Source organism: Zootoca vivipara, chromosome 16, assembly GCF_965207765.1.
Source record: "Zootoca vivipara chromosome 16, rZooViv2.hap1.1, whole genome shotgun sequence".
Lineage (NCBI taxonomy): Eukaryota > Metazoa > Chordata > Lepidosauria > Squamata > Lacertidae > Zootoca > Zootoca vivipara.
The window spans coordinates 13,041,225-13,299,659 of NC_142599.1; the positions used below are offsets into that span (position 1 = coordinate 13,041,225).

The 258,435-nt window shown below is 45.3% G+C and overlaps 8 protein-coding genes and 1 long non-coding RNA gene across 13 annotated transcripts; 5 read left to right on the forward strand and 4 right to left on the reverse strand.

The window, feature by feature from the left end:
* Positions 1-20,570: 20,570 nt before the first annotated feature.
* CLDN5 (claudin 5) lies at positions 20,571-22,725 on the forward strand. The gene has a single exon (XM_035099200.3). The coding sequence runs from the start codon at positions 20,819-20,821 to the stop codon at positions 21,482-21,484; it is 666 nt and encodes a 221-aa protein (XP_034955091.1). The 5' UTR covers positions 20,571-20,818; the 3' UTR covers positions 21,485-22,725.
* A 21,083-nt stretch (positions 22,726-43,808) lies between these two features.
* On the reverse strand, positions 43,809-65,160 carry CDC45 (cell division cycle 45). The gene is made up of 18 exons (XM_035098260.3): positions 64,792-65,160; positions 63,276-63,335; positions 62,389-62,481; positions 60,701-60,838; positions 59,741-59,881; positions 59,351-59,406; positions 57,428-57,476; positions 56,496-56,557; positions 54,500-54,550; positions 53,588-53,707; positions 53,023-53,154; positions 51,934-52,032; positions 50,414-50,575; positions 50,049-50,187; positions 49,069-49,152; positions 47,254-47,372; positions 45,857-45,933; positions 43,809-44,466 (listed from the first exon to the last, which is right to left on the reverse strand). Exons 1-18 carry the CDS (start codon positions 65,062-65,064, stop codon positions 44,402-44,404), a joined length of 1,920 nt encoding a protein of 639 aa, XP_034954151.3. The 5' UTR covers positions 65,065-65,160; the 3' UTR covers positions 43,809-44,401.
* An 808-nt stretch (positions 65,161-65,968) lies between these two features.
* UFD1 (ubiquitin recognition factor in ER associated degradation 1) lies at positions 65,969-79,366 on the forward strand. Its single transcript, XM_035098991.3, has 12 exons — positions 65,969-66,310; positions 68,067-68,199; positions 69,818-69,850; positions 72,068-72,189; positions 72,556-72,686; positions 73,817-73,889; positions 74,178-74,246; positions 75,089-75,154; positions 75,579-75,626; positions 76,592-76,680; positions 78,113-78,194; positions 78,659-79,366. The coding sequence occupies exons 1-12, from the start codon at positions 66,308-66,310 to the stop codon at positions 78,731-78,733; spliced, it is 924 nt and encodes a 307-aa protein (XP_034954882.1). The 5' UTR covers positions 65,969-66,307; the 3' UTR covers positions 78,734-79,366.
* Positions 79,367-81,696: 2,330 nt separating this feature from the next.
* Positions 81,697-90,196, forward strand: C16H22orf39 (chromosome 16 C22orf39 homolog). Of its 2 annotated transcripts, none has more exons than XM_035098974.3 (3): positions 81,697-81,754; positions 83,736-83,903; positions 89,958-90,196. In XM_035098974.3, the coding sequence occupies exons 1-3, from the start codon at positions 81,710-81,712 to the stop codon at positions 90,081-90,083; spliced, it is 339 nt and encodes a 112-aa protein (XP_034954865.1). In that variant the 5' UTR covers positions 81,697-81,709; the 3' UTR covers positions 90,084-90,196. The 2 variants fall into 2 exon arrangements, with proteins under 2 accessions (XP_034954865.1, XP_034954866.1); XM_035098975.3 differs by lacking the exon at positions 81,697-81,754 and adding an exon at positions 82,331-82,466.
* A 1,479-nt stretch (positions 90,197-91,675) lies between these two features.
* Positions 91,676-97,204, reverse strand: MRPL40 (mitochondrial ribosomal protein L40). Its single transcript, XM_035098973.3, has 4 exons — positions 97,082-97,204; positions 94,909-94,992; positions 94,152-94,307; positions 91,676-92,203 (listed from the first exon to the last, which is right to left on the reverse strand). Exons 1-4 carry the CDS (start codon positions 97,150-97,152, stop codon positions 91,894-91,896), a joined length of 621 nt encoding a protein of 206 aa, XP_034954864.1. The 5' UTR covers positions 97,153-97,204; the 3' UTR covers positions 91,676-91,893.
* A 6,733-nt stretch (positions 97,205-103,937) lies between these two features.
* HIRA (histone cell cycle regulator) lies at positions 103,938-160,508 on the forward strand. The gene is made up of 25 exons (XM_035098234.3): positions 103,938-104,278; positions 118,571-118,633; positions 126,692-126,802; positions 128,545-128,635; positions 129,372-129,466; positions 132,129-132,224; positions 133,289-133,449; positions 134,888-135,055; positions 136,410-136,523; positions 138,637-138,707; positions 140,360-140,465; positions 141,710-141,928; positions 143,450-143,535; positions 144,307-144,501; positions 146,060-146,230; positions 147,636-147,828; positions 149,762-149,863; positions 151,722-151,870; positions 152,498-152,659; positions 154,215-154,273; positions 154,519-154,624; positions 155,634-155,756; positions 156,450-156,613; positions 159,142-159,230; positions 159,801-160,508. Exons 1-25 carry the CDS (start codon positions 104,242-104,244, stop codon positions 159,915-159,917), a joined length of 3,048 nt encoding a protein of 1,015 aa, XP_034954125.1. The 5' UTR covers positions 103,938-104,241; the 3' UTR covers positions 159,918-160,508.
* Positions 160,509-163,731: 3,223 nt separating this feature from the next.
* Positions 163,732-227,575, forward strand: PPIL2 (peptidylprolyl isomerase like 2). The gene is made up of 20 exons (XM_035097876.3): positions 163,732-163,925; positions 165,518-165,567; positions 166,396-166,441; positions 167,430-167,492; positions 168,622-168,673; positions 182,357-182,408; positions 183,845-183,936; positions 186,870-186,959; positions 189,202-189,277; positions 190,136-190,296; positions 192,635-192,710; positions 193,806-193,915; positions 201,819-201,908; positions 203,410-203,443; positions 215,306-215,423; positions 215,885-215,941; positions 219,524-219,596; positions 219,759-219,821; positions 220,974-221,113; positions 225,480-227,575. The coding sequence occupies exons 1-20, from the start codon at positions 163,894-163,896 to the stop codon at positions 225,571-225,573; spliced, it is 1,569 nt and encodes a 522-aa protein (XP_034953767.1). The 5' UTR covers positions 163,732-163,893; the 3' UTR covers positions 225,574-227,575.
* LOC132591348 (uncharacterized) lies at positions 191,228-203,740 on the reverse strand. Its single transcript, XR_009556920.2, has 3 exons — positions 203,614-203,740; positions 202,814-203,030; positions 191,228-191,928 (listed from the first exon to the last, which is right to left on the reverse strand). It is a non-coding gene; the product is annotated as an uncharacterized LOC132591348 (long non-coding RNA).
* Positions 227,576-241,222: 13,647 nt separating the features above from the next.
* On the reverse strand, positions 241,223-257,584 carry YPEL1 (yippee like 1). Of its 4 annotated transcripts, none has more exons than XM_035098430.3 (5): positions 257,187-257,584; positions 250,211-250,493; positions 245,350-245,393; positions 243,489-243,597; positions 241,223-242,234 (listed from the first exon to the last, which is right to left on the reverse strand). In XM_035098430.3, exons 2-5 carry the CDS (start codon positions 250,325-250,327, stop codon positions 242,145-242,147), a joined length of 360 nt encoding a protein of 119 aa, XP_034954321.1. In that variant the 5' UTR covers positions 250,328-250,493; positions 257,187-257,584; the 3' UTR covers positions 241,223-242,144. The 4 variants fall into 4 exon arrangements, with proteins under 4 accessions (XP_034954321.1, XP_088515295.1, XP_088515294.1 ...); XM_088659169.1 differs by lacking the exon at positions 257,187-257,584 and adding an exon at positions 256,930-256,953; XM_088659168.1 differs by lacking the exon at positions 257,187-257,584 and adding an exon at positions 256,769-256,924.
* Positions 257,585-258,435: the final 851 nt, after the last annotated feature.

The window sequence follows — 258,435 nt, forward strand, 5'->3', positions numbered from 1 at the left end:
CTACATATAACTAGAACAATATATTATGTTCGTTCTCTCTCTCTCTCTCTACATATATATATATATATATAAAGAAAACATAATATATTGTTGCAATTATTAGTATATTTTATTTATAAAGTAAACTTCACTGGCTTTTGTGTGACAAGCATATATAGCATAACATCTCTAATCTCTCTCAGTGCCCCCATTCCTCATTAGGTAACTGGTTTTTTGTTTTGTTTTATGCTTTTATCATTCCGTACAGATTCTCCAAACGTCACGCATGTGAAGTCCTGGGGACAGCAGCACAGAAATCATCTTATCTGTCACAGAAGGCAATAATAATAATAATGTGTGTAGTTCAGACCGTGCTGTTCGCACTAGCAATGATGCTCTGAAGACCATTATCATTTCCATATTGAATAAATGGCCATATTGCAAAAGAAAAAAATAAATAGCAACAATATATAATGTTATATATACAGTAGTACCTCTGGTTATGTAACCCTCTGGTTACGTGAACTTCGGGATGCAAAAGCGGGAAACCCGGAAGTATTTTACTGGGTTTTGCCACGCGTGCATGCACAGAAGTGGTCCTCAGGTTGCGGAAACCTTGGGATCCGACCAGACCTCTGGAACGGATCCCGTCCGCAACCGGAGGTACCACTGTATATATAACACAACACACACACAAGCTCTGTTGCGCTCCTTCTCGAACCCAGGATGCAAGAGAGAAACATGCTAAGAGGAAGGCATGCTTGGCAAATCCACACTGTGATCAACTACCACCCGGAAACCAATGTCCCCACCGTGGAAGGATGTGTGGATCCAGAATTGGCCTCCACTGTCACTTACAGACTCATTGTTAAAACCGTGTTTATGGAAGACAATCTTACTTGGAAGAAGAAGAAGTTTGTCCACCTTTGGCCTTCTCCTGCACAGCTCCCTCTAAAATGAATGATACCTCTGCAATCAATAAAGACTGTACAGGACAGCTTCCAAGAGGATTGGGCCCATGGCTTCCACATTTTTATCCACTTCCTTGGGAAATGTTGGCAGGAGGGGGGAAAGGAAAAAAGGTGGAGGCTTATGGCTGTACAGATAAGTTCTAACCTTTGAAAACGTGACTGCCAGGACAATTGTCCCCTGATCTCCCCAACAGTAGCCTATTACAACAATAATTTTTAGATAAGTGAAGGTCATGGATGCTTACTCACTAAACTAATTTAGTGCATGCATTCAATTTTTAACTGTTTCCAGCTTGATCAGAAATGTAGACAGAATCTTCTTTGTTGGGGTGTTTTGGGGATCTCCTTCTTGTTAAAATTCTCTGGGACCATCTGCACTATGAATTTAAAGCAGTATCATACCACTTGAAACCGTTGTGTCTTCCCAGAGAGAATCCTGGGAAGTGTAGTCATGGGGAAGAGGGATTAAGTCAGACCCTTCAAGTGTCCTTATTTTCCAAGGACGTCCCTGATTTAGAGAAGCCGTCCCGGTATCTGATTTGATCCTGGAATGTGCCACTTTTCCTTAGGATGTCCCTATTTTCATTGGAGAAATGTTGGAAGGTATGGAGTTATCCAACCCCCGAGCTGTCTGAAGGCAATCCTGTATAGGGAAGGTTTATGAATGTTTTATTATGTTTTTATATATGTTGGAAGCTGCCCAGAGTGGCTGGGGCAACCCAGTAAGATGTGTGGGGTATAAATAAATAGTAAAAAGTCCCATTATGGAATGGGACAACTCTATTCTCATTGGGTAATCTAATAATAATAATAATAATAATAATAATAATAATAATAATAATAATAATTTATTATTTATACCCTGCCCATCTGGCCGGGTTCCCCCAGCCACTCTGGGCGGCTTCCAACAACATATTAAAATACAGAAATGTTGGGGTGTATGTTAACTGTTAAAACACTCTGAGAATTGTAGTGCAGGTGGAGCAAGCAGCTTGCTCAGCCCTAGAGCAAGCAGCTACTCTACATGCTACTGGACTTTATGCCAGGTCCCCCATCAAAGCAGTTTGACTCTGTCCTGGGGGGCCACCCCCTGGTCTCGGAGTCCAAGCTGTCTGGCTCCATGGAGCTCCTGGGTAAGTGTGATGCCCTGGAGAAGAAGACATCAAGACATCAAGAACATCGGCTGTGTGTTCAACATGGAGGTAGAGGTGGTGTCACTGACAGACCATGAGACCTATAGCCCACAGCATGAGACCTATAGCCCACAGCACCAGCTGGTCCGGAAGAAGATAGAAGGACTCAACAGTAAGGTCTTGGTTAGTGTGCACCACTCCCCTGCTCCTGGCCAACCCTGGGGATGGCCAGTGTAAAGTCCCCTGCAGGACACTCGTACATTGGAGCAGTTAGGCGGCCATTTGTCAGGTATGCTTTATTGATGAAGCAATTATTCTTCAACATCAACTTCGTTGGACTGGTCATGTTGTGCGGGTGCCTGATGCAGCGGCGGAGCTTCATACTCCGCCACCGGGGCAGAGAGTGATGTGGCACGTCTTCTGGAGGCGTGGCACGGTGCACGTTTTGGGGCGTGGCGCAGCATGTGCAGTGACGTGGCACGCGTTTTGGGGCGGGGCACGCCGTGTGCAGTGACATGGGGTGCGTTTTGGGGTGGGGCGGGCAGCGGCGATGGCGCCCCTGGGATCGCGTTGCTCGGGGCGCACCGCCCCGACCACCCCTATCTTCCTACGCCCCTGGCCTGATGATCGTCTTCCAAAGCAACTACTCTATTCCAAACTTAAAAATGGAAAGTGTAATGCTGGTGGTCAACAAAAGAGGTTTAAATACTGTCTCAAGGCAATTTTTAAAAAATGTAGTTTAAGCGCCAACAACTGGGAAATACTGGCCTGCGAGTGCTCCAGTTGGAGAACAGCCTTTACCATGGGTGTCATGGGACACTTGAGCTCAGGACACATGGGAGAAGTGTGCTAAGAGGAAAGCACGCTTGGCAAATCCACACCGTGATCAACTCCCGCCCGGAAACCAATGTCCCCACTGTGGAGGGACGTGTGAATCCAGAATTGGCCTCCATAGTCACTTACGGACTCATTGTTAAAACCGTGTTTATGGAAGACAATCTTATTCGGCTACGAGGGATCGCCAAAGAAGAGTTGTGATTCCTGCATTGCAGGGGGGTTGGACACTTGGGGTCACTTCCACCTCTCCATTTCTACTATTCTATTAACTTTTTCTTACTGTGCATGTTGGAAGGGAGGCAGGACAACTACGTGACAAATGTCACCTCTAGTTTAGCCCTATCGGCTCATTTATTTTGAAGGAGCAGAAACTTCCCTAGTTATAAACAAACTCACCCGGAGACACAGATTTTTTTAGTAACACATCAAACTTGCACAAAGAATGATTGTTGCTTTTCATAGACAAAAATCACCTTTCCAGGATGCTAATTAAAAAACATCTCAAGAAAATGGCACTAATGAGGCAGAGAGAGAAAGAGAGAGAGAGAGAAAATCTCTGGATACCCATAACCTTGAGATCATAAATAGCTTAATCGCCTCTTCCAGGAACAGCCCCGCTCTGCAGTGTAATCAAAATAATTATGGAAAATTAGGGTGGCTTCACCTTTGCACACGGATTCCTTTGCTGGAATCCAATGTTGTTTCTCTTCCTTATATAACTGCAGTGGAAAGATAACACAGTTCACTCCTCAAAAAACATGATGCAGATACATCAGTGTGAGAATGTGGGGTGTTCATGTTTGTTTGTTTTTAAATGTAGCTTGCTTATATTGACGCACAGTTGTAGAACTCACATTGACCTTGCTGTTGCAGAAATCAGATTGTACTGTCGCCAATATTGTTGATGTCCCTAATTAAACTAGAATTGGGGACCCGGAAAAATCCAATACATTATCCACAGCAGTGTTCTTCAACATTGGTTCCCTAGATTTTGGACTACAAATTTCATCATCCAGCTTAGTCAATGTCCAGGAATGATGGGAGTTGTAGTCCATCAACATCTGGGGAGCCAAGCTTGAAGAACCCTAGTCCAGTGTCTTAAGATATGATGAAATTATTATTGTTGCACACCACCCCAATGGCCATGTGTATCCAACTTTAAAGAGGAAAGTCCTACCGTATGTTTAAAGGGTAATATGGTTCAAGTCCAGTTTAAATATAACAAAGTCAAAGAAGGATGAGACTTAAAGTTGCCCATCAGCAAACTGAACAAGCACACAAATCACTTGGTCAGTCTTCCCTACTTTAGTCATATGTATTGCATTGTATTTATATTACAGGGACTGTTCCTAAATTTGCATTTGGAGATATAAGTTAGCATATGCAAATTGTATGCAAATCAGTGCCCTCTTTGTAATGCAGAGGTGCATAAGTGGCCATTGTCGTAAACCTGGGACAGGGAACCAATGGCCATTTAGACACTGTTGGACAACACTTCCCATCAGCCCTATCAAGCTGCCAGAATCTCCATTGCCCCAAAATGGAAAACCTGACAGGACTTGTGGCTCCCAGTTCGGTACAAAAGATGTGGTGTTTAGCATTAGCTGAAAAAACAAATCAAAAATTACATGTTGACAAAGGTTCAGAGGACCCTGAAAAATATGTGTTTGGTGGGACCTTATCTCATATACAATAAATACATATAAAAAGGTAAAAGGAAAGGGACCCCTGACCATTAGGTCCAGTCGTGACCGACTCTGGGGTTGTGCGCTCATCTCGCATTATTGGCCGAGGGAGCCGGTGTACAGCTTCTGGGTCACGTGGCCAGCATGACAAAGCCACTTCTGGCAAACCAGAGCAGCGCACAGAAACGCCGTTTACCTTCCCGCTGTAGCGGTTCCTATTTATCTACTTGCATTTTGACGTGCTTTCGAACTGCTAGGTTGGCAGAAGCTGGGACCGAGCAACGGGAGCTCACCCCGTCGCAGGGATTCGAACCGCTGACCTTCTGATCAGCAAGCCCTAGGCTCAGTGGTTTAACCCACAGCGCCACAATACTGTACTCCACAATACTGTACAGTGTGAAACTTGGCTTTCCAAATGGTCTTAAATACTATTAACTACCTGATAGTAGTAGTTGTAGTAGTAGTAGTAATTATTATTATTATTATTATTATTATTATTATTATTATTATTATCATCACTATTACCGGTATTTACTATCTGGGTGGCTTACAGCAGAATATAAAAACATAATAAAACAATAAACGTTAAGCACTGCTCTTTTGTAGTTGTATTTATATTATTCTTATTGTGTTTTATGTGTTGGATTTACTTCAATAAATATCTATTTTAAGTGCAAAAGTGAGGAACTTGAACAGCTCTTGATGCTATTACATTTCTTCATAATCACATTATCCGTTCATGGGAACCTGAAAGAAGAAGTGAAAGTAAGGGAAGAGGAATGCTGAAAAAGGGTCTGGCAGAAAAAAATAAACTCATGAAACCTTAATGCTGTCTGGGAGAAAATGAAGAAAGTTTAGGAGTCTTGGGTTTCTAAACTTCTCCCACATACATTGCTGGCCTCTGACAGTGGAGATAAAATATAGCCATTGTGGCTAGTAGCTCTTGATAGCCTTATCTTCCATTAATTTGTCTACTCATTTAAAGCCTTCCCAGTTGGCGGCCATCACTACATCATATGGGAGCAAATTCCATAGTTTAAGGACTTGGCTACATTAGTAAAGAAACGGCGATTTGAATTTTAAAGCACGATTTTCTATAGAGGTTTTTTTTCTTTTGTTATAACGATCTAATTCTGACTTATGTATAACTCCCCCCCCTTTGTCTAGACCCCTCCCCCCACTGTTATTTTGTCTGTTCTGGATATTCCAACATTCAGGCTCTTTGGATGTCGCCCAAGTTCTGGGGAGAGCATTCCACAGATGGGGAGCCACTGAAAAAAAGGCCCTTTCTCGTGTTGCCACTCTCCAGACCTCTTGAGGAGGAGGCATGCAAAGAAGGGCCTCAGAAGATCATCTCAGGGTCTGGGTAGGTTCATAAGGAAGGGGGCGTTACTTGAGGTATTGTGGTCCTGAGCCATTTATAGATCAAAACCAGTACTTTGAATTGGGCCCAGAAACTAATTGCTAGCCAGTGCAGTCAGACCAAGATTGGTGTAATATGCTCAAACAGGTGAGCAACCTGGCCGCTGAATTCTGCACCAGCTGAAGTTTCCAAACTGTCTTCAGATTTCCAAACCATCTACATATACAGTGGGACCTCGACTTACAAGCTATTCGACATCCGACGTTTTCGAGTTACGAGCGGAAAAAGTGGCCGCGCACTTACAATTTTTCCGACATCCGAACGGAAAACCTGTTCGCGGCTAGATGCGGTTTCCTCGACTTACATTTTTTTCCGTTTCCAATGCATTCATATGGGAAACCGTGTCTCCTATGGGAAACTCGACTTACGAAGTTTTCAACCTACGAGTGTGCATTCGGAACGGATTGAATTCGTAAGTTGAGGTCCTACTGTAATGCATTACAGGAATCTAACCTTGAGGTTACAAGAACATAGAAAACAGTAGTTAGCAGGGCTGTCCCTAGGCCCGGGCTGGGTGGCGCAAGGCGCCAGGGCGCCTGGCCATCAGGGGCGTGGAAGGGGCGCCAAATGCTGGTGTCTGCCTCCGTGCGCCTCTGCCGTTGAGTGGCTTCAGGCAGCTCTCCGGAGGCGCGCGGATAGCGCTGGCCTGGGGCCGCCTGAACAGCTGAGAGGCGCAGCGCGGCGGCCCAGGCTCACACTCCCCGCACACCTCCGGAGGCGCGGCGAGGCAGCCTGAGGCTCGCGCTCCTCACGTGCCTCCGGAGAGCGGCCTGAAGCCGCTCAAAAACCGAGAGGCGCGGAGGACGCGGTCCCAGGCTCCCGCTCCCCACGCAAAGCTCCGGAGGGGCGCAGGGAGTGGGAGCCTGGCCCCGCCTCCTCCGCGCCTCTCAGTTTTTGAGCGGCTTCAGGCCGCTCTCCGGAGGCACACAGGGAGCGTGAGCCTGGGGCTGCCTCCTCCGCACCTCTCAGCTCCCCGCGCGCCCCTCCTGCCCACCTCACTCACAGGGGGCGCCGGAGGGATCTTGGCACCAGGGCGCCAGATATGGTTAAGATGGCCCTGGTAGTTAGGCTATCCCTGTCCAGATAGGGGCATAACTAGGCAACCAGCCGAAATTGATGGAAGGCACTCCGGGCCAATGAGACCACCTGAGCCTCAAGTGACAGCAAAGGATACACTCCCAAGCTATGAACCTGCTCTTTCAAAGGAAGTGTAACCCCATCAAGAGCAGGCAACCTTGAAGCCATCCAATCTAGGGAACCACCCACTAACAGTGCCTCAGTCTTATCTGGGTTGAGTTTCAGTTTGCTGGCTCTCATCCAGTCCATTATAGGGGCAAGACACGGGTCTAGCACTTCCACTGCCTCACCTACAGATGCAAATGAGAAGCAGAGTCGAGCATATTGCTGACAATGTTCTCCAAATCTCCAGATCACCCAGCGGTTTCATGTAGATGTTAAACAACATAGGGGATAGGACTGAGCATTTGTGGTATTATTAAAAGTCAGGAGATTTCAGCAGAAAATGATGAGATATGCACTAACTGTGAACAAAACATTGTGGCCACTCCAAATATTTTGCAGGAACAAGCAGTACTGAGAGCAGGATCATGAGCACAAATCGTGGAGAGGGGTTATTGGTTTGGGGTTTTGTTGTACAGTCATACCTCGGTTTAAGTACGCCTCGGTTTGAGTACTTTCAGTTTAAGTACTCCGCGGACCTGTCTGGAACGGATTAATCCACTTTCCATTACTTTCAATGGGAAAGTTCGCTTCAGGTTAAGTACGCTTCAGGTTAAGTACAGACTTCCAGAACCAATTACACTCATACTTCGGGTTAAGTATGCTTCAGGTTAAGTACTCCACGGACCGTCTGGAACAGATGAATCCACTTTCCATTACTTTCAATGGGAAAGTTCGCTTCAGGTTAAGTACAGACTTCTGGAACCAATTGTGTTTGTAAACCGAGGTACCACTGTAGTTGTTATAATGTATTTTGTGCTTTTATATTGCACTTTTATGTTGTGAACCACCCTGAAATCTGCGGATGAAGGGCAGTGTCCTCCCCCCCCCCCAATATTTCAAAGTTTTTTATTGTTTTTTTTATTATTTTCCATAGTTTCAATATCTACATACATATTCTACATATTTTCCTCCATTTATTCCCTTTAGACTTCCTACCCCACCCCACCCTGGCTTCCTATTTTTCCTTTTTATGCTGCATATCCTCAAACAACAAATTATCACCTGTTATCATTCTATTCATTATTCCGGTTCGTAATTACTTTGACTTATATATCAATTCTTACTTGTAGACTTATTTGGTTATTGTACCTCTTTAGGGTAGTATACAAATTCAATAAATACTACTACTATACTACTCATAATGGAGCCACAATCAAAAAGACATCTGGAGGGGCTTTTAAGCATGTGGCATACCCATTTGTGCTGAGAAGATAACGAGAACGCTGGCTTACTTTATAATTGCCCTAAAGATTAAAAACTAATGTATGTGATGCAGTGAAGACAAGGGAAATGCTGGCTTGCTTTATAGTGATCCTAAAAATTACAGACCCAGGGTGAATGGGGAACTATAAATAAGTCAGAAATTAGATCATTACAACAAAAGAAAAAAAACCCTATGTAAAATCGCGTAGAAATGTTTTCTGCTCTATAGTGCCATCTGGTGTTGCATGTTTATAATGCATTCAAACTGCTGTGTTTTTTTTACTAATGTAGCTGAATGGATGTGAAACACTTTGAACTCTTAAAACAGATATGGGAGGACTGTGTTGTTCTTGTTGTTGTTTATTGAGTTTATATACCACACTATACCCGAAGGTCTCAGGGTGGTTCACAGAAAAGATCACAACATATATAATCAAAATAAAAACAACAACCCAATAACACCCTCCCTCCAGAAAAGATCCACATTTTAAAAGGGTATAGGATGTCAAACAGATAAACCAAAGGCCTGGTTAAAAAGGAACGTTTTTGCCTGGTGCCTAAAGGTATGTAATGAAGGTGCCAGGAGAACTTCCCTGGGGAGAGTATTCCACAGGCAGGGAGCCACTGCAGAGAAGGCCCTGTTCTCGTGTTGCCACCCTCCACACCTCTTGAGGAGAAGGCACAAAGGAAATCTCAGACTGTAACCCTCCAGGCAGCAGGAGAAACATCATTGAATCCTTCATGCATGTTGCTTTTCTTCAGATCCCTATGTTCTCCTCCATCTCTTTCCTTCAGCCTTCCTGGCTGTGGTACCCTGGCACCACATTTTCCTTGCGCTGTTCTCTGAAGTTTCATTCCCAGCCAACTTGACGCGCCCAACCTACATTCTGCCGCTGGAAGCTTTGTTCTCCAAGCTGCGGGAACACCGGTGACATCACACTCTTGTGCCTGTCGGAGACCTTCCTGCTGCAAGCCCAGCGCAGAACATCCCTCCCTAGTCCCGAAAATATCAAGCTCAGGTGGCGAGTGCCAGCTGGACTGGAGCCAAAAACAGATGTGACGGGAAACAAAGAGGACAGGATCAGAATGCATGGGGGAATCCCAGGTTGGTAGAAGTAGTGTTTAACAATCCTGCGCACCCCCCTATATATATATATATTAGAACGGAGCGTTCTTAGTGTTGTCACAGAACTTTTACTGTCATTGGAAAAGAAGAGGAGGAAAGGCCTGGCTGACCAGCTGAAATCCTGAAGAGATGGGCTCCAGCATATTGTTGTAGGTCCCACTTATAGGTGATTTTAAGAAATCTGGGTTTGGAAAGTGGCTGCAGACATTTAAAGCAACTTGAAAGCACATTTACGACACACACACACACACACACACACACACACACACACACACACCCCCGGCAAAAGAATTCCCATGCATTGCAGTTTGCCCCGTGCAGAGCTATAATTCCCAGCACCCATAGCAAACTACAGTTCCCAGTATTATTGAGTATTATTGAATACATATTGCTTTATATTAGGCATGTCCAACAGGTAGATCGTGATCACTGGACGTCTGCGGTAGATCCCTAGTAGATCATTGGCTCCCCCCCCCAAGAAGCTGAACAACTGTGGCTCCCCTAAAAAAAGCTCAACGTTTTACCTCCTCCCTGAAAAAAACCTCAACAACTTTGACCTGAACTCCCCAAAAATGGGCCTTCCTCCTTCCTAAAAAAAAGCAGGCCCGGCTCTAGGGGTAGTCTCAGTGGCACGGGGCGCCGAGCCGGCAGGGGGGCACTGCGCAGCAAAGCCACGCTGTGCCTGCCCACCAGGGCGGGGGCGCCAGAGCGATCTCCGCGCCAGGGTGCCAGGGCACCCAACCTGCTTGATTTTGACCGGAACCCAAAAAAAGGGGGTAGATCACTGCCAGTTTTTAACTCTGTTAGTAGATCGCGGTCCCTTGGGAGTTGGCCACCCCTGCTTATATGTATGTTTTATACACAGCCAGTGTGGGTTTCACCATGCTTGTTGGTGCAATGTACATACATACATACATACAGAAAGGAGAAGTCCGGGAGGCCAAGATCCAAGTTTGGGGCAAGTACTCTTTGGTGAGAGAACCCCAGCAGAGATTTAAAATCACAAAATATGCAGCAAAGCGAAGCATGGAATTATAGACTCTTAGGACTTTGAAATATGGCTTCCCAAGTGTGTTCCAAAATTTGCCTCTTTCTCCAGCACAGGGGGAAAAAACCATACATCAGCTAAGTTACATTTTGGTTTACTTACAAACTCTTCCATAGTCTGGTCCATGTGCTTTTCCACACATCAGTCAGAAAAGTTGCACAGGCAGTAAAACATGGCTAAGTTTCAATGTGGGGAAAATTCCTAGGTTATTGGTACAGGAACTCAAAAGAGGTTTTGTGAAGGCCAAGTTGCTGAGGTAGAACAACTACCTCAAAACCTCCTCACACGCTGAATTCACATGGTAGACTGGGAAGGGAACAAAGACTTGATGACCTATTTCCTTCCAAAGTAAGGGAAGTTACATACGGTAACTAGAAGCCTGGCAGGAAAAGATTACACGTCACCCCAATCTCGACAGCAGGGTTTCTGTTTTGGCTTCTGTTTTGGAGCCAAGACTGTTGCGCCTATGGAAGAAGCAAGAGACCCTCTTGGATTGTAATGCTGGGAACCTCTCCAGTCTCCATCGTAGGCTAAGGTTGTGTATGTGTGTAAATAAACCATATATCATAAGGACACCACAGTCTCTGCAGTGCCTCCTTTCCAAAGGGGGGGGGAGGCAAGCCTACATCTCTGACTAGCTGCTAAAATGTTTCCTCTTGGAATGAGTTTCTGTCTGCCCAGAGCATCAGGCCACTTTCCTCTTTGTGTGGCTAATGATCACTAGACCAGGCCATGAGACACTTTCACCACAAGCAAGTCAGGGGTTCGGACCAAAACAAGGAACCCGAAGCATTTGCAATAGAGGCAATTCAGTGACATGATCTCCAGCTGTCTTTTTTTGAAGACAGCCAGTGACGTTTTGTCTAGTTGTTTCTTTCCATTTCTTACCCCATCCTTTACCATAGGATTCCAAAAAAAAGTTACAATGAGAAGATCTACAATTGTAATGCAAATTAAACAGATACAGCCATAAAACAAAATTGTAGAAACAGGGGGGGGGGGACTATTCCATGTGTAAAAAAGCAACACAAAGACTTTTTTAAAAAAGCTAGATAAACATAATTTAAAATAGGTCCAGTGTTTTTTGGGTAAAGATCTCCACTTGGTCTTCAGTATAAATATAACAAAATTCTTTCCCCCCCTTTTAAAAGTTTTTATTTATATTTTTCAAGTTTATACATTTCATTAATTTTACAATCAATTTAACATTTCAAAGTTTGACTTCCTTCCCCGTCTTTCTGCGGTTCCTTAAATTTATTTTTTAATATCTTCTGCATATCCAAATTCATTTAATTATCTACTTTAAATATATACTCTTGTGAAACTGCAGGTTCTTACAATAATCCTGCTACTGTTTTTATCTGTTTGCAATTTATGTGTAAATATTCAATAAGCCATTTCTGTTCTTTTATATATATATATATAAAAAAGTTTGTTACAGTATCTTGATTTCTTATGCTTCCGGTAAGTTTCGCCATTTCTGCATAGTCCATAAATTTTTGTATCCATTCTTCCTTTGCTGGGACTTCTTTTTCTTTCCATTTTGGGGCAAGTAACACTCTTGGCGCTGTCGTCGCATACATGAATAAGTTTCTATACAATTTAGGTAGTTGCCAAAACAACTTTGTGTCCAGATTTTCACTTTTTGAAATATGGCAAGCCTACTGCATACACACTAACCTGCTTGTAGCACAAAAATGTAGCTTTTCTCCAACTGGAATTTTTCCTGTTCATCTTCAACATGCTGCTTTTAATCTAGATTGATCCAAATCCTGCCATCCAGAAGGTTGGGTGTGGTTATTTGAGATGCATTTGAAAACCTTCCCCTGGAGGAGGTGATCCACACCTTTTCTTCCCTGCACATGGCCCAGGTCATAGGTAGGCAAACTAAGGTACGCGGGTCAGATCAGGCCTAATTGCCTTCTGGATCCGGCCTGCAGACGTTCTGGGAATCACCGCGTGGATCTCCAGCGCACATGTTCTTTCCCTCTCCCTCCCTGCCAGGAGTATGGGCAGGAGTCAGGCTCTGGGGCCTGTAGTGCTTTGCAGGACTGGGGCCTGCCTCAGCTTGTGCTGGAGAAGCAAGGAGTGGCCACACAGGTGAAGACCTCAGCTTGTGCTGGAGAGGCAAGGAGTGGTCACTCAGGTGAGGCCACTTTATACCTCACTGCACCTGGTGGCAGGAGCTGGGAGGGATAAAAGCTCAGCATTTCCCTTCAGCTCTTTGCCACAGCAACGCTATCCCTGCCTGGTTGCCTCTGGCCTCTTGCTCCTTGGACCCTTGCCTTGCCGACGCCTTGAGCCTCGACCCTTGGACCTTTGCTTTGCTGACGCCTTGCTCCTCAACCCTGGAACCTTCGCCTTGCCGACGCCTTGCTCCTTGACTCCCAGACCTTCGCCTCTGCCTTGCTTCTTGACCCTGCGACTGCCTGCTGCTGGACCCTCAGCCCTGCACCTGCTCCTGCTTCTAAACCACCATCTTGTCTCTGGCCCTGACGTCCTCAGCCAGGGCTTCAACCGCCCGCCGACCGGACCGTGACACTCAGCTCACATGGCGGTGGCGGCAGTGCCTCCTCCCTCCCTCCTCCTCATGGGCATACCCAGGATCAAAACTAGGGGGGGAGAGCCATGGTCGTTTAGGGGCGGGGCCAAGGCACAGGAGGGGAGGGGCCACAAAGTGGGTGGTAATGTGGGCGGGGCTACAAGGCCAGTGGGCCTGACGACACCGCGATCCTCCCAAAGAAGTGCAAACAGACCAGAACTGCAGCCTCCAAACACCCCACCACTCTCCCCCCCTGCTTAGTGTACCGGCAGGTTCCTCTGACCAGCGCTTGTGCTGCTCCCAGGGCTGGATCGCTGCCCCATAGCCAGCGGCCGGTGCCTCTTCCCCGGGAGCCACCTGGATGGCTGTGCCAGGTCTCATTCCTTCGGCTGCTCATTCCAAATGCGGGCATCGAGGGTCCACTGCGTGGGGAAGGGAGAGAGGGAGGGAGGAGTGATGGGGAGAGGAAGCCACAAGAAGCCTCCCTCGGCGGGAAAGAAATCCAAGGGGGAGCCTCCCTCCCTCGGCTCTGGTGCTCATGCAAATACCTCCCAAGACTCCAGCCAATCGCCTCTCAGGATGCTCAATTAATCATTGGCTGGCGGCTGCAGAGAGAAGGGCGCCTGACCGAGCGCTCCGCTTCGCCTCCTGCCATTCAAGGGGCGCGAGCGACTGCGCTTGCCCGGCCCGGCTCCTGGAGTCGCGGCGAGCGTCGCTTCCAAGCGCAGCCTCTGCTCGCCACACCGCACTCCGCAGCCTTGCTAGGAGGAGTTCGTTTCCAAGGCAGGCTCACACTTGCTCCAGAGCCGTCTCTGTTTCCCCCTTCGAGGGAAATGGACAGCGGAGTCTCTGGCTGAGCGCGGGGCAGACGTTTGAGCGAGAGGGGGTGGCGGGGCGGGCGAGGCAAGGCACGGCCACAGTCACGATGGCTCCGAGGCGTTGCTGCAGGGGCTGAGCAGGGCCAGCGGGCCCGATGACACCACGGTGGCGGCTGCAGCGGCCGCCTTATGCTTCCTGAAGAGCCGCGTGATCTTCACTATAATATATTGCTTCTAGGGGGGCAGCTGCCCCCCCGCCCCATGCTGGGAACGCCCATGCTGGGTACGCCCATGCTCCTCCTGGCTTCTCCCCGCCCTGCCTAGAGGAGGAAGGGAGCTGGGCTTTGTTGTTGCCAGCAGCAGCAGAGCTCGAGCGGCCACCATTTTAAGCAGCCCCTCTCCGGAGCCTTTTCGCGTGCCGCTCAACGTGGTGCCACCAGCCCCTGCTGCTCGCAAGACACAGGTAAGCAGCCACCAGAGCTCGTGGTGCTCTTGCATCCCCCCCAAAAAAATATAGTCTGGCCCCCAACAAGGTCTGAGGGATAGTGGACCGGCCCCCTGCTGAAAAAGTTTGCTGACTCCTGGTCCAGGTGAATTAAAAAGGGAGTGGTGATTGCAGTCGTGGGGGGACACACACCCATAATGTCATTGGGCAGCTGTGGGTCCACAAAGACACCATTGCCAGGACTGCCTACATCTGTGTTCAAAGGGATGTGCTGTGGGAGCAATGCAGTCAACCTGCAGCAAATTCTCAAGAAGCGTTTGTCAGGAGTATGGGCAGGAGTCAGGCTCTGGGGGCCTGTAGTGCTTTGCAGGACTGGGGCCTGCCTCAGCTTGTGCTGGAGAAGCAAGGAGTGGCCACTCAGGTGAGGCCACTTGATACCTCACTGCACCTGGTGGCAGGAGCTGGGAGGGATAAAAGCTCAGCATTTCCCTTCAGCTCTTTGCCACAGCAACGCTATCCCTGCCTGGCTGCCTCTTGCTCCTTGGACCCTTGCCTTGCCGATGTCCTCAACCCTTGGACCTTCGCCTTGCTCCTTGACTCCCAGACCTTCACCTCTGATTCCTGTGACTGCCTGCTGCTGGACCCTCAGCCCTGCACCTGTTCCTGCTTCTACACCTCCATCTTGCCTCTGGTCCTGACGTCCCCAGCCAGGGCTTCAACCGCCCGCCGACCGGACCGTGACAGTTTTTCAGGGACACACACAAAAACACCAATGTGTCTAATTTGTGTGTGCGTTATATAGGAGGAAAGTAAGTACTCAGTCTCCACTGCTCCTGGAATAAAATGTCATGTGCACAGAGGCGAAGAAATAAACATTCCTAAAAAGGAAATGAATGGTCAAAGAGAGTGCACATGTAACCACAGCGGCATCTTTTGTGGCAATCAGGAAATGACTACTGTATTGACCTCTAGCATGACATGTCAGGACTGACAGCAAGGAAGCAGAATGTGTGGAAAGCGCATCCTATGGTTGGGTCTGTGTCCCCGTGAGTCATGCGTGGATTTAGTAATTTTTTTAATAATAATTTTTATTAGTTTTCAATTACAATATTGTCATCTGTGGATTTAAACATGGCAAAGAAATAAAAAAAAATGACTTACATGCGGGAGAAATAACTTAGGAACATGGGGGTGATAATAAAACTAAGTTAGGAACATAGGGATTTCCCTTCTACCCAGTCTGCCCATTAGGTCCACTTAGAAAACAGGGATGCGGGTGGCGCTGTGGTCTAAACCACTGAGCCTCTTGGGCTTGCCGATCGGAAGGTCGGCGGTTCGAATCCCCGCGATGGGGTGAGCTCCCGTTGTTCGGTCCAAGCTCCTGCCAACCTACCCTGTTTCCCCAAAAAATAAGACATACCCATAAAATAAGCCGTAGCAGGATTTCTAAGCATTTGCGCAATATAAGCCATACCCCATAAATAAGACATAGTGATAGGCGCAGTTGTGGAGGGCACCAAGGAAGAGGCAAGGCTGGACGCGTAATAAATAAGACATCCCCTGAAAATAAGCCAAAGCTTGTCTTCTTGAGGAAAAATTCCTGGTGGGGCGGAGGCAAGGGGCGGGCCAGAGAGCAGCATCAGCGGCGGCCACTGATGCCCCTCGCCGCTCCGCCTGACTAGGAAGAAGCACAAAGCACAATACGGAGCGGGTTGCCGGCGGTGGTGCTCCAGCGCCCGGATCCGAGGAGCCTGATGCTAGAGCGGCGGCAGCGGCAACCCACTCCGTAGCTCGCTGGCGCCTCTCGCCGCTCCGCCTGAGCAGGAAGAAGCACAAAGCGAGCTAAGGAGCGGGTTGCCGCCACCGCCGCTCAATCCTTGCCTCCACCCCACCAGGAAGAAGCGAGGGGCGAAGCCAGCAACATCAAGGCCTCCGCGATGGCGGTTGCGCCGCCGCCACAGTAGTGGCAGTCGTCAGTGGAGGGGGCGCTGCGCTGCCCCCCGCAGAGTGGAGCCCGGGGCGACCCGCCCCCCTATTGCGACACCCCTGGCTCTACCATCTGAGCTACCAGGCTTTGCTGAGTTAATTAATACCTGTGGAGCAGGGATGGACAAGCTGGTGATCTCGACATGTTTCTGGGGTCACTTCCCTGTTCCCACCAAAGAAACCATTGTGGTTACATGTACAGACTCTTTGAGTATTTCCTTTTTTAGGAATGGCAAACCAAGCACATTGCAATGTTATGCTGGGAAATTCAGGAGCACATTACTTCTGGTCAAAGTATTAATTGGGTCACTTTTCCCCATGCTTGCTTGCTTGCTTATTTATTGGTTTATTGCTTTGTTTTATTGAGATAATTACCGGTATTCTAAAAGTAAATGAAAACAATAGAAAAAAGAAAAAGAGGCTACATTAATTAAAAAATAAAAGCAGAGAAAACAGCAATCACAAAATAACCAACAAATATAATTAAGATTACAAAACCATATACAGCGTATATGTTGATGGAGAAACTAATTGTTTCCCTCAAGCCAGGATAAATCAAGGTTCCTGACTTCTATTGACATGTAAATGTGGCCAATTCCTATTTTGCCTGAGTTTGCTGTTTTCCTCTTCCCTCATTGTCCTTTTACCTTGTGTGTCATGCCTTTTAGGTTGTAAGCCCAATGGCAGGGACTGTCTTGTTTTAACATTACATTACAAGTAAGCCACTGTGAAATTCTTTTTGTCTGAAGAGTGGGGTACAAATAATATAAATAAATAGGCGTATTGTTGTGTTGTTGGTTGTTTCAAATGAAGTTAATATGGAGGGTAGAGTTACTCTGCCGAGATCATTTCATACCGAGAAGGGGTGGATCATACTGCTTAAGGATAATGCAAACTTCCTTGCCATCTTAGAAAAATGGGGTCCACGGAAATTAATTGGCTTTATTATTCTCTTCCCAGAGAGCAAACCAACGGCCACAATTACATCGCCTCGTTTCAGGAAGCCTCCGGCAGCAATTGGACACCAGCCTCTGCCTTGAGACTCACTAGAGAGTCAGATAATGAGTGCCAAGTGTATACTGTAATTCCTCCAACACAGAGTGAAAATGCAGGTGTTTTAAGGCAGACGGGGCGTGTGTTTTGATGTCATAACGGGGGTGGGGATACTTCTACAGTAATTTAATTACGCATAGGAAAGTCGCATAGGGAAGGGTGGAACGTTTGTCGTACAGCCCCATGGATCAGAGGGCTGGCTGAACGTCAGATGGAGACATCCTTGGGCAACTGCCAGGGCCCCAATTCCTGGGAGGGTCTGTTGCTGAAAATGCCGGATTTACGTACAGTATAAGCTAAACAAGCTATAGCTTAGGGCCCCACACTCTTGGGGGGGGGGCCAAGAAAATTAAAGGGGGAAAAAACCTGGATGTACATTTCCAAAATATAAGATAAAAAACAAATAAAATAAAAGCTACCTACAGCAACCGTGTTTTGTGGTGTGTAGGCTTCCTATGATTTCCATTCTTAAGGAAATCAGCCCTGAGTGCTCCCTGGAAGGACAGATCGTGAAGCTGAGGCTCCAATACTTTGGTCACCTCATGAGAAGAGAAGAATCCTTGGAAAAGACCCTGATGTTGGGAAAGATTGAGGGCACTAGGAGAAGGGGACGTCAGAGGATGAGATGGTTGGACAGTGTTCTCGAAGCTACGAACATGAGTTTGACCAAACTGCGGGAGGCAGTGCAAGACAGGAGTGCCTGGCGTGCTATGGTCCATGGGGTCACAAAGAGTCAGACATGACTAAACGACTAAACAACACCACAACTGCCTGAATGATATATGCACAAAACTGGAAAGAGGAACCGACACCAAAAAGAGACGATTGGCAACTAAAATGGATGGAATACGCAGAGATTACGCAAAACTTACCGGAAGGTTAAGAGATCAGGATGAGAAACACTTTGTAGCAGAATGGGGAAATTTATTGAATACAGTGGTACCGCGGTTTATGAACACAATTGGTTCCAGAAGTCTGTTCATAAACTGAAGCGTTCATGAACTGAAGCGAACTTTCCCATTGAAAGTAATGGAAAGTGGATTAATCTGTTCCAGACGGTCCGCGGAGTACTTAAACTGAAGCGTTCATAAACTGAAGCGAACTTTCCCATTGAAAGTAATGGAAAGTGGATTAATCCGTTCCAGATGGGTCCGCGGAGTACTCAACCTGAAGTGTACTTAACCCGAAGCATGGGTGTAATTGGTTCCGGAAGTCTGTTCATAAACTGAAGCGTTCATAAACTGAAGCGAACTTTCCCATTGAAAATAATGGAAAGTGAATTAATCCGTTCCAGATGGGTCTGCGGCGTTCATAAACCGAAAGTTCGTAAACCGAGGTGTTCATAAACCGAGGTTCCACTGTATATGAAAACAAACTGTAAACAATTAAAAACATTAGCAAGATTGAGATAAACATGAGCAGTAAGGATGCTAAGGGAATTAAAAGGGATAAATGGGTTTAAAAGGATAAATTAAGATATGCAATAAGAATTTGATAGAAAAATAAGAAACCTCAGAAGAGGAGGGAGGGAAGTCACATAAAACATTATTGGATTTGTGTGTGATTTATATTTATTGCTGAATATAAAATGGGAAAATGGAGGAAAATATTTTTTTAAGTGACTTACTTCTCAGTAGATGTGTATAGAGAGTTGTTGTAATATCACCACTTGATTCTGCTTGATGAGTTGCTGTGGGATTAAATTGGTTTAGGGCTGAGTAACAAAACTTCACTTGGTCTGTATATTTTTCATCTTCCAAAGTGATACATCTCGAAAGATCTAAGAGTTTGTCCTAACAAGCAACAGGAGTGAGATACTTACTAAGTGCAATATTTGCCTTTCATGATCCCCCGCCTTCCTTGATAGTCAATGGGGATTAGGTGTTCTTAAAACAATTTTGCCTTCTGTTCCTCTGCTGCAGTAACTCTTAAGTACCGTCTGGCAAAAGATAAAGGTGAACAGAAGAGTAACATTTAGTTGAACAACCAATAATTAGTACTTATTTACTAACTAGGGATGGGCAGATCTGTCACTTTCAGTTTCTATGCATTTCTCATTTTTCCAACCCTAAATTTTGTTCTCCACATCAGTTTTTGTTGTTTCATGGGCCTCTTGGGCTTGCCGATCAGAAGGTCGGCGGTTCGAATCCCAACCCTAAATTTTGTTCTACATACTTCCACATCAGTTTTGTTGTTGTTGTTGGTTTGTTTTGGTTTTTTGTTGTTGTTGTTATAATGCTATTGTTTGTAATCTGCTTTGAATGGAAAGCAGTCTAGAAATACAATAAGTTAAACCAAATGTTGCTCACTGGAACGACAGATCCTAAAGCTGAGGCTCCAATACTTTGGCCACCTCATGAGAAGAGAAGACTCCCTGGAAAAGACCCTGATGTTGGGAAAGATTGAGGGCACTAGGAGAAGGGGACGACAGAGGACGAGATAGTTGGACAGTGTCCTTGAAGCTACGAACATGAGTTTGACCAAACTGCAGGAGGCAGTGCAAGACAGGAGTGCCTGGTGTGCTATGGTCCATGGGGTCAAGAAGAGTCGGACACGACAAAACGACAAAACAACAACAACAAACCAAATGTTTAAAAAAGCAAGTTCTTCCCCAGAGGGAAAGATTTCTCCCCACTGGTGCAAACAGGTAATTTAGGACTCTAGTCTTTGGGAGAACAGAGGAAGCTGCCTTATACAGAGTCAGACCACTGGTGCATTTTCAACAGTGACTGGCAGGGTCTCTTCAGGGTTTCAAAAGGGAGCTTCTCTTTCTTCCTGTCTGGCGCACGTCTCACACGGGGCGCAAGCAACCTCCCTGGCACAGAGGGAACCTTCCCCCTTCTTTTTCTCATTCTTTTCTAAACTCTGGGAAGTACCTTTTCCCCATCGCACCCTTTCCCCACCGCAGTCACAAGGGGATGAGGAGCGGGCGGCGAGGGGCTTCCGTTCCCTCCCGTCCCGTCGAAGCGTGAGTCACCCGCACGCGTCTTTGTGTTGCCCTGTTTCAACCGCTGCCTCGCTGCCGCCTCATTGGCTGCGAAGGGGTCCACTGCCCTCTTCCGATTGGCTATGGCGCGCCTGGGCGGGGGAGGCCCTCCGGCGGGGGGCAGCCAGGGTCCGCCTGCCCGGGCATCTCGGCCGCCTCTATAAAGAGCCACGTCGGGGCGGCTTTTGCATGAGACTTAGGCGGCAGAGCAGGCTTGCAGGAGCTCACCGGGAGACGCAAGGAGAAGCAAAGCGGAGAGGCTGAAAGAGGCGATCCGGGCGGATAGGAGGAGAGATCCCCCCCCCTTTGGAGAAGCGCCGCCGTCGAGGCCAGACGCCGGGATGGCGTCCACCGCGCTGCAGATGCTGGGCTTGTCGCTGTCGCTGCTGGGCTGGCTAGGGGCCATCGTGGTGGCCGGCCTGCCCATGTGGCAGGTGTCTGCCTTCATCGAGAACAACATCGTGGTGGCGCAGAGCACCTGGGAGGGTCTGTGGATGAACTGCGTGGTGCAGAGCACGGGTCAGATGCAGTGCAAAGTGCACGACTCCATCCTGGCCCTCAGCCCGGAGACGCAGGCCGGCCGGGCGCTGATGGTCATCGGGGCGCTGCTGGGGCTGGTGGCTCTGCTGGTGACGGTGGTGGGCGCGCAATGCACCAACTGCGTGCGCCCCGGCAAGGCTAAGGACCTGATCGCGGCGGTGGGCGGCGGCCTGTTCGTGGCCTGCGGCCTCCTGGTGCTCATCCCGCCCTGCTGGTACGCCAACATCGTCATCGGCAACTTCTACGACCCCACCGTGCCGTCGTCGCGCAAGCGGGAGATGGGCGCGGCGCTGTACCTCGGCTGGGCCGCCGCCGCCCTCTTGATGGTGGGCGGCTCGCTTATCTGTTGCTCCTGCGCCCGCAAGGGCGACCCCTCGGCTTTCCCGGTCAAGTACTCGGCTCCCAGGAGGCCCGCCACCAACGCCGCCACTTCCAACGGGGAGTACGACAAGAAGAACTACGTCTGAAGGCGCCCCGGGAGGGGAACTTGGACGGCGGCCGTCGGAACAGCGGCCGCTTGCGAGTGCGGCGGGGAGGAGCGGCGGCGCGTCTCTTGGCCTCGCCGTCGAGCTTCCGAGGGGCGATCGCCTTGGCAGAAGACCAGCGCTCCCTCCTCCTCCCTTTTAAACTGCTTTTGTCTCTTCTTGACATGAAAACTCTCGTTTGCGAAGAAAAGGAACCGCGCCCAGGAACTCTCCGTTGCATTTAGGACTCCTCTGGTTTGGGGTGGTTTTTTTTGGACCCCCAAATTGTACCGATTTCGTGGCGTTGCTTCTGAACTGGTGGGAACACACACAGCGCGCGCGGTCTGCTTCTTTTAAATTATATGTAAATGGGAGAATTTGCACTCTAAATCAAGCCGGGCAAAAAAGAAAAGAAAAAGAGCAGGTGTTTGGTTAGTTTTGGGAAGGCCATCCTGATTGTAAATATTCCCGGGGGTGGGGGGTGGGGTTTGCTTTGTACTGTTTCAAATGATCCAAAGGGATTTGTTGGGTATTAAACGCTGAGCAAGCATTGCTTAAGATGTAAAGCTGGTTTCAAGTGCCACACTTCATGTGGTTGGGAAGGCAGTATTAGATCGTTTTAGAATTGGTTTGTTTTTTTTTAAAAAATGGCTCCTCGAATTTGCATTTTTGGAGTATGGCTGTGATCCCAAGTGGTCTCAGTTCAGCCAGATGTGAAGTCAGTGAGATTCTGCAAAGGATGGAGTAAAGGGCTTGAGGGTCAGAGCTTCCCTGCATTCAAAGGGCAGGGCACTAATAGGGTAAGATTTCCTCCCTACACACTTGCCTTTAAAGTGTTGGGTTTTTGTTTTTTTAAAAAAACTTTTCAGTGTATGTTGTTAACTGTTAAGCTGTGTGATAAGGAGAAGAATTTCACTCTTGGATTTATTTTTTATTCATGACCGTGTCAGTATTTTTGCCTCTAAATAAAAATCCATCCCGGTTCCAAAAGACTGGTCAAGTAATCAGTTTCTCAATTCCCAATTCTTTTTCTTCTTCATTTATATTGCACTCTGAATTTACAGCCTTGCTTTTGCATACGCTTCGATCATTTCAGTGGGGTTGACACAGGAGTCAAGACTGGTACTGGATTTTACCGTTTTGTAACCTAACTTAATACTCTCTTGTTCCGAGCAGTATTTTCAAATGCAAGATCGTCAACTATTTTATATATTGTGTATATTTATATAAATATTGCAACTGCATGGGGTTGGTTTTTTGGGTCATTTTTAAGGAGGGAAACAGTATCTGCTCACGTAGCAAAAAGTTTACCAAAGTTTACCCTAAAGCTGAACTGGGTTCCTTTTGACTTTCCTGCTGCCTGGTCTGCTTCCTGTAGTTCTGTAGGAACAACCTAGATGGGGTAAAGGCACTTCCAGACTGTGGCTATTTGGGGGTGGGATCCAGTCATGCCCAGTCAGATTCAGGTCGCGCAATGATAATCAAATGGGAGGTCTCCTTGTGCAACAAACCTGCTTCCCTAGAGGATCAGGCCAATGACCCAGGTAGTCTAGCCTTCTGTCCTCATAGTGGCCAACCAGATGCCCCAATGGGAAGCCTGCAAGCTAGACATAAGCACAAAAAGCGCAGGAAACCGATAGGAAAATGCACTGGAAACTCTGGGGTGATACTTTCCCATTGACGCAAAGTCCTCTACCCTCCTTGCAAACAAATGGGGATGAATGTTCAGTAAAAGAGGTTGCCTGTCAATGTCCTAACAAGTTCAAGACATAATTTTGAGGGAAGAGTGGGCTAGCAGGAGGGAGAGACCAATGCTTTTTTCCTCTGCAACCTTTGTATGCGTTTGTGGCTGCTGCTGTCCGACTCTTTTGAAACTTCGCCCAATTTCCTTAGCCTCAAGTTGTTTTTCATTCTGGGTGCCGAGTATTTGTTTAGTTTCAAAGCCCTGCTTGGCGGTGCAAGGAGATTAGTTCAAATCCGTTAGGGGTGGGGGGCGGGTGGGCTGCAAGCTCAACGCTCCAATTTTAACAGCCGCCAACCGACCTCCGTGGGTCTGATTCTTTGGGGCATGAAACTGGCATCTCTTTTGTTGTTCGCATGCCTTTTTCTGTGTGCCGGGGCACAGTTCCTCCAGGAAAAGGTGGGTTTTCTTTCGTGTGATTCAAATGCCAGAAGGGGAAACTACTGTTAAAACTCCAGGTTTGAATGCATGTTACAAGAAAACAAGTTGTATAGAATGGAGCAAAGGTTTTCGCTGAGTAAAATTGCTACAGCTCGCTGCGGCAACAGCTACAAACCTATCCAAGCAGGGCATGACTTCAGGACAGTATAGATGTCTTATCCCTTAATACAGTCTTTGCCAACCTGGTACAGTCATACCTTGGTTGCCGAACGTCTTGGAGCTCATACGTTTCGGCTCTGGAACAATCAAAAACTGGAAGTGAGTGTTCTGGTTTTCGAACTATTTCCCGAAGCCGAACATCCGGCGCAGCTTCCTCGGCTTCTGGTTGTCTACAGAACACTCCTGCAGCCAATCGGAAGCTGTGTCTTGGTTTTGAAACGGTTCCGGGAGTCAAACGGACTCCTGGAACGCATTCTGTTCGAGAACCAAGGTAGGACTGTACCCTCCAGCTGTTTTGGACGACAACTCCCATCAGGCTGTGTTGGGTGGGGTCGATGAGCATTGTAGCCGCGCAAAAGACAGATGGAACCAAAGGTTGCCTTAGGCTGAAAAGGATGGTGCCAGAAGTAGAAAAGATATAGAAAAGAGCGACCAGTATGACCAAAGTGTTGGAGCACCTGTGCGATAAAGAAAGACTCAAGCATTTGGGGTTTTTCAGTTTAGAGGAGAGACCACTGGTGGAGATGATAGGATTTTAGGCATGCAGAAAAGTGGGGGAACGGGGTGGGACGACTGTAGCTCAGTGGTAGGGCATCTGCCTTGCATGCAGAAGGCCCCAGGTTCAATCCTTGGCATCTCCAGGGATTGAACTCCTACAATTCTGATCCTATGAAAAGTCTGTCCGAAACCCTGGAGAGCCATTGCCAGTCAACGTAGACAATACCAGACCGGATGGACCAAGGGCCTGACTCTGTACAAGGCAGCTGGCTGTGTTTCTAAGTGGCTAGAAAGGCATCTTTCTCTCCCTTAATTGTCAAAGTTTGGGTCATCCAGCGAAATGGAAAAGCAGTAAATTTGAGGCACTGGCTTCTTACGAGTTACTAGATTCGGATCCTCCTCCATCACCTGCTATAGGCTCAGACATCACTGTCAGTTTCCAGGACAGTCTTCCAGAGTGGCATCATTTTTCATGGTGTAGGGACAATGAAAGTTGTTCTTGTTGGTTACACACACAGGTGTTTACTGAGATTCTGAGCCAAGTCATACAATAATTTGTCACTCTTTTTAACACCCATATAAAAAAATGTTTTAGCATACATCAGGCACGTCCAACAGGTAGATTGTGATCTACAGGTAAATCACTGGATGTCTGTTGTAGATCACTGGTAGATCACTGGCTCCCCCCAAAGAAGCTGAACAACTTTGGCTCCCCTAAAAAAAGCTCAACATCTTTGCCCTGCACCACCCCCCCAAAAGAGGGTAGATCACTGCCAGTTTTTAACTCTGTGAGTAGATCACAGTCTCTTGGGAGTTGGCCACCCCTGGCATACATTGTTGGCAACCCAGTCCAGAAAAAGAGATTGGCACGAACAGGGGCGTCTTGGAAGCAGTTTACTGGAAAAGTGAGCTGTAAATTTTTTAAGTTAAAAATTAATAACCAGGACAGTATCCAACATTTTTTGTCCTCTAACACAAGGGTAGATTTAACACTGCTCCATGGAGGAGTCCAATGCAATTGTTGCACTCGTTTAAACTTGTAGCGCAACAGATTGTGAAAACTATTGTGTCTTTTCGGCTACATATGGACCCATGCTTAAGAGAACGATTTCACAAGTAGGGTTGCCATATGATTGATTTCCTGCACTGGCAGATGGTTGGCCTAAATTGCCTTTGATACCCCTTCCAACAATTCTATATCCTTCATTGCTGGTAGATCTGTGCAATGATTTAAAATGTCCCTTTTAATGATCGCTTCCTGTTGTTTTGAAATGTTTTCATGTCCCTGTACACTACCCAGATGTTTTGTGAAAGAGCGGTAAATAAATACTTTGATAGATTAATAAAACAAAATATTATTAATGCAAGCTAGAAATCCTTTGCAAAAATGTCAGTTTCAAGCGCCGTCACTCCATGCCTCTCCACTTCATGCCAGACTAGATAAAGACATCTTCCTGTTTGGTGTTTCTAAGAACATAAGAAGACCCTTGATAGATCATGGCCTCGGTCCAGTATACCTGAAGGAGCGTCTCCACCCCCATCGTTCTGCCCAGACACTGAGGTCCAGCACCGAGGGCCTTCTGGCGGTTCCCTCGTTGCAGGAAGCCAAGTTGCAGGGAACTAGGCAGAGGGCCTTCCCGGTGGTGGCGCGTGCCATGTGGAACACCCTCCCAACAGATGTCAAAAAGGAAAACAACTAACAGACTAAATTTAGAAGACATCTGAAGGCAGCCCTGTTCAGGGAGGCTTTAAATGTTTAATAGATTATTGTGTTGTATTTTTCTGTTGGAAGCCGCCCAGAGTGGCTGGGGAGACCCGGCCAGATGGGCGGGGTATAAATAATAAATTATTATTATTATTATTATTATTATTATTATTATTATTATTATTATTATTTATTAGGCCAATGGCCCATCTAATCCAGCACCCTGTTCTCACAGTGGCCAACCAGAGACCTGTGGGGAGCTCAAAAGCGACTTTCTCCCCACTGTGGGTTCCAGCGACTCGTATTCAGAAGCATCGCTGCCTCTGTGGAGGCAGAGAGCTTAGGCCTCGTGGCTGGTAGCCACCGATGGCCTTTCCCTCCACGAATTTGCCTAATCGTCTTTCAAAGCCATTGAATTCTCTTGAAGTGATGGATTTTGACCAGACCCTCCAGATTGAAACCCCACAGCAAATCTACTTCAAACCTGGCTGGGTCAACAAAGGGGGAAATTACCCAGTCAGCAGGCAAAGGGGAAAAGGAAACGCTCGGGTCACATCTGCAGCAGGATGTTTAAGGCAGCATTTCCCCTTCCCGTCCACAGATGTATTTGCCGTGCATCTGCTCTTTGGAGAATACTCTCGGCTCCTCCACCCCATTCTAAGCTAACAATTGCATTGCATGTTTTTTTATATATAGCATAACACAATCAAAGTAGCTTGCAATGATACCATAAACACACACAATGCCTTGCGGCACCTTAAAGACTAAAGGCACGCATGTACACATTAGCGGCTCGAAGCACAATGAGGTCATTTCCCCCAACCCACCCCGGCTGTGTTTCAACCTAGCTTTCACATTGCTGTACACAACATTAACAGATTTGTTTTCCCATGGATAACCTGATTGCCTCCTCAAAACTCTTATCCAGGGGTCAGCAAACTTTTTCAGCAGGGGGCTACCCATGCTCTTATCCAATTTTGCCACCCTCTCTTCATGTGTTGCCATCTGGGAATGTACAATGAATGTCTAATGTGTGCATGCTTCAGCTTTACCATGGGAGTTGATCACGGTGTGGATTTGCCAAGCGTGCCTTCCTCTTAGCACATTTCTCCCTTGCGTCCCGAGTTCGAGTTTATTCAAAGCCCATGGCACCTTTGGTAAAGGCTGTTCTCCAACTGGAGCGCTCGCAGGCCAGTGTTTCCCAGTTCTCAGTGTTTATACTACATTTTTAAAGATTTGCCTTGAGACAGTCTTTAAACCCTTTTTGTTGACCGCCAGCATTACGCTTTCCATTTTTAAGTTCGGAATAGAGTAGTTGCTTTGGAAGACGATCATCAGGCATCTGCACAACATGACCAGACCAGTGAAGTTGATGTTGAAGAATCATTGCTTTGACACTGGTGATCTTTGCTTCTTCCAGTACACTGGCATTAGTTGCCTGTCTTCCCAAGTGATGTGTAAACAATTTTGGAGACACCGTTGATGGAATCTTTCGAGGAGTTGGAGATGCGTTTATAAGTGGTCCATGTTTCACAAGCATATAGTAAGGTTGGTAGTACAATAGCTTTGTAAACAAGCATTTTGGTTTCCCCGTGAATGTCCTGGTCCTCAAACACTCTGCACTTTAATCGGGAGAAAGCTGCACTTGCAGAGCTCAGGAGATGCTGGATTTCGGCATCAGTGTTGGCCAAGAGCATGCCAATACCAATAGATTTTCTCTTATTTCAGCAGGGGAGGGCATTCCACAGCATTGGTGCCACCGGTTGAGGTAGCCCATCTCTGTGTTACCACAAGCCGATAATCATTGGTCGGTGGCAAAACTATATAAATTGTGTGTTTCTGGTCAAATGGCCACCAAATCCCAGCAAACCTTCTTCGCATGTTCTTGATGGAAGTTTGTTCATTTAGATTATTCTGAAGGAGGGGTCTGTCTGTCTGACCTCTTCCCCTCCTTACTACAGTATTCAGTTACAAGGGAAGGGCAATTTCAGCCAGTACGTCATGGATAAAAGTCCCCATGGCAACTGGGAAGGCTATGAAGTTGCTTGGCTACCGGAGCTTGTTATACCATTTTGCCCCTTAAACGCGGAAAGAGGCTTTCTGCAATGAATCAGCCCGCCAGCTTGCATTGTCTTGTGGCATTTTAGGATCTTGTTTACAACGTACGGTTTTCCTGTCTCCCCGCTTTGCGCACATTCAGCAGCTTTCGACCCGGCGTTCTTGCAGAGGAGGAATGCAAGGTTCGAGGTGCTATGCATTCAATCTGGTACAGGGAAAGAAGTCGTGTTCACTCGAAGACCTGTGCATCCCGTTCCGTTTTCCAAAGCTTATAAAAATCTGCTTCGTTTGTCGCGTTCGTTGTTTCCTTTTGTGAGTCAGAAGGCTGCTTCTTTTGCTGCCTCAAACAGAATCACAAAAGAAGCGAGAGGCTGTAAAACAGCAGCTCCCAAACGTTTTGAAGGAGTGCTCTTGTGCCTGGGTCCTGCTTGCAGGCTTCCAGAGTAGACATCTGGTTGGCCCCAGGGAGAACAGGGGGCTGGATTAGATGAGCCACTGGCCTGGTCCAGCAGGAGTCTTCTTAAATTCTTAAGGGTATTAGACAGAGTCATGAAAGGCAAGGCTATCAGTGACTCTTAGACACAAGGACCCTGTTTTATCTCCACTGTTTATCTCTACTCTTCTGCTCAGGTCTTCCTTGTATAAAGGTAAAGGACCCCTGGATGGTTAAGTCCAGTCATAATAATAATAATAATAATAATAATAATAATAATAATAATAATAATAAATTTTTATTTATACCCCGCCCTCCCCAGTCAAAAACCGGGCTCAGGGCGGCTGACACCAACAGAACCACAATAAAACATAAAAACAATTAATTAAAATACAGATTAAAATACAGTATTAAAATTTAAAGTGCAGCCTCATTTCAAGTAGGCCATAAGTGGCTGACACCAACAGAACCACAATAAAACATAAAAACAATTAATTAAAATACAGATTAAAATACAGTATTAAAATTTAAAGTGCAGCCTCATCTCAAGTAGGCCATAAATCCAAGCCATGAGGGAGAAAAACACAGGGGTCAGGCTAAGTCTAACCCAAAGGCCAGGCGGAACAGCTCTGTCTTGCAGGCCCTGCGGAAAGATGACAAATCCCGCAGGGCCCTGGTCTCCTGGGAAAGAGCGTTCCACCAGGTTGGGGCCAGTACTGAAAAGGCCCTGGCTCTAGTAGAGGCCAATCTAGCCATCTTATGACTCGGGATCTCCAGAGTATTATTATTTGTGGACCTTAAGGTCCTCCGCGGGGCAAACTATAGTGTTGCGGCACTCTTCTTGCTTTCAGGCCAAGGGAGCCGGCGTTTGTCCGCAGACAGCTTTCTGCGTCATGTGGCCAGCAGGACTAAACCGCTTTTGGCACATCGGAACACCGCGATGGAAGCCAGAGAGCACGGAAACGCCGTTTACCTTCCCGTCGCAGCAGTACCTATTCATCTACTTGCACTGGCGTGTTTTCGAATGGCTAGGTTGGCAAGAGCTGGGACAGAGCAATGGGAACTCACTCCGTCGTGGGAATTTGAACCTCCGACCTTCCGCCGGCAAGCCCAAGAGGCTCAATGGTTTAGACCACAGCGCCACCCGCGACCCTCCTCCTTATGCGCTTCTCATTGGCATCAGGTTTGCCACTGTGAGAACAGGTTGCTGGACTAGATGGGTCATTGGACTGCTCCAGCAGGGCTCTAATAATAATAATAATAATAATAATAATAATAATAATAATTATAATTAATAATTAATAATAATTATTTATTTATACCCCACCCTCACCAGTCAAAACCGGGCTCAGGGCGGCTGACACAGTAAAATTGCAATAAGACATAAAAGAAGAAAAAACAATTAATTAAAATACAGGTTGAGATACTATTTAAATTTAAAATTTAAAAAATGCAGCCTCATTTTAAAATAGCCCAAATCAAAACCATAGGGAGGAAAACATAGGGGTCAGACTGAGTCCAGCCCAAAGGCCAGGCGGAACAGCTCCATCTTGCAGGCCCTGCGGAAAGATGTCAAATCCCGCAGGGCCCTGGTCTCCTGTGAGAAAGTGTTCCACCAAGTCGGGGCCAGTACTGAAAAGGCCCTGGCCCTACTTGAGGCCAATCTAACCACCTTATGGCTCAGGATCTCCAAAATGTTGTTACTTGTGGACCTTAAGGTCCTCCACGAGGCATACCAGGAGAGGCGGTCCCGTAGGCATGAGGGTCCTAGGCCACATAGGGCTTTAAAGGTCAAAACCAGCACCTTAAATCTGATCCTGTACTCCACTGGCAGCCAGTGCAGCTGGTAAAGCACTGGATGAATGTGGTCCCGCGGCAGGGGTAAGGAGCCTCGCCGTGGCATTTTGCACCCGCTGGAGTTTCTGGGTCAGCTTCAAGGGCAGCCCCACATAGAGCGAGTTACAACAGTCAAGCCTGGAGGTGACCGTCACATGGATCACTGTAGCCAGATCAGGGCAAGAGAGGTAAGGGACCAACTGCTTGATATAGCAGAGGTGGGAAAATGCCGCCTTAGCTGTGGCTGCAACCTGCGCCTCCCTGGAAAGGGAGGCGTCAAAGGTTACACCCAAACTCTTGACAGAAGGCGCTGGCACTAATTGAGCCCCCGCAAGAGAAGGGAATTGCCCCCCCAACCCCACCTCTTGATTCCATGAGATCATGGAATCATCGGGTTGTAAAGTATTTAAGAGGTCCTCTGCTCCATGCAACTACAGTACCTATCTCCTATAAATAAATTCAAACGTGTATCCCACTTAACGTAATTCAGTGATGGCTAAAAATTGAGAGACACACATGTTGCACATTCCCACTTCCTGAACCAGGGAGAGGGAAGCAACGGCTGGCTGTCCTTCTTGAGCTGACCTACTGAACTTCCTTCAGTGTTAACCTTATGCTCTTAGGGGGGGCTTGCCTCACTTCCTCTTCCTTCTTTTCTATGCCTCCCTTGTGAGAAGAGACATCTCTCTTTTCAATCTCTCTCCATCCGAGATGCAAGAGCAGAGAAGGCTCAGTGCATCACCACCACCTTAGTTAGAACGAAGTTCCTTCCTCTATCAAGTTATGCATTTCCTACAATATATTTATTATATATTATTTTCCAAACTCAAGAGTCGCAGTGTGCTTCTCCATCAGGGATTCGGTTTTCCATTCGGCTCCTGTCAGCGTTTTAATTCCAAACACAAACAGCTGCAAACATGAAAACCCAAGATCTCCTTACTGGGTGTAGGGCATCAATTTGCAGGAACTACCTCTCTTTTTAGAGAATCGTTGGAATTGCAGCTTTATGAGAATACTGGAAGTTATTTGAAACTTTGGGGATTCCCAAGAGTTCTTGACTGCGAAACCCCTCCCCCCCCTCTAATTTTCTTTAGATTCTTAGTATAAAGACATCAGGTCAGGTCTATTGACTCCTGTTGAAAATGAGGAAATGGAAGCGACTTTTCTGGAAGCCGTTTCTGTATCTGTTTCGGCAGCATCTTTCATATGGCAAAGGACTTTTCTGAAGGTCTTTTCATAGCGTTCTCCTGCTGGATATCCTGCCTGCATCACTTTTATTAGAAGTAGGATATCTGTCGCATTAGCCAGGATAACCTTTACCCTAATCTACCCATTATAGACCTTTAACGGTGACAATAGCAATCTTTCATTTCGCAGTATAAATAAACCCAGCTGCTATCTCGAAACAGAAGGCAGAAATGAACAAGCAAGACTTGTCAAAAGATTAGAGCAATTTATACTTGCCATATTTCCTGCTATTATTTCCCTGGAAGCGGCTGCCAAGATACAGCCCACTGTTAGCATGTTGCCCGTTTTGCTTACATCTTCCTTCTCTTGTCCCCCTGCCCCCTTTAAATATAACACCAAAATGCGGCTGTGGTGAGTACTCTATCCAGTTAACACAGCAGCCCCTGTGCGAGTTAGTACTTAGGGAAGAGCAGCAACCCAGAGATAGAGCATCTGCTTTGCATGCAGCGGATCCCAGGGTCAATCTCTGGCATTTCTAGATAGGGATGGGAGCATCCCATCTGAAGTCCTGCAGAGCCACTGCCAGTCGGTGTATGGATCTAAATGGACCAGTGGCCTGACTTGATATAAGCTATATCCATGGTGGCACTGGGGTCTAAACCACTGAGCCTCTCGGGGTTGCAGATCAGGTCAACGGTTCGAATCCTCACAACAGGACGAGCTCCCGTTGCTCTGTACCAGCAGTTCAAAAGCACGCCAGTGCAAGTAGATAAATAGGTACCACCACGGTGAGAAGGTAAATGGTGTTTCCATGCTCTCTGGTTTCCGTCACAGTGTCCCGTTGCACCAGAAGCGGTTTCGTCCTGCTGGCCAAATGACTCTGTGGACAAATGCCAGCTCCCTTGGCCTGAAAGCAAGATGAGCTCCACAATTCCATAGTCGCCTTTGACTGGACTTAACCGTCCAGGGGTCCTTTACCTTTTATATCCCCCTACCTTTTTATATAGGGACCCAGGTGGCGCTGTGGTTAAACCACTGAGCCTAGGGCTTGCTGATCAGAAGGTCGGCAGTTCGAATCCCTGTGATGGGGTGAGCTCCCGTTGCTTGGTCCCAGCTCCTGCCAACCTAGCAGTTCGAAAGCACGTCAAAATGCAAGTAGATAAATAGGAACCGCTACAGCGGGAAGGTAAACGGCGTTTCCATGTGCTGCTCTGGTTTGCCAGAATCAAATCAAATCAAATCAAATCAATAACCTTTGTTAGGCATGACAAATTCAGAAGCTTCAGAACAAAATTATGAATAAAACATTCGCATTATAAACTTCATGAAATAAAATACATATTAATTGAATTAATATTTTAGAACAATATATCAATTTTCAATTAGCATCCCCTGGTCCTCTCCACAGTGGCCCAATCTCTCTGCGTAAACCGAGCACAAAAACTCAGCCACCACTAAAGTAACTCCATCATTATTATCTGACAATAACCCCTGAATAGTTGGCATTGCTGCGATCGATGCATCCACCTGCAAAGCATCCATCAATCGTCTTCTCGCATTAATACCGTAATTACAGGAAAAGAAAATGTGGTCCAATGTATCTGGTTCATTCTTCCCGCATTTACATAAACGTTCGGCTTTTGGGAGAGCTAGATATCTTCCTTCTGTCTCCATAGAGGGGAACACATTGAATCTAGCCAACATGAAGAGCCTGCACCCTTCCTGACTCTTATTATTTATACCCCGCCCATCTGGCCGGGTTCCCCCAGCCACTCTGGGCGGCTTCCAAAAAAACATTAAAATACAGAAATCCACCAAACATTAAAAGCTTCCCTAAACAGGGCTGCCTTAAGATGCCTTCTAAAGGTCTGGTAATTGTTGTTCTCTTTGACCTCTGGTGGGAGGGCATTCCACAGTGTGGGTGCCACTACCGAGAAGGCCTTCTGCCTGGTTCCCTGTAACTTAGCTTCTCGTAGCGAGGGAACCGCCAGAAGGCCCTCGGCGCTGGACCTCAGTGTCCGGGCAGAGTTGGTCATTGGAGCATTGATTCTGATGTAACCAAAAGGGCACCATCCACACACAAGAGGTTGAGATAACCTCAAGGGTTGTAGAAGTGATGTATAAATCTGCAGGGTGGAGACTTAGCTGGTGCCGAGTGACTGTTGTTGTGGGGAGGTGGAAATGTAAGATCAATGACTTCTGGCTGGCACATTGAAAAGGAGAACTCAAGTCTCACTTGAGACAAGCCTCAATTACAGGCTCCCAAATTGTTTAATCACCCGTTCCTGTTTTTTTGCCTTTTTGGTTCTTTTTTTCAACCGTTTTGCTAGCGTCACACTTCAAATTTCAGTTCCTATTCAGAGTTCTTAGAAGTTAAATCTTAGGGAGATTTACAGGAATCCAGGAATGGCCTCGTAAGGGATTTTTTAAAAACCAACCCATGGTGGTTATTTATTTATTTCATTTACGAATTGCTTCCCGCCAGACACCCCGAAGCAATTTACAACAGCACATGTAAAAACAGTTAGAACAACTGCATATGTAAGAACAAAACAATTGTAAGTATAAAAACAGTTTCAAGCAACGACGGCCCATACAGAAAATCGATTCCAAGTCCAGCAGACAGCAGCTGGGATAAAGATTTTTAGAAGGATTGCATTTGGACCATTGTTTTTTTTCCAGTGTAGAATGAAGGTCTGGTGGTGGAGGGAAGCAAATAATCAGGGATGTGACAACAGACGTTTATAAAATTACATGGTGGGAAGAAAGCGGAAAAACAGGTGGTTTTCTCTTTCCCCCATAATACTAAATCAGGGTTTCCCAAACTTGGGTCTGCAGCTCTTTTTGGACTACAATTTCCATCATCCCTGACCACTGCTAGCTAGGGATGGTGGGAGTTGTAGTCCAACAACAGCTGGAGAGCCAGGTTTGGGAAACCCTGTACTACTATATCGTCCAATGAAACTGACCAGCAGGAGATTCAGGACCAACAAAAGCACTTCTTCACACATCACAGTTAAACTATGGAACTCACTCCCACGGGAGGCGGTGATGACCACCAGCTAGGATGGCTTTGAAAGCATTGGACACATTCGTGGAGGCTGTCAATGGCTACTAGATAGCTGTGCTTTGCTGCTACTATCAGAGGCAGGAATGCTTCTGAATCCCAGTTGCTGGAAACCACCATAGGCATCTGTTTGGCCACTGTGAGAATAAGATGCTGGACTAGATGGGCCATTGGCCTGATCCCGCAAGCTCTTATGTTCTGATCTAATGTGTGATTTTATGAGCTCTTATGTTCTGATCTAGGGACCCAGGTGGCGCTGTGGGTTAAACCGCTGAGCCTAGGGCTTGCTGATCAGAAGGTCAGCGGTTCGAATCCCTGTGACAGGGTGAGCTCCCGTTGCTCGGTCCCTGCTCCTGCCAACCTAGCAGTTCAAAAGCACATCAAAGTGCAAGTAGATAAATAGGTACCGCTCCAGCGGGAAGGTAAACGGCGTTTCTGTGTGCTGCTCTGGTTCGCCAGAAGTGGCTTTGTCATGCTGGCCACATGACCTGGAAGCTATACGCCGGCTCCCTCGGCCAATAATGCGAGATGAGCGCGCAACCCCAGAGTCGGTCACGACTGGACCTAATGGTCAGGGGTCCCTTTACCTTTACTTTATGTTCTGATCTAATGTGTGATTTTATGGAAGTCACTATCACAAGCTTGTGGGGGCAGCTACTGTGGCTTAGATGGCATTGGAAGAGAACTGGGCAAACTCCTGCAGGAAAAGAGCGTCAGTGACTCAGATAAAGCTCCCAGACAAAGAGGTGTGTTGTGCTGCTAAGCTCCAGTTGCTGGGTACAAGGACAGGGGGGCAGTTGCCTTCATGTCCTGCTTGTGAGCTTCCCAGGAACATCTCATGGTCTCTTCTACCCCACAGGAAGCTAGACTAGATGAATCACTGGGCTGGTGCAGCAGGTCTATTGGTAAGTTTCCTTGGCATCAGGAACTGGCTGTCAACGATTGTTTAAAGCACAGCAGGAGTGCACAGAATCATCATATATTTTCAACTTAAAAGCAGGCTTTTTAAAAAGGTAGGGGAGCTGCATCATCCATCATGAAAAGCATCAAAGGGAATGTCCAACGGGGACCAGTGATAACACTGCTTCACATTTTGTTCATCGGTCATAACAGCGGGTGATGTGCTATTTGGAGACAGCGTCACTTATTTTTACTTAGCAAAGATCCCCCCTTTTAATGTCAAATCCCTTCAACAGAAGCAGTTCCTTGCAAGACTGTACACGGCGAGCAACGAAGGAGCATCTGATGTGCATTTATGTTTCACAGACATAATTATGTGTACCAGAACACCTTCCATTTCTCTTCTTTTTGCAAGACTTTTCAGGAAATGATCTTCCTCCATTCTTCAGGGTGAAACCTTTCACTTGGTCTTCTTACAATGCAGGACTGCTGCCCTTTCAGCCGGTGCAGAATGCTGTGAGTCGCACTGCTGGTGGAAAGTACGGTATACGGTCAGAACTTTTGGCGCCAGTATTAGCATAACTGCACTGGCTGCTCATGCATTTCTCTGTCCAATTCAAGGTGTTGCTTTTCAGTTTTAAAGGCTTCTGTCTCTGGACCACAATAGCTGACTGACCACCTTTTCCAACAAAGGCGTAGTGCTTAGTGTTTGATTAGCAGCTGGAAGACCAGGGTTCAAATCTTCTCAGCCACGAAACTCACCGGGCAACTTTGGGCCCATTATTCTCTCAGCATAACCCGCCTCACGGGTTGTTGAGTGTATGAAGCATATACACCACATCCGTGGGACCTAAGATCGTCTGGATCCAACTCTATAGCAGAGAGGGGAGATCCGAATACCTCTCTCTGCCCATTATAAACAAAAAGCCTCTTTCCACCATTTAACTCCGGGGAATTTACTTTCATTTAATCAGTCACTCGAGCTTGTCAGGGGAAGAGCAGAGACACCTGCCATTGAGTTGGAAGGAATTCAGGGAGACAGGCAGTGCTTGGTTTGTTTTCATTTGATTTAAAGTTTATTTTATTTTATTTTTTATAAAGAGTTTTATTAAATTTTCCAAATAAACAAAATAAACTACATTCAAACACATATTCATACATTCAACCCATTCGCTCTGCCGAGCCTGTGACTTTCCTCCCTCCCGCCATTCGGCTTTGTAGCTCAATCTGTGTCTCACAGTTCCTTATTTTATATCAAGTTCACATTGTAGGATTTATTTCAATTCCCGCAAGTGTCTTCAAACTCCTACAATTAATATTAATATAATCCATAAATTTACTCGGCAAATGAAGATGATGGGCTATGCTGAACTGGCAAAGCTGACCTGTGGGATCCGAAACCAGAGCAAGACAAAGTTCCTGAAAGAATTGATTTAAAGTTTAAAAAGAAAAAAGTACAGTACTGTACCACCAAATGAACAGGAGCAATTATCAGGTTTCTGCTCTGGAAACCTGGGCATACTACTGCCTTTAGCAAAGCTGACAAAGCATGTTGTTGTACAAGGCCACTGTGTTCATTCTAGCATACTCTCCAATTCTCTCAGGGATATGCTTGTAACACCTATATTTTTCATTCCTGGGATCACTTTGCAAGTTGCATTCCCTTTACTATTTATACATTGGTGAAGGCTCTTTGCCTTGTGTGTGCTGCATTAATTTACTATGCAACCGTCCACTAATATAAAAGCTGGTAGAAAGTTTGTTTGCTTAAATAAATACCAGATAAGTCATAACTGCTGTATCTCACCAATGGTTTGGAACAGACATCAGTTGGGTTGGGATGTGGCTCAGCATCCAGCCATTTTGCTCCATCTTTTATACAAGCGAGCAAACAAACCAGAAAGTCTTCCACTAATAGGGTTGCCAGACTCAATAGAGGACAGGACTTCTGTGCCTTTAATTGCCCTGCTCTCTTTTGAGTCTAGAAACCTTAAAGAGAAACCAGCAGACCCTTTTTGACCAGATGTCAAAAAGAAAAACAACTACCAGACTTTTAGAGGACATCTGAAGGCAGCCCTGTTTAGGGAAGCTTTTAATCTTTAAGGAATTAGTGTATTTTAATATTTCTGTTGGAAGCCGCCCAGAGTGGCTGGGGAAACCCAGCCAGATGGGCGGGGTATAAATAATAAATTATTATTATTATTATTATTATTATTATTATTATTATTATTATTATTATTTAATTTCCAAGCAAAGGATCTGCTGGTTTCACTTTAAGGTTTCCAGACTCAAAACAGAACAGGGCAATTAAAGGCCCAGAAGTCCTGTCCACTATTGAGTCTGGCAACCCTATCCACTAACTTCAGCTTCCCACCCAAGCCCACATTTTCAATTCTTGAAATATGGCAACCCTAGGTTAACAGTCTCAGAAAAAGCCAATACATTAATGCAACTTCAAGCCACGGCTTCCTTCTTTCCACCCTATCTGTGGGCTAAGAAATGGAAAGGGCAGGGAGAATTGTTTTAATGAGTTTCTCCACAGAGGAGAATAAATTCTCCAACAAATTCTCAGTGGCAGTAACTACCTCTCCCCCCCCCCCCCCAGGATTTTAATTTTTTTTGCTGCTGCTATAAAGGCGCCTGTGTTGGCAGCCTGGCCTCCATTTCACATCCGCAGGAATGTCCCAGACCAAGGATCATTGTGAGGCACGGTGGCAAGGGAAATGGCAATTGCAGCAAGACTGGTGGCACATAGTCTGAGAAAATTCTGCAGAAAGTAGCCTTTTTCCGAGAATGGGTTGACAAAATTAAGTATCTCAAAGGTTTCACAGAAACCTCCGATGGAAATCTTTCGTCTTATTAGCACACCAGCCACTCACTCTAGTCACACTAAAAGGCAGCAGAGGTGCAATTTTAAAAGGGTGTCTGTAGAAGCAGAACATTTACTTAGGGAGGTTCCTAAAGGCCTGATTAAGTTCCTATCGATGCTCTTGGGAATCAGAAGCAGTGTGCTTCCCCGAAACAGCCATGATCATTAATATTTGGTCTTTGACTCACTTCTTTCGCTGTGCCAAATTACAAGCGGTAATTATGGAACTGAAATACTAGCAATGACTGGAGCTCAGCCCGCAATCAAGGAAAGGGCTCCCCCCACTGAATTCACATTGTCCTTCTAGTACTTAACACTTATTAATGTTTCCTGTTGGCAAAATTTATATTTCTAGAATGCCAGAAGTTTTTAAGGCCGCGCCGTATTTTAAGGCTTCTCTTCGGAATCAGTGTTGGTCTCCAATTGTGATTTATTTATCTTTTATTTTTTTGCAAGATAGAAAATTGTGGCCAATGAAGTAATTTTCCATCCAGACTTTTAATGCACGACTGTCAAAACCGGTTGGCCTAGAGGCAAGCAAAGCACATTTTTAAATGCTTCCTTGCCCAAGGGCTAAAAATGAAGTATGGTTTCTACTATTTACCATACAGGGGGGGGGGCGCGATCACACACTGGCACACCATTACATATCACACATACATGTGACTACTTGCTGGTGTAGAATCTACACTGTGTAGATCATGGGTCGGCAAACTAAGGCCCGTGGGGCGGATCAGGCCAACTGCCTTCTAAATCTGGCCCGTGGACGTTCCAGGAATCAGCGCGTGTTCTTTCCCTCCCCCTCCCACGGCGCCGCCACCTCCTCCCTCCCTCCCTCCTCCTGGCTTCTCCCTGCCCTGCCTAGAGGAGGAAGGGGGCTGGGCTTTGTTGCTGCCAGCCCCTCTCCAGAGCCCTTTCATACGCCGCTCATCGTCCCTCCGCCACTGCTGCCAGCCCCTGCCACTTGCAAGACACAGGAGCTACGGTTGGCTAAGTGCCCCTCTCGAGCGGCCGCCATTTAAAGCAGCCCCTCTCCAGAGTCCTTTCACACACCACTCATCGTTCCTCTACCGCTGTTAATTATTTAGGTATAGTTAATTATCAATATTTCTTGCTAGCCTTCTTGTTAGTGACGCCCGCCCTGTGGAACGCCCTCCCATCAGATGTGAAAGAGAAAAACAACTACCAGACTTTTAGAAGACATCTGAAGGCAGCCCTGTTTAGGAAGGCTTTTAATGTTTAATAGATCACTGTGTTTTATTTTTCTGTTGGAAGCCGCCCAGAGTGGCTGGGGAAACCCAGCCAGATGGGTGGGGTATATTATTATTATTATTATTATTATTATTATTATTATTATTATTATTATTATCATCCTAGCTTTCCTAGAAAGAACTAAGGGTGGTACTTCTTCCCCCTAGTCCAGGGTCCCCAAACTAAGGCCCGGGGGCCAGATGCGGCCCAATCGCCTTCTAAATCCGGCCTGCGGACAGTCCGGGAATCAGAATGTGTTCTTCTTTTTAAAATGCATCTCTGGGTTATTTGTGGGGCATAGGAATTCGTTCAATTTCCCCCGCAAAATACAGTCCGGCCCCCCACAAGGTCTGAGGGACAGTGGACCGGCCCCCTGCCGAAAAGTTTTGCTGACCCCTGCCCTAGCCTAAGACAAAAAGATTGTGGCTGACCCAAAGTCAGCCAGTGAATATCACAGCTGAGTGGGGATTTGAATGTGGGGCTCCCCATCGTCTGATGCTTTAGCTACGATTCTACAATAGAATTGCTCCTAGGAGGCTGCATTCCCAAGGTGTATGTTTGCTTATACCTGAACCAACATTATACATGAACCAGCTCAATGTGCATCCTTCTCAGGTATCCTTATCCTATTGGAAAGTCTAGAAACAACAACAATACATACATTCAGGTGAAGGCACCTAAAGCACACCTCACACACAATGCATCTCTGCCCATTCCCCATAAATGAATCACTGTTCGCATAAATGAGTCAGATTGGCCAGCTCACAACATGAAACAGAATGGAGAATTTCTTAGCTTTTTACACACACACACACACACACACACACACACACACACACACACCCTTTAAATCTCAACATACCTAATATGAATGGCAAATAATTAAGAATTGTCTATCACAGCAAACAAGTGCAGGGGGAAAATATTTGGCAGCTCCTACATAATCCTTTTGGGAATGTCTCTATTTGCATTCGGACACCGAAAAATGGAATGCAGGTGCATAATAGGGCATAAGCTGATTTGTTAGTGCCTTAACTATTTTGTTTTGTTTTTTAATTCCATCCAAAGCCAAAAACATCAACATGAACACACAACTATAAAGAATACTATAATCTTTCCACAAAAGAAAGTTCAGGGCTCTCAACCTGCCTCCTCTGAACGATAAAGAGATGGGTCTGCAGAAATCAAGGTAATTCTTTTTTTATATTTGATGGAAGAATGTAGGACAATGCACTGCAAAGCATCTGTTCTCCAATGTCCACTAGGAGAGCTATATCATTCTGGTGATTTCCTAGTAATAGCACTTTCCCAGTAGGAATGTCATGAAAGTAATGTTATTAAAGGTTTATAACCTATTGCATCAAACACATGTAGTTGGGCGAGGCATGGAATTGCCTGAGATTCAGACTCTCTCCCACTATAAGAACTGCTGCCACCAATGGAAAGCTTTTGATCCTGTGGCGAAATCTTACTGGCACAATCAGGAGAACAATTATAATCAATTCCTGCCTCCCTCTAAAACCACCTGTGCCCTAAAAATCTGCTGGGGCAGCTTGATATTCTATTGAATAGTATATGGAAGGTGACATGGGGAAAAGGAAAAGGGGTGGAAACTGCCTCCCTTCTTCTGATGGCAGATCTACCCTTTAGTAGATCTTTGCTCAGGGGATGTTCCTGTTGCCAGAGCAACATCTGGATTGCTGCTATTATTAAAGTTTTCAAAATGATTGTTTCAGTGCTACGGTAGCCAGGCAAATTGTTTGCCCAAAAGTGCCTGGGTGGCCAAACATGCCTGCAGCTAAAATTGAGCAGTAGAGCAGATTCTTTAAAGCCCTAAACCAAGTTAGTATAAGGCCCCCTTCCACATACTTGGACTTGAACAAGCCTTGATATTGCCATTAGAGGCTTTGATGTCTGGCCCATCAATAGTAAAAGAGATAACTGGCAAACAACTCGTCCATAGGCAGCACTGAAGTTGTAGAATTCTCTCTGAAAGGAGGTTCACCAAGGTCCCTCTTTCTCTTTTTAAGAGGTTGCTGAAAACCCTTTAAGTGCATCAGGATTCTTACGATTGATTTCTACTGTTTTTATGTTGCTTCCTTTGCTTTTAATGTTGCTGGTTTGTGTTTGTGTTTATTTGAAATCTCTTTGTGTGTGTGTGTGTATGTGTGGTTTATTTTGTAAACAACTTGGGGGGAGGGCAAAACTATTTCTAAAAGTGGTATAAAAATATATTTTCAGGTGCAAAATGTGGTGTTAAAACATGGCATATATTGTTGTTGTTTAGTCGTTTAGTTTTGTCCGACTCTTCATGACCCCATGGACCAGAGCATGCCAGGCACTCCTGTCTTCCATTGCCTCCCGCAGCTTGGTCAGACTCATGTTGGTAACTTCGAGAACACTGTCCAACCATCTCATCCTTCATGGATCACTGCCTTGCCGTGGCGAAGGAGCTTGAATAACTCAGAGAACCTATGCCATGCAGGGCCACCCAAGATGGACAGGCCATAGCTGAGAGTTTAGACCAAATGTGATCCACCTGGAGAAGGAACTGGTAAACCACTCCAGTATTTTGCCAAGAAAACTCAATGGACAAAGACAACAGGCATGGCATATATACAATAAGCCATGGATAACCGGAAGATTAATAGAGTAATAGAATTGCAGAGCTGGAAGAGACCCTGAGGGTCATCTAGTCAATTCCCAGCAATGCAGGAATCTCAACTAAAGCATTAATGCATTAAAAAAATGGAAGGAAGAGAACCAATCAACTGCTTTTAAAAAATTGCCATGAACTCTACCAGCAGCAACAGCCCAAGCACAGAGGGTAAGGTGCCAATAGTGTTGACTGCGAAGACACTGGCCCTAACAACCAGAAACCCCCTCGAGACCAAGCCCCTTTCCAGAGGGGCTTGCATCCTCCAAGGGACTCGCATTCCGCCAAGCTGGCTTGCTAACAGACAGACAGTGTGCTTAGTATGAGATCCTGGCAGGGGTGTTACGTCCCATTTTGCCACTTGAGGAGAAACAGGGCTCTGCCTCTAATTTTCAGCAAGTTCTCATGAGATCTCGCAGAAATCGCGCGTGATCATCTTGCACTCTGCGAGATCTTGGTAAGATGCTGCCGGAAAGCAGTGCCAATGGTGCTGCTGCTTCTTCTCCGCCAGGGCAGCCACCTGTGAAAATGCCGCCTTGGGGGGTTTGGCCGCCTGAGGCAGCTGCTTCACCCTGTTTCATGGGCAGGCAGGCCTTGGATCCTGGAGAGGCATTGGAATGCCAGGCTCTAAGCCAGGGGATGTGCACTAATCAGCAAGGGGGTGGAGCCTTGAGAGGGACAGTCGGGGGCTCAGCTGAGATGGTTCTTCTCAGAATAAGCTGTCTGCTCCCTGGGCTCTGTCCGGGGTCCTGAAAGATTTGCCTCCAGCTGTCATCATTGTTCAGATTTATGATCCTGACTGAACCCTACCTGTCTGTTTTCCGCCTCTGCACCCTCTAGACCAGGCATGTCCAACTCCCCAAGAGACTGTGATTTACTCCCTGTATAAAAAAACTGGCAGTGATCTACCCATTGTCATTGGTGGGAGGAGGAGCATACATGGGTTGAGTGGATTGCCCAGAGTAGTTGAGCTTTTTTATTTTAGCAGTGAAGTGCCCAGAGATGTTGAGCTTTTTTGGGGGGAGGACTGCACAGTTTTTTTACTCCCCCCCCAATAACTTTTTGTACATGATAAGGATCCCACGATCTACCAGGGTCAGCCGGTGATCTACCGGTTGGACATCCCTGCTCTAGACCATGGGTAGGCAAACTAAGGCCTGGGGGCCAGATCCGGCCCAATCACCTTCTAAATCTGGCCCGTGGATGGTCCGGGAATCAGTGTGTTTATACATGAGTAGAATGTGTCCTTTTATTTAAAATGCATCTCTGGGTTATTTGTGGGGCATAGGAATTCGTTCATTATTTTTTCTCTCCAAAATTTAGTCCGGCCCCCCACAAGGTCTGAGGGACAGTGGACCGGCACCCTGCTGAAAAAGTTTGCTGACCTCTGCTCAAGACACATCCATGGGCTTCATCATAGAGGGGGACAGAGATAGGGAAAGAAACTGAAGATTGGATGGGGCGTGGGGGGGGGGGAACCAAAGCACACAATGTTACTGTCATAGACGTAGCCAATACCCACAACTTGGAAAATAGCAATAATTTATGTGGCCATACAAGCACAATTTTTGTTGATTAATATTTTGTTGATTAAGCGGTATAAAAACATTGCAAAATAAAAATAAATAGAAGCAAAACACACCGAAGCATTAAAAAGCACATTACAAATTCTGAATACTGGTGGACCAGTTCATGCTAAGTGAAACCCATGGCACATATCCCTAAGTATAAAATGAAATGGTCTGTATTTCCATTTTTTGTATAGTAATATGTAGATTAGCAAAATATTGATGTTCCCGGCATTATCAGATAGCACAGTGATTTTACATCAAGACATAAAATGAAAAATTTATTTGATTAAATTTTTCAAGAACAAACCTGCTTTAAAATAGGTTTACATCAAAGCTATACAAGCCAAACATGGTAGATACAAGATAATTGCTATTTACAAATTCCATATACATAAGGTAAAACTCACAGATAAAACGGTATCAAGAGCTTACCAAAAGAGAAAGACAAAAGTTTAAAAATAGAACACAATCAGATACATTTTAATGAGTTCTACAATTGTTCAAGATTCAATGGCTAAAAAAAAAATCCTTCAGCACCATCTTACCACTAGGACAAAAGAGAAATAAGTGCATCCAGAAATTTGCTTCGATCTTCCATTTTCAATTCAATAACTAAAACAATAAAAGAAATTTCTGTAATGGCACGAATACTGATTACAGTGACAACTTGATTTAAACGTTTTCTGGCAGTAATAATAATAATTTATTACTTATACCCCGCCCATCTGGCTTGGTTTCCCCAGTCACTCTACATTGCTCAAGTCAATTTAGTCAATTTAGAAGCCAGCGCTGCCGGTATTAACTGGTAACCATTGCAGATGCAGAGTTCATTTTGGGACTACTTAACATAAGAAAATTCACTTTTTCCACAGTGGTCAGCCATGACTGCGGGAAGGCCACAAGTTGGACATGAGGACAGCAATTCTCTCTTAACGGTTGTTCTCCAGCAACTTCTCCTCAGAGGCACGCTACCTCTGACCCTGATGCTACTTCACTGCCATCGTGATTAGTAGATACTGAGAGCGTTATCATTAATTTGTCCAATCCCATTTTAAATATGCCCAAGTTGGTGGCCATCACCACTTCTTGTGGTAGAGAATTTCACAGTTTAACTATGCCCTTTGTGACATTCTTCCTCTTCCTCAGTGTCCCACTCTTCCAGTTAGTTGGATGACCTTAAAACAGAGGTCAGCAACAAAAGGCCCATAGGCCGATTCCGGCCCATGAGCTTCCTGGAACCGGCCCACTGCTGTTCCATGGATCGGCATGGGGATTCCGTGCTCTCTCCCCCCCCCCCCACGACACCATTTTTTTCTCGCTGCGGGGACCAACTTCCGAGTCGGAAGAGCACTGGAAATAGTGTGTGCGCATGTGCACGGGTGCTCCTCCGACCCGGAAGAGTGCTAGAAATAAAGCTCCCAACATTGTAATATTTCCTCATAGTTCATTCATACATACATAATCATCAATCGAATCACCCAATGACTCACACTCAAAGATAAATGTATCAAGTGTTCCCACCAAAAAGGACTTTAGTTGAAAGAATGTCAGGTCATTAGTCTGTGATGTATGATGTGGGGTTATTTTTTTCACACATGCCAGTCATCAGTTGGTCTTGTGCTCATCAACTGATGAGGGTGCACGCTTGAAACTTTAAAACTAGAAGCTGCACTACTTCACTGCCAAGAGGTAAATACTTGGAGCCAATAAGCCTTTTACCTCTTTGATCCATCATCCATGCAAAGCAACAGCAGCTACTTGGTTTTAGGGCACATCAGTAGGTGAAGCACATTGTTGGCTCCTGGTGCACATTCCAAGTCTCAGTGATGTTTGACTGCCACAGCTCTTTTACAAGCTTACAAATACTTAGTAAAGTACTCAGAATTGCACGATTTTCTCTGAAATGTGCCTCATTAAAAAAACAAGTAAACAAAGGCATGCATGGAAAAGTCTAAAAGCTGCTGATGCACTAGCTTATATAAGATATGCAGCATTTACTTACTAGACATGTCAAAATGGTTGTGTAAAGTCCGAGAACTGGTATTCTCTGCAGCTTTTTCAAATGCTCTTCCAAAAAAGCTAGAGAGGGAGAGAAAAACAAGCATTTTGCATTTGCCCAGAAAGGAAAAGTCAACAAGCGTTTAGCCTTTCTCTTAAAAGTACCCCAAGCATCTATTAAATAAGAACACGCACCTTAAATTATTGTATTTTAATATTTCTGTTGGAAGCCGCCCAGAGTGGCTGGGGAAACCCAGCCAGATGGGAGGGGTATAAATAATAAATTATATTATTATCATCATCATCATCATCAAATGCAACTGTCTAAGGCAGGCATAGGCAAACTCTGGCCCTCCAGATGTTTGGGACTACAATTCCCATCATCTCTGATCACTGGTCCTGTTAGCTAGGGATGATGGGAATTGTAGTCCCCAAACACCTGGAGGGCCAGAGTTTGCCTAAAAGGTAAAGGGACCCCTGACCATTAGGTCCAGTCGTGACCAAATCTGGGGTTGCGCGCTCATCTCGCATTATTGGCCGAGGGAGCCGGCGTATAGCTTCCAGGTCATGTGGCCAGCATGACAAAGCCGCTTCTGGCAAACCAGAGCAGCACATGGAAACGCCGTTTACCTTCCCGCTGTAGCGGTTCCTATTTATCTACTTGCAATTTGACGTGCTTTCGAACTGCTAGGTTGGCAGGAGCTGTGACCAAGCAATGGGAGCTCACCCCGTCACAGGGATTCGAACCGCCGACCTTCTGATCAGCAAGCCCTTGGCTCAGTGGTTTAACCACAGTGCCACCTGGGTCCCTAGAGTTTGCCTATGGCTGCCTTAAACAGTTGTATTTGGTCCTAGGGTGAAGCACTGATCTCCCCCCCCTGTTACAGCCCCCCATACTGCTCCAGAAAGCCCTCCAACCCCCAGGAGCAGTTTTTCAGGGGATGTGGGAGGCTGTAGGGGATTGGCAAAATCCAGGTGCCCCACGTTGCACAAGTGCAAAATCATTTGATACAACAGCTTAAGTTTAACAAGCTGCAAAAATGGCAGCTGTGCAAACTGAGCAAAGCATTCCCATGCTTCCTTTCCTCCAAAGAGTTTCGGTCCCTGCCAACACCTCAACAATACGAGGTAAGTTAGACTGAAAGAGTGACTGGCTCAAGATTACCCAGTGAATTTCATGGCTTGAGTCTCCTTGGTTCAAGTGCAAAATGCAAGCCGCTACACCAGGCTAATTCTCAGCATGCACCCAAACAACCACACAGAGTTGGCCTATTTCATTGCAAATGCATATCTGTGGTTCCCCCCCCCCCTCACACACTCCAGAACAATTATCAGACTTGGAACAGCCAGCTTAGTTTATGGAGCATCTTATCAAAAGAGGCCAGCAAATAAAACTCGTACTTCTTTTTGTCTGAGCTTTCCAGATGAGGTGGAATCCCCACCATGATCACTGTGCCTTGCTCAGTGTCCATTGGTGCAGCCATAACCATTGGCAGCAGCTTGCAGCGCTTGTTTTTTGTCTGGAAACCAGAAAGCAGATTGATTACATAAACTTCAAAGACAGAATCAGAAAACTTCAGCTCTGCTTTTTAAAGTACTGATGAGGAGTTAATTTGGGGGTTAAAGTTATCTAAAAAGGATTACAGATCAAACATTCGCTAGACGTTTCGAGGTTCCTTAGACAGCAGTAACCAGACAGACATTTTTTCCAGTAATCTCACACACAGATATTTATTTATACTTACTGCTCTGCTAGGTTTATCAGATTTTACCTTACCCATATTTAAAAGGAACTCATGTGTGCCTTACAATAAAAACAGTTTAAATGCTATGCTAAATTGCTTAAAGTGCAATTTAATAAAATTTTAAAACAGAAATTGTTATAACACTACGGTGGATGAAATGAATAATTCTTTTTTGAATGTGCTTTTCCTTGGAAAGGTTGAAAACCTGCTCCTTTTGTAAATTTGCTATGTTCTGCCTTACCAAATGAATAAAAAGACATCATCCAACACATGATGCTCAGAAATAAAACTGTCCTGTAATATTACTTTTCCAATACAATCCCTTGTTTAAGTCAGTTCTTGAGTTAATTTAGGGTACACATGAGAAAGCCTAGGGAAAAACAGAAAAATTGGGGGGGAATGTGGGCTCTCCCAGCATTGTTCCTTTCCCCCCACCCAGGCCTTCACATCTAACTCTAGAGCCAAAGTAAGAAGTTATATTAAATTGCAGCAAATAGAGAGGGAAGAATTTAACCCCTTCACCCCTTGCCCCTAACCTAAGAAAAATCGCTTGCCCGAAATGCCATTTGTACTGTGAGTAAATTTCCTAGTAACATCACTGGCGCTATTTGTTGTTTTTTTTAATCTGCACATTAAATTTAGCTACAGTAAACCCACAACATACACACATTTAACTTGTGTGCATTCAGCTTTATGCACTTAGAAAAACAAAAATTAAAAAGAAAAGATAAAGGGGGCAGACCCCCAGGAAAAATGACTTTGCCAATCCCACCCACCATTGCACCCAATGTTTTTTGACTATACAGTGGTACCTCTACTTACAAATAACTCTACTTACGAATTTTTCTACTTACAAATGGAGCTCCGTCCGCCATCTTGGATGCGGTTTAGATAGGATTTTTTCTACTTACGGATTTTTAGATAGGGTTGCTTCGACTTACAATTTTTTTCTCCCAATGCATTCCTATGGGATTCGACTTGCAAATTTTTTCGACTTACAAATGTGTGTTCGGAACACATTAAATTCGTAAGTAGAGGTACCACTGTACACGGTTTTGGCTTTAGGCGTGATCCCCGGAATATAACCACCGAGTAAAGTTGCAGGCTTACTGTATGCATTTCAAGTCATGTGCTTTGTAATTTGGTCCTTATGAGTACAATTATATATCACTTCAGCACGCCCCTCTTTAGGAGTGCATATTAAAATTGTGCTGCTCAACATCATGGAGATGACGTGTTGTATCCAGCAGGGCCACTCAACATCCCCCTCCTTTAAATGTATTCAAGAGGTGTAAAGGAGCTCCTGGAGCAGATTATGTGGGTGTGGGGACTGCAGGACAGAGAGCAGATCTCTGAAAATTGCTCCCCCGCCCCATTCTGCTGTGGGAAGAGGTCTTGTCTGAGCAATGCTGCTAGATAAGGAACATCGTTACTTAAGCAAACCCTGAAGAGGAAACAGAAAATGACTTACAGAACAAACAAATGACTTGAGTAAGTATTTGCTAAGCAGGCATAACGATACTGGTCTGGAGAACAATTTCACATCTGGTGTGCCCTGGGAAGGGAAAAAGAGATATAATTACTAAACCCGCCCCCCAAAGGCAGTAATTTCCAGAGACAGGCTATAGGGCAGGTGGTCCTTTTAGATGTGTGCCAGATCTTCTACACGTACACCAGGCCACTGGGTCTCTTTTCTCCCCAACAGATTCTCTTGCTGAGATTCAAAAGGTTCTTGCCAAGCAGCATGCAGGGCTATTATTAAGATAAATAAAAGTTCAGTTGTGCAGCTGCTTTACTGAAGGCGATAAGTGAACCTCCTGGATCACAAATCTACCACCATCAACGTATAGTATTTCTTACCTGCCCTTCACCACAAACTCCCTGGGGCCGGTTGCAACAATTTAAAAAATACAATACTAAAATCAGTTAAAATGAAGTGTACAGTGGTACCTCGGTTTATGAACACAATTGGTTCCGGAAGTCTGCTCATAAACTGAAGCGAACTTTCCCATTGAAAGTAATGGAAAGTGAATTAATCCATTCCAGATGGTTCCGCGGCGTTCATAAACCGAAAAATCGTAAACCGAGGTGTTCATAAACTGAGGTTCCACTGTACAGTGACTGGCATCCTTGCAAGTTTCACTCAAAGCCCTGATTTCATGCAGAGTCAAATCTTAAGATGTTAAAGGACAAAACACTGCTCTCTCCTGGGCTCCATAACCCAGGGCCAAACATTGCGGATTTGCAATCAGATCTCTCATCTCTTTACACTTCTTTTAAAAGCACTTCCACTGTCTAATCTAAGTTTGGCCCTGAAAAGCTGTAGATACAGCATGTGCCAAGTCTGTGAAGCTAAAAACCACTCGGTTTTGAACTTCAAGCTTGTTAACGTAAATGAAGTGTTTTAAAAGTGCAGCACAGAACTGAGAAACAAGTCCAGGCAAATTTTACCTCCATGAGATAACAGTAAAGGAACGGTCCCTGATTGATTACAAGATTGGTGCAGATACAGCTGGCTATGGTCTGCTGAATTGCACGAAGTTGCTTTTTGGCTAGTTCCAGCCCTTGATGCAACTTGTCCAGGTTACTCCTGAAGAAAGGAAAACAGAAAGAAGGTTACTTTACCAGAGAAGAGAAAAACCTGCACTGAAGACTTCTTGATTTATTATCATGAATCACTTGCTTGGTACATTCTTACAGGATGTTTACTTTGAATTTTTGATGTAACAGTTTACAATGCCTTACTGCCAATCAGTTGTGGGTAAAAAATTTTTTAAAAAGCAATTTGAATGAGTTTGAAAAACTATGTGTGTTACCTGGAAAGACTATCCAAAGCTTTGATGAAATTGTCAGTTCCACTTTCGTCTTTCTCCATGTTCTCCATTAAAGAAGCAGCAGCATAAACTACATCACTTGCTAAAAACTTATTTTTAAAACCAAACTGGATGCTGAAGGTTTGTACTCTTAAATTCTTCATTCTGCAAAACCAAATTAAGCCAACAGAGAGATGTTAAAAGTGTTTTTTTTAATCCCTACTGCAGTCTTAGCACTGAACATACTACAGGTGAAACTTGTAAAATTAGAATATCGTCGAAAAGTGCATTTATTTCAGTAATGCAACTTAAAAGATGAAACCAATATATGAGATAGCTGCATGACATGCAAAGCAAGATATGTCAAGCCTTTTTTTCAGGCATAGGCAACCTTGGCTCTCCAGATGTTTTGGAACTACAATTCCCATTATCCCTAGCTAACCGGTCCAGTGGTCAGGGATCATGGGAGTTGTAGTTCCAAAACATCTGGAGAGCCAAGGTTGCCTATGGCTGCTTCATTTATTGTAATTGTAATTATTTGTTGTTAGGCGGGTCAATTATAAATGGAATGTAATTAATGAAATGTAATAGCGATGTTTATTTTTGTATTATTGTAACTATTTGTTTTATTACTGTGGAATTTCCAAAAGAAAGCATTTGTAAAAATTAAAAGTTGCATTACTGAACACTTTTCGACAATATTTTAATTTTCCAAGTTTCACCTGTATATGTACACACCATTGCTAAAGCAATCATGAATTTAATGTTCTAAAGGCCATTTCTGGAAGATTACCTAATAACAAAACTCTGTCCACCTGAATCCCTTCCCTATGTAGCTCATGGCAATATGTAGGAGCTTGTCTTTCTCTCAGTTTTCCTTATTCTTTTCCTCTTCCTCTCATTTTTCTAGGCATTTCCCTGCTCCAATCCTCATTTCCTAGGCCTAACACTTAACATTTTCTGCTTGCCTTGACCCTCTCTCGGATTACATCAACTCAGTTCAGCTGGTGGCAGCTGAAGAACTCTGCCTGCCCTGCCATCTCTGTGTTATCAGGGCAGCTAGTCCAATCAACAGCCAAATAGTTCCTTTTAGAGTGTTACTATTTATAAACAGTATTTCCCTCCCCCTAGGCACACACCAAAAAATCATGTTTTTAAAAAATCACGTTACTTTAGAAATCACTAAAACAACCCTGCAGATTAGGTTTGCGTTATAATCTCCATGCTACATATACCACCCTAAGACCCTGAGCTCCTTGGAAGGTGGGATATAAATGTAATAAATAAAAATATTTGTGAAATAGTAAGCAGCAAGGGCAGACCTGCTAGTAGTGCTTTAGTTTTTGTTTGTTTTTTAAATTGATGAACTGTTCAATAGTTGGTTGAAAGTTTAGGAGAAATGTATGGGCAAGAGTGGGTTTCTGCTTCTGCTCATTCCAGACAGGCTACAATACCCTTTTAGGCCATCACACAGAGATGAAAAGGTTTACTAAGACTTCCAAATACGTAAAAAAGTGTTTTACCCAAACTTATTTGCAGACTCTTCAATCATCTCCCGTAGATTCTCTTTCAAGGAAATGTCCATAGAGTGGAATTTCTGTTTTACTTGCTTCAAAGGTAAGCTGGGGGAAAGGAGCGGGGGTGGGGAAGAGATCACATTTTCAGTGATGAACCCAGTCTGCCAAGTCACAATCCCTTCATGTTCATTACTCAAAAACTATTGCTGGTTAGTTAATGGCTGTATTCTAACTGAATATAGAAGACTGCCTTAAACTGAATCAAGCCATAAGGCCATATAGCTTGGTAACGTCTACAATGAATGGCATGATTTCAGACCAGTTGTACCTGGAGATGCTAGATTTAAACATGGGAATTTCTGGAGAGGTTCCCAATAGTATAGATGAAGGAATGTCAAACTTCACCTGGCTTGGCAGCCTTGCTCATGACCTTTACTGAAGCTCCACTGCCTTCAGCCATCCAAATTCTCCTTTTGCCCCTTATGCAAAGGCCTACATGCAACATTATCCATGCAATGCCTCCTCTTGCTTCCTTCAAAATCCACCTTCAAAACCATTCCTGCAAATCCTTTGTCTCAATCCCCTAGTCCAGGACAGTGAACTGGATCCAGCTAGTGCTCCAGATCCTGACCTCTCCCAAGATCTGCAGGGCACTCCTGTCAATCACCTAACATCACCATGACAGCAGATGAAGTATTTCATTCCCTGCACAATTGGAAATCAAACTGCAAGGGCAAAGGCAGAGGGCTTTGCAGACACTGCCAATCAGCAGGTTGGAAACGCCTACAAACCCTGCTGTGGGCGGGGAATCAGTTGGGCATAGGGGTTCCCCATCACTGCCCTAGTCCCCATGCCCTACTGTGAATAAGCCTGTTAACTGAAATAAATGCAAATCCCCCCCCATTATCCTTTTCTCCATTTTGCTCCCCTTTCTATGTTGTATCCTCTATGATGTGCTTTCTATTGTAAACAATTTGGAACAAGGACCTGTTCTCCTGAACGTTGTAAAAGTGCCACACACATTGATGCTGCTATATATTATACAGTATATATAAACTATTTATTTATTTATTTAAAATTTCCTTATTAACTCACCCCATATCAGCAAGGAATTCCTGCAGTCTCTTCTGACCTTGAACAGACCAAAGCTTGAAGCTGGCAGAAGTGTAGCAGGTATTACAGAGGCTTTCATACAGAGACCAATGTTGATAGAGCGCAAGGCACAAGCTAAGAGCATCAATAAGAATTAGGAAAAATAATTACAGCAGGTTGGATTTAAAAAAACACCTATTACATTCTTGTTCAAAATGACTTGTCTGGATCACAATGACCTGCTTAAGATATGACACGGCTGCTTCAATAAACCATAGTTTGTTGGAGCATGAACAGATGGCAATCCCAAGTCCTCCCTCTCCTGCATCTGGCTGTTGAGGGACTTCCTGTTTTCGGAGACCAGTTTCCAGAGGGAAGAGGGAAAAGGGAAGGCAAGAGCGCTTGAGTTCAGTATTCACTTGTGTGCCAATAAACAGGTTGCTTTGAAATACAGTAGTGCCATTATGTCTGAACTGAACCACTCACATGGCAAAGGCAAGGGAACAACTGGTACTACAAACCACTTCATCCAAGTCTTAGAAATATTTTCCGTTATTTAGAAGGATACTCATATTCAAATGCTATTCTCATGCAGTCAATAGAAAGAGAATTTTCTTCATCCCCGTTGCGATGGTTATGCCGAGATACATGCCGCTGTAGAGATCCAATGTCTGTTACGTATTTCATTCTTTTTAAGAAAGAAAACAGATACAAAATAGTTACTTCAATCTCTTTTCCAGACACCTCTATCATCTGCCTTTTAAATATTAAATGTATTTTGGAGAAAGGATGAGCAATATACTGATATCTACCAGCAGATCTCTAGGAGATGAGCAGATTTGCAAGGGTTTTATGTCTGATAACAGTAAAGGCATTTTCTAAGTTAGATTGTTGAATTTTTGAAAAAATATAGGAGAAGCCAGAAGTGGAATTTAGGAAGGGCTGCAAGATTAGTTCTGGTACTAAACACAAATTACTGAGCTCAGCATGTGCTTTGTAGATGCCCTGTTCCTTAATTCTAAGAAAATATATGTCTGCCACCCTCATTCACTGCTTTGCAACTAGCTCTGATTGGTGGAGTGCAGGGTTCTATAGAAAAGGAAATAAAGTTTGACCATTCCTGCTTTCGGGATATTCAATGTGGAAAGAAGTCAATTCATTAAAAACAGCTTGCCACTAAAATGCATGCTGTAAAATTCCTTTGACGTTATAAAGGAATGAAGTCTATTGTCTCTCAAATACAATGCAGTCTTAGCAAATGCTATAAATACTGTGCTTCTCAGTAAAAACAAGTTTCCCAGTTCATTGCAGAATTGGGGATAGCTCATAACACATGAAATAGGCATGCTGCTTTAAAAAATAATTCTGTCCTCACCATAATTGAATAAATTAAAGGATTCAATTTGTTATAACATTAGTTAACTCTTTAAATGCCTCTTTCTGTCCAGTCACAAGGACGCCCAAAGCAGCTAACACTTACTGAGTGATTTTGTCTTGAATCCACTGGTCTGTTAGTCCAACAATAGCCCACCTAAAAAGCAAACCAAATCAATTGAATCTAGAATTTGTATCTGTCCCTGCTGAGACTGAATAGTGAACAATTATTTAAAAGTTTCCCCGAAGACTTTAAGGTGCAATTCTATACCTTAGCATACCTCCATCATACAACTCCCATCAGTCCAGTAAGCATGGCCTATAATCAGGGATGGGAATTATATTTCAAAACATCTGGAGGGCACCAGGATAGAAAGCTGGGAGTATGTACCATTGAACTCAATGGGACTTATTTCCAAGTAGACATGTCTAGGACTTCCCTTTAAACATTTCTGATAAGCTTTCAGGTACCCACAGGTATGCCCAACTAGCAAGTAGAAAATATTTCCCCACACTTTCCAATGGAACATTTGAAGCTGCTTCATACCAACTCAGACTACAGTGGTACCTCGACTTATGAAGGCGATCCGTTCCGCGGCACTCTTCGGAAGTTGAAACCTTCGGAAGTCCATTTTGTGTGCGATTTTGCGCTTTGCGCAGGCCGTGTGCGCCGCTTCTGCGCATGTGGCGCGCACGGCAAAAATACTTCCGGGTTAGTGGACTTCAGAAGTTGAAACCTTCGCAAGTTGAGGCATTCGTATGTCGAGGTACCACTGTACTGGTATAACTACCCAGTTCTGCGGCGCACACGACGAAAATACTTCCGGGTTAGTGGACTTCAGAAGTCAAAACCTTCGCAAGTTGAGGCATTCGTATGTCGAGGTACCACTGTACTGGTATAACTACCCAGTTCTACCTATTTCAACTGGCAGAAGCCTTCTGAAGCCTTTTCCAATTCTGCTCCCTGGGTTCCTTTCAACTGGAAATATCAGGAACGGAGCATGGATGATTCAGGATATATTTCTACTGGATTTGAAATTGTTTTGATGTATGAAATATTTTTATTGTTAAAGCATCTTGTTTTAAAGGAAGCAATTATTAAATAGAAATAAATAATAGAATGTATGAAAATACTTATAGCTATGAATGACATTTAATGCCTGTGCCTCAAGGACATTTCCTTTTATATCTGCCTTATTAATAGCATACAACCAGTTTTAGAAACTCAAGATATATAAGCTAGGTGCCAATCGGCTCCTTGAACCAGGGTTACAGTCACCAAAACGGAATGCCTAGTTGCCGTTTGGGGGCCAGACGGCTCAAAAGTTGTATTTTCCAATATGACTTTCTGGTTCCTGAAATTCATAGAATCATAGAATCATAGAGTTGGAAGAGACCACAAGGGCCATCCAGTCCAACCCCCTGCCAAGCAGGAAACACCATCAAAGCATTCCTGACAGATGGCTGTCAAGCCTCTGCTTAAAGACCTCCAAAGAAGGAGACTCCACCAGACTCCTTGGCAGCAAATTCCACTGCCGAACAGCTCTTACTGTCAGGAAGTTCTTCCTAATGTTTAGGTGGAATTTTCTTTCTTGTAGTTTGAATCCGTTCTGAATTCATTCTGATTGTGCAGATAAAATATCACAGACAGAATTCTACAGGATGTGTTGCTAGTGTGTGAAAACAGTCAAGATGCAAGGACAGCCCAGGCATGCACCTCCTGGTGGGGGAGACGACAGGTGCCATCCTGGCACCCGGGCATCTTCACTTGGTCGCAAGTGGCCAATAGTCAGGTGCAAAATGTGCCTGGCAAATTTTGAGTGCTGTATCGAATGGAGGGTCTCATTTGTAGAAATCCACCATTAAACAAAACATGTTTAGTAAAACATCAGGGATTATGATCCTACCCTAAAAACTAAAGTTTTTTAGGGTGGGATCATAAACGAAATAGTAATTCATGTGATATCCGTAAGACATAATCAGAAATGGATTTCAATGGATTTTCCTCTTCGATAGAGCAATTGGCAGGGACATTTCTATACAAGTTGGAACACATCTGGAAGAAAGTCAGCAATACTACTATCACAAACTAGATTACGTACCACAACATATCATTTAAATCTTTAGACATTATCCATGCCAAGTCAAACATCATCATGGCAGACTACAAGAGGGGGGAAAAACAACAATTAATAGCTGAGTGTGGACAGATTTTTCCACACAAGCAAATGTTTTCAGCATCCAGCAGGTCCAGTGTTACTACTCTTATCAAAAGTAAGGGACAGCCATGGCTTGTTAGTCTCTTCTGAAACTGAACTAATTACAACATCTGTTATTAACTGTTGTTGCTTGTTTCTGAAAGCAGCAGCAGACAAGAGCTCAGCCTCAAATTGTACAAGAGTGACCTGAGATTTCAGCCCCCTCCCCCCACCTGCACATTCAGAATACAGCACCACCACTCAGAAGTCTGTCGGGGGGCAGCTGAATATGTAGCTCATATCATCACCAAGGTTTGGGGGATAACAAAACTCACATAACCAACATGCTTATGAGTAATTAACACATGAAGGGGTTAATACCATAGAGTAAGCTGTCCTGCTATGTTAGCTTCCTCTGTGTTTTTCCCAATATAGTATTTCCCTGAAGTGAAGATGCACTCCCATTAGAAATCACTCTCTTATTGTTGATGCATAAGTAACACTAATTGCTAAACTTATTTATCCCTGAAAAGCAGCATGGTTCAAAGGTTTCCCCATTCTCACAGAAAGATTAAAAGCTACTGCAAAAATGTATCCCCAAGAAGAGGATGCAAAAATGCATACCCAAGAAGGGACCTTTCTAAATATGTGGCATGACAAGAAAGCCAGAAACACAGAATTTGTTTATAAAGAATATACTATGGTGCTAATAGCTAAGCTTGCTTTCCACAAAGTAAGGCATCCTGAACTAACTGCTGTTAATTTTGCAAAGTAATAAAATCTTCACTTGAAAAAAGGTTCCAGTTCATGGTCTGCTGACACTATTTGATACTTACTGAAGTCCCGTGATATTCATACTGCTCATAGTCAAACAGAATTTCTTGCCTGAAAAACAGAAAGAAGTCCAATGTAGCAGTAAGTTAAAGGCACTTAGCAATATAGTTAAGCTGAAGGACTGTCGTTGTGCAAGGGAAAACACAAGCACATAACTGAATATTTATGTATTTACTTCATCAAATTTATACGGCACTTGACTGTAGAAAAAACCTCAGAGCGGTTTACAAAACAGATTGCACAACAAGAATCATCTGTTGAAAAACAAGCTTCTGCTAGTGTAATTGTTGCTTTGGGTTCTTTTGCTCCGCAGCATTTAAACGATGCCCTCCACTAGCACAAGGGCTCCTCCATTAGTGGACAAAGAACACTGTACTCCAACAATTGCTGTATATAAAAGGTTAAACCTGTAAATAATTATTTCCATTATGTAATGTGGAAAAAGAGAGCCAACCCAATCAAAAGCACTCCTTGTGTACACAGAGCTCTTACATGCAAAGGTTGCCCTGTTTATTTTCATGCAAGGAAACACTAGTTCTTGCTATATATATTATAACTGCTGCCTCTACAGGCCAAAAAATTTTGTGCGCAGGAGAGATCCTGTACCCACAAGAAATACAGTGGAACCTCCGTTTTCGAGGGTCTCGGAAGTCGAATGTTTTGGCTTTCAAACGCCAAAAACCCAGAAGTAACTGTTTTGGTTTTTGAACGATTTTCAGAAGCCGAACATGCCACGTGGCTTCTGTTTTGGGTTTCCCTATTGTATTGAGGCTTCCGCTTTAAGTTTTCGAACATTTCGGAAGTTGAAGGGTGTTCTGGAATGGATTACGTTCAAAAACCGAGATTCCACTTTATTTGGATTTGGGGAGGAAACACAATCAAAGAGGTAATTAACTAAGCCTTTCCTACTAAAGGTGACCAATTTCTATCCTTGATAATATCCTATCATCCAACTAATGCCACATCATAGAAACATAGGGTTGGAAGGAACCCCGAAGGGTCATTTAGTCCAACCCCCTGCAATGCAGGAATCTCAACTAAAGCACCCATGACTGATGGCCGACCAACCTCTGCTTTAAATGTAATTGTAATTGCCTGCGAGCTAAGAGCTATATTTACAGTATTTGAACCTATAACATATTTCAAAACACAACTGCTGAGCACAGATCTTTGTCTTCAAGATATACTCGGTCCAGTATAACTGAAGGAGCGTCTCCACCCCCATCGTTCTGCCCAGACACTGAGCTCCAGTGCCGAGGGCCTTCTGGCGGTTCCCTCGTTGTGAGAAGCCAAGTTGCAGGGAACCAGACAGAGGGCCTTCTCGGTAGCGGCGCCCGCCCTGTGGAACACCCTCCCATCAGATGTCAAAGAGAAAAACAGCTACCAGATTTTTAGAAGACATCTGAAGGCAGCCCTGTTTAGAGAGGCTTTTAATCTTTAATCGATTATTTTATTCTTCTGTTGGAAGCCGCCCAGAGTGGCTGGGGAAACCCAGCCTTATTATTATTATTAGTATACAGTGGTGCCTCAATAGATGAAATTAATTCGTTCCACGGGTCTTTTCTTATAGCGAAAAATTCGTCTAGCGAATCCCATAGGAATGCATTGGATTTTTTTTGGACTTTTTTGGCCCATAGGAACGCATTAATTGAATTTCAATGCATTCCTATGGGAAACTGTGATTCGCTAGACGAATTTTTCGTAAAACGCATTCGTCTAGCGAGGCAAACTCCGCTCGAAAAATCATTTCGTTAAGCGGAAATTTTGTTAAGCGAGGCACCACTGTATACGCTAAGCAATTCTTTAAAAAGCAATATAGATACACCTTCTATGATGCACTAACCATGTCAATATTTCAGAGCTTCCAATCTCAATTTTACCATTAGACAGAACAGAAGTATAATGTGTACAATCTGAAGACATACCTGCGTGCTTCCCACTCTCTTCTTTGCCGTCTTTTCATTGTTCTTTCCACTATTTCCTACAGAGATTAGAATAGCAAATTACATTTCCCTTCTCTCTCCTTGTCACAACTGATTATAAAGTAGTCCTGCAAGTAGTGCCTGAAAGAACAGCCGCCTACTGAATTCTAACTCCCTGAACTTGTAGTTTTTATGTTTACATAGAATGAAGTTCTCAGAAAAAAAACAATAACCCATTTGCTTGCTTAGTGCATCTTCCTTCACTTCCTCATAGCAAAGTGGCTAGTAAATTATGAACGCCTATTTACAAACTTTGCCCTGTGATAGAAACAATAATTTCCCTTTAATACATGGGTATATTTTATTTAAGCTTCCATGATTTAAGGAACTAACCTCTTCAAATCGCCTCCGCTTTCCTGAAGGCTCTGAACCATCACTTTCGTTACCAGAATCTTCCTCCTCCTCCTCATCCCTAAAGATATCATCAAAGGCAGGAATTTCAAGGTCATCATCTTGCTTTACCAGTAGTTTGATCTAGTAAAAGAAAATGCTTAATTAAATAAAACATTTTAAGGAAATAACGATTCAAGTGAAAGATAATTAACAAATCAATAAAACAATTACAATCTATAAAACAGTATTAGCTAAACAGTAACCAAAAATTAACTAAACTAAGCATCACAACTACAGTAAAAGTATAATAATAATAATAATAATAATAATAATAATAATAAATTATTTATACCCCGCCCATCTGGCTGGGTTTCCCCAGCCACTCTGGGCGGCTTCCAACAGAAAAATAAAATACAATAAACTATTAAACATTAAAAGCTTCCCTAAACAGGGCTGCCTTCAGGTGTCTTCTAAAAATCAGGTAGCTGTTTTTCTCTTTGACATCTGATGGGTAGGCGTTCCACAGGGCGGGCGCCACCACCGAGAAGGCCCTCTATCTGGTTCCCTGCAACTTGGCTTCTCGCAACGAGGGAACCGCCAGAAGGCCCTCGGTGCTGGACCTCAGTGTCCGGGCAGAACGATGGAGGTGGAGACACTCCTTCAGGTATACTGGACATAGGCCGTTTAGGGCTTTAAAGGTCAGCACCAACACTTTGAATTGTGCTCGGAAACGTACTGGCAGCCAATGTAGATCTTTCAAGACCGGTGTTATATGATTATATGATTAACAAATCAATACGGAATTTATAATATATAAAACAAGACAAACTAATGGAATTTCACCCATGCCAGTTTAAGGAGCAAGATTATGTCTAGAACTAAAGGATCCACCTATAAACTCCTATCTATCACAATGTGAATGGATTCTGATCAACCATTTTCTCAAGAAGCAGAATTTACCTGTGGCTCGTTGTAAACATTCACTATATTGATAGGCCTGTGTGTGTCACAGACAAAGAAAACACTGTCTTCTTCGGGTTGAAGGACATCAAGTAGATCAACATTGGCACCACAATTTATGAGAACAAAATACTGGAACTGTAAATAAGGAAGTAATATTAATATGCAAGGAAGACTGTTGTTGTTTATGAAATGCTGGCCCATATCCAAAAGATTAATGGTTCCTTTAGCCTCATATCCTCAGGGCTGTTATGAAATATTAGCTTTTTACGTTTCCTTAGAGAAAATACAGTCATACCTCATGTTGCGTCCACTTCATATTGTGTCTTTTCAGCTTGCGAACGCGGCAAACCCGGAAGTGTTTACTTCCGGGTTTTGCCGCGCACGCACAGAAGCGCCACTCTAATTGCGGACTTTTCGGGATGCAAACAGCACCCCAGAACGGATCGTGTCCGCATACAGAAGTACCACTGTATAGCTAATTCCCTGGGACTACAGAAAGTAATTAGAGTCTTACTCTAAGTTGTCCACAACAGAATCTAACATGACACTGCTTAATCTGAGAACTCAGGCCACCCACAGCAATAAAAAGTAATTAACTCCCATGCAGAATCAGTCACATGTGGAGAAGGGATATAACTCAGTGATACTGCATCTATGCTGCATACAAAAGCCCTGAGGTTCGTTCCTTAGCATCTCTAAGTAGGGCTAGCAAAGAAAATTCTGGAGAGCCACTGAATATTACATTATGTGGATCAATGATCTGGTTTAGCTTCATATGCTAACTCTTCGTAGGTGTGGGCTGGACTACTGTAATCACATGTAGAATTATTTGGGACGAAGCACCAATGGAGTTAATAGGATTTCCTTCTTATCAAATACACATAGCGCTATGAAGTAAAATTTTAAGCTGGTTCCTATGAACCCAGAGAAATGGATCCTGACCCAGGGAGAGCCCAAGGATCCAGGCAAGCAGGCACGATGTTGCCGCTAGCCGTAGAATGACAGAGACCAAACTAAGGCTGTCAAAAGCAAAGTACAGTTTATTAAAGAATAAAAACTGTTGCAACAGGGTCCTTCCTCTCACGCAGGAGAACAAGGAAGGAACCCCAAACAAAGGTGTCTTGCCCTTAAAAAGAAATTTGAAATTGGTTTCAGCCCACCCCCCAGAAGCATCATCCATATGTCACAGAAGGGGTGTAGCCCAAGACCCCGCTCCCTAGATTCATCATAGGTACATCATGAAAGGGGAGGTCTGGTGGCAGTAATCTGAGCATCCTGGACCCTGCCCCCTGCCCCCAAAACCTAATCAACAAAAAAGAGAGATATTTACATTTCCCTGTTTCCCAGCCAAGTTAATCACACCCTTTTGTCTGGCACCCAGGTATCAGGATGCCAGGGATTATCACTTTAATTCCTGAGACAATGAGAAGGTTCCCCCCACCCCCCTTCTTCCTTGCAGAGGAACACCTGGTCAGAGAGAGAGAGTCAAAATGGTGTCAGAAAGGCCTGTCTTCCTGTGCTGCTTCAGACATGTGCCTGTACTGTACATTCATGTACATGTTTTATGAACAATTATTATATATATATATATATATATATATGACCTCAAAATTCTTATAACAGCTATAACATGAGATACTAGAAAATAAATGGATTTTTTAAAAAAATCCGAATTATGTTTTTACCTGATCTTTATGTTCAAGAAATGCAGTTTCAAGTTCTTGCCATCCAGATACTGGGACTAAAGTATACTGCACATGATCACACTGAAATAAAGCCTAAAAAGAAATGGAAGTAATATTTTAGAGGAAGAGGTAGGCAAGCCATCACCATTTGTATAGTATTGCAGTTTATGGCTTTTGCTCAACAGCAGTTTGAGCAAGGCCAAACATTTATCACACTGTCATATAAAAATAAATAAGATTTCCTTGAAGACAAGCACAATAATCCAAGCAATCAAAAATTCACAGAGTTCTGTAAATAAAACATTGTTTAATAATCTATTTCTTAGTGCATGTTTTGCACTCTAAATATGGTAAAGTGTCCCAAATAATATAAGTGTGAAAAGGATTCCACTGCTTATTAGCCTTTGGCTAATTAAACAATCTATGGCCTTTTAAACTGGTGTGTGATTGTTTTTGTTTGTTACTGTGGCCTGTATTTTTGTGTTTTTATATTGTGAAGCCTGTGATTCTCAGAGGAAAGGCAGTATAGAAATTTAATAATAATAATAATAATAATAATAATAATAATAATATACTTATATATACCCCATCTTTTTCCTTGGCAGGAACTCAAGGCAATTTAAAGATAAAACACTGCTTACTTTAGATATAGTTTTGCTTATCAGGTGACAGTATTTTAACTGCACAAAAAAAAGGCTGGGTAACATCCAATGGACTAGACCCATTGAAATAAATGGAAACAACAAAGTTGGAGCCATTAATTTCAATGTGTCTACTCTCAGTTGAGCTTAGCTGGATACAATCTTAGAAAACTAGACTCCCCACACAGGTCAGTTTACACCCATTTTGCCTTTTGCACTTTAACAGGACATAAAAAGGAGACTTACTTGGAGTATTTTACAAGCACATAACGCATCTACATCTGAAGCAACAAGAAGTAGCACCCGCTACCAAAAAAGAAAAGAGAGAACATTTTAATTAGTGTCTATGACAATAGCACACTACAGAATAACAATCTGTAACCACTTCATTCATCACAATTCTGGATACAGAAAGAACTTGAAAGAAACTTCACTTGAAGGTGTATAAAAAGTATCCTAGACATCTGAAGGCACCCCTGTTTAGGGAAGGTTGTTTTTTTAAGCGTTTAATGGTTTTCTCCTGTTTTAATATATGTTGGAAGCTGCCCAGAGTGGCTGGGGCAACTCATTCAAATGGGTGAGATATTAATAATAACATTAATTATTATTATTACTATTATTATGGAATAGGATGTCCCTATTTTCATCAGGAAAATGTTAAGTGATTCCCGAGCCAAAGCCCAAAGTGATCAGTAACTATACAACCTTTAGAAGACATCTAAAGGGAAGTTTTTGTTTTTTTTAAAGATGTTTAATGGTTTTATTTTCTTTTTATATATGTTGGAAGCTGGGGCAACCTAGTAAGATGTGTGGGGTAAAAGTAACAAAAACAATAACAAAATGTTATAATTATATAATAATATTCAATTATATGATGATGATAATAATAATAATAATAATAAAATGGGATGCCCCTATTTTCAATGGAGAAATGTTGGAGGGTATGGTCATAAGCAGGGTGGATAAAAATATATGTTTTCATAAACACAATCAATTTTTTAAAATTTAAATTGGATTTTAAAAATAAAACGCTTTGGAGGAAAAATCTTTCTAAAGATAGTTTTCTATTTAAGTTACATTATAGTCCAAAGGCTATTCATCAGGAAATAAGGATTTTTAAAAAGTTTTTCATGTGTGTTAAAACTCAGTCTAAGGGGTTGTTGTTTTTTTAAATAATTTACTGTAACCACATCAGTTAACAAACACAGATACATATGCTATAATGTTATTGTTTTAGTTAAATAGTTTAAATTCTTATTAAATAAATGATTATTTTTCTCCTTCCAATGAAGAACAGCAGAAAAGTTGTCCAAATATAAACAGTTAACTTATTAAACCTCACAATAATTTCATAATTACCTGTCAATGTATTTTAATAATATAACAAAATCATTAATTTCTGATATAACTGTAAAAACTACTCTGAAAAGTTATTACTGTATTCCAAAAATGAAACATTCATCTGGTTGTAAATATTAAGATTATACCAGCAAGAATTCAGTCTTTCTGTAAAAAAATAAAAAAATAAATGATTTAACTCAAGCCTTACTGACTAGTGATTTAAATTGATTTGATTTAAATCAAATCCACCCTGGTCATAAGAACAAGAACGTGCTCGCTTGGGCAGCAACATCCTCGACCGAGGCCACCCAACGGGCTTCAGGGCTGAGCGAGGCCTTCTCTGGCGGGGATCTGGCAGGGCCGGCCGGACCCTCTTGGCCCCGCCGGGACCCGCACACAGCCGGTGAGGAGTCCCGCTCACCTGGTTCACGACCACCTCATAGAAATCTCTGCGAAAGTCCGTCAGGAACATGACCGGGAAGGCCGGGCTTTCAAACCCCTGAGAGGATCCCGTCGGCAGCGGCGGCGACGAATGCGAACTGAGGCAGCGATTTGGGCTCCGCTCAAAGGAAGGCGCCAAATACCTTTGGCTTTGCCCATTGGTCGCCGCGCTCCGAATCTCGCCCAATAGGCTCCCCGACCCGCCCACCGTGCGGCCTCTCTGGCGCTTTGATTGGACGTGTGCTCCGCCCATTCCCCCAAACGGGCAGCTCCGAGGCGGACCGGCAAGACCCTTTTTGCAGTCAGAAGGGAGATTGGGCGGCAAGGGCAGAGGATGTGCAGTCTTGTTCAGTAGGACGCGACGTCCGGTTCCCGGTTGCATGTTGGAGTAGCAGTCTCCATTTGCGAGATATGAGTGGCGGAAATATGCAAGGGAATGGATGTAAAATTGCCTAGGCGTGGTTTAGAGACTCCCTTTCCTACCAGGGCTTGAACTAATCATTCCTGTAATAATAATAATAAAAGGTCGGATAAAGGTTATCCTTCTCTGGGGCTGCGCTTGCGGGGTGAATAGCTAATCCTGCTAATCTTATTTACATGTTTACGTTGATTGCTGTATATAAAATCCTATAAAATATAGGATGATGCCGACAACAATGCTTTCCCCAAAGCCCAAAAAGGGAGGCATAGCCGCTTTCTGCCAACCTTGCCCCGCAAGAGGTCTCATCAAAACCGGAAGAGAGGATTGTGAAGAACACTTCCGTGTCGCACCTAACAACTCTTTGGTCACAGGAGAGGGCGTGCCCATCCACCATTTTGTTCGTTTTAGAAGCGGGCAAAAAACCCAACAACCCCGAAGTCGGAGTTTTCCATTGTAGGGGCAAGCAACGCCGTGGTCGCCATGTTCGATTCGGGCACTGCCTTTCTCTTTAATGTCCTCCTAACTCTCTGGGCTGGTAAACACACCAAAAAGCGCCCCCAAAAAACCCCAAACCGATGCACAACACCGTGATTTTAAAAAAGATGAAATTAAAAACGAGACGTTAAAAATGAGAAACACGAGAGCCTTCCCCGCCCCTCCTTCATTTGAACTTCACACGGAACAAAACCTTGGGCGGACCGAGCGTTCGAATGGCATTCTGGGAAATGTGGTTTTTGTTGCGGTTGTTGTTAAAGCCCGAACGAACGTGATAGGCGCGATCCCTTGAGGTTTTCATCACACGGAAATGCCGGCTTATCGGGTGTCGAATGCAAAGGGGGCTTTTGAGTAAAGGTCGCTGATTTCCACCCCCTGGGAAAGAAGTCCCCACCCGCGTCCTCCTTAGCCAAGGGATTCCCCCCCCACACACACACACCGCCCTTCGCTCCGTTTCCCTCGGCGCCTAACGAGGCTTCCTGTCGGCCTCGAAAGAGGCAAGTTGGCTAGAACTCCTCGGCTCCGGGAGGCCTGTCAATAGCGAAGGGGACGAGGAGGAGGAGGAGAAGCCGCCACCATCATGGTAGGGGGCCTTTGTTGGGGGGGGTCTTTCTTTGGGTTGGGGGGGGGACTAATATTGGATGTTGGTGGTGGGAAATGCAGAGTCATCCTGGCTGTAAGGAATTGCAAAAGTACACACACAACACACAAACACACACCCACACCCACACCCACACACCATTGTAGTTCTGTGGTACCTCGAAAAAAAGTTATTAGGATGGGGTGGGGTGGGGATGACGACACTCATTTTTCCACTCAGGTAATAATAATAATAATAACAGTAATAATATACAGCCCAAAAAACCTTGCAAATCTTTCAGCAGGGGCACTAAGAATAAGACCTGTTTGATCGACTTTCTAACATTGCTCAGTTGTTGTTGTTTATGATTAAAACAAAAATCAAAAGGAAGCCTATCGGTTCACCCGTCTTATCTGCAGAGGAAGGATGATGTGTCAAGTTCTGTCATTTGCGTCCACATGAGCCTCTAGAACGTATTTGGAATATAGCTAAGCATTTAGCTCTGTCCTCAATATATTGTATTTTATTTTATTGCTACGGCCAGTGGCGAAGGCAAATAGGGTTTCTATGCACTTATGCCCTGCAAACTAAAAGTAAAGCGGCAATTGAGCCTCCAGGACGTATTTGGTTTAGCTAAGCATTTTGCTCTATCCTCAGTATATTGTATTTTATTTTATTGCTACGGCCAGTGGCGAATGCAAATAGGGTTTCTATGCCTTGCAAAGTAAGAGTAAAGCGACAACACGGGGGGAAACAACAATGAGTGAAAGCTGAAGTGCACACCTCGGCAGTATGTTTAAATGGAACAAGTCGTGCCCAACCCACTTAAAGGTTTAGATTTGCGGCAGCACAATCCCCATTTTACTTTTGTGTGTGCACAGCGCCGTGACAGTAGTTTGCGCGACGGACAGTAGATTCAAGCAGGCAAGATCCAGAAAAGGCTGGGAAAAACCAAAAAACCTCATTAAAAACTAAATGGCAAAAAAGAGTTTTGACTAAAAATTGCCCCAGGGCAAGTAGGAATCTTAACCAGTCAGTTGCCAGACTGCTTTCCTGGGTTCAGGGTAAATTATATGCAGATTGCCGTCTTTCCACGAGAGCAGCTTTTGTGGGCTGTTGTTTATGTACAGTATTTATTTGCATTTATACAGCTGCCGCTTATCAGAAATTCTCTGGGCAACTTGCGAAGTGAAATAATAAAGACAACAACTTTAAAGCACAGTGTACCATTCCTGGCCTGGGAAAGCCTAGATTCAGGCAGCCATGCTCTAAGAACCTCACTGTTAGAGACTACTGCAATGCGTTCTGTGTGGGGCTGCCCTTGAAGATGGTCTGGGGGCTGCCGCTGGTACAGGATACTGCTGTCAAGTGGGACAGCAAGATAGAATTGTATGTGGTTGATCCTTAAAGCACTGTGCTGGCTCCACGTGAGCAACAGAGCTCAATTCAAGGTCTTGGTTCTCGTGTACAAAAGGTTTGAACAACTTGAGGCCCCAGGACTGTGGATATTGCTTTGAGGCCTACTTGTCTCATCAGTGAGTATGTGCTCCATGCTCTGGTAACTTCCAGATTGGATAATTGTAATGTGCTCTATGTGGGACTGCAAGTGCTGATGGATGTTGTAGTCCAAGAACACCAGGAGACTCAAGGTTGAAGAACCCAGAAGTTGACAGTATTAAGCTAGATAGACCTATGGCAGCATATTTATCTATTCTATAACTTGCCTCTTCTAATGCATCCTCTTGTTCTTCCTCCCCAGTTTTCTTTCAATATGTTCGATCACCCGATCCCCAGAGTGTTCCAGAACCGCTTCTCGACTCAGTACCGCTGTTTCTCGGTTTCCATGCTTGCTGGACCTAATGACAGGTCAGATGTGGAGAAAGGCGGGAAGAGTATGTGCACATTTTTCTTTTTGAATATTCTCTTGAGGGCTGGATGGTTTTGCGTTTTGCAGGGGGTGGTCCTTGAAAAGAGCATTAAGCAACACGTAGTGGCTAAGCTCCCCCAAACAGAGAGCATAAGAACGTGAGAGGAGCCTGCTGGATCAGGCCAATGGCCCATCTAGTCCGGCATCCTGTTCTCATAGTGACCAACCACTTGCCTGTGGGAAGCCTTCAAGCAGGACCCAAACACAAGAGCACTCTCCCCTTCCAGCAAATGGGATTCAGGAGCTTTTTCTGGCTTATGGAAGTCCAAGGGCCACATTCCCTTCTGGACCACTTTCCAGGGCTCTGGGTGAGGTCAGAGGCACAAGTGGATGTAACATTTTGCCTTTGTATGGTAGGATAGTTTCTACACACTTGTCTTCCAGACAAGCAAAAGGTATTTTCTGTGGTCGAGGACACATTCCATCCAGTAGGAGGGGTAGGCTGGGGAGAGTTCCTAAGGGCCAGGTTGAGAGGCCTAGCGCTGAGGTGGGGAACCTGTGACTCTCTAGATCAGTGTTTCCCAACCTTGTGCCTACAGACGTTTTGGGACTACAACTCCCATCATCCCTAGCTAGCAAGACCAGTGGTCAGGAATGATGGGAATTGTAGTCCGAAAACAGCTGGAGGCACAAGGTTGGGAAACACTGCTCTAGATCAGGGGTCAGCAACCTTTTTCAGCCGTGGGCCAGTCCACCGTCCCTCAGACCATTTGGTGGGCCGGACTATTTTTATCCGGGGGGGGGGGGTGTGTGTGAACAAATTCCTATGCCCCACAAATAACCCAGAGATTCATTTTAAATAAAAAGGACACATTCTACTCATGTAAAAACACGCTGATTCCCAGACCGTCCACAGGCCGGATTTAGAAGGCGATTGGGTCGCATCCGACCTGCAGGCCTTAGGTTGCCCTACCCCTGCTCTAGATGTTGATGAACTGCAATTACCAACAGCCCCAGCATGCCTCACCAAAGAGGAGGGGAGATTTAGTTCATCAACCACAGGTTTCCTACACTTGACCAGAGTGTCACATTTGGGCCACAGGCCTGGGATTCCCCATCCCTGTGGTAGCCTCGTGTTGAGTCTCCCTCCCCACTGAAATGTGTAGTATAGGATACAGTGGTACCTCTGATTAAGAACTTAATTCGTTCCGGAGGTCCGTTCTTAACCTGAAACTGTTCTTAACCTGAAGCACCACTTTAGCTGATGGGGCCTCCCGCTGCCGCCGCGCCGCCGGAGCACAATTTCTGTTCTCATCCTGAAGCAAAGTTCTTAACCTGGGGTACTATTTCTGGGTTAGCGGAGTTTGTAACCTGAAGCATTTGTATCTTGAAGCGTTTGTAACCCGAGGTACCACTGTACTTACTCTCTTGGTTTCCACACACCCTACTCTAAATCAGGAAAGGGAAATCTAGGTGTTATGACAAAGGGACATTGGATAAACTTCTCTGTGTTTTAACGTCTGCGGGTAGGAATTCAACGGAGGAGTATATTCTCATATTAAAGTACACACCTTGATTTTCCTGTGCTTGTTTTCCATTGCCATGCCATACCTAATCTTACTGTTAATTTCCTTTTTTCGCAGTAATTATGCCACCCTCTGCTTTGGATCAACTCAGTGAGTATCTTCTATTCAGCGTACTTATGAAGATGTAAAGTGTATTCTCTCACTGCAAATGTTTTCAGTGTTTTCCAATCCACCTTTAATCAAGACTGGGGTTTAGAGACCCACATCTTAATTGTTTTAATCTTGTATTTGTATGACAGCAATGCTGTCATCGCGCCCCACTTTGGTTCAGGCCGCAATCCAGTTGTGGCTCCTGACCTACCAGTTAAATATTAAGGTTGTAGCTGGTTAAATCAGTAAGAAGCCAATCAGCATTTTGGATTGCTGATGTATGTAAAATTGCTGCTACAGCAGGCATCCCCAAACTGCGGCCCTCCAGATGTTTTGGCCTACAACTCCGATGATCCCTAGCTAACAGGACCAGTGGTCGGGGAAGATGGGAATTGTAGTCCAAAACATCTGGAGGGCCGAAGTTTGGGGATGCCTGTCCTACAGTAACACTACAATTATTTCCTCTTGGCTTTCCATCCCATAGAATGTGAAAGGGCACAATAATGGTCAGCTCTTGTCCCAACGTCTCCTTGCTCCAGAGTCACAAGGTGCTCAGACAGAACTATTTTTGTTTTCTTGCCACCACATTACACTGCTACTGAATTAATTGTGCTGGCTATCAGTTAGGTCAGGGGTCCCCAGACTACAGCCCCCGGGCCGGATGCGGCCCAATTGGCCTCCCAATCCGGCCCGCGACGACTGCCGCCGCCCGCTCTTACGGCGCGCGGCGCGGCGACGATCTTCAAAATCGGCAAAAAATCGCCGAAAATCCTTTGTGCGCATGCATATGACCCCAGAAGAGGTCATTTCCGATGCACTTCCGGGGCAGGGGAGGCCCATACACATGCGCACAAGCGATTTTCGGCGATTTTTTTTCCGACCGTGTGCGCATGCGCACGGGCGCGCACTCCCCTGCCCTCCGGCCCGCCGCGCGGTCGGTGCGGCGGGCACCGGCCCGAAGCCCGGTAAGTCTGGGGACCCCTGAGTTAGGTACTAGCCTTCGTTCAAGGGGCTGCTACTGGTGTACAAAGCTAGGGACCAGGATGCCTAAAAGGTTGTCTCACCCCCTTATATACTCAACTGTTATAGGAATTCTAAGGTCTCACATATATATAAATTATATGTTCATAAATCTACAAGGCAAATACATACAGTCATACCTTGTGTTACGTTTGCTTCACGTTGCAGCTTTTCAGGTTACGAACGCGGCAAACCCAGAAGTGTAAAAACTTCCGGGTTTGCCCCACGTGCAGAAGCAATCTAGCGCGCTTCGCGCATGTGCAGTAACAACACTCTACTTACGGACTTTTCGGGGTGCGAACAGCACCCCAAAATGGATCGCATTCATAAGTGGAGGTACCACTGTACATAAGTATATAAACCACATGTCTGATATAGTACAGGAGAGCAATCCTGAAGCCATTTTGACTCTTCCAGTGACTTCAAATATTCTCTGCAGTGAGGAAGGAAATGGGAAAAGTCTCCCCATTGTCTCTTTGCTCACAAATCCTGTCTTAAGGGTGTATTTGTGCATGAATAGGGTGAGCCTGTGACCTGGATTGAGGAACTAAGTAGCATCTCAAAAGGAATGGCTAGGCTGCCCAGGTAAAGCATTCAAGTGACCATTATCTGTATCCTGCCAGACAGGATTTCTGTTTGTAGACCGCCCCCCTGTGATGTATTTCTGCTGTAGCCCACCTCTCTGTAGGAGAAGGCCTCCTGCAGATATCCCATTAGGAGGTCAGCTCTGTACTATTTTAGGTTTTTAGCTCCCATGCCAATTAGGGCTTTATATGTTGCTAATAACACCTTGAATTTGCAACGCTTTCAGGGCTAATGTCACCTGGTCCTATCAAGATTCCTCACTTAGCATTCTAGCAGCCATATTCTGCACTAGCTGAAGCTGTCTTCAAGGGCAGCCCCATGTAGAGTACATTACAGTAGTCCAAGCAGGAGGCATTGGAATAGTGCCTTTAGTGTGGTGGCGCCTACTCCTTGGAGCTTGGAAACCCTGAATTAGATCAATGGCATTTTCCTATGTTCAATCCAGTCCTGCACAAGTTTTTTTGGACACAAATCCTACACAAATCCAGCGAGGCTTACTCCCAAGTAAGCAAGTGTAGGCTCACAGTCCAAGATTCTTTATGCGAGCTTCCAAGGAAATTCTATTGGATATAATGCAGTGCTTCTCTTTCCCCCCCCTCCATTTTTTCCTAGGCCGTCTTAATATCACCTATCCTATGTTGTTTAAACTGACAAATAAAAATTCTGACCGGATGACACACTGTGGCGTGCTTGAGTTTGTGGCCGACGAAGGCATTTGTTACCTTCCACACTGGGTAAGTAGGCACCTTGATTCTTTTCTCGACTCAAAACTTCTACAAGGGTTCTATGAAATGAATTTCTCCCTTATTTTTTATTTTATTTTAAAATCATTTCACTATCACTGGCTCGTGGTGATGTCTCATACAAACTGCGGATAGAATGTATATTCCCATCATGGAGCTACAATTCTCAGGGTAGTTTATACTGTTGGTCCCTCTTCCCAGGGAACTCTGGGAATTACAGCTCTTTGAGAGGGAATAAGGGTCTCCCGACAACTCTCAGCTCCTTAACGAACTACAGGCCACAGGCTTTTTTTGCAAGAAGCTCTGAGTGTCTCCCAAGACATCATTTGAGCACCTGTCTTTGTTTCCTTTTGACAGATGATGCAGAACCTGCTCTTGGAGGAAGGGGGGCTGGTGCAGGTCGAGAGCGTCAACTTGCAGGTGGCGACGTACTCCAAATTTCAGCCGCAGAGCCCTGATTTCCTTGACATCACCAACCCCAAAGCAGTGTATCCTTTTCGTTAAACCTCAGGGGAAGTTGCAGGGGGTGGTTTGAGCTGTGGCCCCAGGGAAGGAAGATGAATTGCCTTTTTCCAACAAGGGAGTAAGGAACCTCAGGACCAAATGTGGTTCTCCAGGGCTGTCTATCTGGACCTTGGAGCTCTTCCCAGCATGCACTTCCTCCCCAGGCCACACCCCTTCCTGTCTCTTGTTTGGCCTGGCTGACCCTGAGGGTCATGTAGTCCAACCCCATGCAATGCAGGAAGATGCAGGTGACCCATGTGGGGGTTTGAACCTGCGCCCTTGGCATAATCAGTACCATGTGCTAACCAGCTGAGCTAACTGGCAGAGCCTCTGAGTGTACATAGGTAAGAGTTGCTTTGTCTCCCCTCTGGCCTTGCCTACCATTGGCACGCAGCCCCAGAAGGTTACTTAGGAGGGAAGGTGGCCCCTGGGCTCCAAAACCAGGTGAACAGGGGCCAGTTCAGAGACCGCTTCCTCTGATGTAGCCTCATCGACTTCAGTTTACCGTGGACGCCAGTGTCACCGATCTGTGTGTCTCCTTTCCAAAAGCTGGTAACATGCCATGAGCTGGAGACTTGAGGAGGGGAGAGTTTATCTTATGAGAATAAGATGTAGGAGAAAGTTAACAGACCATGTTATTCTAAAGCAGATTTTCTGCACCATGGAAGTTGGGTGCCTATTTATTTTCAAGCATCTTAACCCTGCTCTGCAGTCAAAAAGGCTCCCAGGGTGGCTAACTTAAGATCAATAAAGAGTAAGTCCCCCCTGCCAACAGGCATAGCACAAAAGGAAAAACGAGTGAGGAGGGAAGATGGAAAAAAAAAACACCAAGCAAATGCAGGCACTGGTCCAGATAATGATCAGCTAGAATAGAAAGCTGTTCAGGGAGAAGAGGAGCTTGACAGAGCCAGACCCAGTGAAGTGTTCCTGCTTCACCTCTCTTCCTCTGCTCTAGCCCAGTGGAATGGCAGCCTGCCAGGTGACAATTGAAGGAGAGAGGGAGCCTCAAGGAGATGGGTAGGGTTAAAAGCAGCTGGTGATGTAGCTGCAGTTGTGAAATGCAACCTTTTATGCTACCAGTAAGGTTTGTATTTCAATTTAACATCCTGTTAAGACTGGAAAACGCGCTCAGAAATTTCGCTTGCCTGACCACCGGAGATGTCATAGCCATCAACTACAATGAAAAGGTACTACATGCCATTTGAAGCGGAATAAGCTATACCCGAGGAGCCCTGGAGGGAATGATTAGGCATCATAATCCAGAAACTTGTGCGTGCATCTATCTGTGCATTTGATATTGCATCCAGGGCTGTCCCCTGGTTTTTAAGTGGGTTTTTAGGTGACTTTTAGGTATTAGATTGAATTTAAGAGCTGGCATGGGGCAGGGCAGCGTGCGAGTAAAAGAGTTACAAGAGTGGCAAGACAACTTTGTAGAGATTATATTGATGATGAGATCGGCTGTCTTTTTTTTTTAGATCTATGAGCTCCGAGTGATGGAGACGAAACCCGACAAAGCTGTGTCCATCATAGAGTGTGACATGAATGTAAGTGGGAGATGGGCATTTTCAGTCTCACTGACCGCTTAAAATGGGTTGGGAGCCTTTTTTAACACAAGGGCCACATTACTCCAGTGGAAAGCTGTCAGGGGCCTGTGTTCCCGTATAGCCCCCCCACCCACCCCAGCTATTTCCCATGGGTTCACATTCCCATTAAAATATATTTAGTTTCTAGTAACTCCGTCCATGTTTCACTTTAAATTTTTTAATAGACTTTTAAAAACAGCAGCCGAGTTTGTATACCCATTATCTCTCCTGGCTGTCCGAAAGGGAAAAAGCACCCGGTGTTTCCAGCAAAATGATGCAAAAACCCTCAATGCACACAGCTGGACTGCAAGTCCTGCCTTGCAGCTTTTTAAGTTCTCAAACTTCAAAGTGCAACCGCAAAGGCAAAATTCAGGATGCAATTGCAAATGCAGAATGCACGGGCTGCTTTTTTGCATTCCCCCCCCCAAGTACCACAAGCCCCCCAAATCCGCTCCTCTGTTTTGATCTTCTTGCAGAGGAAGGAGCTACAATTTTGCACAACATCAAAACCCATTGTACAACTGATGGTCTTGAGGGGGGGGGGGGCCAGAGGACCCCGTGAAACCTGGCTGCAGGGATAGTTGCTTTAATTCTACTTCTGGGGAAGGGATAGACCGCTTTGGTAGATTAAGTAAGGGAGGAAGCCATTTCTTAGCCATGTTGCTCTTGTTTCTTACCCTGATTGTGAATTCAATATTGACTCTATACCCAGCCAGATGGGTGGGGTATAAATAATAAATAATAAATTATTATTATTATTATTATTATTATTATTATTATTATTATTATTATTAATTATACAGGTGGATTTTGATGCACCCTTGGGTTACAAAGAACCAGAAAGACAGACACATCACGAGGAGTCCACAGTAAGTGGCCTTGTATAGTCGTCTCTCTTTTTACTTGCTTTTTCCTCCCCCCCCTGCAAATAAAAAACACCCACTCAGAAGAAGCAGTGAATGCGACAAATAAATTGATAAAGCTGGTTGTCAAGTTGATTTACTCCTTGCAATTCATTTTCTTGATTGAGTTGGTCAACAGAGCGGTCATTTTGTTGGAGGATTCAGGATTTCTTCACAAAGGGCATAATTAAACGGTGGAACTCACTCCCACAAGAGGCGGTGATGGTCATCAATTTGGATAATTTTCAGAAAAGGATTAGACCAGTTCACTGTCGGTGGATATCTTCTCCCCTCTACTGTCGGAAGCCACATGAAGCACCAGAATCGAGTGGAGAGAGTGCTGTGGAGCCATTGTAAAACAAGTCAACTTGTTTCCCCGCTTGCTTTTCAGGATGTGGAGGCAGACCATAGCGGCTATGTGGGTGACCTGGGATTCCGTGTAAGTCTCTTTGATGAATTAAACTATATTTAATTTAGCTGCTTTTTAAGAAATAATAACAAAAACAGTTTTATTTATACCCCACCCATCTGACTGGGTTTCCCCAGCTACTCTGGACATTTTTAAAAAGAACTCAAAGCTACTCACAAACACAAAGATTAAAAATAGATATCAAACATCCCACAAATGGGGAGTCAACACCCTCTGCATCGCCCTATATGAAGGAAGCTGCTTAGATATTACAGTGAACCCACTGAAATGTTTCACGTATGATAAGACTTGCAGCATGTTAAGAATCCAAATTCAGAATATACCGTACTTTTCCATGTATCACACACCCCCATGCATAAGATTTGGGGGGGACTAAAAATTAAGAAAATGGGGAAGATTGCACAGAGTTATTGAGCCTTTTTAAGGGTTTTTTTTTTTTGCCAAAAATCACTCACCCACCTGGGCAACGCTAACACTTGTGCCTCCTAATGTCTGTCCCCTCGCCAGCAGAAGCAGCCTATTGCCCACCCAATTGACACAGAAACACCCAATCAACACCACTCCTTGCCGCAGACACCAATAGCACGCTGCAGACTGTCTCCGGCTCATGCCATCAACCAATCCCACGTCACCCCTAGGCACTACCCATGTATTAAGACGACCCCCAATTTTAACCATACCGGTAACTCTTCAGTTAAAAAAACCTAGTCTTATACACGGAAAAGTACGGTAGATATAATTCCTTTCCAAACCGTAGAACAGTTGCAGTCTAATGGGCAGCCTCTCAAAGACAATCCTTAGTAGAGTTGTTGTTGTTTTTCTGCTTAGTTTCCTTGGGGATTTCTTGGATAAATTGGATCAGGACTGGATCAGGTGGATATAGGCGTTATCCTACGCGAGCCATGACTTGAGATGCTCCATTTTACAAGGATGGTGATTTCATGGCGGTGACTGTACCTTTCTTATCCCTGCAGGCCTTTTCAGGATCTGGGAACAGGCTGGACGGGAAAAAGAAAGGCGTCGAGCCAAATCCTTCTCCAATTAAACCAGAAGACATTAGAAGGTTGGTTTGCCTTGATGCAATTCTTTCTTCTGTGTGTCCTCCCAAGTAAAATGACTCGGGCCGTTTCCATCTCCGTCTGCAGCTGCCATGGCTTCAGTATTCCTGCGAGTTGGATATTCTCGCTTGGAGTGCAGTAACATGGCTTGGAAAGGAAGAAAAGAAACAGCAGCCATGTCGGATACGGGAAATCTCAGGTCCAGGAGGCCAATGTGGCCCCCAAGCCTCTCTATCTGGCCCTTAGAACTCTTCCCCAGGCCACACCCCATTATGGGTCCCTGCTTCACCACCTGAGCAATTTTTGCCTGGTTAGAATGTGTGCATTCATCCTTTTGCTTGTCTGGATGGAGGACAGAGAAGGGTGTCTAGAAGCAGGTCTTTAGTGGTTAGGCTAAGAATGAGCAACTAGCTCAAGGTCACCCTGTTTCACCCAGGTCCTCTCTGGTCACTCACTGTCCAGCAGGCTAAAGAAGCCCCACGTCACAACACTTCTTGCTGTGGATAATATTGTGACTTCACCTTCCCCAAACCTGGTGCCCTTCAGATATTGTGGACTAAAACTTTCATTTATCCCTCACCCTCCTCAGCTGTGCTGGTTTGGGAGTGATGAGATGCGCAGTCCAAAACATCTGGAAGGCACCAAACAGGGAAAGGCTGGCTCATTTGTTTACAGCGGCAAGTCTCGCACAAGCCAGGATAATGCATTTCGACAACTCCATCTGAGATCGACCCGCGACTTAAAGAAGCCTTGTGAAACCACGTGTTTAAAATGGCTCATCCACCAGGAGCCAGTGAGGGGGATAATTACTCTTTCAGTAGAAGCCAAGCAAAAGGAGACAGCTGGATCTGCCTTCCAACATGCACTATCTCTGTCTCTCTCTCTCCCCAGTCAAACCTTGGCTCCCAAATGGCTCCATTTTCGAACGATTTGCCTCCCGAACACCCAAAAACTGGAAGTAAATGCTCCAGTTTTTGAATGTTTTTCAGAAGCTGAACATCCAACGCAGCTTCCACTGAGAATAGGAAGCTTTTGCAACCAATTGGAAGCTGTGATTCAGTTGTCGAACATTTCAGAAGCCGAATGGCGGGCCGTGCCTACCTTTAGGAGACCCCATCCTGTTCCCGGCCTCCAGCTGTTCCATTCTCCTTCACCCGCCCAACAATCAGTCAACATTCTGAGCATGCTCAGTCTTCATTGAATTGTTTTTGGGTCCTCTCCTCACCCCAGCTTAAAAAAAATATTAGAACCCAAGTCAAAAAAATCATACCAAGTTTTTCCTTCTTTCCAAGCAGGAGCAAACCCTTAACTTCATGTTTTTTCCCCCTCAATTTGATTTGGATGTTAATATTTTTCTGTAAATTGTCAGCTGGCTCCATAAGGCAGAAGGGAAACGAATATATGAAGTACAATGCACCTCATTTGTCTCTTCTGCAGGGGGATTCCCAACTATGACTTCAAAATTGGCAAGATCACATTCATCAGAAATTCTCGGCCGCTGGTCAAGAAAGTAGAAGAAGTGAGTAAAACTCTGCCTTTTTCACTTGAGGTTGTCCCCAGTGAAGTCATCCCATTTGCAGAAGGCCTTCCACCTTTGCAGTGGAATGTCTTTTCTCCTAACTTGCTCTGCCCCACCCAGCCCTGTCCATCTGCACTGCAGTGTTGGTTAAGACCAGCACTTAATTAATAAATAACCACCCAAGGAATATGACAAGAGAGCTGGGGAAGAGATCTTGGTCAGTCACAATAAATCTGTTATTTGCACTACGCCTACAACTCGTTTACCTCGTGTACTTTGGCATTTATAAGCATTTTCAATAAATAAGTGAATAAGCAGAAGTCAGCTCAGCTGAAATCGCAGGATCAGTGCAAAGCTGGAACTACTCATGGTGCCTGAAAAGCCCAGGTCTTCACTTCTTGCATGTGCAATAATGAATATTGACGTGAGTTTACAAAGTAATATTTCCACACCTCTGTTTTCAGGATGACTCTGGGAGCCGCTTCATTGCCTTTTCTGGAGAAGGCCAGTCACTCCGCAAGAAAGGAAGAAAACCATAACTCCCGGAACCAGGAGTTGGTTGGGAAGAATAAAATAACACTGCAGCGTTTCCTGACTTATTTTAGCTTTTCTTTTGTAAAAGAACGTTGTATAGGGGGGTGGTACTCTTGTTCATAAGCAACCTAAGGACATTCTAATCTGGTTCTGCACTTTCAAGTGAAGTGTTGTGGTTCAGTGGATTTTACTTAGTAGAACATTGTAAGTTGCGTGTTGATGAAGACAACTCTGGTAACACTGAGCAGCAGAGACGTGAAAAGAATGTGGATTTCTAATGGCTCCCCTGGAAGGCTGCTTTTTATTCATGGCAGCAAAGTGTTCTTGAATAAGTTGCTTTCTTGTATGTTAACTTCCCAACACTTGGAAAATAGGCACCCCATGGTTCCCTTACAATTTAGGGCAGGGTTGTGGAAGCCTTGTGGGCAACCTTCCAGGGCCCGCATGCCAGTGTTGGGCAGGGCCAGAAGCAAAAGCAACAGGTATGAATGACTGATTTTTGTACTCTTGCCTTTGAATGCCTTTGTATGCCAGAACATTCAGCCATTTGATACCTGACCTGTACTGTGAAGTGTTACAGCTCAGGTGCAGGTTTCTTAGCTAGAACTAGATGGAATAAAATTAGTGGTTTACATGCATGTGGAATGGCTGGTAAAGATATGGTTTAATCATAGAATCATAGAGTTGGAAGAGACCACAAGGGCCATCCAGTCCAACCCCCTGCCAAGCAGGAAACACCATCAAAGCATTCTTGACATATGTCTGTCAAGCCTCTGCTTAAAGACCTCCAAAGAAGGAGACTCCACCACCCTTCTTGGCAGCAAATTCCACTGTCGAACAGCTCTTACTGTCAGGAAGTTCTTCCTAATGTTTAGGTGGAATCTTCTTTCTTGTAGTTTGAATCCATTGCTCCGTGTCCGCTTCTCTGTAGCAGCAGAAAACAACTTTTCACCCTCCTCTATATGACATCCTTTTTTCTTAATAGTTATCCTGATTAAATAAGAAAACCCCTGCTTAAACCAAAGGCCTATCTAGTCTGGCCTCCTGCCCTCCCAGTGGCCAGCCAGATGCCCAGGGGAAGCTTGTAAGCAGGACCTGAACGCGACAGCTCTCTCCCCTCCTGTGATTTCCAGCAACTGATAATTCAGAAGACAGTGGAGCTAGAACATAACCATCAGGGTTGGTAGCCATTGATCGTCTCATCCTCCATGAATGTTTCAGCATAAATAAGCAAAGCAAAGTTTCTACCTTCTGATGGCTGAAAAAAGGGCCGCACCATACTGTTGTGTTTTCACATTGTGTAGTTAAGTGCTTAGGCAATTACCGCTATGCCCAAGTTGCCAATTGGGGCCTTAGTGACTATTGCAAAAATTTGATAGTACAGTGGGAAACCAGAGAAGCCAAAAAAAAGACTCACTTAGGCTGCAATCCTGTCCTCAGCCACCTGGGAGAAAGTTCCATTCAACTCAATATTTACTTCTTAGTAGACTGTTAGGATAATATTTCATTGCATTTTTCTAGGCAACGACCCAGAGAAGTTATTGTTACCTCGAAGCAGACTGTTCCCTTAGAAATCCTCCCCTTTTATTTTGGGGAAGTGAATATACAGTGGGTTGTGTCCCAGACCTATCGGCGTAGTCTCATTGAAATGAATGGAGATGACTAACTTAGGTTTGTTCATTTCAATGGCTCTACACCAGGCACCCCCAAACTTCGGCCCTCCAGATGTTTTGGACTACAATTCCCATCTTCCCCCACCACTGGCCCTGTTAGCTAGGGATCATGGGAGTTGTAGGCCAAAACATCTGGAGGGCCGCAGTTTGGGGGTGCCTGCTCTACACCATGGTTGTGTACAAACTGTATATTTAAAGCGCATTCTTTCCCTCAGAGAATTCTGGGTCCTGTAGTTTAAGGTTTGCTGGGAATTCTTAACTGTGGGGTAAACTACAGTGCCCAAAAATATTTGAGGGAAAGAATGTGCTTTAAAGGTATAGTGTACAGTATATACAAATGCTGGTTTGGCTAGCGTTAGATATGACCCAACACATGTATTTTTTATTTTACATACATACATACACAAATCATTTCATTTGTATGCTGCTGTCCTACTGCATTATCAGCACTGCACTCTGCTATCCAGACTGAGTTGGTATTGCTGAATAATAATATTACTGTACTAAATAAGGACTTTTAAAAAAAAAGTCATTTTGTTCTTCTCTGTTTTGCACTGGCTACAATTATTTTGTTTACTGGAGAGTTGTCTTGGCTGTGGGGTCCTGGTGCTCTCGGCAGTGGGCACCCCAAGGTGTGTTTGTGTGTCCAGGGTGTGAGGGGGAGGGGGAGGCAAGCAGGCCCAGGAAGTGCCAGGAAAACCCGATTTCTAGCAAGGCAGTTCTGCGCTGCGTATTCCATCACTCCCTGCAAGTGTGTGCTTGAGCAGAATGGTTCAGAGCATGAGCTATGAGCCAGAAGGCCCCAGTTCAAATCTCAGCTGAGCTACGAATTTGCTGATTGGCGTTTGGTAAGCTGCTGTCTCTCAGTTCTTGGAAGCCCTCTTTCCCCCCTCTAATTTTGGGAATAACAGTACTGGCCTACCTTACAGGGATGTTGTAAGGATTTCAAGGTAATGTAAAGCGCTTTGAACGCTTCGGAAAAGCGCTCTATAAATATTATTATTATTATTATTATCATCATTATTATAATAATAATATTATTATTATTTCAAAAGCACTGGGTGGGTAGGGAAAGTGTTTTCTCCCCTTGCCCAATTATCCCCCTAATCCGCCTTTCCCCGCCACTCTGAAACCCCCCACATGGCGGAGCCTTCTCCAAACTGCCGCAAACTAGAGCCGGAAGTCGTCTCTAAGCCAACCGCTGGGGCTTTACCTCTTTGACTTCGGCTGCTTCTTGGCTTGCGGACGGTAGCGCGGCTGGGTCAATCCGTCACAAAGCCCCGCCTCTTTACGGAGAGGGAGGGAGGGATGGACGGAGCAGGGAGCAGCATGGCTGACAGCGATACCTGGAGGGTAAGCGGGGGACGGGGAGGGGGATAATGTGGGGCTCAGAATAGGAAGGCTGCCTTAAAAAGCCTTCAAGAGACACAGTTGTGTGTAAGCCTTTTATAAGCCTCAAAAGACTGATCTTTTGTGGCAGAAGGTGTGCAGGCTGCAGAATTCCTTGTGCCTAATACTGTACAGGTATATGAGTCGAATAGGTCCCTTATAGCGCCATCCAGGTGTTCTGGGACTACAACTCCCATCACCCCTTGCTAGCAGGGAGGGTGGGAGTTGTTCAACAACAACTGGGGCTGAGAAGAGCTGGGTTAGAGCAGTGTTTCTCCAGCTGCTTTTGGACTACAATTCCTATTACTGTATTATTATTATTATTATTATTATTATTATTATTATTATTATTATTATGCCCCACCCGTCTGGCTGGATTTCCCCAGCCACTCTGGACGGCTTACAACATATCTGAAAACATAATAAAAACAGCAATCCTTACAAACTTCCCTAAACAAGGCTGCCTTCAGATGTTTTCTAAAAGTCAGCTTGTTGTTTATTTCCTTGACATCTGAAGGGAGGGTTTTCCACAGGGCGGGTGCTACTATCAAGAAGGCCCTCTGCCTGGTTCCCTATACTATAGCCTCACTTCTCGCAGTGAGGGAACCGCCAGAAGACCCTCAGCGGAGGACCTTAGTGTCTTGTCTGAATGATGGAGGTGGAGACGCTCTTTCAGGTATACTGGGCTGAGGCCATTCAGGGTTTTAAAGTTCAGCACCAACACTTTGAATTGTGCTCAGAAATTTATTGGGAGCCAGTGAAGATCCTTTAGGACCGGTGTTATATGGTCTCGGCAGCCACTCACAGTCACCAGTCTAGCTGCCGCATTCTTTATTAGTTGTTTCCGGGTCACCCTCAAAGGTAGCCCCATGTAGAGCTCATTGCAGTATTCCAAGCGGGAGATAACCAGAACATGCGCCACTCTGGCAAGACAGTCTGTGGGCAGATAGGGTCTCGGCCTGCATACCAGATGGAGCTGGTAAACAGCTGCTGTGGACACAGAATTGACCTGCACCTCCATGGACAGCTGTGAGTCCAGTGACTCCCAGGCTGTGCACCTGGTTTTCAGGGACATGGTTACCCCGTTCAGGACCAAGGGTCCGCCCCCTGTCCCCAAGAACAGTACTTCTTGTCTTGTCAGGATTCAACATCAATCTGTTAGCTGGCATTCACCCACCAACCACTTCAGACACTCACACAGGACATTCACTGCCTCCACTGGTTCTGATTTGAAGGAGAGGTAGAGCTGGGTATCATCCACATACTGATGAACACCCAGCCCAAACCCCCTGGTTATCTCTCCCAGCAGCTTCATGTAGATGTTAAAAAGCATGGGGGAGAGGACAGAACCCCAAGGCACCCCACAAATGAAAGCCCAGGGGTCCAAACACTCACCTTCCCAACACCACTTCCTGGGCATGGCCCAGGAGGAAGTTGCGGGACCACTGTATAACAGTGCCCCCAGCTCCCAACTCCTTCAGACAGTCCATAAGGATGTCATGATCAATGGTGTCAAAGGCCGCTGAGAGATCCCAGCAGGACCAGGGAACAGCTTTCATCTCAGTCCCTGGCCTGCCAGAGATCATCAACCATCGTGACCAAGGCAGTTTCAGTCCCATGATGAGGCCTGAATCCCGATTGGAAGGGATCCAAATGGTTTGCATCCTCCAGGTGTGTCTGGAGTTGTTCAACGACCATGTGCTCAATCGCCTTGCCCAAGAATGGAAAATTTGAGACTGGGTGATAGTTGGCCATGAAGGCCAGGTCCAAAGATTTTTTTTTTAAGAAGCGGTTTAATAACCACCTCTTTGAGCGGGTCTGGGAAGGCACCTGGAACAGAAGAGCACTTTGCACTGCAACATTTTGTTGGAGGTTCTTTGGTCCTCTCTGTCCTGTAGACGAGGGTTGATTCCTTGCTTATACATTTTGTGTGTTTGTTTGGCAGCCCCCACGAGCCTGCGATGACTACTGGTCTGAATGGAAACATTGCAAGAGCATCCCAAATCTGTTCCATTACTACTATACCTATGGGGAAGCACCTTCCTGTAAGCAGTGGAAGAGAGATTATGAGAACTGTAAAGCATGGGAGAAGACAAAAAGTTCAAAGGCTAAGGTATGCCAAGGGACAAAGCGCGGGTTTGTAACAATGGAAAAATCCATTCATAGGAAGCTGCCTTTTACTCAACCATCAATGTATCTAGCTCAGACTAGTCTTCTGTAGGGTGGGCAGATTTCAGATGTGTCAGATCTACGTTGCTTCCCCCCCCCCCCCGTAACCTCAGGATTGAGCAACTAGAGCAGGCATCCCCAAACCTCAGCCCTCCAGATGTTTTGTTTTTTAAAAAATATTTTTTATTAATTTTACACAATAAAGCAAGATATACATAACATATTCTCCCCCTTCTTCTACCCCCCCCCCACAAGCCCTCTCCTGCCACGAGAGAGTCCCATGCAAAGGGGATAGTTGAAGGTGGTCCATTTTATAATTGGGTTTGTCCCCTCCTCCCTCTCTCCCCCTCCCCCGAGCCCCCTCCTGCCACCAGGAAGCTCTAGGATGGCGAGGGAAGATAAAGGAGGGTCTCCACCCAACTATCTATCTATACATATCTTATAAAAAAGAAAAGCCCCGCCTCCCCACAAAAAATGAAAAAAGGAAAAGAAAAAAAAACAGAAAAGTAAAAACAGAAAAAAAGAAGAAATATACCATATCCATTCATTATCCATAAACATTATTTTGAAGGCTTCCCCTACTTCCCCCCTTCCCTGGTCTTCATTTTTAATTCTCCTTTAACAGTTTTCTTATCATTGTCCCCCTTTTTTGGGCCAATTTTTCTAACCTTATTTTAAATATACTAATCCTTTTTCTTATGACTTCTTACAACATTCTAAATTTAATATTATCATTTTCATAACATATCTTAATTCAACCTATTCAAAATCTACTTTCTTCCCTTGCCTATTTTTCCCTCCAAAAACCTCCATAACTTTTAAACCATTTTTTCATTCCCAATTTTAATTCACTATATGACTATCCTCTAATATTCCTTCTCTTCCCCTATTCCCAGCTAACCCCTTCCATTCCAGCAAGTTCCATAATCGTCAGTCCAGTTTTCAGTCCTTTTAATCAGTCCTAGTAATCAAATGTCCATTCTCCCTTCATCCCACCCCCTTTCTCCAATGTTTTACAACCCAGCTATCATTGTGCCGTGCCCCCCCCCCTGGATTTTTCCGCTTCTTTGAACGTCCTTTTCCTTGTTGGTGTTCTGCATTCCTACAAGTTCCTGTCCTTCCCTCCACATAAGAGGGATATTCCTCAGGCCTTCTTGTTGTACGTATTCCTCTTTTCCTTCGTGGTGGACTTCATTTTGGTTTACACTATCACTGTCACTGTCTTTCGATTCAATTTCTGTACTGTCTTCGTCTGGTATTCCATCATTAGTGTCCTCCATCTGTAGTTGCTGCTTTATTTCTTGCAGTTGTATTCCGTCATGATACATTCCAATTTTCAGTTCCCACAGGCTTCTCAAAACATTTTGCTGAAACCCAGGTGGATACACTTTTGTTGACATTTTCCAGTCCTTTCAAGGTCAAAACTTGTCTTGGGGGACGGGAAATGGTCGCTACTTATTTCCCCAACCGCATTTTCACAAAACTGGCTGCAATGTATTTTCTCAAAGTCCTGTTACACTAAATTCTATGCAAATATTTAACATATAAATTCCAGAAAGTCAAGATCTCTTTTCCTTCTTTTCCTATATAATATCCTAATAAACTCGCTGATCTGTCAGGGCTGCCGGCTCCAGGGAAGAAATAGGCTTTTCCCAATTCTGATTCCTCTCTTTGCAGGGAATTTTAATCACCAATCCTTCTCCCCTTTTACCCTGCTTCCAGGGGAGAATCTTTTTTAAGTCCTTGGAGATATCTTTATATTAAAAAGAAAATTCTGATCTCGGCTTCGGGTACTTTTATTAACTGCTTCTTAAAACTACCAGTGGGAGGAGGTGGCTTCCGTTTTCTCTCTCTCTCCCATTTCCAAATTATCATCTAATAAAATGCTTTTAAATCCTTTACTCACAGTCTTTTTTCCTTTTTTTTTTTAAACATACTTTTTATTAATTTTACAGAATACAAAAAAACAAAAAAAAACAAAAACGGTACATACATAAACACCTTTTCCACCTCCTTCCTACCCACCCACATGGGTCCTCCCCTGCCACAGAAGTATCCCATGTATGTGAACAGTCAGAGATGTTCCATTTTATGCTTGGATTTCTGTCCTCCTCCCCCTCCCCTGACCCCAAAGCCCCCCCCTGCCACCAGGGAGCTCCAGCAAACCAGGGCAGTACGCAGGAGGCCATCCATCCAACCATCTATTGTCATACCAAAAAAAAAAGAGAAAAATAGAAATAGGAAAAAAGAAAAAAAAGAAAGGGCAAAAAAAGAGAAAAAAACAATACAAAACAGAAAATTTTTTCTTACATTCATGATTTTAAAACCATATTTTGTGGGCTTCCCCCCCCCTTCCCCGGTTTTCATCCCTTTTTTATCATCTGCAACAGTTTCTTAGTTTATAGAAATACACCTTTGTATCTTATACAACTTCAAATCACTGAAAAATCAAACTCCCATTTTATCTTCCCGTGCCTAATTTTTTCTCCCTCTATAAGCCTCCATATTTTCACATTTTCCAAAATCCATTCACTTTTAAAACTATAACTATTCTCAACTTAAACTTACATCCCCGATTACCGGCTCCACCCCCCCAATCCAGCAAATTCCATAATCAGCAGACCAGTTATAAACCTGTTAATCCATCCATGTAATCACAACATCACTTTCCCTTCACCCCACCCCCTGTTTACAGTCTTTTGCCATCCAGGCCACCATACAGGGCCCCTGAATTTCTTCTCTTCTCTGCATATTTTTTCCTTCTTCCCTGTGGGCGTTCTGGAGTTCCAATAATACCAATCGTGCCCCCCTCAAAAGCGGGGCACTCCATCCAACTTTTTGTAGAGTAAAGTCATCATTTTTTCCGTGGTGTGCTTCATTTTGTGTTAAATCATCACAGTCCTCATCTTCATCTTTTCCTTCCAAATCACAGTCATCATCATTGTCATTCTCACATTCATCTTTTTCAGTGTCAAAAGCTTCATCTCCTAAAAAATCATATTCTGCCATCACCATCTGAAATTTTCCCTGTAACTCTTGCCGTCGTGTCTCCTCTTGACATAGCACTATTCTTGTTTCCCACATTAAGGTCAAAACAGACCGCTGGAACTCAGGGGAACACTTTTTTGTTGACATAATTCAATCCTGCCAAGGTCAAAACTTGTCACGTGGGGTGGAATATGATCACAGTTTATTTTCTCGACTCCATTTTAACAAGCTGGCTGCATTCTTCAAGTCTTATTAACAATACAGTTCGAACTCACATTTCACAAACATTTAAACCAGAAAAGAAATTCCACAAAGTCCAGAAATACAAAATGAAATAAAAATTGACTCATAAATCCTGATCAACTCACTGGGTTGCCTGGGCTGCCGGCTCCCGAGGAAAAGAAAGATTTTTCTCAGCCTTTACCTCTTGCTGCAGGGCAGTCATAAACCACAGTCTCTCTCCCCTTCTCACCCTGCATCAAAGGGGAGATTCTCTTTGATGCCTTTGAGGGATCCTTTGAATTGTAAATCTTCTGTTTGTGGCTTCGGGTTTCTATTTACTGTCTCTTTTGTTGCCGTGGGGGGGGGGGTGGCTTCCTCTTTTCTCCCCTCTCTCCCAGATCCAAATTGTTTTATAATCCAAATCGTGAGGTTACTTACAATCTTTTCCAATCGTTTTATTTTCGGAAGAATCCAGCGCTCTCCGCCTTCGGCTCGAAGCTTCTCCCTGCTAGAATAACGTTGCCGCTCAAAATGGCCCCCGCGACTTCTACCCTCCTCGCTCCGGGGCTCTTATTAGAGCTAACCGAAGAGTTGGGGAGTCCGGATTTGGGCTGTGCCGAGCAAATTGCCCCCGGGACGCCCTTCCCGAGGTTCTAAGGGGCGCAGCGTCGCTCTCGCTGCCCTCCCCACTCCTAGCAGGGACGGGCCGTCTCGGAGACGAGACGAGACCCCGCCGATCGGCGCTGGCGCTGAATCCGGAAGCCTACTCACAGTCTTTTTTCCAGCTTGTTCTTTGGAGGTATCCAGCGCTCTCCGCCTCCAGCTCGGAGCTTCACTCCACTAGGGTAACGCTGTCGCTCAAGATGGCCCCCGCGACTACCACCCTTCTCGCTCCGGGGTTCTTATTAGAGATTACCGGAGAGTTGGGGAGTCCGGATTGGAGCTCTGCTGAGCAATTTCGTCCCCGGGACACTCGACCCGGGGTTCTTTGGGGCGCAGCGGGCCCTCCAGATGTTTTGGACTACAATTCCCATCTTCCCTGACCACTGGTCCTGTTAGCTAGGGATCATGGGAGTTGTAGGCCAAAACATCTGGAGGGCCGCAGTTTGGGGGTGCCTGAACTAGAGCCAGGTGCAAATAACACACCATCAAAACTAAATAATAGAGTGTTCAAAACAGTGGTTTGCCTGCTGCTCTCAAACAATGGTTCAACTCAATCCCACACAGAGTAAGGAAACAGAAATTGATGAGCATAGAGTGGGTGTATTTCTTAATGCCACTGGGTCTGTTATGAGTAGGACTGGCATTGGTTGCAGCCTATCGTGTGGTTCGTAATGATGGTGAGTACAAACTGGTTTTGCAATACAGGCAACCCCCAATTTCTGCTGGAGTTGCATTTTGTGTCATTGCACGCTACAGTGTAGTGCAAACCCACCCCGTCCGGGTCTGATCAGGCGGGCGCATGCCTGGAATGCATGCAAAATGGTCGTTGTCTGTATGTCCTAACCTAAGCACAACAGAAATGCTAAATATATTTGGTTCTCTGTACTCCCGTGTTATCCATCCTCAGCATACTCATTCAAGTTTAACAGACATAATGAACTTGGATTAATTTCCGTGGTTGTACTGAAATGAGTAGAACGGGTGCGAGGAACCTTTGGCTCCCCAGTGTTGCTGAACAACTCCCGTCAGCCCCAGCAAGCATGGGCAATGGCCAGGGATGGTGGGGGTTGTAGTTCAGCAAGATCTGGAGGGCCAAAGCTCACCCACACCTGCAGAACTAGCTGGATACAACCCTTATTTTCAATACCAGAACTACTTTTGCACACAATCTCATGTCTTGTTACCCCCAAGTTTGCTTTATTGTAGCAGCATAACTTTTTTTATCAACTATTATTGTTGTTTATTAGTTCTTTTATATACAGTACCACTAAATTGCCAAGGCAGCTTCTAAACGGTTTACAAGTATAAAATCACTAACCAAAATTGGGTTTTTGTTGTTACTATGGGGAGTCGGAACCCCTTACTGATCTACCGATAACCCAGATATTTAACCAGTAGATGCCCCCACTCCATCTACCACAAGCCCATCCCTGATGTACATCAACACTGATTGGCAGCTGCTCCCCACCATTTCACACAGGTGCTTTTCCCTAACCCTTACCTGGAGATGCTGGGGATTGAACCTGGGACATTTTGCAGGCATCCTTCTCTTAATACCGAGGGACATAGAAAGCTGCCTTACACTGAGTCAGACCATTGGTCCATCAATCAGTACTGTCTGCACTGGCAGCAGCTCCGGTATTCCAGTCTTTCCCAGTCCTATCTGGAGGTTGAAGCTGAGACCTTCTGCACCCAAAGCAGGTGTTCTACCAGTGAGCCATGCATGACCTACAAGATGGCTCAGTTGGTAGAGCATGAGACTCTGGATCTCATTGTTCAATGGGTTCAAGTCCCATTTAGGGCAAAGGTTTCCTACATTGCAGGGGGTTGGACTAGACGATGCTCGTGGCCCCTGACAATTCTAAGATTGCAGACAAAGCTTTCTTTTACCAGCTGGGACCATTGGCCTGCCTGGGTCAGGAACGCCTACCCTGAGATGCGTATCCAGCTCTCCAGGATTTCACAGTTGTTTCAAGCCCTACCTGGAGACCCCAGTTTGAACCCGAGATCTTCTGTTCTGCATAGCACCATGCTCACTGAGGGCATTGTATGAATAATAGTTGTTATTATTATTATTATTATTATTATTATTATTATTATTATTGATGATTCTGTCTTTTTCCAGGACTCCCTATGCAAGAGCGAAAGAGAGCGGATTATGGAGAAGAAGAAGTATGCTCCGGTGTGGGACTTGAGGAAAGGCCCTCCCATAAACTGGTATCTGCCTCTGGATGAAGACAAACCCAAATGATGAAGCCCTGGAATACCAGGTGCTGGACTTCTGGGCGATGACTTCTATGGAATCCTAACACTGTGCTGTATAGAAGAGTTCTCAGCCATAAACCCATGCTCCCAGCAACCATATGCTTCGCTATAGTGGTGCTCAATTTATTTATTTTTAAGTACAATCTGTTCTGAACCATTTAGTAAACAGTGTGTTAAAGAGATAATTTTGGGGAGATAACACTGTTACAAGTCCCCATACTTGCTAGTTAAGAGGTATATTGTCTCCGAATGTGAATGTACCATTTAACTGTCATGGCAAATGGGCTTTATCCAATGTTGTGAGCTGTCCTCTAGCACCCTTTGTGTTTTCCCTCACACAACAATGTTCTAAACAGTACCGTCAGAATACCACTAAGTGACTTTCAGGACAGAACTACAATGGACACGATCCTGTAGATTTCTACACGACGAGTGGAGGTGGTTTAGAAGTTCTTGTGTACAGTCAAACCTCGGCTCCAAAACACCTCCGTTTTGGAACATTTTGGCTCCCAAACGCCGAAAACCCGGAAGTAACTGCTCTGGTTTTCAAATGGTTTTTGGAAGCTGAACGGCTTCCGGGGATTTTTTTTCTTTTCTCTCCATTGACTTTGCCAACAGCCCTTTGATCCTCGGTTGTCGAACCTTTCAGAAGTCGAACGGTCTTCCGGAACGGATTACGTTCGACAACCGAGGTTTGACTGTACTACAAATGCAGCACATACGTTCTGAATATGTGATAAAGCAGGGGCTGCTAACCTGGTGCTGGGGGAGCTGGGGAAGACCTTCATTTGTCACCTTGACATGAACCACAGGCTCGCGAGTTTTCATTTTTGAAAAGGTCTCTAGCCTTCCTAGAAAGTTATGAAGCAAAATGTGCAGAAATCCTTCCAATGGATTTTTGTGAAATGAGGGAGCCTGGTTGTTCATGCCTGTCTGTGTTTTTAGACAATGAATGATCAGAGCTGTGATTGGTGAGTGAGTTGTTTGGACCGCAAGTGATAGGAATCCCAAGGCCCTAAAGAACTGCTGTTTCCCTCTTGCTCTTAATGCGCGTTTGCTGCCTATTTTCTACATAACATACAAGAGGTTGGTTAAGCATCTTCTCGTAGGAAATACAATTATGGGGAAAGCTTCACCAATATATGCCTACCATGTGTTAGGCCACCCTCCTGTGGCAGCTGTTTGGGGACTAGTGTCCCCAGCACACTCTCAACGGTTGGCAACCCCATGGGATGTACAATCTTCTGACCTCTCCATCTTTGCAATTCCCAGAGTCCTTGTTGTGGGGAGCAGCCCTACCCACTAGGGCTCAAGAGGGGTTGCTATGAAAAGCTGGAAAGAACCCTTCACTCCTTCTCGCATAGCTTTCCTTAGAATGTAGACCCAGACGCAGTAACATATCCTAGATGAACAAATTCTGTTCAAGCTGGTGCTCAGAACAAAGGTGGCTTAACCAATCAATTTCCATCAGCCCCAAACAGCATAACCAACAGTGAGGAACGATGGGAGTTGTACTCCACACAACAACTGGCAGACCAGAAGTTGGCTACTAATCAGGAAAAAATGGCGGGGGGGAAATCATCATAAAAATGTTGTTTATGTCACATATTCTTTGCACAAAGAGGAAAGGATAGTGGATGTCTAGAATGTACCCTATTCTAAAAGGGAGGCTTGCTCTTGTGATGTGTTCTATTCGTTTCTGGTAATTCAGAAGTAATGAATGACCACACATTGTTCATGCTACTGTGTTTTGCATTTGCTGAATCTTCCAGTAGTTCCTTGGCAACGTTTCCGAATCACTGTGTATATACTTTGGTGATGTCAACACATTTTCCTTCGGGAGCGTCATACTTAGGCAGTGGTGGTGAGTGCATAAGCTCCTGCCTCTCAAAAGGGAAGAGCCCATCATCTCGCTGAATTGCTGCCTCGTACAGTTCCTCTGATTCAAGGCGCAGTTCTTTTAACGCTGCCTCCTGGGCATCCACAAGGGATTTGATTGTACCTTCCTCTGCCTCGTGCTGCTTTTGCCTGTAAAATGACCACTTCTTCAGAAGCAGAGCTCGCCTTTCGCTTTCCTCAGGGGAGAGTGGAGGGGTGTCTCGCACCCTAAAAGAGAAAAACAAAACACAGTTACATACTTGGGGCCAATCAGTTGGAAGATATATATTTTTTACAAGACCTGCACAAGTTCCTGAGCTGTTAATCCTTGTTTCAGAAGGTGAAACTACGAGAGCTAAAATTTCTTAAGCTCTTGAAGCTCTGGAAAAGAAGCAATTTTAGAAGTGTGCCTGTGTGGTTATCAGGTCCATTGTGCCGCATTGCAGCTCTGGGTTCTTGACTTTATTGTGAAATATTTCTGTTATATTAAAGCTGAGCAACATCAGTGTCTAATAATTCTTTTGCCTTAACAAATACCCTTTGGCTGATCTGTGTACCGGTAATTTGGAGGCATCAACTATCTTTAAGTTACTTAAACCAGTGTTTCCCAACCTTGTGCCTCCAGATGTTTTGGGACTACAACTCCCATAATCCCGAGCTAGCAAGACCAGTGGTCAGGAATGATGGGAATTGTAGTCCGAAAACAGCTGGAGGCACAAGGTTGGGAAACACTGACTTAAACCACACAGAACTGTAATCCTGAAGCAAGGAAACCCATATCATTAATAAGGAATTTGTATGAAAAAGTACTTGCTCTGCACACAGATGTTCCCCATTTCAATCCCAGACATCTCCATGTAGGGCAGGGAAAGATGTGAAGTGAGCTGTTACCAGTAAGCATAGACAATTCTAAGACAGATGGACCAAGGGTCTGAGACAGGCAGCATGCTATATTCACCATATTTTGTCTTCACATGAAAATAGCTACTGATTGCTGAAACTTTCAGTGCTATTTAATATCCAGTCCTCTTCTTGAACATGTCAATGAATCAGAAGTTGAACTGAACTCAGATACATTAGTCTCAAGCTAGCACTGGCTTCATTTGGACAAACATATCCCATATTATGAACTACAAGTATTTTGATTATGCATACAACCCCTTCTTCTCCTTCCTGGACAACAGACCTCAATGTAATAAAGAAATATCCAATTACTCATGGTTTCCTTTTTTGTCTGAACTTAGGAAAATAGGTTTACCAGCTTCAGAACAAGCCACGATCTTAAACCTCCTTCAAACCGTGATTTAAAATTCTGGCTTGTTCCAAGGCTAATAACCACCTATGTCCCTAGTCTGGATGAAATGGGAATCATAGAATTGTAGAGTTGGAAGGTACCCCAAGGGTCATCTAGTCCAACCTCCTGCAATGCAGGAATCTCAACTAATGCATCACAGATTGCCAGCCATCTGCTTAAAACCTCCAAGGAAGGAGAGTTCTTCAGTTCTCGTGGGAATCTGTTCCACTGTCAAACAGCTCTTATCATCTGAAAGTTCTTCCTGATGTTTAGTCAGAATCTCCTTTCTTGTCACTTGAAGTCATTGTTTTGGGTCCTACCTCTGAAGCTGGAGAAAATAAGCTTGCTCCATCTTCTATGTGACAGCCCTTCAGATATTTGAAGACAGCTATCGTATATTCTCTAAGTCTCTTCCAGACTAAACATATCCAACTCCCTCAGCTATTAAAGGCTTGGTTTCCAGACCCTTTATAATCTTGGTTGCCCTCCTCTGCACATGTTCCAGCTTGTCAGTATCCCCCTTAAATTGTGACGCCCAGAACTGGACACAGAAACAATGGTTAGTTGGATGCCACTGCCATTCACTGAGACATGCCCCATAAAGGGTGTATCATGCAAACGGATGAGAGAAGGGTCCGTGTATGCAAGGAAAATACTTGGCTTATTGAATTGAAATATGATTGCCCAAATGCAGCCAAAGTATAAACTGCCCCCTCTTTCAATCATGCACACAATTTAGTTTTTTCACGTAACTAAATCAGATTAATACTCATACTCCAGAATCACTTCCCTTACAGAGAACAAAATACTGGAAATCTGCTTTGCAAACCATGCAAAATATATTGCAGCCACACTGTATGCATGGGAATCCCTGATAATTACCTTTTCTCATCTAGAAATCTGAACGGTGTTATAAAGTCTTCAATAGGAATTAGTTCGTGAGGGGCTTTTTGTAATTTTTTTATTTTCTTCCTCAACCGCTCTCTCATGGCTATCTCTCTCTTTGGATCCACCTTCTTCTTCTTCCTTGGTTCTGCTCTAATGGGGAGAGAAAAACAATTCAAAGAGTTCTTATCAGCAATTATAGGCATGCAACATTATCACTCAGGCCTACTATATACTACATACCAACAATGCCTCTGAACGATTACCTTGATGGTTTCAAAAACAGGCTGGGCCGAAAACATTTCAAACTATACGTTAGATTGCAGGATTGGTGAGCCTGTATCCTTCCAGACATTGGACTACAACTCCCATCATCTCTGTCCACTGGCCATGTTGGATGGGAGTTGGGAGTCCAACTACATCTGGAGAGGCAACAGGTTCCCCGTCCCTGTTTTATTGGATCACCCATGAAATACACAGAACTCTTCTTAAATGCACAATGCTACACGTTTCTTTAAAAATAAGTCTTGCGGTATTCAGCTGGGTTGACTCCCAGGTAAATGTGACTAAGATTTTAGCCTTAGAACCCCCCTGCAATGTAGGAATCTATTTGCCCAACATGGGGCTCGAAACCTGGTGACCTGGATTCAGATCCCCACTCAGCTACAAAGCTTACTGGTGACCTTGGGCCAGTCGCACTCACTCTCACAGGCTTGTTGTGTAACTATATGGTCAAAGCTGACTTGGGTTTTACCTCATAGGTAGTGCTGCCCTCAATCCAAGAAGTGAAGACTGCCAGTGGTTCGCTCGACCTTGAACATTCCAGATTAGCTGAGAACTAAGAAATAAGCAATATTACATTCATTCCCATATTAATATATCACACCCAAAAGCAAAGATTACAGGCATCACCCAACACCCCATTTAAATCCAGCTTGGCCTCCTCTATACCTTCTTTGTGCCCCTAGTGCCCCAATCGTGGGCAACTTCCAGTGACAAACCCAACTGCAAACCCTTCTTCACTTCACATGAGTCAGCAGTGTGATGCAGCAGCTAAAAAAGCCAATGCAATTCTGGGCTTCATCAATAGGACTATAGCATCTAGATCTAGGGAAATAATAGTACCACTGTATTCTGCTCTGGTCAGACCTCACCTGGAGTACTGTGTCCAGTTCTGGGCACCACAGTTCAAGAAGGATATTGACAAGCTGGAACGTGTCCAGAAGAGGGCAACGACAACTACATGAAAGAAGATTCCACCTAAACATTAGGAAGAACTTCCTGACAGTAAGAGCTGTTCGGCAGTGGAATTTGCTACCAAGGAGTGTGGTGGAGTCTCCTTCTTTGGAGGTCTTTAAGCAGAGGCTTGACAGGCATACGTCAGGAATGCTTTGATGGTGTTTCCTGCTTGGCAGGGGGTTGGACTGGATGGCCCTTGTGGTCTCTTCCAACTCTATGATTCTATGATTCTGGATGGTCATTTCTTCCACTCCTGTTTGCAAATGTTTCAAACCAACTTATTGAAGCTAAGGCATAAAGGACTGTGAATTGGGCCCATCAGGTTTTGTTGTGTCCCCCCCCCTTTTTTTGTCTGACATAGCCACTGCGGGCTGGACTAAGCAATGGTGTCTCACCATTTGCCCAGTGCACGGCAATGTCCCAGGAGCAACCTAAGTACTGTATTTGAAACCGTCAATACATAGCAACCATAGAATGGAATCTCAGAATCGTTCAGTTGGAAAGGACCACAAGGGTCATCAAGTCCAAGCCCCTGCAATACAGAAAATAGGAACGCAGATGGCGCTGTGGTCTAAACCACTGAGGCTCTTTGGCTTGCCGGTCGGAAGGTTGGCGGTTCGAATTCCCATGACGGAGTGAGCTCCCGTTGCTCTGTCCCAACTCCTGCCAACCTAGCAGTTTGAAAGCACACCAGTGCAAGTAGATAAATAGGTACCACTGCGGTGGGAAGGTAAATAAATAGTGTTTCCGTGCACTCTGGTCTCCATCACGGTGTCCCGTTGCACCAGAAGCATTTTAGTCATGCTGGGCACATGACCCAGAAAAGCTGTATGCGGACAAACGCTGGATCCCTCTGCCTGAAGTGAGATGAGCGCCGCAACCCCACAGTCGCCTTTGACTGGACTTAACCATCCAGTGGTCCTTTACCTTAATGCAGAAATATTTAGCCTCACATGGGGCTTGAACCCTCAACCCTGAGATCAAGAGCCTCATGCTCTAATGACTGTACTATCCCAGCCTGAATGATTCAGACAATGATCTATTTTTTTTAATTAAAAAAAAACATTTTAAAAAGGCACCTCCATGCCCCAGTGCAGTCTACTCTGCTTGAATGACAAACCTACTAATTTTCTTGCAAGCTCAATGTTGGAAAGAGGACACTGGTCTACACGGATTCTTGGCCTGATATTAGCAGGCACACCTTTTATGTACTGTATCTGGAGACACACGAGGAAACATTTTCCTTTTGACAGGTGATGGATGGATCAGCCCTCCCATCCTGCCCCCCATCCAGTGCCAGATTTATATGTAAGCTAAACAAACTATAGCTTAGGGCCCCACTCTCTTGGGGCCCCCAAAAAATGTAAAGGGGAAAAAACTGGATGTACATTTCCAATATATAAGATAAAAAAACGAATAAAATAAAACCAACATACAGCAACAGCGTTTTGTGTTGTGTAGGCTCCTATGTAAGTAATGGGCCCCCAATCATTTTAAGTCAGGGCTTAATTATTACCGTATTTCACTTTAATTATACATTAATATACTTCTTCTTAGTTGCATTTCAGTTCAACAATTACTTTGATAAAATACATATTTTGTTATGTGCAAATGGCTTTAGACACCTATTAGGTCCATAAATTACCATATAGCATATATTCAACACAAAAAACTACCCTGCCCCCTACCTAAGTAAAGAGCTTCCTGCCCCGCTGCGAAGGAGGCTCAGCGCCCCAGAAGCGACAACCTGGCCCAACATGCCTCTCCTCCGATCTTCAGCGCAGCGAACCTTCCCAAGTGCAGCAGCGCACAAGGTCTCTCCGTTCCGGAAGGGGACACTTCCGGCATTGCACAACGGTCCTGCCGCCATTGAGGTCCTCCCCACTCACGAGGTCTGGCACAAAGGTTCCGGGCAGGGGAAAACCGACCCGGTTTGGAGTTGTTTTCCCGTTAATAAAAGAGCTTTAAGTCTACAGGTTGTCTTCCATTCTTTTATTGGCTATCCCAGACATTTGGGGAATTTAGGTTATATTAATCTGGGAACAGTAGAAAACCAAGGCTCCAATTCTTTAGCTGTTATTGTTGTTGTATATATTTATTTACTTTGAAGAATCATATCTAGGTAAAGGGACCCCTGACAGGTCCAGTTGTAGACGACTCTGAGGTTGCGGCGCTCATCTCGCTTTACTGGCCAAGGGAGCCGGCATACAGCTTTCGGGTCATGTAGCCAGCATGACTAAGCTACTTCTGGTGAACCAGATCAGCGCACGGAAACGGCGTTTACCTTCCCGCCAGAGTGGTACCTATTTATCTACGTGCACTGGCGTGCTTTCGAACTGCTAGGTTGGCAGGAGTAGGGCCAGAGCAACGGGAGCTCACCCCGTCATGGGAATTCGAACCGCTGATCGGCAAGCCCTAGGCTCTCTGGTTTAGACCACAGTGCCACCCGCATGTTGTTGTTTAGTCGTTTAGTCGTGTCCGACTCTTCGTGACCCCATGGACCAGAGCACGCCAGGCACTCCTGTCTTCCACTGCCTCCCGCAATTTGGTCAAACTCATGTTCGTAGCTTCGAGAACACTGTCCAACCATCTCGTCCTCTGTCGTCCCCTTCTCCTAGTGCCCTCAATCTTTCCCAACATCAAGGTCTTTTCCAGGGAGTCTTCTCTTCTCATGAGGTGGCCAAAGTATTGGAGCCTCAGCTTCACGATCGGTCCTTCCAGGGAGCACTCAGGGCTGATTTCCTTAAGAATGGATAGGTTTGATCTTCTTGCAGTCCATGGGACTCTCAAGAGTCTCCTCCAGCACCATAATTCAAAAGCATCAATTCTTTGGTGATCAGCCTTCTTTATGGTCCAGCTCTCACTTCCATACATCACTACTGGGAAAACCATAGCTTTAACTATACGGACCTTTGTCGGCAAGGTGATGTCTCTGCTTTTTAAGATGCTGTCTAGGTTTGTCATTGCTTTTCTCCCCTTCATGGATCAATGCCCCTTCATGGATCAATGCCTTGTCGTGGCGAAGGGGCTTGAATAACTCAGAGAAGCTATGAGCTATGCCATGCAGGGCCACCCAAGATGGACAGGTCATAGTGGAGAGTTTTGACTAAACGTGATCCACCTGGAGAAGGAACTGGCAAGCCACTCCAGTATCCCTGCCAAGAAAACTCCATGAACAAAGACAACAGGCCACCCGCATATAGATTAATTAAAAAACGTCCTCAGCAGTACAGATATTTGGCATTTTTTTAAAAGGCTGTTGCAATGGTTGGTGAGTGCAACAAGTAACAATGGAACGAAAAAGGCTGTTTGCCCCCGGCCCCCTCCAAAATAATAATTTTAAAATGTTCATAAGATGAAAACTGCTTAATTGGAATTTTAAAATGGACCCAGTGCGGGGGGAATTGAGGAAGTCAACAATGTTAAGTAAATAATATAAGATTTGAGATGTTTTTCTTTTTTATGTTTTCTCTTAGTACACCCCCCCCCCCCCCGGTTTTGAGTTTTTTTTTGTGTGTGTGTGTGTTTTGTATTTGGAAAATGAATAAAAATTATTTGAAATATAATAATAGTAATAATAATAATAATAATAATAATAATAATAATTTTATAATGTTAGCAAGCAGCGCACAGGGCATCCTCCATAAAAACACTTCAGCAAAACTCAATTACAGTAGGAGACAAGATAAATAAGACCAGGGAAAACTGCTTACATTGAAAGATATAAAAGGATAAGATCATCAGTAGTAAGCACATTGTACATGTTGGGAATGCATTAGTAATACCGATGTTAAGTATTCCTGATTTTTACATAGTATGAGGAAGGATGTTGTGGATTGTCTTCCTTATAATTAACCAAAAAAAACCCTCCCATTTGAAGTTAACTTGTCTGTCTTCGACGTACCATGGAAAACTCACAATTTGGAGGTTAGTGTCTAGTTTCTCCATAAATGCAATATGCCACACTTTGTGGTACCAGTTCTAAGCACAGTAGCAGCCTGATAGTGCAGTCCTATTCATATCTACCCAGAAGTTAAAACGCCACTAACTCGGTGGGACTTACTCCTGTGCATAGTGTTGCAGTCTAAATCAATTCCCTTTAAATACTTTTAAGAAAGGTCTGAAATCCTATTTTAATAGGACAATTTCATGTAATGAAAGTCTATATAAGGATTGTAGTCAGTTCATTATATATTGTAGTCGACTTAGTAAATCTGCATTCGTTTGCATATGAGGGGGAGCAATATTTGTTGCACATGGGAAAGTAACAGTTCTAAAGCAGAGATGAGGAACCAACGTGACTGGATTACGACTTTCATCAGGCACAGTCAGCATGCTCAATGGTCGGGGTGATGGGAATTGGATTCCAATAACAGCTGGAGGAAGTCGCATACCTGTGTTGGCCTGGAAGGGTAACATTTCATGTTATATTCAATGCAACACTGTTGGTCACTTAATGGTGCAGTATTCATGTTCCGCTCAAGAAATGTTTTGTCCTGGAATAACACTGTTGCACAAGAGAACGCATAAGGTTGCTGGTAACTTCGTTGCACATTAGACTGGGCAATCTCTTGCGTTAGATTCCTCTGTCGCGCAACATTTTGAATCTCTTTGATAAGGAGATAGGCCAGGCTCAGGCCAGTGTTTAACAAAGTGTCCATAATGTATGAGATCTGGAAGTATGCTGTACAGTGGTACCTCGGTTTATGAACACAATTGGTTCTGGAAGTCTGTTCATAAACTGAAGCGTTCATAAACTGAAGCGAACTTTCCCATTGAAAGTAATTGAAAGTGGATTAATCCGTTCCAGGCGGTCCGCAGAGTACTTAAACTGAAGCGTTCATAAACTGAAGCGAACTTTCCCATTGAAAGTAATGGAAAGTGGATTAATCCGTTCCAGACGGGTCCACGGAGTACTCAACCTGAAGCGTATTTAACCTGAAGCATGGGTGTAATTGGTTCCAGAAGTCTGTTCATAAACTGAAGCGTTCATAAACTGAAGTGAACTGTCCCATTGGAAGTAATGGAAAGTGAATTAATCCGTTCCAGGTGGGTCCGCGGCGTTTGTAAACTGAAAATTCATAAACCGAGGTGTTCGTAAACTGAGGTTCCACTGTACTGTACTGTACATGAAAAGTGAGGCATGCTTTTTCACAGTGCGCTAGTATATGAGAGATTTGTTATAGCATAGCAGGTGCTATAAATTTAGACCAGAGATGCAAAAAATGCAAAACTGATTTTTTTTTTACTTTATTTATGGTGGAAATGCACCAAGGCAAATAAATTTTGGATACCATAAGAGGTAATGGAAATAAAAAAATGCAAGTACAAAGAGAAAACAAAATTTTATTTTATTTATTATTTAAAAAACATACCTGCACATTTCTGAGAGTTAATGTTGTATATTGGGGTGGAAAACCTTTGGCCTGCAGGCCAATCTTGGCTGACTAGAGCAGGGGTCCCCAGACTTACCCGCCTTTGGGCTGGAGGGCAGGGGAGTGCGCACCCGTGCGCATGCGCACACACACTTACTGGCGCGGTGGCACGCTTCCAGGTCGGGAAAAATCGCTGAAAATCGTTTGTACGCATGCGTATGGGCCTCCCCCGACCCGGAAGTGCACCGGAAATGACCTCTTCTGGGTCGGGAGAGGCCTATATGCATGCTCAGAAATGATTTTCGGTGATTTTTTCCCGATCTGGAAGCGTGGCGGCGGCAGCAGGCGGCAGAAGAGCGGGCGGCGGCAGCGGGGGTCGTCGCAGGCCGGATTGGGAGGCCAATTGAGCCGCATCTGGTCCGCGGGCCATAGTCTGGGGACCCCTAGACTAGAGTGTCGAATTTGACCAGTGATGCTATTTCCCCCAAATTGTGCCCACTTGCCAATCAACCAACATAATTTGTGCATATGACAATCTAGATGAATGTTGGCATCAAGCTTTGTTATGCAAATATTGGAAACAATATTCAGTTTTGACAATGGTTGAATGGGACTAAAAGTTGCAATGATATGTTGCAAGTTTAAGAAGGTCAACAGAAACAACAGAAACATATACAGAATTGGGAATCCTTTATTATATTTTTGTATACAGCAGCGTATTCTTCAAAAGGTGTTATGTACTTTATGAGATGTTGTAAAGTATATACTGTACTTAATAAAGTTTACGGTATGTAATTTTATGGATTATGATTTGGGATATATGGGATTCAAAGACTTTATTAGACAGTTTTAAAGATGAATTTAAATAGAATTAATGCAGAGCTACCTGAACACTCTTACTCTCAGTTGTGGTTAAGTTTAGTTGAAATTAAAACTACTTACTTCTAAGTAAACATGCACAAAATTGTAAAATTCAATAATTAGTCACTCAAGCCCTTCATAAAATCATATAATTATAGAGGAGGAAAAAATGACAAAAGGTTTATTTTCTATTTATTATTTGCTTGAGGTCGGGTGTGTCTGTGCTGCCTCCTCTCTCAGCCTAAAGTTTCCATCTAGACCAGGCATAGGCAACCTTGGCTCTCCAGATGTTTTGGAACTACAACTCCCATGATCCCTGACCATTGGGCCTGTTAGCTAGGGGTCATGGGAGTTGTAGTTCCAAAACATCTGGAGAGCCAAGGTTGCCTATGCCTGGTCTAGAATATGGGGAATAATACCAACTGGGATTGTTGTGAGGAAGTCAACAGTATGTATACAGTACAGCAGAGATTGAGAGCCTGTAGTGCTCTTCAGTCACTCTTGGACTCCCAACTTCCACCAGCCCCGGCCAGCATAATAAACAGCCAGGGATAATGGAAGCTGTAGCCCTACAAAAACCGGAGGTCCACACCTGATACATGAAGGTATTTAAACACCTGCTATATCCAAGATGTTGCTGGACCCCCAACTCCCAATACTGAGGTTCCTGCAGCATTTAGAGGGCCGCAGGCGGGTCTTGAAGCAACTTCATACACCTGTGGCCTTGTAGATGTTGTTGGACACCCAATGCACTCGGTCCCAGATAGGAAGTCCGATAGTCTAATTCTCTCAGAATATTGGACTTGCTATCTGGGACCGAGTGAATTGGGAGTCCAACAACATCTAGAAGGCCACAGGTGTATGAAGGCCACAGGTGTATGAAGTTGCTACACTCTTGTAGGCCGATAGGTTTCCCGTCTTTGATACAGGGAGTTTCAAAAAAACTTCACACACCAGGAGGAGGGAACCTGTGGCCTTCCAGATGTTGCTGGAATCCCAACTCCCATCACTCCAAGACAGCAAGTCCAATAGTTGGAGATGATGAGAGTATTGGGTGTGGGTGTGTCCTCCTGCAGCATCTGGAGGACCACAGGTTTCCCAATTTGGCAGGTCTTGAAGCAACTTCATACCCCAGGAGTAGGGATTTGTGTTGTACTCCCAACTCCCACCATCTGGATTTATGTAGGACTCCAACTCCCATTATCCAGATTTGTGTTGGACTCCCAGCTCCCACGATGCGGATTTGTGTTGGACTCTAACTCCTATCCCCCCTGACTGTTTCCCCTGCTGGCTGGGACCGATGGGTGTTGGCAGCTCCGGCAACAATGGCAATATCCAAATGCACCATTTCAGGAACAACTGCTAGGGTGGGGCGGTTGGAGGCTTGTGTGTCATTTAATTGATTTTGCATCTGGTCCTGAAGTCACTTCAAAGCAATCCATTCCAATCTGTTGCAGCCAGACAGGATGACCCCTCTGGAATTTGTCACACAAACACACGTGAGAAAATTTGCCAATCTGTCTGTGCTTGGCTACCCGGAGCTGAACTACATGACCTTCCTTTCTTCCCAATGGTCAGGGATCCCTTTACCTTTACCTACATATAGGCTGCCTACATTCCGCATGTGCGAATGGGTTCAGATACCTATTAGGTCCATAAATTCCCATAAAGCATATACTCAACACAAAAAACAGCGACAATTTGTTGTTGACAAAGGGCAGCTGGACATATAACGGGCCCCATTACCTTCAGTAGCTTAGGGCCTCTCCAAACCTAAATCCGGCCCTGCTTCCACCCCATGGTAAATTGATAATAATACTATATCTGGACCTTTCACACAGTCTTCCAGACACGCGGAGAGGACCCACGACTTGGCAGAGAGAGAGAGAGAGAGAGAGAGAGAGAGAGAGAGAGAGAGAGAGAGAGAGAGAGGAGGCAGCATTTTCCAATAAGAGACAACCCTGTATCATACAGCACAGGAGGGACCCCTAGCTGCACCCCAGCAACCCACCCTCTCAGAAAAGGGGAGCCCAGGGAGCTGGCTGCAGCTGAGGGGCTCCCCCCCCCAAAGGCTGCTTTCCCCTTTCTTCCCCTTCCCCACGAGCGAGCCCAGCCGCCCTTTCCCTCCCCGGCCCCCAGCCTCCTCCCTGGGCGTCGCCTCTTGTTTCCCGCCGGGCCGCTTAGGTCGTCGCCCTCCGCTGACTTCCGGCGTTGCCGGGGAGCCGCCGGGAGCGGGGGATGCTGCCGGGCGGAGGCAGAAGGGGCGGCTGGCGGGACGGGCGGCCGGGATGGAGCTCCCGTGAGGAGGCGGCGGCGGCGGCGGCCGGTGGTGGGACCGGGGCGAGCGCAGGAGGAGGGTGGCAGCCCATGGCGGCGGGGCTCCGGCTGTGAGGCCAGCGGCGGCGGCGGCGGCGGCGGCGGCGGCGGCGGCGGCGGCAGCAGCGACTCCCCAGCCCTCGCCTGCCTTCCGCCGCCACCACCACCCGCAGCTCCCTCGCCAGCCTCGCGGAGCCTGCCCCGACCTGCAGCCGCCCTCAACACGGAGGCCCAGGCACCCGAGCAGCGGGAGGAGGAGGAGGAGGAAGAAGAGGAGGAGGAAGAGGAGGAGGAAAATGAAGCTCCTGAAGCCGACCTGGGTCAACCACAGCGGTGAGCCAGAGGGGATGCGTCTCCGGCCGCCCCTAAGAGAGAGGGGGACGGGACGGGGCTTCTCGGGCAGGGTGTGGGAGAGCATGTGCAGAGAGCTTACCCACCCCCGCCCAAGGCTCTGGGGAGGTGCTCTCGGATTCTGTGCATGTGCACAGCTCCCGCGAGCCTCTCGGGCAAGGCCCCGGAGAAGCAGGGGGAGGGCTGAGCATGTGCAGAGTTCCACACACACCCCTACCTACCTGTAACACACGCACCTGTTCTCCTCCTAAAGGAGTAGGGTTGGCTCGGAGCATGTGCAGCTTAAGTGATCTCTGAGCATGTACAGAGTTTATCTCTCTCTCTCTCTCTCTCTCTCTCTCTCACACACACACACACACCTGTTCTCCCCCTAAAGGAGTAGGGTTGGCTCAGAGCATGTGCAGCCCTCCATGGTTGGACTCCCGAGAAGCCAAGGGATATCTGAGCACGTGCAGAGTTTCTCTCTCTCTCTCACACACACACACACACTCATGCACACCCCTACACACCTGTTCTCCTCTTAAAGAATTAGGGTTGGCTTGAAGCATGGTTGGGCTCCAGAAAAGCTGAAGGATCTCTGAGCATGTGCAGAGTTTCACACGCACACACCTGTTCTCCCCCTAAAGGAGTAGGGTTGGCAGCTCTCCTTGGTTGGGCACCAGAGAAGCTGAAGGATCTCTGAGCATGTGCAGAGTTTCACACGCACACACCTGTTCTCCCCCTAAAGGAGTAGGGTTGGCTCGGAGCATGTGCAGCATCCTCAGTTGGGCTCTGGAGAAGCCGAGGGATCTCTGGGCATGTGTAGAGTCCCTCCTTTCTTTGTTGCTGAGGATGAGGTTGACAGGTGTTCCACAGCACACACCTAGGAACCTGCTTTGCATTGAATCAGGCTGTCAATCTGTCTCCGAAGGGTCTCTGAGCACCTGCAGAGTGGTGGCCCCTTCTCTTTATTACTGAGGTATCCACTGGGCATACCCCACACACTTGGTGTGAAGCAGATAGAGGTTTCCAGGGTGCAGTTCAGTGAACGTGACTTTCTCTGATGTTTTATTTCCTCGCATTTACATTCCATCTTACTTCCATCATGGAACCCAGGGTGGCTTAGCTTTAATAATGATAATTTATAATAATAATTTATTATTTATACCCCGCCCATTTGGCTTTCCCCAGCCACTCTGGGCGGCTTCCAACAGAAATATTACAATACACTAATTTCTTAAAGATTAAAAGCTTCCCTAAACAGGGCTGCCTTCAGGTGTCCTCTAAAAGTCTAAAAGCCAGGTAGTTCTTTTTCTTTTTGACATCTGGTGGGAGGGCGTTCCACAGGGCGGGTGCCACTACCTTTAGAAAAGTAGTGGTCTTGCATGCCTTCTGGCTGTACTCTGAGATCAGACCATACTTTGGGACACACAGGTCAATCTCTGAAATTTTCTGAGCATATACAGTTGGAAACTCTCTCTCCTCTATAATAAAGTCCAAGTGTCTCTGCGTCTAGTCCCTGTGTCGGTGGGATTGCGCTACTGCGCATGTGCCCCACGGACAGCCGTTGGGACTTAGAACGCAGAGCGCTCGGACGGGCGGAACTCCTTCCAGCGCAGCCACCCTCTCTCCTCCTGAGCCCTGCACCATGGAGGAGGAGCGGTTGGGGGAGGAGATGAGACCGCTACTCACAACGGTAACTGAAGAGCGGCGGGAGGCAGGATGGAAGTTGGCGCACAGCGGCGGCGGTTGCGCACGGGTGAGAGGGAGGGGGGACATGGAGGGAGACGCTCGCGCCCCTTTCTCTCCCGCCTTTCCCCTGGGCTGAGGGCTCGGCCGGCCGTTGCTGCCGCCGCTGCACCTCTTTGTGAGGGCAGAGCCCCGCCGGGCTCCCTTGCTCCGTGACGGGGGAGCGCCGCCACCGCCGCCAGTGGCGGGGGATTAATGCCCGAGGAGGCGACACAAAGCCAGACGCTCTTTTCTTTCCGGTCTTGAGTCTCCCCCTCACACACACACGCACAAACCGACAGGTGTCAGTCCTCTCTCTCTTTCTCTCGCCTCCCCACAGCCCTCCCTTCCACTTTGCGCTTCCCCCCCTTCATCTCCGCAGCCAAACACTACGAACAACAACAACAACAGGAGCAATAATGTTGTGACACGTGGATGGAATTAAGAAGGTTTGCAGTACTGTACATGTAATAGCGGACTTGCAGTGGTAAAAGCATTTAACAAGTCTGTTTTTACAAATGTTTCACCGCATATGTTCTAGCACCCGTTAATTTAACGGGCTAAATGATACTAGTATATACATAAGCTAGGTGCCAAATGGCTCCTTAAACCAAGGTTACAGTTGCCAAAACGGGGTGTCTAGTTGCCATTTTGGGGTAAGACGGCTCCAAAGAACTGCTGGCACAAGTCTTTATTGCACTTGTGCAGCTTAGAAATCAAAGCAACCCCCTCGAGCTCTTTGCATTAAGCTAAGTAAGTTTTACAAGATGTCAGCTGCAAGCCCTTAATCTGACAGTTTGCAATAGGAGCAGAGCAAGGAGAGAGCTTTTCTATGCTACTTTAAAGTAAAGCGGGGATTCGAACTGCCGACCTTCCGATCAGCAAACCCTAGACTCAGTGGTTTAGACTCAGCGCCACCCCGTCCCTACTTTGTGCTACTTTAAGTAAGTGTTAATAGCATACTGCTTCAGTATAATCATACCCCATGACAGCCATGGGAAACTGGGCCTGTGGGAGTGGAGTGGGGTCATGTCGTTTGAGCCTTGAGGCCATTTTGATCAAGTCATACCTACCTTCCATATGGGATGCGGGTGGTGCTGTGGTCTAAACCAGTGCTCCCCAACCTTTTTATCGCTGCGGACCAGTCAACGTTTGATAATTTTACTGCTGCCCGCTGAGGGGGGGGGACGTTGATTGTTTATATTTTATTTAGATTGTTTTGATTTAATAATTTTAATTTAATTGTATTTAATGTTCCTTGGGCGGCCCGGTACCAATTGATCCACGGACCGGTACCAGTCCGTGGCCCGGGGGTTGAGGACCACTGGTCTAAACCACTGAGCCTAGGGCTTGCTGATCAGAAGGTCGGTGGTTCGAATCCCCGTGACGGGGTGAGCTCCTATTGTTCGGTCCCAGCTCCTGCCAACCTAGCAGTTCGAGAGCACATCAAAAGTACAAGTAGATAAATAGGTACCGCTCCGGTGGGAAGGTAAATGGCACTGCTCTGGTTCGCCAGAAGCAACTTAGTCATGCTGGCCACATGATCTGGAAAAACTGTCTGCGGAGAAATGCTGGCTCCCTCAGCCAGTAAAGCGAGATAAGTGCCGCAACCCCAGAGTCGTCTGCGACGGGCCTTAACTGTCAGGGGTCCTTTACCTTTTTTTTTTTACCTCCCATACACCTGATCAGGTGTGTTGCAGGTAAAGATGTGGCTGAGCAGAAACAGGATTTGCAGGCACTGCAGAGCACTGTGCCCTGGGCTTTACAAACCCTGATGATCAGGTGGCCTGTATGTATGTAAGTGTGTATGTATGTGTGTGTATGTATACACACACACACACACACACACACACACACACACACACACACATATATATATATATATATATATATATATATATATATATATACACACATACACACACACACACCGCTTATATTCTCAAATGGCTGAGAGACAGTGACCTGACTTGGCTAGCTCCAGCAATCAGCTGATCCTTGGCACTTGCAGAATGCTGTTCACAGTACTAAGTTCACAAGACTGGAGACCATCAGTTGATTTTTGACATTTTCCACTCTGATGTCTGGTGATTAACAGGTGGGGAAGCCCCATCTTCCTGTCAAATGTGACCTGGGGCAAGCAGGGAGGTGATAAGGGAGATAATGATTTGGACTGTGGGTCACATACAGTTCCCCACCTTTGCTCTAGGAGAACCTGATATGTAATACCTGATTGTATGGTGAAGACCAGGCTTCCCCAAACTAAGGCCCGGGGGCCGAATGCGGCCCGCGAGGCTCTTTTATGCGGCCCCCGGCAACCCCCCTGCCCGCTGCTGCCGCCCGCTCTTAATGGCATGCTGCAGCTGCCCACTTCCAGGTCCCCGGAGTGTCGGAAATAGCTTGTGCGCATGCGCAAGCGTCATTTCCGGCGTGCTTCCAGGCCGGAGGAAGTGCATGTACACAGTGTTCTGGCAACCTGGAAGTGCGCTGGAAATCGCGTGTGTGCATGCGTATGGGCGCGCACTCTTGGGGTGGAGATTGACCACAGAGGCTCCCAAGGCTGGTTGCTTTGTCATTCAGAGAGAATTAGATTGTTGTTGTTTAGTGACCCCATGGACCAGAGCACGCCAGGCACTCCTGTCTTCCACTGCCTCCTGCAGTTTGGTCAAACTCATGTTCGTAGCTTCGAGAACATTGTCCAAGCATCTCATCCTCTGTTGTCCCCTTCTCCTTGTGCCCTCCATCTTTCCCAACATCAGGATCTTTTCCAGGGAGTCTTCTCTTCTCATAGGTGGCCAAAGTATTGGAGCCTCAGCTTCAGGATCTGTGCTTCCAGTGAGCACTCAGGGCTGATCTCCTTCAGAATGGATAGGTTTGATCTTCTTGCAGTCCATGGGACTCTCAAGAGTCTCCTACAACAGCATAATTCAAAAGCATCAGTTTTTCGCAACCAGCCTTCTTTATGGTCTAGCTCTCACTTCCATACATCACTACTGGGAAAAACATAGCTTTAACTATACGGACCTTTGTAGGCAAGGTGATGTCTCTGCTTTTTAAGATGCTGTCTAGGTTTGTCATTGCTTTTCTCCCAAGAAGCAGATGTCTTTTAATTTTGTGACTACTGTCACCATCTGCAGTGATCGTGGAACCCAAGAAAGTAAAATCTCTCACTGCCTCCATTTCTTCCCCTTCTATTTGTCAGGAGGTGATGGGACCAGTGGCCATTATCTTAGGTTTTTTTTTATGTTGAGCTTCAGACCATATTTTGTGCTCTCCTCTTTCACCCTCATTAAAAGGTTCTTTAATTCCTCCTCACGTTCTGCCATCAAGGTTGTGTCATCTTTCGGCAATCTTAATTCTGGCTTGGGATTCATCCAGTCCAGCCTTTAACGTGATGAATTCTGCATATAAGTTAAATAAGCAGGGAGACAATATACAGCCTTGACATACTCCTTTCCCAAATTTGAACCAATCACAGGTAGGTAGCCGTGTTGGTCTGAGTCGAAACAAAATAAAAAAAAATTCCTTCAGTAGCACCTTAAAGACCAACTAAGTTTTAATTTTGGTATGAGCTTTCGTGTGCATGCACCCTTCATCAGATAGCTCATACCAAAATTAAAACTTAGTTGGTCTTTAAGGTGCTACTGAAGGAATTTTTTTTAATTTTGAACCAGTTATTCCATATCCAGTTCTAACTGTAGCTTCTTGTCCCACATAGAGATTTCTCAGGAGACAGATGAGGTGATTAGATTATAAAGGGAACCCTGACCATTAGGTTCAGTCATGATCCCGACTCTGGGGTTGCGCCGCTCATCTCACGTTTTTGGCCGAGGGAGCCGGCGTACAGCTTCCAGGTCATGTGGCCAGCATGACAAAGCCGCTTCTGGCGAACCAGAGCAGCACACGGAAACGCCGTTTACCTTCCCACTGTAGCGGTACCTATTTATCTACTTGCATTTTGACGTGCTTTCGAACTGCTAGGTTGGCAGGAGCTGGGGCCAAGCAACGGGACTTCACCCCGTCGCAGGGATTCGAACTGCCGAACTTCTGATCAGCAAGCCCTAGGCTCAGTGGTTTTAACCCACAGCGCCACCCGCTTAGATTATAGGATGAAAATAAATGGTTCCACTGGACCAGACGGACTGATTCGGTTGCGTAGCAAACCTTATTGCATCAGACCAGGCCCAATTGAAATATTATTTTCCCGGTGCACATAACACAAGAAAGCGCATATTCTGAGGATGCGGAGCATAACTTTTTAAAAGCCCCTTACCAGGTGTGCATCACCCAGATTACTGAGCTGCTGCTACATGCACATTCTGCAGTACTTATAGCACAGTCCTGACCATGTATACTCAGAAGTAAGTTCTGTTGAATTCAGCAGGGCTTACTCCCGGGTAAGTGGGGTTAAGATTGCAACCTTAAACTTGTTTTTTGCATACAGCATCAGTAAAAATAAGTGGGGTTTTTTTTTCCGGTGGGGGGGAATGTGTCTCCTCGGATTAAATAACATCTAAAGTGGGTCACCATTGCTCTGTCCATTTATTCAGCATGGGCAACAAGTGCCTCAAGAGAGTGGAGCTTTAATCTGGAAGGACAGGAAATTGGGTGTCTGTCTGCATTTTGAGGAGAGAGGGGCAAAGTAATCCACCCCACCTACCACATGCTGCAGAAGTTCGGCTGGATACCGTATCATTTACCTCGTCTCAGAAATATCCCCTTAGCTGATGGTCTGCAGAGACAGGCTGGTGCGGCTTCTTTTGGTGTTTAGGGTGTTTAGTGTTCTTTTGGTGTTTAGTGTTAGGATAGCTTGCTGTTGTTTATGGGTGCTTTAGAGCATGGGTAGGCAAACTAAGGCCCGTGTGCCGGATCTGGCCCAATCGCCTTCTAAATCTGGCCCGTGGACGGTCCCGGAATCAGCGTGTTTTTACTTGAGTAGAATGTGCCCTGTTATTTAAAATGCATCTCTGGGTTATTTGTGGGGCATAGGAATTCGTTCACACACACCTCCAAATATAGTCCGGCCTCCCACAAGGTCTGAGGGACAGTGGACCGGCCCCCTGCTGAAAAAGTTTGCAGAGCCCTGCTTTAGAGCCCTGCTAGAGTAGGTTGGAAGGAATACCCAGGGTGCATCTGTCCACAATTTATTCTGGATGGGCAGGGCTGTCTTAAGTGCCCCTGGCGCCGTGGTGCGACAGATCCCTCCGGCGCCCGCCCCGCCCCGTTTCCCAGCGCGGTGGGCGGGCGCAGCACGGCTGCCACAGGCGCTGCTGCGCGGCGGGCGGGCGGGCAGGCACAGCGCGGTTGCCGTGGGCGCAGCTGCGTGGTGGGCCGGCCAGCCGGCGCCATGGTGCCCTGCGCCACCCAGCCTGCACGTAGGGCCGGCCCTGTGGATGGGTACATAGTTCTGTCACTGCCCGTTCTACTATTTAACACTGGGCAGCATTCATTGTTTTACCCTTTTCAAATCACTCTTTGACAATGGCCTAGAATAGTTGGTCTATGAAGCAAGCTTACTTAACCGGAAGCCCCAAGCTTTGTGGAATAGGAGTTGCTATAACGTTGCATCTCTGTGTGATTTCATATATATTGCTGCAATTGGGAGCTCCTTTGGAAATTTGTTGTAAAGGCTGAGCCAGTCCCACTCCGAAACACACATAAACACCAATGAAAAGGGTGGGTCATGTGGCAAACACCTCCCTGCAAGAATACAGTACAGAGGTTGATATCCCACGGCTAGGACCTTCATGGCCCTGCTGGCCTCTGGGAAGCTCACACATCTATGATCTATTCAGACACTGTAGGAAGCAGCACGCCAGATTAGGCTGCCCTTTTTGAGTTAAGCTTGCTTTAGAGGTCCGCTGCTTGTGGATTTTGAAAATAAGACTCCGGCAAAGTCGCTGATAGTGAAGATCACTATTAACCACGCTAAGAATTCCGACTGAAAATGTTCAGAGGCGTTGGTTTATGCCGTGGTCCTCTTCAGTGTCTGTAATATCTTGTGTTGGGCCTTCAAAAAGTGGCAAGTTTTCATGGTTTACAAAGTGTAAGAAAAGGACCAGTTCCGAAGAGGATAGGTAAACACAGGTGTATTAGCAAGTGAAAGGAAAATGATTTTTAAGTTCTTAACGTATCAGGTGCAGCCTGTGTTCTTGATATCACCTGTCCCTGGCGGGCGGGGAGAGGATGCCTTAAATAAAGTTAGTGTGACTTTTTATGAGAATGCTTTTGAAGTGTCAAGGTGTGCTTATTTATTACACTTTTATCTATCTGCTTTCTTCTGGGATTGAGCTGGGGGTGCTATTGATAGGGTTTGCCAGGCATTGCCCAAACCTAGACAGTGCCCTCGGTCCAGTGTAAGAAATTAGCCAGGCTCGTTTGCTATTTGCTATTGGCACGGGTCCAATTGTGACCATGTGGAGATCTCTGGGTGGCAGGTTGGCAACTGATATCTCCATCTGGCTGGCCCCTGCAGCAGGTAAGCAGAAGAGCTCATTTATTGCATTTATATCCTGCCATTTTTCTCCAAGGAGTCCATGGTTCACAGACACCCACTCCCCCAATCTCCGTCAATCCCTACAATGACCCTGTGTTGTAAACCACTTTGAGGTCCCCCCCCCAAAAAAAATTCTTTAAAATACAAAGTGGTATAGAAATGAAAAATAATAATAATACTTCTCATTGTAAAAGAAAAATGGCGCCTAGACATTCCAATGTGGCAACTGCAACCTAGATTTAAGGTGCCATTTGGCAATTAGCTTATATTTCTGAGTTTCTAACACTCTTCATGTTCCTCTTGTTGTGACTGTATAGGCTTGGCAGGTACAATTTGTTAGCTAGGCCAAAAGCTATACCTACTGAAATTTTGTTTTCTTGCACCAGTGTCCAAGGTAGAAAGAGTTCCTTCCACCTTCTGTTGCTTCTGTGCTTTTCCTTCCTCATTTATTTCCTCTTTTAAAAACAAAACAAAAACCTAAATATAGAAGCAGAAAGAGATTGTGGTAGAACCGCTGTTGTGACTAGGGCTGGGTGATGGTATAACAGTATAGCGTCCAAAACTGGTTTGAAGTCCAAATTGCGATATTGGTTTAATAGTTTTTGACCTGGCCAATATATTGCAAATTATGGTGTGTGTGTGTGTGCTATGCAAAAATCGCAATGTGGAAAAAAGCATGAAGCCAGCCAATGCCTCTACATCCGGTAGCTCCATCCTTATTTCTGACATTGTGATATCTCAGTATATTGCGACACTTAACTGGTGATATATCACAAAGTTGAAAACCAGATATCGCCCAGCCTTAGTTGTGACCTACCTTGGATCAGATTGTGCCTTCCTTGAATGGTAGTTCACACTTCCAAACGCTAATAGCAGAAGGCTTAGTTTGAGCCTGGTTATGACCTCTTCAAAGGTGGGAAACCCTGTAACTGTGAAAATAACAGGACAGAAAGCAATCTGGGCCATACCATTTTGGAATGTGTACCTTAGGGCAGTTGATATTGACTTCAGGGGGAAATGGAAGAGTTAAACGCTAGTTCCTGCAGCATAATGTACTGTTGTGGTTGCTGCTTGTGTGTGGCGTGCCTTTGGGCTAGAACGCTGTAGCTTGGATAGTTGCAGAAGAACCTTCTGGCCCAAACTGCACAAGCGTTCCAAACCAAGGCAAGCTGTCATTAGGGAAATTGCTATAACTAGGCAACTTGTTCATAAGAATGCTAATTGTAGGGTATTTGGGCTAGTAAAGCTGATTGTCGAAGTGATGCCTGTAGAAAAGAATGGCATAGATCTGTCCTCATCCAGACATCATGCCTCTGAACTGCTGTAGTAAGAAAGGAAAGAATCGGAAACCCTCTAAATGAGCTGCTATTAAGAGACATACCACACTCCTTCCTAAGTAATAAAACACTAGGTTCACAGTGGAGGTACCTCCAACAGAGGGAGAAATGCTCGAAGCATGTAGATGTTCTACTAGATGTATGTTTAAATAATCTGAATATTTTGTTTGCATGTTCTTGTCATAATTTGCATGCTATCTTCATCAGTATTGTTTTAAGAAAGGAATTTGAGCTGCTGCTTGTATTTCAGAGTGACCCCCTCTGTTTTCACACCACACTCCCATCATCCCTGACCATTGGTCATGTTGGCTGGGGCTGATGGGAGATGTATTCCAAAAATGTCCGTAAGGTCACAAGTTCCCCATTCCTGCATTAGAGGCCTGCCTCGTGCCTTTTAGCTGAGATTTTTAGGATTCCCTAACACAGCTCATTGGGCTACCCTGCTGGTGGTGTAGAGAGGGAGCTCATGAAGCCTAAGGTTCTAACCAGGCCACCCGAACTTGTGGGTCTTGGAATGGTGTGTGTCACCAAGTGATGCCAATGTTTGTTTATTTAAAACCATGTATATCCTGTTTTCTAGAATCCTGTTTCCTGGGACCCAGGTGGCGCTATGGTTAAACCACTGAGCCTAGGGCTTGCTGATCAGAAGGTCGGCGGTTCGAATCCCTGTGACGGGGTGAGCTCCCGTTGCTTGGTCCCAGCTCCTGCCAACCTAGCAGTTCGAAAGCACGTCAAAAATGCAAATAGATAAATAGGAACCGCTACAGCGGGAAGGTAAACGGCATTTTAGTGAGCTGCTCTGGTTCACCAGAAGCGGCTTAGTCATGCTGGCCACATGACCCGGAAGCTGTATGCCGGCTCCCACGGCCAGTAAAGCAAGATGAGTGCCGCAACCCCAGAGTCGGTCACGACTGGACCTAATGGTCAGGGGTCCCTTTACCTTTATATCCTGTTTTCAGCCATGGAAGTGGTTTAAAAGCTGACTTACAAAAAACAATTACAAGCAAATTTTGCATAAAATATAGGCGTCTGCAGAGCTGCAGCCATCAAAGCAACCGATAAAGTGAAATACTGCTAGAAGCTTGGGTGTTCTTTAAAAAAGAAGAAGAAGCTTTTTTAAAAAAGTTTTAATTCGTCTTCTAAATAATATTGTATAAGTATCTACTGAGTGTAGGGAAGGGCTGTAACTAGGATTGAGGTTCATGCTTTGGATGCAGGAAGTCTTAGGTTCAACCCCTGACATTTCCATGTAGGGCTGGGAAAGAAAGATTCCCGCCTGCAACCTTGGAGAGCTGCTGCCATTTAGGGTAGCTAAAGCTGAGCTAGATGGATCAGTGGTCCAATTCAGTGACAACAATTGCATGTCACTTCAAACCATCGTTAAACCATTACCAGCAAATGGCACAACAAGACTTTCTGATGAATTTCCTTGCGGAATTGGATCTTAAAAGTTAAAAGGGGGAAAAGGGTGTAGAATTCAACATCTCCTTGAGCCATTACTATCCGGGTGCATATATTTAAACAATAATCCTTTTATTTGTAATAAAAAATACTGCGACTTTCCCAAATGCCCAAGGAGCAGATCGTCAAAGTGGCTGCATCCTGCATAGCCCAGTTGGTAGAGTGTTATGCTGATCATGCCAAGGTGTGGGACAGCTGTGTATTCCTGCATGATTCTAGCATATTTTAACTCGTATGATTCTAGCATGTTCAGACTTTTCAGATCTTTGGAATAAGTTTGTCCTCGGGGGGTGGGGGTGGGGACAAAATATACTCAAGCCTATTCATTTAAATATTTTCGGGCGGAATGGGACCTCATTGGTTTATCAAATGCAATCTTCTGCACGAAGCTAAAATCCTCCCCCAACATATCAGTTTCGGTAGGTTTGCAAATACTGCTATGAAAACATAGCTGCGTGTACCGTTCCTTATCTTGCTGTTTCCAGACAGCTAATCCCTGTAATCCCAGTGTATCATCCTTTGCTCATCTGTTACCAGATGCTCAGTCCTTGGTGGAAGAAGGTGTTCCATAAAGTAGCCAAAGCTTCATTCAGACCTCCGATGGCTGGCAGATTTCAGAAAACGTTATCATTAAAAATGCACATTTGGATAAACTTTTACTTAGCTTTGAGTCTTTATTCTTTTCTCACCCCCCCAAAAAAAACAACCCAGAAGGTTTTGAAGGGTTTTTACAACGTCTGCTTCAATATGAGGACAACTCCAGACTGTCACCTAACAGCAGCTGTTATAGCAAGCTGCAAACAGGGGGAGAAACAGGACTCTTCCATCAGTTCTGCTGAAATACCAGCTTCCCAGACTTAAGTTGCCTGAACATTTTCCATTCTAGCTGGTCAGTATAAAAAACTGAAGCTTCAGAAACAGGTGCCTCCACACTCTGCCTACTGCTCAATCCCCATCTCTCTCTCTCTCTTTTAAAATTTTGTGCCGTGTCGAAAAGATTGTAAGCCTGAGAGCAGGGACTCTCTCGGTTTTCTTTATTGTTCTGTAAGCCTCCCTGACAAACTCTTTGACACTAAAAAAGCAAGGTAAAAATGCTTAAACGGACAGTGTGGAAAATTGTTGAATTTCTCTCTGTTTGAATTCATTGACCCCTTTTATAAACTGGTGTGTTGCCACCCCCCACCAAAATAAATGTTTTGCGCTTCGATATTAGGTGGACATTTTTTGTAAGGTGTTTTTGGCACAGCTCACTATGGAAAAAGAGGCATACAAATTAACTAAATCAATCAATCAATAAAAGCATCTTGCTGTTAGCTGAAAAATGTGCGCCACCATTCCTGCAGTGGAGACACTTGGATGCAGGATATATGGCTAGCCATAGAAAGCCCTGTGCTGAATCTCCAGCATTTTGTTGGACGAGTGAAAAGGCAACAGAAACCAACAAAAAGTGCCTTCTTTGTCAAGAAGTACAGTCATACCTCGACTTACGAAGGCTTCGACTTCCGAAGTCGGCAACCTCCGGAAGTCTTTTCGGCGCACGCGCCCGGCGCGCACATTCTGCGCCTGCACAGAGTGCCATGCGGGGTCGGTGCATGCGCCGAAGCAGCGCTTCAACACTGAAAACCTTGACTTACGAAGACGGCCTCGGAACGGATCGTCTTCGTAAGTCGAGGTACCACTGTATTGAATAAATGTTTTACTTTTGCTTTTCTGTTTTCCTTTTGAAAAAAGTTGACGTCTTACTAAAGATGTGATTACTTAAAATATTTTGGGAGTATTGGACCTGCTGGATTTGATTACTGTAACATTTGAGCTCTGGAAATTTATTTTATCATGTTTGATGAAGTATTATATTATTTGTTGTTTTGCTATTTGCCGAATTGCTGTTTTACCTCCTTAACTGGTCAGATTTCAACAGAAGCCCCGAGTTTCCTTTTTCTCCTCATGCCTGTGCCAAATAGGGCAGTCATCAATCCTTGTCAGACAGGAGCAAATACCTTTTTTGGCTTGTTTCAACAGGATATAAAAATAGGCCAACTGTCAAGAGGGACCAAAGTATAACGCAGCCGCTGCAAATCCAAATAAATTGTGGCGTTGGTGCTGGGAAGTGAAAGCAGCTACCCTGACAGATAGATGCCTAAGCCTTTAGCTTTTAAAAGTTCCCAAATGGGGCAGATCCAGAGTGAGAAAGGGCAGAGGATAATAATGGCGATGATTTAATTTATGAACCACTTCCTATCAAGCATCTCGAAGCAATTTCACAATACAATAAAGAAATAAATAAAGAACATTACATACCTGTTTGTGTCCAGTTTTGCTCCCTAACAATCCATAATCTGCAAGTCAGTAACAGAACATGGTTTTAAATCAGACTAGCTGTGGTGGCTTGTTGGGGAGGAACAAGCCACAATCTTGGATTCAGTCATAATGCCAAGGGAGGGAGTAACGCAAGAGAAATGAGGCTGCGTGTCTCGGCACAGTTTATTGAGCAAAGTTTCTTGGCTTAACTCAGAAATTCATGGAGGTAAAGGCTGTCAGCAGCTGCTAGACCAGGCATCCCCAAACTGCGGCCCTCCAGATGTTTTGGCCTACAACTCCCATGATCCCTAGCTAACAGGACCAGTGGTCAGGGGTGATGGGAATTGTAGTCCAAAACATCTGGAGGGCCGAAGTTTGGGGATGCCTGTGCTAGACTCAGTGGCTTTGCTCTGCCTGTGTGCTTGGATTCGGATTGTGCCAGTTGTTGGAAACTGCAGGAGGGGGGAGTGCTGTTTCACTAAAGACTTGCTTTCCGGCTTCCTGCATGTATCTGGTTGGCCACTGTGAGAACAGGATGCTGGGTTCCAGTCTGCATTGACTGACAGCAGCTCTCCAAGGTTTCAGACAGAGAATTTTTCCCAGCCCGACTTGGAGATGCCTGGGATTGAACCTGAGACCTTCTGCATTCAGAGCAGATGTTTTGCCACCGAGCTATGGCTTTTCTGCAAAAGTGTCAGTGCAAATCTGGCCTCCGTCTCCAGCTATAAAGCAGCCTTTCTATGAGTGGAACATGCCTTCCCCATTTCGGAGGGCACTATTGGATCCAGTCCGATGTTCTGTTTTGGCAAAATGCAAATACAGAGGGCTGCTATTGTACTGGAAATAACAATTATACTGCACTCTGGGTAACTCTCTTGCTGTGTTTCTTCTTTCTCTTCCCCCACCTTCCTGCCACACACACACACAACTCTGTCTCCCAAGTCATCAGATTTTGTTCCTCTTATTGTTTTTCAGGGAAGCCGATATTTTCAGTTGACATTCATCCAGATGGGACCAAGTTTGCAACTGGAGGGCAAGGTATGTTCACAGATTCTATCCTCTTGAGAAAACTCTGTTTCCAAGTTGATTACTGGTTACCTTGAAAATAAAACACGGATCATGTTTTTTTCAGTGCAGTACCAAAGAGTTACATGTGGACTGATTGCATGATGACCATTCCAAACCCTACATCTTTTTTTACTTTGATGCAGAGGTGGAAGGTAGCTATGGCATAAGCCATTTCTCATAAAACTGATGTACCTTCCTTTCATGCACGCAGAAGTAACGAGCCACAGTTTGTGGCTTAACGTTATGTCTGAACCAGGAATCTGCTTCATTTGGGCCATGATTGTTAAGCCAAGGTGCGTTCTTCGCTTTTGTTGGCATGAAACAAGCCATGATCCCCAGCTTGGATGTAAAAGTGTGCCATGGTTCGTGATTTGCTGCTCTCGTCTCGCTTGTGCAACAGGGGAAGCAAAACGCGAGTGAACTCTGCATTCGGACTAAACTATGGTATAGCATGAGGTCCAAACCATAAATGAGACTTGCTGTAAATCTTTCAACATTCATATTTTCTGTAGGATGCCCAATGTAACATATTAAGACATTTCTTCCTTAAATTACCGTACAGTCAGGCTGCCCTCGTTCTGTTGAATAGCATTCCTGTTGAGATATGACAGGCGGTCACAGTCTGTACTTTCCAGAAACAATGGAAAACGTTTTTTGTTCCAACAGGCTTTCCCAGCTGGATAAACGTGTCCTTGCCATGAGTGTGTCTATTTGGCATTCTTTTAGTTTTGTTTAATTGTATCAGTTGTGTTTTTGTGTGTGGTGACTGCCTTGAGATTATTGTGTGAAAGGGGATTGGACTGGATGGCCCTTGTGGTCTCTTCCAACTCTATGATTCTAAATGGATGACAATGATAATTCATTGCTGTTTGACACCAGCTCATAGCTGCCAAGTCTCCCGTATTCCCGGGAACCCCCGTTTTTCCAGCCGTTTCCCACTGGCAGCCCAGATTTTAAAACCCCCCGTAAATCCCCCGGATTCTTACCGGCCCGGGGAGGGTCCTTCTGCGCATGTCTGGAGTCTCTGGACATGCGCAGAAGCGATTTCTGGCGCTGCGGCCATTTTGGAAATGGGCAGAGCATGCGTAGAAGCGACTTCCGGTGCCACTCTGCCCAGTTCCAAAATGGCTGCAGTGCGACTTCCGGCGCTGCGGCCATTTTGGAAATGGGCAGAGCATGTTTAGAAGTAACTTCCAGTGCTGCTCTGCCCAGTTCCAAAATGGCCGCAGCGCGACTTCCGGTGCCGCACCGCTGCCGATCCTGGATTTTTCAATCTGGGAGTTGGCACCTATGCACCAGTTCAGGGCTAGTTCAGATCTGTGGCTCCTGTTGATGCTGTCCTTCACACGGAGAGAAGGGGATGGAGTGCACAAATTATGGTATGACAAGTGTCACCCCCCCCCACTGATTATTTGCCTTCCCACTTAAAAGAGGTGAAATAATCACAGATAACACGCAAACGGCCATTTCCCTTATCCAATAGAAATTGAAGGGGATGGCAGCATTTCAATGGGGACAAGACCTGATACCTTTCCTGCCACACTAGAGATCCCATTAGGCTTTTTCACGCATCACATGGAATGTGGGTACGCTGTATACATCTGTTTGTTTGAAAGCGGCGTTTACTTCTTCATTTGTACAGCTCAGCTAGCATGTAAGGATGCCTACAGACTGTATACTTGCTGGTGGTTACATGTGAATAAATGTTCAGCCCAACTGTTGTGTATAAAGATTGTGTGCTTGTTGAATATGTGTTTGTGTGTGTCTGTGGGCTCTGTGTAAATCCTGTAAGAAAAGGAAACAGACAACGGAATGTTATTAAATCACACATTTTAAAATCATGACAAACAACGCATGCTTGTTATACAAATAATATCATTCAGGTTCTTCTCTCCCAACCATTTCTTTTCCTTGTTAGGTTTTCAAATAAGAAAGCAATAATTTATTATTAGTATCGTTGCTGATGCTATTTTAACTGTCCTTTTCCAGTGCTTGGAGTGACATGATTTTAAAACTATAGAAATAATTAAAAATCTGTAACCTCACCATAGAAAAGAACAGAAACAAGAACTGACAGCAATGTAACTGCTAGAGCATTGGTCAGCAAACTTTTTCAGCAGGGGGCCAGTCCACTGTCCCTCAGACCTTGGGGACCGGACTATATTTTGAAAGGAAAAAAAAGAGAACAAATTCCTATGCCCCACAAATAACCCATTTTAAATAAAAGCACATATTCTGCTAATGTAAAAACACCAGGCAGGCTCCACAAATAACCCAGAGAGGCATTTTAAATAAAAGCACACATTTTACTCATGTAAAAAAGCGCTGATTCCCAGACCGTTCACGGGCTGGATTTAGAAGGTGATTGGGCCAGATCCAGCCGACGGGCCTTAGTTTGTCTACCCATGTGCTAGATCAGGGGTGGCCAACTCCTAAGAGACTGAGATCTACTCACAGAGTTAAAAACTGGCAGTGATCTATCCCCTTTTTGGGGTTCAGGTCAAAGTTGTTGAGCTTTTTCAGGGAGGAGGTAAAATGTTGAGCTTTTTTTAGGGGAGCCACAGTTGTTCAGCTACTTTGGGGGGAGCCAATGATCTACCAGTGATCTACCGCAGAAGTCCAGTGATGTACCAGTAGATCACGATCTACCTGTTGGACATGCCTGTGCTAGATAATCATCACAATACAGCTTGCCTCATATTGATAGACCTTCTCCACACACAAGTTTTCCCTGCCACAATGAAGGGCATTTTGTTAGCTTACAATAATCTTGACATGGCTCAACATAGTTTAAAATGTGTAATTTAATAACTCTCCTCCCCAGCCTGCGTCTGTTCAGAGGGCTTCTTAAAGAAGTACATAGCGGCACATGGCCCCTTCATGGATCAATGCCTTGTCGTGGCGAAGGGGCTTGAATAACTCGGAGAAGCTATGAGCTATGCCATGCAGGGCCACCCAAGATGGACAGGTCATAGTGGAGAGTTTTGACTAAACGTGATCCACCTGGAGAAGGAACTGGCAAGCCACTCCAGTATCCCTGCCAAGAAAACTCTATGGACAAAGACAACAGGCATATAAAAGTTATGACGCTGGAAGATGAGCCCCTCAGGTCGGAAGGCGTCCAACATGCTACTGAGGAAGAGCGGAGGACAAGTACAAGTAGATTCAGAGCTGATGAAGCGACTGGGCCAAAGCCGAAAGGATGCTCAGTTGCGGATATGCCTGGAAGCGAAAGGAAAGTCCGATGCTGTAAAGAAAAATATTGCATAGGAACCTGGAATGTAAGAACCATGAGTGGAGGTAAGCTGGATGTGGTCAAAAATGAGATGACAAGAATAAATATCGACATCCTGGGCATCAGTGAACTAAAATGGAAGGGAATGGGCGAATTCAGTTCGGGTGACTATCATATCTACTACTGTGGGCAAGAATCCTGTAGCAGAAATGGAGTGGCCCTCATAGTCAACAAAAGAGTGGCAAAAGCTGTAATGGGATGCAATCTCAAAAATGACAGAATGATCTCGATACGAATCCAAGGCAGACCTTTTAACATCACAGTAATCCAAGTTTATGCACCAACTACCGGTGCTGAAGAAAGTGAAATTGACCAATTCTATGAAGACCTACAACAACTTCTAGAAATGACACCAAAGAAGGATGTTCTTCTCATTACAGGGGATTGGAATGCTAAAGTAGGGAATCAAGAGATAAAAGGAACAACTGGCAAGTTTGGCCTTGGAGTTCAAAATGAAGCAGGGCAAAGGCTAATAGAGTTCTGTCAAGAGAACAAGCTGGTCATCACAAACACTCTCTTCCAACAACACAAGAGACGACTCTACACATGGATATCACCAAATGGGCAGCATCGAAATCAGATTGATTATATTCTCTGCAGCCAAAGATGGAGAAGCTCTATACAGTCAGCAAAAACAAGACCTGGAGCTGACTGTAACTCAGATCATCAGCTTCTTATAGCAAAATTCCAGCTTAAACTGAAGAAAGTAGGAAAAAGCACTGGGCCAGTAAGATACAATCTGAATCAAATCCCTTATGAATACACAGTGGAAGTGAGGAACAGGTTTAAGGATTTAGATTTGGTGGACAGAGTGCCTGAAGAACTATGGATGGAGGCTCGTAACATTATACAGGAGGCAGCAACGAAAACCATCCCAAGGAAAAGGAAATGCAAGAAAGCAAAATGGCTATCCAACGAGGCCTTACAAATAGCGGAGGAGAGGAGGCAAGCAAAATGCAAGGGAGATAGGGAAAGATACAGGAAACTGAATGCAGATTTCCAAAAAACAGCAAGGAGAGACAAGAGGGTCTTCTTAAATGAGCAATGCAAAGAAATAGAGGAAAACAATAGAATGGGGAAAACCAGAGATCTGTTCAAGAAAATTGGAGATATGAAAGGAACATTTCGTACAAAGATTACCATAATCAAGGACAAAAGTGGTAAGGACCTAACAGAAGCAGAAGACATCAAGAAGAGGTGGCAGGAATACACAGAGGAATTATACCAGAAAGATATGGAGGTCTCGTACACCCCAGGTAGTGTGGTTGCTGACCTTGAGCCAGACATCTTGGAGAGTGAAGTCAAATGGGCCTTAGAAAGCACTGCTAATAACAAGGCCAGTGGAAGTGATGATATTCCAGCTGAACTATTTAAAATTTTAAAAGATGATGCTGTTAAGGTGCTACACCCAATATGCCAGCAAGTTTGGAAAACTCAGCAATGGCCAGAGGATTGGAGAAGATCAGTCTACATCCCAATTCCAAAGAAGGGCAGTGCCAAAGAATGCTCCAACTACCGCACAATCGCGCTCATTTCACACGCTAGCAAGGTTATGCTTAAAATTCTACAAGGCAGGCTTAGGCAGTATGTGGACCGAGAACTCCCAGAAGTGCAAGCTGGATTTCGAAAGGGCAGAGGAACCAGAGACCAAATAGCAAACATGCGCTGGATTATGGAGAAAGCTAGAGAGTTCCAGAAAAACGTCTACTTCTGCTTCATTGACTATGCAAAAGCCTTCGACTGTGTCGACCACAGCAAACTATGGCAAGTTCTTAAAGAAATGGGAGTGCCTGATCACCTCATCTGTCTCCTGAGAAATCTCTATGTGGGACAAGAAGCTACAGTTAGAACTGGATATGGAACAACTGATTGGTTCAAAATTGGGGAAGGAGTACGACAAGGTTGTATATTGTCTCCCTGCTTATTTAACTTATATGCAGAATTCATCATGCGAAAGGCTGGACTAGATGAATCCCAAGCCGGAATTAAGATTGCCGGAAGAAATATCAACAACCTCAGATATGCAGATGACACAACCTTGATGGCAGAAAGCGAGGAGGAATTAAAGAACCTTTTAATGAGGGTGAAAGAGGAGAGCGCAAAATATGGTCTGAAGCTCAACATCAAAAAAACCAAGATCATGGCCACTGGTCCCATCACCTCCTGGCAAATAGAAGGGGAAGAAATGGAGGCAGTGAGAGATTTTACTTTCTTGGGCTCCTTGATCACTGCAGATGGTGACAGCAGTCACGAAATTAAAAGACGCCTGCTTCTTGGGAGAAAAGCAATGACAAACCTAGACAGCCTCTTAAAAAGCAGAGACATCACTTTGCCGACAAAGGTCCGTATAGTTAAAGCTATGGTTTTCCCAGTAGTGATGTATGGAAGTGAGAGCTGGACCATAAAGAAGGCTGATCGTCGAAGAATTGATGCTTTTGAATTATGGTGCTGGAGGAGACTCTTGAGAGTCCCATGGACTGCTAGAAGATCAAACCTATCCATTCTTAAGGAAATCAGCCCTGAGTGCTCCCTGGAAGGACAGATCGTGAAGCTGAGGCTCCAATACTTTGGCCACCTCATGAGAAGAGAAGAATCCTTGGAAAAGACCCTGATGTTGGGAAAGATGGAGGGCACTAGGAGAAGGGGACGACAGAGGACGAGATGGTTGGACAGTGTTCTCGAAGCTACGAACATGAGTTTGACCAAACTGCGGGAGGCAGTGCAAGACAGGAGTGCCTGGCGTGCTATGGTCCATGGGGTCACGAAGAGTCAGACACGACTAAACGACTAAACAACAACAACAACAACAACAATTTAATAACAGTCTGTAACTGGTTTCCTTTCTTTGCATTGGCTGGCTCAACCCCTTTCTGTTAATCAAATCAACGATGCAAACAAACCTTGTTGCTGTTTCTGAACAGTGACATCTGATAATCTGAGTAAATCGTCTTGGCCATTTCCCTTTCTTAGGTCATAAGTTTGAATAATCATTCTAGCTATTTGTCTCCATATGATACTGTTTTGTTGTTTTGATTTCCTCCTGGAATCCAACCTGCAACTACACAATCCCTTAAACCCTGTCAATTTTAGCAAATCTGTATGCTATGGGCTGGGCTGCAGCTTTTGTTTCTGCGTAGACAATTCAGTTTCCCAGTGCCAAGGGCAAATTAGCTGAATGTATTTTGAATGGGAATGTATGGGATAGCTCAGCTGCTAGAGCACAAGACTTCTAATCTCAGGGCCGTGGGTTTGAGCCCCATGTTGGGCAAAAGATTCCTGCTTTGCAGGGGGTTGGAATAGATGAGCCTTGTGGTCCCTTTCCAACTCTACAATTCTATGATTCAGCAGTTCTGAATTCTATGGTTCTATGAAACACCGCTTGGATGCCAAAGAGTTGTAGGCTGTTATCCCAAACTTTTTCAAAGAGGACCAGATTTGATGAAGTGAACATGTGTGAGGGCCGACCAAAGTTGTTGAGGACATTTACTGCCACGGGGGCCAGATTAAATTGACCGGCGGGCCAGATAAGGACTTTGCACATGCCTGCTGCAATCCTATATAGTTTTACTTGGAAATAAATCCCATTGGACTCAGTGGTGCTTCCAGCCAGTGGCCCTCAACCAGTCAAGACTTGAAACCCACCTCTGACTTCCAATCTGCAACATAGGACCCATCTGATTTAATGCTGGCGCTGTGGTTAACCACTGAGCCTAGGGCTTGCTGATCAGAAGGTCGGCAGTTCGAATCCCTGTGACGGGGTGAGCTCCCATTGCTTGGTCCCAGCTCCTGCCAACCTAGCAGTTCGAAAGCACGTCAAAATGCAAGTAGATAAATAGGAACCGCTACAGCGGGAAGGTAAACAGCGTTTCCATGTGCTGCTCTGGTTCGCCAGGAGCGGCTTTGTCATGCTGGCCACATGACCTGGAAGCTGTACGCCGGCTCCCTCGGCCAATAATGCGAGATGAGCGCGCAACCCCAGAGTCGGTCACGACTGGACCTAATGGTCAGGGGTCCCTTTACCTTTACCTTTAGCATTATAGTAATGCATATTATTGAACCCTAAAATGGCAATTCACAGAGCAATATACATAGTGCTACTTCTGCATTACAACTGAATGAAAACGAATCCTGCAGTGTGACAAGAGGAAAGGCGTGAGCATGCCGTTGCCCAGAAATGTGCATTTTTACTTATTTATTTTGAATGGCTCCTGCCTTCCTCCTTCCACATTGCGGCACTGGTGGAAATTGATAAAATGAGCATTTTGTCCGGCGAATGCGTCCTGGTCCAGATAAGCATGCAGTGCTCCTTTGGTCTGGTCAGCCGAAGCTGGAATCCAACATGGCGGCAACAGCTTTGCTGCGGACCACCTGATGTGGCCTTGCAACCTATCTCTGGGCCCCAACCCAGGCTGCTCAGACCTATGTCCTGAGCAGATTTGTTGTGTGCTCTATCCAAAGCAACAAGTGCAAGTATTTACTCTTGTGCAATGGAATTTACGCCCCCCCCTCTTGTTACACCTCCCCCCCCAAAAAAACATCAGTTCTGGGTTTCCCCCTCAACCCTCTGGAGCAGATTGGAGAGGAAGGAACCCACCCACCCCACAGTGTTGCACTGCCAGTCTTTCTCTATTTGATCATCATCATCATGGCAGCCTACAGGTAATGAAAGTATTCTCTGTGTAAACGCCAACACGTTTCTGTAAAATGGTATGTTGATTTCTCTTTCTCCTTAGGACAGGATTCTGGGAAGGTTGTGATATGGAACATGGCTCCCGTCCTCAAAGAGGAAGATGAAAAGAACGAGAATGTACCCAAGATGCTCTGTCAGATGGACAATCATTTAGGTATTGTAGAGCAGGGGAGGGCAGACTTCAGGCTTGTGGGGTCTAGGAGAGCTCCAACATCCAGCAGGGTGGTTAGGTGCAACAGGCATACAGTAAGGATCAAAGGATTTTGAGACGTGGAATTTGTTTGACTGCTTTTTAGTACAGTACCAGAAATGGACAGAGCTCACAGCCCTTCAGCAGATAAATCCGCTTCTGGTTTACCCTTCACCCCCAGCTCTCGTAATTTCAGACGTATAATTTTAAAGGGCCAGGGCCGGAATTTTGTTCTTTAATAATTGATAGTCAGAAATCCTTGACCATTTACTGAAAATTGCCCAGAGATATAACACTACATCTCTTATCTACCTTCTATCTATCCCTCCTGGAGAATTACATTTCCATTTCGGCGCTGTTTGGTCAGTAAAGTGCGAGGAATGGCATGGAGTCGTGTTCTTCAATGTTGGGTCCTCAGGTGTTGTTGGACTACAACTCCCATCATCTTTCACAATTGGCTAAGCTGGCCAGGGATGATGGGAGTTGTAGTCCAACAACATAAAGGGGGGGGGAGGGTCACAGGTTGAAGAACTCTGGTGTAGAGAACCATGGGCCTTAATTGCATATCGGAGGATTTTAGACTTTGAAAACTGCTTTAAATGTTACACTAAGCCATGGTTTGGTGTTAAGGAATGACCCATCTTCTTGCATGCCCCCCCCCCCGCTTGTTCCCCTTTTTAGAAATAACCTTTCTGATGTCCAGGGATGAGCGGGTTGTACTATAATGCCAGATGTTACTCATTCTCAGTGCACCATTTTTTAAAAGGACCTTAAGTTATGCCACTGAAATATTTGCCCGGTGACCCATTCATTTTAAAGGAGAACAGAGGCTGTAAAGATTAAGGCCAGGCTTCCTCAAACTCGGCCCTCCAGATGCTTTTTAGCCTGCAACTCCCATGATCCTTAGCTAGCAGGACCAGTGGTCAGGGATGATGGGAATTGTAGTCTCAAAACATCTGGGGGGCCGAGTTTGAGGAAGCCTGATTTAGGTGCCCATACACACGACCTCCTCCAATATGACCCAGCCCAAGTTGTGAGATAAGCATCTATGGCCTTGCCCTTTATCCACCGCCAGAATATGTATGTGGGTACAAAAGACAGAGTCTTTCCAGTTGAGCATTGAGCATATTGAATCTTGTCATTGGCAGTTAATACCTGCTTATCAAACGAAGCATACTGCTATTGAGAACATTATATTTCTTTGCCTCTGATGTTGCTGAGTTTTCGTTTCGTTTTATTTTGCTTTCCTGGGTTCCTGTTTTACAGACATGACATTATGCCGCTTTGCTTGGCTTGTAAGCTGTTTGGTCATTGCAGGTGGAAAAAGCAAAAGTTCTAAACAATAAGTACATTTCAAATACTTGTTTGGTTGGTAACACAACATCTCTGAAGAAAAGCATTGTTTGAAATGTAGGCAATCACATTTCCTTCCCTCTTCATTCATGGTTAGTTACCCCCTCCACTCGTACTGTTTGGTGGGTGCAGCCCACACCTCCCACTGGTGGGACAGAAACACAATCTGTTGCTGCAGCTGAGATCCAGTGCATGAACACTGTAGAAAGATAAACACGCCATTACGATTATCAGAAGCATACAGAGAGAATTGCAAAGGGTGTGAACCCATAAATAATACTGCGAACTATTCTGATGTGCCTCGATATAAAAATCCACCTTCTTTCCGTTTGTGTGTGTTTCTTCCATTTTAGCATGTGTGAACTGCGTACGATGGTCAAACAATGGCATGTATCTGGCTTCCGGGGGAGACGACAAGCTGATCATGATTTGGAAAAGAGCTGCGTAAGTGTGCTGCCTGCCCCAAATTTACACCATTCCTTGTTCTCTGAACGTTTGTTGAATTATTCCCTGTGTAAACACTTTCTAGAATACGAAAAGCTAATTTTTTTTTGCCCAGGCTTCCCCTGACCCACAAGGTTGCACCCTGACTTATACGTCTCAATCTCCTGAATTCCAGTTTTACTTGCTTTTACAGTCGTACCTCTGAAGTTGAACGCCTTGCGAGTCAAACGTTTTGGCTCCCAAACGCTGCGAACCCGGAAGTGAGTGTTCCGGTTTGCGAACGTTCTTTTGGAGCCCGAGTGTCCGATGCAGGTTCCACGGTTTCCGATTGGCTGCAGGAGCTTCCTGCAGGCAATCGGAAGCTGTGCCTTGGTTTCCGAACGTTTTGGAAGTTGGGTGGATTTCCGGAACGGATTCCATTCGACTTGCGAGGTACAAATGTATATGTTTTGATATTGGTTTTCTTTGTTTTAGGTTTGTATTTTTGTTCCAATGAATGTACAGAGTCTACACTGCTTATAGTTTTTTTTTTTTTTAAAAAAATATTGTGGTTAGGCTTTTGAATAAAATGAAGAAATTAAATAAATGCAGGCTCCCTATTAAAAGTCTCCTCTAAATGTGGGGTGGGGTGAGGTTTTTGTTTGCTAAAGTTCATATCAACTGTTGTGGTGGTTCTCAAAGGGATTCTGCCATGTGTTTGCTTTTGGTAACTCTTGTTCCCGTCTTTCTTCCATAGGTACATTGGGCCGAGCACAGTGTTTGGTTCCAGTAGTAAACTTGCTAACGTAGAACAGTGGAGGTGCGTCTCAATCCTTAGAAGCCATTCAGGGGGTAAGTGTGTTTGAAACACTGGAAGATGCTCACAGTGTGTTTACTTGTTCTCAGAACCAATCCAAAGTTCACTCCCTGCTATCTGGTCTGCTTTAGAATCATAGAATCATAGAGTTGGAAGAGACCACAAGGGCCACACCTTCAAAGCATTCTTGACATATGCCTGTCAAGCCTCTGCTTAAAGACCTCCAAAGAAGGAGACTCCACCACACTCCTTGGTAGCAAATTCCACTGCCGAACAGCTCTTACTGTCAGGAAGTTCTTCCTAATGTTTAGGTGGAATCTTCTTTCTTGAAGTTTAAATCCATTGCTCCGTGTCCGCTTCTCTGGAGCAGCAGAAAACAATCTTTCTCCCTCCTCCATATGACATCCTTTCATATATTTGAACATGACTATCATATCACCCCTTAACCTTCTCTTCTCCAGGCTAAACATACCCAGCTCCCTAAGCTTTAGATTGATGGTATTTGGCACCCAGTAGAATGGTCAGCATTGTTTTCCATTGCACTGCTTCTGTGCAGTTATTTACATCCCCACTTAACAGGTGGCCAGCTGGATAAAAGGCAGCAAATAGCAAGAGTCATACCCTATGAGCTCATCACATAGTCATTACTGTACTTTTCCATGTATAACACGCCCCCGTGTATTTTGGGGGACTCCAATTTCAGAAGATTGCCCAGAGTTATTCAGCTTTCTTTTTTTGGGAGGGGGGGGGGAATGCAGTGAATCACTAACCCCAACAGTTAAAATCGCTCGCACTGCTCACTGACAATCGCTTGCGTCTGCAACAAGCGTCTGCCCAATCGCCAACACCAGAACTAGTTACCCCTTGACGCAGCGACCAATCACACACCAAATTGCCAATGACAATCTGCAACTCGCGGCTGCAACCAATTACCTGTCCCCCCTGCCCACTACCCGTGTATAAGACGCCCCCAGTTTTTAAACCTTATTTTAGAGCTTAAAAAAACCTAGTCTTGTACACGGGAAAGTATGGTAATTTTGCTCTGTATTTTCAGCAGCTTGAATGTAATTATTGCAGGGGTTGTTGCAAATGCAGAGGTGCTATCATTCTGGCGATCCGCCTTGTGATGCTAAGATGAAGGGTGGTATACAAATCAAATTAAAAATTAAAATAAAACCTGAACCAAAACGTACAGAGTAAAACTACGGCTACTGATTTGTCTCATGTCAGGAGCGGTGCAAACGGCTTTGTGTTTTAGGATCTGAATTTGTTGTTTTTATTGTGAACCTAGCTGAGTGCACATTTTACACATTTTTAAAAATAAGTAGGTAAACTAGGAAAGAATTGGAAACGGGGTGTGTGTGTGTAGGGAGAAAAAATAATTTCCTGGATTGCTGGTTGCACATAGAGGGTTAAAAAAACGAGATAAATATGATATATGATTTTATATATATAACCAATATAAATTAACGCTGCTCAAGTCTTACATTGTTATATTTATTTGTATCTAGCTACAGGCCTCCAAGATAACTCGCAATAACAAAATAAGCACACAACAATCAGTAAAGGTTTTTTAAAGCTAAAATGGCAGCAGTAACTGGATAAAGGTACTGTACTGCTGCCAAATAGTCCCTGAAGTACAGTGACAGAGCCATCAACACAGAGTCCCTGTAAGCCATACAAAAGCCCAAACAGCTACTCTGTAAATGCTGATTGTACTCAGAGGAAGACGCATTAGAATTAATGGACCCCAGTTAGTTAGATCCATTAATTTCCTGTGTTCCACTCTTGAATACAGCTTAGATCAGGCATGGGCAACCTTGGATCTCCAAATGACTTGGAACTACAACTCCCATGATCCGTGACCACTGGCCCTGTTAGCTAGGGATCATGGGAGTTGTAGTTCCAAAACATCTGGAGAGCCAAGGTTGCCTATGCCTGGCTTAGATGGATAGAACCTTGTGTGCTGAATATGCCATTAAAACCATTTCCTCTTTCTTATTGTCAGGGTTTTTGCAACTACTCTTGAGTAACGACCCTCCACATGCTTGTCTTTCAGGAACTTTTATTGGTGCACATTATTTACAGTGAAGTGAGCTGCTGGTTTCATGTCTCATCAGTCCGATTCAGAATCCGGCACTGCCCCCTTTCGCGACCTTGACCAACATAAGAGTCGCAGGACAGCGAACCTCCTCCCCTTTCTCCTCCTCCTTAATTCCGGTGTCGGGGGGAAAGGTCTCCAGCCCATCTGAGTCCCATCCTCTCTTTCCCCCTCCCTCTCTTCCTGTATGAGGAGCAGTGGCTCTTGGATGTTGCCAGAGCTCTGGCACTCCCTCTCCGTCTCCTGACTTTCCCCTTCCGACCCTTCGCTTTCATTACTGCTGGGAGATGGGCTGCTCCTGATGAGGGGGGGCTGTTCCCTATAAGCCCTCCCCCTTACACTTATATTTGTGTGATATCCTAAATAAGCTTTCTTGGAGAGGAGTAGCACAGATTGAACAAATGAGTCCACTTACACACAGAGAGAGACTCATGTAAACCCCTTGACCATAGAATCTTAGATGTGGTTAGGTCGGCTGTGAATTTCAGTTCTCTGAACTCAAAGGGAGCTGTTAAGTGGATTGGGTGGCTAGTTTTCTGTTTCCCCTGAGAAATGGTTCACTTAAGGTGTGTTGCTGTTTTTTATATCCCCTACAGATGTCATGGATGTGGCGTGGTCTCCCCATGATGCTTGGCTGGCCTCTTGTAGTGTGGATAACACTGTTGTCATCTGGAACGCTGTCAAATTCCCAGGTATAATGCAGAGTTCTGACTATCAAGAGGTAATGGTTTTGTTTCATGGCGGCTGCCACTCAATATGGCAAACCTTTTTTAAACAAAACAAACAAAAACTTCCTCACCAACCCGGTTCACCCATATAGCGCTAAGCGAAGCCCATGGTTTAGCACAAATGAGCACCATGTGGGTTCCCGGAACAAGGACTGTGCCCTCTCCTGGTCCTGCTGCCGCCATGCTACCTAGGACTAAGCCATGGTTTGGCTTAGTGTTACGTTTGAACCTGGGCTCATGGTTTGTCTTGCTCCAGAAAAACCACATACAGAGGTACCTCGACTTACGAAGACGATCTGTTCCGCGGCCGTCTTCGTAAGTCGAGGTTTTCGGATGTCAAAGCGCGCTGTTGGCGCAAGCGCGAAGCGTGATTCCGTGCTTCTGTGCAGGCAAAAAAACTTCCGGGGTTGTCGACTTCGGAAGTCGAAACCTTCGGAAGTCGGAAGCGTTCGGATGTCGAGGTATGACTGTACTGTAACCAGGGTTTGTTCTCGGTTTACCACTTACGATTTGTCTGGCGAAGGCAAACCATGAGCCCAAACTCAGATGTAATGCTAAGCCAAACCATGGCTTATCCCCAGGTAGCATGCCAGTGGCAGGATTGAGAGAGGATTGCAAGGGCTGCGATCTTCTCTCTGGGAGCCCACGTGTTTGCTCATTTGCAGTAAGCCATGGTTTGACTTGGGGCTACATGCAAACTGGGCTACCGTGCTGACCTCATGAATATTATTGACCCTGTTAATATTATTGTCAGTCTTCCAGCATCTTCTCTTCTACCGCTTTGCAATTGTTAAGCTTTAGAGGATTATTCTTTCATACCTCCTAGCTGCATTTGTATGCAAGCAGCTTTTAAAAACAACTACTACTACTATGAATTCAGCATGATTGAATGCCAGCTTGTACCAATACATTGTCAGGTTTCAGTAGCATTTTAAAGCTCTCTCAGCTTTATCCAGTTAAATAGTTCGCGAAAAAGTCAGCATGTATTTTTTTTTTAAAAAATCTTTTTATCTCTTTGCTGCATGCAGAAATTCTCGCCACTCTGAAGGGACATTCTGGCTTAGTTAAGGGGCTCACCTGGGACCCAGTTGGGAAATATATTGCGTCGCAAGCAGATGACCGAAGCTTGAAGGTGTGGCGTACCATGGACTGGCAGCTAGAAACCAGCATCACCAAACCATTTGATGAGGTGTGTGTTGTGTTAGCCATCTCAACAACTCATCCTGTGAACAAACACAACTGCAGATGTGGGGTAGCTTTTTTAGCACAGGGGCTACATTGCTTTCCAGGTGGAGGGGCACATGCCAGTGATGGGCAGGGCCGGAGGAAGAAGTAGGAGGAGCAATGAATGTAATTTTAAACCTTCGTACAGGAGATGTCTTTCAAGACCTCCACAAGGGTTTATTTATCTGACCCTTATGCGTATCAAGATGTCGGGGCTCCCAGGTTTGCAGTTCTGGCTCACAGGACAAATGCAAACCGTTGTTTGGCGGTTCACATCCTGCAATCCAGGGGAAGGAGGACTTTACAACCTGCAAAGAGAAGTGGGCAAGTGTGAGTCCAAGGCACCTGCCCTCCAAGACAGGACTTTGCGCCAAACACCCAGCCAATTAAGTAGAACGGCCCCCAAACACAGCAGAGTAATTGAAGTACTGTAATACACATTAGCCCCTAAAGGTGTACATCTGTTAATCTCATACAGTCAAACCTCGGTTGTTGAACGTAGTCCGTTCTGGAAGACCATTTGACTTCCGAAACTTTCAACAACCAAGGCACGGCTTCCGATTGGTTGAAAGAGCTTCTTGCACTCAAGCGGAAGCCATGATGGACATTCAGGTTCCGAAAAACATTCAAAAACCTGAGCATTTACTTCTGTGTTTTCGGCGTTGGGGAGCCGAAACGTTCAAAAACGGAGCCGTTCGAGAACCGAGGTTTGCCTGTAGTCTAAAAGCAGCTAACTGAACTCCTGCTTCCTGGCCTGTTCTTGATCTGAGCTGAGCCGTAGCAGCTGACCGATTTTGCCTTCTTCCGTCAGGTGCCTTTGAAATGAGCAGGTGCCATCATTTCCAGGCTGAGCACCGTGTGCCGCTTTGGTCCATATATATTTGGGTGCCTGAGACCGTTTCCCCTCCCACATACAGCTTAGGAATTCAGTGTCTGTTCTCCCCAGTCGCTGCATTCTGAAACTGGGGGTTCACGTAGTATAGGCTTAAGACTTCTCCGGTTGCAAATCGTAACTTCTGTGCCCAACTGAAAACATAAGAACATACAGGGAGCCTCCTGGAAACGGCCAACGGCCCATCTAGTGAAGCATCCTGTTCTCACCGTGGCCAACCAGATGCCTTTGGGAAGCCTGTAACAGAACCTGAATGCAACAGCAGCAACTGGTATTCAGAGGCAGACTGCCTTCAACCGTGAAGGTAGAATGCAGCATCCCCAGCTAGCAGCCATTGGCAGCTTTATCCTCCAGGAAGCCAAAGTGGTTGGGTGACATGGGAACCGCAGATGATGCCAGTGACAGATAATACGTGTTGAATGTGGTTACAGATAAGGGTGTCATTTATCATTCATGAACTTTTGGCAAACGTGATGGTCAGTCCCTTCTGCGGCCTGATTTTACTTTTCAGTGTGGAGGAACGACCCATGTTTTACGTCTCAGCTGGTCACCCGACGGACACTATCTAGTCTCTGCTCATGCCATGAATAATTCTGGTCCCACGGCACAGATCATTGAGCGAGACGGGTGGAAGACCAACATGGATTTTGTTGGCCATCGCAAAGCAGTGACAGTGGTGGTAGGTTGATTTATTTAAAAGCGTTTATGAACTGATACATGTGCGCACACACACACACACACACACAGAGAGAGTGGTACCTTGGTTCTCAAACTTAATCTGTTCCGGAAGTCCGTTCCAAAACCAAAGCGTTCCAAGGCGCGCTTTCCCATAGAAAGTAATTCAAAATGGATTAATCCGTTCCAGACTTGTAAAAACAACCCCTAAAACAGCAATTTAACATGAATTTTGCTATCTAATGAGACCACTGATCCATAAAATGAAAGTAATAAACAATGTACTGCGGTCACACAATAAATCAGTAGGCTGAACTGGGTTCCACACAGTCACAAAAACAAAACAAAAAGAGCCACAAAAACAAAAACCCAAAATGAATAGCAAAAGGAGACAGACACCAGTGTAACACTCAAAACGGAAGTGTGGCCCTCAAATTGGAAGCGTAGCACTCAAAATGGAGCACATTCGGTTTCCGGAAAAAGTTTGCAAACCGGAACACTTACTTCCGGGTTTGCAGTGTTTGAGTTCCAAGTTGTTTGAGTACCAAGACGTTTGAGAACCAAGGTACCACTGTATTAAAAAATTAAGCAATGTACTGCATCAAAAACAAACAATATTATTAAACTAAAAATAAAGCATAAAAGGATATAGAAATAAATAATTCAAACAAATGATGATAGGGCTTGATCTTATCAGTCAGGCAAAAAGCTACACCTTTACAAGATACCTGAAGCAGGTGATAAGCTGCTACTTCGTGTGTAAGGCAGGGGGAAGGTTGTCCTATGGTGGCAGGAGCAATAGCAGAACATGGCCATTTCCAGGTCACTGCCCTGTTATTTCTTTAAGGTGTGGCACCACCCCTAGAATTTCCCCAAATGGTCTAAATTGCTCCCTGTCCTGTTCGTAGACAGAAGTGAAGCAGAACCGAAGAGACAATTGTTCTTATTTTAGGTAATTATTAAGCCAGGTCTTGCATGGGGTGGCAGGGTGGGGTGAGGAGGACAATAGTAGAGTAGGCTTCAGGAACAAAAAGTGACAAATGTGCTTATTTTAGCTATTTATTAAGGTCTTGAAAGAGAGGAGGAGGGTAGCCGAGGAGGCTACAGGAGCCAAAAGAGCTTTCTTTTTCTTTTTTTCTTTGCACTAATTGTATTTCATTGCAGCTATCCCAGAAATATACAAAATAGGCATGTTGGGAGAGATTTATATAATTTTTTGTTTGGGTCATGGCCTGACATAAAAGTTTTAGCGAGGACCAAAAATACCTGCTTGCTCCTCCTTTGCACCTTAACTCGGCTTCTTAAAACAAATTAATTTTTAAGAGGACCCTCTGGTCGCTTCCCCTTCCCTTCCCTAGAAATTCAACCCAAAAATCTTCAAAAAGAAGCAGAAGAATGGGAGCTCAACCAAATCTAGCCACCCTTACTGCTGCTGTGCTGTTGGCAGCAAAGATCGGTCACTTTCTGTCTGGGTAAGTAAGTCTTCTGTTCTAGCTGACATGGCACAGCTCAGGCTGAGCTAGACGTGTATCTTGAGCAGTGGGCCCCACTCTGGTTCCGCCTCTTAGGACAGGTGTATGAACTTAATCGAATTGTGCATAGGTGCAGCTGGTTGTAACCCAGCTGTGCAGAGTGCTGATTGGCTAGTCTTCGCAACAATCACAAAGCCACCTTTCTCCCACCTTCCTATCAGGCTGCGGAGGGTGCTGGCTGGCTGGCCCTTGTGGCATAGCTGCCAAGTACCCCGTTTTCTCCGGGAAAACCCCGATTTTCTTACCTTTTCCCGGTGGTCCCCCGTATCACTTCGTCTCCCGTTTTTCTCCGTTATTTTCTCCTGCCGGCGGCCATTTTTTTTCCTTTCCAATTTGCCCTTCTATGGGCGCAAAAAATGGCCGCCGCCGGCTTCAAAAGTCGCATCTACGCATGTCCGGAAGTGCATAGACGCGACTTCTGGTGTCAGCGGCGGCCATTTTTTGTGCCCATAGACGGGCGGAGCGACACCGGAAGTTGCGTCGATGCACTTCCTGACATGCGTACAAGCGACTTTCGAAGCCGGTGGCGGCCATTTTTGGTGCCCATAGAAGGGCAAAGCGACACCGGAAGTTACATCAACGCAACTTCCGGTGTCACACGGCTGCCGGTCCCGGATTCTGCAGTCCGGGACTTGGAAGGTAAGCCTTGTGGAGATCACAGTAGTGCCACCAACCACCCTGTTGTGGCTGTTCCGTTATAGAGCATCTGCCTTGCAAGCCAGGCAGGGCTGGGAGAGACCCCTGCTTGGAAACCCCGTAGAGCCACTGCCAGTCAGTGTGGACGATACTGAGTTAGACTGGCCAGTGGTCAGACTCAGTATCAGGGCTGTCTTAAGCATATCCAGCGCCATGGTGGAACGATTCCTCCGGCGCCCCACCCCCCGTTTCCCAGAGTTGTCGACCTTTTCCCAAGCCTCTGCGGGGATCACTCTCCTCCCGCGGAGGGTTGGGAAGGAAGCTGCATGTCCGCCAGCCATATTGTTGGCGGGGCGCAGCTTCCATCCTAAGCCTCTGCGGGGATCACTCTCCTCCTGCGAAGGCTTGGGAAGGAAGCTGCACGCCCACCAGCCATAGGGTTGACGGGGCGCAGCTGGTGGACGTGCAGGAGGGAAAGGGGAGGCCGCCGGCAAAGCCACGCAGCTCCCCCACTCACTCGGGCGCCCCTGAGAGGCCAGCGCCCTGTCGCAATGCGCCAGTAAACCCAATGGGAAAGACGGCTCTGCTCAGTATAGGGCAGCTTCTTGTGTTCCTGTATCTTTAGCAGTAAAAAAGTGAAGCTTGGGGGTCAGGGAGAGTCACAACAGTAAAACCTGTGCTTGTTCCTAGGAGTTATGTCTGTCTCTGCTAGTGTGTGGTGCATTATGGCCCAGTTGCTGTTTTACTGGGAACGTCACGATCCTACTTCCCTCCCTCTCTCCCTCTAAGTCAGGGCGGCCCAAGTGTACTTCAACACAGAACCCGTGGGCCACAACCTGCCTTGTCACGCAGGGTGTGGGGAGAGCGAGGCCTCTAACTAGGCTTTTGGAAGAAGGCAGGATGACTTTAGGACCCTGTCAGAGCCCTCACGCGTCCTTCCCGAAGCCTTGCTTACCTGGCTTTGGGAAGACAGCTTGAAGGCTGGGGAGGGGTGTGTGGTGTGGTGTCAAATGTTGTTGAGGGCCACCAAAAAAGGCCTTGAGTCTATTGCCAGACTCAATAGAGGACAGGACTTCTGTGCCTTTAATTGCCCTGCTCTCTTTTGAGTCTGGGAACCTTAAAGAGAAACCAGCGGTCACCCTTTGCTTGGAAATTAAACAAAGGGTCTGCTGGTTTCTCTTTAAGGTTTCCAGACTCAAAAGAGAGCAGGGCAGTCCTCTATTGAGTCTGGCAACCCTAGGGCCTCGTGGCCCATGGGTCATGTGCTGGACCACCTTACTCTAGGTTTTCCATTGTTGGGCATTCAGCTTGCCTGAATTAATATGTTTCATGAGCTTCTACATGTTGCCGGATCTTGGAGAATGGGATGTGAGACTTGTGTATGGCAATAACCACCATGCAACTTTCTGTTGTTTAGCTTACGTGTCTGAAAAGGCCTTTGGTTGTCATACATGAGCTGTTTGACAAGTCAATCATGGACATCTCATGGTAAGATTTTATTCATTAACTACGTTTTAAATTCCCCCTTTCCTCTCAAGAGCAAGGTAGCGGCTACGGTTCTCATCACTTCCATTCTATCCTTGCAGCAGCCCTGTGTGGTAGGTCAGGCTGAAAAAGAGTTGCCCAAGTTCAACCCATGAGCTTCATGACTTGAGAGGGGATTTGTTTGTTTTTTTAAAAAAATGATACTTATTCATTTTATAAGAAACAACAAACAGGAAAAAACACACACAATACAACCTAAACAAATCTAAAAACAAAAAACCTATTTCTTATATAAACCTTATTTTCATTAACATCATCAAATGACTTCCCTCGCTCCCTTCTTTCTGAATTTCATTATAATACATCTTTAGCAGTCTAATAACCAAATGTTAATTTAAATATTCATTTATCTATTAACCAACTGTTTAACTTATACATTTATTAACTCTACATCAAAATCTTAATTTAATCGCTTCTAGCCTATATTATCTTCACTAAGGGAAACAGTTTTCTAAATATTGCAATATTTTTTTCAAATATATTTTAAATTTTTTCCAATCTTCTTCCGCTTGAGTGGGGATTTGAACTTGGGTCTCCGTGGTGTTAGTCCAGTGATCTAACCATTGCACCACACTGGCTGTCAAAATATGGCTTTGATTGCGACAAAAGATATTTCCTTTGCTTTTTAACTGGGAAATAGTGATCTCCTGTTGGCAGCAAGCCCAGCCAGTCATTTGTAATTCTGCAGTTTCATTAAACTCTATCCTTGTGGTCAACCATCAGTTCCCATTTAATAATGTCTGGCTTCCCGAGTTTTCAGCTGTTTTTTTTTTTAAACAAAATAAAAACATTGTGGTTTACAACATACCCATGATTTTGTCTTTTGCTTGTGGCTAAGACACCATGGTGAGTGCCTTAGAAACAATCAGAAGTCTAATAGACTGTAGTGCAGTGCAAAAACAAATGCAATAAATTTTGGGGGCTCTGTTCAGGTTGGAAAGGCAGGTGTGGTGCCTAGTTGATAGCACTCGGTTAAACTATGGAACCCCACCCACCAAAAGAGGCTATGTTTCTGTTCTCATGCCACATCGCAATGATACCTCCCTGCCACTTGACGGCACCGCAGTGCTACTTCAGTTTCAGTAAAAAGCCTGTTCCCTCGCTCCTCTTTCTGGTTGCTCCCTCTGCTGTTTTGAAATGATTAGGTGGTAAGAGAAGCAAAGCTGATGATCTGGGCCTTGATTGAGCTCAGCATGATAATAAAAGGTGTGCCTAAGCAGGAAGTGGGTGGTTAGAAAAAGTGCTCCCCCCCCCTTGTTTAAAAGATTTTTAGGCTGCAGATTTCAGCATTGCTTTCGGGGCAGAGTGTACAACCAGAGTAGTAATACCCAGTGGCATTTTTCTGGGAAAAAAGGGGCTAAAAATTGGCCGCTGTGTCTTTAATGCTGGGGGAGCTGAGTCAGCATGAGTCAGCGGCCTGCGGTGACTCATGTAACCTCTCACCTAATTGTATTGTACCTGTATATATAGAGTGGTGTTTTGCTTGGGGGGGGGGGTTACATCCCACCCAAACCCCTGTTCTTCCAGTTACATGACCTGTTCTTTCCAGTGTAAGGTACGGTACTAATCAAAATCCTCGATCTTTGTCTTCCCAGGACCTTAAATGGCCTTGGCATCTTGGTGTGTTCCATGGATGGGTCAGTAGCGTTTTTGGATTTTTCCCAAGACGAGCTTGGCGACCCTCTGAGCGAGGAAGAGAAGGTACCCTGCGCTTTTTTTGGGCGGGCGTGCTAATTAAGGCTGCAGTCCTAATCTCACTTACCTGGGAGTCATCCCGATTGGATTCAACAGGACTTGATTCTGAGTAGACTGATCAACTGTGCTGATCAGTCTCATTTTAAGGATGGGAGAACCTTTTGTTGCCGATGTCAGGGTGGGGGTCATATTGCCAGTTCTAGCACATCCTTTGGATCACAGTTGGGGAAACGTGGAAATGTGGCAGGTGCACTATAAACAGGTTATGTGCCTGTATTCCTGCGCTCAACAGACGCCTGTTGTTGTTTTTTGTGTATGCTTTTCAAGTCTTCTTTCCTTTTTCTGCCATCATTGAAAGGGGAGGTCCATATAGCTCAGAGCAGCATTCCTCAACTTGGTAGCTGGCAGGTGCTTTGGACTCCCCCATGACCCCCCCCCAGTATGGCCACTGGGCAGGGACAATGGGTTTTGCTGTCCAAAATATCTGCAGGGCACTAGGCTGGAGAAGGCTAGCTTAGTGGGGTTGTACATGCTTTGCATGCTCAGTCTACAGCAGGCATCCCCAAACTGCGGCCTTCCAGATGTTTTGGCCTACAACTCCCATGATCCCTAGCTAACAGGGCCACTGGTCAGGGATGATGGGAATTGTAGCCCAAAACATCTGGAGGGCCGAAGTTTGGGGGTGCCTGGTCTACAGCATCATTGGTGTTTGAAATATCCTCCATCGCTTCATTCAGAAATTCTCATTTATCTCTTGCTTTTTCTTAGTCTACTCTCTTTTCTGCTCCTCTGGTCCCTCCTGTCCGCATACTCTAAACCAGGGGTCAGCAACCTTTTTCAGCCGTGGGCCAGTCCACCGTCCCTAAGACCATGTGGTGGGCCGGACTATATTTTGGGAGGGAAAATGAACGAATTCCTATGGCCCACAAATAACCCGGAGATGCATTTTAAATAAAAGCACTCATTCTACTCTTGTAAAAACACACTGATTCCCAGACCTACCCCTGCTCTAAACCTCTTTCTCAGAGTCCGTCTCCTGCCTTCATTTTTGCATAGCACCTGAATCATTTCTAAATAATGGTGAAAGCCGGCAGAAAAATGCAGCCAGAAATAAATGAGTCACTACAGCTGAAGGTTTCTGCATTGTTTGGATATTCAGTCTATTGCCCGAGTTCTTTGTCATTTTTGATCAAGCTTCGTCCACGCAGTTTAAGCGGCTGCTTTTGTGTTCTCACCTTTGCGCCCCTTAGAGCAACATCCACCAGACCACTTACGGCAAGAGCTTGGCTATAATGACCGAGGCACACCTGTCTACTGCTATAATTGAGAATCCGGAGATGCTGAAGTACCAGCAAAGGCAGCAGCAGGTGGAAAAGAAGAACGAAGCAGCGAGAGAGGCAGCTGCCTCGGCTGCAGCGCCTAAAGTAGCAAGCATGGTGAATGGGGAGAGCTTGGAAGACATTAGGAAGGTAGGTGACTCTGGCGGGGGTTTATTTCCCTTCATGTCACCTTTGCAAAAGGGGAAAGTTTGGCACCTGGCACCTTCCGACCATTTGACGCAGCACAGAAGGGTTGCTGGAGGTCAAACTAGACACAATTGTTTTGACACGCCGTGGTTCCCATGTGTCATTTACACAGACCTCCAGCCACTCATGCTTAGTCCTGGAGAGGCTGTGACATGGACAAGTAGAGCCTTGGCGATGCATTGAGCCATTCAGTCCTTTCTTAAGTTCCATTTCAATCTGGGTTTAAACCCGGTTTTGGCTCAGAAATTGCTTTGGTGGCCCTGTATGATGATGACCTGTGTCGGGAGCGAGGAAGGGAAAATGTGTTCCTCTTCATTCTCCTTACCTCTCAGGGGCCTTTGATATCATTGACCGTGGTATCCTTCTTTCTGCGTCACCACGGTGGGGCTCAGGAGCCCAGTAATGTCACCCCTTGCCTGCAGAGCACCCCTTGCCTGTCTGGTACTTGTCTGTCCATTCCCAACAGCAAGAGCTGGCGGACATGCTGGCTGGGCTCCCTCGCCGGCTTGCTTGCTTACTCCAAGGCCGCCTCGGTTCCTAGCAACCAGCACCCCCTGGCCAGCCCCAGAGACACCATTCGCCTACAGCAGAGGTGGCCAGCTCCCAAGAGACTGCGATCTACTCACAGAGTTAAAAACTGTCAGTGATCTACCCCCTTTTGGGGGGTTCAGGTCAAAATTGTTGAGCTTTTTTTAGGAAGGAGGAAGGCCCATTGGGGGGGGGGGTCGGGTCAAAGTTGTTGAGTTTTTTCAGGGAGGAGTTGTTCAGCTTCTTTGGGGGGAGCCAATGATCTACCAGTGATCTACCGCAGACGTCCAGTGATCTAGCGGTAGATCACGATCTACCTGTTGGACATGCCTGGCCTACAGAGTTTGTAGCCGAGGCTGCTGCAACAAACAGCTGTGCAAGCCTCTGAGAGGCAGAGACACAAGAGGGCATCAGGGGGAGGGAGGGAGGGAAGGAAAGAGGGACAGAGGCCAGTGTTGCCCGCAGCAGCACCCCTGACCATCATTCAAGGCACCCCAGAGTGCCACGGCACGTGGGTTGAAAACCCCCTATGATATTTAACATCTACATGAAACTACTGAGTGGGCTTATCCAGAATTTTGGACTTGGGCTCTCAGAGATTCAGCAGGCGTAATCAGTGCTAACTTTCAGACAGCTCCTCGCGCCTTTTTATTTTATTTTATGGCAACAGGCCTATTTACCTCCTCAAATTTTCTTATGATGAGCCGGCTATCGTTATTATTTTGTATTCTCTTTATGGTACCTTACATTTTGTTATAATTGTTTTATTGCAAAGGTCATACGCTGCCTTGTTATTTTATATGAGTGGGAGGGATAGAAGTATTTTTAATAAACTGAATAAACAAAATATCCAGTTTATAGACTTTTGATGCATTGCGACAGGCCTTTATAGCAATTACAAGCAAAAGTTCCAACAGCCATCATTCCCCCCAACAGAATCTTTTAAAGAAACAAGTTGAGACTCGGACAGCAGATGGACGGAGAAGAATCACACCTCTCTGCATAGCTCAGCTGGATACTGGGTATATATATGTGTGTGTGTGTGTGTGTATGTGTATGACAGGTCTTATATTTTCTTCTGTTGAGATTTTCTTAAATCATTTGTGTACTTAAAAAGAAACCCTCCTGTCTTCCTGTTGTGAAAATACTTTTATACTACTTTGCAACTTGTCTTTTGATGTATGTACTTTTTCTAAGTTATTGCTGCTTCTTAAAGAATCAGGGTGAGGGTCAACTAATGAGCTATGTAAGCGGAAGCCCTGTGCAACCTAGATCTAAGCAGTTTAGGTTCTTTCAGGGTATGCAGTCTGGTTGCCATTGCTCATACCCTGGTAACTGCTAAACCAATTGACTACCGCGGTGCACTGTACCTGGGGCTACCTTTGGGAAGACTTCCCGGGAATTTCAAGTTCCCTGCATGAACTGGTAGCCTCTGACTGTTTCCGATACCACAAGGGCGGGGGGGGGGCAATTGCTACAGTGGTGAAAATGGCAATGCCAAATCGAACGCAGCCATTTCTGATTGTGTAACTCAGATATGCTAAGAATCCCAGAAGGAGGTTGGTGCACTCACCTCCGACTCTGCACGCAGCAGAAATCTTTGAGCTGATGGAACATGTCTCTTGGTGCTACTTTAGACACAGCCCAAAATCTCTTCCTCCTTTTTATTATATAATTCAATGCATACATTTGTGTTTAAAAATGTATACACCTTTGATTATGTGGCACGTATATAACCCAGCTAATCTCTTGACTGTTGTCTGTTTGTTTGTTTGTTTCCCCCCGAAAAACAGGGATTTTTCTACAGCTTTTTTTAATAGTATTCCAATATCTGGATCCTTAGCAGGCTCAATGATGTCAGCTTCTCAAACCAATCAGCTGATGTCATTAGATTACAATGCAACCAATATCCTTTGCGCGTCTAAGCCTGCCTTAGAGCCGGTGGCAGTGAGTGTTAAACCAACTGAAGACGCAGCCAACAAAGATGGGTCAGTATTGGGCAACGGAGATCTCGTCTTCTAACTTTTTGTGACTTGGGGGCTCTGTCCATGCACTGTATGTCGATCGTTCTGCGACTCTTCTTAGCTATGACTTTGTGTGTTTCTGAATAAGCCATCGCGGAAATAACTTTCATATTGCCTCTCACTGATTGTCAGTGATTTGAAAATGTGTTTTTAAAAAACATTCTGTGTAGTTATAACAACGCAAAAGAACAGGGGAAAAAATCCAACTCTCTTGGGAATATGTTAAATGGTTACAGGGAAATAGTCAGACAGACACCACTTAACCACTTATCATAAACTGAGGTTGTATACCAGGCATCCCCAAACTTCGGCCCTCCAGATGTTTTGGACTACAATTCCCATCATCCCTGACCACTGGTCCTGTTAGCTAGGGATCATGGGAGTTGTAGGCCAAAACATCTGGAGGGTCGCAGTTTGGGGATGCCTGTTGTATACGAACAGTGCCTTTAAATCACACAACAGCAACACCCCCCAAGAATTCTGGGAACAGTAGTTTGTTAAGGGTAACTCTGAAAGGTAAACTACAGTCCCCAGGATTCTATTGGATAAGCCATGTGCTTTGAATGTATGGTGTGTGTGTGCAGTCTTTACTTTGTGGGATTCTCAAAAGCACACACAGACTCATTAAGGGTTGCACTCCTGCTTGCACCACTTTATAACATTTTAAGTTTGTTAAAAGAAAATAGTCTAGGAACATAGAAAGTTGCCTTATATGGAGTCAGACCATTGGTCTATGTGGCTTAACACTGTCTACTCTGAGAGCAGCTCTCCAGGTTTTCAGGCAGGTGACACACCCCACCACACCCTGAGATGCTGGGGATTGAACCTGAGACCTTCTGCATGCAAAGCAGATGCCCTTCCACTGAGCTATGGCCCTCCCCCCAGCAATATCCCACACTCTTAACACAATATCAGTTGGTATTATTTACCAGTTGTTTAAATACATAAGCTGGAGTCATATACAGCAAACTCTTTCCAGCGCAGTCAGGAATTCATGGTGATATAATTGCGAACGTTTTTTCGGAAGCTGAACATCCGACGTGGCTTCTGCTTGAGTGCAGGAAGCTCCTGCAGCCAATCGGAAGCCACACCTTGGTTTTCGAATGGTTTCGTGAGCCAAACGGACTCCCGGAACGGATTAAGTTTGAGAACCAAGGTGCCACTGTAATTTCATAAAATGAAATTAAAAAAATAACCTTCCCAAAGAAGTACCTGGAAGGCATGGGAGGGACAAGGCAAGTCACTGGCTTCCAGTGGCTTCATTCCAGTTCTCTTCACTCCAGCTAAGCAGGGACCCTCCAATATTACCCAGAAGGGCAGAAGACGCCACTTTACCCAAGATGTGCCATGTTAGGATGAAAAACAGCTTCCATCCTGGGGACTGAGGTGAAACAATGGGGGTTGATGTCGCCATTTTCCACTGCTTGTGAACTTTCATTTTGGTGTTTTGTTGGCCTGTAGAACACTCCTCCCCTCCAATATATATATTGCCCTAACTCAGTTTTTTCTTCCTTTTTTGCAGTGTAAATGCTACCTCTGCTTCAGCTGCTCCCCCTGCATCTTCGCCCTCTGTGCTGCCAGCCTCTTCCAAGATAGAGCCAATGAAAGCGTTTGATTCTCGATTCACGGAGCGATCCAAAGCCACCTCAGGAACTTCTGCCATAACACTCACAAATCAGATTGCCATAGACAGGTGAGGAATGAGCTGTGCCCAGGTGAGAGTGAAGGAGGAAGTTCCACTTTCTCCAAAGCTGCATTTCCTTAAGACTCCCGTCTTCTTGTTGTGTAGCCTGGTGGTGTAGCCAATGAACTTTCGCTAACCCTTCCCAGTGTTTTTTTTAAAAAAAGTGTGGGGGCAACAACCATGGAAACCTGCACTGTGGCACATTATAGGAATGCAATAAATTAGCTAGGCAGAACGTTACAATTAACCTTAGACTATTGAGCAAGGAAGAAGCAACTAATGAATAAGACAATGAATCAAAAGTTAATGAATGAAGAAACTGAAGAATGCATGTTTATTCAAAAGTTAATTAAAGAAGGACATTGAAGGATGTATTCAATCACATATTATTAAAATTGGAAAGTTGGGGTGGGGTATTTAGAGCATAGCTGCCAAGTCCCAGTTAGAAAAATACGGGATCAGCAGCGCCGGCACCGGAAGTCGCTTCTATGCATGTCCAGACATGTGTAGAAGCGGCTTCCGGTGCCGGCGCTGCCCGATTTCTGGTGCCCAGACATGGGCAGAGCGGCACCGGAAGTTGCGTCAGCACCGGAAGTCACTACTACGCATGTCCAGACATGCATAGAAGCAACTTCTGGTGCCGCCACTGCCCGATTTCCGGTGCCCAGACATGGGCAGAGCGGCACCAGAAGAAATCTGGAGGAATTACGGGATATTTCGCCATTCGGCCAGCCCAGACCCTGCCATCTTCATCTGAGAGACATGCCTGGCACCATTTCTGTCAGCTGTTAAGTGCCACAATAATTCTTTTCTCAGGCCTTCAGTTAATTAATGTCTCCTGTGGTGGTGCTCATCTTTTACTGGGGTCCTTACTAATACGTTGCTGGATGAGTACCTTACGTATTTTCAGTTGTATGTGTTTTTAATTATTCCTCAGGTTTTAATTTGTTTTTCACATGTGTAGCATTTAATTTTTGTCACGTCGCTTTGCTTTTGTCATTGCAAAAAGCGACTGATAAATGAAATTATCATTATCATCCATGGCTAATTGCTATGCTGTGTGTTTGGAGCAAATTCTCTCATCCTTGGTTCTCCAGATGTTGTTGGGACTACAACTCCCATCATCTCAACTAGCGTGGCCAATGGTGAGGGACGAAGAGAGTCGTAATCCAACAACATCTGCAGGGCCAAAGTTTACCAATCCCTGAGTTAAAAGGGTCTTGGGTAGCAGGGTTGAAAGAGTCCCCTCTCTGCCTGAGACTTTGGAGCACCTTTGCTAGTCAGAGGAGATGGTTCCCTTCAAGAGATACCAGGGCCATCTGATTTGTTAAAAGGCCGCTTCCCCCAACCCTCTGTATTTTCACCAGAAACTGCTTTTGAAACTTTGTCGAGTAACCCTGTGCTTCTCCTGCAGATTGAAGGAGCAGAACTCAATTAGGGAAAGCAAACCCAAGGATATCTTGGAGAGCAGCAGCGACAGCGAGGAAAAGATCCCAGCCAAGCCTATGTCTCTGTCCAAGCGTAAACTGGACCTTGAAGTAGAAAAGAAGAAGAAAGGCAGGCCTCGGAAGGACTCAAGACTAATGCCTGTTACTCTAACAGTTCAGGTGCCTGTCATCTTCCCTTACTCATTTGCTTACGAGAAAAAAATATTTATCTGTGCTCGATTTGCATCCTATGTTTTGACTGGCAACCTTGAAGCGGCACACCATTTACCAAATACACAAAGAGCTCATAACTCTCTCCTACTCTCAGCAGCCAGAAACATCATAGCCAGACACTGGAGAAGACCTGTCAGGAGTAAGCATAGATAGACCAATGGTATAAAATAGTATGGGAAACAGCCTTGTTAGAAAAACTAACCAACAAACTGAAACTGACACAGGGAAAAATAGAAGAAGATGCCTTCACCCTGGTATGGTTACCTTTTATCACGTACTCAGCACAGCAAGACAACAAGAAGAACCCGCCAACAACATTCGAAGCAATCTGGCTAACTGTAGGAGTGCATCAGTGTAGGGAAGAATGGGGTAAGGGAAAAATAAAACAAAGACAGCCAGAATTTTGCCAGCAAGACTCTGAGCACGTCCCGAGTGCATCTGGAGAGTGGAGTCTGCCCTCTCCTCGTGCCCGATCGTTTTTTATTACGCACAAAGGACTTCCCTCGCAGAATTAAAAAGACCCAATTAGATTTCACATAGCACATCCCAAAAAGGTTTCACGTGGGAGAGGATCAGGTAGCAGAGAATACGTGAGGAAAAACAGGAAGGCCTTTGCCATGCTACAGATCTATCTGCACTACAAAGCATGTAATAAACACTGAGGCTAAAATAAACAGGAAAGAAGAGCGGGAAACACACTTTAGAGCAGGCATCCCCAAACTTCGGCCCTCCAGATGTTTTGCACTGCAATTCCTATCTTCCCCGACCACTGGTCCTGTTAGCTAGGGATCATGGGAGTTGTAGGCCAAAACATCTGGAGGGCTGCAGTATGGGGATGCCTGCTTTAGAGGTTCCTGGTAGGATTAAAAGAGAGCAGGCAGGAAAGCAGGTTTTTATCACCTCGAGAAACCTACTTCAAAGGCAGGATGCCTGGCCAGGGAAAACAAATGGTCTGATTGTTTACCTGCTTGCAGCAATTTGTCTGTGCTTGCCTGCAAATAACTGGCAGGGCAAAAGCAGCAAAATGTGCAGCCCGTATAATTCATATCAGAAATCATTTTCCAAGGTGGCCCAACTTAGGAGTCCCCTACTCGACTGAATATCCATCCAGGAGTATCCGACTCAACCAGTATATGACCAAATTAGTTCATGATGATTTCCAGGATGCTACAGCTAACCTGATCCAAACACACACACACACACACACATACACACACACACACACACACACACCCCACTCACACACGAAAACAAATTTCACCACAGCCAGTCAAAGACAACCAGCCCACACCCTAGGCCAACCCCAACCTCTCTAACCACCAAAGGAATACAAGCAAATAGTAAAGAGAACTTACACAAGTGACGCTGACACAAAACCCTACACATACACTAAGTAGAATGGAAGCATTGCCACCTGACCCCCACCTCATTCACCATATCCCCCCTCCACCTCTTTCCCTTTTCTTCCTAATGTAACACTAATGTCTCAACAAATGAAACTGATCTGTGGAAAACATAACTTGAAAAAAGAGACATTGCACATACTTTTGTAAACCAAGAAATCTTTAATCATTTTTTTAAAATGAAAAATACACAGATATGTAAAGAACCATGAGAAAAACAAAACTCTTGGTGGAGCAAGAGCAGGTGATTGTGATTAAAATGTCCCTTTCCCACTGAGAGCTTCGTGGAAAGGAATCTCCAGGAAGGAGAAAAGCAGGTGAAGACTGCAGCAGAAAACTCCTTCTCTCTTTCCCGGATTCTTTTCCATAGACCACTTGGTGGGAAGGCAACGGCTCCAGCTGGTGTTTGCAATTAAATTGACACAGGCATTTTTGCGCCGAGCAGCCTGGTTGAGTTTCTCCTTCTTGCCTTTCAGTCTCCAGCAATCCTGGCTTCTGAGAAGGATGGTGCTTGCCACAGTGCACCGCTAGCACTTAAACTGCCAACCCCAGTCCCTCAGAAATCGTTTGCATTGCAAGTAAGTGTTGGATAATTTAAAAACAACTACACTGACCCTTCTGCAGTTAACATCAGGTTAGTTCCAAGAGGAGTGCTAGGATCAGCATGGAGAGCCAGCTGCGGAAACCCTGGAGCACAAGGAGCTGCAGCGAAGTCTTCACAGTTGCCCAAGGCAGAGGTTCCCAGCAAAGTGGTTGGGAAGGGATTGGGGAGAAGGTGACATACTGGTCTTCCTGCAGACAAGTCGGACCCATAGAACCATATTTAACCTGGCCAGCTTCCTATTTCAGCTCGTGTCTATTAAAAAGGATGGAGCTGAATCCCATATGCTTTATTTATTGCATTTATACCCCACCCTTTTCTCCAAGTTGCTCAGCGTGGCATACAGGGTTCTCCCCCTCCTCATTTAATCGCCGCAAACAACCTTGTGAGAGAGGATCAGCTGAGAGGCAGCGATTGGCCCGCGGTCACCCAGTGAGCTTCATTGCCCAGTGGGGATTTGAGCCCTGGTCTCCCAGGTTCATCCAACGCTCTAACCACTGCACCCTACTGCCTCTCTGTTAACTTGCCAGCTTGGTTCAGAACAACAGAGGTGGCAAGAAAACAAAAGGAAAAGCCGGATGCCGTGTTTTCCTGAAAATAAGACACTGTCTTATATTTATTTTTCCTCAAGAAGACACACTATGGCTTATTTTCAGGGGGTGTCTTATTTTTTTATTATGCGCCAAGCCTCACCTCTTCCTTGGCGCCCTCCAGAACTGCACCTATCACTATGTCTTATTTTCGGGGTATGGCTTATATTGCGCAAATGCTTAGAAATCCTGCTGCGGCTTATTTTATGGGTATGTCTTATTTTCGGGGAAACAGGGTAATAGGTTTTTGCTAACTTTGGGTTAAAGTATCAGGTTAAATTATAAATAGTAGCATTTCACTTCCTTTGTAATGAGCCCTTGTTGATAAGTATTGGTGTAGCATGGAAGTTCAGATGTGCTATTTTGCTGTAAAGGTAAAGGTACCCCTGACCATTAGGTCCAGTCACGGACGACTCTGGGGTTGCGGCGCTCATCTCGCTCTATAGGCTGAGGGAGCTGCCATTTGTCCACAGACAGCTTCCGGGTCATGTGGCCAGCATGACAAAGCTGCTTCTGGCGAACCAGAGCAGCGCACGGAAACGCTGTTTACCTTCCCGCCGGAGCGGTACCTATTTATCTACCTGCACTTTGACGTGCTTTCGAACTGCTAGGTTGGCAGGAGCCAGGACTGAGCAACGGGAGCTCGCCCCATCGTGGGGATTCGAACTGCCGACCTTCTGATCAGCAAGCCCTAGGCTCAGTGGTTTAGACCACAGCGCCACCCGTGTCCCGCTATTTTGCTGTAGCATGCCCTAAATGATTTATTGTGGGGGGGGGGGTACTGTATAATTGACCCTTGGGAGAATAATAAAGATTTGGACAGAGTGGATTTGGATTTGACAGAGTAGAGCAGATTCATTGTACTTAAATGCTGTTCCTTACCTTTCCTCTCAAGTCTGCAGTTGTAAACTTCAGAGAGCTGTTCTTTAGGAGCAGTATGTAAATTTAACAAGCAAATAAAATATGGTAAGAGCCTGGTAATAATGATGAATCTGAATAATGCTGTTGGCAGGCACTTTTAATAACGTTTCAGTTATTACTACATTATAGCTGTGAACGGGCTGGTATTTCCGATGAGCCACCGTGTTTTGAGCAATGTGCATTCTTAAATAAAGAATCTACCATTTTCGATGCTGGGTAACGGCACCTTCAAATTTCCAGGGTGTTTCCAATTGTTTGAACGGGGGGGTATATATTTGACTTTCTCTTACTCAGCTTTCATTTTAAGAGAACCAACTTTTGCAGGTCAGCTCAGATCCCTCCATGTACATTGAAGTGGAGAACGAAATCACCACCGTGGGAGGTTCGAAACTCAGCAGGTTAAAGTGCAACCGGGAAGGAAAAGAATGGGAAACGGTCCTCACCAGCCGAATTCTCTCAGCAGCAGGAAGCTGGTGAGTGTGTGTGTGTGTGTGTGTCTGTCTGTCTGTGTGCAAACGCAGTCACAAGCAGGCCAAGTTGAAGGCATCAACTTGGTATATAAAGCCCTTAATGTCTTGGCACCAGTTTACTCATGGTTGCCCCTTACCCCATAAACACCTGTTCAGGTGCTGCGATCTGTGGAAGCATCTGCTCAGTGCTCGGCGACCTCCTGTTCCCATGCCACCCAATCACCAAGTCCCAAGGGCAGCTCTCTGACTAGGATAAAAACAAATTAAAAATACATTCTACATGCTCCACCAGCTGATGGAGTGCCTCGTATTGATAACAGAAAGGCAGTATGGGAATGCCTTTCATAAATATATTTTAGGTTTTTGGTTTAGCTGTTCCATTCTCCCAAGCTTTCTCTGGGATGCAACTACAGAGATGTTTGTAGCTTTCCCCTCTTGTTTACCATGGAGGTCGGGTATGTGTGTGATTTTTTAAGTGTGTTTTTGTTTTGCACCTTCTTGTTGCATTTTCCTTTTGTGCGCAAGCCGCTTTGGAGACTGTGTTCATGCAAAGCTTGACGCGTCGGTCATATTAAATAACTGGAAGTTCTTTATTGATTTTCGTCCCCGTCCGCCCCGGCTCTTTTCCAGCAAGGTAGTGAGCGTTGCTTGTGAGAAGCGGACCCTGTCTGTGTTTTCGGCTTGCGGCCGCCGCCTTCTCCCTCCCATCGTATTGCATTCGCCAATCTCCACTTTGCACTGCACGGGCTTCTACATCATGGCTCTCACCACGGCTGCAACTCTCTCCGTCTGGTAAGCACTAAGCTGTTGGCATTTCACTGGCCCTCAGGAAGCTTACAGTCAATGGGTGCAGAGGGAGGAATTCAGCGAGTGCAACGGCAGTTGTTCGATCAGTTCATTCATTTCAGCTTACCAAATGAAGCAATCCCCTCCCTCCCTCCCTTGTGCCCCGTTCTTGGGATTCTCCCACCCCCCACAAGAGCCGATTTAGGGGGCAAGGGAGATGGCGGGGGGAACCTCATTGTGCTAGCACAACTCCTTGCCTGAGCTTCGTCTGGCATGACTCGTTTGTTGAACCAGAGAAACAACAGAGAAAGGAGGGGTGTGGAAGCATGGGAAGCATATGTGGCTATTTCCATTGCACTTACTTTAGCTTAGTTGCAATGAGCCCAGGGTCACCAACATGCTGCCCATGGGCATAACTGTCCCTGCCAGTCCCTCCTCTGGCAACTGCAAAAGGTGTCCTTAAATATCCCCTCCAAAATCCACAATATGTGAGAGGCTGTTGGATGCCACCACTGGGCACCCACCTTCCATTGCGAGCAGAGCTGAGGTGCAAAAGGTTTCTCTCTGTGAGCAAGTGTGGCGGCAACTACAGTGGTGCCTCGCAAGACAAAAGTAATTCGTTCCGTGAGTCGCTTTATCTCGTGATAATTTCGTCTTGCGAAGCGCGGTTTGCCGCGGCAAAAAACCCGCTGAAAAACTTCGTCTCGCAAAGCGAGGCCATAGAAAACTTCGTCTTGCGAGTCACCAAAAACATCGCAAAACGCTTTCGTCTTGCAAGTTTTCCGTTGCGCGAGGCATTCGTCTTGTGAAGTACCACTGTATATTTTTTGGGGGGTAGCGGGTGGAGATCTAGAGGTTTCCTGGAAAAGGTGAATGAGGAACTAAAGAGAGGTGGTCACTCAGAGGCATTCCAGGAGGCAATTCTAGTTATAAGAGGCACCAAGGGAAAATTTGAGGAAGCAGGAGGCTTTGGAGCAGCTGAGGGTTGTATATGTGGATGGAAAATGGACCTTGTTCAGACTCGCTGAAAACAAGCTAACACTGACACCATCTCCCATGGGGGGGAGGGCCTTCTGGATCAGGCGAAGAGCTAATCTAATCCAGCATCTTGTTCTCACAATGGCTGGCCAGATGCCTGTGGGAAGCCTGCAAGCAGGACCTGAGCACAGGAGCCCTCTCCCCACCTGTGATTCCCATCAACTGGCATTCAGGGGCTTACTGCCTCTAATGGCGGAGGCCAAACATAGTCATTGTAGCTGGTAGCCATGGGTAGCCTTATCCTCTAGTCTTTCAGTACAGCTTCTCAAAAGCAGGATCTGGTTCATTTCAGGCTTTCCTATGTGAGCCGGTGCCAATGCAATGATATTCCCTGGAATCTTACCAAGAATTATATCGGTGTGACCCTTAGCATCCTATGAGGCTGGTGCCAAAGTTCCAGCGGCAATTCCTTGGTTTTCAGTTTTAATATTTTACTGTGCTGTGTTTCAGTTTCCCCCTTTGCAGAAATGCCTCTTCCGTGTTTTGCTGAACTGAAATGCCATTCCCTTTCTGTACTTTCCAGGAATGCTCAAAAACAGGCGGTAGTGGTGAAAGACGAGTCCCTGCAAACAATTTTAGCAGGTAATGAAATTATTTCCAGTTAGGGGTGCTTTGTAGTGCTATGCCTTAAACGTCTTGTGTGGTCAAAGCACATCACCCTGACACTTCATTGCCACATCTCTCTCCCCCCCTTCTCCTTTTCATCCCCCTCCACATTTATCTTCTTTAGACATGATGGATTCTACCCAACTAAGTTCTACCCAGACTTGTAACCCTGCTATGACTTTGCTCCAAGGAAGTCTCATTATCTGATTTGATTTTTACAGGAAGCGAAACAACTGTGTCTCAGATCTTGTTGACACAGCATGGCATCCCCTTAATGAATATGTCTGATGGAAAAGCCTATTGCTTTAACCCTTCTTTGTCTTCTTGGTAAGCACCTAGAGGAGGGGAAAAAATGGGTTTGGCGAATGCGTTCCTTTGTCCGAGGATGGAAGCCCGAAACGTGAAAGCCAACCTTTGCTTATTTGTTTATGTAGAGCATTTGTACCTCGCTCTTCAGCCAGTGTAGGCTCCCGGAATGTCTTGCATATAATCAATTAAAACAAGACCGTTCCTATCTGCGGGCTTACAGTCTTAAAAGAGAGAGAGAGAGAAGATACACAAGGGGCAGGGGCGGGAAGTTGGGGGGAATCAAACTCAGGCACCTGTTCTTAAACAGCTGTTCTTACAATGATCTGCTGGCCCGGTTTGGGGGCAAGAGGTGCCTGATGGAGCCGGGCTTTTATCAAAGCCGATGGAATGAATCCTACTTCTCACCTCTTCCACTGGGGCAGTCTGCTGGAGTGGCAGACTGCCCTCGTCCCAGGTGAGGTAGAAGAGGCCTAATGGGGACGGCCTCGTTTGTGAGCCTCCGCTTTACCCAAAACATGTTTGCAAGTCACATTTTGCTGCCTAGGCAAACAGCTTTGAGCACTTTGGGTTGATACCCTAAAGGTAAAGGTAAAGGGACCCCTGACCATTAGGTCCAGTCGTGACCGACTCTGGGGTTGCGCGCTCATCTTGCATTATTGGCCGAGGGAGCCGGCGTACAGCTTCCAGCTCATGTGGCCAGCATGACAAAGCCGCTTCTGGTAAACCAGAGCAGCACACGGAAATGCCCTTTACCTTCCCGCTGTAGCGGTCCGTATTTATCTACTTGCACTTTGACGTGCTTTCGAACTGCTAGGTTGGCAGGAGCTGGGACCAAGCAACGGGAGCTCACCCCGTCACAGGGATTTGAACCGCCGACCTTCTGATCAGCAAGCCCTAGGCTCAGTGGTTTAACCCACAGCGCCACCTGTATATAAATATTAAAACTAATAATCCCCCCTATTTTAGTTTAATCTCCTCCCCACCCCCTCCTTTTTAATCACCTGCAAATCTTTTGTTGTCTTTGCAGGAACCTTGTATCTGACAAGCAGGAGACTCTAGCGCAATGTGCAGACTTCAGGAACAGCTTGCCATCGCAGGAGGCTATGCTGTGTTCAGGACCGTTAGCTATAATACAAGGGAGAACGTCTAAGTATGGACTTACTAAACCTCGTCTTTTTGTTGTTGTTGATGCCTCCCCAGTAGTTTCCTTGGCGTTATCCCTGGCAAGTAGCCGGATTTTGCATGGCTGGGAGCTAGTTTATTCCTCAAGGTTCGCCTGCCCTTCTCACTTGGTTCAAAACCTAGAATCTAGAGCCACAAAAGCATAGAGCCACTGCCCTACTGGATCAGACTGAAGGTCTTTTTAGTCCCGCGTTATGTTCCCATCTGGAGGGTCAGGGACTAAAGACCAAGTGTGTGTAACTGAAGTAATTGAATCGTCACCCCGTTTACCCTGGTGCCCTTTCTTTTTCCTTCCTCTGTTGTCTCCCTCCTGTCTCCCTTTACACTGTGAGCCATTTTGGGTAAGGGCCCACCCCCTTGGTCTTTGTGAAGCACCATCTACAGGGATAATCCAGTATTAATGGCAATAATTCAGAAGCATCTGCTATTGTTGGCTTGCCATTACAAGCACAAATAGCTTCTGGCTCATGCAATCCTTTGCCCCCTTCATTCCTGATTAATGAGCAGAAGCTTCTGATCTCTTGGCGAAGAGAGGTGGAGCAGGGAAGAGAGAGTGTGAGCTCAAGGTTGCTGTTGAGTCCAACATAGATATGGGCACTTACAGTTGAAGCAGTTGCTTCTTCGCTTCTGAAAACATTCCTGTCTCTGCTCTTCATTGCAGCTCCGGGAGGCAAGCGGCAAGATTGTTCTCCATGCCTCATTTGGTGCAGCAGGAAACGACTCTGGCGTATCTGGAGAGCCAGGTAGCCGCAGCGCTGACTTTACAGTCAAGTCACGAATACCGCCACTGGCTCCTTATCTATGCACGGTATCTAGTTAATGAAGGTGAGGCTCAGAGTGTGTATGTATGTGCTTCTTTGAGCAAATTTAACAAACGAAAGAAGGGAAACATTAGCACACTTGATTAATGAACATTAATATATCCCTCTCACTTTAGACATATGTAAGTTGATAGATTGCGGGACACAGGTGGCGCTGTGGGTTAAACCACAGAGCCTAGGGCTTGCTGATCAGAAGGTCGGCGGTTCGAATCCCCGCGTTGGGGTGAGCTCCCGTTGCTCAGTTGGGCAGCTTCCAACAAAATATTAAAATACAGAAATCCATCAAACATTAAAAGCTTCCCTAAACAGGGCTGCCTTGAGATGCTTTCTAAAGGTCTGGTAATTGTTTTCATTGACCTCTGGTGGGAGGGCATTCCACAGGGTGGGTGCCACTACTGAGACGGCCCTCTGCCTGGTTCCCTGTAACTTAGCTTCTCGTAGCGAGGGAACCGCCAGAAGGCCCTCGGCACTGGACCTCAGTGTCTGGGCTGAACGATGGGGGTGGAGACGCTCCTTCAGGTATACTGGACCGAGCAATATCCCCCCCCCCTCCTACAAACATATTTAAAAAGCTGTAGAACATGAATTGTCCAAAAGCCTGGTTAAAGAGAAACGTTTTCACCTGGCGCCATATATCTATATATCTATATCTATACACTGGAACCTCGGTTTATGAACACCTCGGTTTACGAATTTTTGGTTTACGAACGCCGCGGACCCATCTGGAATGGATTAATTCACTTTCCATTACTTTCAATGGGAAAGTTCGCTTCAGTTTCCGGAACCAATTACACCCATGCTTCGGGTTAAGTACGCTTCAGGTTGAGTACTCCGCTGACCCGTCTGGAACGGATAATCCACTTTCCATTACTTTCAATGGGAAAGTTCGCTTCAGTTTATGAACGCTTCAGTTTATGCACAGACTTCCGGAACCAATTGTGTTCATAAACCGAGGTACCACTCTATCTATCTATCTATCTATCTATCTATCTATCTATCTATCTATCTATCTATCTATGCGCCATCCAGATTTCCTGACAGGTATCCAAACAAAATAGACATATGTAAGAAGTGCATTAAAAATAGCAAGGGCAGTCAGCTCCTTAGACCAGGCATCCCCAAATTTCGGCCCTCCAGATGTTTTGGACTACAATTCCCATCTTCCCCAACCACTAGTCCTGTTAGCTAGGGATCATGGGAGTTGTAGGCCAAAACATCTGGAGGGCCACAGTTTGGGGATGCCTGCCTTAGACCATTGCAGAATAAATGGTGGGTGTTTGCCCTTCTGGGCTTGCTAAAGTCACTTGGCGTCCACAAGGGCTTGCAAAATCCACTTTTGCTGTCCTGTCATTAGGGTTGGGTTGTTTACACTGTGGTAGTGAGTACAGCAGCACTGGCAGATACCTTTCCCTCCCCCCCAAGATGTTTCTCTCAATGCTGCTTATGCATCTCTTGTTTGAGAGTTTTTGTCCCCAATTCCCCTTTGTTGCCTTAACCCCCTCATCAGCACCATGGTCAGCAACTGGTCCCTCTCCTTATGCGGTGAGTTGCTGCAAACTGACCCTCAAGAGCTCCTGCCCCTACAGACCCTCCCAGATGTTACAATGAGCAGAGGGGGCTGTCCACTGCCCTCAGAACTTTGGATGGAGTAGAGGTGGCCAGGAGAGCCACTAACTTGTCAGATTCCCTCTCTAAGAGGTGCATCAGGAACCATCATTACAGTGGTACCTCTGGATACGAACTTAATTCGTTCCCCAAAACGAATTAACATTCGTATCCAGAGGCGCACTGTTCTGCACAGGCGCGGGCAGCAGTACCCCACTTCCATGCAGGCGCCGGCAGCTGAAACCTTTCCTTTACTTCTGGGTTTGCCGCGTGCGTAGCCCGAAACATTCGCAAAGGGGGCAGTTCATAACCAGAGGTACCACTGTTTGTAGTTTCTATCATATGTTGAAGACGAACCTCTTTACCCTTGTCTTTTGCACTGAACATGCATATTTTAAGGACCCACCTTATTCCCACGACTCTCAATTTGTCTTAAACTGTTTTACATACAGTACTGTGTTTTTAAATTGCTGCACCCTACCCTGGGAACTTATGGTGCAAAGCAGGCAATAAATCAAATCTAATAATAGTAAATATGCTTGGATTCAACTGACGCAATTCAGCTGCCTCTTGAGTTTCCACCCGACATCCACTTGGCTAGCTCAATCACAAAGTCAGTCCTTCAAAGAACGGAATAATATGCAGTGTCACTATCCATTTTGGGTTCTTCAATGTGATGCAGACAACAGACAGAACCTTAATTGTTATGAACATAGATGGTCAACTTTTTTAAAAAAACAACAACAACCAAGTTCATAACAAATTCTTAGCTCTGTCTTCTTGATTTTGTCCTATTTCTTACTCAAGCAATTTACGGTACTCCTGGGATCTTGTAAGGGCTACCCTCACTACGTTCTGCTATATGATTTATGCAAAGGATTTATTGTGATGCCTCTGAACATGATTTCATCTTCTGTCTTTTATTAGGGTTTGAATATCGATTGCGGGAATTATGCAAGGATTTATTGGGTCCAGTCCACAGCTCAGCTGGAAGTCAGTGGGAATCAACTGTTGTGGTAAGGTGGCTTCCTTTCAGAATAGATTACACAAATTCCTTGCCTCTCTCTCTCTCTCTCCGTTTGCGAAGCGGCAAAGTTACCAAGGAGAAGGTGCAAAGCACACAGTCCTGGCATTCTGACAATCCAGCCACTCCAATCCAGATAAAAAAAACAAACACTGTACCAAAAATATCCACTACTGGAATTGAAGCTCTGGGGCCAGCATGGGGCTGGAGGGCACACACAGTTTTTGTTGTTGTTGTTGCTGCTGCGCTATCGCACACATTAGATGTTAGCTGGGGAGGCTGAGCAGCTTAAACAAAGCCCCACTGAGCATCCAGTCTCTTCTCTGTCCTTACTGATGTCCTCTTCGGGCTTCGGGGAACATCTCCTTGCACTCCACAAGGACTCCAGCTCTCCTCTTCCATTTCCTGGTATGAATTAAATTAATTGTTTCCCGGCGCTGTGCGCATACGTGGTTGTGCATAAGTCAGTCACAAGTGGGGAGTCTCCTGTAATCCCACAATCAGACTCTGGTATTCACCGTGTGATGGACATTACAAGGATTTTTTTCCCTTTCCCGTGCAGGGCTTACGCAAGCGAGAGCTCCTCAAGGAACTGCTTCCCGTCATCGGTCAGAACCTTCGTTTGCAACGGCTTTTCACCGAATACCAAGAGCAGCTAGATATCTTGAGGGACAAGTAGCACTTCTGCAGATGTTTCTCTGGCCTAAGGAAAAAGAAACAAATTGCAGAAAAGCATTGATAACAGGTGGAAATGGAAGGGGCCATAGTCACAACTCCTGGGAGAGATGCGAAGAAGAACCAGGCCTGAGGTGTTTTAATGAGCAAAATACTGATGATTTTTTGAAAGGAGGTGACAAGAGGAATGTGTGGGGGAAATGGGGATGAACAGAGCATGCTTTTGCACACCCCCTCCCCACGTGGAATTTGAATATCGCTACCGTGGCCTGTGGCCGCCATGGAAAAGTTCTGGAGAATGTCCTTTAAGGGTCCTTTTGATTCTAGATCTCATAGTGACAAATATCAAAAGAGACTACCTGGGGAACCAGTTGGGTTTTGGATATCCCATGAAAAGCACATTACAAGAAGATAAACTGAACAGCTTATTAACCCTCATTCTAGGGTTCTTTGCTAAGGATTTATTGAGGCTCTGTCCTATATTTGGGTTATATAAGAAGAAGCCCCATAAAAGAAAAATTCATAAAATACTTAAGGAATTATGCAGCCAACAGACTCTCTTAACTGTGAATAACAATAAAAATAAAAAAAATTACAGGCTGTTCTATCACATGGACTATTTTTGTACTAGAATTTGCTAACTTGTAATATGAGATTTTATTTGGCCAATAACAAGAATTCCCCGCCCCCTTTACCCAAATCACCCTGGTTGTAATGAAACGTAACCCATTAATTATGACGGCTATATTGCTGAATAATTGTACCAAAATTAATGTCACCTGGTTTTTAATTTTTAACTATTTGTAAAAGGCATTTGTGGGGGAGGTGGGATGGGGAGGTAGCTGAAAAGGGAGGGGCTGGGCTTTTGGGGGAGGGGTTTTGTAAGTACAAATAATAAATGAACATTGCATTGATCTATGAACAAAGTGGAAGTTCTTGTGCTGCTTGTAGTAGCATTAAACTGTACGGGCCACAGCCTGTTTAAAACAAAAACTGAATGCAGCCTTTGTTTTCAGTGGGTGGTCATTTGTATCTATTTCAGCTGTGGGTCATCACTGAAGTATATTTACAAATCAAGCCTGAAAGGGAGAGAGGAAGCAGTATCGCACAAACACACAAGTATTGGGATTACATAAGTAAGTTGGTCATAAATAATTTTAGAAGAGGCATTCACGGTAGGCAATAACTGTATTTGTTTAGCTGTAATCTGTAATAAAACAGAGTAATAATGGGGACCCAGGTGGCGCTGTGGGTTAAACCACTGAGCCTAGGGCTTGCTGATCCGAAGGTCGGCGGTTCGAATCCCTGCAATGGGGTGAGCTCCCGTTGCTCGGTCCCAGCTCCTGCCCACCTAGCAGTTCGAAAGCACATCAAAGTGCAAGTAGATAAATAGGGACCGCTCCGGCGGGAAGGTAAACGGCGTTTCCGTGCACTGTTCTGGTTTGCCAGAAGCAGCTTTGTCATGCTGGCCACATGACCCGGAAGCTGTCTGCGGACAAACGCTGGCTCCCTCGGCCTATAGAGCGAGATGAGCGCCGCAACCCCAGAGTCGGACACGACTGGACCTGATGGTCAGGGGCCCCTTTACCCTTTACCTAAATTGAAAGGTTGAGCCAAAAATACACTCTTAATTTCCTGGTCATCAGTGTAGGTAAAGACACAAGCAAAGTAACTGCATTTTTTATTTTTATTTTTGCTGTTTGATAATGAAAACAAACTTTCTAGGTGTGACTAGGTTCCTGCAACTAAACTCTTGACAAATATTTTTGACAGGCATCTTTATATAAAGGACAAACTCCTTTGTGGCGGTTTTACACATTGCACAAAAATACAGTTCCAAGGGTTTTCTTTTTTATAACGGCCATCTAAAAAAGCAGAGAGAATGACATTATATATTTGTTCTATAAAAGTGATTCTGTGAGTAGCTACAGTTATGAGATCCAAATAGTTAGCTTGCCGATGATCTGGCTGAATGTATGGAATGAATAAAGAGCATATCAGCCAGTCTTGCCCATACACAAGAAGGATTGGTTGTGGTTTAGACATAGACTGGCTGTCAGTCAGCTGGCTCTCAAGACCTGTGGCAAGTGTATACAGAGCGACTATTTACTTTTGGAAGTTAAGGGGCGAACCATGAACTACAGAAACCAAACACCAGGTTGGCAGGGTTAACATTCAGTTATGGAAATTTAACCACTGAAGTTTGGCGTTCATGGTATTTTGTTAGATGGACTCCGCTACAAGTGGCACAGCATATCCTGGGCTCCTTCATGATGAAAGGCAGGATAAAAATTGAATTGGTCCTAGGGCCCCATTCCTTCATAGGAAGAGCTGTCTCATACCATGTCAGACTATTGGCCCATCTAGCTCCATACTGTCTACCAGTGTTCTTGAAAAGTGGGTCCCTAGCTGTTGTTGAACTACAACTCCCACCATCCCTAGTTAGCAGGACCAGCGGTCAGGGATGATGGGACTTGTAGTCCAACAACAGATGAGGAGCCACATTTGAGAAACACTGGTACACTGACTGGCAGTGACTCTCCGGGGTTTCAGACATGAGTGTTTCCCAGTCCTAACTGGAGATGGAGCCCAAGACCTCTGTGCAAAGCAAGATGATCTACCAGTCGATACATTGGCCTTCCCAAAAGGCCGTAAAATAACCCATGTCATGTGTGAACTCGAACCCAGTTAAATAAACCAGTTATAAAACTCAGAATGGCTCTCCATTTTTATACCTGTGTTTTTAACAAAAAGAATGTATTTATGTTGCCTTTGATTTTATAGCTTGTTTTATGTTTAGATTGATTTTTTAAATAATAATAATTGTAAGCTATCCAGGTTTCCCTCATGGGTAACCTAACATGTGGGTGGAGTTAGAGGCAAAAGTGGACACAATGAATACACCCTCCCTGCTCATTCCAACATGTTTTGCACTTATTGGCATGAGGGTGCCATATTTGACAGAGTCTTGCAGCCACAGAAAGCTTTAGGCTCAATGTGATTCAGTGCCTTCTCATACAGGACACCCTTCTGGGTGTGTGGGTGCATCTTCGTAGTAGTCCCTAATGTATTGGAGGGGGTGTGTGTACATCCCCAGCCCCTTTTTCATTCAGTGAATATTTTGACTATTACCGGTATTAGCACAGGTTCGCATACAGGACAGAGACTTGTGCTGAAGGGAAAGCATTAGGCTGGATGTAGTTTAGCATCATCTGCCTTAGCAAGTGATCTAATATTTCTCCTAGTATTTAGTAAACAAAGCTGAAATGTTGAAACTGCCACACTTGCCAGATATTCATTTCCACCACCATCCATTAATTGATACCAATGAACTTACAAAATGGGGGAAGGGGAGGGGGGAATTCACCCATCAATGAATTCCTGCCATAAGGTACTGAAGGTAATGGGGCCCTTTATATGTCCAGCTGTCCTTTGTCAACACCCAATTGTTGCTGTTTTTTTGTGTTGAATATATGCTATATGGTAATTTATGGACCTAATAGGTACCTAAAGCCGTTTGCACCTAACAAAACATGTATTTTATCAAAGTAATTGTTAAACTGAAATACAATTAAGAAGTATATTAATAGTGAAATAAAATTAAGAAGTATCTTAATAGTGAAATAATGATTAAGCTCTAACTTAAGTTGTTTTTTTCTTTACATTTTTGGGGGCCCTAAGCTATAGGTTGTTTAGCTTATACGTAAATCCGGCACTTTATCTATTTTTTTTTAATTTGAGAGAAGAGGGAGCGTGGAGAAGCGCGGAACTTAAAGTGCCGGCTCGGTGCTTCCGGTTAGGGGGATCCCTATGAGCGGCGCACTCCGCTCAACCGGAAGTAGCCGCATCTTCCGCTTTTCTCTTCAGGCGACTCTCTCTCTCTCCTCCGTTTGGATTACCGGCTCTGCTCCGTGTGGCGTTGCCTTTTTCTTCCTCCCTCCCCGAGGCCACCGTGGAGGTGACCAAGCTCAGCAGCCAGAATGGGGAAAAGGCAGCACCAGAAGGACAAGATGTGAGTGGAAAGCTCCGGCTCTCCTTTCCCACACCCGAAGCGAAACGGCCCCTTAGTGAGGCTGGGGGCCGCTGAGCCTCTCCTCTCAGGTTCTTACCACGCGGGGGGGGGGGATCTGTTGGGGTTGCCTCGGTAGAAAAGGCGGCATATAAATGCAGGGGCGGGAGACGACGACAACAACAACAACAGTATAAAAATAAATATGTTTAGTAGTCTCTGCATGCCGTTGTGTCACTTTTGTTTTTCAGGTTTTTTATTCAGTTCATGAGTGCGGGCGGGGGCGGCAGGCCTAAATCAATGCAAATCAATACAAATCTGAGGTTCTGATCCCCTCCTAACAAAAATCCTGCCTATGCCCATGAGGGCCTTCTCGGTAGTGGCGCCCGCCCTGTGGAACGCCCTCCCATCAGATGTCAAAGAAATAAACAACTATCTGACATTTAGAAGGCATCTGTAGGCGGCCCTATGTAGGGAAGTTTTTAATGGCTGATGTTTTAATGTCTTTTTAATCTGGAATCTGCCCAGAGTGGCTGGGGAAACCGAGCCAGATGGGCAGGGTATAAATAAATTATTATTATTATTATTATTATTACTACTACTACTCAGTTAATACATTAGATAGATACACATACACGTATATCTATCTATATCTAAAAACCCACCAGGTTTCGCTGGACTGCTGTTTTTTTTTAATAATAACATTTTAAAAGCCTCCCAACCCCATAACAAAAATCCTGGCTACGCCCATGATTCAGTTAATACGTATGATAGATAGTGTCTTCGAAACCCATGGCACCTTTGGTAAAGGCTGTTCTCCAATTGGAGCGCTCGCAACAGCGCAGCACACCAACCGCATCGTTCACAAGGCTTAGATCATAGTTCTGTATCTTAGTCCAAACGGCTGTGAGGCTGTTGTGTATGTTGCCCTCTTGTCACATGCGTTCCAAGAATAGTGCAGCTGGTTTTAAACTGGCTGTGTTTGTTTTAAATCCAGCTACGTCACTGGATGCATATTAGCTGTTTAATGGTTGTTTTAAAAAAGATATAAAATTGTACTGGTACAGGTATAGGATTGCTTAAGTAACTCAAAGCTCTGCCCTAAAAGGTGACATCAGTAAATAAGGCTTGACATTTGTAAAACAGGTTTGTTTGTTGTTGTTGTTTTTTACTGGTCAGAGAGCTTCATGCCCACACACAACAACCCTATAAGGAAAGCTAGTACTATTATCTTGTAGATGGTGATGAGGGAACCAAGAAAGAGAGAGCCATTTGCCTTCAGGTCTCCTGGTGAGTTTATGGGGCAAGGTGAGACTTGAACCAGGGTCTGGGTCCTGACTGGGGCTTGCTTCTTCTTAAGTGCTTTTAGGATTGTAGCCTAAATCTTTTGGCTACTTACAAGCTCCCTTCTCCTTTGCCCTTATTAGATGGTTTTTCCATTCAGCTACGTTGCAAAAGGCATTTTAAATTTGGATGTCACACCCATTTTTCTCTGTATCAGCCCAAAATAATATTTAACTGTAGCAGCAGTTCCAAGCTCTGGAAACAAAACTTGGGCCAATAACTGTTGTCCCTCTGTCTTTTTATCTCTCTAGGTACATAACTTGTGCAGAATACACCCATTTTTATGGAGGAAAGAAAGCAGGTATGTGCCTTGGATTTACAACACTTTTCTTTTAAGAACATGGGAAGAGCCCGCTGGATCAGGCCAATGGCCCATCTAGCTCAGCATCTTGTTCTCACGGTAGCTGACCAGACGCCTGTGGGAAACTCACAAGCAGGATTCAGGCACATAAGATTCAAAATCCCTTGTGGTTTCTAGCAACTAGTATTTAGAAGCATTGCTGTGGAGGCAGAGCATAGATATTATGGCTAGTAGCCATTGATATTCCTCTCCCACATGAATTTGTCAAATCCTCTTTTAAAGGCATTCAAGTTGGTGGCTACTACTGCCTTTTTGTGGGAGCGAGTTCAGTAGTTTAACAATGTGTTGGGTGGAGAGGTATTTTCTTTTCTCTGTCCTGAGTATTCCAACATTGAACTTCATTGGACGTCTGTGAATTCTAGTGCTATGAGAGAGGAGGAAAAACTTTTCTGCATCCAATTTCTCCACACTTTGGAGAATCTATCATGTTGCCTCTTACTCACAGTATTCCGACATACAGTTATTTCCTACTGTTTTCATGGGTGCATCATTGGGATCAGAAATGTGCATAAGGGTGTGTGTGTGTGTGTGTGTGTGTGTGTGTGTGTGACATTATCCAGTGACATCTGCTGCATGCCTACTGGCGTGAATGATATTTAGGGTAACGTGGATAATCGATCAATGATCCACAGTTCATTAATGCAATGTAAAGGGAATGTTAGAAACTGAGACAGAAGCTCTAGCATTATAATCGGGAAAACAATCTGTTTATCCCAGGATGAACATGATGTGTGTGTGAAATATTTTTATTTTCTTTTAATTGAACAGAAATTCCACAGTCCAACTTCAGACGTCTGCCTTTTGATCACTGCAGGTGAGCACTGAAGAAATATTAAATTCTGATTTAATTCCTTTATAATTCTTATGGGAAAATAGGAAGCTCCCTTATGCAGAGTCAGACCATTTGATCCCTGAAGCTCAGAACTGTACATAGTGTTAATATGTTCATTTGTAATAGCCCCCTTTGCACCTTAATCACTTGTGGCCCCCTAGTGAGATCCACCTGGTGCCATCTTTAGCATCCTTTTGGCACTGGGATAGCACATGAGTTGGTAGAGCATGAGAGTCTTAATCTCAGGGTCATGGGTTTGAGTCCTACATTGGGCAAAAGATTCTTGCATTGCAGGGGGTTGGACTAGATGACCATCTTGGTCCCTCCCAGCTCTACAGTTCTGTGATTCTAATTGCCTTTTAAGGAAGCTTATAAGCACTTGTTAGAACATGCCCATTTCTTCATCTGAGATTTTTCTCCAGGTTACCCAACTTTATTTTTATTTGTTTGCTTTATATTATTGTTGTTGTTGCATTTATATTCCATCTTTCCTTCAGTGTGGCCCAAATCTTCCCTTTTCCCCCTCACAACAACTCTGTGAGGTAGGATAGGTGGAGATACAGAGGTTGGCCCAGGGTCACCAGTGAGCTTTGTGGCCCGAGTGAGGATTTGAACCCCATTTTCCCAGGTCCAAGTCTGATGCTCTAACCACTACACCGCACTGGCTTTCCCAGAGTTTTAAGTGAGGATCTACTCTGAACAGGGTTCTTTTTTGGGTGGTGGAGCTCCAATTGCAGAATATCCGAGCCAGAAATATTTCTTTGTGGTCATTGCTTAGGTCAGGAATGGGGCATGTTGTTGAACTCCATGCTGATGGGGATTGTCATTCAACAGAATATGCAAGGCACACACGGTCCCCATCCCAGGATTTAGGTAGAACTGCATTGCTGGCTCATCATTGTGCTCTTCTGCTGATATTTAATTCACATTTACTTAATCCTCACACTTCTTTTTTTCTTCCCCCCCCTAGCTTATCTTTGCAGCCATTTGAATATCCTGTTTGCACACTGGAAGGCACCATCTTCGACTTGCTGTAAGTTGCTACTTTTTCAGTGGTCTCCCTCTCTTCCCCCCCCCTCCCCCCATTAGTATAGCTCTTCTCTCCTTGAAGGAAAATTTAGCAGATCTGCCATCTAGAATGCACAGTTGTTATCTTCACAAGTTGCTAATAGGTGGGGAGAATAATGTACGTCCTGAAAGACCTACGTTGGCTTCCGGTACATTTCCGAGCACAATTCAAAGTGTTGATGCTGACCTTTAAAGCCCTAAATGGCCTCGGCTCAGTATACCTGAAGGAGTGTCTCCACCCCATCGTTCAGCCCAGACACTGAGGTCCAGCTCCGAGAGCCTTCCAGCGGTTCCCTCACTGCGAGAAGTGAGGTTACAGGGAACCAGGCAGAGGGGTTTCTCGGTAGTGGCACCTGCCCTGTGGAACGCCCTCCCACCAGATGTCAAGGAAATAAACAACTATCTGACTTTTAGAAGATATCCGAAGGCAGCCCTGTTTAGGGAAGTTTTTAATGTTTGATATTTTATCGCTAATAATAATAATAATAATAATCTATTGGTAGCTTCCCAGAGTGGCTGGGGAAACCCAGCCAGATGGGTGGGGTATAAATTTATTATTATTATTATTAAAATGGAATGATTATGTTTTTGAATATGTACAATCAGAAATATTTGCACAGATAGCGGGAGAGGATAGATGGGAAAATAAATGCCAAAAAATCACAAACATGTGGGCATTTTATAGGAATTGGGTAGAAAGGGGAGAAGCCAACCCGAATATACAAGCACGAATGAACAGACTGTGTACATGTTTAAAGATATGAAGAAGGAAGTCCCGATCAGGGGGGAGGGTGGGAAGGGAGGGGGGAGGACTGGGGGGAAAGGCGGGAAAGGCAAATTGTAAAGATACGTGGAATGAACTTATGCTTTTGTTATGTGAACCTAGTAAAGTAAATAAAAAGTTATTATTATTATTATTATTATTAATGGAAAGTGAGCTCATATCCAAGGTGCTATTTAAGCTAGGGGCTTCTCAGCTCACTTTCCTAAGCCCCTAGGCTATACAGTACCAGAACACATGTGACTTTTCGGGAGGAACCAGGCACTTTTGGTTTTGTATCTAATCCGGTGCATCTTTTTTGCTCTTGTTTTAGGAATATCGTTCCCTGGATAAAGAAGTATGGAACGAATCCAAGCACAGGGGAGGTAGGTTTTCTTGGATGGGGGGTGGGCTGTGTTCCTCTAGAAGTTGATGGCAGCCCAGCTCCCATGAGCCCCAGCCAACGTAGCAAGCAGCTGGGGAAGGAGGGGATTGGAGCCCATCAGCAGGACTGCTGCTGAGCCTCCGTCCAGCTTTCACATTTACTCTTGATTTGGTGCACTCTGCTTTTTCTAAAAATTAATTTCTTGTTTGCTGATTTGTCCTGGGGCACAGGTTTTCCAAAGGCCAAATCTCAGTTTTATGCACGTGTGACAACAGAACAATAGAATCCCTCTACCACATACTGTTCTGTTGCCCCCTGCATACGCCCGCTCGGACTAAAATCTTGTACCCTCTAATTCTGGAAATCACGGACAAGCCGCTGGAGACCCAATTAACATACCTGCTGCAAGATGATGATACGACCAAAACATTACTTGTAGCAAGATATTTGATTTCAGTTCTTTCTTACAAAAAACAGCATAACTTACTTTATGACTACTGACATCAAGCTAGTAACCTTCTGATCTGAGTAATGAAAAACGTTTTAACCATAGCTAAAAGCCCCACAAAACTACTTGAAACGTTTAAAAATGTTGTACATAAGTTCCTTGTATGAGGGACTAATTTTGTCTGATTGCTCTGATTCTTTTATGTCTTTATTTTGTCTGATTGTTTTTATGTATGTCGGTTTTATACTGTTTTATTCTTGGTTGCAGTACATTATGGGCCTATGGCCGAAATAAAGTTTATCTTACCTTATCTTATCTTGTTTGCCGATTTAGCAAGGAAGAGAAATGGAATAAATAAAATTAAGGAAGAAATAAAAGAGAGAGGAAAGCAAATTATAATATACTGATAACACTAGTAATAACAGTAGACCACAATCTGTTCACTTTGGGGATACAGTGACCATCAGTACACAAGTAAATTAATAAATTGATATAGGCCCTGCAGATGTTCAAATAGGTATCCACATGTAAATTATGCATAGTATATGAAATTCATTTAAACGTTGCCAGGGCTGTGAGGTCCTTAGACCAGAGGTTTTCGACCTTTTTGAGGACAGGGCTCCCTTAACAAACTACATTCTTTCTGCGGCACCTCTGTGGGGCTCAGGAGCCCAGTTCTGCCACCCCTTGCCTGCAGAGCTGGCAGCTCCTCACCCTTTTTTGAAAACCTTCCCTGGCGGAGTGTTCCTTTCAGCCTCCTGTCCTCTCCCCTCACCTTGGGAGTCTTCTCGGCAGCCACTGCTGCCGCCCCTGGTCTCTGAGCTGCCCCCACCCCGCCCTAGAGAGGTGCCTCCCAGAGGCCTACGGAGGTTATAGCCAGGGCTGCTGCAATAAACAGCTGTGCAAGCCATTGGGAGGCAGAGACAGGAGAGGACTTTGGAGGGAGGGAGGGCAAGGAAGGAAGGAAGGAAGGAAGGAAGGAAGGAAGGAAGGAAGGAAGGAAGGAAGGAAGGAAGGAAGGAAGGGGGACAGAGGCCAGTGTTGCCCATGGCATCCCTGACCATCATTCAAGGCACCCCAGGGTGCCATGGCACACTGGTTGAAAACCACTGCCTTAGACCATTGTGTAATAGACAATGGGTATTGATCCTTCCAGGCTTGAAGTATAAATCTCTTGGCCACCATAAGGACTCTCAAAATCCACTTTCGTTGTCCTCCCATAAATCCTTAGATTCAGCCCACTCTGCATTTTATCTTGATTCTGAATTGGAAGTTGTGCGCGCATGTGCTATCCTGACTTGTGAGAGCATGCACTATGCTCCTCGGTTGTGGGCTGCATGCCAGTTTTAAATTGGCCACATGGTCCTCGTAGATTTAAAGAAAAGCATAGAGAGGTGCAAAGCATCTGCTTTGCATGCAGAAACCCCAGGTTCATTCCCCGGCATCTCCAGCTAGGGCTGGGAAAGTCTCATTTCCAAAGCCCCAGTAAGCTGGCAGTCAGCTAAGGTTTTGTATATGGGAAAGACTATTTGACTGATATGTACCTTAATTCATTCCTTGAGTTTCTCTAGATGGTATCCTTGCTATGTGTGCCCTGTGCAGTGCGGAATTTACATATAAGCTAAACAAGCTATAGCTTGGGGGCCCCTAAAAATTTAAAGGAAAAAACAACAACAACTGGATGTACATTTCCAAAATATAAGATAAAAAACAAATAAAATTGATAAAATACATATTTTGTTATGCGCAAATGGCTTTAGGTACCTATTAGGTCCATAAATTACCATATAGCATATATTCAACACAAAAAAACAGTGACAATTTGTTGTTGATAAAGGACAACTGGACATATAAAGGGCCCCATTACCTTCAGTACCTTAGGGCCTTATCAAACCTGAATCCGGCCCTGCCTGTGTGCTCTTTTTCCTCCTTTCCGTTTATTGATGAAGCCATCCCAAACGTCTTGCCTTCAATTTCTTTGTTAACTTGAGCCTCGTTTTAAATTTAACTTATTTCACATATTTATATTTCTGTGTGGATTGTTGCTTTCCCCCCTTGGTTGCTGCCTTCTGCTGCTGCCTGAATTAACCCTTCTGGGAAACTTTTTGTGCTCCTGGGATTAAAGCGGATTAAATCTCTTGCCTAAACTGAGGCTAGTAGTGCCGATAGCATCTAAACACAACAGAGTTTTATTTGCTGTGGGTTGCAATTATTCCATGCTTCACAGCCTTTTGTGCCTGTTTTCAGGACAGTCCAGAAATACGTGACATTTGTTATGAGGGTGTCTTGTTGGAAACTGCAGATTTCTTTTAAACACTAGATGGCAGCTGTGATATGAGTGTGAAAGGTTTGGCCCCCAAAAATTATTTGTACCAGGGTTTTCGTCTCTTGTAGAGATGTGCACATGGTTCTCTTCTCTGTAACCTGTACCACCACCACCCCTCGGTGCGCTTTGGGGAATTATTCTGGCCGAGAAGCGATCTGTGAGCAGGAGTGTGATGCTGTGCATGCTTAGAATCATTGGGTTGTACCCAACGAAGTTCTACTCAGGAGTAGACCCGTTGAAATTAATGAACCTAAGTTAGCCATGCCCATTCATCACTTCAGCAGGTCTACTCTGGAGTAGCAACGCGACGACATGATAGACGTGTATGAAATTTTGCACAGGGTGGAGAAAGTAGAAAAGAGAAAAGTTTTTCTCCCTCTCTCATAACACTAGATCTTGTGAGTGGAACGTTAGACGATTCAGGGTAGACAGAAGAAAGTAAGTACTTCTTCGCACAGTGTGGAGTTAACCTGTGACACTTGCTCCCATAGAAGGCAGTGATGGCCACTGACTTGTAAGGCTTTAAAAGAGGATCGGACAAATTCATGGAGGAGAAAGGCTATCATCTGCTATGAATCATGATGGCCGTGTGTTTACCTCCACTGCCAGAGGCAGTAATGGTTCTGAATCCCAGTTGCAAGAACCACAGGAGGGGACTCCTTGTCGGGCATAAGGTTCCTCACCGCTGACTTTAAGGCTGCCTGTTGTTCTTCTGCAGCTGTGGGACCTAATATGGCCTGTGGCCAAAGCTTCCCCATAAAGAAACACAAGTTTTTTTTTAATGTATTTGGTTTTGTTTTCTGTGAGGTGTAATTCCCACTGAGGTGGTAAACCTGTATCTTCAGACTGTAGGTGCAAGTTGGCCATGACTGAATGCTCCTCCATACAAACCCCACCCCCCAATGTAGAAAATAGTACATTGGTGACAAGGAGTATTCAAATTGCTGAGCCTTACCCCTGATGTGCTAGCTTTGTCTGCACAGGTTTGTTTCGTTCTTTTGGTGTGGAAAATGTGCTTTCAGAATGAGCCCCTAAGTATAGTCTGAAGTGATACATCCTAGGTGCAAGGTTTAGCACCTTCGTGCAATCTGAGCTGAAGGGTGCAAGGTGGCGCTGCAACAACAATATGCCATGTTTTGTTTAAATTGGGAAGTATTTCCAGCTCCATGACAGCAGATGAATTAGTTGCTGTGTTCTCACAATCACAACTCAGCTCAGTAAGTCTAGCTAATAATGAGCCTCTTCTCCAAGCACATAGCACCTTCGTGCCACTAACAAACAATCCAGGAATCCCTCTAATTAACCACTGTTTCATGATTATGAACTGCAGTGTTGTCCATGATCCAAACAGGATAAGTGTTACTTTAAGGGGGGGGGCTTCTTAGTAAATTTTGTATGCGCTGCAGACAGCCAGTGATAGGTTCTGAATGCTTGTTGTCTGCCTTGTTTTTCTCCTCCAAGGGAAGTTGCAGGGGCTTTAATAGCTGGTGGGTATTCTGGAAGGAGCAGGGGGGAAAATCTGCACCTTTTCTATGATGTGTTAATCCAGCATCCACCAACCTGGCGCCCTTTTGGACTACAACTCCCATCAGCCCCAGCAAGTTGAAGTTGTACTCTGAAACATCTGGAGGGGGCCAGGTTGGCAAATGCAGTGTTAATAATAATAATATGCTCATAACTCTTTCTGAAATGTAGCCTGAGGATGACTAAACCTTCCCCAAGTGCATTAGAGAGTTATTTTCATGCCTTCCTTCCCACTCACTCCGATACTTGTTTTTCTCTTATGCTTTTCCCATTGTCATCTCCTGCAGATGGGAGTGTACAGTGCTGCCGCGGTCCATTTAGGGGAGAAACATTATTAATTGACCTTTGCAACATCCTCTCCGGCTTCCACGGAGTTGTTCCAAGGGATAATGTCATATCCCTTACCTGGATTGTTGGGCTTTGATACTGGCACTATGGTTACAGTTCAAGAGAAATTAACACTGTGGTGTGTCTTGTGATTACTCTGTTTTTCTTGCCCAGTTGCAGAACATGCACAGCTCAGTAGATGCCATTGTTGAACCAGCACTTAAGACCATGGATTTGGCTGACTTGGACTTTTGACTTGGCCCCTTTAACTACTGTTTTTAGATAGCTTGTTGGTGGGCATGCTTTGGCTTAAGTCGCTGGTGGCAGTTGGGAATGGACCAGGACCAGTGGTCAGGGATGATGGGAATTGTAATCCCAAAACATCTGGAGGGCCGAGTTTGCCTATGCCTGCTCTAATGGGACCGATGCGAACAAAATATAAAAAATCGTTCCTTTTTTTTAAATAATTTTTTTTGTTTTGACTACGTCAGACCAACACAGCTACCTACCTGTAACTGGGACTGATGGGAGTTGTGATGAAGCACAGCTTGCCTTTAGGGGCCCTGTAAATCTTCTGCTTCTCCTACAATTTACACACTGCTGTGAACCAACTCCACTCCAGCTGGATTTGGAATGGGTATTTCCTCGCATGGCTTTACAGTCATACCTCGGTTTAAGTACGCTTCAGTTTGAGTACTTTCAGTTTAAGTACTCTGTGGACCCGTGTGGAACGATTAATCTACTTTCCATTACTTTCAATGGGAAAGTTCGCTTCAGGTTAAGTACGCTTCAGTTTAAGTACTCCGCGGACCTGTCTGGAACGGATTCACCCACTTTCCGTTACTTTCAATGGGAAAGTTCGTTTCAGGTTAAGTACGCTTCAGTTTAAGTACTCCGCGGACCCGTCTGGAACGGATTCATCCACTTTCCATTACTTTCAATGGGAAAGTTCGCTTCAGGTTAAGTACGCTTCAGGTTAAGTACAGACTTCTGGAACCAATTGTGTACTTAAACCGAGGTACCACTGTAATTTGTTGTTTTTGTTGTTGTTGGCGGCCGCATCCATCTGTCTCGGGAGACAAAGAAGTGCACCTCCAGGGATGAAGTCAAACCACTGTGTTAGCAGCACTAACATGACCTCTTTGGAGCACAAGACTGGGCAGTGTGTCTGGAGGTCCTGGGCTGCCTTTGGTCCCGCTGATGTGGACCAAAGAAAAGCAGAGCAAAACATTTGGCACCAGATCGGCTGCAGGAGTTGACAGAAGGAGGCACACAAGACACCACCCAACCGCCTTAAGGACTCCACTCCAGATTAGTGTAAGGGTTTGCTCCTTAGCCTTTTCTTCTCTCGGAAGATATTCCGCAAGTCAGTGGAGGATTGCTGGTGTATTAATTCTTCATTCTAGTTATTGGGAAGCTGCAATATTTAAAAAAACCTGTTTAATTTTCCACGCCACCCAGAGAACTGCTGTTGTGATGTGTTGTATCTTGAGGAGAATGCTATTCCACAGAGCAGGGGCAGCCATGCTAAAAGCCCTGCTCTAAGTTGCTGCAGAGCAGGCTTCCAAGATTTTGAAATTTCTAGCAGATCATAGGGCTCTATTAAGGGATAAGGCCATCTCTCAAGTAACCTGGTTCTGAGCTGTACAGGGCTTTGTATTTTGGTACCAACCCATTGAACTTGGCTTGGTACCTGATTGACATTTGGAACTTGTACCTTGAGCTGTATTGGCATCTAGTGCTGATGAATATGGACAGGTGCATATTTTTGGTGATGCATACTTTATTTTTATCCTGCCCCTCTTCCAAGGAGCATAGGCCAGAACACTTGGTCCTTCCTCTTCCCCTTTTTATAATCACAACAAACAACTGTGTAAGGTAGTTTCCAAGAACATCATGGCTGATTGGGGGTTTGAACTTGGGTCTCCCTGAATCTAGTCTGCTACTCCAACCACAATGGTGCACTGGCTTAAACATGAGAATAGGTGGGTGATTTGTTGCTTGGGGAATGGCTATAGTTCAGTAGTAAGAGAATCTACAAGCAGAAGGCATCTCCAGGCAGGGCAGGGAGAGAGACCCCTTGCCTCAATCTCTGGAGAGCTGCTGCCAGTCAGTGTAGACAATGCTTAAGCAGTTGGACTAATGGTATGACTCTGTATAAGGCTCAGTTTATACGAGAATGGTGCTGATAATGCAAAGGTTGCAGGTTCGATTCCCTATTTGGGACAGCTGCATATTCCTGCATTGCAGAGGGTCAGACTAGATGATCCTCGGGGCCCCTTCCAACTCTACAGTTCTATTATTCTAACTTCCCATGTTTCTGTGCCTTGAGGGAAGGGCTGTAGCTCAGTGGTAGAGCATTTGCTTTGCACACAGAAGGTCGCAGATTCAGTGCATGGCAATGGCATCTCCAGGGCAAGAACTACCACCTGAAATCCTGGGAGCTGCTGCCAGTAGACAATACTGAGCTAGGTGGCTCAGTGGTCTGACTGGATATTAGGCAACTTCCTATGTTTGTTATTATGCAGTTGTAGCTGAAAGGCAGGAGATGAGACTTCTGTGCCGCCTGCAGCTTCCAAGCTGCCTTCAATGGGAGCCCCCCCCTCCTTTAGCAGTTATGCATGGGCTGCACCCTTATCTGTGTGGGGTGCCCGGTGGAAGGAAGAGACCTCCTTTTCTCTCAGTGCCTGGTGCAGCCTTTTGATGTCATTGGCTACAAATCCTTTTAATGCAGCATGGCACCCTACGTGCGTGACAAATGGCCGTGTGAGAATTTGTCAGCTGGCTCATCCATCACACGCTTGTCTGTGGCAGAAGGGCAATCAATTTCAGCTGTTTTGTTTCATCTTCGGTCTGCCCTGGTGCCCCACTAACCTACACAGTCAAAGAGCTCCTGCTTTTGTGTGATGGCGGCAGCCAGGAGGAGCGGGAGAGGCTGCCCTCCTCAATCCTGGGAGGGGTGAGCCGTGTCAGCTGGCAGACGGGAAGAGAGAGAGCTCAGTGCCAAGGCTTGCTCCTAATTGCTGGAAAGGAGGCTGCCTTGCCAAAAGTCTCTTGGCTGCTGGTTTTTTTTGGGGGGGGGGGCGGACGACAAAAGGTAGCACCCATACCCCAAGCATCAGACATATGACGTGCCGTGATGTTGATTTTCGTTTTATCTAAATAAATGGTGTGGTAAACCCGTTCAGAATTATTTTTTAAAAAAGAAAAAAAACGCATGTCAAACTGGGTCTGTGCACATTAATTTACATTCTGCGTCATGATAACCCGGATTCTGCAACATGAAACAGTGCTGCCAGCTTCATGCATGATTGGCTTGCCTTCCATTTCCTGGGAAAAGACAGAAATGATCACTGGGCAGCATTGTTTCACTAATATTCTCACGCACTTCCTGGACCGTCAGGCTTTGTAAACCTTTGCATTTCTTTGGCTGGCTTCCACGGGCCACAATGCCCCTGCAGTTTTACCGGCAGCTGTATTATCCATGCTGCTTATGCCACAACAAATTATGCTGCATTATTTTTTTTTACAGATGGCTCCGAGTCACAGGATCGTGTGGGAGTAGCATGAGTCCATATGGACCGCACTGTTGCAAGGAAGTTCTTGTCTGAATCATCGCTGTTTACTGCAAGAACATCTTTGCAATCTTTTCCTTACTTTTCTGGGCTTGGAACAATCTGTTGATTATATGCTGGCTCCCAGAGCTTTAGAATCATTTGGGTTTAACATGACCTAGTTGCTTTCTGTTCCTTTTCCCCTGTTGGAGACGGAAAGCAGGAACACTGAGCAAGCTTCTCCTTCTTCATCCACCACTCTGACTATATTCAAGTTAATCCCCTCAAGATCTCCAGGCAGGACTTCATTCTGGTTTGAATATCATTTGTACTTTACAGTATTCCGTGCCTTTTGATTAAAAAATTCCAATAACAAACAAACAAACACCTTCCCAGCAACCCTTATTCCTTATCCTTCAGGACAGCTCTTGATCCTAGAGTTCACTGGTGTTAATGCCAGAGAATCCACCATGAATCTTCTTCGTTTATCTCTAGGCTGACTTCTCTCACCTAGAGTCCCTTTTACCCGTGGAAGAGTCTCAATATTTTATTCTCCCTCACAGACTTACCAAGGTTGCAGTGGTGAGACTCTGATCTCTGTCACATTAGGAGCGTAGGAACCAGCCTCAGATTACTGGTCCATCCACCTTACTATTGTCTACACTGACTGGCAGCAGCCCTCCTGGATTTCAAACAGGGGCTTTCTCCCAGCCCTTCCTGGAGCATGGAGTGTGCTGTTAATAGCTACATTTCAAAGGAACTATTCCTATGTTCAGTGCAGTTATCACCCAGCTGTTGCACTGCCTTTAAAATCCCTGACCAGCTACCTGCTACCTCTGTTAGGGAGTGATACTAGTAGACCTTTACCCTGAGAACCCCTCCCTAAATAATTACCTAATAATAAATAAATAAAATATTATTTATATTCTGCTTATCTGGCTGGGTTGTCCCAGCCCCTCTGGGTGGCTTCCAACACATATAAAAACATAATAAAACATTAAACATTAGAAACTTCCTTATACAGGGCTGCCTTCAGGTGTCTCCTAAAAGTTGCGTAGCTATTTGTCTCCTTGACATCTGATGGGAGGGGGTTCCACAGGGAGGGTGCCAATTCTGAGAAGGCTGGTTCCCTGTAGCTTCACTTCTCACAGTGAGGGTACCACCAGAAGACCCTCGGAGCTGGACCTCAATAGCTGTGGAACTTCGTACTTTGGAGTGGTAGGTCACATTTAAAGCACTTTTATACCACTTTTAACAGTCAGGGTTTTACCCCAAAGAATACTGGGAACTGTAGTTTATTATGGGTGATGGGAATGATCAATCTGTGAGGGAGTCTTCTAACAGCTCTCAGCACCCTTAACAAACTGCAGGTCTTGGGATTGTTTTGGGGGAAAGCCATGGCTGTTTAAAATCTCATAATAGTACTCTAAATGTATGGTGTGGAAGTGATTCTTATGCCCCTTTAGGGCAGTGGAAAGCCTTTTCCACTCCTTTAGGTAGGCAGGTTTTTTATGCCGAGCCTTTGACACGTGTTTTGCACTGTTCTAGCAAAGACGTCCAGTATGCCTGTCTGTGTTTCATCCAAGTAAAACGGGTGTCCTTGCAGCACCCTGTTCAACCTATACCTGGGAAGCTGCCTTGCACAGAATCAGAACAATGGCCCATCTAGCTTAGTATTTATGTCAGGGATGAGAAACATATGGCTATTCAGTTGTTGGACTCCAGCTGTTATGAGCTATCAAGCCAGCATGGCCAATAGTCAAGATTGATGGGAGCTGCTGTCCAGCAACATCTGGAGGAAGACTGGCTCCCAACACCTGAATTACATGAAGAGCCCATCCATCAGTTACCGAATCTTGTTTGCAAGACCAAGAGAGAAATCACAGTCTGTGGGTTTTCTCCCACTTGGTTCTACTGAAAGCAGATGCTTTGAGATGACTTAGTTCAGGCATAGGCAAACTCGGCCCTCCAGATGTTTTGAGACTACAATTCCCATCATCCCTGACCACTGGTCCTGTTAGCTAGGGATGATGGGAGTTGTAGTCCCAAAATATCTGGAGGGCCGAGTTTGCCTATGCCTGACTTAGTTATATCCATTAGCTTCAACGGAGTAAGATAGGCATTGGATCCAGCGCTTATGTTTTTCTAAACCCCAAAAATGATATCTGTGGTTATTTCAGTGGTCAAATTAATAAGACTAATTGCAGTAATAACTAGCTCACTCTATAACCTTCCAGCGGAAATCCTTTTTGGAGTTGTCACTTTCAATCAGCTTAGCTGGCTCTCATACGAATGCCTTTGCTGCGAGGGTTGCCGTGTTCTGCTTTTCGTGCAAAGACCTTTTAATTTGGGCCGCAGCAAGCTGGAAATGAAAGTTTCACTCTGGGGGTTCTTTCATTTATCTTCAGCTAGCAAAGATAGCTTCAGCAAGCTCCGCTTTGGTTTTATTGGCCATCTGAACCCCCTCCCCCAAAGGAAAAGTGTTTGATGACGGTGGAGGAGTTATGATAGGTCCCCCTGAAAGAAATGATGAAGTAAAATAAAAAACTGTTTTCTAAGATTGTTATGTGAAGTAGTGATGGGCAACCAAATGTGGCCCTCCAGGACTTTTCCTGGCCCTTGGGACTTTCACAAGCTGCACCCCTCACCAGCCTTGCTCCATGTCCTGCTTGAGTACCTTTGCCTGTCTTGAAAAGTGTCCTTGACCTAAGATAAAGCTTCTTGCTTGCCTGGATGGAAAAGTGTATGCATGTGTGTGTAGCATCCTCTGGATGAATGAATTTTGGAACGCAGCCTACCATGCAAAGGTGAGAGTCACATCTTTTGCCTCTGGCCTCACCCATCAATGGAATGCGGCCCCCAGATGATCCCTCAAGTGAGAGAATGTGGCACTCTGGCCGAAACACATTCCCCATCCATTACATAAGATGTTAATGCAATTAAAAGAGAAAGAAAGTTAAAATCTTGTTCTTGTACTGTCAAATATTGGAACTGGGTGTGTTCCATCTTGTAGGGACCGCTTACATTCAGTTTTTACTGATATGCTAGCCTTAATCATTTAGAGTGCAAAGGGGAAGTTGGAGATGCATGCTTCCTAATGGTTTGGTGCTTTTGTCTTGGTCTGGTGTGTTTATATTCATTACAGAAGTGTCCTCATTGTGCAGTCTAAAAATAAAGACCATGAAATCAAGATCATTTTAACTGGGCACCCAAAGGACATTTGATTTGATGCCAACTGAACTGTTAAAGGAAGGAGGTTCCATAGCAGAGGTGCCACCACTGAAAAGGCTCTTTGTAGTAGCCCTATGCCTGTCCTCCAGAAATTAGGAAGTACCTAGATGGGTCCTCTAGTATTGCACTTAATAACAGAGTTGATATAGGACAAAGCTAGATGTGAATGTCCTACATTCCATTTAGCATAGGAACATATGGAACTGTCTTATACCAAGTCAGGCCATTGGTCCAACAAATTCACTGTTGCCCACGTTGTGCCTGAGACCAGGTCTTCAAGGTTTCGGGCAGGGAGTCTTTCGCAGCCCTATCTGGAAATGTCAGTGGCTGAACCTGGAACCTTCTGCTGACAAAGCAGCTGTTCTTCCACTGAGCCATGACCCTTCCCAAACATAGGAACGCTGCTTTTTATCAGCATTCAAAATTAGCTGGGTTCCGAGCACATTTTGCGACTGGCAGCCGGCAGCATTACACTTTCCATTTTTAAGTTCGGAATTTTTCGCAAAACGAATTGACTCGTGGAATGAATTAAATTCGTTTTGCGAGGGACCACTGTAGTTGCTTTGGAAGACGATCATCAGGCATCCGCACAACATGACCAGTCCAACGAAGTTGATGTTGAAGAATCATTGCTTCAGCACTGGTGATCTTTGCTTCTTCCAGTACACTGATATTAGTTTGCCTGTCTTCCCAAGTGATGTGTAAAAAATTTCGGAGACACCGTTGATGTAATCTTTCGAGCAGTTGGAGATGGCGTTTATAAGTGGTCCCTGTTTCACAAGCATATAGTAAGGTTGGTAGTACAATAGCTTTGTAAACAAACACCCTGCACTTCAATCGGGAGAAAGCCACACTCATAGAGCTCAGGCGATGCTGGATTTCGGCATCAATGTTGGCCCTTGTGGAAAGATAACTGCCTAGGTAGGAGAAGTGACCGACCTTTTTCAATGTTACACCATTGAGTTGGACCTGTGGTGCTGCAGAGGGGTTATTTTGTACTTGTTGGTGGAGCACTTTGGTTTTTCAGATGTTGAGTGAACCTAATAGGTGTTGAGGCCCTCATTTTCATTGGTTTCCTGGTGTGATTTGCCACTGCGAGGTCTCAAGTTTTATGCCCCACCCTACCCCCAATTCAGTGTTAGAAACTCAGATATATAAGCTGGGTGTCAAATGGCATCTTAATTCTAGGCTATGGTCGCCACAGCGGAATGTCTGTTCGCCAGGGTGACCCTCAGGGTTCCTTCCGATGCTACAGTTCTACGATTCTGTGATCTCAACTCCCATTGCTTGATTGTAGTTTGCTCTTACAACAGTTCACTCATCCCGGTATGCAAGAAAGAGAAACACAGTGAAAATGGAAATGGTATTAACTGGACTAAGGCAGGGACATGGGTGGCGCTGTGGGTTAAACCACTGAGCCTAGGGATTGCCGATCAGAAGGTCGTCAGTTCGAATCCCCGCGACGGGGTGAGCTCCCGTTGCTCAGTCCCAGCTCCTGCCAACCTAGCAGTTCGAAAGCACGTCAAAGTGCAAGTAGATAAATAGGGACCGCTCCGGCGGGAAGGTAAACGGCGTTTCCGTGCGCTGCTCTGGTTCACCAGAAGCGGCTTTGTCATGCTGGCCACATTACCTGGAAGCTGTACGCCGGCTTCCTCAGCCAATAATGCGAGATGAGCACCGCAACCCCAGAGTCGGTCACGACTGGACCTAATGGTCAGGGATCCCTTAACCTTTACCTATGGACTAAGGCAGAGGTTTTTAAACTGCGGCTGCCAACCTGGCGCCCAGAAATCTCCATGTGGTTGCAGTTGGACCCAGCGCTAGTAGCAAAATGTGCCTGGCGTGTTTTGAATTTTGAACATTGCCCCCATTTGCTATTTTCATTGGTGGCAGGGGGTGTTTTTGGTGCCAACTGCAACTTTAGTCTTGAACCCAAGTAAAAGGTGCATCGCAGCTATGCTGGGTGCAGAAAATAAAAAAAAATCCCTTACAGAGGCCTGATGTGGATTTGGAGTGGGCTGTTTCTGGTTTAGTTTAAAGAAACTTAAAAATAAAAATAAATCATGTAATTGTGTGGATGGTGTCCATGTCCAGGATGCCCATTCAATTCAGCAGCACATCTTGGGCGGATGGTTTTCTCTCTGTATCTGTGTGGTGGCGAGAGCATCTGCGCTGTGCTCTGAGTCACTTAGTGCCATGGTTACTTTCTTAGTTGCTCTTTGGGGTCAGTGCCAGGGACGATGATTAACCGCTATGTTTGTTTACCCCCTGCAGAAGCTGGAGGCCAAATCTCTCATCAAACTGAACTTTGCTAAAAACAGCAATGGTGAGTCGGCACTCTTTAGTCTTTTGAAAGCTTTCCCATCCCCCTTCTATTTAAAGGAGTTGGAAATGTGAATAGATGCTGCACAGAATGCAGAGTGACACAGACCATTGCCCAGATGGGTTATGCAATCTGAAGTTGACTGACACACACACACTCTCTCTTTCTCTCTCCCTCTCCCTCCCTCCCTCCTCCCTCCCTCCATAGCTGTCAAGTTCTTCCTTTTTTAAGGGAAATTCCCTTATGCTGAATAGGCTTCCTCGTGAGAAAAGAGAAAACTTGACAGCTATGCCTCCCTCCCTCCCCCCTCTCTCGCATATGCACTTTAAACAGTCATGACTTCCGGCAAAGAATCCTGGGATGTGTAGTTTGTCCAATGTGCTGAGAGTTGTTAGGAGAGCCTCCTATTCCCCCCCCCCCCACAGAAGAGCTGCAGTTCCCAGAATTCCCTGGGGATAGGGATTGATTGTTAGGCCACTCCGAGAAATGCAGAAGAACATGGATTGATATGTGAATGTATTTCTGCTTTGTGGTGTACCATTAGGTTGCAGCTGTTGCACTTGAAAAGGCCATAAATTTTTGGAATGCTGTGTGATGAGCCAGTGCAGTGTAGTGGTTAGAGTCCCAGACTAGAACCAGAGAGACCTGAGTTCAGATCTCCACTTACCCATCAAGCCAGTAACTCTCAGCCTCACAGGGTTGTTCTGAGGAAGAAAGGCATGGAGGAGCAACCGTTGGATTTCTTAGCCATCAGCCACTTTTGCTGGAGGGTGTTCTTTTATATCTATCGCTATATAACTGTCAGGATTCAGGGAATCTGATCTCTCCCACGGTGGCAGCCAAGAAGCAGATAAACACGAAGAGTTCTTACCAAGTACTTTATTCAGTATTCACAGAGAGAGACAAAGAAATGCAGTCTCTCTTAGATAATGGCATTGCTCTGAGTAAAGTCCCACCCCTCTCTGTCTCTACTATTCTACGTCATCCCTGTGTTGGCTGATTTGAGCTTTCTGCTCTGAGCTTTCTGTTCTACTGCTCTCAAGGCCTGCCTGGTCCTTGGGTGGGTGGGGTGGTGGGTGACCAGGAATGCTTTCCAAAGACACTGAATCTTTCAGCACTGAATCTATCTCTCCGCTGGTGTTGCTTCTTCCTGCTGTTCCTCTCCCAATATTTCACAGCTTCTCCCCTCTGCAGCTTCTGAACTATGACTTTCTGCAAACCACTGTTGTAAATCTATCCTTCTGTTCTAGGGAAGGTTCAGGAGGGACAGTCCCCACCATTCCTCCTCAGTCCAGCCCCCGACAATATCTGTATCTAGCTACAAACACACATATATAATTCTGTATATTCTTCAGAAAGTTGCTTGTAGCATCTGCTGCTGCACATTGCACAATGCATGTAATAATTGGTGCTTGTTTCTGAACCCTTCTCCAAATCAGGTAAATACCACTGCCCAGTTCTCTTCACTGTGTTCACCAATAATTCTCACATAGTGGCTATCAAGACAACTGGAAACGTGTTTGCTTATGAGGTGAGTTCTCTACTGAACCAGGTTATGAAGTTACCCTGTTAGAAAATATTGGTGTCTTGATCCTTGGTTTGTTTGCATATTTAATCATGCTTTCTTATAAAATATTGCAAGGCAATATACAACCTTCTCTCCGTCCCTCCCTCTCTGTGGAGCCTGCTGAAGCAGGTTGCATCTCACATGCTTTTACACAGAGCCAGCTGTAGAGCAGCAGGCCCTCTAGATGTTGCTGAGCTACAACTCCCATCAACCCCAGCAAGCGTGGTCAAAGGCCAGGGATGATGGGAGTTGTAGTTCAGCAGCATCTGGGGGGGGGGAAAGGTTCCTCACACCTGCTCTACAGCTAGCTCCACATAAAAGGGGTATTCCCAGCAGCCAACAGTTCTGCTGCCCCAGAAGCATCTCATGGGGGGGGGAAGGACCCCAAAAAGGCCCTGGGATATGAGTCTAGGGGTTACAGAGGGGTGGGGAAGTTGGGGAGCAGCAGCTTGCTGAAGTACACTGGGAGGGAGACAAAGGGCTACTTAAAAACAAACGAGCCACTTTTGAACGATAAATGTTAATTGAATATTACCCTTAAATCCTTTCTGCTTGGTTATAATTTTTGAATCGTGCTTCGGTTCTGCCGTGCTTGCATATGTACCTGTTACTTATTCAAAACCACGATAAGCTATAAATGACAAGCACTTGCACTTCTGCTTGCAGCTGCCCTTTTTCCTGTCGGGAGCTTTTGGGTGCTGATATTTCTGCTCCTTTGACGCAAATTCTTGCTACGCAGTCACCTCCTGACCCCTTTTGTTTAAATGCTTTGTGTTGATTCTGAAAACGGAACAGTGCACATTCCAGAGCACAATGGAGGCAAAGAATGCCCAGGCTTAAAAAAATACCCAGCGGCATCACCTAGCAATATTCCAGCCACGACTCGGAATGGTGTGCTGCTCCTTCGTCATGCTGATCCTTAATGTCAGAGCACCTCTCCTTGATATCACCCGATCCTAAATGCGCTTTGCAGTCCAAAGAACCTCTCAATCTTGATTCATCTGACAAGAAAACCTCACCCAAAATCCAAGTCCTTGGTTCTCGGGGGTTCAGATGGTGCCAACACCCAGGGTGTAAAACCATCCCTATTGGGCAGGGCAGTTGTCCACCCAGCATGAGCCAGGAGATCTCAAGCTGTGCTCTGGGTGTCCCCAAGAGAAAATCTAAAGTACCATGCTCTGCTTCTGGCGCCTCAGACGAAAGAAGCCAGATTACATGGTAGCAGATGTGGCCAAAGACGTCCAAAACATGGTTTAGAACCAAGGCCTAACCCAAATAAGCTCACTGAAAGGAAAAGGCAAGTAACAATTAAAAATAGCAGTATAGAACGAGACCTGTTTACAAAATTGGAAGAAATAGGAAAGGAAAGTGCAACCAGGTATGATCAACATACACTGCTGGCCTCACACTCGACACACGGTCATCTAGTCCAACCCCTTGCAGTGCTGAGGAATCCCTGACAGATGGCCACCCAACCTCTGTTTGGAAACCTCCAATGAAGGAGAGTCTCAACACATTCCAGAGTAGTCCACTCCACTGTAGAACAGCTCTTACTGCCAGAAAGTTATGTTTCATCAGAATTGCCTTTCTTTTAATTTGAATCCATGGGTTCGGGTGCTAACCTCTGGCGTGGCAGAAAACGAGCACACTCCATCTTTCATGTGGTAGCCCTTCATCTGCAAAAGGGCACCTACCCTTGAGTAGCCCAGGGCATACAGGCTCCGCACGGGATCTGTCTGTCGTGCTGAGTGCTTCTTGGGCGCCTCTTTGCAGCATGCAGCTCGTTGCATGGAAGATGGGGCAGAACTGGTGTCACATGCAATGACAGAGGCAAGGAAAACTTTTGTAGCACTGCTCCCCACCTATGTGTTGGCCCTTCCCTTCATGTGGCTAACGTGCGGCTAGGAATTTATTTGAGTTGTACAGTGGAACCTCGGTTGTCAAACGCCTCCGTAGTCGAACATTTCGGCTTTCGAATGCCGAAAACCCAGAGGGCCTGCTCCAGTTTTTGAACAATTTCCGGAAGCCGAACGTGTTACATGGCTTCCAATTTGAGTTTCCCTATTGTATTGAGATTTCCGTATTGAGTTTTCAGGTTTTGAACATTTCGGCAGTTGAATGGTCTTCCGGAACAGATTACGTTCAAAAACCAAGGTTCCGCTGTAATCCTCTTAAGGTTCATGAGTTTTTGAGTCCTACAAAAATATTGTTAAAACTTGGCAGTTGGGTCTGCGCCTACAGCGTTCTTAATGCTTGTGGTTACAGTATTCTTAGTGCATGGATTAACTGAACTCTAAAACACAGCACTTTAGAAGTTAGTGTTTTCATTTCCTCCCTGCACCCAAAAGAACCAGAAGAAACACTTTCCTTCTCCTTGGGAGGAGGCAGTAGTGCTTCTGAATCCCAGTTGATAGAAAACAGAGGATGGGAGAGTGCTTCTGCGCTCAGGTCCTGCTTGTTGGCTTCCCAGAGACATCTGGTTGGCCACTGTGAGAACAGGATGCTGGACTAGGCGGGCCATGGGCCTGATCCAGCAGAACTGCTCTTACAGCTAGGCTAGAGCTCCTACAATCCCTGTGCATTGAACGGCCTTGCTGGCTGAAGCTGATGGGAGTTGGAGTCCAACAACAACTGCAGGGCCGCAGGTTCCCTGCTCTTGCCTTATAGCAGGCATCCCCAAACTTCAGCCCTCCAGATGTTTTGGACTACAATTCCCATCTTCCCCGACCACTGGTCCTGTTAGCCAGGGATCATGGGAGTTGTAGGCCAAAACATCTGGAGGGCCACAGTTTGGGGATGCCTGCCTTATAGGATTGTAAAAGGTAAAATATTGCTTTGAACTTTGGGGACGTCTTTTCTGACTTCACATGTCTTTTTCTACATCTGACTTTTTTCAGGCAGTTGAACAGCTAAACATAAAAACAAAAACCTACAAAGATCTCTTAAGTGATGAGCCCTTTACTAGGCAAGATATTATCACGCTACAGGTAAGATACTATTATCACTGTTTTAATTAATTAAGGATGTTTAATTAAGGGGTGTATGGGGTGTTAGGGGAGGGGGGTACATCATGATCTTTTGGGGGTAGTTTGTCCACCTTTGGTCCCCACCTGCACTCAACTCTCACCTGTAGCTCCTAGAAGCTGTCAGCTGCTACACTCAAGGAATGATTTTGACTGGCCAGCTAAACCAGGTGAGGGTGGTCGATGGGTCTCAAATCCTCAGTGAGTTAGGGACTTCCCCTGCATGGGAAGGCAGGCTCTGACAGATTGAGCAAACAGGACCAATAGTGGGTCCAACCGTCCAGCAGGCAGTTTCTGCATGTGCGGTAGAGTGAAGTGAGAGACAAAGGGGCTCCTCCACCTGGGAAAGTACCCCATCTAGGAAATGGAAAGCTCTGATCCTACACCTCCGCTGTCTTGCTGGATATCTTCAAGAGAAGAAAAGGCTAAGGAGTAAACCCTACACAAATCCAGAGTGGGGGGGCCTTAGATGTTTGGATGGCATCTCATTGTATGCCTCCTTCCGGCAACACCTGCAGCCAAGCATATTGCTCTCCTTTCCTTTGGTCCACATCAGCAAGGCTTGTCCTCTGGACAGCCCAGGACCTCCATACACACTGCCGCTGCTGCCAACACAGCAGTTTGACTTCACCCCCGAGGCACAATACCATTGTTTTTTGAGACAGATGGATGCCAACCTGCTAAGGATGTTTGATTGCCCTAATGGATTTGTTATTAGGTATTTTAATTATGTGGGATGTGGGTGGCTCTGTGGTTTGGACTTGCTGATTGGAAGGTCGGCGGTTCGAATCCCCTGACGGGGTGAGCTCCCGTTGCTTGGTCCCTGCTCCTGCCAACCTAGCAATTCAAAAGCACATCAAAGTACAAGTAGATAAATAGGTACCGCTCCAAGCAGGAAAGTAAACAGCGTTTCCGTGTGCTGCTCTGGTTCACCAGAAGCGGCTTAGTCATGCTGGCCACATGACCTGGAAGCTGTACGCCGGCTCCCTCGGCCAATAATGCAAGATGAGCGCGCAACCCCAGAGTCGGTCACAACTGGACCTAATGGTCAGGGGTCCCTTTACCTTTACCTATTTTAATTGTGTACTGATGTTAATAGTTCTAAACTGCTTGGAAGCAGATTTGGGGGGAAAGTGGTATATAAATTAATTGATCAATAACAGTTAGTTAGTTAGTTAGTTAGTTAGCTAGCTAGCTAGCTAACTAACTGCCTAGGCAAGCTATATGCAAAATCTGAGTTTGAGGCACATTCCATCAAGGCAAAAGCACTCAAAGAGGGTGTGAAGCAAGGCCTGTGAAGAGTGTGGCTGGGGAGGGGTTGTGGCCTAGGGAGAGTTTCAAAGGCCACATAAAGAGTCATGGGGGGCCACATACGGGCCCTGGGGCTGAGGTCCAGCATTCCTGATCTTCTACATCTCTTATCAAAAACTGTGGAAGTAATAAAACGTGATTTGGAAAAGTGCAAGCTGCAGAATAATCTTTTGCATGCAGCTTCTATGCCCATCTGTGTTCTGTGCAATGAAAATCCATTTTCTTCAGCTACCGTCCAGCTCTTAAAGGGGAAAACAAAGGGAAATAATTTACAAGCGTGCGGAAAGGGGAAAGAAAGGAAGCCAGTGGGCTGTCGGTTGGGTGCCGGCCCGCGCTGCTTGACTTCGAAAATGTCTTTTGGTTTTACTGCCAGCCGTAAAACTAAAGATTTATTCACCAGTGAAAGCAAACAATTTCAGGGATGAATGAAAGACATAATTATGTTATTTAATGAGAGGCAGAGCAGTTGGCGCTCTCTGGTGAGTTAGTGGTGATGGAATATTGGATGATTTCTTATCTAAAGTCACAATGCTGCATTCATCTTGACTTTCCCCATTTGCATTCATATTGACATATTAGACAGTTCTCCCAGTGTTGCTTTTTGACTTGAGGCCACACTCTGCCCTCCTTACTACCCTGTAAAGCTACTGTATATGCCTCTAGAAAATCATCAAGTCATTTTGGAGGACCCCTCCCCCCTTGGCTTCAAGTTTCATCGCACTCAAATAGAGCACCCTGGCATGAAGAGTTTAATTTAAAGCTGTCACTGGAGAAAATGCTACACCCTCCCCCCGCAATGGGATAAATATGGTTGGATTGTCAGCTTCCTGGCTTGACATTTCAAGATGGCTTGGCCTTCACATATTTTTGCATTGTGTTTCCCTTTTGTTTTTAGGATCCAACCAATTTGGACAAATTTAACGTCTCCGGCTTTTTCCACGTGAAGAACAACTTGAAAGTGACCGATCCAGGTAAGAACGGTTATCAGGAGGCCTGGAGGCCACGAAAGAAGCAAAGCAGAACAGCCAATGGAAAACAGACTGAGCCATTGTCACATCAAAATGGGGGTGGGACACCCAATGGAGCTACTTGTCACTTGTCCTGAAAGGGCAGTGCTGGCGGCCAGTGAGCTAACAGGCCCAGTTCCAGCTGTTAGTACAGTGGTACCTTGGTTCTCGAACTTAATCCGTTCCTGGAGTCTGTTTGACTCTCGAAACCGATCAAATACCAAGGCGCGGCTTCTGATTGGCTGCAGGAGCTTCCTAAAGTCAATCGGAAGCCGCGTTGGATGTTTGGCTTCCGAAAAACATCCACAAACCAGAGCACCTACTTCCGGGTTTGCAGCGTTTGGGAGCCGACTTGTTTGGGAGCCAAGCCATTCGAGTACTGAGGTACCACTGTACTGGTGTACAAAGCCACAAGACTCTTCACACCCAAGTGCCTAAAAAAAACCACCCCACTTTCCCAAGATCAACCCTCTCGGGCCATACAATCATCAGGTTCCAGAGAAGGTGACAACAATTTAAAATTCAGTTTTGAAAATAGTTGGAACCAATTACTGTCAGTAGGGTGGATCCTGAAAACACATACCTCAGGTGTCTAAGGCCAGGGTAACGAAATGGCATCCCTTGTGAGGTGGGCTTTATTGCTTCCTTATTAACTTTTGGGAGCAATTTAATGAGGCAGACAGAGCCACCTCACTAAGGGAGGCCATTCCGTTACCCTGGCCTTAAGGCACCTGCTGTGGGTGCCAGAGATTGTCAGATATGAAACACCAGCAAAAAACGCGAATGCCAAGAAGCCCCTTCCCTGTTGATGTTGTTTTGCAGATGATGAAAAAGCAAGGTCAGACCCGTCCTACTACCTGAAAAATGCAAATGTCGAGACCCGGGAGACGCTGTCGGAACTTTACAAAGAATTCAAAGGGGATGAAGTTTTGGCGGCAACAATGAGGGGTCCAGAGAAGAAGAAAGTCGATAAGCTGAATGCGGTGAGTTGCGTTTGCTGATTTGTAAAGGGCCACTTCTGAATGGCTAGCGGGAAGGCAGGAGGCATCTTCAGTATAAAAGAGAGAGGCTGGATGCATCAGCAGCAGGGAAGCAGCCCGGCTAACCAGCCGCAGATTCACTTCTCCCCAATAGTAGCTGTTGATTGGCTGGGACCTTGGCCTCTGTGTTGGTAGTTGTGCCAACAAACTGTACATTATGCAAGACACCAGGCTCTTGTCAGAAGCTGTGGCTTCCCCTCCCTTCCCTGCGTCCTCCAGCCCTGCTCCTCCAGCCCTGAGGACGCTGAGAGTTGTTGGGAGGCTCCTGTCCCCCTCTGGGAACTACAGTTCCCAGAGTTCCCTGGGAAGAGTGATTGTCAAACTACTCTAACTGTAGTTATAGGCAGGGAATAGAGGCCTCTTAACAGCACCCTTGACAAACTACAGTTCCCAAGATTCTTTGCTATGACTGCTTAGAGTTGTATGATGCAGTGCAGATGTAGCCTTATGCTCTGATGCGTATGTTTTAAGGCAGAGGTGGGGAGTCTGTGGCTGCACTCTTTAGGGCTGTGCTCTCTCTGATGGGAGCTGAGATCCAACAGCACCTTGTGGGCCCAGACTTCCCATCCCTGTTTTAAATAAATGAGCACTGACCCAACCTTCATTTCTAACACTTGGCAACCATCGAAAACCCATAAATTAAGGGATATATCCTGAGGTTTCTTATGTGACGGGTATAGGACTCCTTTGAGTTGTTTATGACTCAATTAGGAGCCACTGATTATCGCCCGGCACGCTTTCTCTAGCGCCTCTGCTCCGTAGACCCGGGCTGGCAGTAAAACACACAGCAGAGTTCTTCTTCTTCTCACACACAGCGGAAACTTGTATAGCCGTTGGATAAAAAGCCTCTTAAGAACACACAGAGTCCAAGGTGTTCTAATAACTACTGGAGTTTATTTTAAAGAGAAAATAAACTAACAACCTGGTGAGATCGCAGACATCTTGCGACCGTCTCCCAGGCAAAAACGAAACCAACTGATACACACAGAAACACTTCTGGCACATTCTGTAATATGATATCTTCCTCAGTGGTCAGGTGGTACACAGTACACAGTTAACCCCTTCGGTTACTTGTTACTCCTCACATCTTAACCTTCCTCCTTCCTCCCTAGTGATGTGAGGTGTGAATATTCTCCGGAGAATATTCTGTGCTAGAAAATTCTCCGGAGAATAGTCTCCACAAACTGTAAATTCTCTGTCGTCTGCACAGCTGCTTTAAATGTACACATCTCATTAATCACGAATATTCTTGAGAATATATTCTCCAAAATATTATTCTCGAGAATTTAACATCACTATTCCTCCCATGCGCAAGAGTGATCCAAAGGGTTGCGTTAGACAATCATGAGAATTGCCTGTAAAAATAATTAGAATTTCAGCCCAGTTATACAACTGCAGCTCAAAAGACATCTGGAGGATCAAAAGGTTTCTGGTTTACGGTGGGAAATGTTGTGGCGCAGGATTGCCGTATGTCATTGCTTCATAGCGATGGGGTCCTGGTTTTTCTGCCGGTCTGGAATGCAGATTCCGTGGCTTGATGGTGCACCAGGGTGTTGCTGAATATATTATTGCGGCCTGAAAAGAAAGAATGCCAGTCAGCAGTACATCTTGTAGGATCACACACATTGGGTTGTGTCTAATGGGGTGTCACCTTCCTCTCCTCTCCCCTGCACCCCCCAAAAAAGTCTGCTCTGGACGGTCTCCCAGCCTTCTGGAACAGATTTTGAGGGTGTGCAGGGGAAAGGAGTGGGGAGTTTTGTCGCACAACCTGAAGTGTGCTGCATGAGCAACGCTGTATATAATAACCCAAAGATGCAGGTACAGGCAGCAACCATTTTAAGCGTGTCCGATATGTGCGCAGACAAGCATCACGCCAAACCTGGAAGTGACCCGAGAACATCACAAAAAGGGGGCCCAGAAGGTAACCCCTCTGCAAATCGGTTGCTGCCTGTAGTAGATTTGCATCAACCATCTGACACTGCAGCATCCTGCTCCTTTTGCCCAACTTAGCGGAAATGGGTTTGGAGGGGCACAGTGTGGATTTAAACAATGAGATGACGCTCCTTCCCAATAGTGACATTAATTCTCATGGTGTAATTTTTACGTATTGTTTCACACGTTTGTTGGTACATGCTAAACGTTTGCAATTTTTAAATTATCCTGTGTGGCCAGGAGGGAAGATTTTGTATCACCGCACATGTGATGGTTAGCTGTCTTTGTTTTGAAAAGGAAGGCCAGACAGAAGCATCTTGAATTACGTAATTTTGTTTTGTTTTAACAGGCTCACTATTCCACAGGCAGAGTGAGTGCTTCGTTCACGTCCACTGCCATGGCACCTGAAACAATGCACGAAGCAGGTACCATCATGCAGGGGTGGGGGGCTTGTCCTCTTCTCTCTCACACCCCTTTCCCATTGTGGCAAGGTAGCCGGGGGGGGGGGGGAGAGGCATCCCTCTACACAATCCGCACCTCTTGTAGAAAAACCCTACAAGCAGCTGCAAATGAAGGTGCAGCGTTAGTGCCAAAGCAAATCACATGCTTTGCATGTAGAAAATCCCAAGTTCGGTTTCCAGTTTAAAAATAATATCACCAGGCAGAAGGTACATTGTAGGGCTGCCCCTTCCTCTTCTAAATGTTCCTCAGATGACCTAGAAACTGAGCCTTATGAGGAAAGGTTGAAGGAGCTGGGTATGTTTAGGTTGGAAAAGAGGAGACTGAGAGGGAGATATGATTGCTATCTTCAAATATCTCAAGGACTGTCACGTGGAAGAGAGAACAAGCTTGTTTTCACCTGCTCTAGAGGGTAGGACTCGAACCAATGGTTTCAAGTTCCTAGGACGGAGATTCTGACTAAACTTCAGGAAGAACTTTCTGACAGTAAGAGCTGTTTGACAGTGGAATGGTCCCGCTTGGGAGGCTGTGGACTCTGCTTCCTTGGAGGTTTTTAAGCAGAGGTTGGATGACCATCTGTCACAGATGCTTTAGTCGAGATTCCTGCATTGCAGGGGTTGGGATGGGTGACCCTTGGGGTCCTTTCCAGCTCCACAAATCTATGATTCTATGACCTACACTTTTTTTTAAAAAAAAATCTATTACTGCTTGGGGGAAAAGTTTCATAGGTCATTGGGGAGATGATAAAAGAACGAGTTATTCTGAAAACACTGTTAAGCCTGCCGTTTAATATGCATGGCAAGCTGCGGCGTAATTCCCTTAATTTTAGTGGGCGACAATGACGTTTCACGTGGAAGGTTATCTGACCCTTCTGAATTCAAGTCACATTGCTTGGCCTCCAGAAGCACAGGGGAGCAGGACGGATTTCAAGTGACCTTTGAAAGGTGGAGGGTGAAGATGTTCCCTGTAGCAGGTTGTCTCTTACTCATTTTTTATCATCACCGATGACTGAGACACATTTAACAAGTGCTAATAATTTCACCCTTTGCTTCGGTGAGCAGCTGCTATTGATGACGACGTGGTGCGATACCAGTACTTGAAGAAGAAGAAGGGCTACGTGCGGCTTCACACCAACAAAGGGGATCTCAACCTGGAATTGCACTGCGACATGGTACGTGGCTGTTTGATTATGCCGTCACAAATGCTATTACACAGTCACAGACTGGTAAAAATGACTAATAATAAAATGGGCCATGCCATTGCTGCGTTATCAAGGTTTTGCATTTGTGAATGAACAGAGAAGGATGTCAGACTTGCAGCAGTGTTTCCCAAACTTGGATCTCCATCTGTGGTTGGTTTGTTTGTTTTTTTGGACTACAACTCCCATCATCCATAGCTACCGTAGCAAGACCCGTAGTCAGGGATGGTGGGAATTGTAGTCTGTAAGCCACTGGAGACCCAAGTTTAGGAAACACTGATCTACAGCATAGGTGGAGAACTTTTGGCCTGTGAGACAAATTTAGCCCATGAGGACATTACTCCCAAACCTCACCCACCTGCCCTACGTCATATGTGATGTCATAAGAACATGAGAAAAGCCTGCTGGATTAGGCCAGAGGCTCATCTTGTGTTGGGCGGGTAGAGAGACGTGCACAATTGAGAGCCTTAAAGTGCACTCCCAACTGTGAATTGGCAAGAGAAAGCAGGCTGAGACTCTGCTGCCCATCAGCTGGTGGGCATTAGAGACAAATACTCAGCAGTTTTAAGACATTGCTCTGGGATCTTTATAAGTCCTCCAGGACTTCAGAGCACTCAATCACCTGGCATCATTCCACCACCCACCTGTTAAATTTTAGCCCACAAGGCAGATCTGGCCTGCAAAGGCGAAAAGGTTCCCCCCTCTGATCTATAGGGTTTGCTATCCAAATTACCGTATGCTAGTGGCAATTCATGCTAATGGGTAACTTTTTCAGGCTACATGGTGGGATTTTATTATATAGGCTACCAATGCAGGCCTTCTTTCACAGCTTCCTGAGGTTTGCTTGGAAATTTGGAATGCATGAATTATGATTACGTACCATTGGAGTTATAATTGTGTATACAGCATTTGTATATTCATATATACATACAGTGTGTGTATATCTCTCTGTGTGTCTGTGTCTCACATAAACACACACGCACATAGAGAAAGAGGTTTTCTTGCAGGGGTGTTAATTTCTGCTTTTTTTTTAGTTTATGCATAAAAATCAAATATAAATTAAAGCTGAATCATCTGGGTGTGCTCTAGAATATATTTTTTACCATTTACTGGCTGCCTTACCTGCAATGAGAACCCAGGGAGACTTTAAAAAGGGAATGGAAGTGGTCCTAATGGGGGAAATCTGCCTGCCATTATTTACACTGAAAAAACTCAGTATAATTTAAGTAGTCCTAAAGAAATATTTAAAAGGCCGGTGGAATTATAATACAGTAGAACCACTGTAAAACAGCAGTGGGGAGAGTGGTAATATTCCATGGGTTTCTAGAAGGGCCTCCCCAGGGAGAAATGGGTGGGAGCAACAATGAGGCTTTGGGACAGCTTTTTCGCCAGCCACCCATCTATGCGCCTTTCTCCCAGATGGGTGCAAGCGGCAGGTGGCCTGTGTGGTATCGACTCAGCACGTGATGAGTCGTCAGCTATGTGGCAGGGTGATGCAAACATTTTGGAACCACATTGTGCTGGGGTGGTTCTCAGGAGCCTTCATCAAGTGTTTTTAATGCTGACCTGTTTTTCCTCTTTATTCGCTGAGTCACATTGAAAGCAGAGGATGAAAGCCAAAGGATACTAGGGTATTAGTTATTTGGAACAGCACCAGAATGAACAGTCTATGTTTTGAGTAAGGCACCATCTGCACTATGCATTTAAGGCAGCATCATACTGCTTTGAAAAGACATGGCTTCCCCCTCAAATAGTGTCGTTTGTTAAGGGTGCTGGGAGTTGTCGGAAGGCCGCCATTCCCCTCTCGGATCTACAGTTCCCAGAGTTCCCTGAGAAGAGGGGTTGCCTCTTAAACCACTCTGGGAAGTGTAACTCTGTGAGTTGACAGCGGGAGGAGTCTCCTCATGACTCTCAGCACCCGTAACAAGCTATATTTCACAGGATTCGTTGGGGGAAGCCATGAATGTTGAAAGTGCTTTGATACCGCTTTAAATGTGTAGTGTGGATGGCGCTGTGGGTTAAACCACAGAGCCTAGGGCAATGATTCTTCAACATCAACTTCGTTGGACTGGTCATGTTGTGTGGATGCCTGATGATCGTCTTCCAAAGCAACTACTCTATTCCGAACTTTAAAATGGAAAGCGTAATGCTGGTGGCCAACAAAAGAGGTTTAAAGACTGTCTCAAGGCAAATCTAAAAAAATGTAGTATAAACACTGACAACTGGGAAACACTGGCCTGCGAGCGCTCCAGTTGGAGAACAGCCTTTGAAGACTGGCTTTGAAGGCTTTGAAGACACTCGATCTCAGGACACAAGGGAGAAACATGCTAAGAGGAAGGAACGCTTGGCAAATCCACACCGTGATCAACTCCTGCCTGGAAACCAATGTCCCCACTGTGGAAGGATGTGTGGATCCAGAATTGGCCTTCACAGTCACTTACGGACTCATTGTTAAAACCGTGTTTATGGAAGAAAATCTTACTCGGCTGTGAGTGATTGCCAAAGAAGAAGATTTATTTAGCTGGGTTTCACAATGCAGATACAGTTATACCTTGATTGACGCACGCCTTGCGACTCTAACGTTTTGGCTCCCGAACACCACAAACCCGGGAAGTTTGTGTTCTGGTTTTCTAACATTTTAGAACTTGAACATCTGATGCAGCTTCCGATTGGCTGCAAGAGCTTCCTACAGCCAATCGTAAGCCACGCCTTGGTTTCCGAACGTTTTGGAAGTCAAACTAACTTCCGGAACGGATTCAATGGTTTCAAGGGTTATGCTTAAATTGTGCGAGTCAAATGCACATAACTTGAGGGATTGCTGTACTCGTTCTCTGGCCACTGTTGCTTCTGTCCTTGGCAGAGCTGCTGGTGATCTAAATTTCCTAGGAAGCAAGTCCATCCCCTTGCTGTCATTGTACAGAGAGTCCTCCAGGATGGCATTCTTGAGAGCTTTTATTGGCCTTGTTATCGCGCCTTTATAGTGTTGAAATCTGGCCAGATTTTAAGCAGCCCTTTGCCTACACAGAAGAGCCTGGCCTGTACTTGTGAAGTATTCATGAGCCAAGAAGTGTTAGGTGTTGCTGAAGGATGTCTTTTGGGGGGCAATGGAGCATCTCGAGGGGAGGAGAAAGTAGGACAGTTGAGAGAAGCAGACACGGCTCATGGGTGTGAAAAAAATGTTCTGTTTTACAATGAGCACTCAAAGGAGGGGTGGCAAACCTCAGACCTGAAGGTCAAATGTGGCCCTCCAAGTCTCCCTGTGTGGGCCTCAGGGCTTTCCCCAGGCCACACACTCCCTACTGGCCCAACTTTGTGTCCTTCTGGAGTATATTTTCTTGGCTGGAATGGGTCCTTCAACTCTGACCATACCCTTTGCTTGCCTAGATCAGGCATCCCCAAACTGTGGCCCTCCAGATGTTTTGGCCTACAACTCCCATGATCCTTAGCTAACAGGACCAGTGGTCGGGGAAGATGGGAATTGTAGTCCAAACATCTGGAGGGCCGAAGTTTGGGGATGCCTGGCCTAGATGGAGGATCGAGAGGGGTGTGCGAGCAGTGTTCAAAATGAGTCAGTTGCCAGGCACATTATGCACCTGGCTTTTGACCACTTGCAACCATCTGGAGATCATTGGATCTTGACTGTTTTTACACGCTCATACCACATCCTGTAGAATTCTATCAGCTGTATTTTATCTGGACAATCTTTTGAAAAATAAGACTTTGGAGCTGCCTTGCCCCCCAAATGGCAACTGGATAGTACAGTTTTGGTGGCTGTAGTCTTGGTTTAAGGAGCCATTTGGCTCCTAGCTTATATTTCTTGAGTTTCTAACACTGTGTGACAGCGGCGTAGCTAGCCGCCTGGCTGCCCGGGGTGGCAAATGCAAAGGCACCCCGCCGGGGGGGTGGGGTGTCCGTCACGCACATGTGTCGCGCGTCACGATGCATGTGTTGCACGTCATGATGTGTGGCGCATGCTGCATGCGTGCACAGGAGTCATACGCCGTGCCGCGGCGGCAAACCCCACAAGCAAGCCACAGAGTGAGGGAGTCTCACTTGTGTTGGGGGTTCTCCTCCATGGCAGCGGCCATTGGCATTGGTCTGCCCCGTCCAGCCGGCTGCCCAGGGTGGCACACCCCACCTCCACCCCCCATTACTACGCCTCTGCTGTGTGAGACTATTGTATATGTAGAAACTCCAGTCAAAATTTGCATCCATGGCTCTGCCCTCTTTTGTTTCTGGCCCCGCCCACACTGGCATATTCCTGCTCCACTGGCCATGCTGACTGGGACTGATGGGGGCTGGAGTCCAACAGCATCCTAAGAATTCAGATTGGGGTTGATGGTAACTTTTATAAGCTCATCAAGGGGTCAATGAACTCAGAAGTTTGGGAAACCCTGACTGGGCAGAATATGAGCCACATCAGCCAAGTGTCAGTTCCAATTCCGCTTGTAACTAACAGAAGAAGAGCAGTGACTGGGTAGCGCCGAAAGCAACCCCCCCCAAGTCCTGAAGCACCCCCCCCCATCTTTGACGTCCAAAGGTTTTTCAGTATCTCACAGTATCTGACAGCTGGCTGGGCAGAATTGATTGAAAATATCCCCTTGGAGAAAGTGAGGGGGTGGGGAGAGTGCCCCCGAGGCGCACAGCGCTAACAAAGCTCTTGGTCTAATGACTGAACTGCTGGCACATTCTGCCTTTGAAAGCCCCGGCAACCGATAAAAAAGCAGCAGGGCTGCAGAGAGGCAGGCACGTCAGTAGTCTGCTTGTGAAAATGCTAAAATCAGTAGACTTGGCATCTCTGCGAATACATGGATTTTGTCTGGCTTGAGCTGTAGCCTCCTGGCTGCAAGCAAGGCTTGCCTGTTTAATTTATTTGTGCATGCTTTTCCATTAAGATTGGCTCCCAAAGCAGCTTAAAGCAATTTGAAATCCAACGGATGTAAAAATCCATCACAGTGTTGATGGTGGCGGCGATATGATAACACAGGTGTGAGCATAGCACTCTCTTTTGACCCCTGAGAGCTGATGAAGCACTCCTGGCCTGTACATGCGCAGTAGAATGATAGTAGAATACCAAGGTGGCAAGAATTGACTGTACCACTTCAACCAGCAGTTGGGGGGGTCTTTTTTTTTAACGCTCCCATTTACTTTTTTAAAAAAGAAACCTTTGCACAAACGAAAAACCAGCACATCAGGGAGGTGTTTTGCCCTAGTCTTCTTTCTTGCACTGAGTTTTTAAAATTAAAGCAACAAACATAGGGGAACACTGAATATTGTAACACACGCAGTAGAGTAGACCTAGATGGAACCTAAACTCCATGTTCCAGACCCTTCCTCTGTAGCGTGGCAGACCTGCCATGTGGAAGTCCCTGCCAGTAGAGGTTTAACAGGAATTATCCCTGCCTGTTTCACACCCCTTCAAAAAGACCTTTGAAGTGCGGGTTTCATTATTGCCAACCAATCTTTATTGATTGATGCTTTTGTTGATTTTATTGCAGTGTTGCTGTTTATCATGTTGCATGCACGGCTGTACTTTTAATTAGTTTATTGGTTGGTTGGTTGATTAAAGGTCGTAGGAATAAGGACTGACAGGTGGGCTGGTGATCATGGCTTAATATCAGCATCTGTTGGTATTAGAAGCTAAGATATTACTTTATTAATAAAATGCGGAAGATAAATGCCATTGATATAAGAACGGGATATCCCTGGTTGGCGCATCAGTAAGGTACATGAGCTTGTCTTGATTCATACCTAAAGATTCAGATGTCATTGCTTGAGCATGACTGTATAAGTGAGAAATAGCTAGGATATCAGTAGTTAGAGGTTTAGAAAGATGGTATACAAGAACATAAGAAAAGCCATGCAGCAGGATCAGGCCAAAGGCCCATCTAGTCCAGCGTTCTGTTCTCACAGTGGCCAAGCAGAGGCCTACAGGAAGCCTGTAGACAGGTCTTGAGTGCAGCAGCACTCTTCTCACTTGTGATTTCCAGCGAGTGGCATTCAGTGGAGGTAGGTAGGACATAGACACCATCGCTAGGAGCCACTGGGTGGGGTTGCACTGAAAGGAGCAGGTTTCACAGCTTAGGGGTGCTCCTGAATTCAACCAGTTATGACCCCTCTTGGACAAAGATGATTTGACCATGCTCTGGTAATTCCCAGACTGGATTGTTGCAATGCACTTTTTTATGGGGTGCCCTTGAAGGTGACTTCAAAAACTTCAGTTGGTTGAAAAGGCAGCAACCAGTTTACTGGCTGGGGTTCCGAACTGCCTCCTTCCTTATGGACCATCTCAGTGGGGTCCAATTATATAGTGACAGCTGGGTTGTTTTTGTTGTTGCTTTGAATGAAAGTTAAGGAAAGATTCAGAGCATAAGATTGTTACGTAATTAAGGAATGAAGGTGTCACGTCTTTACCTGCCGGAAGGATGAAATTGGCTTCTCTTTCTGACAGGGGAAAGAAACCTGGGCTGGTTTCTAACAGCGCTTCGTTCTGATAAGGTTGCTAAGGAACCACTCGCTTGCCGGAGCATTGTCTGCCTTGCGCGATGCACGCAGTGGCCATGGGAACACACTGATAGCTTTTTACAGGAGGAAGGGGGGGAAATTGCAGGGAAGTGCTTGTCCTCATTTACCAAGCTGCAGCCCACAAAATAGTTCCAAAGTAAAGAAGCAATTTGTCTCTTATCAACCTCTGGTAGGTTTTTTTTATTGGTTTCTAGAATGCTGAAGTGGGACTTTGTATTCTCACAGGCACCTCGGCTTCGAGCTAATTTCATTCCTCCCCTCCGTGCTTTTTCAGAGAGTCATTGCAAAATGTGTTTATTGCCCCAACTGTGTTGTTCCTTTAAAAAATAAATAAATCACAGGCTGTGCACCAACTATTGCTAAAAGCTGCTTATTCTCTTTTTGATTCGCAGACAAAAATGAACATACTTGCTTTATCTTTCAACTATGCCATCATTCACCACTTAAAAACAGAGTCATCCAGTTAGACAGTTAATTGTGCTCATAAGAATGTACAAATAATCCCCCGCTGGATCAGACCAGAGGCCTGTCGGATCCAGAGACGCATTTTCCACTGATAGCCAGTTGGATGCCTCAAGGAAACCCAATTGCCCATCTTCTGCTGTTGTTCCCCAGTGACTTGTATTCAGAGACATGGCAACTCTGATCCTGAAGGAAATAAAAGAGCCATAAAGACTAGCAGCCATTGATATCCTCTATGAATTTCTGTAATTTTTTAAAAAGCCACCCAAGTGGGTAGCCATCACTACATCTTGTAGTTGTGTGCTGGTACTTTGTCTGCCTCGAATCTACCGCCATACAAATATTTGAAAGATTGTCTCTTTTCCTACAGGCCTATTGAATTTAGCAAGATCAGAGGTACTATGCCTTTGAATTCAATTGCTTTGGAAGATGAGGAAGTAGGGTGCTATTGCACTCAACATCCTGCTTAGGGGATTCCCAAAGGCGTCTCGTAGAGACTACTTTGAGAACAGATTACTGTACTAGATGGGCCTTTGGTCTGACCCAGCAGGACTTTTCTTCGGTTCTTAAAGTTCCAGGAGAGGAAAAATGAGGTGCAGTTCACGAGTTCATCTGAATTGCAGTTCGCCTAGGTTTAGTACAACTTCGTCCTAAAAGAAATTGCTATTGAAATGGTAAAATAGAAAGCTGGCAGGAAGGAATAAAGAAAAGGGACTTGTTAGCGCTAGTTTGGTGGGAAATAGACCGGAACAATTCCAGCCAGGTAATGCGTCATTGTGTTGTGTGATACAATGGGCGTTAAAAAGAAGAATGGAAACACATAATCATTGTTTTGACTGTGTGAAAGACATTCTTTAATTACAACTGCCTAATGCTTTTTTTTTCCCAGACCCCTAAAACCTGTGAAAACTTCATTAAACTGTGCAAGAAAAATTACTACGACGGGACTATTTTTCACAGATCAATTCGTAATTTTGTGGTGAGTATTGAGAGTGGGGGGAGAAAGCTTTTTATCTCAAGTGTTTTATGACCAGAGCAGAGAACTGTAGTTATGTCAAGAGGTATTAATTTTCACTCTTTGTGGGGTTGTGTGTGTGTGTTGTTGTTGTGTTCCCCCCCCCCCCAAATCTCCTTCTGGACTAGAATTTGCCAGACAAAAAAGAAGGCTGACGTTAATAGAAAAAGAATATTCCTTGAGAATAAGATCGCTTTTCTGGAGTGAGAGCGACATCTGATTGCCTAGCAACCTGCGTTGAATAAGTCAGGCTGTCATCAGCCGTTTCCAAGCACTCAGAAAGGAAGAATGTTGTCATCACTCAGTTTTCATTCAGACTCCATGGCTTGTGACATTTGAAACTTGGGTTCACTGGGCGATATGAAAGGCCAAACTCTGAACTGCATTGCTCTAAGGGGCTTGGTGCGTAGAGTGCCAGACCAAGACCCCAAAGACCAGGTTCCAAATCTCCACTCGCTGTGCTCACCTCGGGCCTGTCTCTGTCTCTCAGCCTAACCTACCTCACAAGGTTTCTGCGAGGATGAAATTTAGAAGGGGAGAGCAATGTCTGCCACCTTGAGCTCCTTGGAGGAAATAGATGTAGCAAAAATCACCTTTTAACACATGAAATTGCCACTGCATATTCATCAGTTCCACGCAACCCACATTGTCCGTCAACCCACACATTGTTGTGGGGATAACTAGAGCGAAGACAAGAGAGGAAGCAAGGGTCCCATTCCCTTGATAGAAGAAGAAGAAGAAGAAGAAGAAGAAGAAGAAGAAGAAGAAGAAGAAGAAGAAGAAGAAGAAGAAGAATTTATTATACCTTGCCCATCTGGCTGGGCTTCCCCAGCCACTCTGGGCGGCTCCCCAACAGAATACAGTCAAACCTTGGTTTTCGATCGTCTCCGTTGCCGAACATTTCGCCTCCCGAACGTCAAAACCCCGTTCTCGTTTTCGAACATTTTTTGGAAGCCAAACATCCAATGCAGCAGACAAGCGGCTTCTGATTGGCAAGAGCCAGTCAGAAGCCACGCCTTGGAAATCGGACGCTTCGGAGGTCAAACGTCCTTCCGGAACAGATTACATTCGACTTCTGAGGTACCACTGTATTAAAAACACGATAAAGCATCAAACATTAAAAACTTCCCTAAACAGGGCTGCCTTCAGATGTCTTCTAAAAGTCAGCTCCATTAGAACATAAGAAGAACCTGCTGGATCAGGCCGGTGGCCCACCTACCGGTAGCTCAGGATCCTGTTCTCATGGTGGCCAACCAATGACAGAGCTGAATACTGGGTACCCCCAGACTGCACACCTGATCCTTCCAAGGGAGTACCACCCTATCCACAACTAGTAATCTAACTCCTTGACTCGGGGTCTGCCCATCAGCAGATCCTCTGCCTCCTTGGCACCCAATTATTCCATCTGCATCCTTTCTCCCCACCTCTTCCCACCCTAAATCTTCCATATCTTTTGATTCCACAGATCCAAGGAGGGGATCCAACGGGAACAGGAACAGGTAAGCAAACTGGGTTGATTCCTTGGTTTGTTTGTTTGTTTAAAAGATCTTTATTTCGAATCTTTAAAACATTACAAAATATAACAAAACAAAAGCAAAGGATTTACAGAATGTAAAGAAACAGGAAAAGGTATGAGAATACCAAAAGCAAAACTGGGTCGATTCCTTACCTTCAATTGGGTCGTTCATGATTTGCAACAAATCCCATCTTTTAAAGCTGGAAACCCCTTCAGCCGGTGGTTGAAACAGGCTGCCTGCTTATCCCTTCTGTTTACAGTCAACACTTCAGGGTGCAGCAACCTTAATTCCGGCTCGGCGTACTGTTTATATTTTTATGCCCACCATTTATGAAGCGGGGGGGGGGGGGAGAGAATATTTTAGGTAAAGCAAATTGGCAGGGTAAGTGTGCTTGGTGAATGTTTCGGTTATTGGAACGGAAGCATTAAGCTGAACGGAACTAATTGGAATTCCTTGATGGCCCTTTGCTTTATTGACAACCCAAGTGGTTACATTATAGTATGTAAACGCTTGTTTCCTCTAGGATTTTAGGAAATAGAAATGTGATTTTTTTTCCACCAGGTTATTTGTAATAATTCACATGCCTTGAATTATTGTTGAACGAAATACTGAGATACATCATTGGTCTTTCTAGCTCAGCACCGCCAGCACTGACTGGCAGCAGCTCTCTGAGCCCCAGACCTTACCCAAACTGTCTACAGTTCTTAAATTGTTTGCTTTGCATTAGCTGCAGCGCCTCCCCCAAAACCACTCCAGAGTAGGTTATTTTGAGAACTACAGAATGGCGGGTGGGGGTGGGGGGGGTGGGGCAGAGAGAGATGCCTTGGCTTCAAGCAAGGCCTTCGTTATGTTCAGAATGAAAGAGGTGTTTGTGGAATTGCTCCTGGCTCAAGAATGGTCGGTTCCATCCAAGTTCAATCTTGCTATTAGTCCCTCAATCGCTTCGTGAAGTTAAGAACAAAAGTTTTCTTGTTCCTCATATACTGCCCCACCCCCACCTTCCTGCCCACCCCCCCAGATCTGCCCTTGCTTTCTTGGCTGGTGTGGACACCTTGAAAGGCGGTCAAGAACAGTATAAGACAAAGGCAGATGCCCCGCAAATGACGTGGGGAACTGTTCTCGAGGGCACTTTCCTGAGCTGAAGACTTGTCTGATTAGTTCACTGGCTTGGGGGACCTGTGGGCAAAATTCAACTTTCCTACTCGCCTCTTTGGATCAGGTGTTTTCTGACGTGTCTTTTAAAGCCCATCATGTGGTCAAGTGCTCAGTCCTCCCCCCCCCCAAAGGGTCTGTGGTTCAGTCAGACTCTGCTGGCTGAAGTGTCTCCTAGGGATTCAGATGCAGGCTCTGGTGCCAACAGATCCATGTGGGAAGGAGCAGGTGGTAGATCATTCTCCAGCCTGGGGCGACTTTTAGAGTAGCACACTGCATATGAGGCTGGATAGCTCAGTCGGTAGAGACTCTTAATCCCCAGGTTCATGGGTTCGAGCCCCACGTTGGATGAAAGTTTCCTGCATTGCAGGGGTTGGACTGGATGACCCTCGTGGCCCCTTCCAGCTGTACAAGTCTGTGATTCTGTGATTCCTGGGCCTCATTCACACTGCAAACATAAAGCACTGCGGCACCACTTTAAACAGTTGTGCCTTCCTCCAAAGAATTCTGGGCGCTGTAGTTTGTTGAAGGTGCTAATAATTGTGGGGAGGGACACACCCACACACCCCGGTTCCCTCCCAGAATCACAATTTTCATACTTCACTGTGAAAAGGGGTTGAATTTTACACCACTATGGGAACTGTACCTCTGGTATATGGCGGCCTTAACCAATTATGACTTTTTGAAGTGGTGTCATAGGGCTTTAAATGTTTGGCCCCTGGTTTGGGGCCGTGACACAAGTGCCATCTGAGGGGGAAATCTTAATCCTCGTAGTAGGAATTGCAGGGGACTGAACTCCAAGTGCCAATAAAACGCCCAGAAGGGGACTTTCCTGGATTCATTCTTCTTCTTTTGTTTAAAAAGAAGAAGATAAGTTATCTTCACATTGAGGGCAAGCTTTCTCAATGTTTCCATCTTGCATCTATCTCCGCCTGCTGGCTCAGCGGGCCTCAGAGCTCCCTCCCTCGGAGCTTGTAGCAACTTTTGCAAAGCTGCCGCTTAAGCGATTCTGGAAAGGAGCTCTTCCCAGCAGCCACCATCATTCAGAGTGAATTAAGGGGAGTTACTCTTATTGCATGCTTCAGAGCCATGTGGCTAAATCACTGGCACAAAGAGAGCAAACTCTCTAGAGTGCTTGCAGGAAAGACTGCTCTGCACTGCCACGGATCCTGTACCTGTGATTGTGCGAAGATTACCAGCCTAACCTCCCCCCCCCCAATATCCCTGAGGGATCGGGTTTCAGTTATTGCTGCGGTTATCAGATGACAGAAGCAGAGACCGAGAGACTTGTGGAAAGTGTGGGAAATTAGACTGTAGTTCTCATTTGCAGGGCATCCGGAAGACAGCCCTGGGTCGTTTGACCCTTTCATTCTCTCCCCCACCCCCCCTTTAAAAACTATGCAAGACACTCTTTTAAAGAACTTATAACTTTAATTTAGTGTGGTTTCAGTTTCAGATTAAATATATACAATGGAACCTCGTGTTACGTACTGTCCTCCTTGCGAACGCTGCGGATTACGAGCGCCGCTAACCTGGAAGTAGGGAACTTTGTTGGGAACTTTGCCCCGGGATGTGAGCGGAAGTCGTGTGCCGGCAGTGTGGCAGGCGCCATTAGCGAAAGCTCACCTCGGGTTGTGAACGGTTTTGGCTTAAGAACGGACCTCCGGAACGTATTAAGTTCGTAAACGGAGGTACCACTGTATGAGGAGTAAAAAGGTAAAGGGGCCCTTGACCATCAGGTCCAGTGGTGTCCGACTCTGGGGTTGCGGCACTCATCTTGCTCTATAGGCCGCGGGAGCATGTGGTCATGTGGCCAGCATGACAAAGCTGCTTCTGTCGAACCACAGCAGTGCATGGAAACGCCGTTTACCTTCCCGCCGGAGCGGTCCCTATTTATCTACTTGCACTTTGATGTGCTTTCGAACTGCTAGGTGGGCAGGAGCTGGGACCGAGCAATGGGAGCTCACCCCGTTGCAGGGATTCAAACCGCCGACCTTCTGATCAGCAAGCCCTAGACTCTGTGGTTTAACCCACAGCGCCACCTCTACACAAATCCGGAGTGGAGTCCCTAAAATGGTTGGATGACACCTTGTCTGCATCCTTCCGGTATCTCCTGCAGCCAAGCTGGTGCCAAATGTATTGCTCTGCTCTCCTTTGGGCCACATCAGTGAGGCTGAGAGTGGGCTCTTGTAGTCTGGGCAGCCCAAGACCTCCATACACACTTCCCAGGGTTGCATCTCAGGGAAATCACTTAACAGTTTGACTTCATACACACACACACCCGAGGCGCACTACATTGTCTCTCAAGACAGATGGAGGCCAACAATATGTTTGAGGAGGGTGTGATCAAGCAGATGTTATGCATTCTAAGCCTTTGGAGTGTAGTAGATGGGATTTTAAAAGTCAACAACCAAGAGTATTAAAGAACTGGAGTGGTTACATTGCCAATTGCGGAATAAGTGGCATTCTGGCTTAATATACTGTTTTTGGTTCTCTTAACAGTGTGTAGCTATTTAAGATTCCATTTACTCTATGCAGCTGTTTAAGAAGGAAGCTTCAGATGCGTGCTTAGAAGAAGCAATCAGAATGTTACCTTCCTCTTAATCTAATTCAGTATTTCAGTCCTGAGGCAAGCCTGATTTACATTGCAGCCAGACTAGAAATATTCCTTTATCTTAACAAGTCATGTGGCATTTGAAATTCCTTGCGGTAATCGGTCTTAAGGATTTGCTGTAATGTGCGCTGTGCTCCCTGTTTCACAGAGAGGGAGAGGGAGAGAGATAAAAGCTCAGAGACTTCCATTTCCAGAAGCTAGGGAGGGTTTGTCTTGAGGCTCCCTTTGCATTGTATTAAATGGGTTTACCGGTAACTGCCATGCCAATCCACGAGCAAGGCTGGGAAGTGCCACTGTGTGGCGACCAGGCAATCTCGGGTGCCCGCTTAGGCATTGAAGCAAAGGATGTGCGCCATTGAGAAAGAGGACACAAGCTTGTATGAATTTGTTTTTTAATAATAATAATAATAATAATAATAATAATAATAATAATAATAATAAATAAAGCATTTGTTAATTTGTAAGTATAGATTAAAATTCAGAAAGTGTGTCTAGAATTTAAATTCCACAAAATCCAAGCCAATAGACTCCCCATCCAAATACCTCCCAAATAAATTATTTGCTACCCAAATCAACACAGGAAACTGCCTTGTACTGAGTCAAACCATCAGTTCATCTAGTTCCATATTGTAGGCACTGGTGTGGTTCGCCAGGTTATTGGGCAGGGGACATTCCCTACTTGGAGATGCTCTACTACGGAGTTATGGCTCTTCTCCAGGGCAGTTCTGGACTATCACCCAGTCGCAAATCTGCAATTCCTGGGCAAGGTGATTGAGCGGGTGGTTGCTGAACAACTCCAGGCACGCCTGGAAGAAGTGGACCATTTGGATCCCTTCCAGTCGGGATTCAGGCCTCACCATGGGACTGAAACTGCCTTGGTCGCACTGGTCGATGATCTCCGGCGGGCTAGGGACAAAGGTAAGAGCTGTTTCCTTGTTCTGCTGGATCTCTCAGCGGCTTTTGACACCATCGACCATAACATCCTTCTGGACCATCTAGAGGGGTTGGGAGCTGGGGGCACTGTTATACAGTGGTTCCGCTCCTTCCTCCTGGGCCGTGTTCAGAAAGTGGTGATGGGGGATAAGTGTTCAGACCCCTGGGCTCTCACTTGTGGGGTGCCTCAGGGTTCTGTCCTCTCCCCCATGCTTTTTAACATCTACATGCAGCCGCTGGGAGAGATCATCAGGGGGTTTGGGCTGGGTGTTCATCAGTATGCGGATGATACCCAGCTCTACCTCTCTTTCAAATCAGAACCAGTGAAGGCGGTGAAGGTCCTGTGTGAGTGGCTGGAGGCGGTCAGAGGATGGGTGGTGGTTAACAGATTGAGGTTGAATCCTGACAAGACAGAAGTATTGTTTGTGGGGGACAGGAGGCGGGCAGGTGTGGAGGACTCCCTGGTCCTGAATGGGGTAACTATGCCACTGAAGCACCAGGTGTGCAGCCTGGGAGTCATTTTGGACTCTCAGCTGTCCATGCATGCACAGGTTAATTCTGTGTCCAGGGCAGCTGTCTATCAGCTCCATCTGGTACGCAGGCTGAGACACTGAGATACACTGAAACAGAAGTCACCAGAGTGTGCATGCACACGAAAGCTCATACCAAGAACAAACTTAGTTGGTCTCTAAGGTGTTACTGGACAATTTTTTAATTTTTTATTATATATTTCTACTGCGTCAGACCAACATGACTACCTACCTGAATTAGCCACCACCACCTCTCATATTTTTAATTCTAAATAATAATAATAATAATAATAATAATAATAATAATAATAATAATTTATTATTTATACCCCGCCCATCTGGCTGGGTTTCCCCAGCCACTCTGGGCAGCTTCCAACCAAATATTAAAAACAGTACAGCATCAGACATTAAAAACTTCCCTAAACAGGGCCGCCTTCAGTTGTCTTCTAAAAGTAAAATAGTTACTTATTGCCTTGACATCTGCTGGGAGGCCGTTCCACAGGGCGGGTGCCACTACCGAGGAGGCCCTCTGTTTGGTTCCCTGTAACCTCACTTCGCGTAATGAGGGAACCGCCAGAAGGCCCTTGGAGCTGGATCTCAGTGTCCGGGCTGAATGATGGGGGTGGAGACACTCCTTCAGGTATACAGGACCGAGGCCGTTTAGGGCTTTAAAGGTCAGTACCAACACTTTGAATTGTGCTCGAAAACGTACTGGGAGCCAGTGTAGATCTCTCAGGACCGGTGTTATGTGGTCCCGGCTGCCACTCCCAGTCACTAGTCTAGCTGCCGCATTCTGGATTAATTGCAGTTTCCGGGTCACCTTCAAAGGTAGCCCCACATAGAGCTCATTGCAGTAGTCCAAGCGGGAGATAACCAGTAGTCCAAGCGGGAGATTGGTCCAAATAAAGGTGGCGGTAGTGGCCTAAAGTGGATTTTGGATTCTCCCCACCCCCTATAAACAAACACAACAACTACCTAGGATTTTCAGTTTTTACTAGCAACCCATCGTTCACCAGCTAAGGACAGTCTCAAAATCGCAGCACAGGGGATCAGAATTACACGCTGCACCCCAAGCACCATATTCCGGGGTGACCTGTGTATACAGGAACAAATCCACACCTGAGCTTGCAATTCTTGCACCAAACACTAAAAATGCACCAAGAGAGTTTCAAAAGCATTCAATGAATAGTCCCATTTTACAGGTGAGGTGCACTGAGGTGGAGATAGAATAAAGTAACTCAAGGCTAGTGCAGACCCTTCTTTTTTCACAGAACTAGTTTAGTGGCATCATTCATAAGTTTGAAACCTTTCGTTAACATCAGAGGGAGATCCAAGCCCCCTTGGGATTCCCATTGGGGGGACCCCGTCCCTTTCTGCAAAGAAAAAACATGAAGTTGGAACACTTGGGAGGCCAATTTGGAGAAGAAAAACACATGGCAGGAAGAGGGTTAAGCACCTCATCCTCTGTTGTTTTTCAGCTCAAAAGCTACCCCAGCCCCACTGAAGCCACCTTTCCTTTAACAAAGAGACTGGGGGATTGTTACAAACATCTACAGTGTAGGTTAACCCCAGTGTCACAAGGGAGAACGAAAGCAAGCTGTCAGTTGGTTAAACAAGAAGCCCTCCCACTTCATTCGCCCAATCCCCTTCCTTCACATCCGCCCCCTTTCTACCCAATTGAGTAAATGGCAATTCATTTTTAAAATGCCATGCATGATGCGTTTCCCACCTACACCTTTTGTTTGGAATATTGCAGGTTTTGTTATTTTAACAGGCCCCTCATTTAAAGCAGCACCTGTATGTGGCAAATGTCAAGCTCACAAGGGAGAGCACATCTTTTCCGTGGCAACAGAGCTGAGTTGCTATGGTTTTGAGAAGCAGTTGAGAGAATGCATGGCCGCTTCAATATCTCTGGGGAGGATGCATTGCAAACTCCTGTCTCTTCCCCCCACCCCAGTACACCCACCCTGTGCACACATAAACACATAATTTATTTTTGTGTTCCTCGCCCGCTCCTTCTGTTTAAAAGTCACTATTTTAGGATACCTAAAAGATTGGTATCTCATCTCTTATGTGGCCAGCCACTCACTGTGCTCTGTAAGAGATGGCCATTTCTAGACCAGAATAGCCTGCCTACTGCCCTCCAGGCACTGGAGGTGTTCTCCCAGTTAGATTGCTGCAGTGTGTTTTGTGTGGGGCTGCCCTTGAGGTTGGCCTGGAAGCTGCAGCCAGTGCAGAATGCAGCAGCTCATCTATCTTCCACCCATAATTCATCTTAGTCCAAATCTAAATTTATTTTCCCATCCATCTATCCTCTATTTCTCCCCTTAGCCTCAAATTTATACCCAAAAAATTTCCATACATTCAAATATTATTTCATTTATCATAATAACATTGAAACACTTAAATCTAATTCAGCCCCCCCTCCCCTGGACTCTGGGTCTCCCAGATGAATCAGCCAGTTCCATAGGTCTTTCCAGTTTCAGGCCGTCTTGATCAGTAAAAATAATAATAACATCCATTATTACTCCTCACCCCACTCCCGCTCTTTCACCACCTATCCACCACTCTCCCTTCTTCGTCCCCTGCTGCCTCCCCAGTTCCCTAGCTGTTGCACAATACCACCCAACTACATTTCCACTTTTCAGCCCACTTTTCCATTACTTTCAATGGAAAAGTGCGCCTCTACTCATGTACGCTTCTAGTTACGACCGGACCTCCGGAACGGATTATGGTTGTAAGTAGAGGTTCCACTGTATGCCCATGCCTCCTACAAGATCGGCCGGACCCCGCATGCGCCCATTTGACCACTTGGATCGGGAGAGCTGGCACTACTCCCAAGTGCCACGGCATAAAACCAACCCTGAATTTGTAAGAATTCGGATCGTTTAGTGTGGCAACGCTGCCTGTTGAGATCACTTTACTCTTTTCAGCGCCTGCTAAAAAACCTCCTTGTTTAAACAAGCCTACCCAGACGCTTAGAAAAAAGGGGGTAATTTTTAATCTGTTTTAGCATTTTGACTTCCGTATGTTTTAAAGTAGGGTTGTGATTTTCGACCTGCTCTTTGCCGGCTTCGTAAACCGCTTTGAGGTTTTCTGCAATCAAGTGGAGCATAAATTTCGTTAAATGGATAAATGCCGTCTTACCAGTAGGTCTGTTCCATACAATATAGGAATTGAAGTGTGGCAGCACCTACCCTGTGGAACTATAAGCACCGTCTCTATTGTCTTTTGGCACTTAACTGAAGACCTTCTTTTCTCAGCAACCCTTTTAATTGGAGATCTTTATCCTAATCTGTCTCCGCACTGGGTTTGTATGCATGAAGTTGATAACCTGGGGTGTGTGGGGAGCAGAGCGAGCAGTGGCTGGTGTCCATTGGCACTGCTGGGGGGGGGGGGAGATAGGGAGCCCAACAGTGGACGGGAGCCAGAGCTGACGATAGGCAAGGCCGGCTAACTCTGGTTTTGCCTCCATCCTCCTCTTCCTCCTTCTCTTTGTTAAGTCCTGCAAAAGCTGTGCTGTTTTCCAGCGGCATGCAACAGTACCACTATCTTTTTGAAGGGGAAGAGGCGGGAGGGCTCTTGGATCCCGTCAGAGCATCGTGCCTCCTTCCCCGAGCCCAGGAAGCATTTGCCCACCTTGGGGATGTCCTGCCGCCTCCTTCCCAAAGTCAAGCAAGGGAGGCCTTTTCACCTGGGCAGCAGTGCCCTGGTAGGTGGGCGAGGGAGCACAGCCTTGGCATTGGGCCACGCCCGTCCCCATGCATTGGCCATGCCCGCTGCTTGCTGGTGAGTACCGGCACTATTCCCCCTAGGAAAAAAGTACTATGCAAAAGCAATACTGAGGCTAAAGAGGAAGCAGGCGGCCTCTGCCACCCCTTAAGTTAAAGAAGGATTGGAAGGGATCGAGACAGAGGTGGACGGGGCTGAGGCCCGTTTCCCCAATGGAGCAGACTCCATTGCCAGTAGCTTCTGGTCTGCCTCTCCTTATCCCTTCCCTTGGATTCTTCTCCCCTGCTCACTTTGCAGCCTACGTGCGCCAAAAGCCTCCCAAGTACAGCAGAGGCTTTTTGGAAGCGGCTGTTCCGCCAGTGATGCGATTCCTCCAGAGGATCATTAAGGTTTGTTCTGCAAGCCAAGCCACCTTCTTCTCTGCTTGTTGCAGATGCGTTTTCTGGTGTTTTGTTTCTGGTAATGATGCAAAGTGGCCGGGGGGGGGGGGGAGAAATCGACTATATAACTCTGGGAATGACTCATCTCAGAATGTTCTCTCCTGATTAGGAATAGTCCTGGAGGAAAATGAAAATGTCACACATCTGTCATAAATAACATGAAAGTGAGGAGCCCAAAGCAGATGAGCTGCATGCACTCCACCTGCGGTTGCCTTTTGTCTCTGCTCAAGGGGGTGGGGACCAGCTCCTTAGTGGGCTCAAATGTTGCAACATTGCAAGTCCCACATGAATCTTGAGGGAGTTTGCTCCTCCTGCAGAGGTTGGAGATTTTGGGGGCAGCTACATATGCCACGCGAGGGTTCTGTGAGATGGATAATGGTGACCTTTTGAGCAGAAGCTTCAGTAATCCCAGTGGAATCCAACAAGGCAGATAGCAAGCTCATTCTCCCAGGTGCCTGTCTTTTGTTTAAGGACTAGCTACCCTGTGGCTCTCTGGATGTTGGACTGCAGCTCTGATCATCCCATTCTACTGTTTGTGCAGAGCTGCTGAGATTTGGTCAGCAATGTAACGCGGAGGGTGGCAGGCTAGCCTGTCCTGCTTTATGTAGCCCAAACAGCCACCATCCACAAACAAGAGAGAGGCATTTGTAGGCATGGGAAGGTTTGCAGAAGTTCTCATTTATAATCGGCAGAAGGGGAGGCAGGACACCAAACTGCTCATTGACTACCGAACATCCTCACTGGCCATGGAATGCCGGCACTTAGTTTGAACTGGTGGGAGGAGGAATGGAGTGACCTGGAAGAAGGCACAGCTGGATGGGACGTTGAGCCCAAAGCACTCAGTGCTGCTCCCATTTGTATGCATAAAGAAATGAGCTTACCCTCCAATAAACCTGTCCCACGAGTGGTGTGTCCTGCTTCGCCGCATCCAAAATGGACTGAATCTTGCCCCAAATTGCTGGCATTTCTCTTGCCGCTGGAAGAGGTGGCGGTGGGGTTGGGGGGACACACCTGTGGGTGTGCCACCTATGAGACTTCTGCCTGGAGCAACAGCCTCACCTTGCCTAATGACTGGGCCGGCTCTGGCCGATCCTTGTGTTATCAGAATGGCACCGATGTCTGGGGTGGACTGGAGTCTGAAGAGGTTGGGGAGGGGAGAGGATGTGTGAACAGGGGAGCACAAGGACAATCATGGGGTAGGGGCCCACAATTTGTGGGGTTCTGTGCCACCCATGAGGCAGGTGCTGTGGGGGCGGTGGAAGTGGGGACCCAAGGGGAAGAGACCAGGCAGCCTGAGACCGGGGAGGGGGGCAGAAAGGAGGTGGGAGAAGAGTTTCAGGGAATCTCGGAGGCGGAAGAAGCTGCCATGGTCCCTGGGAGAGCCATGCCTTCAGAATCTCTCCTATCCTCCCCTCCGCGGTCTCTACGCACAAGGTGGGGCTTGAAGCGACGGGACTAGCTGGAGTCACTGAGAGTTCGCGCAGACACCTCAGACAAGGGGTTTTTGGTAAGCTGAAAGGGGCCTGGTCCTTAGCTGCCAATTTCCCGTTTTTCGCAGGAAACTCCCGGAATTTAATCCATTTCCCGCTGTTCTCCCAAATGGAGAAAAATCCCGGAAATCCCCCGGATTTCCTACCTGTCAGGGAGACTCCATTTTGGGTGCCGCTCTTCCCATGTGTGGGCAGCGGAAATCGGGCAGAGCAGCACCGGAAGTCGCTTCTACGCATGCCAGGCGGCCATCTTGGTGGCCGCTGGGCATGCGTAGAAGCGACTTCCGGTGCCGCTCTGCCCGATTTCCGGTGCCCACACATGGGAAGAGCGGCCCCGGAAGTTGCTTCTACGCATCTTCCGGTGCCACGCCGCTGCTGATCCCGAATTTTTCAGTGGGAGACTTGGCAGGTATGGCCTGGTCACGCTGTTGCTTCCAACTGTCTGGATTGGAGCAGAGGTAGATCACCTGGGCAGCTGGTTAGCAGGGGTGGTGTGTGTAGCCCTGGCACCTGAGGAGCTGGTGTAACCGAGTGCTTTGCCAATAATGATAATGATGATGATAATAATAACAATAATAATTTATTATTTATACCCCGCCCATCTGGGTGGGTTTGGAAATACACTTCCAAAAAGCTTTTCCTCGTTGGGCTGGGTGTGCTCGGGACAATCCCTCATAACAGCTGTGGGAATTGCTTGTAACAAAACCATAGCAAAAGCCCAGGGAGAAAAAAATAAGTCTCTAACCTAGTTGCCAGCAAAGTTGCCAGGCGGGTTTTGCTGGGAGAGTCAATGCTGAGCTAGATGGACCATCGCCTTGTCTCAGTATGGCGCCGCCTTTTCTTCTGGCCTTTTGACCTATCTTGTGCCTGTGTGTTTGGGACTGGCGTGACCAAGTGTGGACTAATAATAATAATAATAATAATAATAATAATAATAATAATGTTTGTTTCAGGGGGAGAGTCCTATTGGGGGAAGCCTTTCAAAGATGAGTTCAAGCCCAACCTGTCCCATACGGGACGTGGCATCCTCAGCATGGCTAATACCGGACCCAACAATAACAAGTCCCAGTTGTGAGTATTTGCTTGGCTCTTTTTTTATCTCAAGGCACATGGCTTTAAAACCCATTTAAGGAGCATGTGGAATTCTGTGAAAAGCTTGGGGCCGGGTCGCTGTCTAACAATTTCACCCTTTACAACCTCTCTTACTTGTTTTTAAGACTAACGCGATCCTCTTACTGCTTTCAATCCGCTTGTTTGCCCTTTGCGCTATTTTATTTTTTTCTGCAAGCAACCCGAAAGGGTTAATGGAAAGGTAGAATCCTTGTGAGGAATCAACGACCCATTAACCAACCATGCTGCCTGATGGGAGTTGTAGTCCAACTCCACCAGGATGGGGAACCCCTCCCCTAAATCTTTGCCATCTGGCTTCTGTCTTTGAAATTCTCCAGGGTTTTTTTTATATATATACTGTATATAAGAAAGAAATATTGATGTGTTTTATGGCAGGTCTGTCTGTTTTCCCCTCTCTCCAGCTTCATCACATTCCGATCCTGTGCATACCTGGACAGGAAGCACACAGTGTTTGGAAGGTAAAAGAAGCAAGTTCATTGCAACATACATCCCGTTTTCCTGTGTACTTGGGCACCAGATAAATAGCTGGTGTGGTGTGTTTAGAGTGGTTAGGACTGGGGAGACCTGCGTTCGATCTCCAGCTATGCCACAAAAGCTCCAGTGGAGAGTTTGGGCTGGTTCTTCGCCTTTCAGTCTAGCCCGCCTTGCAAGAGGGTTGTGAGCATAAAAGGGCATCAACCCACATATGCTCCTTAGATCAGGGCTTGCCAAAGTTCTGCATTCGTTGACCCCCTGAGGAGCTTACAAAGTCACCTTTTAACCCAATCCAAATTCTGAAGAACATAACAAACGTTCTTTGAAACAAACAACAAAATAAATAAATTAATAATGATGGTGGTGATTAATTTTATTCATTGCTTTTTTGCCATGGCAACCCAAAGTGACTTACAATATTTTAAACAAAAAACCAGACACATATATGCATTAAAACTAGCACAAAAAAGCAAATAGCAGCTGTAACCCCCTTTTTTTAAAGCAATAAAGCAGCACTTTCTGAGAAGACTGTTGTATCCCACACTTATTAAGTGCAAAGGTTTCCCATCAGCAAGGAAGGGGCACTCTGTATATGCCCATGCACTTTATTTCTGTGGCTCGTAGTTCCTAATTAGTTTTTTTCACGCTGTACCTTGTAAACCTGTTTTTCCAGCTCCAGGCTCTTTCTGACCCCATTTTGACCCCTAGGTCTTCATTCAGCCCCTGCTATCGTAACAACAAGAGGGAACATTCCTCACTACCAGAAAATATATATAATGTTGCCACATCACACTCACTTTCAAATCACAGAAATCACTGATGAGGTACCTGCATTCCCCCCCCCAATAACTTACTTTCTAGATGGACTAGAGCAGGGTCCCCAAACTAAGGCCCCGGGGCCGGATGCGGCCCAATCACCTTCTAAATCCGGCCCGCGGACGGTCCGGGAATCGGCATGTTTTTACATGAGTAGAATGTGTGCTTTTATTTAAAATGCATCTCTGGGTTATTTGTGGGGCCTGCCTGGTGTTTTTACATGAGTAGAATGTGTGCTTTTATTTAAAATGCATCTCTGGGTTATTTGTGGGGCATATGAATTCATTCATATTTTTTTTCAAAAAATAGTCCGGCCCCCCCCCAAGGTCTGAGGGGCAGTGGACCGGCCCCCTGCTGAAAAAGTTTGCTGACCCCTGGACTAGAGACTTGTTTTTGTTTTTTTATGAAAGCTTGGGGTGTGCCGCTCCTGCCTAGGGCCACAAGTGAGAGGCTTTACATGTGTCATGGTGCCCGTGGGCACCAGGTTGGTAACCCCTGGGGGAAATGGTACTGAAATAGATGGACCAGTGTGTCTTAATGCAGTACAGGGCAGCTTCCGAAGTTCCCACAATGCTTTGTTTGTTTGTTGCATTTATGTGCTGCCTGTTCATCCAAGGAGCTCAAAGTGCTGTACGTGGTCCCCCCCCCACTCCTCCTTTGATCCCTACAACAACCTGTGAGGTAGGTCAGGTTGAGAGACCATGCCTGGTCCAAGTACGCCCAGTGATCTTCATGGGCGTGTAAACCAGGGATGGGTCAATGGTGGCCCTGCAGACATAGCTGGACTACAACTCCCATCATCCTGGGCCACTAGCCATGCTGGTTGAGGCTGATGGGAGTCACTTTAAGTCCTTGCGTAATGAATGCAGTGCATTATGTCTTTTGCTGCACGCACTGGAAATCTGCAAACGAATCTTTTGAGTTCTAGGCAGCCCTAATACCAACCTTCAGAATTTGGCTCCTCCAGCTATAAAGGGTGCCATACTTCGATCAACTCCCCCCCCCCCCCCGGTAAACACAGATTTGCCAAGCGGACGTGTAGATTTTTCTTCCGCAGGCAAGTCCCCTTCCCCCCTTCCTTCTGCTCCGTGTTTTCGTTTCTCTCCCTAAAGTATTCCAGATACTTTATTTATTTATTTTTGCATTGTCTCCTGAGCAGGAAACTGTGTTTTGCCTTGGGCCCCAGCCAGCGCAATATGGCAAGCTGCTTAATTGATATAATTTGGGAGCAGGAGAGAAAAACACACAAGCGGAAAGAAAAACGTCTCAGCACAGATGTCAGCAGAGCAGGCGAAGGTCTCTCCCTAAATGTAGGGATCAGCGTAGAGACTTTTGTGCCTTGGCAAGGCCTGACCTTAGTGCTGCGTTTCCTTTTGGCAGCTGTACAAATAACAGCATTCAGAATTGGTCATTGGTAATAATATGAATCATTATTAATAACATTATTAATATCATTGACCCAGGTGGTGCTGTGGGTTAAACCACAGGCTTGCTGATCAGAAGGTTGGCGGTTCGAATCCCTGCAACGGGGTGAGCTCCCGTTGCTCAGTCCCAGCTCCTGCCCACCTAGCAGTTCGAAAGCACATCAAAGTGCAAGTAGATAAATAGGGATCGCTCCGGCGGGAAGGTAAACGCCGTTTCCGTGCGCTGCTCTGGTTCGCCAGAAGCAGCTTTGTCATGCTGGCCACATGACCCGGAAGCTGTCTGCAGACAAACGCCAGCTCCCTCGGCCTATAGAGCGAGATGAGCGCTGCAACCCCAGAGTCGGACACGACTGGACCTAATGGTCAGGGGCCCCTTTACCTTTACCTTTAATATCATTGAATATTAAGACCATGTGGTGGAGTGGTTTGAGTGTCATACCAGGTCCCGGGAGACCAGGCTTCTAGTCCACACTCAACCATGTGTTTCTGAACAGTGGGGTTTTTTTTGGGGGGGGGTGCTTGATTTGGGTCCTAAAAAGGGTTCCCCCTCCCTTCCCCCCTCCTTTTTTGGAGGCGGCCAGCATGTGATATTCTGGATGTTTTGGGATTATTAAAGCCCAATTAAAATAAAGATCCCCAATAAGAAAGCTTGAGTTGATTTGTGAGAGAATGCTTCAGGACTTAAATCGAGGGCAATTAAAAATGTAGAGCACCCATGTTGTATGAGCTTTGTGTCTTCAGCGTTGTGTAAAGGCTTCTTCTGTTGCTGTCAGCCTGAAGCGTCGTCATAAAAAGGAGCTGTTGCTGGGAGCACATAGAAACCATTTGTGAAACAGCTTGGTGGAAACGCCCCTAAGTCTTCTCCCTTGCCTGGTCAAGAAGAGATTAGGACCCTATTGACTGATATTTGTGTTTTCATCCTGCCTGGCAAAGGACTGAACCATGTATCATTCAAACAGAAACTTGAGCAGGATTATTTCCTTCCACTGGGTGGCCAGAGTTTGCAGTAGTTGCTGCTTGCCTGGGGTTATTTTTTATCAATTTAATTTAGAGCGCCTTTGTGTTGCTTTCCCAGTGTTCAAATCCTCTTCCAGATAGCAACTAAAATACATGCAACATCATGAAAATCTAAAATAATGGAAAACGGAAAAGCGAAAGTAGTCGTGCCGGCCCGCAACCAAACAATCACAAGGTCCGCGTTAAGGTGATAGCTTTACAAAGGTGACCGAAATGTCGCAAATGCTTTTGGGACGATGCATTCCACCCCCCTCTTTCTCCCCACTTTGTTTTATCCCTCCACTCATATTGTCTTTTTTTCTTTTACAGAGTGGTCGGTGGCTTCGAGACGCTGACAGCAATGGAGAACGTGGAAAGTGATCCCAAAACGGATCGTCCCAAGGTAGCATCACCTGCAGCAACAGGTTACTTGCCTGAACTTTGTGGCCTCGTCGTCCTCTGCCACTCCTGCGCTTGAGCACGCTTTAAGTTCAGGAGCAGTGGCACTGATCCGTGGAGCGCACCATATACCTAAACCCACCCGCTTGTCTCCTTTTGTCCCCAGGAAGAAATAAAAATCATGTCGGCGACTGTTTTCGTTGATCCATATGAAGAAGCAGATGCTCAGGTGATGGTGGAAACTTGGGACATAAGCAGGCTAGCACAGAGAGCCACTCAAGCAGGAAATTAATTTAATACCTCCCTAGGCAGCCCTTAGTTCTGTGTGCGTGTGTTTGATTGTGTCCGCGCTTTTGAATTTCAAGAAAACCTGACTTAATCGGATTTTATTTATTTACAACCTTTGGGCATGACATGCCCTTTAGGCAAGATTGTTTTACAGTTTACTTGCTTCTTTCTGATTACCTTTCTCTCTTACCTCCCCCCCCCCAATGAGCTCAAGGTGTTGTACATAGTTCTGCCCCCTCTGTTCCATTTTATCCTCATAAAAAGTGTGGGCGGTCCCATCTTTTGACTATTTTAGTTGTTGATTTTCTGCATTTATATCCCACCTTCTTCTGCGAGGAGCTCAAGGTGTGGTTCTCCCGCTCCTCATTTAATCCCCCACAGCAAACCCTGTGAAGGAGGTCAAGATGAGAGGCAGTGACCGGCCAAAGGCCACTCAAGTGAGCTTCATGGCCGAGTGGGAGGATTTGAACCCTGTTCTCTCAAGTCCTAGTCTAGGACAGTGTTTCTCAACCTTTTTTGGGCCAAGGCACACTTGTTCCATGAAAAAAATCACGAGGCACACCACCATTTAAAAAGTTTAAAAAATTAACTCTGTGCCGCCCTATATTGACTATATAATTATGACTGTAAGAAACACTTGCCAATTGCTGTGTTGGTTGCAATCTCCTGTAATAAGGCTTCACAAGCCGCTGATTTCTCTGCCAGCACAATCCTTTGCTCAGCAAGTTTCAGGTTGAGCTCATCCAGCCAGCTTCTTTAAGTTTGTCTAAAACCACCCTCCAGTCGTTTGCACTGAGCTTTGGGAAAGAGGAGGAGAAATATTGCTTTCCGGTGGGTCAGTGTTGTTTATTGGCGGCCGCCAAGCACGTGACAATGCAAATCGCCCTTCTCGTCGCCGCACGTCGCCGCACACCAGCCAGCGTCTCGCGGCACACTAGTGTGCCGCGGAACAGCGGTTGAGAAACGCTGGTCTAGGACACTCATCGCTTCGCCTTGCTGGCTCTCGATATCTAGATAAATGGCCCTCCGGTCTGTTTGATGTCGTGCCTTTCGGGACCTTACCTGCTCTTGTGTCTCCTCTTCTTCTTCAAAGGTCGCCAAAGAGAGAGAGAAGGCTCAGCAAGAGGAGGAGGCAGCCAAGGAGAAGACCAAAGTCGTCGTCCCAAAGAAGGAGCAGCAGATTCCAAAGACGTACCGGGAGGGTGTCGGGAAGTACATCAACATAGCCGCAGCGTGAGTTGTGCGACTGAACTTGAGAAGAAGTGAAATTGCTCCACGTCTTTGTTACATAGGCAAGATCAGACTGTTTGCCTTTTGGCCCCCAGTATTGTCAACTCTGAGGGACGTGGATGGCGCTGTGGTCTAAACCACAGAGCCTAGGGCTTGTTGATCAGAAGGTTGGCGGTTCGAATCCCCACGACAGAGTGAGCTCCCGTTGTTCGGTCCCAACTCCTGCCAACCTAGAAGTTCAAAAGCACATCAAAGTGCAAGTAGATAAATAGGTACTTCCGGCGGGAAGGTAAACGGCGTTTCCATGCACTACTCTGGTTCGCCAGAAGCGGCTTTGTCCTGCTGGCCACATGACCCAGAAGCTGTCTGCGGACAAACGCCGGCTCCCTCGGCCAGTAAAGCAAGATGAGCACGCAACCCCAGAGTCGTCTGCGACTGGACCTAACAATCAGGGGTCCCTTTTCCTTTACCTTTATTGTCAACTCTGACTGGCAGCACACTCTCCAGGATATCAGGGTGGGTGTCATGTGCAACCTTCAAAAGCTGAAGGTGTTGGAGATGGGAATGTTTTCAGAAGGCAGCGGGTGGGGACAAAAGTTGTTGTTGTTGTTGTTGTTATTATTATTATTATATCAGTAGTGTTTGAGTAAAACACTGAAAGTGAGTAGCTGTCAGGCTTCAGGGACTTGGCTTCCTCCCCCACCCCTTTGGCAGTAGATAAGCAGAACAAAGCGAAAGGAATCTCTTGCCAGTTAGAAAGTTTAACGACCACAGCGAGAGAACAAAGAATCCATTCCTAGCATGAAGGTGCTCCCAAGGAAGGGTTCCACCCACTTCCCCCCTAGTCACCCCGTCACTTCTGCATCTTGCACCCTGATCTCAGAACCACTGTGCTTTTTGAGTTGCCACCTTATCTGCTCTCCTTGACCTTGGGCTGAGCAGATGGACGCTTTCCAGTGAAAGTGAATCTGTTAACTTTCTCTCCCCCAGTTCTTCTCCTAGCTGTTCACCACCCAGTTCTTCGGTCTTCTGAACTATGTCCCTCTGCAAACCACTGCTCCAAATCTATACTGTCCCACTGCTCCTGGGAAGATTCAGGATCCTGGTCAGGGTGAGGGGTCAGGGGTGGCTCCCACCGTTCCTCCTCAGGAACACGGTCCCTGACATCGGGAGGTTATTTTCTCTCTCAAACACACAAAATAAGAACAGTGCCTGTCTCGTATCGCAAGCTTCACTAATGCTAGAAACATACTTTTAAAAGAAGGAAAGCTGGGAATCTAGGATTTATGGTTCCTCTAACGCTGCAGGTGCCCATGTCTGGATGGAAGGAGGCGAATGGCAGCTGAGTGGAGCTGAAGGGGGGGGGCTCCCAGTCTCCCCTCTCCCTCATGACAGTGTTGGATCAAGGGCTCATCCCATTAAATCACTATAAAGTATTAAAATGCCTGGAACGCTTGGGGAGGTTTGCAGAGGAGAGCCCATTTTCACCAAAATTTCTCCTGCCTCTTTCTCCTTCCCTTAACAAATTGAAAAGCGAGCGAATGAGAGAGGGAAAAACTTGAGCGAGTGGACGAGAGAGAATTGATGGCAGTTACCCTGGTGTGATCCACTTTAGATTAGACCAGGGCCCACCAGCTGAAGACAAACAGCCTGAGGCGAAGGTGTGACGTTTCCTTGACCGATGTTGCTTCTTGCCTCTGATACGAAGCCATGCCAGGAGCCCATTGAGTTTAAAATTGCTTTTTCTCCTCCAGTCTTGGTTTGCCATGAAGATGCGGAGGGAAAGTAATTGATGCCTGTTAGCAGGGAGTCTGGCTCCTCTGGCGTGCTTCTCTTTCACTCCTGTCTTCCAGCCTTAAGTTCCGTTTTTTAAAAAGGGGAGGGTGTAGCTCAATGCTAGGATCATTCAGAGTCCATGGCCTGCCCCCCCCCCCAACTGGGCACTTAGTCGTTAGACTGTGAGTGTGAGCAGGCGATCGTGGCAGCCTCAGGAGGAGTCAGAAGTAGCAGGGGTGGGTGGGTAGTGGTGGTAGCTGCAGGCTTTAGCAGCTGCCTTTCCTCGGAAAGCCAGCGTTGCACACAGATCAAGAGTTCCTAAGCACTGAAAAGATTGCGATACCCCATTTGTTATTCAAAATGTACCCAACAAGAAACAGAAAGACAACATTTTACTTTTTTGAAATGACACGAGACTTGACGCGTGTGCCGAAATGCATAGGCATTTGTGTTATACGCAACCCCATGGTGAGATCTGATTTCATAGAATAGTTTGTAGAGTTGGAAGGGACCCTGAGGGTCATCTAGTCCAACCCCCTGCAATGCAGGGATATTTTGCCCAGTGTGGTGGGGCTCGAACCCATGACCCTGAGATTAAGAGTCTTGTGCTGTACCGATTTCCTCGCGGTCTTTAAATCTACGTTGGTAGGATGGCCCCCTGGTTTCTTTTTTGGTTTGGTTTCTGTGGGGATACATAATGATAAAAAGAGAACAAGAAAAAAATGGGGAAAGGTGGTGCAATGGAGTGTAAGGTAGTCTAACAAAGTTCTGATTTCCCCCATTATATCCACACTGGTGCTTTCAAAAAATAAGATCAATACTAAATCCTTTCAGAAACTTCTCAATTTGTGTGTGTGTTCCTGCTTCGCTGTTGCCCTGAGCACCTACTCAGTCTGCCCATTGGGTAACCTAGCACTGCTTGGTCCCTGAGCAAAGGCAGTACGAGCAGGACGGAGCGTGAGACAAGAGCAGCATCAGCTTTGCAAGGCCAGCTGGTGTTCCTTGAGGTGGGGGGGGTCTCGGCCAGCTCAAGGCCAACACCCACCCAGGCTTTCTAGCCACACTGAGGTCCAGCTCCGAGAGCCTTCTGGTGGTTCCCTCACTGCAAGAATTAAAGTTACAGGGAACCAGGCAGAGGGCCTTTGCAGGAGTCGCGTCCCTGTGGAATGCCCTCCCGTCAGATGTCAAGGCGATGAATGACTGTACAACTTGTAGAAGGCAACTGAAGGCTGCCCTGTATCAAGAAGTTTTTAAGATTGGATGCTTATATATTTGTTGGAAGCCTCCCAGAGTGGCTGGAGCAACCCAATCAGATGGGTACAAATAATAAAAAAAATTATTGTTACTATTAGTCGAAAAGCAGGATATAAATCTTACGAAATAAATAATTTTTAAAAGGCAAACAATACCTCAGGTTCTTCGTGTTTTTGAGCAAGAGAAGAGCTCAGCACTCTGCTGCTGAGCAGATAGCGATGGGGACCAAGACATAGCTCAGGGTTAGAGCCCAAGCTTTCCGTGTTGAAGGTGGCAGGTTCAATCCCCAGCATCTCGCTAAAAAATGAATCTCAGGCGGACTTTTTGTGGGAGACTCCAGAGAGTGTGCTGCTGGTCGGAGTAGACCAGCATTTGCCAACTTGGTGCCCTCCAGATGTTTTGGACTTCAACTCCCATCAGCCACACAGCACAACTGCTGTGGCTGATGGGAGTTGTAGTCCAAAACGTCTGGAGGACTCGCAAGTGTTCAAAAGCTCCACTGGACAGGACGAGACTCTTAGAATTTTGATAAAGTGTCAGGCGTAGCTCTAGCGGCTTTAGCCCAAACGTAGCAGAGTATCGCTGCACAACACGGAAACTTCCAGAGGTTTCAATGACTAGACGTCTGGACGCAGAATAACTATATACAGGATTTATTAAATAAAAGAAAAACAGAGTTTCTATATACAAAGCAAAGCAAAATAAATCCTTACTCTCTCTCTCTCACAACCATCTGATACAACACGTCTCCTTCTAACTCTCACCTACACCACCACACAGAACAAATGTGCTAGCATTCCTTAATAACAGAGCTCAGTGCTGACCTTCAACCAATGAGAGAGTAGTTGCTATGTCTCTGGCAGAACTTGGCTTTCTGCCCAGTCTTAATTGACTCCCAGAGTTATTAGTTTGAGAAGCAAGAGTCTGATTGTTTCCCAGAGAACCAATTAAGAGAAACCTGAACAGAGACTGGGTGAACAAGTCGTCTTACTATACAGAAGCTTTATGTGTTCATAGGAAAGCCACACCCACACCATGGTTTCATTGGGGAGGCCCAGATTCACACCCCCTATTCAGGAACAGAACAGTACCGAGTGACCAGTCGCCCTTTTTCAGCCTAACCTGCTTCACAAGATGGTTGTGGGGGACCAAGAGGAGGGAGGGTTGCTGATCTTTGGATTGATGGGTGGGGCAGAAGATGTAAATAAAAAGGGCTGCCCTCCATCCTAGCTGCATGTACTCAGAAGGAAGTCTGGTTGCACTCATTGGGGTTCATTTCCCCAGGTGGGTAGGGTTAGGCTCACAGCCTGAGCCCTGACCGGTGTGGTTTCCATTACAGGAAGCGAGTGGCTGAAGATGATGGGCCGTCCACCAGCACAGCTGCAAAGAAAGACAAGAAGAGCGCAGGCTTTGGGGACTTCAGCTCCTGGTAGGGACCAAAAACCCAGCCGTAACCAAGCCTGGACTCTTGGACAGAGAAAGCCCAAGTTCTACATCTCTCCTGCAGCGGGCAAAGAAACCCAAACCCAGCCACTTCAAGACATTTTTCCTAACATGATTTAAGTCAAATTTCTTTGGCCTTTCTCTCTCTTTCTCTCGCCCTTCTCAGGAAGAACCGCTTTGCTTTTTCAGTGAGCTGCTGGGCTCCCTAATTCAAGGAGGACTCTTAATGCGTTGTTGCTCAGCAGATTTATCAGCAGAACACGAGAGGATGCTAAAAACAGATGAATGAGAGAGGTTCTATTCCCGGCTTAAATGGGTAATTGCCAGATTTCAGAGGAGGCGGCGAGAGCATTAGAGCTGTACCCTTGTTGCAGGAGACACATAACGCTTTACGCCTTCCCAGTTTTAATTTGTAAACACCGCCTGAGCACCCTCCCTCCATTTCACACCTCCTACTGCACTGTATGAGAGCAACCTTGCTGCTGCTTAGAAGCACCCGCCTCTTCTCTCTATGGGCTCTGGGATCATAACAGAGCTGCAGCTGCCCAGTGTCCTCTCTCTTAGGAATACAGTGCCCGAGCTACCAGGTTTGACGGAGGGATCTGCATCAGTTCAGTTCAGATCTTCTGCTTGCAGGCACAAATTGAAGCTCCACTGCCCCCCCCCCCTCATTTTTGATGTGCAGCATGAAGAGGTTGCAGCCCAGCTAGGACACAATTAGAAAAATGACCTCCCGCTTTAAGAAGCACAGGGACCAGACTGGAGGGTTTGCTTACTCCTTTCTTTGCCCATCCTTTTTATCATTTGCAAATCCCCTCCAAGTGCTTTTGACCCTTAGGGGTGACCCTTAGGAGGAGAATCAGCTAGAAGATGCCATTTGGAGAGGAAACGGTCAGCAAGGAGCAGTTTGAGCCCTTCTTTCGGCTTGAAGCTAACCCCTCCTAAACCTACTATCCTCATTAACAAAAACGACTGCCCAGCAGTCACCGTGTGCATTTCTGTGCAATGCGCATTCTGCCCTTTCTACTAAATATGGGCAGGGTTAAGGTGTGTCTGGAGCCCCAGATTGCTTAGAAGCATTGGCTGAGTGAATGCCAAATGCCATTTGCTTATGTATATATGTATTTCTATTTTCATATAATTATATTTATAGGTAAAGAAAAGACCACCGGCACAAATATGTGCAACTTTTCTAGCTGCCTGGATTGCAGGAAATCAATCAAAAGGGCTCGCGGTCAGCAGAAAGTTGTAATAAAAGAAAGACGCTAGCTAGACTGTCATTGATTACATTTGTTTTTACTCATTGGCCTTGTAACAGTAAACCATAGTCAGTAATAAACCATGGCTTACTCTGAACAAGCAGTGTGGTGCTTAGTCACTTCCTCTCTGTTCTGCCTTGTCCCCTCCGAGAGAAACAAACTATGAGTGCTGATTCTAACATAATACTGAATCAAGCTTTGTGGTTCGTTTCTCCCCCAGACTGGCAGGCTGCAGCAAAAGGAGTGAACTGGTTTTTGGGCACCAGAAGTTGCTAATGATGGGTTACTGTTATGTGCTACCTGGGCTGGTATCCAAAAGCAGTGAAACCACTTCTTGGCGAAAGTGGCCCAAATAAAATGGCCAGTTCTACTCTACTTCTCCACTTCCAATGTACAGACCACACCCTCCCTGGGAGCCTGCCTAGAATATTTAAATGATCTTTGCAGACTAAGCGACAGGGATTGCTGCTAAAAGACAGGCCCCAAATTCCATCCACCGACAGACCATCATAATACCAGCACCCTGGCCAGACACATTGGAGTATTTACTTCTACTGCTTGGACTGATCAACTGACACCCCCTGGCAAGAAGTGAGGACCTCTTGCTTGAGAAAATAACTTCTTTAATCGCAGTACCACCTTGTTTATGAAGAAAGAAAACATCAAGTCCCCTTGACACAAAATTGTCTGTGATACGGGTTTTTTTCCATTAAAGAATTAAATTTTCTTTTGCTTCCTGCTTTCCCGTTCAGTTTTTCCGGGACCCTGCCAAAACTCTTTTGTTTGGCTTGCCAGGAAATGAGTCACCTATATTTTCTAAGATTCTTACTGGAGCCTTGATTTCTTTTGAGGAAATGGTTTGCAGCTCTATAAGGAGTTCAGCCTTGCTTGAAAAGATGAACATAGAGCCTTCAGTTTATATGCTGTGTGTGTGTGTGTGTGTGTGTGTGTGTTTGTTTAAAGCAGAGACGTGTCAACAGCTGGCCGCCTGGGCGGCTGGTGTGAGGAGCCTAGTACACCAGCAAAGTCCACTGCATTTGGTCCAAGCTTGTTGCTACTGCTGTTTACTTAAAAGCTATCTTCTTCTTTAGTGATCACTCGTAGCCGAGTAAGATTGTCTTCCATGAACACAGTTTTAACAGTGAGACCGTGAGGGACTGTGGAGGCCAATTCTGGATCCACACGTCCTTCCACAGTGGGGTCATAGGTTTCCGGGCGGGAGTTTATCACGGTGAGTTTGCCCAAACATGCCTTCCTCTTAGCACGTTTCTCCCTTTTGTCCTGAGTTCAAGCATCTTCAAAGCCCATGACACCTTTGGTAAAGGCTGTTCTCCAGGTGGAGCACACGCAGGCCAGTGTTTCCCAGTTCTCGGTGTCTATACTAGATTTTTTAAGATTTGTCTTGAGAGAGTCTTTAAACCTCTTTTGTTGACCACCAGCATTACTCTTTCCATTTGTAAGTTCGGAATACAGTCATACCTCATGTTGCATCCGCTTCAGGTTATGTGATTTCGTGTTGCGTCCCGCGGCAACCCAGAAGTACCGGAATGGGTTACTTCCGGGTTTCGCCACTCGCGCAGGAGACTTGCGTCAGTTCTGTGTTACAGGCGGGCCTCGTAAGTGGTACCTCTACTTACGAATAACTCTACTTACGAATGTTTCTACTTACGAACAGAACTCCGTCCGCCATCTTGGATGCGGTTTAGATAGGATTTTTTTCTACCTACGAATTTTTAGATAGGGTTGCTTCCACTTACGAATTTTTTCTCCCAATGCTTTCCTATGGGATTCAACTTACAATTTTTTTCTACTTACGAATGTGCGTTCGGAACGCATTAAATTCGTAAGTAGAGGTACTACTGTAGTTGCTTTGGAATATAATAATCAGGCATCCACACAACATGACCAGTCCAACGAAGTTGATGTTGAAGAATCATTGCTTCGACACTGGCATTAGTTCACCTGTCTTCCCAAGTGACGTGTAAAAATTTTCGGAGATACTGTTGATGGAATCTTTTCAGATATACGCAATTTCACTAAAACGTGTGGTGCCTTGGAACGCAACCCCCGCCTAAATTGGGAATTGCTTGTACTGCATCCAAATTGTGTGCAAGGGATGTAGTACTTGGAAAAGGGGAAAAGATGGTTTAAAATGAATTCCGATTAAATGCCTGGAAATAACAACAGAGTGGGAAGCTGCTTGACTTCAGCTGGGGGGGGGAGTTCCATAAAATGGAGCCTACATTTCTAAAAGCATGGCTCCTGGTACGTATGAGTCATTCATCGGCGCTATGAGGAACCACAAAACAGTGACTCCCCTGAAGACCTCAGAGATATAAGAGGTCACAGGTATTCTGGACCCAAGATGCCCACTTGCTCACCTGTCCTCTGAGCAGCAGTCCAGATTGATTCCAACCCCAAAGAGGAGGCATTGCTGCTTGGTCATCTGTCATCACTCTAGAGGTGTGTGTCATTGTTTGTGAAAGTTACTTCCTTGGAGAGCCTCACACGAAATACCTCCCAAAATCTGTAACCAGCCTTCCACTTTTTTCTGCTCTCCTCTGTCCTCACAGAAGGCGACTTCCTGGGGGCAGGGGGTGGAATATATCAGGGTTGAACAGAAGATGCAATAATGAGACTATATGTGAGCCAAACCAGTGGTTTAAAAGCGGACAGAAATATTACAAAGGAAAAAGCAGCAGGTTTTAGCAGGAGCAAAGGTCTGATGAGCAAAAGGAAATCAAAACTGTCTACATCAAAAGTGCTTCTGAGACAAGAGGCTTGCTGCCTGGAACTGAATACAGAACCACCCAGACGTATGAAGAAGACGAGAGTGTGTGTGTTTATAAAGAAAAGCAATTAATTCTGTTTGCTGCAGATTGGTTTTCAATTTGTGGCTGGACATGCAAGAAGAAATAGTTATCTTGAAGAAGACAGGCAGTGCCTCTTGCCCTATGACTTTAGAACCTCTCACTCATTGATCAGCTAAACAAAAGAGGGTTGGGAAGGGATGAAAGCTGGCGGAAACCATTTCTTACCCTAATTGGTGACATTTTCAGGCACTATGTAACTGAGGACTTGTTCATGAGTCACTCGCTTACGTGACAACACAGTGACGCCACAAAATGTTACCTGTCTTCCTTTGGAAAGCCATAAATTCTACTTCACATGGCTGCATATTCCAGGACTTAACTGCAGCTTTTGGACTACAACTCGCATCACCCATAGAGAACAGGACCAGTGGTCAAGAATGATGGAAATTGTAGTCCAACAACAGCTAGCGACCCAAGATTGGGAAACGCTGGCTTAGCAGGTTCTTATTACTACCGCTGTGCCAGGGGAAAGTTTGCCTGTTTTAACTTGTGCATCAGAAGTTCCTGTTTAAAAGTACTTCAACAAAACATGGGGGGGGGGCCTCCAGTGAGATACAGTCGCTGGCACTGTCTAGTTTCCAAAATTGGCTCTATACAGTGGTACCTCTACTTACGAATGTTTGTACTTACGAATGGAGCTCCGTCCGCCATCTTGGATGCGGTTTAGATAGGATTTTTTCTACTTACGAATTTTTAGATAGGGTTGCTTCGACTTACAAATTTTTTCTCACAATGCCTTCCTATGGGATTCGACTTACAATTTTTTTCGGCTTATGAATGTGCGTTCGGAACGCATTAAATTTGTAAGTAGAGGTACCACTGTATTTTAAAGCAACAGCATTCAAGTGAGCAGTGGAGTAACACTACAGGGGATCATTATTCAGGAGGTCATGCCTATCTTATACCCTGTTCGCAGAACACAGGAGGACACTGTTCCCTTTGCTTGTTGGGCCCTCCTCCTCAATCTGTGGAAAGAAAAGTAGCTGAAGTTAGCCCTCCCACTGGGCCAACTATCACTGTGTGTTGTATCCAGTGTGGTACTATGTTAAAGTCGCCTGTTGGTATAGTTGTTGCTATGATGGAATGTTGTTATGCAAGGGAAAAAGCAGGGACATCATCAAAATAGTGTGGAACAAGAATCAGCTGCTGCAAATTTCCAGTAGTGCAAAAGCTGAGTTGGATTCCTTTAGTGGGCCGCCTTTAAGCCTTGTCACCCCCTGATGCTAGGGCTCTTGTGCTAGCAGACAGAAAATTGGTTATAGCTCTTCACACCTTAAGCTGCTCCATGCCATTTGTCAGAAGAGAACAATATATATATATATATATATATAGGAAGGAATTTGGGTACCAATACTGAAAAGGCTTTGGAAAAGATCTTAATTCTCTGTTCACCATAGTCATTTATGTCCGATAGTCTTGGGGAGGCTCAGGGTGACAAACCATAGTTTCATAAAAGCTGTATTCTTCACCAGAAGACTCCTAACAGTGGCTGCTATTAGGTGACTGCAAACTCTGAGATCAGAGGGAAGTGAAGTGCAGACAGTAATGTTATTGGGTTATATACCCAACTATGGCACTCTTGAAACTTTGCTGTGCTTTCCCTCCCCCCATTTATCAAATCATAGGTGTCATGGGGAAACCAATTACTTAAATATCCCTATAACATAGGAAGCTGCCTTGCGCTGAGTCAGTAGAAATTGGAGTTCTTGGTAAAGTCCAGAAATAAACAGTAAATTGCAAGAACTTGGGCCAGAAGAAAAATGGATTTCAAATATATCTTCACAAGGTTTTATTTGTGTGATGAAGAGTTCAAGTAGGAATCAATCCCAGTATAGTAGGCAACTAAAAATAAATTCCAGTAAAAAATCAGGACAAGGCCCTGTTTCGACAATTCTTCGTCAGCAAAGATTCACCGGTCGGAGTGTACCAAGTCTGTTTGCCAGTAAAGTCATACCTTGGTTTTCGAACAGCTTAGTTCTCGAACGTTTTGGCTCCCTAACGCCGCAAACCCGGAAGTGAGTGTTCCGGTCTGTGAACTATTTTTGGAAGCCAAATGTCCAACGGGGCTTCCGGTTGGCTGCAGGAGCTTCCTGCAGCCAATCAGAAGCCACACTTTGGTTTCCGAACGTTTTGGAAGTTGAACGGACTTCTGGAACAGATTCCGTTCAACTCCCAAGGTACGACACTATTATCTGCACTGTCTGGCAGCAGCTTTCCAGGTTCTCAGGCAGGGGTCTCTTCTTGCCCTGCCTAGAGATGCTGGGGGTTGAGCCGGGGATCTTCTGCATGAGGGCAGATGCTCTGCCACTGAGCTATGAAACTTTCTAACCTCAACACACTCACTCACTCACTGACTGTAGAGTGGAAAGTACTAATGTATGGTTTATCAAACTGAATCTAGATTAGGAAGATGCCAATGGTTTGTTCTCAGTTGTGTTGTAGGGGGAAAGGGACAAAGAACTGATAATGAATGGGGTCCTCAAAGATAGGAGCGATAGATGACCACATTTTGAAATTATGCATTTACTTAGATGGCGCTGTGGTTAAACCACTGAGCCTAGGGCTTGCTGATCAGAAGGTCAGCGGTTCGAATCCCTGTGACGGGGTGAGCTCCCGTTGCTCGGTCCCAGCTCCTGCCAACCTAGCAGTTTGAAAGCACGTCAAAAGGCAAGTAGATAAATAGGAACCGCTACAGCGGGAAGGTAAACGGCGTTTCCGTGTGCTGCTCTGGTTGGCCAGAAGCGGCTTTGTCATGCTGGCCACATGACCTGGAAGCTATACGCCGGCTCCCTCAGCCAATAATGCGAGATGAGCGCGCAACCCCAGAGTCGGTCACGACTGGACCTAATGGTCAGGGGTCCCTTTACCTTTACCTTTATTTACTTAGAAGCACTTCTTCTCCCCTCTTCAACCAGGACTGTTCCTGCCTGACAACCTAAAGACTCTCCCACAACCCACCTTGGTCCCACACAAGACCATTCAAAATCTATGGTCCCAAATTAATTGAACTGCGCCACTGCTTATTTTGCTTGTTCCTCACAACTGGGACCTTGCAGGACTAAGGGCTGTGCTGCAACCCTCGGCGTCTTCCTGAAGCTGCAAGGGAAGCCTTTGAGGAGATCGGGACAAGTGATTACAGAAAAAGGAGCAAATGCAATGGGGTTTTGGCCAGTTTGGCTTCACTTGATGGTCAATGGCCATCATCTGCCATGTGCAAGGACCAAAAGCTTTTACGCAAAGGCCTCGCTTGGTTTCTGCCCAGGCTGTTTGCTTATATAGCCTCTGGTTCATCGGGTCATAATAAGCCACTGTTGCAGTCCAGTGTACTGTATATGTCTTGCTCACTGTTTCAGCCTAGCATGTGGCATGGATCAATCCAATCTCTGTCATCTTCCACCAAGCTGAAAAACTGCTGCCTTTGAGGATGACCTCACCCCCCTGGGAACCAAAGGAAGCATTGTTTTGCTGTGCTTCCCCTCCCCCAACATTCCCCCTCCTCAAAGATGAGGATGATGACAACTCTGCTGGAAATAGAAAACAAAGAGGGAGGGAGACTGATGGGAAGATCAGGGTGATTTCTCTGATACATTATCACCCAGTGTATATGCCTTTCAAACATAAAAGCCTAAATTGGCTGAAACATAAGATGTGGTTTTAAAATGATGTGCACGCTCTCGCTCTCTCATTCTCCAGTGCATGTTCACATACACTTAAATAACAAGAAAGACGGCAAAATAATAATTTGATGTCATGCATCTACTCAGATGGGTTTGGTGGCCAAGGCCTTCACAACCATGCTTCCTGAGCCTAGAACTGGATACCCAATTCAATCATCTCTTCGATAAATACAAAGAGAGCTTTGAGAACATCAAATTCGTCCGTACATGAGCATTTGCACACAGGGGCAGTTCTGTCTCTGTTTCGTTTATTTTACAGAATTTTGTAGGGTGCTCAGTTTTCAAAACCTCAAAGGGGTTTGCCTAAAAATCCAATGGAATTATTGATAAAAGACTGAAGTGCAAAGCAAGCTGGCCGCTATCTTGACAATGAGATGGATGCAGCAGGGGAATTTTTTCCCCAAGGGGGAAGAGATGCCTCCTGAAAGCCAGTAGCATCCATTCAGATTACAGAAGAGAAAGCAAAGAAGCAGAGAGGTGCCTTGGATTTCACAAGAGCCTAAGCTTAGGCCTGTTTTCATACCAACAGGTGCACCTCCCACACCACAAATAGTTATGGAGGCCAAGGTTCCATAGAGGGCAATCTGTGCTGCTTCGTCTACAGCCAGCTGTCTGGGTGGCCATCTACGTATATTCCAACCACAGGGATACAGAACTAAGATAAGAGCCCCTCAGCTAAATCAGACCCAAGGGGCCTCCTAATCCAGCTTCCTGCTTCCCACAGGAGCCAGTCGGATGGCTTTGGTGAGTGCATCCCCAGGGCAGCTAAGAGCACAGCCCTCCCCCCCCAAAGCCATTGGCATTCAGGAGCATGAGGCTGTTGAATCTGGAAGTGCCATTTGGCAAACCTGACTAATCGCCAGCAGCTTTTTCTCCATGAATTTATCGGCTCCTCTTTCAAAATAAGGGTGGGGTGGTGGTGGGGGGAACCTCTGGCCCTCCAGATGTTGTTGACTTACAATTCCCATTAGCTTCAGCAAACACGGCAAATGACTGGGGTGGGGGGAGAGGTGCGTGATAGAAGTGGTCTTCCAGAAGGCCCCATTTATCCATACGCTGCATGTTTTCTAAATCTCTTATTGCAGCTATCTTTCTTTCCCAGCAAAGAAAGCCCCAAATATTGTTGCCTTTTCCAATAGGGCAGGTGCTCTGATTCCTTCATCGTTTCTACTCCTTTCCCAGTGAAACAGATTTATTTTATTTTTAAATGGTGCGACCCAGAGCCGTTTATAATATTCTAAGTATAGCCGCATCGTAGATTTGTATAAGGGTGTTATAAACAACATCAGCGGCTTTATTTTAAAATCTCTTCCCTAATGCTTTTAGCTATTTTTGTGAGAGCTCAGTTCCGGCAAATTTTAATCATGCCAGAGACCTCCTTGTCCCAGAAGGCAATAGTTTATGTGATCAAGAGCCAACCAAATCACAGCAAGAGATACTTACATGAACGGGTTACTCAAGAGGGTCACAGCAGTTTAAACCCTAAAAATGTAGGAGGAACCTTATAGGATCAGAGCAATATTGAAGAGCTCTTTTGGAATCTAGTGCAACATCTAGCTTCTACAGTAGCTGACTGGTGCCTCTCGGAAGCCCTCGAGTAGACACTGGCTCAATCCTCCAGTCGCTGCCAACAATTCATGAACTCCCATCATACTAGAACTCATGGACATTCAATGAAGCTGGTTGTTTGAAGGTTCAGGATAAAATTAAGTACACAGCACATAAACTAAGGAACTCTCTCACACACAGGTGGCAGCGATGGCCACCAGCTTGGATTGCTTTAAAAGAGGGTTGGACAAGTTCCTGGAGGATCAGGCAATCAGTGGCTACTAGCCATTATGGAGGTATTCTCTTTCTCCACATTTGGCCTTTGGGGAGGCAGTAATGTTTCTGAAAGCCAGTTGCTGGAAACCACAATAGGGGAGAGCACTATTGTGCTCAGGTCCCGCTTGCAGGTTTCCCATTGGGGCATCTGGGATCAGGCCAATAACCCATCTGGTCCACCATTCTGTTCTCAGTGTGACCAGCCCGCAAGCAGGACCTGAGCTGTTTGTCCCCCTTGTGATTTCCCAGCATCTGGCATTCAGACGCATGTTGAACACAGCTTCATCCTCCTTGCATTCGTCTAGTCTCTCTAGGTAACTTAAACGTTGAGCTGCTAACAACTTTTACACAACATCCATGTTGTGCCAAGGTCCAAAAGTGTCCGATTGCCATTATCTTTTGTAATTATGTATTGGCTTTAGTGGAGAGAGAGAGAAGAGAAGGAAGGAAGGAAGGAAGGAAGGAAGGAAGGAAGGAAGGAAGGAAGGAAGGAAGGAAGGAAGGAAGGAAGGAAGGAAGGAAGGAAGGAAGGAAAGAAATATGAACTTGTGGAGAGTGGGTGGAAAATTACAGTGACCAATACTTTGTGCTCCCGCTTAACCATAAAATTTATGAGTCATGTATTTTCCTGACAGCAAGCAATGCTGCAGCTGTCCTTGGAAGGAAGTACTGGTGAACCCTTTCCCAAGGCCTCTGAGGATATATGGCTCTGAGTGAACACCTTTGCTCCTTCTGGTGTTATTTCCCCAAGAGAAGCCTCTATAGTAGAAGTGGGGGGACTTTTTCCTGCAGTTGAAGGCTGCTTAATTTGTCAAAGGGCTGCATGCCGGTAGTGAATGGAACCAGAACTGGTGGGATCAGGGCACCCCTTTCTCTCTGCCCTGCCTATGCTCCAGTTTTTCTAGTATTTGAGAAGCATACACTGGTTTTTACAGAGCCCCTGGGGAAGGTTTTATTTTGAACACAGCAGGCTTGACATTTTATGTATCTTGAAAATTTATCCTCTATTGACTCTGGGTGGATTCCTTCCCTTCTACAAACCCATGGACAATTTTCAGACATGCGATCCTCTACCTTATATGGGGTGGAAAAAATAGGCTGACTTTTGACTTTTCCTTCCTTCCCTGTGAAAGGACCATCCGAAGGCAGGCAGTGATACCTAATCCTGGAATCATGATTGGTCAATCCCAGAATGGAGGAAAATTAATTAGACTCCTAACTTAATATTGCTTATGGATTTGCATTTGTGCTTTAGTCCAACACTTCTTAGCATTTCAATATTGGTCTGGGATAGCTGGTCTGCCACTATCTCCTTCCTACCTCTATACTTAACAAGTTGAGTAAGAAAATTTACCATACTTTTCTTTTTTTATTGGCATATGGAATACATAAGGTATCAGTGGTGGGCACTGAATTTGCAGACTGACTTGAGAACAGGATATACTGGTGACGATTTCAGCTTTCCAGGTTTTGAGCCTTATGCAGCCAAAACCATACCAGCAAACTCAAGCTTGCAAGGAAGTAGGACAAACATAATTATTTACAGGGAAATAGCTCAACGAACGCCAAGCATGCTCAGTTGCCATGGACTGAGGATTGACTGCTGGAAAGGATAGAAGAGACAATTGTGGGGGAAGGCATGGCTAACTAGAACCGTGAACATTCAGGTGCTGGCCCTGCTGCTGCTTTTTTATTTTTTTTATTTTATACCGTGATCAGATCATTCCCCCACATCAGTAGCAGCCAGCAACAATTGCCCTCTACACCCTAATATTGGTCCAGGGAAAGTGGAACTAGAATCTTTCACAACAACTAGAATCTTTTGCAACAAAAACTTCACGTTTTGTGTAAGAATTGCTTTCTCGTTAAAATGTGACTCTTCTCCATCCTCTTAAAGGGGGAGGGCGGGGGAAGCACAAAATCCAACAAAACTGAAAACGTTTATTGTGATACCTCAAGTAGATACAATAAAGGGAAACAACAACTTGTGTACAGTATTGCCAAGACAGAAACCAGAAAGAAGCCACATCAGCTGCGCAAAAAGTAAGCGTTTTCCCCAAAGTGTTCCAGCAATGAGGCACAAGTCAATGGGCACCTGCTATCACTCCTGTGTTTTTGACCCTACCTTGCTTCTGTGAAATCCCTGTTCACGCCAGCATAAGAGTACTGGTGGTTGCCTCTACACTAATGGTACAGCAGGTACCATTAACTTGAACATTTGCTGTCATTCCTTTCACCATTATACAAAGTTGGATAATAAACTGTGGCTATCTGGGTTGTGTCATCATAAAACAGGTTATCGTAGCAGACCATAATCATCTCTGGAAAAAAACAGCGTATTTTTGTAAATCTCACATTTCAGATTTATTAGAAATCAAAATGGTACAAGCCCAATTAATGCTGACATTCATATTAATGACCAAGTGCACTGTCCCTTTCCCTTAAAAAGGGGAACACTGCTCCTCTGAAAATCTAATTTCACCCGACACCAAGGGAGCTTTCAGTAACGCTTATGCATAATGCAGTCCTGTGACATAAGGTTCATCATACAGGTAATAAAGCAATTTAGAGAGACATTGGTAATTTCAACTCCACAACATAATATAGTTAAACTTGGGCCAAGAGTAAAGCAATGCTCTCTAGCCTTGTTTAAGAAACGGGCCAAGGCGAGTTCAAGTTGTTCTGGGTTGTTACATAATAGGATTCATGGCAATAGCACAGCAAGTCAAATCCGTGTGTATAACAAGACTGATTAGGCTGAGAAGCAAGCTTTTATTGGGACAAGTGGTGAAATAATGCAACTTAATATTCTGGAAGCCTGGTGTTTTCTTCCAGTGGTGAAAAGCTGTCCACAGCTGTTAGAGAAGTAACTGCCACATGAAATTAGTTCTTACTACTGTAACGCTCACACCAAAGGAGCTAGGGGAAAAAATGGAAGAGGAAAAAAAGGTGCACAGTGGGGCTAGTTCAGATGCACAAAAAAGCTTCACATCAGCATCCTTATAGATACATCTGCATGGAGGAAGTTAGCATCTGATCCAGCATGACCATGTCATGGCATTGTTTCCTAGCGTTTACTTTGCTAGGTGCCTGCCATTGTGGTTCTGCAAGATTAGACATTCCTTCTTCCACATGGAGATTTTTAAATTGCCTGATCTGGCCCTCAGTCATGCCATATTGTTTGGTTCGTTTGTGCTAGCCATGGCTATTGAGTTCGAAGGGAAAAACACCTCAATACATGTACACTTTGCGAGCACATTTTCTGTATGTGCGAATGAACATTCTTCCCAAGAACCAGCTTGTAGTCAGTTCATCTAGTCCAAAAAGGGGGGGGGAGCTAGTAGGTAGCACACAGAAGTTCACAAAAAATTGTTGTTACAATTTATAAAATATATATATATATATATATAATAAATGTTAAGACCAACAGTAATAAAAATAACAGGTAACAAAAGTGCTCAAGTTGAAGGGATAGCGTAAACTTACCCAGAAAGAACACACAAAACCTTAAATAGAATACATTACACACACTCAAAATGGTTAAGAGGGTAAATGTTTTGAAAAATGTTCAAGTATTATGCTTATGTAATGCTTGAAAGTTCAGTAACCAGACTGACCTTTTATACATCAACCAACATCCAGCAGTATCTGGATCCTATACTGACACCCAACCTGTAAAATTGAAGCACCCAGTTTTAAAGACCTTCCTGCAATGCCAAGAAAAATCATTCATTTCCCCCCAAAGGATCTAATATGCAATGCTACTTGATACCTACAGTATCATTTTTAGATTTAGAGTTCTCTACCACCCTTCTCATCCCCTTTTCAAAATCCATAAAAATATTGCTCTATTTGGTATTCTTAAATGCCTTATCACTACAAATGACTTGCATTAGATTTTTTACCCGCAATTTGATACTCCAGGTGCCAACTAAAAAATAAAAATCTCAAGTTTTTGGCATCCAGGTTTAACAAAAGGTTTAGGTGAAACCTTGTACCCTGAAGGCCAAACTACACAATATATGCAAGTGTGTTTTCTTAAAAGCCCCTCTCTTTTTTTAACCGTAAAACATTCAGGAGAATTAGTAAGAATGGAAAAGAGAGAGAGAGAGAGAAGAGGAGCTCCACTCCAGCCCCTCTTCAGGCCCTACCCACAGCTTGCCCCCAAAATACAAACATACAATTGAAACCGTGGGGGCAGAGGGAGAATACTTGGGGAAATGATTTGGAGCAGGGGAAAGTCTAAGCATCTCCCGTCTCCACTTTTTTCATCCCAAAGTGAATTTTCAACTTTTAAGGAAGGCTACGATTACATGCTTGCCTCCAACGTGTAGTTTAGACCTAAGTGATTTAGGTTTAGAATATGAATAATGCACGGATAAAAAGAGGTTGGATTACTCTTAGGTTTTTTCCCCTCTAAACATTTTGTCTCTCAAACTCTTTTGAGTCTCAAACTCCTGCCCAAAAAACCTGACCGAAATTTGTCCTCTAATTCCTGTAAGTACTAGCTGAGAGACATTTTAACCAATGAGGAACCATGCTTTTGAAAAAGATACGCTTCTAGCAAATTTCATAGCTGGTACGGCTTACAGCCAGCATTGTGAGCCAACAACAGGGCCCATCTGCTTACGATTTCAGTACTTTCATGGTTGGCATACCAGTTAGAATATAGTTCAATATAGTTATTTACTGTTTCAGCCATAAGCAGTGGAGGGAAGATGGGAAACCAGACCTTTCGGATAAAGCGATTTGAAAGCAATACAAAATAAACAAAGACCGTTTACTGATATTCAGCGAGGCACACCAGACAGATGTTTGCACAAGTCACTAACCCACAAGACACACAGCGCCTGCCTATTCTAGGTTCCCATGCTGATTACTCTTAGTCCAAGGGGACTGGAAGGATCTGTGATGGCAGCACTAAGGGGGATACCAGAGAGCCAAGTCTTCTCACGAGAGAAACTTCAGCGGCTTGTGGTCGATGGGGGCGGCTGAAGCTGCTGCTGCTGTCTAGGCGTGAGTCAAGATAACTCCTGGTTCTAGTGTACATTTAGATCAAGTACTGTACTGAAGATGAATGGATAAACAAACAAACAAACCCTCATTCATATTAAATTAAGCACCAGAATAAAAGGTCATTCAGCAAAACAAAATTTGAATCTAGCTGTCACTAGTACAGCTCTTTGGATTTGAATGCCTAAGAGGTAACTATGTACACACACATTTAAACAGATATATTCAATATCCTTTTTTTTTTTTTTGCATCACAGTGTAACCATACTACTTCCCAGATGGTTTGCTTGGGAAATAATTCTTCAAACAGAAGAGGGAAGGGACATTTCCTCTTTAGGGAAAGATTACTCTTACGTTTAACATGAAAGATAAAGCTAAAGTGCAGTAGAGACTTGAAAGCCCATCAGACGAGGATAGCAGCAGCCAGCAGAGAGGAACAATGCAACGTTTTTCTTACGCCATGTAAAAGACATTGTACCGGTATTAGAAAGAAGCAGATTTTCCAATGTAAGGCTTTCCGTATTATTCATGCTATCAGCAGCTATGTGGTGTTAGTGTAAAATATCCTCCAATCCGTTCCTCCTCTCATAAATTTTAGAATATTAATGCAAAAATCATGCCATAAAAATTATTCAAATCTCTTGAAACAGTGTGTAGAAAAGTTCCTATCAGTGAACTTTACATACACACACACATACACACACAAACACATAGTGGAAGTGTCTGACTGAGTCACCCCACATAAAAGCAGCAGCTGGGGGAAATTACAAGCTGATGCTTATTTCACATAACTGTTTATTACAAAATGTGCTTAGGGATGATTCAGCCAGCAAATCAAACGCCCCTTAAAAAACCTATCATGAAGAAGTCAATTTGCGTTTTTTTTTACCTGCTCCCCAACTTCCAACCTCCCACAGGTAACAGCTAGAAGCTCTGGCCACTTTCACACACAAAAATAATCCTGTGTGCTTAAGGGCTGCAAGAGCAAATCACTTAATTAATATCAACCTCTTTATCCAGTGCATTAAAAAGTATGTAGCTACATGGAACCAGCCATAAAAACTTCAGTGGATGTACAAGTCCTTGTTAAAGGTACAGTACCGAGACATTTCACATGACATTAAAAATAAGAGCTGCATATAGTTGCATCCTTTGATCTTGAAGACTTTGCTAGACATTCTTTCTTAAAAGAGCAAAGTTTAACTTTCTTAGGAATGTTTTGATTTCGGTCAGACCTTATAAGTTAGTTGACCTTGTAAATTATTATTCCACCCTCCTTCTCATTTTCTTTTTAAAATAAAAGCAAGGATTTATAAACCTCAGCCAGTACAAATGACTAAACCTTTAACCAACCTGCCCGAAGATACACACAAGCTGCAGTACTTTTTTTTTTGAAAAAAAGAACTAATGGTTACTACAATATTATGTCCTTCTCACTGCAAAGAGAGCACAGAAATTGCTATGTTTGGGGTCATGGGGAAGGAACATGCCTTACATTCACTCTAGGACTGTTCACGCAGGCCTTCAACAAAATTCTGGGGCAAGTGATGGGGGGAAAGCATGCACAGAAGAAAGGAGCATTTAAAAAGCACAGGTCAAAAGAGAGCGCTAGCTATTAAAAGTAATTTGAAATTAGGGAATTATTCCTCTAGAGTTTGTAGAAAAAGTCGATCCAAAACAACTGTTCACACAGGAATACATATTCAAAAAGAGGGAAACTTACACAAAGAGAAAAAGGCAAAAGATGGCCTTTCGGGGAAAGGGGGGGGCACAAAATTACACTACTCAGTTTGGAGGTTTCAAAAACGCAGCAATTTTCTCAGCCAGCCCAACCAAAATCCTTTTTGCATTAGTCTTTATAAAGCATGTTCCACAGATTAATTGTCCAAAGAGAGAGAGAGAGAAGTGTTCCCATTTACTCCCAGCCATTGTCTTTGATCATGTGGGCAAGTTCAATGATGAATTTTCCTTCTTTGTATTTCTGACTGCTTTCAAACGCATGTTCCTAGGCAAGAAAATAAAGTATTAGATTTCGTGATCCGCCGCCTCAAATAAGAATGCTTCTTAACATATCTGTTAGGGGCAAGGCAAGAGTATTGCTCAGCTTAACTGTTGTACTTTATGCACTTCAGCATCACTGTATGAACGAAAGAGGGGTGACCTGGTTCAAACCTCAACAGTTCAATACTTTACACAGGTGAGCAATGGACTCAATTATTAGCAGAAGACTGTTGATTTAAAGCAAGAGTGGAAACCACTTTCAACCAGAAGACTAGATCAGGGGTAGGCAACCTAAGGCCTGGGGGGCGGATGCGGCTCAATCGCCTTCTCAATCCGGCCCACAGACAGTCTGGAAATCAGCATGCTTTTACATGAGTAGAATGTGTGCTTTTATTTAAAATGCATCTCTGGGTTATTTGTGGGGCATAGGAATTCGTTCATCCCACCACATTGTTTGAGGGACAGTGGACTGGCCCACAGCTGAAAAAGGTTGCTGACCCCTGGTCTAGATCAATCAGTGCCTAACCCTCCATGGGCATATTTGTCAGGTGGGCAGCTGTGCTGATTCCATATGATCAGTGGAGTGACCTGAGCAAAAGCCACAGGGCTTGTATTTGGTGCCCTATTTAAGCAGCGCCAAAGCAGGAGACTCAAAGGCTCCTGATTGCTCCTTTGCGCCACAGCTTTATTGAACCAGCTCCTGGTGTCAGGTAAATGGTAGGTGGGCATGGCCAAGCCAGAACAGCCTCACTGGAAAGCCTAAAACGGGGGGTCAACAAACTTTTTCAGCAGGGGTCCAGTCCACTGTCCCTCAGACTTTGTGGGGGGCCAGACTATATTTAGGGGAAAAAAATGAACGAATTCCTATGCCCCACAAATAACCCAATTACTACTACTACTACTACTTCTACTAGAGGAAGGCCAACTGGTGATGGAAGATTGGGTTACCTCTCTAAGATGTGGATAACTTTTACCCATGGATCTGAATTGTAGCCAGACTTGGTCAATTTATCCTCAGGCCACCAGTCTGACAAGAACACAAGGCATCAAAGAGGGACTGACAAGACCCAGAGGGTATCAATGTTGGGGTACTCACACTAGACCCACTGAAATAAACAGACATTAATAACTTTAATGAGTCTACTCCGAGTAGTACTTAGTTGGCGACAACCCAGATACTCCCACATTTGCACACAGCCTATTCCAATGACCAGACAAAACCAAGCGGTTGCATGTCCAAAAATGGGCAAATGCTTACATATTTCCATCCAAGAGTGGTTTTGCAGTTTTCACAATAAATATCTGCTACTGCATGCAAGCCTGTCAGAAGAACTCTCTCTTCTGCAGGACCACAGCCCACATTCACCCTGCAAGAGAGAGAGAGTGGGGAAAGCATAAGCCATTTTATAAGAATTTAACTTCCCCTCCCATTAATATAAAGATACAGTGATACCTCGCAAGACGAAAATAATTCGTTCTGCGGGTCGTGCCGTCTTACGAAAATTTTCGTCTTGTGGAAACAAATGGCAGATGGCAAAAAAAAAGCGGCAAAAAAAAATTCGTCTTGCGAGACGCGGCCATAGAAAGCTTTGTCTTGCGAGGCAACAAAGAATTGCTAGGCGCTTTCGTCTAGCAAGTTTTTCGTTGCGCGAGGCAATCGCCTTGCGAGGTACCACTCTATATGCAAATGCTAGATGCAAAATCTCAAGATCATTCACACCAGGATTTTTGGCAAATATTTCCAACATCACACAAGGAAGCCATTTTAAAGCCAAGATGCTTTGCTTGTTCCTCCTTACATACAGCAAGCTTTTGAACACAAACCAAATTAAACATTTGTGTGATTTCCAACCTAGTATTAATTACCAGGTAAATTGTTGTAGCCAGTGCCATTTTTCTAGAAAAAGAGGTGCCAGAGCTCATCATGAAGTTCTCCCTTGTTCTCTTAGAATGGCAATGGTGCCCACCTGAGAGGTGCTGGAGCTGAGCTCTGGTGAGCTTCATCTGGAAAAAAAAAGCCCTGGCTTTAACTATGGCTTTGTTTCTGTGTTTCTTTTAAAAGTAAAGGACCCTTGGAGAATTAAGTCCAGTCAAAGGCGACTATGGGGTTGCGGCGCTCATCTCACTTTTCGGCTGAGGGAGCCGATGTTTGTCCACAGACAGCTTTCGGGGCATGTGGCTAGCAGGACTAAACCGCTTCTGGCACAACGGAACACCGTGACGGAAACCAGAGTGCACAGAAACACCGTGTACCTTCCGGCCGCGGCAGTACCTATTTATCTACCTGCACTGGCATGCTTTTGAACTGCTAAGTTGACAGGAGCTGGGACAGAGCAACGGGAGCTCACCCCGTCGCAGGGATTAGAACTGCCAACCTTCTGATTGGGTTTAGACCAATAGCGCCACCTGCACCCCATGTTTCTTTTAGCTATGGCTAGGAAAAGGTGGTTATATGCCACCAACAGAAGTTATTACCTACATTGAAAAGGATTTTAATAGATACTCTAAAGAAGAAAAAACGTTGCACTGTAAAGTCTATAGTTAGTTAGAATTATGTTTCCGTATGGGCTGGTTCCAAACAGAACTTTTCTGGCATGCTAATTAAGAGGAACTTAGCTGTCTTATATCAAGTCAGCCCACTAGTCCACCTAGCTCAGTTTTGTTTACACTGGTTGGCAGCATCTCTCCAGGAACCTTTCTTATCTAGACTTGATCTAGACTGTGGATCTTTCGCATGCAAAGCATGCACTCTTTTACTGAGTCACAGCCGTTCAGCCCTCAGAAGCCTTCCACATGTGCCTGACTGAAGGATGTGTGGCCTTCTGCAGGCAGAGCAAAATCCTTCTCTCACTCCATTCAAAGTATTTGAAAACTACAAAATGCCAGATGCCAGGGAGCAACAACACAGAAGGGCTACTGTATTTCAGCCATGTTTATGGCTTCCAAGACGTCTGCTAGGCACTGTGGGAAGCAGACTGCTAGACTAGATGGGCCACTGGGCTGATCCCATAGGGCTCGACTTGGGTCTTTGCATAAACCATGACAAAAAGCCAATCCACTCACATGCTATTGGTGTAAAATAGTCCTCCTATTTCATAGAAAATAATAATTGCACTTACACTGAATTAAAGAGGTAGGCTCGCCCCTGGCTTCCCTGAAAGGACTGTAAAAGAAAAAGAAGACATATACATATATATAAATATTTTTTTAAAGCACTAAAACATTGTCTCAATGAAGAGGCAAATCAAAGCATTGCATCTGAACTTTGAAACTAGCACATTGTATGTCAAGTGCAAATTCAGCTGCATGTACAGTATTGTTCCAAGTAATTATTCTTCAGATCTGCCACATGGGGCTGGAAATTCATTGTCTAAGCTCTAATCTCAAAACCAAATCTTTCTCCAATTGTTTGTGCAACTACTGCTAGGTATAGTGCCTTCTTTAAGCCAACAGTGTCTGACACTGCTGCAATAGACAAAAGAAAAAGTATGGTACGGGAGTTAACGTAATGTAGTATAGCAAAGAAAGATCTGGCACAGTTCAAAACCTTAGCTATAGAAGTCTGTAGCTCCACTCTACCATTAACACACACTGTTTTAAGGCAATCCACTCTTCCTTCCCCATCAGTAATATGGGGATAGTAACAGTCTACCTTATATTATTATTGAAACCTTATTGAAATAAAACATGTGAAAAATACATGGATTTGCCTCTCAATAATTTATTGCACTCACTTTTGCCCTCCACTTTTGTTGCTTATTTAGTAAGCTAAATAAGTAAGTTTTAAATAAATTTTGCTTTTAATCAACTTGGGTCATTATTCCCTAAACTAAGCCAAAAAATGACACAGGTGTAATTGTATAGGATTACAGAAAATTAAAATTGGATAACTAGAAAAATGAGTTCACTGGGCATTCTCCATTCAGTTCTTGAATTATTAGAAAGAGTTTCAAGTTGGGTGTGTGTGTGAAACTGTCAAAGTGCACCCCCCACCCCACCAAAGGATTCTAGTGTTAGGAGAAGGGACACAATTAAAACTGGAGATTTAAAATTGACACTCAGTTATAGCTGGTGCTTTAAAAAATGAGTCTGGCGAGCCTACTCCTAGCGTCTTTGCCCCCCAATAAAATATTTGAGGGGGCCGCCCCCCCAAAAAAAGTTGGTAGGAAACCCAGCCAGATGGGCGGGGTATAAATAATATATTATTATTATTATTATTATTATTTTATTATTATTATAGGAATTGCCATTCAAATGGTGTGTGCACACCGTGTCATGTGATCGATTATGTGGGAGGAGTGCTCACCTGCCTCCCCCCATGTATTATTCAAGTTTGCACCCCTGGGTTAAGCACTGTCTGAAGCGGAGATGATGAATGGGGGAGCAGGAAACAAATTATAATCAACCCAGCAGAACAAGCAGCAGTTCTTAGGTCCCCCATCTCCCCCTTTTACTGGCTGGCTCCTTTTTTGGTTTAAAAAAACCAGATCCCCCTCACCCCAAAAAACCAACTAAAGCTAGTCTTTAATTCTTGTGCTAAGCTATCAGGCGATTAAGGAGATAATATGAATATGAGAATGTTCTTAGTGAACAAGAGCCAGAAAGAACCAACCTGAGACAAAATGGTAATATTCAGTAAAACTGTTCCTAGCAGTTATCTAGCAACCTCATACAAATGAGCTCTATGCAGAGTTGCTTATGACCTGGTGAATGTTCAGATTCAGCAAGATTGTCATTATAGAGCACGTAAAAGTTGACATAGGTCAGAAAACTGCATTTAATACAAGATGTATATTATTCCTAAATAATTGTTTTTATTTCAAACACTGCCAGTCCTTGAAACATTGTTAACTAAGTGGCAGAAAATGTTGCAGTGTGATAGATGGCAGAGACACAAAGACTCTATAGAGTTCTTGTTGCTCAAAAGTATCACATATGGAAGATTTAGAATTCCTGAAGAAATGGCTGTGTCCATTTACAGTTAAATGGCAGAACTGATAAAGGATAAAGTAACACATAAACATGAGCTAGAGCATTCAGAAAGAGATGCCACCAACCCTTAGGAACCTCCAACTACTACACAGTTGGTACGATCCATTTTTAAAATCTAAAATAATCTCCATATTAATAGTTCTCCTCAGAGCACGAGATGCGCTGGGCAGGAAAAAAAACCAGGAGGTGACAGCCCCTTTCGAAGTACATGCAAATTTATGCAAGGGGCAATGGGATTCTGCACCAGTTATTAGTTACATGCCAAAAACCACATTGTAGTCATATGGAATGCAATTGTATCAAAGCACCTTCCTATACTCCCTATATACAGTACAGTGGTACCTCGACTTACGAAGGACTCGACAACTGAATTTTTCGACTTATGAATGGGGGTAATGGCCGCGCGCTTACGAATGTCTCAACATCTGAAAGGAAACCGCGGCGGTTTTAGATAGGGTTGCTGCGACTTACGATTTTTTCCGTTTCCAATGCATTCCAATGGCGTTTTTCAACTTACGAATTTTTCAACCTACGAAAGTGCCTTCGGAACGGATTAAATTCGTAAGTTGAGGCACCACTGTACTTGAAATGAAGCTCTTGAATTCATCATCATTGCTACCTAACAGGCCAAACGGGAATACAGATCTCAAACAGGAATTTGAATACATAAAAATGGCTGTAAAATGATGTCTATTCCATAAACCAGCAAAAAATTCAGGATTAATTCATTTAGTTTTCATTACCACCCTGTCAGAAAAGATCAGAGAAAGTTACACCATATATTTTAACATTATCCTTAGCAGGGAATTATAATCTGAGCTATGTGTGCCTGAGAAAACATGTGCCAAAATACTGATGTGCAGCAAACAACAACATTGTGAGTCACAAATTTATGGCATATAGCCATAAGTTATTGTTACTTACAATACTCAGGGTTAAGAGTTTTATTAGCACCTGTTTTATTACAACTTAGTTGCTTTTCCAAGTATTGGCTCCTGTGATTCTTATTATTTAATTGTTCAAGAGTTATTAACAAGTCCCATGTCCAATATACATCAGCAGGGTAAAATGGTCTTGCAGTTGAATAAAAAAATAAGATTAAAAAATTAAAAATTACTAGCTATAGTGCCCAGAACTGTAAGTCCAGCAAACTATTCAGGCAAATAAATAGCCTGTGGGAGGGCTAGAGAGAGGGAAATGAAGTTAAGCCAGTAAGATCAGATTTGCAAGGTGCTACACCCCTTCTTTACAGAATTTGTATGCAACACAATCACAGTATCACGCATATCTGTACCATCCACTAGCCATTGGCATTTGTGTACAAAGTGTACACACAAACAAACAAACGTCAGCAGTTAGTAATATTTGTTTCAATGTCAGTGCATGAGGATGACTGAAGCTAAGCTACTAATAGTTCTCTTTGGAAGGTTACCCAATATGTTACTGCAATAGTGGGAGTTCCTAGGAAATCTGCCCTCCAATATTCATTGCTGGAAGAAACAGGAATTCCGGATGAGCACCAGTTTTGGTAGGTTGCAAGATATACTGGAAAGCAATCTTCCTCCCATCTTTTCAGCAGTGTGAGTGATTCACATATCACCACGCCATGTAGTATGCAAACCAGGGAGTGTTTGGATTTATTTTAAGGGCAACAGTGAGTCAACTAATTGCACTGTAGTGTTTGTTTTTAAAACAGGCATACCCAATCATTTACACCTTTAAATTACTGCTATGTATTCAATTTTCATCCCATCACAGTCTTGTGAACATACCTAATTAGGAAAACCAGGCATTGAAAAAATCAATAACCGTAGCGGAAACCCTCACCTCTCTCTCTGTCATCTAAAAACTATACCAATTAACCTAATTAAGTACAACGTTTAATTACCAGGCATATTTTACAGTTACATGACCCTGTCCCACCAACATATTAGTCACAGTATACTAATCTTGTAACAATTAAAGAAGATGGGTGTTAGACAAATTGTCAGTCTGAAACCATTTTAAATGTTTGGTAGATTGTTTATTATGCTTTTACCTGAGAATACAATACTATTTTTAACACACAGGAAGTACAAAATTATGTGAGGTTTCTTTACAGAATATACTTTGTTTAAAAAAATTATTTCTTTAATTTTGGTGCAAAATTGACTGGGGGTGAGGGGGAGAAACAAAAATCAGTGGAGGGAGCATCTCTCTTGTCATATTCCCTTTATTGTGTTTCTGTGTGATAAGCTTAAATCTGCAGCACAAACCAGAGCTGTAGCAACTGCTAACAAATGCATATTCTTCAGAATATATGCATGTAGATCGCAGCATATAACAATCATGAGAGACCCCATTGCTGTGAAGGAAAATCTGAATATTAGATGCTCTTCCTGAAGTCCAAATTCCTCCCCAATGCACATGAAGAGTGGATACAGAGCAGGTGAATATGAATATATGCTTGGGAGAATATGGTCTCTCATTTCAGAAACATAGAAACTCCCAAATCTTTGCATAGGAGTTGGGAAAACTGCCTGGGGAGAGGTTTCTTCATATATTCAGATCTCAAAGAAGAGCCTTGATTCACAGTTGTTACCAAAAGTCCTTCAAAAGAATGTATTAAGAACACATTAACATTTGAACATAGTGTAAGTTACACAGCGATTCTCTTTGGAAGAATCATGCTACCAAACTAAAACAAGCAGGTTAGTCACATTACCTCGTGACCACAACCCTGATCAATGTGCTTCACATTAAGAGCACTTCTTTTAAAATATCAATTACACATCATTCCTGCCTGAGAAGAGACCAAACACCCCTCAAGAAGTAGCGCCTGAACACAAACAGAATGTAATCAGGAAATACATTATGTAATTTTTTACGCGGTGTATTTCTGATAGACCCTGAAACACATAGCTTTGGGTGTATCTTTTTGTCTCATTATGGTAGTTACAAACAGGCACCATATCATGCATTCATGAGGTCTAGAGACAGGCCACTTGCCTTGGAAATTAGTTCATCATGATTGGCTAGATGGGCTCTGCAGTGGATACAACTGTAGGTCCGATGACAGTTTGGTAGGTAAGCCTGGAACGTTTTGGATTTTGTCATTTTTACCATTTCTGTTGCCAGTTCTTCACTCTGATCAGGGCTGGCACTTGAAGAATTACAACTTTGCTGAACTTGCTGACAAAAGAAACACTGGAAAATGCAAGCAAAAGCCGTTGTTGTTCTGGAGTGTGTGTGGCAGCTTCCACACAAACGCCACAGAAGAAACAATCAAAACCTGCAACAGAAGAAAGAATAAGGTTACCAGATGTCCCCATTTCCCGGGGACAGTCCCTGGATTTACAAACCAGTCCCCATACAAAATCCATTGAAGTTGAAAAGTGTCCCCGGATTCATTGAAAAAAAATCTGGTAACCTTAAGAAAGAGGCATATAAGCCACTTCAAGTCTTTTTATAGTACTTATTTCTAATTAAACATTTAACTTCTCCATTTTATCATTAGTTTAAGTTTAAAATGAAATGGGTACCTTAAGTTACATGCAGTGTTGCTCCCTGTTAAAGTATCATGCCTGCATGTATATGCCACAGAGTCCTACATGGGAGAGGAGAGGAAACGGTAGGGTAGGGGGGCCCTATTTGTGCACTGTAATACTGAGGTGCACCCAACCTCCCATCCAAAAGAGAGATGGGGAACATTGCAACAGAGGGCAGTATGCAAACACAAGTATTGGAAACTCAAGGGAGGTAAAACAGCTAGATGAACAAAAGGCAAGCATAACTAACATTCCACTCAGCCAACACAAAATAGTTGCTGGGTAGGCCAACTATGAAACTTTTTGCCCATAGGTTCCCCACAAAATAAGTGCATTCTGAAGTCTGCTTGTTCAAATCAAACGGTTAACCACCGGCTATCAGGTTTGGATGAAAGAAGCAGCTTGCAGCCACACTGGAGAAGGAGGGGAAAGACAGGGAGCATATTGAGTCCAAGGCTCACCTTGGCTCATTTCCATCACAATAAGCCATGGTGTATAAGGACGTTTAAACACAGCCAAAGCCCAAATAAATACTGAAATATGTGGATTCAAAAACTTCATAGAGTAGCCTCTTCAAACAGCTTTCTATAAGAAATAGGTAAAGGGGCCCCTGACCATCAGGTCCAGTCGTGTCTGACTCTGGGGTTGCGGCGCTCATCTCGCTCTATAGGCCGAGGGAGCCAGTGTTTGTCCGCAGACAGATTCTGGGTTATGTGGCCAGCATGACAAAGCTGCTTCTGGCAAACCAGAGCAGCGCACGGAAACGCCGTTTACCTTCCCGCCGGAGTAGTCCCTATTTATCTACTTGCACTTTGATGTGCTTTCGAACTGCTAGGTGGGCAGGAGCTGGGACCAAGCAACGGGAGCTCACCCCGTTGCAGGGATTCGAACCGCCGACCTTCTGATCAGCAAGCCCTAGACTCTGTGGTTTAACTCACAGCGCCACCTGGGTCCTTTTTTATAAGAAATACTGCTGTTCAAAAGGAAGATGATTTCCAGAAACTTGGCAGATGTTATCACTCCATGGATGCCAGACACTCATAAACCTCTGTTCATTATCAGCCAGCTGAAGCAAGAGATACATTCTCTTCAGATCCTCGAGCTTCAAGGTGGTCTCATTTGATTCTAACATGTAATAATGAACTTAGGGTCTGGAGACCACAGACATCTAGTACCAATGCTGTATCCCATAATAAATCAACCTGAGTGCAAGGAAGTGCAATAACCCTAACCCTATCCTCCCTCTGCTGATTAGTCCTTTCCCCAAGTTCTTGAGGAGATGCAGAGAACATGGAGGAATATGATTCCCTTTGCACTTGCTTTGTGGAGTTTTGCATTCTGCAAAAATCCTGTGAGAAATGAAACACGAATAGACCCCTCCCATACTCTTTGGCATGCACAGGTAACTTCTTGGGGGTGGAGGTCTTGTTTCATCTTTTACAGATCTTCAGAAAAAGCAATGGGACCCTCTCAGTGCTTCCCCACAGTCTCTGGAAGCATTTATAAAGCACTGGAATCAAGGGTTGGGTCTTTCTGTATTTTTGACTGGGCTGTTGCGTAAGATTAAACCATCTGTCAAATCTTCAAGACAAAGTTTTTTTCCTCCCAAACTCCACCGCCACAGGCACAGGCAGAAGATATAGCGATAGGAGGGCTCAAGGGTAATAACTGCCTAATAAGTTAAGCCAAAGATTTCTGAACCCTTGATTAAGTACTATTCATATACCTATCCCTGATATCTGCAATCTGCCATTGAGGTACATCTAAGAGTGCCTGGCAGTGACAGATTGTGCATTTAGTGTGGTGGCACCCGGTTTATGGGTAGTCTACCTAATAAAATCAAGCTGGCACCAACTATAATGCGTTTTAGGCACCATTACTTAATTATTTCAGGGAGCATTCTTATGAAAATGATTAACTTGTTTTTCAGAACCTTCATGTTAGGTGACCCATTCTGTGCTTCTGTTTGTTTGTTTGTTTTTAATGTAGTTTGTTTCTATTTTATTTGTTATGTTGTTTTGGTTTTAAACTGACTCATATTGTACACTGCATAGATATCGGTTTTGTGGTATATAAAGGAACAAACAAACAAACAAACAAACAGTAGTTTCTTTGAAACAGACCTACATGAATTGCCATACCTACTGCAACCAAAACAGCACCATCCACACACTACAGGTGTGGGCGAATCCTGAGGTTTACAGAAGTACCAAAGAGAGAGAGATGAAAATAGAGCTCAAATTTACTGAACTATGAAAAGATTTCCCTTTTAAAAGTGTAAGCAAAACTGATTGAGATTGTAACGACAACCAAGTCCCCCCCATTCCATTTCCCCAAACTAAAGGAGTTTTAAAAGCCATCAAAATGTTTGTCTCCTAAAATGCTAACTATACAGATGGTTGGACAGTGTTCTCGAAGCTATGAACATGAGTTTGACCAAACTGCGGGAGGCAGTGGAAGACAGGAGTGCCTGGCGTGCTATGGTCCATGGGGTCACAAAGAGTCGGACACGACTAAACGACAAAACATACAGAAGGGCATGCTGTACAAATCTGATATTCTCTGCCAAGCCCCATGTGAAAACAGGTTCAAGCATTGGAACATATGTTTTTTCATGTTTTTTTTCAAAACATATGTTTTTTTCAAAACATGTTTTTTCAAACATTCATTCTAGACGCAATCAACACAATTTTCATTTTCATCATGCCCTTGCTACTCCCACTTGAACATGCTACCTGTTTTATTAGATGGATAAATAAGTGTTATTTTCATGTGGTATTCATACACTGAATGCATACAATGTTAGCTCTTCTGTCTAGCAGCATGATGTCATTTAAAGGAAAGCGTAATCTTAGTAGGCAAGCAGCAGCCAATCTTAAGCATAGTGGGCTGTCCTAATTCTGCACCCGGATGTATAAACAAATATTTAAGCATGTTAGCTGCAACAGAACATTATCAGCATACAACAGATCTACAGAAAATTAAGATATTCTCAAACCATAAAATGGCTTTTATCAGGAACACAAGCAACAGGTCATCTGATTCTAACATACAGCATGTCCCACTGCTATTTCACACATTATACTTATAGAGGTTTTGTACTATAACAAGCCTTAATTTCATTCATGTTTTTACCAAGCTACTAAAAGGGCTTCTATTAAATATGAACTACAAAAATCGTGGTTATAACATTATCCTTACTTATGAGAGTACACTGCAATAAGCAGATAAGTATTTATTTCTGAAGAAACACGCACAGTTGATTTTTGCTAGGTTTAAAACCCCTAAGATTTGTTATATAAGACACATAAAATGTGGCTGGATAATTGTTCATTTAACTGAAGAGAAGTTGTTTCCCACCCCCTCTAAACAGTAAGTAAGAACTCAGAAAGATCAATTTTGTTTTCCTGTCCTGGACTTTCCCATGAAGTCTGTGAACGCTAAAGAACCTTTTTGATCCACCAGCAATCCAGACTGCATCAAATGTATATATAGAAATAGATGTTGCTGCATTGTAGACAGTGCTAAAGTGACTTCTGTGAAAACACATTTCCATAAGACCATTTAATAGACCTCACCCTTACTAATCTTCAAACAATGCTAAAATAAAGAGAAACAAAAGACTTGTGCAGATTTGATCTTTACTTTCATGGGCTGTTGTTAGTGGAGTTTTCTAATCGAAAACTCACTACCACACACAGACCACAAAGCTAAACATCACTGCCTGCTCTGATTTTAACCAAAACATCCCCTCCCACCCTTTCTTTTGCCTGTTCTTCCTCTGAAGTGTAGAAACAATGGGTTCGGAGCCTTGAGGAAAAGGCAACTTTTCATCGAGAAAGGCAAGGGCATTGCAAGAAGCAACGTTCTAAAAATAAACATGCACCTCCAGTCTGTTTTGGACAATACAGCACCGGGGGGGGGGGGGGGAGGAGATGAAAGGACGTGCAGCAGCAAAGTCCCAGCCAGCCTACCCACAACAGCAGCAGCCAGCCCGCGCCCGGTGGATCAAAACAAAAGGCCAACGGCTGCTGCAAACGGCTCACTTTCTGGCACTGTTTACAAACAGTGTCTGAGCGCCCCCGGCGGGGTCGACCTAGAGCGAAGTGAACCACGCTGGCTTCGACTTGCCCCGGGTGGGGGGTGTCCAGTTCTGGCAAAAGGTCGGGGAAGAAAGGTGTTTTTCCAGCTTCATTTCCTTGTCCAGCCGCAGGGCGATCAGCTCGAGCCAGAATTCCAATTCCACTCTGCCCCAAATTCCAACCACCACGAAACCGAAAGGGGAGGGGGAGAAAGGGCAAGTTCTCTTTTCTGCGGTTAAATCAATGAAAGCGAAAGATCTGGCGAGGAAAAAGCCTCGAGGGCTGACGGAAAAGAGCAAGCCAGCATGCAGTCACAAACAAAGCAAAGCAAAACAGATCCGGTTCTGCAGCTGAAGCTGAACGAAAATCCCCTTACCTCTGGGGCTTACTTGATCGAGCCATTGAATAGCAGCCTAGCAGGCTCCAAAACAACAAGAAACTGCAGAAGGGGCGGCACGTATAGACGACCCCCCCAGCTGCTCAGCACGATCGTCATCGGAAAATGTGCGAATCCGAGCAGCAAACAAAACGCCCCCCCCCCGCACCTCAGCTCCAAACCGACAAAGAGCTTGCGGAGGCAGAGTGACACAAAACCGACCCAGAGATGTTTACTGTTCTACTGCCCCAGATAACAGGCTCAAGGACCGCCTGCATCTTGCAGGGAATTTCTGCGACGCTATGATCAGGGGTAAACATACCGCCCTTGTGGTGCGCAGCCCTGAAAGATGGAGTGCGGAGCGTGAGAAGGAAATTAAATCACCGACGCATACAGAAGATTACAACTGAATTGGCTAGGATAAGCTCTTGTCCCCCTCTCGGTAACACGCTAATTAAAAATAACAACACTCATCTTGCAACACAATTTCTTTCTAAACCTTTAAGCAAACAAAAAACCCTCATGGAGGCTATTGTGTCCCCTATTACCTCCACAGGCTGCAAAAGCCAAATCCCCCTGCACTCCTTTCTCAGACTGCTCAAACAAGGGAGGAGAAAGAGGGAAGCCTTCTGTGTATATGCGAACTGATGCTTAAATATGAATCAGAAAAAAACTCTAGAACATACAAAGCATTAAGTTGCATGCTATTGGGTTTCTGAGCCTGTGCAGAGTACATTCCAATACACATTCACCTATAGTAATTCTATTAAGAAACTGGACTTCCATTTGAGACAAACAGGTAACAGGAGTCCCTGGCTAGCAGCTCTGATCAGACCTTTCTCAAGGATGCACAATTCTTTTCCTTCTACAGCAAATAGAAAAACAACTATTCTTTTCCTCCATGTGTTGGAGGTTTCTTTTATTTCGTTCAGGATTTATTCATCTTTTAACGGTGAACCTTGGAAGAGACAAAAAAATCCAAGTAAACAAATCTTTCTCCTCAGGCCAAACAGACCACATTACTTAAGGTTGTCATCTCAAGGGGCTCAGATGATGTTGAAATTGCTGTAAGTTGCCTCTGCCAAGAGGATGCAATAGAATATAAACTTGCAGTTATTAGCAAAATAATAAGTATTAGTCAAGGCTATCACTATCCCAGAGTATTTTTTTAAAATATTTTTCTGAATTACTTTTATAACACTTTTGTTTGTCAGCTTCTCATTATCTGAATGCATTTTGCTTCCCTGTCCTTTTGTATTACTGTTGCTGTCTTCCTAGGCTGCAATCCTACATATCTACACCTTGGGAATAAGTCCCACTGAACTTGAGTGTGGATTACTTCTGAGTACATATGCAGTAGAATTGTAGCTGTTCATATTTTAGAAATCCTCTTTTTTTCCCCAAGCAGCCTTGGCAGGTTTACCTAGAGGCAGGATACCATCACCCAAACAACAAACATCATTTTGGGAAGTTGCTATAAGCCCCTCTGAACCTCCAGGGAATATGAAAATATAGTCAATAAAGTAGTTGACTGGACACACACAAAATATAAATACCCTACCTCCTGCCAACAGAGGCAGTCATACAAATAAAGGGATCGTCATCAGCCCCAAAGTTCATCCCCCCAATCACAAATGTTGTGGAGGAGAAAAGGACAAGTCCACCCCAATTATAAACTGATCCTGCCCCCCCATCAATGACAACCCTTCCAGGAAGGACTACCTGAACTCCTCACAATCCTCAGGTGTGTGGTTTTTATTTGGGAGGGGGAGGAATGAAAGAGAAGGGGGAGGGAGACAAGACACTGAAATGTGTGAGGAGCGTACCCCCCACCCTATCGAGATGTGCCTCCCCGCCAAACACCAACTCACACACACACACACACAGTCCAGTTCCCCTTTCTTCTTTCTTCCCTCGTCCCAGACGGGGGAAAAAAGGCAGGTGAGCACCAAGCGGCCGAGGAGGTAGAGAGTGTCTACCTGCTATGGGGGGGGGAGGGTCGCGCCGCCACCGCCGCCTGCTCAACGAGCGCCGACCATGACCCAACGCGAGGCGGGCAGCGGGGTGGGCGGGCTTGGGTGTCCTGTGAGGGAGGTCATAGAAAGCGCCAACCGCCACCGCCGCTGCTGCTCCCGAGCCGGTCCCCCCCGCTCTTCTCAGGGCCGAGAAGCGACCGAGAAGTCATCCTGGTCGTCCTTCGGTCGTCGGTGTAGTCGTGGTTGCTGTTGCCGCCGCCGCCGTTGCTCTTTCCTCCTTCACGACCCCCACACGCACGTTTGACGCCGCCCCGCCCCCTCGCCGGCCTTTTGTTTTGCTTGGACTCTCTTGCTTTTTCTCCCCTCTCTCTCCGCCCCCTCTGCTCGCGCGCACTTCAGCCGAAGGCGCACGCGCGCTGTCGTTAATTTATTAGCAGCTGGGGTGGGGGGAGGGAACTCTCGCGTTTTGGCTCCGCCCCCCTTGAGCGCCCGCGCGCGCTTCAACGCGAAAGACTCGTGATTTGCCTTGCGCTCTCCGCCCCGCCTCTCTAACTCCGCCCACACTTGGTGCGCGCTATTCATGTCCTGAGCCGCCGTTAAGAACGTGGACTCGTGGTTTTTAAACCCCCTCCGCTTCGCACACGCTCTTTTGGGCTGTTGTGGTTTTTTAAAAAAACAACAACAACAACTCCGCCCCCTTTTAGCGCTCTCTGTCCCTCGCGCACGGACTTTCAAGGCGAGGCGCAGGCGCGCAGCTAAGGCGCGAGGCTTGCGCGCTGCCGTTAACAAGCGCTGTGGGCGGGGGGAGGGGCAGTACAGCGACGTTTGGCCCGCGCGCGGACTTTTGAGGCAAGGCGCATGCGCTTCTGGGAAAGGCGGGAGTTTGTAGCCGTTAAATGAATAAATAAATAAATAAATAAATAAATATTGTATAAATGATAGACGTGGAATGTTGCCGCTGCGGCCGCACGTTGTCAATCACGAGTCATATACTCCCCACCCCCTTTCTTAAAAACAACAACGTTGCAGTTGCTGCAAAGGGCGACGTGTGGGGAATGCAATAATGATGCAGAATACATAGATTTTTGTGTGGTTTTTATCTTGTATTTTTATGTTATGTGAACTGCCCTGAGCTCTACCGAGGGCGGTATACAAATTTAAATAAATAAATAAATAATAGGGGTAAAGTGGTTTTTTAATGACATCACTTGTTAATTACCGGTAGCTGATGAGCTATTTATTGATACCAGCT

Coding starts and splice junctions, on each gene's coding strand:
- CLDN5 (XM_035099200.3), top strand. CDS start 20,819: ATGGCGTCCACCGCGCTGCAGATGCTGGGCTTGTCGCTGTCGCTGCTG.
- CDC45 (XM_035098260.3), bottom strand. CDS start 65,064: ATGGGCGGAGCACACGTCCAATCAAAGCGCCAGAGAGGCCGCACGGTG. Junction 53,708..54,499: donor ATTCAAGACAAAATCACTCA/GTAAGTGTTAGC, acceptor TTTCTTAAAAAG/AATGAAATACGTAACAGACA. Junction 50,576..51,933: donor GAGTCTGCAAATAAGTTTGG/GTAAAACACTTT, acceptor TTGGTTTTGCAG/AATGAAGAATTTAAGAGTAC.
- UFD1 (XM_035098991.3), top strand. Junction 69,851..72,067: donor CTCTGCTTTGGATCAACTCA/GTGAGTATCTTC, acceptor ATTTTTTCCTAG/GCCGTCTTAATATCACCTAT. Junction 72,190..72,555: donor TTTGTTACCTTCCACACTGG/GTAAGTAGGCAC, acceptor TCCTTTTGACAG/ATGATGCAGAACCTGCTCTT.
- C16H22orf39 (XM_035098974.3), top strand. CDS start 81,710: ATGGACGGAGCAGGGAGCAGCATGGCTGACAGCGATACCTGGAGG. Junction 81,755..83,735: donor CTGACAGCGATACCTGGAGG/GTAAGCGGGGGA, acceptor TTTGTTTGGCAG/CCCCCACGAGCCTGCGATGA. Junction 83,904..89,957: donor CAAAAAGTTCAAAGGCTAAG/GTATGCCAAGGG, acceptor GTCTTTTTCCAG/GACTCCCTATGCAAGAGCGA.
- MRPL40 (XM_035098973.3), bottom strand. CDS start 97,152: ATGTTGGGCCAGGTTGTCGCTTCTGGGGCGCTGAGCCTCCTTCGCAGC. Junction 94,308..94,908: donor AGGGCAGCACTACCTATGAG/GTAAAACCCAAG, acceptor TCTCCCCATTAG/AGCAGAACCAAGGAAGAAGA. Junction 92,204..94,151: donor AGATTTCTAGATGAGAAAAG/GTAATTATCAGG, acceptor TTTCTCTTTTAG/GGTGCGAGACACCCCTCCAC.
- HIRA (XM_035098234.3), top strand. CDS start 104,242: ATGAAGCTCCTGAAGCCGACCTGGGTCAACCACAGCG. Junction 140,466..141,709: donor CTCTGAGCGAGGAAGAGAAG/GTACCCTGCGCT, acceptor TGCGCCCCTTAG/AGCAACATCCACCAGACCAC. Junction 151,871..152,497: donor CTCTCAGCAGCAGGAAGCTG/GTGAGTGTGTGT, acceptor GCTCTTTTCCAG/CAAGGTAGTGAGCGTTGCTT.
- PPIL2 (XM_035097876.3), top strand. CDS start 163,894: ATGGGGAAAAGGCAGCACCAGAAGGACAAGAT. Junction 166,442..167,429: donor CTGCCTTTTGATCACTGCAG/GTGAGCACTGAA, acceptor TCCCCCCCCTAG/CTTATCTTTGCAGCCATTTG. Junction 182,409..183,844: donor CTTTGCTAAAAACAGCAATG/GTGAGTCGGCAC, acceptor TCTCCAAATCAG/GTAAATACCACTGCCCAGTT.
- YPEL1 (XM_035098430.3), bottom strand. CDS start 250,327: ATGGTAAAAATGACAAAATCCAAAACGTTCCAGGCTTACCTACCAAAC. Junction 245,394..250,210: donor ATGATGAACTAATTTCCAAG/GCAAGTGGCCTG, acceptor TTTCTTTTACAG/TCCTTTCAGGGAAGCCAGGG. Junction 242,235..243,488: donor CCACTCTTGGATGGAAATAT/GTAAGCATTTGC, acceptor TTTCTTGCCTAG/GAACATGCGTTTGAAAGCAG.